General features: G+C 34.3%; 11 protein-coding genes across 34 annotated transcripts; 7 read left to right on the top strand and 4 right to left on the bottom strand.

The window, feature by feature from the left end:
* Nucleotides 1-43,252: 43,252 nt before the first annotated feature.
* Nucleotides 43,253-199,355, top strand: By (focal adhesion protein tensin). Of its 11 annotated transcripts, none has more exons than XM_070293883.1 (22): nt 43,253-43,433; nt 96,507-96,615; nt 97,158-97,195; nt 133,335-133,514; nt 156,964-157,026; nt 162,978-163,199; nt 163,528-163,691; nt 164,187-164,336; nt 166,965-167,262; nt 168,145-168,382; nt 183,823-184,103; nt 184,244-184,839; nt 189,841-190,054; nt 190,514-190,705; nt 191,908-192,519; nt 192,829-193,175; nt 193,613-193,702; nt 194,605-194,713; nt 195,033-195,216; nt 195,440-195,805; nt 196,105-196,387; nt 196,587-199,355. In XM_070293883.1, exons 1-22 carry the CDS (start codon nt 43,341-43,343, stop codon nt 196,744-196,746), a joined length of 4,989 nt encoding a protein of 1,662 aa, XP_070149984.1. In that variant the 5' UTR covers nt 43,253-43,340; the 3' UTR covers nt 196,747-199,355. The 11 variants fall into 11 exon arrangements, with proteins under 11 accessions (XP_070149984.1, XP_070149988.1, XP_070149983.1 ...); XM_070293887.1 differs by having other exon boundaries at nt 183,820-184,103; nt 191,908-192,327; XM_070293882.1 differs by having other exon boundaries at nt 183,820-184,103.
* Nucleotides 68,000-72,923, bottom strand: LOC138932587 (putative sodium-dependent multivitamin transporter). 2 transcript variants are annotated; one of them, XM_070294548.1, is made up of 7 exons: nt 72,699-72,923; nt 72,324-72,455; nt 71,468-71,689; nt 70,862-71,205; nt 70,594-70,713; nt 69,857-70,522; nt 68,000-68,998 (listed from the first exon to the last, which is right to left on the bottom strand). In XM_070294548.1, the coding sequence occupies exons 1-7, from the start codon at nt 72,702-72,704 to the stop codon at nt 68,737-68,739; spliced, it is 1,752 nt and encodes a 583-aa protein (XP_070150649.1). In that variant the 5' UTR covers nt 72,705-72,923; the 3' UTR covers nt 68,000-68,736. The 2 variants fall into 2 exon arrangements, with proteins under 2 accessions (XP_070150649.1, XP_070150650.1); XM_070294549.1 differs by having other exon boundaries at nt 72,324-72,367.
* A 9,024-nt stretch (nt 199,356-208,379) lies between the features above and the next one.
* On the top strand, nt 208,380-212,894 carry LOC138932515 (carboxypeptidase B). Its single transcript, XM_070294424.1, has 9 exons — nt 208,380-208,561; nt 209,551-209,934; nt 210,014-210,113; nt 210,631-210,736; nt 210,947-211,108; nt 211,405-211,618; nt 211,954-212,184; nt 212,346-212,530; nt 212,719-212,894. The coding sequence occupies exons 1-9, from the start codon at nt 208,380-208,382 to the stop codon at nt 212,892-212,894; spliced, it is 1,740 nt and encodes a 579-aa protein (XP_070150525.1).
* A 1,224-nt stretch (nt 212,895-214,118) lies between these two features.
* LOC138932638 (transmembrane protease serine 9-like) lies at nt 214,119-220,502 on the top strand. Its single transcript, XM_070294665.1, has 8 exons — nt 214,119-214,203; nt 214,680-214,974; nt 215,685-215,994; nt 216,327-216,503; nt 218,676-218,862; nt 219,161-219,443; nt 219,934-220,240; nt 220,338-220,502. The coding sequence occupies exons 1-8, from the start codon at nt 214,161-214,163 to the stop codon at nt 220,500-220,502; spliced, it is 1,767 nt and encodes a 588-aa protein (XP_070150766.1). The 5' UTR covers nt 214,119-214,160.
* A 542-nt stretch (nt 220,503-221,044) lies between these two features.
* Nucleotides 221,045-222,833, top strand: LOC138932637 (chymotrypsinogen B). Its single transcript, XM_070294664.1, has 4 exons — nt 221,045-221,096; nt 221,390-221,708; nt 222,234-222,540; nt 222,657-222,833. Exons 1-4 carry the CDS (start codon nt 221,045-221,047, stop codon nt 222,831-222,833), a joined length of 855 nt encoding a protein of 284 aa, XP_070150765.1.
* Nucleotides 222,834-223,120: 287 nt separating this feature from the next.
* On the bottom strand, nt 223,121-227,497 carry LOC138932431 (carboxypeptidase B). 3 transcript variants are annotated; one of them, XM_070294290.1, is made up of 7 exons: nt 227,488-227,497; nt 226,679-226,955; nt 226,363-226,557; nt 224,786-224,893; nt 224,421-224,554; nt 223,932-224,336; nt 223,121-223,682 (listed from the first exon to the last, which is right to left on the bottom strand). In XM_070294290.1, the coding sequence occupies exons 2-7, from the start codon at nt 226,938-226,940 to the stop codon at nt 223,320-223,322; spliced, it is 1,467 nt and encodes a 488-aa protein (XP_070150391.1). In that variant the 5' UTR covers nt 226,941-226,955; nt 227,488-227,497; the 3' UTR covers nt 223,121-223,319. The 3 variants fall into 3 exon arrangements, with proteins under 3 accessions (XP_070150391.1, XP_070150390.1, XP_070150392.1); XM_070294289.1 differs by lacking the exon at nt 227,488-227,497 and having other exon boundaries at nt 226,679-226,991; XM_070294291.1 differs by lacking the exons at nt 224,786-224,893; nt 227,488-227,497 and having other exon boundaries at nt 223,122-223,682; nt 226,679-226,991.
* Nucleotides 227,498-227,533: 36 nt separating this feature from the next.
* On the top strand, nt 227,534-229,598 carry LOC138932432 (peptidyl-prolyl cis-trans isomerase B). Its single transcript, XM_070294292.1, has 4 exons — nt 227,534-227,773; nt 228,625-228,829; nt 228,928-229,130; nt 229,312-229,598. Exons 1-4 carry the CDS (start codon nt 227,720-227,722, stop codon nt 229,453-229,455), a joined length of 606 nt encoding a protein of 201 aa, XP_070150393.1. The 5' UTR covers nt 227,534-227,719; the 3' UTR covers nt 229,456-229,598.
* Nucleotides 229,599-230,746: 1,148 nt separating this feature from the next.
* Piezo (piezo) lies at nt 230,747-258,693 on the top strand. Of its 11 annotated transcripts, none has more exons than XM_070295149.1 (40): nt 230,747-231,100; nt 234,324-234,416; nt 237,873-238,088; nt 238,288-238,514; nt 238,746-239,177; nt 240,253-240,375; nt 241,162-241,209; nt 241,507-241,621; nt 241,703-241,812; nt 241,883-242,149; nt 242,372-242,698; nt 242,787-242,932; nt 243,011-243,157; nt 243,234-243,364; nt 243,459-243,601; nt 243,678-243,854; nt 243,945-244,461; nt 244,541-244,636; nt 244,712-245,154; nt 245,378-245,777; nt 247,284-247,346; nt 247,706-247,851; nt 248,431-248,607; nt 250,040-250,327; nt 250,422-250,498; nt 251,375-251,452; nt 252,140-252,220; nt 252,960-253,236; nt 253,305-253,462; nt 253,538-253,675; nt 253,780-253,935; nt 254,120-254,267; nt 254,388-254,602; nt 254,670-254,828; nt 254,918-255,044; nt 255,263-255,669; nt 255,904-256,205; nt 256,297-256,540; nt 256,719-256,946; nt 257,264-258,693. In XM_070295149.1, exons 2-40 carry the CDS (start codon nt 234,353-234,355, stop codon nt 257,373-257,375), a joined length of 7,710 nt encoding a protein of 2,569 aa, XP_070151250.1. In that variant the 5' UTR covers nt 230,747-231,100; nt 234,324-234,352; the 3' UTR covers nt 257,376-258,693. The 11 variants fall into 11 exon arrangements, with proteins under 11 accessions (XP_070151250.1, XP_070151249.1, XP_070151248.1 ...); XM_070295148.1 differs by having other exon boundaries at nt 240,244-240,375; nt 241,165-241,209; XM_070295147.1 differs by having other exon boundaries at nt 240,244-240,375.
* A 423-nt stretch (nt 258,694-259,116) lies between these two features.
* On the bottom strand, nt 259,117-261,410 carry LOC138932401 (uncharacterized). The gene is made up of 2 exons (XM_070294194.1): nt 260,817-261,410; nt 259,117-260,528 (listed from the first exon to the last, which is right to left on the bottom strand). The coding sequence occupies exon 2, from the start codon at nt 260,456-260,458 to the stop codon at nt 259,466-259,468; it is 993 nt and encodes a 330-aa protein (XP_070150295.1). The 5' UTR covers nt 260,459-260,528; nt 260,817-261,410; the 3' UTR covers nt 259,117-259,465.
* Nucleotides 260,872-263,084, top strand: LOC138932400 (venom serine carboxypeptidase). The gene is made up of 2 exons (XM_070294193.1): nt 260,872-261,422; nt 261,763-263,084. The coding sequence occupies exons 1-2, from the start codon at nt 261,126-261,128 to the stop codon at nt 262,879-262,881; spliced, it is 1,416 nt and encodes a 471-aa protein (XP_070150294.1). The 5' UTR covers nt 260,872-261,125; the 3' UTR covers nt 262,882-263,084.
* An 80-nt stretch (nt 263,085-263,164) lies between these two features.
* Ppt2 (palmitoyl-protein thioesterase 2) lies at nt 263,165-264,982 on the bottom strand. The gene is made up of 4 exons (XM_070294196.1): nt 264,669-264,982; nt 264,024-264,273; nt 263,833-263,951; nt 263,165-263,762 (listed from the first exon to the last, which is right to left on the bottom strand). The coding sequence occupies exons 1-4, from the start codon at nt 264,834-264,836 to the stop codon at nt 263,409-263,411; spliced, it is 891 nt and encodes a 296-aa protein (XP_070150297.1). The 5' UTR covers nt 264,837-264,982; the 3' UTR covers nt 263,165-263,408.
* Nucleotides 264,983-280,281: the final 15,299 nt, after the last annotated feature.

Here is a 280,281-nt window from a genome sequence, read left to right as displayed (position 1 = left end):
TATAATGCGTTTAAGATAACGATTGAATTCGATCAATTGCGATCGGCAATTTATTACTTATTTTTTGTTTTCTGATGATTTGAAAAAGAAAATGGAAACAATAATAATAATAATAATAATAACAGCAGTAGCCATAAAAATAAAAAAGAGAAGATTAACAGAGCCAAATGCGATTGATAGTGCATATATTAATTAATTATCTTTGGAGAAGAAAAGAAAAATTAGGAAAATACGGAATTAATTGGTATTTAATTAATTCCTATTTTAATTTTTCTGTAGAATGTCCATTTTTCGCTCTATCATCTACTGTATTCAATACGCTGTTTGGGAAAGGTATTTTTGGGCTTGCCATGACATAGTACTTAAGTTCAAAATATTTACTGCTCCTGTTAACACCAGGAACAATTACAACGGTTACGTACATCAATAACGTACGTCAATATTAGAAATAACGTAGCCTTTGCGCGATCTTTGAAACCATAATTATACGAAAGACGGAGTAGATTAATATCGGTGACAAACCATGTGTGATGAGAAGCGATTAAATTTATTCAGCGGTCTCGCGAGAGGACACCACATTTAAGCGTCTTGAATTTTTAACGTCTTCAGATGCTTTCTGCAAGTGGAAAAAATGTTACAATAATAATAATAATAATAATAATAATAATAATAATAATAATAATAATAATAATAATAATAACAGTAAAAATAATATTAAAAAATGAAACGATGAATAGATCCAAATACGGTTGATAGTGCACATATTAATTACCTTTAGAAAGAAAAAAGGAAAAATTAGGAAAACGTATTTGATTTGTCATTGTTTGCGCGCGTGTACAATGTTTTTTCTAATACGGCAAAAACTTTTATTTTCTCGAGACGTAGGAAAAAATTAACGATCGGAAAACTCGTTTACGAACGCGCATATGCAACGCGGTAATTATTTGCAAAATCTTTCCTATTAATTACGTTCCTACTAATATACATAATAAGCTCTGATTCATAGATTATAAGTTACATATATGATAGTAATAGTAGGTATATATTATATTATAAGAAAGAGAGAGAGAGAGAGAGAGAGAGAGAGAAAAAGAAGTGAAACTTAACAATATGTGAAGATATAGCGCAAATTAAATACGACGGGGAAGTGTTGAAAAATAGGCGCCTTCCTTCTTTAGATAATACTACGTCTAAACTTTTTATCATCTTTACGGCCAATTATTTGACCTATTGCTGATTGAATATCTTAGTTCTTGTATCGCGCACTGATGCACATCATTAGCCATTCTATACAAATTAACAACATCATAAGTTTATATATATGTATATATAATATTATATAATATATATAACATATATATTATATTATAATATAATATATTAATATAATTGATTAAAACAGTAATAAGATTTCACCGAAAATCAATGAATATTTTACTGATTTTCAGTGAAAATTAACATTCTTGCTTCTCAATTTTATGTTTTATTGATTATGACAGTAGATTTTACTAGAAAATCAATCATTACCGTTAACAGATTTTTTTTGAATATTTCACTGTTTGCAGTGCTATATTTATAACTCAAATCGTTGCTTATTAGTGATAATATACTCATATACTGATTCCTTTGAGAAAATTCGTTTTCTGGCATAAATCAGACAATTGATTTCTGTAAGGTTTTCATGAAAAATCAGCTACTATCATTAACTGATTCTTCTCAATGAGCTCTCACTGAGAATATAAGCATTGTTTACAGTGTTATATTTATAACTGAAATTACTTTCGCATTTTTTGGCATAAGCAATCGATAGTCGATTTCCGTAAAGATTTTATAGAAAGAACAAAGATACTATACTAGAATACTCTCTCATAGATGGAAAAAAACGGACGAGAAGGAGGGAAAAATTATATTATATACGTTCATGTGTCCTGCAGTTCACAAGTTAATAAACAATTAGCTGCGTGATCCACCGTTTCAGGGTAAAAACTATAATTATATACATATATATATAATTATAAAACGTAAAAATACAACATAAAAATAAAACGTAAAAAACAAGCAAGTTGCGGTTGAATATATATATATATATATATATATATATATATATATATATATATATATATATATATATACTTGTGAATTTATAATTTGTAAGACACTAAATGTCAAACTGAAATGCGAGTTTCATAATTAACGCAAACAAATTATGTAAATCATGAGTTGTGATAAAAATACATATATCGTGTATCTAAGGAATGATGTAAGACGACAGACGTTTCTGTTCTCGATTGGATCCTGTTTAATGAAAAAAAGCGTAAAAATTTGCCAATGATAATCGATCAAAATATAAAGTAGATTTCAAAATTATTTGATACTGCTGATGGACTTTCAACGATTCGTCATAGCAAAATTAAAATCTATCGCAAAATTTTCCTCAGAACTTGCGAGAGAAATTAAAGTTAAAGTAAAAAAATCACCTAAAAAAACAATCGTGGTAAAATTATAGTGGAAAGAGCAAAACGCTGCTCAAACAATGCCAGGGATTGTAGTATGAACCGGAATATAAAACAGTTTGAGAAATTTATAAATTCCGCGCGGAGAAAATGATCGTCATAAAAAGCACTGTCACACACTTGGGAAATTGTACGAAGAGTTAGGAAATGATTGCACATCATTAAATCTGGTAAATAAGAAGAAACCGGGAAATATTAAATGTAAATCATATAAAAAATCAAGTTATAAATAGTCGTAAAAATCATATAAAAAAATTCAGGTTGTAAAGAAAAGAGTAACCGAGCAAATTTTTGCAAGTTAATTTGCTAATTTGTAATAAAAGTCATCATTCATATATAAATAACAGAAGTGAACTAGAAACTACTTGCTAATACGTGTAAAACTTGAAATAATGTGAATTTGCTTGAGAATGATCTAGTCCATTGTTCCACTAATGCGAACTCTAAAGCTTGTTATATTGTACATCAATTTGTCTAAATGTAAGAGCTGTGGCATACAAAAAAAACTTAAGCAGTAAAACTTAAGATGTAAGCGAATTGACTAATCACGGTCGAACAGTAAGGCAGCCATATTAAAACGTAAGCAACGCTGAAAATTCCATATGGATGAAAGTCTTAAGTTTGTATACGGCCTCAAAAAAAAAAACCATAGACTTCTATATATTATATCTATAGAGTGCTAACGTGTCGCTATGGTGGCATGTGAAATAAGAGCAGTCATTTATAATTGGACAGATTGGAAATGTATATATAGCATATATATAAATAAAAATTATACTAAAGTTAGTTATAGCGAATTCGGTTGGATGCATTGAGGCGCATTGATGATTATTAAAGGTTATCGTACACAAATTTATAATATAAATACAGATAATTAAAACATAAAGATAATTAGTATTAATAATAAGTTAGTTAGTTAGTCACAAGTACCTTTAGAAAGTACATTATGTAGCAATATATTGATGAAAACTTCAAGTAAATTTAATTTGACCATCTCCAGTATAATCAGAAGTAAACTAGAAGTTAAATTCTATTGCAGAATTGAGTTGCTCAACACTAGAACAATCATTAAAATCAGCAGAACCGGTCAATTTAATCTCGATTCATACTATCCTACGCATAGACGTTAATTTGAATGGGAATATAATATTTTTTTTATAAAAAAATAAGAATAATAAAAAAGAAATATATTATAATTTATATACATCAATTGTGGGGTATTTGTGCAGAAATAGATACGAAACGAAAGTAGTGTATGATAGTGAATTATTTGTGAAAAAATGAATATAATTTTAGCAAGTATAAATATATTTAAAAAATTTATTAAAAAAAGAAAAAAAAATGTGTATATATACGAGTGTACGATAATAACCGAATCACCTCTCGTGTGTAGATAGAACAGATGAAAACGAGGAGAAAAGTCCTGTACCATTTTGCGATTTTCGTAATAATTATTGAGAAATTAATTTGAAAAGATAGACAAAAGTACAAGCGTGCGGTGAAAAGAAATAGCCCAAAAATATGCGATCGTTAAACATGCGACGAAATTTTGGGAGGAGTGCTCTGCAGATGACAACGGTTATGTATGAGCATAATGTTAAATTCTCGCGTCCTAGTAACCACATATCGATAAGATATATACATATATGTATCTGTATCATTGATATATGGTTGCTAGGACGCGAGAATCTAGCGTTATATACCGTTTGTATGTAACGCGTATCATTTATAGAGATATATAAGATGTCTATAAAGTCTGTCCTCTATATTTCGGAAACGGTTCAAAATTATGAAAAACCGTGAAATACATGTTTGATCATTTCGAAGGGCTACTTTTTTAAGAGGATTGAGGAAGTTGTCTCCCCAAGGGGGTACTCCAGAAGGACCCCAATTCAAAAATTTTAAATGGGATCTCATACATTGTAGTGTATCGTTTGAAAGGGCATAAAAATAAAAATTTTTGGCACAAATCGTAAATTGATACGTTGATCCGTTCGGGAATTATTTAGGGTCATAGTTCAAAAAAGCCAATTTTCAAGAAATCCGTAACTTTTATTTGGAAAATCTTAAAGAAACGTTTGAAGTATGAAAATGTTCGTCTTTTTAAGTCCTTCCCATAAAAAAATTCAAATTTGACCATCTAACAGATAGTACTTATTCTCGCCCATATATTACATAATTTTCTGATACAATCAGCTTGAGCGATAGAAAGCGTGTTTGAAATTGGCTCTAAAAAAAAAAAAGATTAGCTAAAAGTTCAACAATATGAAATAGACGATTTTCTTTATTTCAACAAGAATTCTAAAAAATGAATAAATATTGTCAAAATAAACTAATAAAGGCTCTTATGAATATACCGTACAAAGGAGGAAAAAGGCAATTGAGAGCCAGCGCGGTAATTTGTGCGTATATGTTTTATTATAATCAAATTACATTGATATTTTAATTTGTGATAGACACAATCACAAAAAGCTTACGTTTCGATCCTTTTTTGGAGAATAAATATTGTGTTCATCACACATATTCTCTTAGCTTTGTGACATATTAGTAATTAAGTTTTAGATTATATGAAAGAGATATAAAGAGAGAGAGAAAGAGAGATGTATGAAAATAAATAAAAATGTTCTAGAGTTAAAAAAAAAGAGAAGAAAAGATATTGCAAACGATTTAAGGGCATTGTAGAGAATTAGTTTTGGTACATTATTAAAGGCAAATTGTACTGATAGATTGTACTTGACATTATAAGAAGAAATAGCATGTTAACAACTATAGACAGACACTATTCTATATTATAGAACTCGCAAGAAATAAAGAAGATTTCAATGATGATACGCAAAAAAAAAAAATTAATCCAAGTAAAACAAATGTTTAATATCAATCGTAATTAGCATTTTTGTTAAAGAAATAGAATGTTAGATATCGTACCAGAGATACGGGAGCACTCAACAGCAGATAAATTAAGTTTAAGCAAGCCATACGTTTTTCTACAACCCTTAAATCGTTCAGTTCTTGAAGCAAGTATGACACGTATATAATTATATGTGTGTGTGTGTGTGTGTGATATTGAATCATTGCAAACGACAAGCTTAGAGTTCAGCATAAAAAGAACAAGAAATGTTACGGACAAAAGAGAATGAAATCGGGTATTCAAAACATTCTAGTTCACTTTGTAAACTGTAGTTTAAATTTTACAAATACATAATAGCAGAAAATTCAGGGGACTATACTACTTCAGAGTTTATATTTATATTAATTATTTGAGTGCTAAAGAGCGATCGCGCTGTTTCCTTTCTATGTCAACAAGTGCCACCACATTGTTTTAATAAATACAATTGATTTTCATAAACTAATTGACTAAATTAGAATACTAAATGTTAAAAAGTCGAAGAAATTGCGAGTGTTTGTCATAAACATAAGAAAACCATGCGATCGGGCTGCTTGACACTTTTCGACATGAAATAGGTGCAACGTGATTGCGCTGCTTAACATTTTACGAGCGTATTTCTACACATGACATTAAAACAGTTAAAACTATACTGTGACGAGAAACAATTGGATAATTTCGATATTGAAGAACACATTTGTTTATTTATCTGACCGATTGCATCATTCCTAATAATAAATTTAATCCAGCACAAATGAAATTCCTAAATGACCGACATACGGAGAAATTAATAAAAAACGATTATGTTATAACTGAATCCACAGACTTCTATATAATATACTAGATTGCTAACATGACTATATTTTATATAAGAACATGTGAATTGAAAGGGCAGTCATTGGGCAGAATATTGATAAGAATTCGATATTCGATCGATTCATATCATTCAAACGTCATTCATTTATTCGTTTCTTAAATGTATACGTTTAAAATATTTTAAAAAGTAAAAATAAACTAAAAATATCAAGTGTATGTATAGTGCATATATAAGAATAAAAATGCCAATGACTTGTCTGCATACTTGGCTGTTCAAGTAGATATTCTAAAGAAATATCAATTTTTTTTTTTTTTAGTAAGTACATATAACCTGTTTATTTTATTTTTTTAGAAATTAACTATTTTTATGTGTTATTAAATACGCATCAATATAATATTTATAAATCAATACTTTTATATGAAATATTGCAGCTTTCCCTTCAAAGATAAAAACTGATTGACATCTTAGTTGAATGCAATAAAAAGACAAAATTGGACTCCCAGTAAATATGTTACAATCTGTAATGAACATTTTATTGCAAATGATTATTTTCATGGTCTAGAGAGAGACTCAGAAGACCTATTTAAAACTAACAGCAAATGTATAATAAAATACATGTATATTTTATTTAATTATTATAAATAAATAATTATTATTAGATAAATATATATTTAATTATTCTAAATAAATAATAAGTATTTGTATGTAATTAATAAATAATTATAAGAAATATATATATATATATATATATATATATATATATATATATATATATATTAGATCGAATATATATATATAAGACCGCAAAAACGGCACAAACTTTTCGTTCAATCCAATATATATATATATTCTGCCCAATTGTAAATGACTGCCCTAGCTTCACTTGTCACATCGCTGTTAACAGTCTAGTATATTATAATAGAAGTCTGTGACTAAATCTGTTTAATAGCAAATTTGGATGCATTAGTGCGCACTGGATATCACACACATATTTAGAATGGGATAAATAATTAAAAAAATAAAATAATTAATACAAGGAGTTATTATTATTATGTAATGTTCAATACAAATAATAATATAATAATTAATACTATTATAATTATCTTAAAGTTTTAGTTTATGAAACTTGTATTTCGTGTAAAGTAAATTTCTGATGTAAATAACTTTGGTAGACTTTTATATTTAAAGAAGGATTGTCCCCGATAAAGAAGGACTTCCCACGGAACTATTTGTTTATTACGGCCCATTAAAATAATGAAAGATCTACTCTACGTATGTTGTATAATATAATTAAATATTAAGATTTAAAAAGAAAATTTCAATCATCATAGAAAGCGTGTTTGAAATTGGCTCTAAATGCTGACAATATATCAATTGAATCCTTTAATTTCATTGAAAAATCCCTTCGCCGGCGAATCAGCGCGAATGACGGATCACGTCGAATGTGAATTTGACGAATTTTCTTTCTACATTATTCACAAACTATACACGAATCGCAAATGATGCATCACGTATCACGAATACATGCATAATATGATATACATGTATCATTCATATATAGTATATATTTATATTATTATATTTAATGATAGTAAAGACCTTTTGACACAATTTATAATTTGCAACAAAATTCCTGGCAGAATTCTACGTACAAATTTTAAATTAAAATATTAGGATACATGTATACATTAAAACATATGACGCATAAAATTATAAGGATATACATATACATTAAAACATATGATGCATAAAATTATAAATAGAATTCTATTTTGACTTTTATCATGAATTATAGATTGTCTAAAGAGGCCTTTTTATAATGTAAAATAACAATCTTAATTAACACTTTTGAATTATACTTATCAAACTACATAATAATTTGTCTAAATCGATCACACATATAAAATTGGGCATTTTCATTCATCAATAAACGCGTCAAAGTATCATAATTAATTATGAATCGCGAATAACGGATCACGAGTTGCGAATAATGTAAAAGACCAAGGGAACCTGGCGTTCTGGTCGAAGGCCAAGGGAACCTTATGAAGGTTTTCCCCCTGTTATAAAAAAAAAAAAACCGATACTAGTGAACCACAGATTTCCGTAAATTACTACGAAATACAAATGGCAGATACGCGCATAGTCTGGTGGTCGATCGTGTAATATCGCGTGAAACTTTTCATTTTTCACTTATCCAGATTTCACACGAAATCTTCCACGTATAGTGGTATAATGGTATAGTGATTATGTACGTAGCTTGGATGCGCGGAAAGTGAAATCATTAAACATAGCTTCTAGGCTTTATAGCTAAGGGGGGTTATTATTAGTACAGCATTGCATACCTTTTCTCTGTCAATGCAGTAATAACAAGAATCTACCACTTATTCTAATTCCGAAGTATATTTATTAATTATCTAGATTTCTGTCTTTCCGCCACCAAGTTTTATGGCGAAAAAGTTCACGTGAAAAGTTTCACATTTCCGCGGGTGGAAGAGTTACATGATCGGGCGAAATCATAGCGTTCACGTGACATTTTTCACGTTTTCGCCCTAGGGGAAAAGTATATGATCGATTATCTGGTGTCAGCTTAAGTAGAATTAGATATTATATATTGAAGTTAGATAATAGCATATATAGATATCTGTACAAGTCTTTTAGATTATAGATATATAATATTCGAAGTATATTTCGAACTAGTTTCAGAACAATTAGATATTTAAGTTAGATTTGTCGTAGTTGATTGTAGGACGCCAAACATGACCGTCTGCGAGAAATTTTGAAGAAAACAATGATGGTAAACGATGGCTCGAATACGATACTAGTGGATTCATTTAATGAGAATGGTGCTCTTATTGTGACAAGTTGGTTGACTGTCTAGTGGAGTTAAACGTGATTATATTAAGCGAAAATAGAAAGGATCGTGGAAAAGCGCGAGAAAAAATGATGCTTTGGAGCAACTACAATTAACATCAAACTTGCAAGAAATCGCGCAAAAGAAATTAAACAAATTGCACATTAAACATTTCAAGCTAACTTAATAACTTCATTTTCGGCAACTTAAAGATTGTTAAACATGTTTATGTCAGTAAAAGACAAGCAAAATGAATGTCATATATTGCTCGCGTATTCAATACACTAAAAATTTTGAAAAATTTAAACTTAACATTGTACATGTGTATACGAATGCAATTGTATACGATCGTGACATGTATACGATACACGCGCGCAAAAACTTTAACGGATGGAATAGTGAAATACGTGATGAAATCATGCGTTATTGCCCACGTCATGCTATTCTAAAAAAGCGTGTCCGATATTTAATATTTTACTACGAGCATTTATTATCAGGCATTATATTTTTTTATAGCGCTCACTTGTGTGTCGAACGCGTCCACAATCCGCTATCTATCGAGCTGCGAGCAGGGGAGGATATAGAAATACGCGGTAATTATAATTCTAGATATAAAAAATATTTTGCGTTTTTACTTTGTACACGGATAATAGTGTCTATAGATAATTCCTTCATGTGAAATCAGAGTGCGAGAAGAGTGTGTCGAATATATGCAGATCGTCTCCAGACATGAGAAAAAAAAGAAAATAATAACGATTGAGAGAGATCTAATCAATATAATTCATCCAGGTTTAATTGATACAAAAATACCATTTCTTGCCTTGAAGCTCTCTATTGTGAAAAAAAAGCAGGTCATCGTGCGCAAAGTACAAATTTATCCACGGAATTGAAACTTTTAAAAGCATTATAAAATTAAGAAATAAGTCAGAGGAAGAAAGAGCCGCGAATATTTGCATCTTCCATCACAAGGTTGATAAAGTCGCTTGTAATGCCCGAGATTTGAAAACGGACATAAAAAAAACTCGTTAATTATACTAATTTCATTTGGTGAAGATAATTTGTAAAAAAAATTATTTTACTGCAAAAAAAATTATTTTACTGTTTTGTTGCAACAGAAAAGTATATTTTTTTAAAATAAATTATTTTGTTTTAACATAGTGCTGTAGAAAATAGATAAATGAAATAGAAAATAAATATTTTAATTCCTGCAATTGAAAGAACTGACGAGCAACAAATTCACGTTTCCATAAATAAATGTATTCAGTAAAGTTTCTCAACAAAACAGGTTTTTTCCTAATATAAAATAATCGATTATACGTAGCAATTGCTTTTACATCAAATAGCAGCTATAGTTTTTACTGCGATAAATTTTTTTCCGTATGATAATTGCGTAAATCGAGAGAAAACAAGAAAGCCAGAAAGACAGAAATCACGAATAGAACACAATCTATCATTTTGTGCCATCGCAAACCCACAAAAGTGTCGATAATTCGAGTTAAGATCAATGCTTAATGTTCATCCTTGTTTAGTTATACGTTGTAGAATAATTACAACAAGAAAGTTTTTGATACATTGATGCTGAAGTAAATAAGCGCGCCGGAAAACGGGTTAAAACGACGATAGCCGGATGCGACGGACGTGTCGCATAATGCCATCGTTGGTAATTGATAGTGATCTCGTCGATAACACTTTTGCTCATTTTTTTTTTAATCTTGATAATAAAGCGGTAATTTGCACTCGCGAAATTTGTCCATAAAAGTTTTGGTCTTATAACTTTTCGGGACAATGTCTTCGTGTCTTAAATTTCGGAATTATAATTTTTCAGGACTTCGCATCTCCTCCATTATCGTTCGTAAATGCTAGACAGAAAACATATAGTAAAAAAAACTTAATCAATATAGATCATAAAATTATCTGTGGATTTATATATATATAATTATTTTTACATAAATATATCTTTTTAGTCATTTTGTGGATATAAAAATATTAAGGTAAAATTATCGTAAAGAAATAAATATCTTATGAAACAGTTCATAATAAGAGTAAAATATTAATAAAATATTCTACTCTGATATATTTTGACGATAAAATATGGATTATTTCGCACACAATATCTATTTTTTTAATTATCTTACTTTATTATTTTTATATATAAAATGACAAAAGGAATATTTTTATGCGAAAACAAAAACATATGCGAAAATGCAAATAAGTCGCTCGTAATACCAAATATATTTTCTACCTCTAAAAAAGTTAATTTTTCGATCTATATATTGATTAAGAATTTTTTATTTAGCTTAATGAGTGCTATCTGCCCTCTAAGTCTTGAACTGTTTCTTTAACATCATGTGCATGTATATATATTCTATATACTTATCTATAGTAGAGAGGTTGGCGAGATCGCCCTCATTTATACATGAAGAGATGCAAGCTCGATTTTATTCTCTCCCCTTCCGATTATACTTTTCTACAACAGTATTTATATAGTTATCTATATATAAAAGAGGTTATATGTATATATACACACACACATATATATATATATATATATATATTTACACAGAAGATCCCCAGCTTAATCTTGCCAACCTCTCTTAACCCCTTTGCAAAGTCAGTCCTCATATTGTCATAGTCCATTGAACATAGTCCGCAATAGTCATTTCGAATAATACCACCAATTACAGTATTGCAATAGCTTTTAGAGACAATCGTATGCGTAAATTATATAACGCGCCCGGCCAGCACTTTCCTCGTTGATATCTCGGCAAAATTATCACAATTGTTACGCAAGAGAACTCACTGATTTTCCATCAATATAAATTTTACTGCAAACAAAATATGTACGCAAATATTTGAAGAATAAGTGACAATGTGATTTCTCTTGTGTAAGAGAACTTATAATCCCGTAAGTGATATAATAAAATCGATCCTTGAAAGCACGGTAATTAAAAATATGTAAATTTTTCATGCATCTTATCAAACATATTATGAATAAGCCTCTATATTTCTCATTAAAAGCCAATAATATTTACGCGTTGTATACAATTTATTTACGAATAATTGAATATTTATTAAAAAATCTGTGGAGAAATATTTGATTTATGAGGTCAAAATGGAACTATTGAAAATGCAATGGCATTAATTAATTGGTCAGAATGTAAATTATCTAACTACTTACAATAATATTAATCATTTTTGCATTGAAATACAGTTAATTTTGAATATTATGAAAGATGCACGATGCGATATACATACATATATATGGTATATGTATATAATATATGTTATATATTTATATATATGCATATGTCTATATATAAGATATATTTGTATATAATAATATTTACATATTTTCTCAGAATAAATTTTTAATTCCAGCTTCTCATGGTAATTTAGTAGTTATGCAAATAACTGACTCTTACATGCTGTAGCTTTCAAGGATCGTTCGTTCCCAACGCGGTGGCGCGTAAAAACGTCATAGAGGCCTCGTCACTGGTCTCGTTCCGGCCTCTTCCAAGGGATAGCAATAGCTCATGGCAGGATCTTTGCGTAAGTAGGAGGTTGAAGCACGAACGTAGTTAACGCACGGCAGAACGGCGATATCAGTTACGACCGCGGTCTCACACTCGCAATCAGCGATAATAACGCGAGCGAGTTAAAAGCTCGTAAAAGCCCTCGAATCGGCCGAATGTTCTTGGGCGGTTCGCTTCGTGATTATTAAAGGCGGATTTAACGACGCTATAAACGCGTTGAGCCTTTTATGAACAGTCTGGCCGCTGTCGCCGTTCATTCCGGCTCGGACAAGAGTGATATGCAAATGCGAAACTAGAGTGTTCTTACTGCGACATTTGGAATTTCTGAACACCAACATTCGTGCATCAATGTTTGAACAAAAGTCGTAGCTCATGTCCATCGTAAATTTTCAGAGCATCTCTAATCGAATTAGCTTGTTCTTGCGAAGAAGCTGCGACATAAATCTTAATCTAATTAAATCTTTTTGAAAATGATTAAGTTGTACATCTTTTACAAAGCAAAATGCAATAATTTAAAAAAGTTGCAGTTTATCTTAAAAAATATAAAGCACGCGTTTACTTAGTTTTTTTTCATAGGTATCGTTATAAAATTTTTTAACATTTTGACAACTATCATTTTCTAAGATATACACTCAAGAAATGGTTTCCCTCGTATAATGATCACGTTTACATCTAGCGTTTAGACTGCGGCCTATACCTCAAATTCGACCTAAATTATTTATTTAGACCGCCTGCTGTAACACTCGAGAGGCGACTCGACCTGGCTTCTGGTCAGGGTTCATATTTTAGTGACTTGACCTGAAATAGGCCGCCTGCTTTTTCGGTGTAAACGCGCAATCAATCGCAATGCGATCTAAAAGCTTATCTGCTCGCTTGTTTTATTGAGCTGTCAAATCAAATGATAGCTGTCAACGTTAAACCGGCGAATTGGACTAGGGTGGTCTAAATGCAACCCTGTCAATTCTTAGGTCTCTTTCAATGTAAACGGTTGACGATTAGACCTAGTTTGGGTCACGGTATAGGTCAGGTCTCGATCAGGTCGCTGGGTATAAACGTGGTCATTAGATCAAACTGGACAGTAATTTTTTTAATGTAAAAGATGATAAAGTTTAAAAACAAACGAATTAGAAAAGGAAGAACTAATTAGAACGAATTATTGCGAAAATAATCGCAATTGCGATGATATCGGAATCGTCCTCGCGAAACGGTGTGAGCAATCACTACGTCATCTTTATCGTCTATCACACCCGTTTTCTGTCCTTAAATAAGATGTCGTCGATCAAAGAAAGATCAGACGATTAATGCAATTAGTCATTGCGATGTTCACGCATACAATTGAGACATAACGCCATCCTGTACTGCCTTCAGAAGGCCTACCAACTATTAAAATATTTGAATAAATCAGCAAATTGAGGACATCGGTAAACCCGAGGCCTAATCTTGTCACAAGCTCTTTAAGTGTTCCGTCATATGCATTATGCCATACTGCAGGCAGCCACAGGACGGGCAAGAAATGCACGCAAATGCATATAATACGTGCGCATGGCCGGGAGCGAGACATCTCAGGTACTTAATAACCGACACGATGTGTAATAATGCATATAAATGTAATAATAAACTCAGGAAATCTGAAGCAGTCAGGCCGTGATATTATACTTATAGTGACTATACTACATACTACATTATTCTACGATTACTGTTATTATTATACTACGGGGTGTGATTTTTACGTTATAATTCGATGCAGGCGACTTACAGCCTACTGTTTTGTTTCGTTTGTTTATTTGTTTCTTGTTTATTACAAGATTTTACATTAGCAAGTGACGAGACACATATATATTTTATGTACACCGTATGTTTCGGCGCGCGTGTAAATCCGTTTTCGAGATTATCGTGACATGCGTTTGTAATAATACAGGCACTTGTATTTGTTTTTAATTTTGTAAATTTTCGAGCTAAGATAACAGATCTATAGCATATTTTCTGTAGCATAATTGTCTATAATAACATTATCTCTTTCATTTGTTTCGGAAAAAAACTGAATTAATATTCAAATAATATCAAACAACGCGTGTAAAATCATTTTCAAATATTATTAAATCAACTCTTAATTTTCGACATTTTTTTTTCTTAGACGGAGTATTTTATACATTTTTGGTATGATGTTATATATGTGTGATGTCAACTAAAATCGATAGCCACTCATGCGCGTTAACTTGTATAATCGAGAATTTTAATTTAAAACAAATATGCTCTCAAATGACGTTATCAAATTATGCTATCAAATGCGCAATTAAATGACGCTACGTAGCAAATATCCATAACGGTCATATCAAAAAATTAAATTTGAAATTAATTGAAGAAGATATTTATTTTTTTTCTCGATTTAATTCTGTAAAAGAAAAATTTTAATTTACGTATAAATGTAAATAACGCCTGATGGCGTTCGGACTCTTCAAGAACTTCATACATACGGAATAGTTAAGACACAGTAACAGCTTTTAGAGTACACAATTTATATACTTCAATAATTAAAAATTATTTTACATTGTGAAAAAAGTTTGAAACGAATTTTCGCGTGCGCGTTTACAGCAGGAAAGGAATAATTGTGAAATCACCACAGCTACCTCCATATTATTAAATATCAATTTTTTTTTCACATACTACAATATATTCATGCTCACACACATACACGGTATATTGTATAATGAAAATTTGTATAATGAAAACAACCGTGAGTCATTTTTTCAATGTGTGCGTGTAATATATACAAGATATATACATGTATATATATTATATATACACGCTATATTTTACACATAGTCATGCGCGAAGTAATATAGCTTTCACGGATTTATAATAGATTAAGGAATTGCCTCTTTACACGGAACAGTCGAGCGAGCATAAATAAAACATAATGGCAAACAAGCAAATTAGTGATTTATAAGTTTCTGCGATCAATTTTAACGGGTTTCTATTGAAAAATCGTGTGATAATCCGATAGATATAAAAAAAAAATAATTTTTTAAATGAAAAAAAAATGCATCTTATTATATGTACCTGATATAATCTAATCTCTTATAATAATTTCTCTTTCTATTTCTCTTTTAGTTACTTAACCATTTATGCATTTGCCATTTGCTATTTGTGCTTTGTTACATTTTTTATAATTGTCACAAATTATCTAAACATTACTATCAAGCAAATGATCTCTTCATATTTTATATGCGTTTATTGTCGCAGTTTCATCGTTTATTATTGTAATTTTTGTCATTTAATCATCAAGATATATTGTGTTTTATTTGTTTCCGTATACTGATTATATAATCCTTCGGCATTATGTATGAAAAATTATATCAAAATATTAATTGGCAATTATATTTTATGACAGCTTTCTAGAATTGAACAAGCATTTTCTTTGATCTTTAAATATTGCATACATCAGCATTAATGAGTAGCTAGATTGTCTCTGTCTATCTGTCTACGAAATTCTTAGAACTCTTTATAGACAATATAAACAACATAGTATCATGAGCAACGCCCACGAATAATCACAAGTACTATTCGCATTTTTGAAACAATTGTTTTGCGATGCGATCATTTATTATGTAACTGTTAACGATTCCAATCGGAAACGCAATTCTTAATTCAATAATTTTGATATTAGGCTTGTTTGATATATTAACAGTAGCAATCCTCTTCAATTATAGCGTAAAAAAAACTGAATTATTAAAAACTTTTCCAATTTTTCATTTGACACACAGTCCTAATTATGTTTTATGAAAGAAGAAATGAAAACAAACTACCTCAAATCCGCGATAACTTTATTATGGAAATGTTGGATGTCCGTTGGACAAGATGTGATAAATTATCAGATTATCAAATCTTAACATAAATCTATTTTGAAATTTGTATTGTTGCTGATATAATCTTTTTTTGGATATATTATTAATCCTTTAACTGTACGACACGTAAAATTAATATTTTTTAATATTTTTAATAAATGAAAAGAATGCTATTTACTATATATTGTCCAATATTATTCTTACATTAATCGATATAAAATCACCTTGACATTAGTTAAATAAGCAATCACTCGATTATTCAAAATTTTAATTTATTGCTATAGATATTTTTCCATTTCTAGCTAGACTTATTTATATATATATATATATATATATGTATATATATATATATATATATATATATATATATATATATATTTTAGTAGTAATATTCACGCGATTCCCAAGATTCTCCCTTATCTCACCAGGCGCCATAAAAAAAAAAATAAAAAAATAAGACCTATATTTATATACATCCTGCGTGGGATTAATAAGTCTTATTTCTTTATGAATGATATTTGTAGTGACTATATAATGCTGTTTGATATATACATGATAGCAGACATTTATCTGAGATATTTTCACGATAGCTTACCACGATAGCTACTTTGTCCAGCTGTGTACATCTATACATACATTCATATATACATTTCGCTCCGAGATGCATGATGATACACTGCCAAACGCTCGACTGCTCTGTGATTGACAGTGCTGAATTCCAAAATCGTAACGCAATACATTGTATTTACAGTAATTTTTCATAGATCGTGACATCGGTTAGTGATTTTTATTGCTGAATTCATATAGAACAAAGAGATCGCGTGAATGTGCATGATGAGGCGCGATGGAGAGAGCGAAAAGGCGAAAAAGTGAGAATGCATTTTATTAGAATAAATCGTGCGAATGAAATATGCGTATCCATAAATACATTATACGCTCGAATGGCAATCCAAATGGATTATATATGCGGATGGACATACAGATAGGACATATAGATAGGCCATACATATAGCTTATTAGATTATATATATTAAAAAGTAATAAATATAAGTATATTTATAAGTGACGTTTTGCGGATGACACAACTGCATACGTAGAGAAATATTGTATAACAACAAGATCTACATATATGCTTACTCTCATTTTAGAGGACATTGTAGAATACATGAGGATTTCAAAATAACTCACTTATGTTGTAAATTGTGTCGCGGATATATATATATATAAAGATCAATCCTATATATCGCGAAAATAATGAGTATGCAATCTCGACGTACTCGGCATCGTTAGAACTTTGCGAAGACGGTAGAGCAAATATGTATTGCAATGATTATGTTTAGTAACTTTGGGCAATTTTTTTATCTTTACGTTAAACATGAAATTATACAGCGGAACCTCGTTATAGCGCGAAATGGCTCGCAAAATCTCTATCTTACGTACTAGACGTAAATAGAATGAATGGGAGTGGTGGTACAACCGCAACAATATCGCTTATATATTTGTTTCTTGGTAGTATACTAGAAAATAACCCTCGTATATCGCCCCCATATGAGCGAAACGATACTGCTACCGTCCTGAATTTCACGGTTTGCGAGTGAAATAAGAAAGGAGGGAGAAAATAGGTCAACCTCATTAACGTTTACAGTCCCGAAATTAAAAGTTTCAGTTTAATTAATATTTTATTTAATGAGTTGAACATTTTCTTTCTGAGAAACGAACAAATATCGTGATTTAAATCATGAATATTGCTTAATTAGGCGAAGCCATAACAAACCGGAACCCTAAAGTAAAATGGAATACTTTTTATTTTTATTGTACGATGATGCAATTTGACAAAACATTAAGAATATTATCAAATATATTACTGAGGCCATTGGCATCAATATTTATATTCTCATTGTTCGTCTTCTTTCTATTGTAGGCAAAGCTTTACTAATCTCACAGAATCTTTCAGCCATGTTACGTCCAACGAGTGAATACTAATTCTCCCAATTTGGAAAGAATAACGTTTTTCTCAATAGAGAAGTTTTTCACAAAATATGAACTATACTTTGATGTTCTAATATAACAATATATATGCGCAATTGAAATTGATAAATTACTCGCGATACACTTTTACTCGAATGACAAAAGAAAAGAAAAAAATTACAAAATCTATAGATGACGATAAATTATTAAGTATTAATATAATATGTCTATAACTTAACAGTTTAACAGCTCGTACTAACTTCGACATCATCACTTATATTTTTACGCGTATTTTGTATTTTTGCATATTTTGTGAACCTTATAAACCCATTCTGACATTTGTATTTATGGCCTAAATTAATTATTGTAAGGCGTTCGATATAATATTGCACGAAATTCGATCGTGCGATTGCTCGCCTAATCACAACGGCATGAAGATCTATCACAAGATCGTACTACTTTTTATATATATGATCTCATATTTTTATATATTAAAGAGGTTCCATTTTGCTTCGGCTTTGTCGGATTACCATTGTTAAAACTTAACAGATAACGTTTGAATGTAAATTTTATTCGCAGTAAAATTCTACATATCATTATATTTCTATTATTTGTTATTATTTTTTATAATTAGAAATCTTACTATGATTCAAACTCATTATCTGTGGAACATTATATGCTTATTATTGGCAAACTCGGTCATTCGCATTACATCGTACTAATGCATATTAAAGTTTGTTATACATGAATTTACCTAAATATAAAAAGATAATATATATATAATTATTTAAAAAAATTAAAACCCAATAATGATATTGTCATGTTATGTGGCAAAACATACATTAATTATTTTATTATCAAAGTTTTTGTACATTAAGCAATTAGATACTTTATATATAGCAACTTTTAATATGCACTAGTGCAATGTTGCAAGTGATCAAATTCGTTATATTAGTAATGGCATTATCAAAAAATAATCTATATAACCCGCTATCGTTTCGCTAGTTTTCGATATAATTTGCATATTGATTGTACACAAAACAACATAAGGAAATAGGAAAAAGGGAAAGAGAGAAAGAAGGAAATAGGTAAAAGAAAGAGAGAAAGCGAGAGGGATAAAATATAAAAATGTTATAGTATAGAATAAATATTAAAAGAGAATGAGAGGAAGAGAAAGGAAATAGATAAAAATTATTACTAATTAATTTTAAAAAAGTAATTTTGATTGCGATTTCTTCGGAATGCTTGTTGGAGAGGAGAGTTTTCCCGATTCCAATATTATTTTTTATTATATAAGTAACGATAAGTAACTACCGCGTCTAAATGGGATACATTTTTAATTAGTTAAGAATTATATTATTTTACTTTGTTTTAGTTGCGTATTTGTTGCGTTTTACGTTTTTTCTTTTTATTATTTGTAAGAATAATCGCTATTATTCTCATAATTATTATTGTCGAACTTGCGTCTCTTTTATTTTTTAATTTTTAGCAATTTTGATTCGAACTTAGAGCATGTAAGAAAAAGCGTCTGTCTCGTCGAGAAAAATGTCAGGAACGTTATTGTTTGTTCGGAAAATCGGATTTTTTTTTTTTTGTTTCTTCTATCATGTCGATATCGATTTTCTGCGTCGATTTTGCTCACAGAGACAGACATAGGATTTATTATCGTTAGATCTATTATACTCAAACGTGCCAGTTTATCCTTCATATCGTATATTCTTCATTTTCTCCGAAATTCTGTTTCATTCTTACCTTCTCCATATCTTCTATCTGTAAATATCATATATTTTATTTAAGTCAAATGTTTCTCCCGAGAAACTCTGTACTTGTTTCCTTTTATAAATATCTTTGATAAATGTCTCACCTTTTTGCCATTGTATTCTTTATACTATGTTATTATTAGTTAAGTTCTGCGCAGCTCGATCAAAACTTATTAGTATGTAAGGCATTATGTTGAGTTAACTTGCCACTTTATGTTACTATTTTAAATAAATATGTTAGGAAAGAATAAGAATAGAAAAGAAAGAGAGAGAGAAAGAGCAATGTCTATTTGTGTTCTCTATCTTTATTTTATTTCCTTTTCTACTTGCGTTTTGCATACGTTAGTATGCGGGCGTTTCCGTTTTCCAAATTCACAAAAGATCTTATAGGATAAAACTTTTTTTTCTTTATAAGAACTTATTTTAAAAAACGGATACATATGTGCAATATGCAAAGGTAACTTAATTTAAACATTTTTAACTATATATGTATACATATATGATTATTATTAAAAGTTAATTTATATATAGTTTGTTTACAGAGAGAAAAGAGAGAGAGGGCTGTCAATATTAATAATCGGTAAAAAAAATAATTTGTTAATCGTTTTCCTATTTTTTTTATTTTAAAAATTAATTGTATGTTATACTTATACATTATATATATATAAAAATAATTTTTGTTTACAATCATTTTTTTAACCTACGCTGTGTGTACGTTGAGATTCGCAACTCTTCGTATTTATTACAATCAGGGATTCACCGAAATTTTATACGGAAGTCTCGATCAAAGTACAAACATTAACATAGAATTGTATACATAACAATAGAAAAATGTAGCACATACTTGTGCTTGAAATATGTTTTGTTCATGGAATCCCCGTAAATGCGTGCAATTCAAGATATTTAACAATAAGAGATGGAAAATGAAATTGTGTTGGACTTCATCAGCGATGAAAATAAATGTCCAATATGCTGAGGCTGCTAATTTTCAGAGATACGATTAAATTTAAGCGCTTTTGAAAGTAGTCGTGATGCGAACGAAAAGCGCCAACATATTTTCGTCACCATTAAAAATTTATTGACGTCACGGCGTCATGAGGGAAAAGACGATTCAAGAACAGATTGCACGGCACTTTCCCTCTACGCATAGCGTCAAACTGATGTATACCATAAAATACTTCATATTTAAAGGAAAAAAGGTATATAAATCATATATCTTATAGCTATAAGTAAATATCTTATGTAATATTATTTATATATATATATATATATTGTTAATTACGTCCAACACATATATGTTGAGTTAGTCGTGGATTAACCAACATAAATGAAAGATAGAACTGGCGCGTGCAAAATTAAGATACACACATAAAAGAAAGCCATTTTTGCAGACAATTAATTCAATGTATTTCAAAATATGTAAATTAAAAAATTGATTAAACTAAATATTGTCGCGAAATATTTATCAACGTTCAAGATAAATATACTTTAAATTTGTTTAATAAAAGATGATATAACATTTACGAGAATTTTTGTGTGAATAATATTTATTATAATATTCTAATAATAATATTTCTATATTTTTCTTTTCTGTATTTTTCTCTAATTTTTCATTTAATAAAAATCGCGTACGAATAATTGATAAATGACCGTAATGTCTGATGTGAATTTATTGCCGTAGCAAAAACGACATTTCGGGATTCGGGAGCATCATCCGACGCTGCGAGAGAAAAGCTCAGCTTTAATACGGATGCGCGCGACGTTTCCATCGATTCGACGTCGCGCATTTTACGTACAGCGCGAGCAAGCATTTTCTTGGTGGCAACGAATCATCCTGGATTGCCACAAGCGTCGACGGACAAAGTTTTGTACAAACGATAGCAATTTTTCCCATTCACGCAAAAGTATACGTACTTCTTTTTTTTTTTTTTTTATTTCGGAGAAAATTAATTAATTTTCAAATATCATCGCGATCGATGAAATTCCGTAACGTGTGTCTTTCTTTTGCACGTCGCTATTCTCACAATTGTTGTCCAAGATTAGGGAGCTCGTGTGTTGCGTTGCTCGGTGCCTTCTTGCGGCCTGTTTGTACGCAAATTGCACCACGTATTCGTCCAAGTGTTTTACTCGCCGATGAAAGCTCCGTTTGCGCGATAGATTATATATTAAAAATTCCATATCTAATTTTTATATTAAATGTTAAAAAGATAAACTTTTTATGTTCATTAAAGACATTGACTGCCTATTAAATAACATCTTCATCCATTTTTTCTATCATGTCTTTTAAATGTATATTTGAGTATTTATATCTCTCTCAACCAAAAAGTATTAATATAATAATAAGATTTCTTGTGTCACCGATATTAAGTAGACAATTATATTAACTTTTCTTACTATTTACAGTTCATAATAAATATAACACGTATTATTTTGTAACACTTTTTTACTACTTTCAAGATTTTACAATTTTCTACAAACGTGTAGTTTATAACAAAATACTATATGATTTAAATTCTTTTAAATTTTTATATATCTCAATAGTAGAAATAAATTAAAAGATTTAATATTTATAAAATTATAGTTATGAAAACTCATACAGTAAAAGGGTAAAGATAACAGTACGGGGCATAATTGGGTGTTCAAAAAAAGTGGACGAACAAGGTACATCAGGCGATCACAGTTCCTATTTTGCCCCCTTGCATACATTAATAAAGGGCACTACGTATGTATACACAGAAATTAATAAGTAAAGAAAGATGTATAACTATATTTAGATGTTAAGCGCCGATGAGTATACAATAAATTTAGATTATTATATCACATTGTAAACGGAAATAGTATACGTTATGTTAAACCGTATATGTATACATGTGTACGACGTAGACGAGTAACTAAGTAGTACGAGAAAATTCATTTTTAATAACGAAGAATCATGCATACACGAATGAAATAATTTTGAGATTCTCTTAATAAAAATTGTCCTTTTATGAAACATGTGCTTTCTAAAATTTATCTTTTATGCTTTTATTTTTATGCATATCCGCTTTTTGTGGAGCCAAATTTTATTCTTCGTTTTATAGCTGTTGTTATTTTGGTAAAGTACAATACATTGTACTGGTAGTATAGTGTTTTAAATAGATCTTTGTATATATACGAATTATATTGTAGAAAAGAGAGAAAACATTATAAAATTAATAAAAATTATATAGAATATAATGCATATTGTTATTGTCCTAACAATACAATTATGTAAAATGTTATTTTAATTTTCTTAGTCAACGTAAGAAGAATAATGAAATAATTATTAGTCATTATTTGTAGATATTTATATCGTTTATAATTGAATCACAGAGTTTTTGTTTAATTTAATTTATTAGTCTATTTATAAATGTATGTAATATATATTTATATATATAAATATATAATTTCTTAAAATAATTAATTTATTAGTCTATTTATAAATGTATGTAATATATATTTTTATATATAAATATATAATTTCTTAAAATAATAATTTATATTTTCTTTTAGAATGTCTCAATAATTGATTACCGGCAGGGATGGTACATTGATAGGATAGCAACTGAAGGCGAAATAGATTCCTTGATGCTATCCAATATTGTGTTCTCCTGAAGTGACGAGAAGTATAAATTTTATATATAATGAAAAAATTTTTTTTTTGTAATATTTAATATTGTGTTTTTTCTACTGTTGTAGAATTTTATTAAATATCTAATGGCCATATTTTATTGATTTCTCCAACATCATTTGCTGATATGTTTCTGTATAGCTTCATACAAGGTAAGTTACTAACTGTTGATATATAAAAGGAGAAGTGACATATTTCTCTGTTGATGCATTACCATAATTGATATTCTCTCTCAGTTTCACAAGCTTGAATTGCAAATAATTTAATATGTATTTTTCAAATAAAATGATCTGAGAAAATAATAAACTGAGGAAGAACGAAATTCTAGTCTAACATCATGTGATTTCCGTTAACATTTAATACTAAGAGCGAGACACTATTTTATGATTTTATACATTTTTATATTAGCAAAATTATTATTTTTATTTTATTGCATTAAAAATATAGCCATAAAAGATAAGAGAAGGAAAAATAACAATCATATATATATCAAATGACGAAACTCATACGTGATAAAAATTATCGGGAAATATGAGTAATCACCTATAAAATTTATGCACTTGGCAATCTTTGACGTACCATTGATAAAGTCACTCGTAAATCGCGTCTTTTCTCTCTAAGGCATAGTGCATCACGTACATGCAAATTTTAGCCCATTTAACCCTTTGCGTTGGGAGATCGAGACATATTCGTGACGTGCAAGTTAACAACTAATCTATGTTAGAAAAGTATACAATAAGATTTTTCTATAATGATTCATAAATCAATTCTAATGAGTTCATTAAAGAGAGAGAGAGAGAGAGAGAGAGAGAGAGAGAGAGAGAGAGAGAGAGAGAGAGAGAGAGAGAGAGAGAGAGAGAGAGAGCGAGAAAGAGAAGAAAATTTTTTATTTGTGCATTTATTATATTTATTTTTTATAATTTTTAAACTATTTTTGATTATTATATATATATTTGTTTTTAATATTATCTAACTCTATTAACGCTCTTTCCCTTCCTCTTATTGTATACACGTATATGCGATATCTGCAATAGCAAAAAACGCATTTACATGTCAATCAAATTCTACTTTTTAACAAATATAATTTATTATAATATAAAATAATATTAAAGATTTATTTATTTTTCGCGTCGCCATGAATTTATTGCAACAATTTTATCGCAAAGCAACAATCGGCATCCCGGATTTATTCTAATAAGTAGTACAAGCGCGCGCGATTTTCCACTTGGCCGATTTGTGATGATTTTCACGCACGATTTCGTCGTCGATCCATCGCGAATAATGAAGAGCCGCTATAAAGTTGTTTATTCGGTACTAAGCAGGACGGTGCCTCTTCTTTGACTTGGGTACAAAGCAAAACGCACGGTACTCTTTAGCGATGATATTCGAAGAAAACATACGTTTTCACTTTAGGATGCTTGTTAATGAACGTAAGCAAAACCATGGCGTCTTTTGAGCCTCACGTTGATATGTAAACAGATGATGGAGATTTGAAGGAAACATGGCATAAGGAATACAATCAAATAAAATGTTTGTTGCATAAAATTAATGCAGTGAAGATTAATGTAAGCAAGAAAAAAATGTGATTAATATAAATAAAAATAGTTAGTATAAATTTTCATTTTATTGTGCAAATTACATGTACAAAATTAATCTAAACAAAATAATGTTATAATTATAGTAACCGATGCAATTTTTTGCGACTGTAAGGCCGACACATATAATTCGCTTGAATCGGTACAATTAGCGTCATTATAGTAAAATATAAATAGTGACATTATATATTGTATTGATTGTCGAGACAGGAGGAAAGCACGAACAAGAGGAGAATGCATTTTCGGATCGATACAATAGCTCATTATTCGTGTATCCGTGTTGGGTTTACTTTAAACTGGCGGCGCGTCGTCAAACGTGGCCATTAGCGAACATGTGCGTACACACGTGCACTGTATTTACTTGGTCGATGCTCATCGATGCACCTTTACGAACCGCTTGTATTGTGCGAAAAGTGTCTATTAACTGAGTAATATATAGATAGATTTTTTTGAAAGACCGATGTTTTATTATCGTGAGACCCCTCGCAAAATCCGTAGACACCGTCTCGAATCAAACGTGATTGATTGAAAGGAAACATGAAATACTGCAATTAAAGTTCTAAATACATTGAAAATTGAAAACAATCATACGAGTTTTTAAATAAAAATTTCTACAAAATTCTCTTAAAATCTCTATATATTTTTTATCAAAGTTTAAATTTTTTTATACAATCTTATGTCATCAAACTTACGTTACATTTCTGATCTAATATATTAAATGTCAATTCCGGGATCTCTCTGACTGACAGAACATTCATTCTCCATGTGCTTCTCGATTCATTCCGGACGTGCTTGTAGGCGGAATTTCTTCCTCGCGATCGTGATCGCGGAACGAGCTAAAAAAGAAAAAAATAGGTCGGCTTTTATGGTTGATCGGCATCCACGTAATTACCGATGACGACACGTTTCCGCGTTGAACAAAGGCATCATAATGTGCTCAACGCGAGATTATCTTCCTGAAACGCGGCGCTTTCTCGGAAAACGCGTAACGGAAATAACGGCAATTATAATGGATTGTAATCGGAAGTTTACGAAATTAGACAGGGTTCACCGTCCTTTCTTATACTGGGCGAGGATCACACCTCACCTGCAGTGACTCATAGTAATGAAAAATGGATAGTATATATATCTTTCCATTTCTTTCTCTTTATATTGTTCATTTTAATAACATGCTTTTAAAGCAAATAAGTGTTATATATAAACCTTAAATATATATGTTTAAATCATATGATTCAAAATATATTCATGTTATAAAATTCCTAATGTAAAATTTAAACATTTACAACGTTACAAATTTACGTTACATTTTATTTTGATCTATATAACATACAAGCATTTTGTTTTATTTGCATGTATAGTTAAGCATTAATATGCTATACAAAGAGAAATAATAATTTATCGGCGCGGTTAATTTAACTTTTGCGGTAAATGTGATACATCTTTCCTTCAGCCTCTTATCCTTTCGATTATTAGACCTGGACAGGAAGCGACGATAATAGCGAGACATGCAAGCACGCACTTCTCATCCCACGCGTCTCGAATAAACTTTCGCGGAATTGTAAATCGTACGTGTGCGCACTGAAAGTGACTCTCTTCGATTGTTCATTAGGCGGAATAAAAGTGGCGACATTTTGCCGACACAAATCCATTCCTGGAAGATCCATCAGCCAACTCCTTCACGATCAATTACCGGCGTATTGTTGTGTCGGCCCGTGTTACCGCACGCGTATGTGCATTATTCCGTACAGACCAATTTTTCTGCGAGCTTTCTGTAAAAACGTCCGCATCCCGTTCAGCGCGAAATTTCCGGTTGTCGTCTTTGTCCACCGATGATCACCGTTGGTAGCGTGAGAGCGCCGGAAAAAAACCGCTCTCTCTCTCTCTCTCTCTAAAAGGCGCAGGTCGTGCGTGTCATAGTCGATGCGTCGGGTGTGCTTCGACGCTACGCACATTGGATGATGCATAGCATGTTGTGCGGTGAAAACGAAATAGGAAAGCGAGTAGGAGAAATCGATTGAACGCGAATGTGAATGTAACATCGATGTCAACAATCGCGAAAATTATGTACGTATTTTATAAGATCGACATTACGATTGAAACAAAATTTATTTGGAAACATTAGAAAATTATATGAAGGAACCTTAAAAACTTTAGCGCTCTTTTGAATTAAAGAAATTTTGAAAATGTTTTGAAAATTTCGGAAAGTGATATGAATATGTTTTTAAAAATTTGCATATTATATATATTTAGAGATAACATATTTAAAAAAATATTTATCTATTTTGACTTTCTTAAAATCTTTGTATTAATATTACAAAAAAAAAAAAAAAATGGCAATAATTATCCTAAAATAATTGTTTCAGCTTTTCTAAAAAGTTTTTGATTATAATCGGTGTCAGTCTTTAATCTGTATGTTTCTCTGATATTTTTAATCTATTCCTATTCAATTAACTTTTACGTTCTATCATACAGGATCTTAAGAAAATTATCACTCGTAATTAAAAACGTCGGTTACTAAATCTAACACGCGCACGATAGGAATCGCTCATGCGTAGACGCGTGATACACGCACACACGTCCCAGGGGATAGATTGATTCCCATTATCATCATTTAAAGCCGTTGACAGTGACTTCCATCAGGCCCACTTCTTCCCTCGATCTCTGTTCGTACCTGGGCAGCAGATGGGCCTGTTAAGTCATTATCGTTATTGTTTGTGCGCGGCGGGCGCAACGGGGCACCCGCCGTTCTGCGTGTCTGGATTAATATACCGGGTGGCGGAAATAGATCGCCAATGACACGCCGATGGAAAAACGGTGAGTCACGCCGATGCCAATTCTCGCGATTGCTTCACCAGCCAGCGGTTCGTGATCCGAGCTATTCGAAAGAAATAAATGACTTGGGGAAGAAGGAAAGGTATGGTAAGTGTTCTCATTTTGAAGCTTTTAAGAATAATTACTTTATTTCGGAGGGTTAAAATAAGAGTATCATTAAGAGTATCACTTTTATTATTTTAATATATAATAATAATTAATCATTTTTACAGATATCTTTATATCGCGTATATTAATTTTGATATTCTAGAATATTGTAGATACTAATAATAGATTTTTCTTTGTGGAACAAGATAAAAGACAATATCGAATTTGGATCTGCATATAGCTGCACGTGTCTAGTATGCTAAATTATATTGTATTACGAGTAACTGTTTCTTTTCTAGCTTTGCCATATTGAGCGTGCGTACCGATTGGCATACGCAAACAAGAGCGGATTGTCTCGTCAAGAAAAATTCCTTTAACCTATTTTCATCAAACTCAAATATGACAATCTAACACAAATTTACCGTTTATTATCAGATCATTTTTTGTATTTGCGATTATTTTTAGTACACTCATAAATGTCGATTAAGTTGGTTTGAGGTAAATTTTGTAGCATTTTAAAATGCAAATATTATATCTATATTAATTCAATCAAACTTTGAAATTTTGCAAATATTTTATATATCACTAGCGATGAAAGAATTTTTAAAATATAATATTAAATAAAAATAGAATAAAATGCATAGAAATGCATAGAAAATTGCATAGCAAATTGAATATAAATTTTTTGTTACAACAGGCGAAAGGATATTAATTTCAAGATTTCTGCGTATTGTTTATCTTAAAGAAAATTAATGATTAAATATTTTTATGAAGCGTCACTAACAATGAAACTTTACGATACAAATGTCCGCGTTACGTATATAATTCCGATTATGTTTTCTAAACATGCATGCGGGCACATTCGCCAACGCAAAGTATGTATTTAGCATAGACAATTTTATTTATGCGTGAGACAGACTAGTTGAACGCACGTGGCGGGACATCGCTAAACAGTCATCTCTATTTTGATCGATGAACGGCACCGTCAGGATGAACTATAAGAAACTTCAAAGAGTTCATTCCTATGCCACGACTTATACATAGGCGGAATTTTTGCGTTAGGAAGTCGATAGAGAGAAAACAGATCTCGTTTGCAAAGTTTCTAAACCTAAACATGTAAGAGTAGAAACTGTATCGAAATTAGATCAAAGATTATACCATTTTTAAATATCATCTGTAAATGACTTTTAAAAACTGCATTAAGAGACACAAAAAGTTATTGCAGGAATAGTTGCTAATTTGCAAATTTCCAAAACACACGATTAATTTGTGTAATATTTAAATATGCATATGTTAAAATTATATGAGTCATCGTGTAAATCTGAATGTATACTCGTCTTAAAATAAAACGGTATTCAGAATGCTGAACGTGCAATTTGCGATTATAATTTTGGACATTGTGGCTTTATTCTGATATCATCGAACGTGATTCACGCCCGTTATGAACTTACTTATATAGCTTATAGCGCAATTATAGCACCCCATATGTAGAGGACATTAAACGTGCATTAATGAAAAATCATGAGCAATAAATTTAAATTATTTATTTTAAAAAGTCGCTTCATTATCATGTAACAGATTTGACGATTTTTCGAAAAAATTGTTTTGATAATTATATTTTTTCAGCTCGTCATAGCTCTTTGATATCTCTTTGAGTCTACTTGATTGCAATGGAGTTTAGAATTAGAATTTTTTTTTTATGGTATATTGCTTACATTATTTTACAAATAATATTATTTAATTACATAAAAAATTTATATAATTTATAATTTTATTGAAACTATTGATTACATTTTTATTTAAATTTTATAAAAAAGAAAGAAATACATAACACGGAACAAGTAGTGAAGATACCGGATAGTTACGATCTGGAAAATAAACTGATTCGTGAAAAGAGGACTCGCGAAATAGAGAGTGCACAGATGTGCAGGAAGCAGGATAGCCAGGTGTGACTGAGCATACGTCGTGTCTGTCGAAAATAGATTAAAGCCGGCCCAGCATACCGACTTGAATGGATTGGAAAACCGTGAATGGGTGATCTCGTTACGAGCCAAGGTAAGAATACAATGTTGAAAAACGATTGCGGCGACGAAGAAGAGAAGCGTAGGAAGCAAGTTTTCGAACAGCACTTGAATGCGTTAGACACAAGAGGGGATACCGTTATTTGATTTTCGAAACACCGCCGTTGAATTTAATGCTGTTATAAAATAAGAAAGATAATTATGCGTTACTATTTTGTTGACATAATAATATTTATTTATGTATAATTATTAAAAAAAGAGTAAGAGAGAGCTACAAAAATGTTTTATTTCTTGATATTAAATTATTGTAGTATTAATGCTTTTTCGGCGATTACAATTAATATAATGTACTATTTTATTTTCTAATCAATATTTTTAATACTTAACACACATAAAATTGATTTGTATATTATATTATTAATATTATTTTACATATTTTATATATATATATATATATATAGAATTTATTATAAATATGATGTATATCTTTAAGAATATACAATACACACTTGACTAAATAAATTGGAAACAAGAATAGTGTAATCAAACGCGGTTTCTCTGAGTAATATCTCATCATCAGCTGAAAGGCAATAATTCCTAATATCATTAGTATTCGGTAAAGCGCATTTATTAATCCTGTCACAATATATGTAAAATTTACACGCGCCTTTACGCGCCGTATTATATAGACAATAATATTAGAATAATGAACCAGATTAAGTTCAATTAGGCAAGTATTATATACCATTTGATGTGAGTTACATAATAGAGGCAATCACTGCACAACATCCGTCAGAGAAAAGGATGATGAGCGATTATCAAGCATATTTTAAATGCTTTTCACGGATTATGCAAATTTTACCTCCGTTATGACTATAATTCTCTCTGATCGTCGAATGCAACGTAAATCTCGATGATTCCGAGAGAGAGAAAATAAAAGAGAGAGACAGAGGGAGAGTAATGATTTGACAAAACATAATATAATTTTACTAGTTATTCGTAAGAATCTTATGAAAGATTCACATTATATATAAAATTTTATAAATAAAATTTGCAGCTTACATGGAAATACGGTAGCTCACACATAATAATTCGATGATTTTTTACAAAGACAAATCGTTAAAAGGTATATAAAATTAATTTAAAAAACTTTAAGTATAGAAACTATGACAAAAATATTAACCGCAATAAAACATCCAATTAACATCCATTAATATTATCAATATCAAATATATAAAATGTTATATATTTGAGGATATTATTTTAAATTTATACAGAATTCATGGTTTCAATCGCGCTTGAAAAATGCTACACTCATCTCATAATCGAGACAGATAACAAAGTGTAGATTTTATTTTCCGATAAAGATATAAGGAACGAGTATAACGATAATGGACTTGAGGCTTTCAAGTAGATCAAGATCGAGTATAATGCGATCGAAGAGGCGTCGCTGGATAACGATGACATGATACAGAAAAAACATTTTTATGAGTTACCCCCTCGTGTTTTTTTATAAAGATTCATTATATATATATAATATATTATAATATATAGATTTTTAAATTAATTATTTTATTTCTGTATTTTTTCTATATATTATATTGTGCGATTCGAAACCATGCGTGCGAATAATAGACCATTCATAGAAGTCAATTTAAAATACAGAAATAAAATAATTAACTTAAATCTGTATTATAATATATTAAATATTTCGAGCCGACAACGAAAGTCATTACATTGTATTTTGTCTTCGTCTTTCGCGGCATATCAACAAATGGTTGTTTAGTTTTCAACATCCGTAATAATCCTGTTGTCATTCGTGCGACAACACTCGAGCGAGAGGCCGCAGCCCGATACATCATCAGATTATCTATTAAAAATCGGGAATATTTCTTATTTTTATTATAATAAACGATTAATCATTTGTAAGCATATTGAAGTATCGTAATTAATCATAATAATAACATATCGCGTTGCACGTGTATTATAGTATAATATATAATTATAATACGTAAAATATTTTACCAAAGTAATAATTGATCTATAATTCGAAATACTTATATATAATTTAACATTTCGCATATATATATATATATATATATATATATATATATATATGTAAAATATATAATAATATGTAAAATATTTTTGTAACGAATTAGAACAGTACCTAACATGGTATTTGGCCTCGGCGGCATAAACATTGGCGCGCGTTAACATTGTTTATGTATCACGGCCTTGTTATTATTTATACAAAGACACTTGAATAAGGTGAGAGTAGTGGGGCGAGACGCTCAAATTCCTTTCGTACGTGTTATCATTCGCGCGGCGATACTCGAGCAATAAAGTAGCAGTGCCTCGTCGGTGCCGTCATCGTGCCGCGGACGGCTTTCGCGTCTTCCGCGCCGCGTGTCAACACAGCATTGCCACGAGTCGTACAATGGCTCATATGTGGCACGCGCATTTGTGCGTTGAACGCACATTAGTGCGTCGTCGTTGCCGTCATCGTGCCGTACGAGCAACGATGCGTCGCGTTGTCGCGGTATCGCGTTTTCGCGTCGTCGCGTCTTCGCGGTGGACTTTTATCTCGTTTTCATTGTCATCGAGGATCGTACTTTGTTGCCGACTAAATGGGATGTCTCTCAGCGTTGCAATCGTTAATATATTAATACCTATTAATATAATTAATTTTATATTAATATCAGTTAATATTAATTCTATATTAATATTATATATTATATAAATATTTATGTATTAATAAATTTAATATATTAATGTAGGCGCAACGTTAAAACGCCTCAGTATCGCGGCTGAGGTGAATGCCGGCCGCGTAGCAACGTATGTTCGTGCATAGTATAGATGCATGTTCGCGCGGTTAATCTTGAACTTCGGTTCGAGAATCGGCTGTCGAGGGCACGTTCTGCTCCGACGAACGGTTCGGCCCGAATCGGTTAGAGTTCGGTCGATTGTTTTGGAATCATCGTTAATGGGTCCCTTCTCTTGTACCGTCTAACAGCACATTGTAGAAATACTAACATGTTTGGCATCTGAGGAGTCGGCTGTTCTAATTAGGTTCGATTTTCGCTCGCTAGAGAAGTTGATCTCCTGCTTTCGAAATGCTAGATTGTTAGCACGTAGAAGGTGGGTATCTTCATTCTCGACCCGTCTATCAGCCTTACGATAAACCCGGCTCAGTCTGTATGATAGAGACTTGGTGGTTCGTATGAAATCGTTCCTAACGATGTTCTAGTCGGCCCTCGATGGGAGCAGGCGCGGGTCAAGAGTCGAGCGAACCCCATTCGCGATTATTCCATCAATCGATTTCGTCTTCTTCCGCTTCCGCTTAACCTTTGCTCGAAGTAATCGGTGAATTCCCGACTTGTCGACTCGAAGTATGATTCTCACGTGAAGCGGGGTTCGATCGTGCCGAAATTCGAAAGTGCGGGAGTGTCGTTTAAAGTATCGCGCGTATAAGTGCGGAAGTAATCTTTTAATAAAAGTGCGGGAGTGCCGTTTAAAGCATCGCGCGTGTGAATCAACCTGAGAGGAGGAGCAGGCCTAGGAGAGGCATCGGGCACCGGTGGAACAACCCTGTGGTAAGTAATTTATTATTTGTATATTAATTATTTATTAATTGCGCACAATTTATGTACAATTTAATTTAAACAATTAATCGCGTAAGTTCGCTTTTTATTTATATGATTTAGACAAAAAAAATTAGAAAAAAAAATTTTTATATGAAACCTATAATCTTGTAAAAGTTTCTACTTTTAGATTATAGCTTGTATATGGAATTATGAGTAGTAGCATTTTTTTCAAAATTTATAAAATTATTTTATTAATCTGCATATTATTGTATGCATCGAACATTTAATGCGTATAATAAATTTTTTTAAATATTAATTATTTTGAGCGCTGCTACAATTTGGATCTTCTATTTGCATGTTACAGAGCAACGTAGCGTCCCTGACATTCTGAGAGGAGGAGGAGGCCTAGGAGAGGCATCCTGCACCAGCGGAGCAACCCAACGGTAAGTGTTTATTATTTATATATTGGTTAAAAATCGCGTACGCGCATTAATTCCGTCTTATTATTTTTAAATGAATTAAGCAAGAGAAAATTAGAAAAAAGACATAAATCCGATAAATGTTTTTATTATTAACAAAAACAGTCTTTTTAGAATTTATAAAATTGTTTCATATTTATGTATCTGTTTATTATTGTACGCATCGGATATAAAATTCGGCACGTAAAATAATAATTTTCTTAAATATTAATTATATTTTGGGCGCTCCTATAATTTAAATTTTATATTTGTATGTTACAGACAACGTAGCCTCAAGGCCAACAACTCCGCTGTTGCGCATCAGTGCTGGTGAGTGACAAACTTTTATTTAATTTTAAAGTAACGGATTTGTAGAGATTGTAGATGTAGATTATAGATTATAGACAAATTGTAGATAAATCCGTTACTTTTAAATAAATGAGCTAACACAGATTAAATTGAATTAGCTTTTAATAAATTCATTGGATATATATTGCATCTATTCCAAAAGAGTAAATTAAAATCTAAATTAAAGAAGTAAGATTATGGAAAATATTTTTTTCCAATTTGTAGATTTTATTTGATTTATTGAATAAAGAATATTGGTAATTTTATCAATTATATACGTCTGATGGTAACTTATTCTTATAACGCGCGCCTATCTTACCCCAAGTTTTTATAGCTCATCTATATTGTAGAATTTGTTTGTAGATATTGTTCTTAAACTTTGTTTTAACTGGTAAGAGACTGAATAATCAATCAATTAAATTACTTATAGTATGATAATAAATAGTGTAAATGTTGTGTAAATTAATCTTATTTTATTATAAATTATATATTATTATATTTTATTATATAAATTAATATATATATTATATATATATAAAAATATATATATATTTATATATTATTATATCAATATATAGATTATATATTAATATTTAAATTTTAATCAAATTTATATATTTATCTTAATTTATAATATTTTTTTAACCTAAATTTTGATTGATAACGGCTTGGCTTTATCTCAGTTAAAATAAAGTTATAAATTTTGACAAACGATCGTACGATCGTTAACAAGTGTGAAATGTTTACGCTCATCTGCCGGCGACAATAATTATCCGGCAAAAGAAGGAGTTTATCTTCTTACGAACGTAAGAAAAATCTTGCGTTTATTCGCCGGTGATAATAAATAGCCGACGATAAAAGGAGTATCTCCTTTTTCGATCTCTGGTTAGAGATTGATTCAGAAAATGGCCAGGAGCAATGAAAGGTAGGTTCAACTGGCCCAAAGAATGGATATAGGCTACGCAAAATAGGCAGCCAGTACTGGCTAAAATACGTAGCGGGAGGTACATAAGATACAATTAGGGCACGCGATTAGGGCACGCGATTAGGGCACGCGATTAAGACACGCGAGTAGGGCGCGCGAATAAGATGCGCAATTAGGATACGCGGTTAGGGTATCTGATTAAATATCGGGGATACGTTCTCCAAATCTTGAATTTTTGTTGGTCCAGCCAACAAGTAGGATTGTTAGGGCTATAGTAACCATTAGGATATTAAAGAAAAAACTAAAAATAAGATGATAAATATATAACAATATCCAACTTAAATATATTGTTAGGAAAATTAAAAAAATAAATCAAAATAATATTATAAGACATTATAATATGTTGTAATGTATATTTTATGTTAAAAATATCACAAATTTATATATATATATATATATATATATATATATATATATATATTGTGCATTTATAACGTAAATATGTATAAACCCAAATGTATATTAATGCTTTCAATATCAAATTATTTGTATTATAAAATATTTATATAAATTGAATATATGTATTTAATAGTGATAGCATCATCAATTTGTAAATTTCATAATTATAATTGTATACTAATTATAATTTAATATTATAATTATAATTGTATTATATAAAATTGTATTTATTATAATTTTATGTAAGTTATTTGAAATTTGTAAACTATACGAAAAACTAAAATGTGAAAAAATCTACTTATTCTATTACTTGAATGTGTTTTAATACAACATGCGGAAAATTATAATTTCCGAAACGCAAAGATCTATTCTATTATTACTCTATATATATATAACAATTCTTTTTCACACACACACACACACACACACACACATACACATATACACTCATATTTATAAAATTATTTACATATTAACTCTAGTTACGCGTTTTTTCAAAATCAATTAAATTAAAATTATACACACATACTTAATATTTGAACTGTCAAATACGCGGCTCAACCATGATAAGTTTTTATTGATATGAAGTAATGCGCAATGTCGAGATAATCAATCAGCATTACGGAAAAAAAAAAAAAAAAACAATACTTGCAAGTATTGATTTAACAAGTTTTTTTTTACGAATGGAAACATTTTAATACATTCTAAAGTTTTAATGGAATATATCATTATATATCAGGTTATACATCAGAAAATTTAATTGAACGAGTTGTAGTCAGGCGAAATAAAATTTTTCGTATCGTTTTCACTCCGGATCGAGCAAGCACTCGAGGTACTGGGACCACGGTACCATGTACCGTATTACAGATGCCGTATTATCACGCTTGATCCTAGTGTGTGGCCTCCGCGGGCCCGATGTGTTCCAAGAGCGATACACTTTAACATCAAGCTCAACCGTTCTCAAGCTCTATACACGCTTGTGCGTCGATCAGTGGCGTAATGATCGCTTCTGCGGTCGCTTGTGAAGAACGTTGAAGGAGTGGCACGTGAATCAGACGAGGATCTCTTTCAGGGCTAATAATATCAGGAGATTAATGGAGCTATTCGCGGAACCGACGTTTTTTAGCTTGCTAATTCGCTAAGACAGCCCTCAAGTTGCTCTACGGAATTCTCTTCTCAAATACTGAGCGTCTTTTTTGCGCGTAAAAGATTTGCTCGGTCTAGAAACTCAAAGATATAATGATTGTTTGTTAGAAAGAATTTTGTTAAATATACCCTACTTTTTATCTGGCACCGTTTAATTTCCATGTATATATATATAATTTTCTCAAAAGTTTTTTATTAAAATAATCAGGGAAGAAAAATGTTCCAATATGCGGGATAATTTCGCCGTAATGTAATCTTTGGGATAAAAGAAGCAAATATATCGAAGATGCGAAATATTTCAAAACTTAGTCATACATCTGCATGGTCACGTGAAGCCATGTAAGAGTTAACCCTCGGACAGTAAACAGCGTAAAATAGCCATACGCCGGCGGACACTGAGTCAATTTGGATCCGTGGCACAAAAACTTTATAATAAATTTCAATTTTATGTATATATATTATATTAAAAAAAAAAAAAAAAAATGTTTTTTCTTAAAAAATACTATTCGTGTGCATGATAATTAAAAAAAAATATTTTTAAACTAAAAATTGATAAATTACACATATGAAATATTGATTTTATTTATCGCATGAGTTTTGTAAAAGATTTTTAAAATATAAGTTATAAGCGTCCGTCGGCAAAGGGTTAACAAAGTGGTTTCGAAATTGGCCGGCCCTATCTCTGTTCTATAGCATCGAATTGAGTTGCAACTTCTCTTCTTTGCATACGCCATTGGCATCGACATGTATGTAGGTGCACTCCAGAGCACTTTGATATTGCGTTTTGCTCAGGAAGAGGGTGTGCGCTCACCTTACGTCAAGCTGTGTTGTGTCTCACATTAATAGCGAAACGCGCGACTTTGTGTTCAGTGGCGAGCTATGCGAGAAAGATGAACAGAACGTGCAACTTCCGGTCAACGCATCGTCATACGTCGATTTACACGATATTGCAGTTTTATGTATAACATGGAATTTCGCGTAATTTATGTTACATTAATCCTTATAGAGATAAGTGTACGACGCGCAACAACAATGCCAATCTTCGCGTAACCGGAAAAGATACGAGGCTATAGAAAGTTCCTGTCTAATAATAAAAAATTATTTACGATTTGTTGTCTCGCGTATTTAAATCCTGAAAATATTAAATGAAAAAATAATTAATCTTCGAGTTATACAAATATACGGGAAGGCATTTAAGACAATGTGATATTAAATGAATCGCTCTGTATACTACGTGTATATACTTATATAAGTACCGTAGCTTACGCGCTCGATATTAAGTATTCCACTCGCATTACCTCCATCTGAACTCAGAAAGTTACATACTTTTCCGCCTTATACGCGACGGCAGTGCTATGCAAACTTAATTAGGGACTCCGCCGACGACGGATGTCGCAAAGAAAGACGAGAAAACTCGACCGCGTACGCGTAAAGGATTCTCGTTCGAAAAGTTGGACTCCCATTTTCTTTTCGGTGCGTTGAGATGGGAATCTTTAAATCATGCTGTCCTATAGATGAAAGTTTAGGAATTCTTTAATGCAACGAGTGTTTTCGTGCGGCAATTTATAGCTGAGATCGTGAAATTGGATTGTGTTTCAATGCCATTGATGCAGCTAATGTGCGAGCGGTATTTTTTTCATCGGTTTTCGAAAATTCGTATAATAGATGAATTAACTAAAATTCCGCGATCGACCCGTAACTCGTTTAGCTGGAATCGAAAAGCCGCTCTTAGAACCGATTAATTTCAGTGCCACTTACGCCAGGCTAATATAATAGAAAGTTTTGGATAGTATATTCATAGTTATTCTGCTGAAAATTTCTCTCATATCAACTTCCGCACAAAAATTATCTAAGTTATCAATCTTATATATTATATTAAAATATACTTTTTTACTCTTATCAAATATATAAAGCTAAATGCAATTTTAATATAAAACGATTTCTTTAAACTAAATAAATGATCTTTTAATAAAAGTCTTATTAGTCTTATTTTTAGTAATTTAACATATTTACGTACAAACTGGCCATGTTTCTATCTATTTATTTTTAAAAGAGAGAGAAAGTAAAGATGTAAAGATTTACATAATTCTATTTTTTTATCCGTTAATTTTACTTTGGCTCCAAAAAAATTATATTTATTTTTCCTTCGTTATTTTATCATCTTTATATTATCATACGACAAAAGCATAAAGATAAAAGTTAGTACGGCATTGACTTTACAACCGCCTATCGTAAAGTATACCGCTCGTTGTTGCACCAGAACGACATGTAAACGTGTTTCTCGTTGATATTCTTTTGTAACACAGTTTACATTATACGAAATACCGTGCCTCGAGCATCTTGGGACATCCAACTTCATCAATTCATACAATCTTTTTATCACTGGAAATAAGGAGATATGCACAAAGTGCAATAGATACGTTCTGCTCTCAACATTTTTGCGGTATGGACAAGAATAAAGATTGTCGCAGTTGTACAAAGTATGCGTGTCATAAAATCGTAATCGCTTCTAAATCGCGAGATTTCCTTGTAGCGAGACTAATATTTTTTGAAAAATAAGGTACTGACTTTAGGGAGCACAAAGCGATTTCATAAGTAATAATAATAATAATAATAATAGTTTCATATACGCGCTCTCAATCCCCCACATATCTGAACTATCCGACAAACCTCTATCTCGCCGCGTTTAATTCGCAAAACCGGAGGTGCATAGACGCACCTGCGCTCTATGTATACCATCGTCGAAACACAAAGGGCTAACTTCCTAATCTGTACGGAAGTTGCGCCGTAAATGCGCGGCGCGACCGGAACTGAATCGATGCTCGACGACCTCGAAACCGCGGGATGCTTTCCGTAGACATCCCGTAGACTCCCCGAGCCCGGGATCGCGGATGTTACGAGCCGAGCCAGACTGCTGTTCGACACGGATTGTCGGTCCCTTCGGGACGCTCGTCGGTAGGGCTGTTCTCTTCGTGGTGCCGGTTGATGTTTTTCGTCAGTCGTCGGTAGACTGCGGAGCCAACCGGTCGATTGGGACCGCCCGCGTGTAAAAAATAAGCGCTCACTCTGTCTTCCGATAGTGCACGCGCCATTTTCTCGTGTGGAGAGATCGCTGATCGTTTCAAAATATAAATAAAAAAAAAAAAATAGAGAGAAAAAGAAAGAATTTCTAATAAATGATGAGAATCTCGTATGTAAGGAGTTTATCGGCATAGACACGTAGATCCGCGATCTGTCGAGCTGCATTCCGCGACGGGAGGGTGACCCGGGGTGGGCCTCGACGGGAGATCGTGAGGCCCCTGTGTATTGTAACACGGGGTCGAGTCGTAAATAATGGTGACTGGCATGCGATACGACACACGACTTTCGTATAACGTTACGATCGGCTCGTAGCGAAGCGCATTTATAATCTCGCCGGACGTGAAGGAAAAGAGAAAGAAATAAAGAAAGTGATCAGCAATATTTTTAAATTAAGTCTTATCCTTCGCTAACAAGATCTGCTTTTTGTTTGACAAACTGTTGACTCTGTTGCTTTCTCCGAAGATGGCTCATCTTCATAATTATATAGGGGGTAGCATATATTATTGATGAAAGCGCGGTTACGCGCATAATATTAATTATGGATTCAAAGATGCTAATGTAGTTTTAGTGCAACGGTGATTACAAGTCGAGAAGACAAGGTGCGAACGATATCGTTGATGACAGGGAATTAAAGTTTTCACAATGAATGCGCAACCGTAAATTTTCGAGTCACGATGAAAAATTGAAGCGAACCTCTGGCGCAAGACCACGACGGCAAGAAAACTAGGCACTGTCTTATAACTCTACTATATGATCGATGAGAATGGAAGATTATGATCTGAATTTCTCAGGACGCATTAAACTTTGACGTGTCGCCGTTACGAGATGAGAAATTACATTTTATGCCCTCGTGGTGTAACGCAATACGATAATGTAATAAGCTTCTATATATCCAATAATAACCGATGATAGACGGGATTCTATGAATATTTCACAACAGCTTGACAAAAATCGGAGCACGGTGTTTTGGAGCGAAAGACATTTTTTTATGATATTATCCAACGGGAAACTGTTGTTATTCAACGGGACTCGATAATTTTGATAATTAAATGACAATTTTATATAATAAAGCACTATCGATCATTCTTTCAGCTTCGCGGCAGTTTATTGAATGTCAATTTGTATATTTACATACCGTCTATGTGTGCAGATTTTTCCTCGGTATATAATATATATTGCATCGCAGAATTGAATATCGATCGAATACGGGGTGTGTTCGTCTTCAGCATCTGTCGCGATAACGCGAACCGTGACCCAGTCCAGGCGTACTGACACCGCGCGTATAAAATCGACGATAGCGAACTGGACAGCCGCCAGTCTTGCGAGAGCCGCGCGCGAGAGCGGACGTCGCTCGTTTAACGCCGATGCGGTGCCACGTGAGGGAAAAGCCAGGAGGAAAACTTGTTCGCGCGCAGCTACGAAGTACATGTAACATTTTCTTCCCGTTTCTTCCCTCCCGTTGTGGACTTACGTTATCGCGTCGAGCGACAAAAATGGTGTGGATTATGCCGGAAGTGCGACAAAATTAAACAAACCAGATCGAAGTACACGGGACGTGTCTAATAATTCATCGGACTTAATTCTATCGGAAATCAATCTGCGCGGATCTTGGCAGGACGAAACAAAAAAAATTGAAAAATTGTATCAAACGAAGAAACTGAAACTATAAATCGAAACTCTCCACGAATGTGATTCTATTTGCTATTAGGTTGATGAACAAACGTTATTATATAATATAAAACAAAAATCAATCTTTTTTTTTATTAAAGATGCAAGAATAAATACGGAACTGTAAAAGATTCTTGCAAAAAAATACAGGAATAATTAAATACAGTTAAAGAGATATGAAATCGAAGTGTATCGCGTAAAAGAAATCTTTTCATGAAATAACAATACAAATATCGAATAATAAAGCAATAACAAAGTTACGTATTTCCATCGGACGAAATGTATGGTAACCGTATTTATTGTATCGCTAATTGCATTTATTAAATTTAATCGGGACCACATTTATATCTAGAATTATGATTATTCTACGGAATCGAGTGCGAGCGTTTTCGCGCAAATCTTAAAGGTAAAACGAAAAAACGGAAAAAAAGAATTTCCAAAGAACGAGAGGTTATTCGAGACATCCTTACTGAAGCTTCCGGTATCTCGGTAGAATATTCCGCGGATATTCTCAAAAGGTTTACGTTGACAGACCCTAAAAGCACTTCCGCGAAGGTGTGAATATGGCGGCTATTATGAAATCTTTGAAGAGATTGAGCGCTTAGAATTACCGCGCAGATAAAACTTTTATTACACCCGAGACGAAACCAATTCATCGCAAGAGTATCCCGGAAGGATCTTCGCAATATCTTGCGCACACTTTTATTTTATCGAAAGTTTCCCCTCTCGCGGCAACTCCCGCGAGAATCGGAAATCCTGTTCGCGAACAACTTGAAAAAAGTACAATATTTCTTGTACATAAAATAAAAAAAAATATTTTCCATCGAGAAAATATAAATCGCATCAGTGAAGATATTCTCTACGAGACTCGTTCAAAAAAGAAACACTTCTATAAACTGTGCAAGAATTATATATCTCCGGAATCTCTACAATATTATTATCAAAAAATTATTTGCGTCGAACATTCAAGAACATCAGGAAGCATTTTAAAGCACGCATCAAGTTATATCGCCGAGTCTTTAATTCTCTAAAGGCGTAATTTTTGATTTCCTGATTTTTCATTTTACGAGAAACGTCTGATAGATATATATCGAAAAATCTGCAATATAGTAGACTCTTCGAGATAAAGGGGGGAATCCCATCGTACATTGCACGATGCACCGGGCAGGGAAAAGTTTCGAGAAGACGAGTGAGAAGTTCTGAGAGCCTTAGGCAGCGACGAAAAAGACGGAAGGCGAGGAAGAATCGTGAAAGGGAAGAAGAAAGAGAAGAATTGCAAATAATAACCAGAGACGAGGAAACGTTTCGCAGGAATGCCGTGGATAAAGTGTTTGGGTGGTGGAGGCGGAAAGGCCAGGAGGGGCAAGCCACTCAGTGTCAGTCAACCGATTCACCTGCTCGTCAAGGTAGGATTCCTCTCGAAAAGTTTTCCGCGCGATTTTCTCGCGGCGAATCTCGGGACAAACCGAGCGAAAATTCGATATATTCAGGTCCTTTCTTTCGTAGAGAATTTTTCGGAGCACAATTCTTTATACTTGCTTCTTTTATAGACTTTCTTCAAATTTCTCAAACTAAAGATAAAGTAGAATAAAAATATATAAATTCGTAAAATAAAAAAAAGACACATATTTAAAGATAAAAACGTAAATCCTTGGTTATAGCCTGTTATTTTTTTTATAAATAACAAATTATAAGAGCGAGAGAATAAATTGTTACATATCTTATTTTATATAATTTTATAAAAATTAAAAATTAATAAAAAATATTAAAAGTTATGAGTTAATCGCATTAATATGGAGTTTAATAAGAAATACGTATTGCTTATATATTGCAAATTTTTATAACATATAAATTTAGATTCTCACATGTATTATTTAAAAATAGATGTTCGAGAAAGTCATTATAACTGAATTCATAACAGACGTGTGAAAACTGTAATACTATTTTACTTTGATTTATCCAATATTGTGGCACATGGTCTTGTGGGGCTATTAATTTTTTTAACAAGCCTCTTGAATTAAACGAGGAAGTATTCTGATTCCCATAGTATTTTATTGATGTTCTAATTACGATGTATAGACGAAACGTGGAATGTTCCTCTCATGTGAATATTTAATTTGCTCAATTTGCTTATAAAATGAAGCCTATAGTATTCGGATACGATTGTTCTTGATTAAATCAAATAATAATGTATTGTACATGAATTATGATCATTAAATACAGAATATTTTTCGTTTAGTTTGAAAATCGTAATTTACAACTGTCGCATATTTGTCAATGCAAACAAACGTGTGACAATTAGTTAAAATTTTTTCATTTGAGTGCAATGGAATTTAGGGAATTGAATTTTATTTAATACTTTGAGATGTCTTCCTACTCTCGTAACGCGCGCGCTTTTGATATTATACATCATTATCCTTCCGACAAGCAATATTCTAACGTCAATTGTTCAATCCTTTGGACCTGATAGTCTCGCGATAAATTCCAATATGTATTTTCTGCTACTAATTATCGTTCCGTTGCCGTGAATTTTCCTTTCATTATCACCGACTGCCCTTTTCATGAATATCAGGTTCGATAAAGACAATAGAAAAAATAAATAAAACAGAGACATTTATGGATAATATTTTGCCATTAATGAGTAGTATGATAAAATCGAAAAGAAGAAAGAAGCAGTCTTCTACGTAATGTAAGAGAATGTAGGAGGGTTTTCGCTTAAGGCGACGATTATTAGGCAGTTTCTTTCGTCCTGAGATGCCGTAAGATCGAGAGATACAAAATCTCCAAATGACGGAGGGACGCAGTGGTCAACATTTCTCCTTCCCGCTGGCTAGCTGATTTATTAATTCTCCACGATGGCCTTTTCCTCGGTTCCGGGCCCCTTTCGACGGACGCCCCGCGGGTACCGCGATCGATTCGACGATATCTTGGGCACGACCTAGCAATTAAGCCGGTAATAACAGACGCGATGTTAGCCACTTGTTAAAATTACAACGAGCCCCGAGTCCGTGATACTCGTTGCACGAACAACTTGCTGAAACAGCTTTTGTACGATGTGTCATTGTTATATTGCTTTATAATTGCTATACAAGAGTGCGTAACATTTCCGGATACGTAACAAAAACGTGTAACATATTTCGAGAATTTTTAATAAACACAATAATTAAAAATGATTTTTTTGTATGCAAAACATGAATATTGCTCAGATTTCATTTATATATTCTCTGATATAACAAGAATTTGGAGAGAGATTTTTTTTATATAAATTGATGTGTTTCTATATAAAATACATTTATGGCGTGAAGTTTATTTTGAAATTTACTATGGAGACAAAACTTTCTCTCTTAAATAATAATAAAAATATCATAATCATGATAAAGAATAAAGCATAATAATTAATTATTAATCCAAAGAAATTTGATCTTAAAAATTATATAATAATTAAAAATCGATTTTGTATGCATATATGCCTTCTTATAGTATTATAGCATTATTTCATGAAATACCGCGAGACAACATTTTTGCGAACACTGAGGTAAAATTACAATCCAGGAAGCAAAAAATACTATCTCTCGTAGCACGAGACAGCATTCGTGCGAAGAGTTCGTATTTCTGGTCTCCGCATACCATATTTATTGAACGAGCTGTCCCAGCAGACGTGCACACGTAGACATTATCAAAATCAACAACGTCATCACGATCGTGTTAAAAAAAAAAGAATGTAATAATTGACAATTCCGATAATTATACAATTCGATCGAGTCGGATTTTTTTCGTGGATAAATCATACAAAATGCGAGATGTTATCAGAAATTAAATTAATTCTCGTGTAATTCATTACGCGATCAATTTACATCACTCGCTTCCGTATTTGCATATTGTTACAATGAAAATAACATACCGGTAATCGAGTATCGGGATCGCTCATCACGAAACAGCAGAATGATGGAAGATCAACCGTTTGTTTACCATCAATTATAAATTTGCTATTTGAGCTAGTAGAACATGTAAAATTTAATTTTTTATTCGACTCAACATACCGGCACGCATCGATATAATACGCTAACCGATTTTGAAGAGTTTTGTTTATTCTATAAAATAGTTTTCATTATAATATTGAGCATATCCTTGAATTTTCTAAAAAAAATTCTAATCATTAGCAATGTTAAAATTATTTTAAATAATTTATTCTACTTGAAAAAGATATATATATTTATACATATTTACATAGGAACATACATTTTTTAATTTTAATTCTTAGCAGTATTAAAATAATTTTAATTGCGAGTAGAAAGTATGCCGAAAAGGAAAGATCGGCAAAAAAAATAACAAGCATTAGGATGCAATTACATAATACTAAGTCACCCACGGCACGCCACGGCATTTTATTAAAGCGGCACTTTAAACGCGATATATGATATACTAAATATATATATATATTCCACGGAATGATTACAACCGGAACGTTATTTCTGTCTGCATAAAATGACGTAAATGCACGAACGTAAATTATATGGCTTGCTAACATGCGTATATACGATGAACGTGACAGAAATGTGAAATTTTATGTTTAGAGAAATACTGTTCATTGATTTAATGCCTTAAGCTTTTTAATAGAATAAATTAATATAAACGTTATTATTAAATATTTTTATACGTATGAGTTTATAATTCTTTTGTTGCAATGAAATATTATTTTTATTAGCTGAATATTCAAACTTGTAACAGATAATTATAAAAAAATAAACAGAGTTTTAATGAAATTCTATGCTAATATATAAAATTCCATGTAGATAGCCATAATTATTAACCGATATAAAGATATGACTCTATAAAAATATGTAAGATTTCACAGTCGATACTGAACTAATCTGAAGATTGTACGGGAGATACGACGAGAAAATGTTTTTCCCGACGCGTTGTATCTGTCGGCGCTTAAAGTCCGGTCTGACCACCATGATTTTCCAGCGTTTCTGAACGATCGTATACAAAAGAAGGAGAGAACCGCGCTCTCTGTTATTATAACCGTACTATTATCGGTACCGGGGCACGGCGGTACACCTGCATGCGTATGTATATGCATGCGCGTACGAAATACCGCCCACCATCGTCGTCATGCGCGCTCCTTCGCGATGTAAGGATCAACAATTAAATTAGCGAACCCTTGGGGCACGGTCGATTTTTCCGCTGCCCACGCGGCGATTTGTTCCAGCATGGACAATTGATATTTTCCGCATACAGAAAGATATTTCTGTGTCTTAAAATTTCAATAAATTAAAATATTTTTATATCTAATGGAAATTACATTGGACTTAAAATGGAATCACACGAATGCACCAATGAATATTTTATCTAATTTTTAATTTAGAAAGAGTACCAAAAGACAGATATTATCATTATTAATTTAAATTAAGAATATCTCTCAAAAATATAATAAAAATATTATTTTTACCTAGCGGTTGTGCGGTTTGGATTAGAAAGAAAAAAAACCAAATACTATTCTCTATTTCACGTTATGTATTTTACTCAAAATATCTAATTATATAATAATTAAAATATTACTATATTAATGCACAAAAATATCACATAAGCTTTTCACTAAATAAGAAAGATGTATAAGTGAAATAATATTGTTTTCTCTGAAGCAATATTTTCTATTACGTGTTAGTTTTGTAATACTCTCCAAATTTTTTAGCTTCAGCGAGCAATGTAATATCTTTTCAAAGGTTAGATCTCTTCGCACGTTGTCGATTCTACCAACGCGCATGAACACACTCTGCTTTGCGATACGTTTACTCCAGGCTTTGCTCAATACCTTACGTTGTTTGCTCTTCGCACACGTATTTTTCTTACACCTCGTGGGCGCGCTGTCATAATATTACCTTACATAGCTTCTCCATACTTATCTCGATACCCAAAACGCAAATGCGATCGTAGTAATGAGAATGGCTCTTTCTTGTCACTGATATGAATACAACCAAATCTTAAGGTGAATTATTTTATAAATCCTGAGATATTTTATAAATATTAAGGTGAATTATTTTATAAATTTTGAAAATCCATAGCAGGTGCTCTACATATGTGTAACTGATAGTTTCGCGCATTCACCAACTCGATGTTTCAGGGACCACGATGATTACGTGAATTTTCTTAGTCTTCGACGTGAATTGCGAAGCCTGCGGGTTTTTAAAATCGTGAGCGTGTCTGCTAACCTTTCCAAGAAGATTATCGTGTCTACTGAAGTTTTCAGGAACCGATCAGATATAATATGCGGTTATGAGAGATCTCAATAGACTCAATACTTTGTAGAATATAGAAATCAATCGCGAGAAATGCGTGTCTATTTGCCAATCTTGGTTGAAATTTACGATTTTTATCAGTTACACGTAATGTATAGTTAGACCAGAGAAATTATGCTAATTTTTGAAGATTTGCATCAATCATTCCTGTTATGGTTCGATAATCCTCAGTATATGAAATAATCGATTTTCTCGAAAAATTAAAAGTTACGAGATGCTTTGCGCTTCGATACGTGCGCTGACGTTCCGACTGTAACTTCTTCGATCTTCTTTTTTCGAAGATCAGTGCTAACCAAATGCAGGGCGAATCGTCCTAATGAGATTAGAACGAGTCAGTCAATTACGCAGCGGTTTTACCCTCGTCCTATTTTTAGCGCCAGGGATGTCTACGGCGATTTTAGATCGCAGAGCAAAGACAAGGACTCCCCCGTTTCCGAATACAAAAGTTAAAAATAACAACGACGGTTTTTATTCTCGTGTTTGTCTTTGTCGCGTCATCTCCGTAGGACCATCCACCAGTCTCGTCGCGTATATTTTTATAGCGTTCAAAATTGCAAAGAGTGTAGATGACTCAACGCGTAAAAATGATACTGTATAAAATATTTTCTTCAGTTATTAAAATTTAGAGTGCGATATATTAAACATTCAAAATAGATATACATACATAATATTTTATTTATCTTTTTGTTTATTATATTAAAAATAATAATAAGAATTTTGTAATATAATTTAATATAATGTAATGTGTTAAAATGTTCTTAAAATTATTAAATTTCATCGTGTTTTTCGCAATGTATAAATGAGAAAGTGCATCCGCATTGAATAATAATGATAATATTAAAATACATATTTACATGTATGTGTGTTTACAAAATAAAACATGGCGCTGAAATTTTATTAAACGAATTGTATTACAAGCTATCATAACTGACTCGCGCGTTTTCAGTTTACAATTAAATTGAATTGTAAGCTTTAAAGCTTTCAACTTGAGATGATTGCATCTATAAATTTCTTCTCCATTGCCTCTTTGAATGCCTGACAATCACAAAGATGCGCCTTTTAATTTAAAATACATTCAATTATAATACGTATGTATAAATAAATCCAGAGATAATTTTTCCATAATGGTGACCTAAATATATAATCCAGAATATTCGCATTATTTTTAAGCTCGCGAATGTAAATGTATATTTAAATGTACGTGTCGGTCTTCTCGAAGAATCAAAGTAAAAATATATTTAATATATTCAAACGGTTGAAAATAAGCTATTATAAATTACATTGTTTGCATTTCATTAAACTATTTTTTATTGCTAGTCAAAACGGGGAACACGTGGTTAAAAATGAATGCATCTTATAAGCTTTAACAAACAAGATATTTATAAATATCGCGTTGTATTTCTATTTATCTTATTAAATGATGATGCTGACAGATATAACATGTATGCGTGTATAAAATTATCATCTCACTTTTGCAAAGTATGACTCGTCTGATTCTTCGCGAATGGCAAAGCCGTCTTTCTACATCGCGGATTAAGTGCGAGTGATATCCGGAAAGAAAGAGTGCGACTATATTAAAGAGACTTAACGAGCATTAGTCGTGGAGATTGCATAAAAAGAGGGAAGAACGAACGGACAAATGCGAGGAGGAGATTAAATCGCGCGACATCACAGTCCTAAGATGACGATAGCCTATCTCTCGAAATTCTTTAATTGCAGTTGCACAACGGTGTGGAATTAAAGGTCCACAACAATTAAGACCTGCGACGTATTCTTCGCGTAGTATTATCCGTAAAAATATTAAGTTGTTTTGCGCAAGAACTTCCCAAGAGAGATTGCATCGAGAGAAAGTCTCGCGTCTTTTTAATCCGTTTTTGAATTAATTTTTGCCATTAATCATAGACACAATGGCTAATGACACACTCTTTCATAAGCGTTCTAGTTGAGAAAAAATATATATCGCGAGAGTTTTAGGTGTTTCATTTCCGCGCGTAATTTTAATTACGTATAACAGATGTTTCTAATACTAAATAAGCTCTTCTAATTTTGCATTTTTAAATATTATTATTATTCGATGTATTCCAATTGGCCATTGTCATGGTGACAATCAGTTAATAAAATTTGTGATACTTTATATTCTTATTTATCATTGTTTCATAGCGACAACAAAGTTGCATGCCGCATTGTTCTCAAAATTAATTGATATTTGTGGTCGGGAAGTATTTCATGCTAATGTCAAGTATTATAATAATAATATATGTGCAATATTATAAGAATAAAGCATTTTATCGTGTGATTTAATTGTAATCGTATGTATATTAAATTTTTCATCGATCATATATAGAAAATGATTATCTCGGATAAAAAATTTCTGGAATGCTTCTATCAGGAATTTTTTTATCCGATATCCCATCGATACACACAAATTTTTTATCGTATAAACGTAATATTGTATCAGACTTATTATTTGATAAATAACTATACAGTGCTAACATTAGTATATCAATCGCGAAAAATAAACTTTTACTATTTACATACGAGTTGAAGAATCTTTTATTTTAACATGTTTATTTATATAGAATCTTATATATAGACAAGAATTTTCTTCGGACAACCTATAATTATTTCCTGTAATACAGTATCATTAACGCTAGACATGCAAAATAATTTCTGCTATATTAATTACATGCTTCTAACGGAATAACAAATTTCAATGACGACGCCATCATTTCTCATCGATCTCTCGTCGCGATTTCTCCAACTGAGCCTTGTATCTTGTGAAAGAGAGATACGTACACCGGTCTCGTGTACGTACATACATCTTTGAGACTGGACATTGAGCAATGGCAATAAGGAAGCCACGATCGAAAAGCAGGATTCATGCTCATACGATGTCCGATCGTTGGTCCATTGTTTTGAATAATTGATGTACTATTCGGTTTAGCCATCATCGTTTCAAGAGAATCAAAAGCTTCGTGTGTAGCGAATGATATGCATTTAATATGTCGGACAAAACTTGAGGTCTCTTTACATCTATCGATATTGCTTTTGGTTTTCTTGGGGCATATGTTCAGATTGCAATAATATGCCAAAAAATATCTTTCTGAAATTAATAATCATTTTATAATAAAGAAATATAATACATTTTTATGACTTTATTTTTATTACAGATTATTATTATATCATTATTTTACATATCTTTATTAATCAATAATCTCCGAAAAAAAAATATTATTTATATGAAACTATTTATACAATATTTTATTGTTTCTCTTTTGGCCAATCTCGTTAAATTCATATTATTACAATTATTTCGATGGATGCGTCATTCCTGTAACGATCATGTAGTTTATGATCGCGAAATAGAGGGAGGGGGGGAGGGCAAACGTCTCTTCTTAGGTAGAACTCACGGTAATTCATCAGGCGAATATCTCGAATCAGCAAAAAGGCGAATATGAGAAAGTCTAGCGGCATGCTTATGTGTAATATGATAATCCGCCAAACAATACTGGAAAATGTCAGAGTGACAAAATGCGAATGTTTTCCCGTGCGACTCTTCGCGAATGCAAAGCGTTTACGATCGGCTTAGCCCGATGTGGGAAAAATCTCTGATCATTTGCGTTGCCGCAGCGGCAACGACGATACGCTCCGGGTTTATGATCGGTTACCTGTGTCCGACAAAAATAGTTTACGACTACGTATGTCGTCGGTCTCCCTCGCTCTCATCTTATCCGCTGTTCCCGGTCTCTTCTCGGGGCTTTCCGGTCGACTGAAATATTTTAACGCGCGCGTTTATATTTATTGTGCTCGTATCATTCCAAGTTAGTGAATCCACCATCGGGATGGCATGTAATCATCGCGGGATTATGTGCGACGAATAGTGGAATCTAATTACGGACGTTCTTCGATCGTTAATTTTGATTGCACGACGAATAACAATGCTTTGGTCTGGCATCGCCGAGAAATCGACTAGTCGAAATCATAAAAGCCGGTTTATGAATATTAAACGAGCTTTTTTGGAGCTCTCAGAACTTGAAGCGTAGTTGCTAGACAACTTTTTTCCGCACGATGCGAATAAGTTTATCGCTGTACGACTCGATTTTATTCGAAACGGAGAGAGAGAGAGAGAGAGAGAGAGAGAGAGAGAGAGAGAGAGAGAGAGAGAGAGAGACTATGTTTACGGTACTTATGTAATGAATATTCCTGAGCACTACTTAACTATGCACGCGATAATAGAATTATCTCATAACTTATAAATGGATAATAAATTGCAAAAAAAAGTCGACGATCCGTGAAATCCCGTCATAAACGTGATACATTTAAAAAAAAATATGAAACGAAGTTCTAAAATTCGTCTGCACATTTTAACTTATGATAAAAATACATTGTTATTTAAATCTTTTGAGATATTCCGTTATACCGAATTTAGAACAAGAAACGCAATTATTCTCTTTCGTTGTATAAGATTGCTTATTAGATATACGTAAACAGTGTGAATAAAAATAAAATCGTACACGCCCGTATACTTATCCGAAATACAAACAATAGCGCGATCTCTCCCGATCCCGTGTGTAATCATATTTATTCACGTCGGTGCAGCTTCGGAAAATACACGATCGCGTCGTGTGTATCGCGTAAACGGATAACGAAGGAAATCGCAATGGAGCGTCTCTGGATCTCTGGGCGATCTCGGGCTTCACGAGATCTGCAATTATATATTTTCTACGACCGGGTCATAGAGAATCAAGTATTTCCCGAGCGCACTCCGTTTCCGTATTCTAGTCGTCGCGATCCCCCCCCCCCCCCCTCCGAGTAATCAGCTCGGTCGTCGTGGTAAGCCCAGGTCGCCGGATGATTTCTGAAGAGAACGGCAATAATGAGGACGAACTGGGAAGAGGGACTTGGAACTAGAGTTGTACGTAGAGCCGCGCGATCGCGACTGCCGGATGAAATAACCAAAGTAATGAACGGATGTGTGCGCGCCGTCCTCTTCGCGTAAAATTAACGGCACATCCGAAGTAGAGAATATATAGAGAGAGAGAGAGAGAGAGGCTAAGGGCCTCCGCCGCGTCGGTGAACAAATCCCGGTAGTAGTCCTTTCTCTCGAATACCCACGCATACTTCAAGAAGAGACAAGTGTCGCAAGTCGACGCAAGTGATTTCGAAAGACCGACCACTGCATTTGATTTCGATGATACTGAAAGAAACGAATGAGTTTTGAATGAAGAAGATTAAAGCATTTTTATTAGATTCTAACAAGGATCGATATCGGGTTTAATAAGATCCAAGAAATGTAATTATGTTCTTAATTTGTGATTATTAAAGTATTTCACGATTACTGTAAACAAAAATCGGGAAATCTTTAATTCTTAGTTTGCAAAAAAAACACCAAGCACGAAGAATACACTCTATTGTAAGATATATACTGTGAACTTTCTGTTTTTCCTTTTACTCTGCATTTTCATTATTCGCGTACCGCGTATTCAAGCGACAGAATTTCTCAACTACTCATGCTCCTTTAATTTATTTATAGATGGATACTGAAAATTTCTTTTTTCTTAAAATTTTCCTAAATGCTTTCAGAAGAGAGCTATTTCATTTCAATCTAAGAAATTTTATACTTTTCCGCGTATAAAGTGCTCGATCTGCAGAGGAATTAACACTTTTGAGACGCAGCGTCTCTCTCAGCACTCAACGATGAGCAATCAATCCCCTCGGAACAGATAAACCCTTTAATACTGAAAGTATGGATCGCGTAATCGTTTCCAGAATTACGGAGAAGCTCTTAGTCGTACGATTTATTGTTCGGTTACGATGCCGACTGGGCGTTTCACTTCATCAACGATATCAAGAACGTGGGCCGCGTGGGCTCAAGGATAATGGGCCACTAAACGATGGAGCACTATCCGGACGGACCAAAGTGCACCGATATCAAGATGCGCGCAATTTAAAGCCTCTATAAATCGCTAGAAGATCCCTTTGATCGAATTATTCCATATCTCTGAAAGCGATGTTTTTTGCATCATAAAAAATGATCGCGTCTGCTCTTTATTCGATGATCAAAAAATTATTGTAGGTTTAATCAATATTGCGACTTTGTGATAAAAACTTATGTTAATTATTATTTGAATTAATTGCTTTTAAATTAAATATTAATCGATGGTCAAATCTTTATCGCGCACTATTTCGAATTTTATATATATGCAAAATATATTCGTAACAAGATAACTATTTATATAGTGAAAATAATTTATCGCATTTAATAGGCTGTTTTTTTTTGTTTTTTTTTCCGTTATTATCGAGGGAGAGGTTTATATCTCGGAAAAGTATCTTCTCCGCTGCACGTTAAACGCATCGTCGTGAAAGTGCAGAACGCGCGCATAAAGGAGAACGGAATTTCGATCGTTTGGATAAATGTGTAAGCACGCTCGCGCTTCCTGTTTGGACCATTATCCTCGACAAGGGACGCACAATCGAGCCGAAGAATCAAAGTGTACGTAATGGTCGCGTGCTGACTTATACGGTGATGGCAACCGCTTGGATTCCCACGAAAATCACGATTACGGCGCCTTTGCTATTCGAGAACAAAGATAAAGATTAAAATTTATGGCTGGAATTAATTTACGGGACGGAATTTCCGGATGAAACTTCAATGGTTAGAAATTCATTCTTTTTCGTTCCTTTTCCTAATCATTCTTCTTGTTATTGACGCTTTTTTACGAAAAGCAGTGATTGCAATTCTATTTTTATCAAATGCGGAATTCTAGAGATCTCAAATCTATAAAATATAATAATAATATATGAAAAATATAAAATTAATATATTCTTACATAACAGTGTATTATGCAACAGAAATTATATAAAACTCATGCTCCGGATTATAATTATTTTCTTATATATAATATATAAATGCAAAATTATAAGGCAAAGATCTCGCTCTATTAAAAACTAGATATTGCATTATTATGGCAATTAAATTTTTTCACGGTAGAAAGAATTTGTCGGATCGACGAGATTAACGATTTCCAAGATTCCAGATATCAATAAAACATCGTCGATATCGCTCCTCATTACATCGCCAATGATGGCAGATTTAATACGTCGCGAAGGTCTATCACTTTTACGGTGACTATCAATATTCTCGTAATAATCGTGACACGTACCATCCCGCGTAATCTCTGTTGAAATTATATTTTCTACAATTCAGAGAATTACGCCATTATAGTCATTATCTCCGGTTATCCGAGACCGTTTTTCCGGGTCCATCGCATCAATTGTGGGTCTCGATTTCTATAGAGAGACCGACCGCGAGCCATAGCGACTTTCATCTCTACTTAAATTCAGTTAACTGAACTATTGTACGTGATTTTCTTGGAGAAAAGTGTCCACGCGTTCCTCGATGGTGCGCAAAAAAAAAAAAAATCAGTTGTCATTATTTATGTTATTACCTCCACGATCAGTATGCAACACGTGATTTTGATTTCGCATGGCGTTTGGGAAGCTCTTAGAGAAAAAGTTAATTTTCATATATTTTTCGATGAATATAAATAAGAATGTTATTTTATAAGTTTTAAAAATGAGTTTTCTAAGTTATAATTATAAATCAAAATTTATAATTATAATCACGATCTAAAGTATATAAAGTATATAACACTTTAATAACATTAATGTATTATATCTTTAATAGAAAATATCACGTCTTGAATAAAATTTCTTTTTACACTAGCAGATTATCAGTGCTCAGTCTCGAGCGAATTTAGAAATATAAACAGATTGGCTCTTAAAAGCGATTAGGTTCAATAATTTTCTAATCATATGGAAATAGTTTGATTCATTCTTCAATTATAATATATGACAACACTTTAATTAATCGAAGAAATTGTATTTTAAATTAAGCGCTGTGTTACAAATTTGAACTATTTGAATGATGATGTCCGTTAGCGAGGAAGAGGGGTAAGGAGAGACAGGAAGAGAAACACGCGGCGCAAAAAAAAGAAAAGAAGAACTTACCGAGATTTCTTTACTGCCAGGCAGATTAGAGCAGGTCGGGAACGCTTAGAGATCTCTGTTCCCTCCTCCCTTCTTTCTTTTAGCGCATTCTCTTGCCCTTGAATACCTGCGCTAAGCCCCAACGACGGAGCATACATGATGGAAAGCGACGCCCTTGACAGGGCGCATCTGGGCGGCGACAACACCTACGAAAAAAAAAAAGGGAACCGGTTTTGTGAGGGTTTCAAAGAAGCGTTAATCGCGTCCTTGTTAGAATCTTCACGCTACGTTTCATCGTACTTTTAACAGAAATTGAAAATCGTAGAGAGGTATTAGATGATCGATAATTATGTCTCTTGAGAATAATATTAATGATTTATCAATAATGAATATATATGATAAGAAATTTATAAAATTAACTTTTATTGGAAAAATTTTATATTCAATATTTCATAAAATATAATAATTCAATCAAATAATAACAATAATCAAATATTTATTTTCAATTGTTAGCTATTTATCTCGTTTCTTCCTATCTTATATGTATACCTAACTGTAATCCGTATAAAATGGAACACGCGGCGTATTTAAATTCGTCGATTACTCTAGAGAAGTGCATCTACCATATATAGAATCCTGGATTGTCTCTCATCTCGCGCAGACAATTCTAGCCGAATGTTTTTCGCAGAATTGCACGCGGATACGTCCACATCGTGTCTTGCGTTGCCGTTTAAATCGCCCGTAAATAACACTAACTCCCTGACGCGCAGCGGCGTGCATCGCGACACGTCCCAGATAAATTTATCAGACGCTCTCGTTCGTATAGGTACTTCCACCCTCTCAAAGACATTTCCCATACATTTTTCTCCCATAATATTGCCATCGTTGCCATGGTAGTTGCGCGAGATCGCGTCACGTCAGCCGCGACATATGTTGGAGGAGGCAATCTTGGGAACGGCTCTTCATCTTATCACGATCGTGACTTGAAATCCGTCGAGCAACGATTTGTTGCGGAGGGATATCGATTTATTCTACATCCTCGCGTGCTAAGCGGTTTGCGTATGCATGACTTTTGCAATTTAGTTCTTTTCATAAATAATGGTCCGCATTTATATCACACGTCTAGCGTCAAATATTGAAATATAAATAAATCGGAACCAAGTCAATTCTATATTTAAACGTGTGAAAAAAAAATTTTTACTCTACAATATTTTAAATCTTTGTACATTAGAAATATTACCGACTATATCATATTGCTCAAATTATGCATCTTATGGATAAAGAAAATTTTGATGACAGTAAATTAAGGATAAGGAAATGAACTATATATTGAAGTAATATATTCACGGGTAAAGAGCCACTGGTTTTTTGAAGTAAGATTTTGACAATATGATTTTAAGATCTACGCACGCATTCACATTTCGTTTAAATCCATAATGATGTTTTCGTGCTACGTGAGATTTTTCCAATTTATTAATCCAATTCTCGTTTCCTGCAACGTTATACAATATAATGTTGGTGAGAAAGGACCGTATTAGCATAATATAATCTTTCTTTCCGTGAAATCCTTTAGAGTGCCCGGTAGAAAGGGAAAGTACGTATGAATTTCGTCCCCAAACAAGCTCGAAATCCCTCTTTTAATCGGGGTACGTGCTCTCGCGATATTATAACACATTAGTGCCACCCGATGCATCCGTATTATCCGAACTATTGTGATCGCGAGAAAGAATTCTGGGTCGGTCGTATATTTTTCTCAGTATTTATCGGGATATTTTGTTATATATTTAAGGCGTGAAAAATGTAAAAATATCGCAATTTCAAAAAAATATCCATATATTTCCATATAAATCATCATTTTTTCATTATTTTTATCCGAAGATAAATATTCTTTCGCAATATTAAAAATAATTACATACATTTATGAAATATACTATTCTAATACAAGATTAACATATTATGATGTATTTTCTTCTGGATTAAACGAACGAGTGAGGCTATAAATATGTTTGAAATAATTTATGATTTTACGAGCAACTGGTACTTGAACGGGAAAACATCGTGGCGGTTGAGAAATTTAGCTTTCAGCTACGACAGACAACCACGCAGGCCACGCGCGCGCGCGCGCGCGCGAACAAAGAACGTGGTTTTACGGCTCGTGTCGACCGGATGGACCCTGTGGTCAACGACGATATTCGTCTTGGGTGATGCTCGACGATGGGCGAGATCCCAGAAGAGGATCCCGCGTTTTCGCGTTCCGGTGCGTTATTTCACATGTGCAAACATCTCGTGAGAACAATGGTTCAGTCGTTTAGTCGGGAGAATTTTTCCGTCTTGAGTTAGATCCGTATGTATACCGGTAGTATACGACAGATGCCTGGAACAATGCTCGTTTGTAGAAGAAAATACCTAGTGAAATGTAATTGTGGATACTGGATAAATATGTTGCCTTCGCGAAATAATGCAGTTTTGATAATGTGTGTTAAAAATGCCACGTTATCATATATCAAAATAATATAACTTATAATTAGAGTTTGGAGATTTAATTATGTTTAATTTAATTATATTTGATTAGATATTTAATTATTTTTTATTGAAATTTACATTAAAAAATAAAATTTATAAATTAAATTGATTGTAAATAAAGATTTCTCTTATAATTTTTCATTCATTTAATATATATCATCGTGACTATAAATATATTCGTACGATACAAAATCGAGAAAGGAACGTGGGAATTTGTTTGACGCTTTGCGGGAAACATTTGCGATGTCTGTCAAAATTAGGATCCCTATCGTTGATCTTTACGTTCTTAGATTTTCTGGACTAATCAGTTTGTCGGTTCATTAGTCAGAAAATTTAGGCGGAAATTGATATACTCTCGTTAGCATGAACGAAGATTGAGTTTCCTTTATTCAGAGAAGAAAGTTACGAAAAGCTCTCTTGTTTCATTAGTTATTATTTGTATCATATGTTTGATAAGATTAATAATTATTTAATTTTAAATTTAATATTAATGTGTTTCTCGATTTACATCCTAAGAATGTTTAATCGAGAAATTATTAACAGTTATTTGAAATTGAGTTATTTAAACTCGAGTTGTTTTTCCGAGGAATTCTTCGATCATTCCGCATAAAGGTTGAAAGGATTAATCGCATACAACGTCGCTTGACAAAGTCACGACTTCGAGAGAGCGCCGCAGAAATCGATAGATCTCTGTGGGTGGATCCGTAGAAACGCCCGCGCAATTGCGCTTCATGAAAGACGAGGTTGTGTGCCTCGCATAAGAATATATCAACGCGACTGTGCGAGGCCACCCGTGGAAACTCGCTTTACATAATCGGTCAGTTACAGAGGGGTAACGATGGCTTCTTTCACAAACCGGACGCATACCTTCATGCATTTCTTCAAATAGACGTTGTACGCGTCACGATCGCAGCTCCTTTGATGATCTTGCCGGATCATCGAAGAAGCGTATTTATAATCGCCACACACTTGGATCATCTTATTTTATCGAATACAGAATGGAATGTTGTTTACATAACTGACTTTCTCATAACGAATTAATTGCAAGTTATCTCTTTTATTAACGCTTCTTCATAAAGTTAATTAAATATTTCCACAAAAAATATGTTTAATAAAAAGTAAAGAGCTTCTAGAAAATGTTGAATGAAAATCGGGCAGAAAACCGTTTTCTTCAAACAATGATTTATACTTTTATTGGAAAGGTGAAGATTGAAACATTCCGTTATTATATCAATTCACTTATATTATAATATATACTTTTATAATCTAATAATATTAATAGCAGATGTATTAATAATATGAGATAATTAATTCGATGTCTTTTTAAAAAAAGTGATTCTTGAAAGAATTGCATTTACTATGAGATAAAAACTTAAAAGAGATCACATGATCTAGCGAGCAAAGACAATGAAATGTTAGACGATATCGGGGATTTTTGGCCGGTCCGACCTCCCAAGAAGATAGATCGTAAGACCGAGGCCTGACCTTCCCTCCGGCTTGCCTCTCGATTCTTCGGAATCCGATTAATCTCGGCTCACCTGACCAATCTATCTACTGTTTCCGGGGATCATAAGTTACGTGAGCAAAATCTCGGTGGTCCAGTTTACGTCTTACTTTATCGAGACTCGATTCTCTTTCCGTTCCCATCGAATAAAGCGCAGGCTCGCACAGGAAGAGCCGAGATTAATGTAGCCTCTCGAAAAGGCTCCCCTTTAAACGCGTCAAAATATCATGATAACTTTTACCTCGCTTCCGCTGATCGGACGTTTAGGATATCGCGCTAAGTGCTTCCGTCGTTACGTTCGATGGAGAGCAACAATGGTAAACAACTACGTCATCTATAGTGCGTCTTGTCATTTATGTTAGACTCAAACCTTCAAGCTTATACCCATCTTTCTTATCCTTGCATTGGGTAAGAGAACTAGATACGAATCATTAAATATACTATTTTCAGATCATTTACTATATAAACGTGTAATTGTTGTTTCCTTAAATAGCACGTATCAAATTCTTGATCTCTTTTTTAAGTAATTGCCATTGATTCTTTTTTACTAGGGATTCAATGATGTATACACAAACACATACATTTTATTTATATTAATAAGTAATCAAATGTAAAATTTAAATTAAAATAAATTTTTAATGGCTTTTACAACATAATATATATAATATATATATATAGTATTAAATTTGGTGAAAAAAATAGTTTTATGGTAAGCGTATGTTTGCGGTTATTTATTCTCTATTTTTGTTATGACAATTTTTTAACCGCGAAACACGAGTGCGTTATTGTGGTATACAGATTATTTAAAATGTATAGAAAAATATATAGAAAAATAAATTCAAAATATATATTATTTTTTATAGTATTATAAAGTAAATATTTTTATTTGCCATATAATATTAAAATGTCAATTTAAAAAATATTTTGCATTACCTGTGTTTGTCAAAACACTTGTTCTCACTTTTTCTATTTTATTCTTTTTATTTTTTTAACTTTATAATAATGTTTGAATGATATCAAGATACGTTTGATCCATTTTGTTTATCGTCATAGAATTTAAAAGTTTCGACCCTTTAGTGTCTTTATTTTCTTTTTTACTCTTTTTTTTGCGCGATCTTATGTGCACAGATTCTTTCCTGGTCTCTAAAGAGCAATAACAATCTACTCGTCGCGAAAAACAATGGTCCTATTAGACGTTGATGGATTTTCTCTTTTGCTTGACACGTGTTAACGACCATGCGAAGGTCCAGCACCGAGAAGTCTCACAATCAGATCCAATGATGTATGCCGTGGTACTAAATTGTATTCGTGCATGTAAACAAAGTATCCGCTGTCGCTGTAGAGTCGCTACAGGAAATGCCGTTTGTACCTGATTCAATTTATAGCGTGCATTGTTATACGGAAAGTTTTGCGTTTTTCTTTTGCGCAGGACGATTTAAATGTCCGTTCCATGTAAGAGAATCTTTCAAACTCAGCTAATTTCATTAACAAGTGGCATAAATTATATTATAATATTTCCTACATCTTTCTTATGAATTTGGTATTAAAACAGCTCAAAGGATTCTATACTTACATTTGCGGAAATATTATTCTCGTGCGTAATTCCTGAAAATAATAGCAATTGGCGCCTGCGCGACAATATAATGCGTGTAGAATTCAACTAGCCGTTAATTTTAGACGGTTCGGTGCAACGACCGTATTACGTAAGAGGCGGAAACGTGCCAAAATCATACGGGATTCTCGAAATCGGTCAGTGATACGTCATGTCTTCTATTAAACAATAATCTGAACTATTTCCGACTTATATTTTCGACGAAATATACACGCACATCCAAACAATTATGTATATTTTCTTTATTGCAAACGGAAATGCCTTTTTAATCAACGAGACTTTGTAGACGAGCTCGTTTGGAATTCACGGTGAACGGCTTTACGCGATCGTTCCGCGCACGCACACTACATGACGTACGCACGCACTGCTTTGAAGAACGCCGCTGCGTACGACGACGCTGTGCTCGTAGCTCTTACCTCTTACATGCGGAAGTCGAATTTTCTGATTGCTGATAAAGGCTAATTTACGAGTTAGCCGGAACGATTGGTCTTTGCGGTTTTTGCGATTAAATGCAGTGATCGATTTTTTCAAACAATCGTGATTAATCAAAATGTATATATACATATATCTTTTTTTTTTTTTTTTTAGATATATACGCGCACTTTAAATAATTAAAAAAACTGATGTTTCCTTAAAAATTATGTAATATGCATCTCCCATAAATATTTAATTTGCAAAGAAATTTGTCGCGTAAAAATCGATAAAAAAAGAACTTTCTCATCGAAATACGAATTATTAGAAAAAAATAGATATTATATAAGCTTTATCTCTTGTGAAATTGCCGATAGCGAAATACTGGAAGTCTATAATTATTCTGCTTATATTTACAAACTAATAGATATGATATTATATTTAATTAAATAATATCTTAGAGCCGCAATGAAATGACTTTTTGCGGCGCACCTTTTGCATAATTTCAGAATCTAGTATTATCTCGATCTTAAAGCCGATAATCGCGCTTACAATGCAGGTTGAGTGCGGACACAAGGTTGTAATTTATTTAATTAAAGTCTATTCCCGCGTTATTACGTCGCAAACGATTGGCGTAAAAGCGATATCGACGCGGCTAAATTGATGCGTTTGTTGAAAACGGCGTTTCTCGCGCGCGGCAAAATATTTGCGATTATATCGTTGAAATTGACTCGACGCAGTTTTCTCACCCGGAGAAAATGAGTCGTTGTTCATCATTTTCACGCTCCGTACTGACAAATTATCCGAAGTCAAGAGAAGCGTATTAAAGATCACAGCACTTTCCAACTCGCGTGTGCAATCTTCGGTGTGCATATACTCACTCGACCTTTCAAGGGACTGTTATTATAACGGTATCGCAAAAAGTATAATTTATAACGGCAAATTAATTTCATATTAACAAGCGAAATGTCACGATTGTAAATCTTCGGTGAATACATACTTGCTGCGCGTTATACAAATACTTACATATGCAAAACGTCATGCTTCGTTTCAATGCGAGAAAATTATGCATAGTCCTTCCCGGTGCATATCGCGAAATGTCATCATTATTCGAGAGAATTTACGTTTTATGGATGTATAATAAAGTGCACTCTCGCGGTATCATAATAAATTTATATAAATTTTTATACCGAATAGAAAATAAATATTAAAGTTGCAGGTCGTCGAACAATTATTTAATTATAGGTAGAAATATATATATATATATATATATATATATATATATATATATATATATGTATATGTTTCTAACTATAATAAAATTATAAATATTTTATCATAATTGCAAAATATATTTAAACACCATAATCTGTAAATTTTATAATTTCTGTTTCAATAAACAATTAAATTCATTATCAACCAAACCTATTTACCGCGAATAATACGGCATACGTAATATGACGCTATAATTTACGTCATTTCCGTGCAGGAAGAATCGAGTTCTACAATCGAGGATAATTAATCTCACACGGTTGTACAGCGTCCTTTGTCGTATGTGTCATCGGCAGACACGTGCTTCACGAGCTAAAACGTAATCGACACGCCTGGCGTACGATAAGGAACGATTACCGCGAGCTGAAGAGAAGTCGTGTCTAAAAGGTGGCTGTTTGTTGACACAGACGCACCCATACCTTAAAAAGGGCGCGTGAGAATATCGGTCGACCTACTGTTAGTGAATAGCTCTCCCCGACGAAGGAACGTTAAAATGATTAAGGGTTGTTTTTCAAAGCCACGGCGAATGTTACGTAGTATCACAGTTACGAGTGTGTTGTGACTGACAACTTCCCTTCCGGCCGTAAATACACACGATGTAACGTCATCGCCATCATGGGTGGCAGTGAAAAAAATCACTGTTGCGTAAATTCTTCAGCGTATTGTGAATTATTTTTTGCTATCAAGAAATATATAATTATACGATTGCTGTGTAATTAAACAAAATTTGCGAATCGGAGAAATTTTATTCTTTTTTTTTTTAATTACAAAATATGATTTTTTTCTCGAATGTCAATCGACGATGCGCAAGATGGATAATAAAGTGATGAGTCGCGTAAAATATTGCGACGATTATACAAAGCAATATTTCTAAAACGTGCCCAGAGGAAAAATGGGTCTGTCAGTTGAAGGGCTAGAAACGATTTGCCGATCCTGACGAAACGATCGAGTATCTGTTGCGTGGCTACGCCCGCTAACAATAGGACCGATCGAGTTCGATACGTCGAACACCTCTCGGCTGCTATAACGAGCTCGCCGACAAAGTGCTAGCAAATACCTCGCACAATAAATGCGGGAGAGCAACAAGATCGCAGCAGATGGAGGCATCAGCTGCGTCGCCATATAGGGGCGATTCATAAACTAACACTTCACACTGTAATAAGACATTTTCAGAAACTATATTGCGTCTCCGTAATTTTGATCGGAAATATGCCACTTAAATGTTTTTCATGCGCGTGGGCTGTACGTGAAATAGATAAATTATTATTAATAATATTCTGTTCATTTCTACTTAATATTATATGCAGTATAGTTTTAGATTGTTAGATCCTGAAATTGAAAATTCATAAAGAGATCAAATTCTCACCTTTTACACCGTGATATATCGGAAATATATCATAATATATGTGTATATATAATATATCGTATTTTAACCTCCGGCTTCGACAAGGAACTGCCATATTTCCCATGGCTTCATGTATTTCCGCACATCGTGTATTTCCATCTCCCGCGAGATAACATATGAGCCAGACGTCCGATATCTGAAACGGGCGGGGATCGATATTCTCCCGCGAGCGCGATTTACTCTTTCCGTTTTACAAGTCAATTCAGGATCGTTCGTGGTGCATTAAATCCGCCTCTGCGCCGCGTTCTTCCCGGTAGCCATCATTTCACACGGCTCGCTTCGTGAATCCCCCAACGCGCCGTTACGATCGAGACGCGGTGGCGAGCTCCAAGCTGCACTTAAGCTCGAGATAAGAGATCCGCCTGTCGGATGGTTTTGCCGTTAAATCGGCAGAAAGGGCACGCTGCGAGACACGCTGCAACTGCAACTGACCATCTCATAACTCGCAGCCAAGTCTTGCCGTTCGTTGCAGCCAAGACCTGAAGGCATTTTTCGTAATAACGCGTGTCTAGATCTCGACCGATAATAGGTACGACGTCGATCGTGCATTTGATCCCGGACAAAAGACAGAAGACGATATTTCCGTCTGTAATATCGGGATTTGCAAGAATAACGTGACATTTCAACAGGTTTAAATTCTAAAGAACATTTTAAGCATTAAAGATATATTTTAAATTAAAAATAAATAAATTTTCTCTTTTTATGTAAAGGATTAGCCACTGTCTAAGAATTATTCTGGAATTTCTTGTTAAATAAGGATTTTTAAATAGCATGCATGTGATTCCAAGTTCTCACAAGTTGTTTTCTATCGTTTTACGGCAATCAGGTATCGCAGCAACCGTAAAATCCACGGATCTTGACAGGAGATGGATATCGTATTTTCTATAATACATGGGTCGGCTATACCGCTGAAAATTCCGCATCGCGCGTATGCACCAACTGTCTTTTGCATAGGTTATCGCGAAAGACCCAGGATCCGGCACGAGAGATAAACTTTTCGACGTGGCGAATATTTCCGAATCGTGATTACTCTGCCGAAATTGAAAAACACAACGATATCGATAATAATAACTTCTTATCTTATATTTATACATATATTCTCTCTCTTCCTCTCTTATCTAAAACTATCGTGCTAAATATGGCTGGAATAATTTTATTAATTTTAGCAATTGCAATTTATATCACATTTTTTATATTCATAAGCACATCGCACATCAGCAGTATATATAGAGAGTCTGAATGAGATATTACCAGCTACGTCATAACACTTTATCGTTCTATTGTCCGATCTTAAAGCCCTGAATAAATTTAACCGCAAAATCCTCGAAGGCTTCGGAGAGTTTCCCTCCCGTCCCTTCCGAAAAAACAATTCGTCGCAACGTAAACATGTCCGGCCGCGCCGATGAGTGAAAACCGGTCGTTAGGATTTCTGCTTTGAAATTCGTCTTGGCCGCGCGCCAGATAAGTCATACATATTCACACGACTCGAGCGAGCAGCGAGAATGGATGTGGCAGGAAAAAGGGATGACTAAAAAGGGCAGGATAATAGGAAAGAGAGGAGAAGGGGAGAGATAAAAAAAAGGAACGCGTCGATGATCAAGATCGGACGCGTATGAAGAGCCGAGAGACCACGGGACTCACGTGATTTCAATTTCAAATGCAAGTCCGTGAATCGCGGGGGTGGGTCGAAAGTTCCAGCCATTGTGCGCTCGTACGTATGTATGCGCATTTCTATAGGTATCGTCTCCCGGTATCCTCCAAGGATTTCTCTCAGCCGACTCCTTCGCGATGCTGCGAGTCTAGTCGCCGTGAAAATGCAATGCGATGCGCATGTGATAATGGCGAATTTCCCGTGTAGATTCGGATAAAGTTCCGGGGTGAATCGCGCGCGAGGAAAATTGGTTTGCGTTTCAATTTGTGGAGTTTACGAGTCGTGTATCTTGGAAATGTTATATTCTTAACGTAAATCAAATTTTGAAGGTCTTATCGCGATACGTTGGTCGCGTCAATTTTATGTGTTATCGTATTTTATTTATCCTTATTTATCTATCTTTATTATCTTTATTTATTTATTAAATCCTTTACTTTATTCAAAATTTATCTGATACCGGTCAGTTAAGATAAATGAAAGAAATTGACGTATCATATATATACTTTTTTTTACGATATACGAGAGAAATTCTTGATGATTAATTCTTCCAAAATAAAACTTATATCGTGCCTCATTTAAATTTATGACGTTTTGAAAATTTAAATAGATTACAAGGAAGTATGACGTTTTTCTTGTAACGGAAATTGTGAACAAATTCACCAACGTATCAATTACTGCTTCTTTCTTTGATCATTCGATTATACATCGCGCAAAGAGTAACAACGTTCCGCTGCACAGATGAACTTCAATTAAACCAATTAAAAGCTTGCCCGTGGATTGGACACGGTAATTCGCCGTAAACGATTACGAGATAAGTCGCGCCAATTTCGGCAGCAATGTAATGGAATTCTTTAAATCGCCGGTCGTCATCGTCGAATACACATGTACTCACGCTATTACTCTTTTCCGCCAATCAGCGCTCGTTAAATTGCAAATTAATGCAGAGACGAAGTCGCCGTCGAAAAACTGCTGTGAAACGCGTGAATCTCATTCGAGCTTACATTCATCAAGGTACTGTCGCCGATTTACAGGCAGGTTTTCGCTTATAATTGAATAATAGCTCTGTAGCCATAATTGCATCGACAAAACGAAAATTTTGCTACCAAATAAAACTTAGTTACATCGTTAAGATGTTTTTAATACAATAATATTATTATGTATGTGGACGTTAATTGTATTACCAATTTAATATATAAATATATATTATATATTATCATTCACATACAATATAAATATTGTATATAAATATTTTGAGATGAACAAAATAAGAATAAAGTATTATTAATATGTGTTTTATTTAATAGAATAAAGAGAAATATAGGCAATTTTGTAATAATAATAAGTAATTGTATATACAGAATATATCTGAAATGATGCACTTAACTTTAGGAGCATATTCTAGAGATCAAAATAAAACTTCTTTTCCTATGAACATGGGTCCGCAAATGAACTCTCTTCCGAGCTAGAGGCTCTTAAAGTTTGGGGAAAAAATTAAAAATTGGCTGTATCTCAGAAAAAAATTTATGCATTGCCTTATTATTTGACTTTGGTTTTGATGTTACCTATTACACTCTCTTGAGAGATAAATAAATTTGCGTTGCGAGTGTTTGGTCAATTTCACACATTTTCGAATTTTAACTCGGAGGGGGGTTCATTTGCGGACGCATGTTTATAAGAAAAAAAAGTCTTATTTTGACGTCTAGAATACGCTCTTAAAATTTAGTGCATCATCTCAGATACACCCTGTATATGCAGAGATATTCACAATTTATTTAACTACCAATATTATTTTATTTATAACAACTCTTACGTTATTTTAATAAAAGACCAAATAAAAATATGTTATGGAACAGATATATATAAGCGAATATCAAAATAAGCTATTTTTAACCTTATTTTCTTAAAATAACAAAGTCAGTCAATTATCCTTATAGTATTAAGCACCCTGGATTATTTTATCGTCCGCTCGACTTGAAATGTGTATGTGTGTATAATATATATTTGTTTATAAATAATTATAGATTTTATTTAACTATAAAAGCCTCATTTTATATAGCTAGATTCCAGAACAAAGATCTGACTGTTTGTAGTTTTCTGCGCGTCTTGGCGTCGCCGTCTGATTCTGGCGGCCACAAATGGCACAAACAAACTTGGATCATATTCAATAATGTTTCCGCGTTGAACAAGCCGTACTATATAGCTCGCTATGTATCCAACCACTAAAGTAATTATTAATCCCATAGGATTATACCATAAATAGGAGATACGATAAAGATAAAAGTACGATTCGTCTGGTTCTACAGTACTGCAAAAAAAACATAAAAATATTATTCGTATTTAAATTGCGCTTGAGATAGATAGATAGATAGATAGATAGATAGATAGATAGATAGATAGATAGATAGATAGATAGATAGATAGATAAAGAGAAAGAGAGAGAAGAAAGGAGAGAGAGAAAGAGAGAAGTAAATTTGTATTACTGTGTATTATTGTAGAGAGATTATTTTAATTAAATGAGATTGTTTATTTTTACGCCTTTTTCGCGTGGACAGCTTCTCAATTTCTTGCATCGTTGAAAACAGAGCCGTCGATTTACGCGAGTTTCCGCCGACAAAGAGAAAGCAATAATATATCTAATCCCTCTAATAATGGCGCGGCGAGGATTCCACGGGACAACCGTAATTTCAGTTTATTAACGGTGCAATTAGCGTTATTTATCGCCGTGGGAATGTCGAATAGCGAGCTTATCGTCCATGAGAAAGCGCTGAGCGTGAAGGAAATCGGGTAGCGGCGCTTAACTCGCAGCTAATTACTGCCGCACGAAATATCCTTGTGCCCGTAACAAAACATCGATGACTCGGAATTTTGAATAGTCGCGATAAGACAATATACAGAATTGTCGATAATTTATATTTTAATTCTAAATTTTTAATCTCGCATTTGTTGAAATAACTAACATGACGACATTTTGACGACATTAAATTTGAAACTTTATGTATTAAATTGATTGACCTTATATGTAGATTATTTAAAAATCTTTAATTTATATTATTTTATGCTCTTAATATTGTAAAAAAGTGCAATTTAATTGTTTGTAAAGTTTGGAAAATATTAATTGTATGCTGTATGCATCATTTTACAATGATTTCTGAAAATATCGTACCTGTTGAGCTTCATCTGTTCAGCAAGTATCAACGCTGAAGAATTCGCGCAACCTTCGACCGATATCGGTAGCTCCGGGACGGGTGGTTTCGGATGCCCGAAAGCAGCCCACATACAAACGATTAACGCTGTAATCATGCCAATGATGGTTCCTATCTCGTTAGCACTCTCGCATAGCATTCCGAGAGTAAAGATACCCAGAATGGGTCCGCCAATAGCTCCGTGAATGCTAAAGGCGACGGCGACCAGCCTACCCATCGTTTTTGCTAATAATGCTAAGAACAAACAAATAATGCCGTTTAAAAAAGTAAGAGCTTTAGCTGTGAAGGTGGCTTTCTTATCAGAGAATTCCACCCCGAACTTTCGATGCAGCGGCTTAACGTAATCCTCGAGCGCCACCGCCGCCAACGAGTTCATCATAGCAGAAATCGTGCTCAAGCTGGCACTGAAAATGCCGGAAACAATAAGCCCGACTAATCCAGGTGACAATCTCTCCGCGGTAAAAAACGGCACTATTTTGTCGTAGGTGGTGATCTTTCCGGAGGCTACAGGATCGCAGTCTTTGTAAATTGCGTATAGCACCAATCCGGTGAAACATGTTAAGAAACCAATCAGTGCGATGAAAGGACCGCACAGCAATAGGGCATTCGTAGCCACCTTTACGCTTCTACAGAAATGAGAAATAATCATCGTAAAAAATATGCTGAATACTCTCGCGCGGAATAAATACAGACGTACTTAACGGTCATTAAACGTTGAACTTGCACTTGATTTACTGCAAGAAAGGATAGACTTATCGATCCTCCGCCGATCAAAAGACTCCACCACGTATACTGGATAGTTGGATCCAAACTCACGCTGAAAAAAGAAAAACTCTTATTAATACTTTTATGAATTTTATTTGGAGATGAGTTTATTTCATAGTAATAAATAAATATATCTTCAAATAATATATTATTCTGAGAACACACATAAAATATATATGGCTTTATATCGATTATCTTACTTGGAGACATCAAGACGGTTCCCTTCCAGAGCAATACGCCAAATACCACCAATCCCTCCGTCAATTTCCATAGCAACAATTAAGATGATAGTGCTGAGAGCAACGATCATGAGCAAGCCCTGGAAGATATCGGTGACGAGTACCGCTTTGATACCACCTATCGTGGAATAGAAGGTACAAATTGTGGCGAGTACCAAGATGCTCATAAGACTCGATAATCCTGCGGTGGCCTCGAGAGCTAACGAAGGAGCATACAGCATCACACCGGTCAGTAACATCGTTTCGGTGAAGTTTGCCGCGCTCACCAACAATCGCACATATAATCCAAATCGTTTCTCCAGATACTAAAAGAAAAAGAAAAAAAAAACAGATTTCTCTCTTTAATTTCTTTAATAACAGATCTATTCAAAGTAAAAAAAAAACAATTTTGCAATTTAATTCGGATACTTAAAAAATTTCCCATTAATTCATACGTGCAAATTATAACATATACATATATGTTTGCGCAATATATAACTAGTCGTCTTCGAAAGGAACAACGTTGAAAATAGTAGACAATATTCCGAGCGATTATTTGACAATTGCGAGCAATTATTTGACAATTACCTCGTAGATGCTTACGACCTTCACTTCGAAGAAGACTGGTAGATAACAGAAAGCTATGATCGGCACAATGAAAATGCTGCTGAGATATAATAATACGAGGAACATGCCGTGAATGTAAGTTTCCCCGCTCATTCCGAGCATACTAATTGCCGATATGTGAGAGGCCATCATGGCAATCGAGAGAGGAAAGATACCCATCGAACTGTCCGCGGTAAAGTATTCCTGTCAATGATAATTGTGCGATTGAGCAATAGCTTTGTACACCGGATATTTTTTTATTTCTAATGCACAGCATTTTTCTACGTCATTACGACGAGTAAAATTAATCGGCACTTGGTATTATTCTATTTGTAAGGAAAGATCTTCAAAATATTCTATGGTAATAATTTAACCGTATTAACCACCGAAAGATTAAAACACAATATATTTATATATTTAGTTTATCAATTAAAATATCTATTTGTTTTTTATTAAAACATTAGTTTAGATAAATGTTTGATAAAATTATAAAAGGCGTTTTGGTTATTTTAAAGAAAATTACGGTTGACAGTAATTATATTGAGTATTTTTCTTCCTTAAGAATAGAAGAAAAATAAAATGAGAAAATATGTGTTTTTATAATTGCAATAAAAACTTTGTAAAAGAATCTATTACTTTTCTCGATATTTCCGAGATTTAGAATTTCATTTATTAGCAGCCGCGATAATCTGTAATTTATGCAGATGATAGTATTTATCGCGAAACGAGATCGATTGCATAACATGCGTTGATATAATTTGTGTGCGAATTATCGCGATCGCATCAGTTTAACGCCAAATCGATTTGCCGCATAAAAATTTATTTTCTAGAAACTGACCGCTGCTGTACGTTGTCGACCACCGCTGAATCGATAGTAGATCCCTATAATGACGGAAATTAACATGATTACGCTAATCACGAGGTAATCCTGCCATTGCAATCTGTGGATTTCGCCCTCGGTAATTGATGTCTATAACCAAACTTCTCTTTAGTATAATTTATTGAAAAATTTGTAGTAGAAATTTTTTTACACAGAATTTTCAAATATGATTTAATATTAAAACATATCTAGCTGTAGTATAATGATTATGAAAGACAGAAATGTGTGGTGTTAAATTATTTTCTTAAATATTTCAAAATTTATAAGGCAATGATAATATAATCAATTTTTGTTAGATTATTCGTAACTAATCCAATGCCTATTAGTACTTACGTCCATCTTGTGAAATTTACACCTACACTATTCACTTGAGAGGCAAAGAGTTCGACTTCAAAATTTCAATCCAAATAAATTAAATTTTGACCGAAATTTTCATTATGATAAAAAATTCAAATAATTTTTGCACACTCTTGAAAACACCGAGTATGAAAATCAAAATGTTTATAAGTTTATGAGTGTTCGACAAGCTCCTACTAACGAATGTGTCCGCTCCCATCGACATGCAAAACGCAGGAAAAGAAACGATATATTACGTAAAGAATTGCTCGGCATCTTTAGCGCTAAAGCACGCAAACTATGGAATTTCCATTGGTAAATTAGATGTAGTAACATGCTGTTTAATACTAATTGCTAGTTAAAAGAAAAATTCATCTGCATAAATATCGTGCACATTAGCAGAGATAAATTTAAGACAAGAACTATTTAAATACGCATACACATTACAGATATGTTACAAACATGTTGATATTATGGAATATAAGAAAAATATTATTCCTTGTTATTAAAAAAATTCCGAATCAACAATTTTTTTACAAATATTGAACAGTGAGACGATCGACAAGTGACTATAATATTGACCATATATAGATATATCAGTTAAAGCACATTAGAGAGACCTGAGGAAAGATTAGATTGCGATCATCGGATAAGGCTTAGTCTTGATTTAATGTGCCGCAAATTATAGCGTTTGAAATGATTATCTTTACACGTCAACCATTCCGAAGGATCGATTCACTTAACGGCGATGAAAATGAAAAATGTAACAAATAAAGACTATTCATCTAAAGATACATTCAATTTTGACATTAATTAAATAGTAAATATAATTGCATTAAAATTCTAAAATTGTTTTTACTACTATTATATTGCTCAATATTTATATTCTGATACATATACATTAATGTTTTAACATACACTAGTATTAATCATTTATTAGACTTTCGCAAAGAGATTAGTAACAAGTTTTTTGGATATACCATATATTCTGAATTCGAAAGATAATAAATTTAATTAATTGTAATTAAATCTGTCAGTACGCTAAAGTCTCTCTTTCAATAGTACATGTTACAAAGATATTGCTTTTAATTAAAATCACTTTTATTAAAAACGTGAAAAAAAAAAGAAAAATCTCTTTTCGAAGCTGCAGCTGAAAAGACCAGGTCTATTATTTTGTCGTACGTACGCTTTAACACGTATTCTTGCTTGAAAATTTTACTTTTTCCAATATAACTAGTTGATGCAGCACAATAAGGGCTAATGACAATCTCGTTTAAGTGTCGACTAATTTCCGACATTGTTACTGGTCTGTCGCGTTGTATTACGCGAATGGCATTGCCAACGAGAGAGAGAAGAACTACGAACAAAAGAGGAACGGAAAGAGAAAGAGAGAGAGAGAGAGAGAGAGAGAGAGAGAGAGAGAGAGAGAGAGAGAGAGAGGAAAGGGTAGAAAGAATGAGGGAGAAAAAGAGGAACTCGTAAGTGGTGAATTCCCGTCATTAAGTCGTTAGCCAGACGACAGCAGACTAACTGTCGGCTAACTGACTGCTGAACTTGATCGACCAATTATTGACCCCTACGGTCAATCGAAATTTACCGTGTGTTAACCACTCTCGTTCCACGTAATTCGTCGATATTATCCGGATGCGTAAGCTGCTTTCGATAATTTGACGAGGGAAAATATATCGGTCGTGACGCAGCTGCATGCTTCAATTCGAAGATAATACGGAGGTTAATGTTAAATTTTGTTTGCGAGTTCAATTTTATTTGGAAAGGACTGCCGTTCTCGATTATAATCTGTAATAATCTGCTTGCTTTATATTAATTGGATATATTTAAAGCAATATCTCGTTTTCGAGATATATAAAAATGTTCTATTAAATATAATTTTGTTAAAAGAGATTAATTTTATATAATTAAAATTAAATCTGAATTTGTTATTGTATTAAACAAAAATGTATTTCTTTTTAGACTGCAGTCTACGAGAGGTATTGTATAAAGTCAGAATTTCTCTTTCAATGAAAACGAAAGCAAAATGCTTTCAATCGACCGTGTTAAATAAATCCAGTATGCAATAATATCTTACTAGGAGATATTACTTTTAATACCTGTAGAAATTTACTTTTAATTTTCGACAAATTGAAATGGATTTGAATTCGGTATTTTTTCTGCTCTCACGCGAAACAGAAAATTTTCATACACGTTATTTTTTAATTAAGCTTATATATAATCGATTTATATTATAAATATAATATCATTGCCATATACCATATAACAGATATCATTTACTATATATTCTATAATACGCGCGTAAAGATATATTATATATATGTATATATATATATATGTCGGAAATGATTGTTTCATGATTTATCTGGTAACGGCCGATCTGATAATGGTCGCGTGCAAGCGAGCTAATTCCTATAATTAATTAATAACGAGATGACCGTGTCTCATGTTTGTGGTATTCGAGTCAATTCGTGCGTGATGCTACGCTCCGCCTCCGATTTCATCGTTTTTAATTAATCCAACGTGTTTAATAGGAAGGGAATATGTAACATTTCATTTCGAATCAAGGATTATCTACAATTATCGCTAGCCATCATATTTATGTCAAATATATATATATATATATATATATATATATATATATATATATATTTAATAAATTTAATAAAACGATTAAATATTGTAAAAAATAGATTTTTTGATATGATAAAAAATGCAAAAAAGATTGTATTATTCTCGTGTAAAATGATTTTCAAATCGCAAGATATTTTTCTTGTCGAGAGAGATTTGCTGAGACAACGCTATTTATATCTTTCATTTGTTATGACAGTTGATATAATTAGACTTACCGTGTGGTAAAGTGCAAATTGTGATTCAGAATCACGCGATCCTACTTGCAATATCTTTTTCATCTCTGCCATCAGCTGCCGACGAAGCAGTTTTTGCTTACATACGACTTATTCAAATCATCTTTGCTTATCAAGTGTCAAATTACTGCTAGCTATCTTTGAATTTAATCCTTTCTTTCTGAATCATTGCAAATATAAAAAGAAAAACAGTTATCGTCACGTTTTGCGCCATTTCTTATATAAACATTTATATCTCCCTTACGCGGTATCGCGTTTCAAGATTCGTTCCATTTATTTAAATATCAGTGCATTAGAAATAGTAATTTATTTAAATTTTCTCTCATGAACCTTTTATCTTCGATAAATGCATGCATTGACGTGCATGATGTCACACAAATACGTATGTATGTATCTGATTAAAAAGATCAAAGAACACAAACTAACTTTCCTGGAAACGGTTTCAAAGCGAATTGCGAAAGTATCTAAAGACTCACGTTAATAACGAGCGTTCTGACTTACGTAAAAATACATTGAATTGTGGCTTAGTTTCTCACGCATGCACAAAACAGAAGACATAACATTGTATTCGTGATTTCTGCTAAGGTTGCGAAATGTTACATGATCATGCGCGATCAAATCGCCTTTAGAACACTTTGATTGATACTGCAGTGACATTCTTTATCAAACGAAAAAAAAAAAACGAAAAAAAAAATAGAAATCATATGTTATTATAAATTTTTTTAATAGTGACACGTGAAAGAAAATTTGTTTTCGGTAATGTTGAAGCTTCAGTAATATAAATTTCAATTTTGCTATTTTGTCTATTATGAATGCTGATTAAAAATATATTTATAGATAATATTAAAAATACATATTTTTCAATATTCAAAATAAAACGTTATACTTTTCTCATATTAACGCATCGTGGCTGGGAAAATATCGTGAATTAAGCCGTCCTAAAAGTGTTAAGAACAACCGTTATTCTTCATCAAGTCGCGCAAGTGTCAATTGATTCCCTCCATATCGCAGCATGTCGTAATTTAAAGATGCGGGCATCGCTATGAATTCCAAGGCTGACAAAAAATTTATGGTACTTTTCGACGCGGTACGTTGTACGTTATCAAAGCTGCCAATTAAGTTAATTAATAAAATTGTGTGTGCGCTTTTTATCAGTGGGAATAAAGAAATTGCTACGCCATGCTCGTCTTTATCATGCAACGCACAATGTGTCATCGAGCGGCAATTCGCGGTGAAAAGGTGAAATACGACAAGACCGCATATTAAAATACCTGCATGTATCGCGACGCTAGTTAAAAACGACTAACAAAGTGTGTACGAGTGGCAATTTTTCAATGGTCTGTGCCGGAATGTGTCAATGTACCGTAAGGCATAATTTAGTGAGTATTCGAATTTGATAAAAGACTTACATTACGCAAATTTGTATGTTATGCAATTTTACGTTCTGTAACTTCAAATCGATCGACATCGCAAATATTCCATTGAATTGGAATGAGTAAAATTAATAATTTGGGACAAAGATAAAGAAGCAAATTATTAATAAAATATTCTCGTATTATTAAATGCATCTTTTTTTTATATACATTTTTTTATATACGTTATACATTTAATTGAGCTTAATTTAACTCCATGTTTTAATATCAATGCTGTCAATTCAAATTAATGATTACACAAAAATTATCAAATTATATGAACTTTATTATTATGAAAATACAACTTTAATACGAAGCATCCAAAAAGATTAAATTGACGTGTGAAACTTTCGAATGCATCTTTACTGCATTATGCGTATTGCGACATTCAAATATTCAAATTTGCAGTGCACCTGCAAGTATATACGTTTCCGCCACCGTCACGCAACAATCACGACGTTAGTTACGTCAAACAACATTCCCGGCATATTCTTTCTGTTGCAATTTCGATGCTGTGTTTGATATATCGATCGACAATCACTCGTGATCAAGGCCGTACTACGGGTGCGGTCATTAATTGTATTAAATTACATCCAGGTTGTGAAAGAAAAAGCGAGGCAAAGTACACAGTAACGACGATCGATTGTGTTAATAAATCATTGAACAATGCCGACAACGTGTTACATTGTTTATAGATGTCAAAATAAAATACAGATCAATCCTAATCTGGAAACAATTAACAATTTTATATCGTTTTTTTTTTTTAAACTAGAACAACGCTGCGCGCGCGCTTTTATTTATGGATATTTACCAATTTTTTTAACTTTTCTTTCCTAATTTTAACTTTGTCTTTCACAAAATTGTCAAACTGTCAAAATTCGCATGATTTGACAGTTGCAAATATCACGAATGAAAAAAAACCGCAGCACACAAGCGAGACAGCCAATCAGCATCGCGGAAAAGAAGTTCCAACGCTTCGATATATTCGAGTTCGAGGTTTCATGCCTTTTTTAAAAAGGGATAAAATTATGTAATTTAAAAATAAAATGATTAATTTAATTATTCTTAAATTATTATTATAAAAAATAATAAATAAATTTGATAAATATTTTTGAAAACTTTCTAGCCGCACATTTATTAATATAATTCCAAAATTTTTAATTTTTGTATGAAACTTATTTTCTTGTTACGCTCGCATAGTATAAATAATATAATCTTTCATAGTTCACTTACATATATCTGCAATCTCGTATGATTTAGTCAATAACAAAGCAAAGGGTTCAACGATAAAAAGCTTACGATAAATTGTAAAGCATGAAACGTCTCGGCAAACAAATTGCCATCAGGCGATCGACTGATGGAGCATCAATTCCCTTGCAAATTCTCTGAGCGATTACATATTTTCTAGACACGCCTCGTTATACATCACTTTATCGTTGCATCATGAACTCGAAGTATTCAATGACTTGACGGTCAAGTTATTATATTGGCGGCACAAAATAAAATAGACAGACTTTTTATTGTACTACTTAATGCGGTGCCACTAGTCTCACATTTTTATTCTGCCAATAAGATCAAATATCAAAATTATTTTCATTTATAACACTGTATAGTATATCACATTTGAAACAATATATTGATAAAAGAAACATGATTTCTATTATTTTATTACATATATATATTATATATATTTTTAAATTAACATTTTATTCTTGGCATTGTACAGAGTTGTATAAGAGATTATTATCTCGCAAAATGTATCAGAGTTACCGATATATCAATTAACAACCATAATATATTCGGGATGTAAAGGAGATTTATCGTCCTTTGAACGTTGCTGTTAAACTTTATAGCTGCGGGTTAATTTCTTCGCGTACTCTTTTTATCGTACATGCGGATGTTTCATCCTTGCTTTGAGATCGATAATGCGGTACCGCGATATCGCGAGACTCGCAGTCGCCCTTGTTTTCTCGGCGATATGCGACTCGTCTGACGAGTGTTGGTCTTACGTTCACCGTCCGAAGTCTCTTACAAGCTAATTATCTACGACCTCACGCTAACTCATAATACACCGCGTCTGAGAGTCACGTGGCGTTGATAATGACGGGAAACGTGCCGGTACAAGAGAAATGCGGCTTTTAAACGGTTCTCGACGGCATCGCGTGACTTTCGACTACGGAAATCTTCCATTCAGTCAATTACTGTTTTCCAGCAGATGTCGAAAATAATATCTTTCTCGATAACGTGTCATTAGAAAAATTCGCACGCGAAAATTTTCAGAATCTCATCGATTGCAAAGACATTGCGATAACTCGATCAATGAAAGAAGAGCTATTTTTGATGATACAATGCGATAAATATTACAATAGCGTAAATCCGGTTTTATGACAGTTAAATCCGGTTATTTTGCATATCAAACATATCTCTTCTCCCTATCTTCGCATATATATTAATGTTATATTTTTACAAAACCATAGAGTATACATTTATAAGCATAGCGTAATGAGTTTTATTCAGTAGTCCAATCCGTTAATGACGAGACGTCGTGCTTCCAAAAATATCTCTTAGTAACAAAAAGCAATTTGAATTTTTCCGTGTGTTTGACAGCGCAGTTAGCGATGAAAACGGACGACCTCGAATCCACCCGCGCAACAGGGCCGATGACGACACTGGCGATAACCATATCTTCTTAATGGATCAGTTTAACAAGTCAAATTACATGTCCGTCGCTGGCTCTGTTGACGTTACTTCTAAAAATGTATAGAGGCCATGTTGTTCTGCCAATCAGTGTTGACTGACAGAATGATTTACAAGCTATTCGATGCGCTACTGATTTATCGATGATATATTGTATACTATTTGTAGGAACTCTGAAAATTTGACATTTTTTATATCGTCGTTCATAAGTATCGATCACATTAATATCGCACTTCTCGATATTAAAAATTATATTTTTTTTACTCTCTCTTTTTCTCTTCTCTAAATAGAATATATTATATTTTTTAATATCCTCTATTTAAAATAGTACTTAAACATTATAAGATAATCGATTATAAAATCAAAAAGTTTGTAAAAGTAGCATAAAAATGTGTTATTATTTCATTAATTTGTACGTATAATTAATATTTTATTTATGTTGTTGATAGATGAGTTAAAATTAAACTATTGTGTGTATGTGTGTATAGTCTCTATATGTTGGAAGGGATCTGGAAAATTACGCTACGTCAAGATAAGAAAAACTCAATTATTCGCACGTTGAAAGATAATACCGTTCAAAATTGCCGGATATTGCATGATGGGACTGAAATGTGACTTAAAATTTCAACGAGGAATAACAATTTATCCATGAACTTTAATACATTCTTCAAATAAGTTTGTATCCTTTGTGCTTCATTTAGCGTTGGCCTACTTTTTATATGTACCAATTAACGTTATTAACGCGTTCCGATTGTCAGTTGAATAGTCACGAGCTCGAAATGGCTATATTAACGTAATCGTTGGGAAAAAAACATTTCATAGAGAGTTTTATTGTTTCACTTGCAATGTAATTAATTATATAAACTTTTAAATTAATGTTAAAATTATCATTGCATAATACGAGTGAGAATAAATATGAATTATAAATCTACCTAGAATATATTAAAAATTTTATAATCTTTATGGATACAGTTCAATATAATTTTACTTTGATTTTTTATTTAAGTAAATATTTGATGAATATCAATTATATTATTAATTATATTACGGATTTACGTATTAATATTTTTAAAATATATTAAAATGTATTAATATGTATTTATGTATTAATATTTTAACAAGAAGCCGGAAAATATAATGCGCTTGTTACGAATCTTATTATATTATATGCAATTATAATTAACTCGGCATTAAACAACATCAGTGCGTACGTAACAATAGGTCATTTTCTTTTCTACACGCTTCGATTAGCAGCACATCGGGAGTAATCGTTTCACATCGCGTTCCCGTACGAATAATCCGCAATGGTTCGCGAGATGAAAGACCCTGTTCCCTCGATGGTACCCTCGGCAGTGAGGACGACAGGACGCCGCATATAGGGCACTGAAATTACGCGGAACTTAAGCGTCATGGCATTGCGTAAACGGCGGTTAACTCAATGTAGGAAGACACGTACGGTCATCCGGCTAACTTACGATCGTGATGCATAGCGATGCGTGTTTGAATCGCTAGCTATAAATTCCATGGAGATCTCCAATTGGGATCAAAGATACATAGATTTGGAGTGATATAGATCTGCGAAAATGTTTGTAGCCGTTAATGTTGCGTCAGATCTAAAGCTGAGAGTTAGCGGTGGTTGATCTGGTTTGAATTAATGGGGCGATAAATGACGAATGATAGTTTCGAGAATATCTAGAGCGAAATAAAATTTCGTAGAAAGATATAATTCTAAGGAATATAAAAAAATGGAAACTTTGATTTCTTTCTCTTTTGCAATTCTTGTATTTTAATATCGCAAAATCTAGAAATAGCATAAGTCATTGATTTATTATTCAATATAATTGGCAAATTATTGGTTGCAATTAATAATTTAATTATATGTTAATTATTAATAACTACACTATAGATATCTAACGTTGCTTGTGTGATATTGTCTTGCCGCTTTTTTTAAACCATATACCGGGCTATATAAGATCAAATTCATATATCATATAGAATTGGAATTTTATAATAATCGTAGTGATATCTATTATGCATACAATATATATGCGCGTCGATTCACCAACGAATGCGTGATGCGTAGCTTTGCCAAAGAGTTATTGATATGTGTTCGATAGCCACGTGTTCGTGTACGGGAGCGGGCACGTAGTTAGATACGTGCACGTGAAAATTTTTCTCAATGAAGTGCAGCGAGTAAAAAGGTGTACTTGATTAATGTTTCTGATGCAATGATGTTTTATGAATTTAAGAATTGCTTATGATAGACTTGATTATACATCGCGCTAGTATATTCTTATGGGCTTACGTAATATTGGCAAGGTAATCTATGACAAATAGTTGAATGTATTCCGCATACTTATCGATTCTGACAGGACTTTACATTTTTAGAAATCAAACAATTAAAGATCTATAAATAATACATAATATTTTTTAATGTCGCTAAAAGATTCAAGCTTTCTTTAAACTCGTTCACGCATTTAATCATCTCTTTACAATATAAAAATATTCTCTGATTTCATTTCTTGGCGTATTTTTAATTGGAGTAGAGATATACAGATCTATGTTTCCGCGAAAGATGGAAAAAGAAAACTGTTGACTCTTGCCGACTATGTCTTAACAAAAAGCTGTTTACTGCAACAAGGACGATTCGAAGAAGAAGATCTAGATTCCTTCGAAAGTTTTCATCGTATCGCTGTCGCGTTGTAGGCTACATTCTGTTATTTATGCTCGTTATATAATCTCAACAACATGGAAACACATTTTCCGCTTCTACGCCTACAAAAACCTTATTTCGTTATTATCTGACGGATTTTCTCGCGCGCGTAGGAACATTTGAGATTGTCATAGATCGTGAGAAAGATATATTGATGATTACTAATACATAAAATTTATGATTAAATTATTATTTTAGAAAAAATTTTTCGGGCTAAAATGTAATTACATAATATAAATTCAATGTATCATATTGTCGTTTCATATTTTCATATTTTTACAAAGTCTTTATTAATGCGTTTGAGTAAAAACGACACGAAAATTGTTATTATTATTGAAAAAAAGAACAAAATTTCTTTATTGGAAAAAGAATTTATTTTGCGCAGATTGTTGTTTGTACTAGATGGTTATGCTAGATAATTGTACTAAATAAGAAACGTGCGTAATATTAACAAAGGAGGCCGTATCCTTGCTAATAATATTTTATGTACACGTGAGCTCATATCGAACGTCAAGGTTGACATGAAATACGCTGTTTGTTGCTAAGTTACGCAAGAATCGTGCAATAAAATGCATCATTAATACTCGCTTAGAAGAGACTATGATTTTTACAAAAAGAAACTAAGTATTATCGTCCAACACAATTTCAATTCTATTAAGATTAATAACTTAAAGATTTATTACTCTACACATTTTTTTATAATAATATTTTTACTGAGAAATCAATGATTCTTAAGAATTATTCTTAAAAGTAAATGGATTCCAAGTTACTCAAAAAATGATATTAATGGCAATAATTCTAAAACACTCTGTATACCTTATAAACAGTCCATTATCCAAGTGATCAAACCATCTCCGTTGATGAAGCGTTTCGAAAAAAAAAAGATTGCAACCTAGTTTCTAGGTCTGCGCAGAGTGCATAAAGGGGAGAAGACTAAACTGCGCAGATTTAATTAACGATAAGTCATTAAGAACGACGCTGGCAATTTCTAATCGAGAATTAGAGATCTTACCGCCGACATTTTCGCATCGTGGCTCCAATGAAACGCTATATGATTTCGCTGTAATGACGATCGGGAATTTAACCTCGAGCCATTTGCTATAATACCTCGCACATGACTAGGTAACTTTACATTCGATTCTTGATCGCCGCGACGTTTAATTCGTTCATGTTTAATCTTCTATACCCTATTATATGTAGACGTAATCGTGCGCCAGATTGCGGATTCATAATTGTAAAGAGATTGTGCGAGAGAAATTAGAAGTTTTTAGAAAATTATTTAATTTAGAAAATCCAGAACATTATCGATAAACCGCGAGATATATACATATATGTATATGCACATGGACAAATTTTGCAAGAGCGAATTTTTATATTGAATCTCGAAAATAAATCGGCTATCGATCGATGATCCCTTACGCTCCTAATTATTAATTCGGAAAATCCGAAAGGCCACCAATGTCTTTGCGAATATTATTTAATACATGTTACATATAGTAGAAGCTATAAAATTACTAATTAAATTTTTGTAATAAGTTTAATAAATTTAACACTGTTAACTCTCAAAAGGATACAGAGAATTTAAATAACATATACGATAGATTAATAAAGGTCGTTTAGTCTTTCTCGGTATCTTAAATAGAGAGGTTGACACAGTGTGTCATTATGACATAGCAACTTTTTTCTCTTTCAACTTTAACCAATGCAGGTACATAAATTTGTTTATTTCATTTTTGTAACGGGATTATCATTATTTAATATTGTAATTTTAGTTCAATTGATAAGGACCAAAACCATATGGTCGAAACGTTGTGATAACAATCGAACAATAAATTGTCAGTTGGGTCGTACATATATAAACACTCCTTTAATTTATCTACTGGCGACATCTCAAAATTAAACATCAATTAATAAATTTACTTATTAAATATTTTTATGCAATTTTTATGCAATTTCGGAGTTGCGTTTACGTTTGTATACGTGACTGCATAACATTTTATTCCGGGGCGTTTAATTCATGCTCGCAACAAATCACTTGGATACACTCGGGAAGGCTTACAATGCAATAAAATGTAAGCGATGTCGCGTGTCGCGGACTTTTTATGAGAAAACCGCAGCAGCCCGCAGGAGCCGTTTTTTACTTTTGATCAACCTCTTCTTGCAGCCCGACATTTTATCTCCTTAAATAAGACGCGTCATGCATAAACCGGTGGTAATGTGCATTAAATATTAAATTATTGGGGTCAGTCGCCTGACGCTAATGCTTTACGTAGCCACACCGTTCTATTCTAACGAGATAAACAACGGAGAAAGTAGGCAAGAGAGATTTTGCGTAGATAAGAGAGTTTTTTGCAGACGACAAAAATAATTCTCTCGCTACAGCGCAACCGGTCAGATTAGTTGGAAAATTTACTCCACAAAAATGCATGTGACTTTGCATTTCAACTTTTACGAAAAGCAATGTCTTATGTCAAATCAAATTGAAATATAATCGAGTATCATGCGAGAACGATTACTTTCCAGTTTTGCACATGTGTAGAAAAAAAAATTGATAGAAAATCTCTATTATATATTTATTATTTAAAATTTGTATTACAAACTATTACAAGTAAAAAAAAAAAAAAAAAGATCATTGAAAAGCAAATAAATAACTAATACAGTTGTTACTTAAAATCTTGTAAGACCCACAAAATCTCGAAAAGTATCTTCGATCTTTCGTTGAATGAGCTTTCCATCGATATATGTGTATTCTCGCAATAGCGCTGCAAAAAAGGTAAAAAAGCAGCAATACAGAATAACCTGTGATAACCCACCCCGCCGGCAGTAGAGCTCGACAGCCATAAACTGGATGACCAGAAGATAATAACCGTTCTTACGTACCGCGGTGCCATAATATTACATCCATGACATAATCACTGACATTAATACGACGAAAACATTGCCGATCGAATAAAACTAATATTGCGTGCTTGTGAGTTGCACGACGTATCGCACGCGCATGTGTATCCATTCGAGATAGACAGATAGCCAGGGTTATGAACCATCCGCTCGTTTGTGCATTCTCCGTAATTAGCCTCGGGAGCGTTTCAATTATCGCGCCGCTCGACGATCAGGAATAATTAAGCTCGTCCAGCTTCAGAACTCGCCGCGTATATATAACGGCGAAGAATCGCGGAACAGCCATTACATCCGCGCGTGATACATGTTTACGATCCGTATCTGACTTTGCGCTTTATATTCGAATTAATAAATATATTAATAAATAAAAATCTATATTTATACATTTTACATTTTGGAAAAAAAAAATGGAGAAAATTATAGCAATTTTTAAAATTGATTAGATTTATTTCTGGTAATTGATTAGATTTATTCTTGATTTTGCTGCCCTTGATAATCATTTGTGAATCGTTCAAATGGGCTTGAAACGCGTTTCCAATTCGCTTATGTACTTACTGTGGCTACCGTGGACAATGAGATACTCGATTGACGTATTACGTAAATTATCTGGCAGGCATTTGCCTCTCTGGAATATCAACGAGATATAAAGGTCTCTGACATGAGTGACTCGTGAAAGTGTTTTATCATTGGTTCAAAATCCGACAGGTGCGTGTCTCGAAACTATGACGAGCGATTGCATCAGATACTTCATCATAAAGTAATAAGGTTAATTATCGTAAACATGAAATTAAATAAGGCAATAAATAATAATTATATCGATTATATCATAAACACGCGCGGAATAGATGGTTTTAAAATTCATAAAATTAAAAGCAACTGGAAAATTCTTGAAAATCCTTCTTCTTCAGTGGATTTATTTAAAATCTATTCGCAATCTGCCTACGATATCGACATCAAATTGCAAACTTTCTGCAATATATTTTCAATGATTTATTATGCCTACAAAGAAGGCACGTTGCGAAATGACAGCCTCGCGTTTGGCTAACTAAAGTATAGACAAAAGATAACGGTCAGTGTGCTTACTTCTTTAATCTTCCTAAAACTTTTGGTTGGTAACAGCTGCTTCTAGTCGGTCAAGCGGATTGCCAAGAACTTACTGAACATTTCATGTCAAAACGAAGAAAATGGACAATGAGAGTGGAATCATAAAACGTTCTTTCCCCTTAAAACTGCTAAGAACCATATCCCTCGAAGCGGCACACTCGTCGTGAAAGCTTCGCTATAGCATTACTTGCGAAAGGCGAATTTTCCATTATTTTGTTGATAAGAGAGAGGACATGAAAGGGTCGTCGGCGAAAGTAGAAAGTCGGATTATTTGATATACTCGCAGACATGTCACCGTCTTTTTACTATGAACTCTCTGTGCCCTTTCTAATTCGGTATAAATTTAAAAAAGGACTATCTGTGATTATGTCGTTCGCTATTACGAGAAGTATATAAAAACGAGAAATATATTAAAAAAGTAACATGTCGTAGAAAACGGTACGATATATAATATTGATATAATGATATACAATATAATGCCGCAATAATAACGAACTATAAGATGGTAACAACTTTGAGAAAGAAACATAAAATTAAAATACGGTACTTTCATATTTTGATGGCTCTCGGGTAAAATAGCAAAAAGGGACCGCGCTCCGCGTTTGTTAAGTCTACATAGAGGCTCGCCGACTCTATGAATAAATTCCATGAGCATATCGAGGGCGTCCGTAACGAAGGGACCGGAGAGATTTATACGTGACCCTCTTATATGTACGTGTGTCCATCGGCGTCCAACATAGGATTATGATGTTTCCGAGTAATAACACTCCCTGCACGCGGGCGACATGTGTGTGTCTTCGACGGCGGCCGGCGCTCTTTCGTCTTTATGACATTTCGACTATGTAGCGATCACGAAGCGATACACGCTGACGTACACATGTGCGTATTGCGTGTCCGATGAAATTTCGATGAGACACACATTTACAGAAAGAAAGAGAGAGAGAGAGAGAGAGAGAGAGAGAGAGAGAGAGAGAGAGAGAGAGTGAATTCATTCCGTAATATATTTTCGCTAATCCGTTTCAAGAACGGCTTTGCTGATCTATTTCTAACCCATGTTCGCGTAATAACGTGTTTTATATATTTAATCCGATCGCAAAAACATATGCGGAAAATACGACTAACGCGATTCCTCGCCGTCACCGGGAATTATTGGGGATTATCTAACGATGACAAACGACGCCGGATTACCGGCGATATCCGACTGACTCTGATTTGTTTCGCTACATTTTACTGTCTTATTATCCATCTAGAATGGACAGTCCAATAAGTTTTTCGAATACTTTGAAAAAATAGCCGACCTTCCGCTACGGTCATAATGCGAGTCATGCGAGACATTTTAAATCGAAGTCGGATATTATGATACTTTGTTCGATCTTTATACTTATGATTGATATATGTAAGATTTCTATATATTTATAGAAAATATAAGTATTCATATATATCGAAGAATTATATTATAATACAATAAAAATAAAATATCAGAAACTTATAAATATGAATTTAGAGAAAGAAATAAAATTAATCCGAAAATATTATTTTACATTACGCGGTTATTGTGTCGCAGAATGATAAATTTAATTCACAGATAGAAGAGAAATTCAAACTCAATACATACTTTGAATTATTTTAATTTAAACTAGTTTTCAATTAAATTTCTTATTTTGTTTTTCCGTATATCTATCGTTAGCGGAATACTACGATTCGAGGCAATAATTTTAAAAATTCTGACCGCATTAAGACAAAGAACGAATCGAAATTACCAAGTTCCCAGAAAGAAACATGTGCCGAAGCCTCATAAAAGAGCGACGAGATTCCTCGAGTCGTCCATATCTCACTCAGTCGTAGGACCACAAAAACCGCGCACGACCATGAGTGACAAATGGTGAACACACGCGTATACCAAGTTTGTTCTGCCATGGTGGAGAGAAAAGACTTTGCTAAGGCGATAGAAATGAAGAAAACAAAAGTCGCGCGCGACGTCTATCTCACGTTTGAGTGACGTTGAATGATCGTAAACGACATTGAATGATGGCGTGCAATGATTTGCACAAGTGCCTAATTCAGGGGTTTATAAATTAATTGTCTTTGATAGAATATTTATTAAGAATTAGTAAGAATACTAAGAATAAACTTTTATTCGAACTTGGCGCTTGAGTAATAGGCGAACTGCGCTATTTTATCGTTCCATTTATCAAATCTAATAATAGCCTGCCATGCCTTTCATAATTCACTTTGCAAGTATTATTTGTAATATCTCGTAGAGAGAATAACCAATTTATTATTCTACAGTTTATAAATGCAAGAGACAGATATCTTTATTAAATTTAGTTTGAAATTTTCTACGAGATATTTTAAACTTTATACTTCCTTTTCTCTCTCTCTCTCTCTCTCTCTCTCTCTCTCTCTCCTTCTCCCTGCGCATTGTTTGATTAATTCGTTTGAATTCTCCGAGAGAAATAAAAATATATTAAAATAGCTATAACATTTAATTATAACGTTTACGTTAATATACTTTCATTCTCGAATTAATCTTCATTAGAAACTTTCTGTGTACTCATATGATTAGTGACATTAACGCGGAACGTATTCTGCATACGTGAAAGTTACACGGCCAACGTTGCCGAGAATCGCGTATGCGGAAACGTTGACTTTGGCTAAAAACCCGGGGCAACATTCCTGTACACAAAGCTGTAATGTAATCTCTCCATCCTCCTGCGGAGCGTTCAGCCGATCTTCGCGGTGGCCCACGCGCGATCATCGGCGCACGTGTACCTCAATTCATACACATCCCGGGCAATCCTGTGCAAAATTTTCTCCGCGAGGAAACCGGTTGGCACGTCCGCGAGAGATAGAGCCGCGGCCGTCCGTCATGCCGCATTTTACCTCCTCGCCGGTTGGATGCTAGATCGCCACGATCCGGTGCACGTGCAACATAATCTCTCGCTGTATGGTGTGTCAAGTACAGCAAGACCGCGTTATCAGCCGCGCAATCTGGATGCACCGTGAGGGGATGTATATCTGTCTCCCTTCCTCATCAACCCATATACCGCGATATCTATCCAAGTTCATTGTCAATAGTCAGCGTCTCGGTTTCCTTGTTGCATCCGCGCGGATTGCATCTCAAAAGATTCATGGTTTTCGGAAAGGTCAAGATAGAATATGCATTGTGACAAAGCACCGTGTCTCGCCAAAAGCCCACTTCCATCTTATATCCCATTATTATTGAATAAATTGTAGATTATGCAGTGAATGAAGATAGCATTTCCTGGAATGCATTTCTAATATAATTTAAGAAGATTAATCTAGATTTAATTTTTTTAGTTGAAATTAATTTTCCAAAAAAAGCAAGTTTTCAATTCACCCTTGCATTAAACCTTTTCAATCTTTTTAATCATCAAGCTTAATTAATTGATGCGAGATGCAATCGTCGATTGTATAGTGTCAAAATCGATATCTTCCTCAACATCGTACAAACTAAATAAGAGAGACGTAGGACAATTAATTAAATATTTTATATAGTATAAAAGTTTTTAACGATGTAACATGTATCCGTAGTAGAATAATTTAATGCAAACTTTATTCTCGTGTCAACGGTCGACAAAACAACGTTGGTCCTCTATCAAGCGGCCAAAACTTGTATCACGAAATTCACCGTGAAACTCAATACCTGGTCCCACAAGAGTCGAACAACGAGGGGCCTTAAATGGAAATTTATTGGCGCGTGATCGCACGGGTCTAACGCATGTCGGTCGGCCCGCGTGAACTCACGCACGCTCAGGCGCCCAATGAATAACGAATATCGTTTCTCGAACGCGCGTTCTGTTCCATTTCCATGCCGGATTTACAAGCCGAAAGGATTACCAATCACGCGGCCATGCCCATACCTCCTTCCTTAATCTTCATCCCACGACCTTCGTTTTCTCATTCCCTCTGCTCGCTCGTCGTAATTCCGATGTCATCGGAGATTCGGCCACGGTGAAATTGCGATATGGCAGCTGGAAACTATCGGGATGGCAAAATTATGCGACCAGCGGCGTAACCACAATCCGTTTCAAAAGAAATTTTACTTTGTGCGAAAATTTTTATTAACATTAAAAACTATAATTAAATATTGCTACGATTTTAATAGAAAGTTAAGCGTCAAGTTAAATCAAACATTTCGATCGAGTCGTCAAACATATATAGATAATCGATAGTTGCGACAATTTTCTACGAGAAATATATTATATTATTCTCCTCTTGCGTCTATACTTATTTATTCTTCTCTCTCTGCTCTCTACTCTTGTTATGCCGTTCGAATCTTTATTCTCGATCTCTTCCTCTTCTTTTCTTCTATTGTTCTTTTTTTTTATTACACCGGCAACGTCACATCCGGAATGCCAATGGTTGTACAGTGACTTGGTGAATTATCGCTGTGCTCAAAGGTGAAGTTACAGTCGAGAATACGTTATCGGCACTGAACGTCATTTGCTACAAAAAAAAAAAAAATGACATAAAAGCAAAGGGATTGCGCGCCCGATAGATGATAATATACCATGAACAGTATTTCCAGTCTTAACTAACGATTTTAACAACATTTTATCTCTGAAGCACGCATAAGTAAACTATGTATAACAAGTTTTCTATCTCTGATAGATCAAACGTCATACAAGAAATCTAGTCAATGATTAATTAATTAGCTTCTATGATACTGAATTTATATTTTATCTACTAGCGATAAGAGGTAAATAATTAATTAATTGATTGATACCACCCCACCTCCCCCCCCCCCGTCGATATTCGTACGTTTCCTCTTGTCCCAGCTCCCTTGCCGTAACCACGTGTCATTGCGGAGCGCTGGGCACCACACCTCGTAAAGCTTCACAGGACACGAGCGCGCCATCAGATATAAAATCGCCACGCTCCACGAACACGGATCCCGGATTCTTTTCCATCCCTTTCGCCCGCACGCTCCCGCAATTTGTTAAGCCGTGAATGCTCGCGATGTAATCACGCCGCGCTCACCTTGAAAGTTATTTCGCCTTCGTACACCGCGATTACCGGAAATATAACTCGAGGTGACGATATCTTCATTTTCTAACGCGTAACGCCGATTAATTTTGATCTCGATAAAATTATGAAGATTTTAACTTGGAATTATATTACGATATAAAACATAAAGCTGTAATCTTCTCTTCTTTCATAAAGATGTAGATAAGGTATATTAGCAAGTTTAAAGCAAATGCGTTTCGCTATCTTCGGCGGATCCGCGTCTTCTTCTTCGTCGTTCTTCATTACATGCGTCACTTCCGTGCGATCGCGGAGATGCTTTCGAGGAAGCAAGCTCGAGGGAAAACGCGTCCGCGCGTTTACATGCCAGCGGCAATACAAGACGCTTGCTGTGCACGAGTCGCTATACGAGCCAAGATCTTGTCGTTGCGAGCGTTAGCCTCGTATCTGAATCGCTCGTTCGTTCTTTTTCTTTTTTCTTTTTTCAAGCTGTCACTTCCTCTGACACAAACCGGCCACCTTGGTGAATCATTTGTCAGTCGAACAAGTTACGATCAGATGGCGATCAATTGAGGATTGTTATTGAGGGTGAATAATAGCACGTGTCTGACATTTGTCCTGCGTAAACTACTTTTGCCAGTATAATACTGTTTTCTCTTCTCAATCATAGATAAGACTTTGATATCAATATACGTATTTTCTCTTGTGCGATGATTTCATAAATAAAGTTTCTAATTTTTGCCAAATCTATTATATTGATATTAACGATATATGTTTGTCTTTAACAAAATTTAAAAAAAGATAAAATACATTACATATATTTTAATCAGAGAACACACGAAGAATGTCCAGAGTTATCAGCTGCTCTAGTAATAACTTGCGTCAATATTTCCCGTACATCACATACCGTCTAGAAAAATATGAAGATAAAATTGTCCGGAGAAATAGAAAGCACGAGAAACTGACTCTCGTAAGGGAGGGAGATAGAGAGAACGCGCCGCGTTTCCCGTCTTTGTATCCTCGCGGTTAATGCGAAATCAAAGTGTTCCGATTCGTTTACAAGCGCGAATGCGACAAAGCCCGGCTCTGTTCTAACTCGCGCGTTCGCCTCTCGCCACTCTATCCTTTTCGTTTTCTTTCGAACGATCTCACTGGTCTACATGATATAGCGATAGAGAAAGCGCACTCGATACCACTTGAATCGCTTACCCGAGCTTTGAACCCGTACAAGCTCCTGAGTTTTTGCATGAGTTCCATATTCGATCGGAGAAAGAAGACCTTTAAATAGATTCTTCTGGTTGAGATTCTGGTTCTTCTAAATAAAACTACGGAACTCGGATCTCTCGAGTCTTTTTTTTAGGTTTACAACCGTGGATTGTAAAAATAGCGAATAAAATCTTATCAAAAGAGAAAATTAATTAAAAGTTCATTTTAAGAAAAATAATTATATAAAATTAAATAGGATTAAAATCTTTATGAAGAAACTTTTTGAAAAGTTTATAATTCTGTTTCGCATCTTTAGTTTTTTTTTTTATTTTAGTGAAACACAGGTTATACTTCTTAATTAGAACATGATAACTCTACTAGACAATGCGCAGCGGGATATCTTCGAGAGTTGTGTCTTAGTAGATCGACACATTTATCGTAGCTGATTGATAAAAAAATAGTATCATTGCTTTCTCGAGTCAAGTTAAAATATAGAAATTTATGAGAATTTATTGCTATAATTCGAAAGCAAAAATATTGTTTGTTAAATAACGTTTTACCTTAATTGAAGTGTTTCACAGTTTATTATACTTTTATTTTTTTATTTTTTTACTAGTGTATATATTTACTAATAACTTTACTAATATATTTCTATTCGATTAATTTCTTTTTTCTTTTTGTTACGAGAATGCCATTGTTATATATAAAAAGGCTTTAATCTTTATAATAATATATAATTACTAATTACGCATGAGAGAGACAAATATATTCAATAATGTAATCATTAAAATGGTAGTATCGCTTATATATTACCTGTATTATCAAATTATAGTAGAGCATCCTAAATTAATTGAAACAAGACACTTAAAGTTAAAATTATATTTGATTCGTTTTGGATTTATTAAAATGGATTGGATCGTCGTACGCATTTATCACATATTGTGCTAGGTCGCATAATTTTATATGCGTATTGCGTTTATTGAACGTGCGCAACACTGAAATTACGTGTTACATGATATATCGCATGATTCACCGAATCTATTATGAAATATACCTATTATCCACCCGCGGCGAAATGGATTATCCGTGATGCGGTCCTAAATCAACTCGCTCGTTAAACGAAAATCTCGCTGTGCCATCTCGTTTATTCGCGTGAACATCGCGGGGAAATCTATTTTGAATGCAAAATTTATTTAGAATCTATATATTAAAAAATGTAACTTCGTTGCGTATAAAAAATAACATTTAAAAACTATGTATGTTTTCAAACTTCTTGAGAGTAAAAGATGGTGGCTGAGATTTTGCAATAAGGATATAAAATAGAGTAAAATTTCGAGAAGGAGCTTTCAAAAGCCATAGGAGCGACGTGCATGTCGAGAAAATGTAGAAATGTATGATTTCGCCAATTTTTACAGAGATTAAAAAGCAATTAGTACCGCACGTGATCAATGATGATGCTTCATCTAGCGATGTCAGAGGTCTCGATGTACTAATGAATCTGGCAATTAGTAGGTATACACTAATGATAAGATGTGTACATAATTTCTACGCGGTAAGCAATATTTAAGAGTGCAGAAAAGAGTGTCGAATCTTTTCGAATTTTTTGATAATAATTAAATCATCTTACTTTTATTTTTGTTTTTTAAAATAAGATTAATATGATAAATACGCTAAAATCACACAAGTCGCAAATCGAAGCATAGAAAATTTATATTTATCTCAAAGTTTATATGTGTGTGAATTTCAATTGTGTCGTGTAAATCAACTTTTACGACGGCAATATGCGTGCGATATATAACTGCAGTATCGTTACACGACGAGAAACTAGCCAAGAAGTAATTCCGGCAAACACGGTGTCCGTAGATCGAGTTTCGCGAGGACTCGAAGCTAGACGATACAATGGGCAACAGTGTGTTTTATCGTTCGATAAAAAGGATAAGCACGTGGCGACTTACGTTTACGATGATGATGAGTGAGAAAAGCATCGCGTTGTATAATGATCAATATGGAAGACTGCTGTTCTTCGAGTCCGTATAACATAATAATTTATGACGTGTAAAAATGAAATTTCGTGGCGTCGATAAAACTGATAATTACGAAATATTGCGTCACAATAATTTCGCCCGATAATTTCGCTTCAACCGTCAACGCGTTTGTTTTCGATCGCGCGAGGAGAAAAAGAGAGAGAATTAACAAAAAGGAGAGAGAATGCACCGCACGCAATAAAATTAACACATTGATAACGAAATGCAAATCTCAACCATAGATCTCGCCCCTCTCGAGCGACGTGTTTTTCTCGCTTCTCAATTACGTGGCTCGTTAAAAAACGCTTTACTGCTCCACTGCACTGCACGTGCGATGATTAAACCCGTTAAATATCCGCAGTAAAGAAAATGCGCGTGTGTATATGTGAATATATGTATTCGTGAGCTCTCGCAAATTACGAAGTTATGTATGCTCATATTATTACGCTTCGTTCTGTATGGTTTGAGATACCTTTCCATTTTTTTTTTTTTCCCTTAAAAATATGAATTCCTTTAAAAAATAATATCGTATTAAAGCCGGTTGCGAAACCTTGTTCACTACAGTATTTATTTCATACCTGTATTTACATCTCAGTTAAAATATATTTCGATTTCAAGAAAATTTTTTCTTTTACATAGAATTTTGAATTCGATCACTCGTTCGTGCTTGAAACGGAGCGCGATTCATCGGCGTCGTAACTCGTATTCAAATCTGCGGTTTGCCTCTGCGGGGATTTGATCGATCGTGGGTGAAAAGACGGAGTATCCACTTCTGACGGGGAAGGGCCCGAGCGCATCGCGTGTCCGTAATCGGAGGTTGCGCTTTGCGGAGGATGCGGTGCGCCTCGGGCGCTTATTTGCGCATAACTTTGCGAACTGCCTCTCCCGACGAAGTGCTGTGCACCGGCTTAAGTACTGTTAACAGGTTGACCGTCGTATCGGAGTCATAGAGAAGGCGAGCGTTTCGCCGGCAGCGTATCCGAGGATAAACGCGATCCTAATGAATGGCTGTTCTGTTTTCTCAATTTATGCGCCGACCGTCCGCTCGAGAGCCCTCTTCCATCCGGGACCGCAGAAAAGCCACACATGAGAATAATTATAATTGCCGCGAAGCGCAAAATGAGAGAGAGAGAGGATGCTCGGAGCAGTGATTAAGCGGAGCCGATCCTCTCGGTTTGTTATATGATTAATCGTATGGGCTCGCATTGCCGAGTCTTGCAATATTGAGAAGGTCCGCCGCATTCTGACGTTTCATCCTAAGTAAATTCGTTAGATCGATAAGAGTATTTATATTTCAATAATTTTTAATAATTTTGATCAACCTACATTTTCCTGTATAAATTATATAAATTCGTATCGACTTTTTGAACTTTCCTCTAATGTCTGTAATACTGATTCATTGTTGTAAAACGCGACTGCAAAGTCTCTTTTATACAGAATAATATATTAAATAACGACAAGATAATAAAGATATCATAAATGTTCGGATATAAATATACATTAATAAATCATTCAAGCAACCGTGTATTTAATATAATGAATGCATGTTTAAACATAAGCGTCCCCCCCCAATCTAATTATTTTGCTTGTAAATATTTCATCGCGTTATAATGGCTCTTGCTGTAGCCAAAGCTTGAGATCCGCGACCTCGTTTCAGGCATCAGACATTCTTTCCCCCTCGAGTGCCACTGTCGAACAAGCTACTCATTTATAATGCCGTACTTTAACGAGATTAATCGTTCGAGAGATTCTCGCGACTAATTGATCGATCTCGACGAAAAAATCGGTTACAAAAAAGGCGGAATGGCGCCAGTCGTTTTTTTTCCCTTGATTATCTGAAACACGAACATTATAATAATTAGGTCCTCTCTTTTGCCATGTTTTAGAGCGATTTTGAACCACAGTGCCACGTGTTCCGCACCAAGCAATTGCGCAAACCCCGACCATGTCATTTGTGCCACCAGGCGGTGATTAAGCAAGCCTCCTGCTGCAGAGGTAAGTCGATAACATCATTCCCTTCAGGGTACCAAGTAACAGCTGGCTTTCGTCGGTAGTACTCTGGAATCAATCGTTGATACGGAAGCTCCTGCTTGGCGGGAAAGTGCCGGTTAGAACGACGTCGCTGCGGGGGTCGAAACTCGATATTTTTCTTCTTATTATTATCAGTATTATCGTTGCTATTAAGTCTCATTGCCGTGTACTCCAGATTACATGAAATGATTATTACGATTAATGTAAAAATGTACTTTCGACCGTATGCACATCGCCACGTGTGTAGATTAAATCGAACTGATTTGTTACATCCGGAACAAATGGGTAATTAAGACGATAGTATATTAACATGATGCATATGAATCAACGACGTGATTATAATGCTTGGTACAACAATGGTTTTATCGATTTGCAACGCATTGTGATACGATTAAAGAGAAAAACAGGGCTCTATCTATTATTTACCGTTCGATTAAAAATTTGCTTATAAATTTTAGACAAGTAAGAAATTATATTAACATTCGCGCGAATCTTTTTTGTTTCAGTGTGCAAATACATTTGCCATAAGACATGCGAGGACAAGGTACGTGATTATATATTTGTAGCCATTATTCTTCTTATTTAATAGTTGCTCTTGATTTCTCTTCGACGCGCGTAACAAATCCGTTCCGCAAATGCAAATGCTGCGATCGGACTGTCGTGAATATGTCACTTCTCCTAATCATGACATTCGTAATCAAGACTCTCTTTCTCGGAAAGTTTACGACAGACCGGAGCAAAGAGCACACAGACACACACACTCGCAGGTACACGAAGAGCCTCCCTTCCATGCAGCCGAGCTCTTCCGCGTACTTTCTGATACTTAAACAAACCCTTCGAGCCTTCGAGATACGTTAAGCCAAGGCCTCAAGTTGATAGCGATTGCGTACATCAGCTTCTTTTCTTTTACAAAGGAAAATCTTAGAAAATTTTAAACTAGGATTTCTGTTTTATACCGTGATTCGCAAATTACTTTAGAATTTTATTCTTATAATATAGATAATATCCTTTTTTTTTATAATATTTATAATTTAGTATAATATTAAAAATACTCTAAGATTTTCATAGAACTTGTTCAAGATTCAAGATACACGTTAATAAGAATTCTCTATAACAAGTATCGAGAGAAACTAAATAACTCTCTTAGCGTCACATAATTTCGCAGTCGTTGCACCTACTTCTCGAGGTAATAATCGTTCTTCTCACGGCCTAGGGGTCGATAGCGCGATAGCGAAATAACACGGATTAATGAGTGGCTTCCACCGTTCTCCACCCGTATACGCGGTAAATCTTCATCGTACCTATGCCTCCAATCCAAAAAGTACGTCGATATCTTAACTGATGAGATTCTCGGTTCTCCAAACGGGTCTTCTTTCTTCGGTCTCATGTCTTGGGCGAGTATGAGCGTGTGTTTGTGCTCGCCGGTTTTGCGCGTGTGTACTGGTGCATACATGTGCGCTCCTTACGTGAAATGCGGTGTGGGTTCAGTCACCGGGCAGAGCACGAGCCTTACTTACCTTACCTTCTTCGTATCTCCAAGTACTCCTATGTCACGCGCTCGTACATGGAGAAAAAGACAGAGAGAGAGAGAGAGAGAAAGAGATAGGACCGAATGTACCCATAAGCGCGTCTTCAGCACGCGCTTGTGTCAAGCCTAAGTGTCTGTGGAAGATTGAATGTTACTGGACATAGAGAAGAACGTGCGTGAGACACGAGAAGCGCAGACTAGAAAAAACATTGCTTCCTTCGGTAAAAGCGGCGGCTTCAGTCGTTCTGCACTTTTGCCGAAAAGGGCGGATTAACCAATTGTCGTTATCCTGGGATAACGGCAATGTAATGTCAAGGAAGCGCAATCTCGGGTTTGAGCGGATATCGTAGGGGTGGTTACTATTGGCAAAAAGTTGCTAAAAGTTGTCAGCGTTATTTATAGGAAATTATAGTCATCTAGTTTATAGTTTTGCACGATTAAATTTTTATTTTAATATATATATATATGACTGTGATAAAAGTACGAGATAAACCTCGTTGATAGTACAAATTGCGGTTCGCTACAAATTTTTAAAGACTCTTGAGAAATTAATTAACTGGAGAGCGCGTTTGAAACAACGTTTTAATGCTTGTTACGACGAGGATAATATCCGATACAAGCGTTGTTTGACGTTTCTTCGAAATGTCACGATATGCTACGAGGCGCCCGCGATTGCCAGTTCAAAGCTACCGCGAAATTAACGATCGCGATCGAATGATATTTCGTGCACGCGAGAAAAATGTCAGGGGGCCATAAACGAGCCCGTAGTAATTGCCAAGGTTGTCGCGACTATCGTCGATTGGATCAGCAAGTCTGGCGGTATCCGGTCCTTCGACATGATCACAAATGTACGGTCATTAGTAACGCGGACTCATTACGCTTACGAGCGCCAAACGATCGTCATTTCTCCCTTCTGGATGAAAAACGCATAATTGCGTCTCGACCGCGCCAGCCGTAAAAATACTACGTCATATTCACCGTAAAGATTTAAGATGAAAAAGATTTAAGCGAACGATCGTAAGAAGGGAGATAACGAATGAGAATTATTGCAACGCGTAATAAATATGAAAGGATCATATCTTTTAAACGCCCGAAGAGACCAAATTGCAAATTTCTGCAAAAAGATATGCTCGAGTAACTCCGTAATCATATACTCGTATTTCACACGTTAATTATATTGCAATAATTTCACATATATTGATCTGGATTAATATTTTATATTTATTTATTTATTTTTAATTTATTTTATCAATCGTTATGTAAAATTTTACGGCGACAATACGTGACATAATGCAACGCTATTAAAACACCGATACTATTCTACGCCACTGACGTAAAACGTGAACAGTTGTTAGGAACGCGAGAGCTCGTACGAAGCTTATACACGCCGACACACGTGTGGTTTTCTATCGGTTTTAAGTTCAAGGCGACGTTTAAGTTCGAGGGACGCGGTATGGATATATACCCCGCACATCCGAGAATCCCGGAGACGCATGTGGTGAATTATATCATAATGCGAAAGAGGAGGAGGAGGAGGAGGAGGAGGAGGAGGTGGAGAAGAGGTCAATGCGACAACAACAATCCCGCGAAGAGATGACTCGCGGACCCTGGCTGTTGAGCCATGTGACTCCTGGAAGGAACCGGAACCTGCTTCGAATTTCAAAACGCGCGACACAAACGTGACGTACATGAAATTCCGGCGCAGCGGTTTTTATCCGCTACAGCGAGGGCGCAATAATGATCCGAGGACTGAGAGTAACGGATTCGTCTTATTGACCGGTGTAAAAAAGATCTTGTTTCACGTGGACCTGTTCGTATTTCAACACGGTAGCTGTTGTTTAAGTCGTTCGATTTTCACCTCCGTTGCGTAGCTGTCTCTCGGATTATGAGTAGATATATTCAACATATTGCTCGATCATGACGCTACATTCTTTTCCATTCGATCTCTTTATATTTCGATTACAAGACAGGAAAAATTTTATTGAAAAATATCGATAAATCTATGCAAAATTTATGAAATTTATCATGCAACGTTTTGCGCGCTGATAGCACAATAAAAAAAAAAAAAAAAAAAAAAAAAAAAAAATCGTACACTTCGCGATGTTCAGTAATTTTGAATGTTGAAAGAATTTATTTTACGCGACCAACTTATACGCTTTAGATAATTAGAACTTAAATTACACTTTCCTCAACGATTTCTACGAACTTTTAGCAGACAATGTATCCTTGCAGAGGAGACACTAGCGCGCTACAATGATATCGCGCGAGATATGGCGCATCCTCTCTCTCTCTCTCTCTCCTCTTCCGTCGGTGTATCTCTCGCGAGTATTGATATCATCGTCGTAACTCGGGTCGCTCCTCCTGGAATTCCAGATAGAGCGAGTTGAGAGCCGTTGGCCAATGGTACGAGCTAACGAACGACATCACTCGTCGGATATGGAGAACCCGAGGTTTCCTTCGAGATCGAAGGTCACACGATTCTCGCCCCGCGTCTCTACGCGATACACCTTTTTCTCCACCCACCCCTCGGTATACTCTTCTCCTTTTTTATCAGTCCCGAAATCTCCGCACGCCTCCGGGCTATTCTGCCTGCATACGAAGTCATCTTTGATGATCGCCACCACCCAGTACATTCTTCCGAAATATCGTGATATCTCGAGATTAGAAATCCGTCTCCGACTCGTTCGTTTTACATGTCAGCGTTTTTATTCACGACTGATTGGAAATTGATCCCCTTTATTCTCAGAATATTCGAAGCATTTAAAATGAAATGCAAAAATCCTAGATATTTAGAAAAGATATAAAAATGCATATATTACGACAAGAGTTCAAGCCGAAAGAGCCATTGGATTCTAATATAAACTCCGATCCGATATCTAAATCTGTTCAGAACATACATTATATTTTTCTCACAACACTAGACAATTTACCGATATAATAAAATATATACGCATGTTTTCAATAAAACGCATCGAAAAATATAAGGATTATAATAGTAAATTATATCGCAATCTCGGAAATCCGTGCGAATAATCGAAGCTTCATCATCCGTAACCTTAATCCCGCAATGCGTCCTTGTTCTTCGCTCGCCGGCTAACCGGTAGCCAGTGCTCGCAGCAGCCGATAGTTCCTGCAGAGCGGACCCTTTTAATACCTTGAATCGCGCCGAGGCTTTTCTCTGGCGCGGTGCATCGCCCGTTGTTACGCCGCGTCAAATACGAAACACAGGCGACCGACGCCATACCGGGCTGTGTGTACCAGGAGGCTCGAGGCTTCCAGGATAGTAAACAGGCGGCAAGAACCGGGGAAACCAGACATCGTAACATCGTGAGGCCTCTCTTCCACGACATCTCCGGCGTCTCCCTCTTCTTCCCGCCTGCTGAATAAGCCTAGACCTGCATTCTCGCGCACACGGTAGTGCGGCGATGCATCCGCAGCTGCACTCATATTAGCCCGATCGGCGAGATTCTCTTATGCGACGATTGCGAGGGATCGGGTATATAACGTAATGGCAGTCTATCGGGCTACTCGATCAAGGAAAGCTCGAATGTTTCGCGGGGGAGGCAGAGGAGGGCTGGTTCGCATAAACGTGAGAGGTCACGTGAGGATCTCCGGGGGAGGGCGCGAGAAACGGGAGGGTTTGCCGGTAAAAGGGTCGAATCGTGCCTTGGTAAGGTGCCTGTGCGTAATGTTCGTTTGCTTTGACGAGCTAGGATGCCGGATTATCGGCTTTGTGGCGAGATCGATTTGCTCTTTGAAACCTTTGAGCCTTTCCGCGCTGAGAAGCAGCTATGAATTTCCTAGACATTTTTGGGGATGTTATTGATTAAGTAAAATCAATATAATAGAAAATTATCTATTAGATATGATAAGGGAACGTAAAAGGAGAGCGAGAAGTAAAGAGAGGAAAGACGGAGAGACAAAAAATTTATTTTTATATATTTTTCATCAATATTTTTAGAATTATTTTTATATATCTTATTTAATTTTTGAAAATACTTCTCCATAAGAATAATTGCTTTATTTATTAGATATTTTATCGTTACGTTTTGGCACTTATTCTAAAATAATACCAAGCAACGAGGAAAAGCCGACCCGAGAGTTAATCACCTTACTCCACGAACTTTGTATCGCACGCGTGAAATTCTTCATTTTCACTATCCACTCGTACGATCGATACGACGGTGTATAATTATCGTAATCACACTTTCGACGAAAAGGCGTGTAATTATTGTGATTCGGTACACAAGCGACGAATTATACAGGCAGGGGCGTTAAGTTAAACGATCACGACACTTCGTCGGATACGAATTATTCCGAGCCGAGATACAGTCCCGATACACGCACGTGCATCCACCGCACGTTTTCGGATCGCGGAAGGGAAACGCGATGCGATCGCGTGCGAGGATTGTAACGGGATTTCGTCGAGACTGTGGCGGCCAATCGGGCTGATCGAGCGAGAATTGAACGACGATCGACAACGAATGACGCGAAAAAATGTCGTGGTGTCTCAAGCGGTATCGTTGCGTGTTGCGCGAAGGGATTATTGGTTGATAATAGCCATGATCGGCAATTGAGATCGCGAATCACACAAAAAGAAATTGCATCTGTTGAATAAAAGAATCTATGACGCCAATTTTCTTCTCGCCTGTTTACTTACATAATTTAATAATTCGGTTCTGCATTCATTTCTGTTTTTTAAAATATATAATATTGTAATTTTTATTATTTCAAAAAATGTGTATATATAAGAATAGTTATTATTTTGAAAAATAAAAGAAACCTGTCATTTAGACAACTTGTCGTTCGGCATCTTTACAATTAAATGTCAATAAATCTTTGAAAAAAATTTGCGAAGCTTCATTCTCAGAGCTTTCTGGAAAATTTTATCTTTAGTAATAATTGCTGCTATCAAAGTAATGGCCGATCTAGAAATTCTTTCTCGGCACATTTATGAGATCGATGTGCCAGCAGCACACGATCGTTCGCCCGCGCATATCACACTTGGTGTACGCGAGAGAGAACGGGTTATTAACTCGCGACCACGAATTTTCAAGCGGCTATAGTGGGGTGTCTACCTGCGGCGATAGCGATGGGCTTCGTGCACGCGCGCCGCGTCCGACTCTCCAGTCCGCGAAGAGCGCTCCGACGCGAAGGACGTGGGAAAGATCGATTTCGCCGGCGCGGCGCGATCTCTCGCTCCATTTCGTTTCTACGACGATTGTTAAAGACAACCGGGGAGCACGCAAAAACGATCCCCGAGAAACCGGCTCCGAAAATCGTACCGCGCAGACACAACCGCGCCGAAACTCGTCCTTGGAACGAGTCACGCGAAATGCCAACGAGAAGGAGTCTATCTGTCACGTGTGTTTCCAACTATCGGAGCAATGTGAACGTATCACGAATCACCGATGATCCAGAGGGGATCGAGACTCTATTAAATATAAACTGTAATCGTACGTCTGTGATGACCGATCGCGGCGACGAGTTTGAGTGGTCCAATATCGATTAATCGTGTCGAAATTCCGCGATGAATGCTATTGATAAGAATCGCGAATAGCACACTCGGAGACAACTCGGTCCCTCAACTACCCCACATTTTTCTGCTCTTAAGAGAATCGTCTGTACCGGTCAACCGGTCGTCGTTGCGATCGATCTCTCGTCACCCCTTGGATCGATGCAAATCTTGGTCGGGGGTCATCGAACCCGATATTAACGGCGACGAGGTGACCTTGAAAGTACGTCCGAAAATCGAGAGTTCTCGCGAAAACGCGCGCGCGCGACAAGGACGATATGTGCCATTTTCGAGGACCGATGCAGGGAGGTGAACGATCCTCGGAGAGTTTCGCAGACCGGTAATGGGATATCAAAGGTGACGGCAAGATGAACGGTCACAGCTCCACCAGTGAGGTACTTGCGTTGCATACGCGTTTCTTTCTCTCTTTCTGCCTTTGTATATCTCGCCGCTGTAATGTAACATTTTTTTTTTATCCCCTCTGCTATCCACCTTTTACCGCGATATATGCTTTAGATATTTAAATCACGTCCGTTCCATTCTTGACTGACAATCTCGAATCGCGGATTAATCCCGCCTCGCTCAAGGTGATCTTCGGGCTCCAAAGAGAGAACATCCGTCGAGCTCGTAGATCCTCTTTGATGTTCGGATTCTCGGCGCGTCAGATTTGATGTTGATCCTTGTACTGATGTGCGATCGCAGCTGATAAGCAATAGTGATAATCGCGGCGTGCTGTAAAAAGAGAACTTTAGTAACATCACATATTCAAAAATTATTCTGTAAGTAAACCCACGATATATAAATATAAAGTTATTACGTACATCGTATAAAGGGGAAAAAAAATGGTTAAAAGAATATTGAAATAAAAAGAGAAATATATTTTATTTATTTACATTATATTTATACTATTTGTTATATGCATAAATCAAGACTCCGAGAATGCAAAAATGAATATATCTTATCCTGCGTCTTTAGATTTATTTAGATTAAAATTAATTTAATTAAATTGTTTATTAAAAGCATTATTATAAAAGCAGATTTTAAAAACCTGTTCTACTTTGATCGAGTAATCTAAAAGGAACAGGGTTCTTTTTGAATAAATAATAAATTTACATTTAAATCAGCGAGAGAGATAACATCGCATCTTTTTCATATCTGTGACGTGCAAATTCTTCTCGACATTGCCGTCGGATGTACAAGTGCTCCGGCGATGCAAATGTCTGTTATGTATCAAAATGGCGCTTCTTCTTCCCTCGATCTCTCTGTCTTCTATCTTCCGCCGCTTTCCCGCCGCTCTTTCCTTCCCCGTGTCGCCCGTCGCGATTTCTTCTTATTGCGTTCTAAATTCGCCGCGCGTATGTATATAGCTCTAGAGCGAAGAAGAGAAATTCCTGACGCGTCTGCTCGACGGTTGTCGGAATGTACTCGCGACGTTTACGCGGACTGAAAAGGCCCCGTTTCTACCGCAACAATTGTTGCTCAACGATGGCTGAAGAGAGCTGCACAAACGGTGGAGTAGTTTAGGCTTAAAGTGTCTCAAGAGCTGTCATGTGTCAGTTGAGGGGTATCGCGATCTCACCTGGCGAAATAACGGCGCGAATTCCCATGTCAATAATCCTGAAACTATGTCGAAAGTATCTAGATTCTAAATAAATCCAAGCAAATTAAACTATTTGAATTTATCGGATGATAAGATTGCAAAATTGCACAGCAACAAACGTTTGACAGCTGTAAGAAACAGGCCCTTTATTTAGAACTCTTCTTTATTTCAAAGTTCTTCGATATATTTATATAATATATATTTTATAAATTTTAATAATAATTTCTTTTTAAATCCGTAATTTAATCAGTCACATAAATATATATGTTATTTATTTATTTGCCACAAATACAATTTTGCTTTGTCATTGCAATGTTAAATTCCTTGATAATAGATACTTTCTGGAGCAAATGATTTTTATAATTATTTTTTATCACATTATCTGTAATTGATATAAATTTCAAGCACATCGTAAAATGTAACCGTTAGGCCGCGAGATTTAGCATACAGCATTCTGCAATCTAGCAGTACATATAACCGACATTATCACTTTTAGAGGAAAACATACAATCTCTTGATTTGCCTGTTTATCTTTTAAATTCACAAAGATGATAAAGAGTGATATACCATTGTCGTCTCCGAGAGAATGAAGCGAATAATCTTGATATTTTTGCACCGCAAAATGTACATCGAATGAAAAATCACGTGCGTGACTGCTATATCACAAATATTCATCTTACATAGTACACCCTGCGAGAACTATAGAATACATAACGTTGCAAGGCTGAGCGTAATTTTTATGCGGCGTCTCGCAATTCTAGGGAGGTCACATTTGAATGGGAGACGGCAGGGGGATGCGATAAGGTCCATTCTCGATTAGATAACGGCCCGTGACAGGTACGGTACTGTTTGCGCGTCGAAGAAGTGCCGCTTTTGCACGCGACAGGCAACGCTGACTTTTTCCTCGGCCTAACAGCGTTATATCCCGCGATTTTTTAGCCGCGAGCGGAAAACTGGAAATCACAAAAGGTATACGGGACACACGTATATATATATATATATATATATATATATATATATATATAAACACACACACACACACACACACACACACATACGAGAGAATTCTATTTTGCTTTTCTTTGATATTGGAACCAGATAATTTTCATGTGCCGAATACGCATTGTGCGCGATCCAAATTGTTCCTCGAATAAAGTGTTCCTGGCTAGCCACGAACAGATAAAAGAGATGGATTATTTTCTCGTATGTTTACGCAACGGTAAAATTGCAAAACGACGTCGATTACCAATGTCGATTATTTTCGCTCACAAATAAAACGATAGCTCTGCTTCCGTTACTCACCGGATATCTCACGGGTCCTATCTTTTAGGCGACGAAGAAGACTATATTTGACTATCGCTGGAAACATATTGATTTTTGATGGTTTGCTTTATGCTACGTTTTACGCCTTTGTCTAACGTTAAAACTTAAGTCTCTAGCCTAGTTCTGAAATAAATTTTTGATTTAAACATTTAGTAAAATTTATATAAAAAATTTTACATCTTCTTTTTTCTTTTCTTGGGAAAATAAATTTTAATAATTTTTTTTTTTTTTTAATTTTGTGTAACATTTCATACAAATTTGTCGCAATTTTATTAGTATAAACTAGTAGCGCGACACAAAGGGATTGGAAGCTTTAAAGTAATGTTCCTCTTATTTCTATTGTAAACGGCAATTTGTTTCAATGACTGTTAAGTGATACTCGGCCTTGGACCATCAAGGATTGAATTGCGAAGATGCGTGTGAACATGTAACGAAGATTGACGTAAGTCCTTGAGGATTCGTCGCCCTTAATTTCTGAATAAAATTAAGGACAATCATTAGACAAATATTAGTAAATTACGGGGATAAAGATTAATATGAGAAAAAATCGAGAACATTTTAAGACGAGATAACAGAAGTAAAGTAACGCAAACTTTAAAAGAAAAAAATTTAAACACAAATTTAAAGTCTTAGTAACAAGAGAAGTAGAGAGAGAGAGAGAGAGAGAGAGAGAGAGAGAGAGAGAGAGAGAGAGGAGGTAGATCTCTTAATACTTAATTAAAAGATGCAAATTGTCTACAGGTGCGATCGTTACTACGTGCTAGTAGTATGTCTTCATCGTGACTTAAATAGCGAGAAAATTCCTGGCACAGAGAAAACGTAAAAAAGAAAGTTATGTCTCAAGTTTTTGATTTTGTTAAACAAATTGTATATAAGCCGCCGAAAAAAATCGTACAAGCGCCAATAATTTTTCATCGGCGATATTCGACGAACGGATGAGACAGAAAAGAGTGTGTCTCAGCGAGGATTATAGTGACAGGAACATCCACGGCGTTATAAATCTTGCAGTAATTGTGATCAATTAATTGGTATGCGAATAAGGTAAAGTGCAAATCACCGGGAATGGAGGCGGATCCATTCATATCGATTCTCGAGCTTTCTCCTTCGTTCGATGGACTTTATATTCGGCCTTTCGTTTCTCTTCAATTGACCGCGGTGACAGCGTTACGCGCATTTTTTTTTTTTTTTTTTTTCCCCGGGAAGATCTCAAGAACGCGCGGCATTGCGAGACTCATCAAGGTCGACCTCCAAAAATTCACAAACGCGCCGAAATAATCTTTCCGAGAATTTCGTCGCGCATACGCGTGCATCTCGAATAGAGACACGTGCATGTGGATCAAGTGTTCGCAATGATATCCGAACAATATATGGGACTGTTGTGATATATTTTAATTAATGAGATCCGTCAGTTTACGAATGATATACATCAATAGAAGAAGTCATTATTTAAAACGAGCTGGAGCTGTAATTCAAATAATATTCATTATTAGCGATTCTTTATAAATTATAAATATATGCTTAATAATTTAATAATTTTTTATATTATTCTATTATAATGTTGTTATAATAGAATTATAATTTTTTATGCCGCAACACTTATGATATGCGATACATTAAAAAATTAAATTTAATCTTATTCAATTATATAATCAAATTCAAGGCGGTGAGTAAGTTAAGGGATTAGGATTTTAAGTGAGTAATTTTTATATTAGCCTTTCCTAAGATTAAAATATATTTATATTTTATTAATATATACACGTATCAAAATTAATTACATTTTACGAATGCGTATCGCGGAATTAATTGCAACAAGATGGTTTGCGAGGAAATAAAGAGCAGTTGTAATTACAACACACATAATATGTATACTGCATTCACATAATCGCGATGTCATTGTTGTTTACGTCAACGAAGAAATGGAATATTGAATGAAGCTGAGCGTGTCCGGCAGATTACGCCACGACACAATGTCGTGAATTAAACACCCGCGAATGCAGGCCGACCGTTTGCCCGGCGCCAGAGCGATTTCGAAAAACCAGTTTTACGACCTATAATAATAATTATTCTCCCTCGCTGAGGGGACGACTCTCGCCGAATTTAGTCTCCGTGTCATCGCGATCTTTCCGCCTACCGCGTGACGTAAGCGGTCGTTCCAAATTCTTGGGCATTCGCCGCCGCAGGATTTTGCGGTCGCTGAAGGACGAAGTTTTGCGAATAAAAGCCTCGAGCTACATTACTGTAATACGCGAAAGTCGGATACCCTGAACGAGGGGAAATGGGAAACGTTGGGAAAGTCGGGCGTGCCGCGCCGGCCAACCGCAAAAACACGCGAGATGAAAGTGGAAAAGCGGAAAAGAGTAGCCGGCTTCTTCTAACTCGGCTACATCCGTCATTGGTTTCAAATTACGAAGTGAGGAAAAATGAGCTTCCTCTCATTTATTACATGACATGAGTTTCTGATAAGTATATTTGCACCTGTTGTTTTTGCGATATATCTTCTAAATATATATTTGATATAATTATAAAGTAAATATAATAAGAGCAGAAAATACGTAATATAATAATTATTTGCAAATATAATAATTATTCGTAAGGGGGTAGCTACACTTGTTAACTCAAAATAATTCTTAAAAAATACATATTTTAACTACGAATATGCCTCGAAGATGCGGAGACAAATCTCCATTTGTGTATAAGCGTAATGATTATTAATAATTCAAGCGGAGAAATAGCACGTGGCGGTAAAATCTCATCCGAATTCCTAGTCCGCGACATAGTATCCCTCGTTCTCGTGAATGAAGCCGGAAAGTAATAGAAACCTGATGGTTCTTGCCAAGTTAACAAGTAATATTATTCTAGTCAGATTACCAGCAGTAACATTTTACGATTTGTCTCTCTCTCCCTCTCTCTCTCTCTCTCTCTCTCTCTCTCTCTCTCTATTTATTTCCCTTTTTCTCTTTCTCTTCGCAATGAAATCTTTCTCGTATGGTCCGCTCATAAGGAGCTCATAAACGATCTGCATAAAATTGATCCACCACGCTCGACATTACGACGAGATGTCTCGCTCCAAAAATCGGACTGCGGAATTTTGAGATCCGCGACGCGATCGTCGGAAGAAGGGATATAATTACGATCGCCGAATAAATTATAACGAAGGTGGCGCAGAGTGGGCGTTTCGCGCGATTTCGGCGTTTCCTCGGCGTTTTAAGACCTCACTTCTACGGCTTGTACCGGTTTTATAATTGTAATGTCACCGATGAGCATTAACTCCTGTCTTCTTTGATAATCTTGTCTTTGTTAATTTGGCCTTCTCAGATGAACAAATAAATTGAAAGGTCAGTTTGATTAAAATTAATGGTTATTAGTAATATTGTACCTTGGCAAAAAAAGAGAGAAAAATATTAAAGAGAAAACGCTAAATGTTTTCATTGATTACGAATTAATTCTTATTCTCTCTTGTACGCATATAGGTTCTTTTTGATAACCATTAATTTTTGCTCGTTGTAAAATATCGTACAATTTGAATAGCCGATTGTTTTCGTCGTATTTGAACAATGTCGATTCCGACAAAGTTATTTCATCGCGAAAATTTATGAGCTTCGTCATTCGAATGTGTTCGCGATCGGATTTTATGGGCGCGAATATTGTGGAGCCTCGCATCACAGCCTGATATCCGTCATTAATCAGTCACAATATGTCGGGACAAAGAGCCCAAATGTCGCAGCAGGTGTTTAAATATATCCGCGATGGTAAAGGGAATTCTTTCAACGGGCGAGGACGCGAGCACGCACATACGCGTGCGTAAAATGCGTCAACGCGTTTATGCGTATTGTGGGTTTGTGGGTTACACGACAGACGGACGGACGGACCAAGCGCAATTATTCGGCGCGCACGACGTGCCATGCTAATGAATATTGATGTGCCTTGCCAGTACGCTTCGCTCGAGGTCAATACATTAGCATTATTAACACTTCGGGGCATCGAATCGCGCGGCTCAACACGACGAAAGAGAAAATACGCTCGCGATTTATGTGGCATTCCTTTATCCTTCGTCGACAAACACGTGGTTGACCTAACTCTCCTTGTTCCGTTTTGACTTTTTATACATTCCTCAGTTTGACAAATTTACTGTTGAATAATCATCTTTTGAATAATTCCTCCGAATCAGTTAGCTCTTACGGTCGAACAAGAAGAGTTAGAAAAAGGACTGAAATACAATTTGCGAAAGCGGTACTTTCGGTCCTTCCATTTGACAGTTTTTTTTTTTTTTACCATCCTAATGAGATCCGCGATTGTGCCATTAGACAATTCTTCGTCGTGGAAAAACGGGTATCGAGGTAACACGCTGAATCAAGGGAAATGCGCGGTGTCGGCTATTCTCGCATTTTATCGATCACCTTTAAGCAATACTTCGGGGCTTTTTGTTTCGAGCCCGCAGTTAACTTTTCTGGAGAGACGTCTACCGGTCGTTAAACGATTAAACGTTTGCTGAGAGCATTTCTCGAATCGCTTCAAGAGTTTTGCCGATACTTCAGCTCGAAATGGCTTTCTAGGTTTTCTCAGATTTTTGTCTTTTTAAGGCGAAAAGAAGTATACGCTGTATACACCGCTGTAAAATTTCATTTTGTTATAAAATTACGGATGTGTGAATTTGATCATCAATTTTAATGATTTTAATAACTTGCATAATTTTATTTATTTTTATCTCTTTTCCGAAAATGATTTAGTCTAAAAATATTAGAATTTTTAAATGAAGTTTATATAATTTTTTTCTTTCTCTTTTGTATTGATTTTTTCTGTCGGTACATCTTTCAATCGCTATAAAAAAATGAATTTGAAATATACTAATATCGTTTTTTTTTTCTTGTGCGCTACAAATTATGCATCACGATTGTGCATATAATCGGGTTTCCTAACTGACCTCGTTTATTAAATTCATTGCGATACGATCGAATCAAGATTTTTAATAAATGACACTTTATAAAGAAAGAGACAAAATAAAACAGCTGATCCTTACCCCGACAACAGTTTATAATCGCTTCGCGACAAGCGTCGGCGGGGGATGTCGCTAAAAAATAGACACAAAGTGCCGTGTGAATAAATCAGGCTGGGAACTGGCAGATGATATTGAATCGCCTTTACTTGTCCCTACAAAGTATTGTTGCCGGCCACAAAATTTGACAGCGGACTGACAGTGCCGTTGCCCAATGACCATCTCCAATGCTCCCTCGGACAATCTAAATTGTTTTGTAATCTGTCTGCTGGCTGTATACCCATATCCCGCCTTTAAATGTTGCGGATAAACTTTCGAATGATTTTAACGTGAAATTCTTTGAAATAAAATTTTTTTGTGATTTACTTTCTCATCAACCAATCGTCAAAAAATAATTTTAGATTAACTATAATTGCTATAATTATATAAAATTTCTTTCCAGAGTGATAATAAAAATAAAACAAAATAAAAAATTCTTCTTCAAATTTTTGACGATAGGATCGAGCAGAAAGAAGAATGCTGAAGTTTCGTTTGCTTGGGAAGATTTCATTTACGATAAATATGCGTGGTAACATTACACCGACCTGTCTCACCTCGAGCTACACGCGCAGGCTGTTATTTAAAAGATTTTAACAAATGACTAGTCAGACCAGGCTCCTTATTATCCATGACTTCTTGGAGCACCATAGGACGCTAATTGCAAACTTTCATTACGAGTCACGCTCGGCTCGACGCAACGCTGATCGCGATAGGCTTCCGCGAGATCTTAGGTGAGAGAAACGTCAGCGAGAACTCAGGTGAGAGAAAGAGAAGAGAAAGGAGCGCACAGAGCGCAATAGGTAGCGTTATACCCTCATAAATATTGAGATACTGCTCTGCCTGAGCTGATATGGAAGTATTTATTGTAAGTCCGTCGCAATACATTCGTGATGCAATTGTTGTATTAACGAGAAATGGTAATGATGTTTACTGACGTTAAAACGATCGTAAATAGAATCTAAACAACAGTTTAAGATGAAATAAAAAGGATCTCTATTTCTAATATTATTTCTTAAAAAAATGTGAACTTGATTTAAATATAATTATTTTTAAGTTTTATCTAAAAAATTCAAAATAAAAGAAGTAGTCCAAATATTATCCATATGTTTGAATCAATAATCTATGTAATTACTGATACAATTCCTATTCTATTAAATTATTACTGATAAATGTAGATATTATTATTATGCACGGCAAGAGCTTGCAATTTGCATATATTAGAATATTTCTATGCATATCGCGAGTCGCAAAAATAACATCCCCCAACAATGTCGTCTGTCCTCATCTCTATCCTATATCAATTCCGGAAGAAAACACGCTCGCTTCGTCATCGATGATCCTATCGTTGTCGATAATCACAATGATCGATCATTCACCCGACGAGGACGTACGCACGCATTGATTAGGACCCGCGTTTCACGTCTTCACGCTCGTCGCGTGCGCGGGCGATCTGTCTTGAAGCCGAACAGCCGATGCACGCGTGCGGTGTGCACGTGTGCTCGTGACTCACGGTAGGCATTCTCGCAAAGACAAACCGGTAACCAACTCGCGACTGTTACACCGCGAATACCACTTTGTCGCGGCCTCGCCAGTCTCGCGTCGCTCCTAAAGTCGTAGCGTTTATACAAGTGTCGGCGGACCCCGAGGTTTCACGCCGCCTTGTCACGCTCTTGTACATCCGAGAGCGGAACGAATGGATTTAGGAGAGAGAGAGAGAGAGAGAGAGAGAGAGAGAGAGAGAGAGAGAGAGAGAGAGAGAGAGAGATGAAGCTCTTCCAACGACGGAGAGATTGGCCGTTCAACTCTTTTCGCCGCTCCGTGATGGATCGCGTGAACTTTTCGAGGGTAAAACTGGACGTTTCATGTTCCCAGGAGGCATATATTGTTATGAATTTAGTTTGTGATATATTTCGCGACAAGCGAAAATTTATCTGCGAGATAGGACGGAAATGAACGCTGTTGAGGAAAATTGAACGCTTTTGCGAGATAGTGGTTCTCCCTCGGGAGGCTCAAATTGAAGATACATATATTGTACTATAAGTCAGTTTTAAGATATTTTTATACCTCCCTCGATGACTTGTCATTAATAAATTGTCGATGTCTATTCATAAACGATAGCATGAAAGTTTAGTGTAAAAAATCATATATTAAAAATAATAATACTACCATATGTTTTATCAGGCTAAAATAGAATAGGATTGACAGTAGTGACAGACAGTTACTAGTCAGACGTCGACTTTCTTGTAAAACTTTTTTGTTGTTAGACCTATGCGTGCGCGCGGAATATACGTTAATTAAATATTTTCTTATGGAATGCTTTTCCTGTAGATATCACTGTTTTTTTTTTTTTTTTTTTTTTTAATTGGAACATTTCTCACAGTTTAATTGATATTAATTGCAAATATTTAAGAAGTATTATGAACAAAAGGGCAGAACACACATCGCAGCCTTAAATCCTAAATTACTTATTGTCATTTAATGATTTCATAAAGCAAAGTTAAATATAAGAATCTGCTGTTTGCTCGTAGAAATATATTTTGTCATTTATCAGCAATTCTAATTCGTTAATGTCAGACTGTAGAATCATACAAAGTGAACATATGCTTTGATAAAATTCAACGAATGCGACATCGCGTAGCCGTTTGCGTCTCTTTCATCCGCTTGCTAAATTAACGACATATTCCAAGTATTACTGAATTACTCTCTCGAACCGCAGGGGGTCAATGCGACTCTAACACTCGATAGAACTTGTCCTTTTTCGAGCAAATATTGCCATTTGTCTGGCGCCGATGAATTACGATGGGCAATAAATCAAAACAGGCGTCGCGCGATTTGTGGTTATCCCTTTATTCAACCCTTTGAATTCGCGTAATATGCGCGCCTCGAGCTCTATCGCAAATGCATAGGAACAATAACGTTGTAAATTTCGAAACTAAATTGCACCGTAATACATGCATATATAATTACCAACGAATACATATTATTTAATATTCCACAAAAGCTATTGAAATGATTTTGCATAATCATAAGCTATTATATTATATAATTACTCTACTCTAGCTTTAACAACTGTTCATTGCAATTTGAGTGCAGTTTATACGACACGCTCAAGAAAAGCTTGATATTGAACCGTGAACTAATCAGATTTAACGGTAACAAACTTCCAAAAGATTCACGAAAGAAGATCTTAATCACAATCTAAAAATTACTAAGATTCTTACAAAATCAATGTCCTTTTTTTTTAATATATATATTTTTGATATAAATATTTGATATAAATATTTATCCTAATTCGGTATCAAGTGAAAAGATATTATATTTTAATAAATAGCGCAGTGTAATTAATATATTAATTAACTAACAGCTCGGCACACTCCTGCTCCAGCTTAAATCGCTGTCCAACAAGACTATTAAGATTCCGCACTTGAGCAGCGACGTAAATTCGTGTAACTAAGTTTCCACGATTCCGAAGAAACCACCTCGGATACTAGCGCGCGATAGCCGTTTGTTCCGTCGCGCAGCATTTAACACCAGAGCGGAAGAGAAAGTTAAGTCCTCTTCTCTTTTCTCCGCCTTTTCACATCCCTTCGTCTTCCAACCGCGACACTTTATCGCGTTTACGAATCAGCTGCGGGTCGACGGAATGGCATCCTCCCGTATACGAGAGGAAGAGCGCGTGGGCGCGATCGCTCTTATCCACCTTAAGTCGTCCGAAGAAGTCATCAACCACCCCGTTCGAAGGATTTTACGACTGTCGAGCGTAAGCCAGTATTTAACGCTAGTAAATCAAGCGACGGCGATTCGAATGCCATAAACTTTTACGACGTTTAATGATCGACATTGCATCATGCTCCGGCTTGTATTCGATGCCGCTGAATCGACTCGCGCGCGCGTAATTACTGGCAAGATATTTGCATATATTAGGCTGATGCACGTACAATTGCGAATATTTCGAGTAATCATGCAGAATTCGCTTGGAACAGTACGATGGGAAATACTCGATGCACGCAATTCGTTACATATACGAAAGATAATTATAAAATCTTTACGAACAACATGTTTAAAAACTTACTTTATTCTTTATGTTCATTCTACGGCAAACTTAAAAGTTTCTCTCAGTAAAAAAAAAAAAAAAAAATTTCTGAGTGCATTTTTTTCAAGACTCATTTCATTATCTATTCATTTAATTACAGCTCAAGTGAAAGTTCTATTAGAGTTCATTTAATATGTAACATGTAATTTGTAATTCTCGTATTACGGATGTTATGTGATAAATATTGAATATGTTTTACTCCAGGATATCTCTTTCCGCGCGCAGAAACGCATAAATAATATCGCGGGAGCGAGAGCAGGCGTAAAAGGACGGCGCATTTTTAGAAAAATAATTAATAGTCGCGCGCCCAGGCATAATGATTCGACGATTAAAGGTGAGAAACTTCGTGCTGAAGTACGAGAATCTTCGGCTCGTTCGTCCCGCCAATTAAGAAGAGACATGATACCCAGCGCAAGATCTTGCGAGTTAAAACGGAAAGCTCGTTTGCGTCGCGAAGCGCGGCTTCCCGGCAACGCGAGGCGATTCTTCCATTTTCGTTTTCACCTTTCTCGGTCAGTTATGCTAATTTTATTTTTCCGATGCATCGTCTCGATAATATTAGATCATTAAATCGTCCGTTGTGTCCGTATAAGCCCGTTGTAACCTCAGCCCCCATAATCGTGGATGAGAAACGGCGAGTAAAGGCGCGTTCGGTGTGTATGCAAATATCTCAGGCTCGTACCCGCATGGCGTGTTTAAGTGATTTTTAAATAACACGCGCGCGATACCTTCTCCTCACGGTCCATTATCACTTGATATCTGACGCGCTTTCGCGAAGAATTCTCTATGTAATATTCCGATGCATACTTTAAGACAACAAGTCTCGTGCAACTTCCGATTCGAATTTCGTTTTAAATTGTTTTTTAATTAAGAATTTTGCTTTTTTAATGTTTCTTATATCAGAATAATTCTTAGCCTTAGTTTTTGCACGTATTAGTTTTTTTTTCTTTTTCCATGCGTATTATTAACATATTACAAGTATTGACATATTAAAAGATTTAAGAAAATAAATTAAAAATAAAAACGTATTAAGACTTTAAGATGACGAAGGATTTTTTACAATTATTTTTGATGCACTTTATTAATCGAATTGGATAAATGACACGCGTGCTTCGTTTGCATATTTTACAATGTAAATCTCCAAATATATACAAATAAGAATAACGTAAAGATAGAAAATATATGAGATATTTTTCAAAAATCGCATAATCGTTAGCGCGCTTTTGATTGGTCCAGCGACTGCGTCCTCGCCGTCATCTCGGCGACCTTGGAGAGCCGTGGCTACCACAACATCGGCGAATAACCTCACCTGGCCTTATCCACTCGTCCTTCCTCGCCATCCCTTGTCCACCAACCAATCTCATTCTACATCGGATCGATCTTAAGCATCTTCCACACTGAAAATCTTTCTTTTCAAATTTTAATCTAATTAAAAAAAAAATTTAATATGATATCGTCATAAATAATGCATATGCAAAAAATTAAAATTTATCTCATTAAATCGCTAAACACATTTTTCAATATATGAATAGTATAATGTGCTAATATTGTCGAAGAGCTATTCGATAAATCAGTTTTTCGATAAAACGTCTTTGTCGAGTGACTGGTACTTGAACAATTCGTTGGCCCATCAAGTGTAATCGAAAGCTTTTTCCTAGTCCTCGGTAACTCGCATATATAATCAAGATACTTCAACGCTGTGGAACAAAATGCTCTTGCATTGATGAGTGTTTTAGTACATTGGTGAAAAGAGAAGTGCGTCGAAGTATGGCATCACGCTTTTTTTTTAATTTGCACAGTAATTGAATAACATTAATAGAAGCTAAATATATTCTGCGTTCTCAAGTTGTGCGATATTTCATCCTATTAACATATCGGATTATTAAGGCGGTATGTATATTATGAATATTATATTGTACATTTCTTTGTAATTATTATAAATATTCGAAATTCTGTGCATCAAAATTATAACTAAAAGTGTGATACAATTGCTACTCCATTATCTTATAATTAGATTAATCTCATGTCACTTGATCACTTGCTCGAAAATAGATTACACAAGTATGGAGGGCGTAGTTGAGAAAGATCGTAACGCCTTATTATCTCGCACGATGAAGTAGGTCGTCCGACAATCGATTATACGATAAATCATTTAAATATTGTCAATTTAAATGTCTTCTCAGACTTCTCGGAAATTAAAATTCTGTTAATATTGTATTTATCTGTGTTTTCCGCGCGCACGTGCGTGCGTGTGCGCAGTTACATATGTGGATTAGTGAGGCGATCAAATCAGCGTAAACTCTCTTTATCGATAGATGTCTTATCGAGAGTAAATACAAAAAGGCTTCGTAGTACTACGAAGATAAGGGAGACCGCCTACGTCGTTGGACGCTCATTCATTCCTCGTCGACGCTCGTTCTAATTAGCATCGGTCAGCTTTGACGTGAGCAATTAAAAAAAAAGAAAACGGGTCTTATCACATACTCGCCTCCGAGCCGACCGGATGTTACGGGATCATTGTTTTGCAACAATACCCTTTGTAAGGCTTGTAAAGCTAATCTAAATCGAGTTTCGATCTATCGTGCGTATGAGTCGCTAAAATTGTTTTAGAATATATTTTGTAAAGTAGGAAAATTTATCAAGATTTCATACGACCGTCTTTTCTCTTGAAAAGAATTTTGTGAAATTTCTAAAGCATCTTTCACGTATAGCTTTATGGAAGAAATGGAAAGAGTCTTGATATTGTTAAGTTAGAGAAAGTGCATATTCTCCCCACTTTCTATTTAATAAAACTTGTGTTTCTTCGATTACGACGAAGTTTGATAGAACATCGTAAATTTTCATCGGGAAATTTTGAGAGAAAATTTCAAGAAAACTTGTTGCTCTTTTCATTCAGAATTTTGATACACTTTGTATGCACTTCTGGAAATAGAATTTTGTTGGAGTTATTCTTCTCACGCGTGCTAAATTTCTAACACATTCATTTCCGGCGCATAAGGAACGCCGCCGTTTCTTCTTCGAGGAACAATAAAATATACCGCGTAGGAACGATAAAATATATTCGTTAATATTTTACGTGGACATTGTCATCAACGACTATCTAAAGTATTTATGTTGGGGGAAACCAGCCGGTTATCATTCGTTCACGCGTATTTGTGTAACTCGCACGGTGGACGCGAGAAAGCCATTCACTCGCTGTAAAATATTCTGGTAGCAACGGCAGTAACTGGAAGCAATAATTTCTACGGCGACTTCGCGACATTCCGGTTTTTTCTCTTCTCTTTCTCGTATGCGTACTTTAGTACACTGAGTGGCCGGCCGGCCGGCCGACCGGCCGACATCGCGCATTCGGGAAGGAATGCAAACACGACGGAACTGTGTGCGCATTGCTTATGTACCCACGTGGGTGGTTAGCTAAAGTGGGTGGCTGCTTGGCCGGCTGCACCGATCGGTGGGAGAGTGCTGCCTCAAGTGCTCACTGTGCTTGACTCGAGCTTATAACCCCTGGTTTACCTTTCTGTCGACCTTCGAGACATCAAACTGAAAAGACTTGTCGACGATCAATGAGTGTCATGAATATAATATTAATTTAAAAAAATCGATTTAATATACGTAGTGGAACTTGGAATTACATCACCGTAGAATAATAATATATTATGTTCGACGAAACATTTGAAGAAAGATTATAGATACCAAAAAAATCTTTGAAAATTACAATTAAAAATAAAAACTGGAAATTATCCAAGTTCGGCGAAAGAATGAAATTTGTAGAATTTAATATACAGCACTGAGATTTTATAATTTTATCTGTCAGATGGTAGAACGAAAATATTGGAAATACTTGTAGCAATTTTAATTTAAAATTATCCATTTTATTAGAGATTTCATTATCAATAGAAAATATAAATACACCTCTGTGTAATCCGTATGTAGCGTAATGCGACATGACGCGGATTATTTGCCGAACGATTGCGTGACATCGTCATTGTATCACGCTGCTGATATGCGAGCAACTCGGCGGGGCCATTAAAACTTGAGCCGTAATAACACTCGGCTTCGCACGCACCTTTGGCTCTCCACGTGGCAGCGATAACGTTTATGAAAACGCTGCTGCTCGACTTTATGACGCGTGATAGCGACTTAACAACTGGGACGATACCGCCGGGAAAGATACCACGATCCGCGCGAAACTCGCAGAAACAATAATCGCTTCTTCGACTTCAAGTTATACGCAACATACTAGCATCTCGAACTAAACGATACAATTTCAAAATATAGTAAATGTATCGAATCTCTGATAATTTGTATTTATATATATATATATATCAAATTAAATACAATTTAAAGAAATATAAAAAAAAATTTTCGGATATTTCTCTTCTGTAAATTTATTATTTGATCAATTAAATCTCTGTATAATTCTGTCTGGTTCGTATCGTTGCTTGACTGCTTTTTGCGAAACATGGATCAATTGAGATCAAACTAGACAATGTCAGTGCGCTTGAACAAAATTCTCGATTAATTAAAACGTCGATCTAGCGGCATGGGCCTAAAGCGTTTCGAGGCGACGCGACTCAAGTGCAATCAGCAGTTGCAGCATCAGTTGGACCGATGCAACCTCGTCTCGCGGCGTGCATCTTAATTACTCTTGCAAATACACGCCGCTGGCTGGGGCGGGAGACAAATTGCATTCCTCGGTGGGGCCGATCGGAATGCAATTATGTGACGTCTCATAACTCAATCTCTTCTTCCTGGCCCGTGGCTTCATTGTGTACTCCGTTCTTGCACGACCGGCACCGACAGAGTTGCTCGTCGTGGACTGTCTCCCTCGTCGACAAAGAGCACGTGAGAGGCACAATCGTGCAAATTTTGTCTATTGGTACAAATGATCGACGCGGCTGCGTAGGACGCTCGGTGATCCTTTTACGCATGGTGATATCCCGCGAACTTTTTGTAAATGCGTGCGCGCACGTGCGCGCGATGACATGTGGGCGTCGTGCCCACATTCTCCAATGTTCTCTCCGCCGTTTTCCAGAGCTCTCCAACGTTCTCTCCGGTGCTCTTCAACTCGCTCTCCGTCAACAGATCGTTGAGATCTTGACGGAAGTCTCGGTTGTTTTAAGCGCTCCTCGCGCTCCGAGTTACCTTCTCCTTCGGCATTTTTGCGTACCGTATTTGATATTTAAAAGAATGCAGCATACGAAATAGGTAGGTTGAAGACAGGCATTTCGCACGAACCGTTTAATCTTTCATACTCGAGCTGACATATTTCATTAGTACATATCCACGTGACGCTTTCTATCGCTTTATCGGTTATATATATTTTTCCAACGTGAAATCAGAGTTTTGAAACTTGCAATTAGTCATATCATGTGTACTTTGATTCGGACTGTATTATGACAGATAACAACGTGCAAAATCTGCTTGCTAATTATTTAATTCGATTTTTATGTCTCAAATCTCGATTCAGGTATCGCCGTTTTCGCTCGAAGAAATCGATCGAAGCAGATAAGACGCGATAACGAATCGCTAATCATATCGGTGTTATATAAGATCCTATTTTTATCCGATAAAAGATATTTAGCGATTTTCCATCATTGCCGTTGTACGAATGAAACTCCACAACAGGCACAATAGCCTGCGACCAGAAGGCCCATTTGCCGTAATAGACTCATTGTTTGGCCGCAAACATATGATATATGCTCATACGTATAAAGCTGGCGCGCGAAATTAGCCGCGCCGATAAGCGTATTAATTAATTCCCGAATTACGGCGAAATGCGCGAAACCGACTCTAATTAACTCGGGCTCGTTTAAGATTGCGATCGCGCGGCGTCACCTGCGGCCTCCCTTGCAACGGACAATACTTCCTCGACTGTTATCTACGCCGATGTCACCGTTGTCACTTTAACGTGCGACGAATCGCACGTTCGCTTCGTTACATAAGTGCGACCGACGTATATTGCCTCACAGTGAAAAATGTCAACATCGTGCCTTCGTAAATCTCGGCGATATTCCGAACCACGTTAATTATATTTCCGTATCGGAGAAAATTGCTTTAAGAACCGCTACAATTAAATATTTTAACAATATTCGTGAATTTAAAAAAATAAAATTAAAAATGTGTTTTTTATAAAATCCAGATTTATATTGAACATATTCTCATCGCGTTTTAAAATATATCAAGATAAAATCGCTCAAGTAATATTAGCAGCGGTAATGTTGCGTCGTAGCAAATGGAGATGGCATTGATAAAAGCGCGAAATTAGATTGGGTTTAATCAAAATATTTTTCTGACTACAAATATCATTAGTTACAAATTTGCGATATGACTTTATAGGATTTGTAAATTTAGCGGATACTAAAATATTGGTAGTATTTAGTAATAAATGAGGAAACCCTTTGACTGTCGTCGCTGTCATCATTTGCCACGGTACAACTGCGACAAATGTTCTTATTGGATACGCAAACATAAACGCGCGGCCTTCATTGTCGTCGCTGCAGCAAACTTTGCGGATGCACTTGCGACAAGCAAGTAGTTTCATGACCTAGAATTAAACGTGACGTATGTGGATAATAATTGTTATCACGTTTACAGCGTTATAAATATGATGTAGGTGGATAATAATTATTATCTCACCTATAGTCTCTTAATATATGACTGATGTAGACTTATGATAAAATAAATTGGTGCAGTAAATCTACCAGACTTTTCTAGCTATATTTTAATTATAATAATTTCTAGATATATTTTAATTATAATAATTTCAAATAATTCTTCAAATTTTTAATTTATTAATTTATAATTGTTTATCAAATAAAAATATAATATATTACTAATGATACTGCAGACACTTTTGCAATATTAGAAGTTGGATTAATTCCTTAAAGAGTTATTATTGAATTGACCACACCGTAGGCCAGTTTGCTTGCGTGTCCACGCTCGATCTAGCAAAGGTAAATTAGTCAAATGTGATCTAGAGTCATCATTCCGGATGTGTTCAGCGACTTCGTACAAGAGCTATACACTGAACATTATTTTTAGTGCTATCTAGTTATATGTAAAATATAATGATAGACCATTTTCATAATGTAAAAGATATATCTTGACCGTTTTAAAGATTTTACGAACAATGATAAAGAAGCTTATTCCAGCTTCACATTTTTGTCGGATATTTATTTCAAACAAGCATCATCATCATCAATATTGAAATAAATACTATATTCGTTTCTAAAAATCAATGTGTTTATCTGATCCTCGAGATAAATTTCTATCAACTGACTGCAATCTATTTATTACTTCATTTATATTTATATCAATCACACAATTCGCGAATAACGGAGAATATCCGAAATTGGGAAAAAATTCGATATATCTCTTTTAATACTCTGAATGCATCGTCACTATCGCGGGGCAATTTTTTTTATATACCTTCCCTGTGAGTGAGAAAATAGGAAATCTCCCCTCCTTCGATCCCCTTCGCGCATCGCGAGCCTCGGTTACGCAAGCACGGGTCGCGTCATTGCAGCTGCAGCAGGGGGATCCCCGTTGCAGTTTCTGCCGTCATCCCCACTATCGACGACGATCGGCGCGACGCGGCGAAGAAGACGAAGAGCACGCCGAGGTCCGGTCCTCGCGGTGAACGGCACATGCGACGCACGTCTCACTCTATCTTCCTCTCTTTCTTTCTCTCGGTATCTCATGAGCGCGCAGATCGTGAATGCGCGGCCAGTCGATGTACGTGCACACGTGTGAGCACACGTACGAGAGGCGCACGCGAGCACGCGTGAGAAACTCGCGGGCTGTCTTTTAAATCGCGTTGTTCTCTTTCGGGATAGGGTTATCCGGCACAAGATAGATTCCGATTTTTTTTTCTTTTTTTTTTATTTGCACGAAATTCGCGTTAGATATTTTTTCCGGAGGAAAAAAAAAGATCGAGTTATTTCATTATTTGAAGCTGGTTTTGTGGGGTTCGCGTTCACGCGTAAATTGTGAAATTAGGTTGTTCGAATTATGTGTTATATAGTATTTATTTGTGATTGTGAATTACATTGGAAAAACAAGTTTTTTTTTTTTCTAATTGAACCAGTGTTTTTTAAAAATATGGACTTTGCAGTATAATTAACAATTTGTAATTATATCTTGTTCTGAATTATATATATGATCTCATAATCCAGAATTAGTCGCATCTGTGTCCTTGGGGCATTAAAGTCATTAAATACATGATCCATATTAACAGAAATTGTCATCTCGACAAAAATATCTCAACATCTTATTCATTTAATATTACGTTATTTTATTTGTATTATAATAGAAATTGCATTCTCAAATTGAAAAACTCGACAACAATCGAAACATTTAATATTTAAAACAATTATTAACTAATTTATTTAATTAATTAATTCAATTTAATTTATTTAATTTGTCTAATTTATTTTAATTAAAGATAATTCGATATGCAGTGTATCTAAAATTGATAGAAGAATATTCTAGTTCTAGAAAGATCACTTACGTTATGATGTAGAGTGATTCTAATAATTATCTAGCCTCTTATCTACTTTGCATATCGATTTGCATACTGACATTTGAACTAGAAATAATAGATGTCATGCACGGAATAAAGTGCATATATAATATTAATAAGTTTTTTACGAATATTATTACGGATTATTTTTGTAAATGTTTCCAATGAATATTGCATATTATTTTTTAATATATTCAAATAAAAATGCCAAATATATCGCTTACTATATACACGATTACTGTGTTATGACGTAAAGTGCAGAGGGCGATAAAGTTATGCAAATATTTGTGTGGCTGTTATAAGATAAATTGCCTGATATGGTTGAAACTGGCAGAATAAAAAAAAAAGGAATATAATCCGATTATATCCGGCTGGTTATATCGTTCGATAGAATTATGCATTCAGCCATACTTTAATGCTGATGCGTAACAGACGCGTGGGCGGCGGCGATCCTGAATTACTGTTGAGAGATGTTATTATGCTACGAGAAAGTTATTGGTCCATAAAATACGCGTCCCATATTTCAAAGATTAATTACAGAGAAGAATATTTAATATTCCGTTATTTAAAATATTAATTTTTTTTTTACATTTATCAATTTCTAATATTATAGCTATTCTAAAACTCTCGAATGAAAAAAATTTTTATAACGATGAATATTAGCATTACATCCAATGGATGTTTAGTTAAAAATGGCATCAGATATTCTTTAAGGGAACGAATAATATCTTCATATTACAATTATATAAACAAAAAATAAATTATTCAACGCAAAATAAAATTGCAATCTATTGTAATTGTATACTTAATTTTTTAAATAGAATCGAGTGTCGAATTCTCATCTTTAATTATTTCAGATTTCTGAATAGTTGATATGGCTTCTTTATATGACGATGTGTTTCACATAAAAGTATAAAGGCTTCTTTATTCGCGCTTGTTTCGCGCGTGATCATTCCCACGTGTTTCCGCAATACGTAAGTTGATGGCAATGCGTGAGATAATTATTGTTCGCTTATCTTGCGTCATAGACGGCATTTGTTTAATAGAAATAATAGCGACAATAACAATGATGCGCTTTTGATTAGAAAATATTTTTCATTGCGTAATTACAATTGAAATTACATATGATATGGTTTGGAAAATCATTTCATATGGAATATGTCGCTGTATATTGTACTCATTTGATCTTTCTGGACCACTAGAGTCCATCAATTGACCTTCCCGTTACCAATGTCCGTCGATGAAATGTAATACCGCTGGGACAATAACGACCTATATATATATTACTTTCATCCAGACACGTATCGCAAAGCGAATAATCATTCGATTCCATCATTTTTACAAAATAATAAAATACTAACTCCCAACGCACACAAGAAACCGATTTAAAATCATATAATAAAGGAAATTGTAGAGATCTCTTTGAAAATATGAAATATCTATTTTTGAACTTTCAATTTATTATCGAAAAAGCATGCTCAATCAATTGTATTCTATATCCGTTTTCCAATTAATATACTTCCATGAGAGAAACGGCATTATTTCACCGTGCATTATTACATTTTACCGAGATATCTGCGATAATATCATTGTATTAAACCGCTATAGCACTTTGTGAGCCGTCATGTCACGTCGTGTTTCACGATAGAATCGAGAGAGAGACACTCTCATTTAAACATGGCAATACAATATTTCGTTCTCTCGTGAACTGTCATGTTGCGCGTGTTGTCCCGTCGCAATAGCAGAATTTCTCCAATTTATTGTTGGCCCTCTATATATATAATATATATATAAATACCGCGTGCACACACATATCTACTCGTAAAAAGCCGATAGCGCACCGTGAGAACGAGGTGTAGCATCCCTTGGCCGATGTGCTCGCGAAACGTGCACGGCCAGATCGCTTAAAGAGGAGACTTCGTAGCACGAGCACGAAGCTGAACAGACATATAGCTTATATTTCTTTCGCGAACAAACGGCGACAACCGCGCGCACAGCTGGGTTTAGAGCCGACGTGGACGCTGAGGTTTTGCCCGTAGCTCGTAATCTCCCACCAGGACTCGTTTGTTCAGGAAATGGACGATCCTCGCTCGCAATTTTCGATCTAACAAAGAGTGATACACATAGGGTTTATCTTTGTTAGTTGATGTCACGTAAAGACCCCCTTTCTACTTCCTACTGTAAGCTTGTTTTTTTCTTTTCTTTTTTTTTTTATTATTTATTATTATTTTGATCAACGCATCGCTCAAGTTTAATTTTACGATATAAAGAATTATGAATTTTTTTTAAGTAATATTTAAAATTGTAATTCGCGCGATTTTAATTTTAATTTTTTTCAACAATTAAAGCTTCCAATTACTTTTGTTCCTCTTGAACGGCAATTGATTTTTTTACAATCCTGGATTTATGCAGTTTCGCGATTTTATCTTTTTTCCGATGTTATATAGGAATGGAACTTTGCACTCGGCTCTCTATTCCGCGCATTCAAACATTTCAACGCTACATATCGAGAGTATTCGGGATTACAATGTATTCCGTTGGTGAAAAAAAGAAAAGCGTTCCGCGCTGTTAAATCGGAGCTGTACAAATGTCGAGGCCTCGCTGCTAGTGTAATCTCGATCTTGCACGCGAGGTCGTTTATCCTCCCCGAAGCGATGTTGCGGAGGAGAGACGTCCGGTTTCGTTCTCTCCCTTGCGCTGCACTTTAAAGCGCGCTGTCGTCGTTCGAACATCGATAACAGAAAACCCCTCGTTCTCCCTCTTTATCGATATAAATATGTATTAAAGACCACTCTCTGGACGCCCTAGAATTTTAACTCTCCCCTCGATTGTCTAACGAACTGAAATCGATGACAGATAAATGGGGAGGTCGTGTCATCTCAAATGATGAGATCTCCGCGTTGGTGACGGTGACGGATCTTAGATACTAGCCAGATAAACCGCTCGAATAACTTCACGGGACATGTTTACGTCGAAGTAAACGTATCGTCGATTATTACAGTCATCGCGCGCCAGCAATGTTTCAGCTGGAATCAAGTCAAGCGAGATCATCTCGCCAGGCTATCTTCGAATGGCTAGAAGAGTGACATCTTTTCAAGTGTATCAGACGTGCGGTATCATTTACGCGCCACGAAAGATAGGCGGATAGTCGGTTAAAAGCGAGGGATAATCTATCCAGTTATTTCGGCCGTGTTACACTACATTACCTTTAAGGAAGAAGAGACGTAAACGCAATTATAGGACCCAATTACCGTTACGAACGCGAGCAGAGAGAACGCATGGCAAACTTCCACGGGAAGCGGTGACTTTTACCATTATTATTATTATCATCGTCGTCGGCGAATAACTCATAACTCGCATTTGTCTATGTACGGTTGAAGATGTCTATGCGCGGAGTCGAGGAACATTTATTACCCTCCTTGCGACGATCGGAGGGAAATCACTTGAGAACCCGCGGAACTCGTCGACTGAACATTTTCGCATTAACATTAGCTCGCGAGATTAATGGCACGCGGAAATCCTCCGCGGCACGCTGGAAAGAAACCGAGAGATCGTAATCGAGGACCGTGTGTCGTGAGAACATCGCCGGCGTCCTTCCCCATCGTTGTCACCAAGGAACCACATGGACTTTTTACGCGCTCGATATATCGATATCGTTGCAACGATTCGATATCCAGTACGCGCCCGAAATACGATACACGGCGGACGGAAATGCCGGTTGAGAAAAAAGGGCAGTGAGTCCTTAGTAAATACTTCAGCGTGAATATTGAAACTAATTATGTTTCATAGATGACGCGAGCACGAAAATGGCAAACTTTATATATTTTCCGAGTTTAATATTCAAACTCGTTACTTTATGACTAAAGCGGTCTCTTCTTGTTAACTTTTGCACTTTACTTTTCTTTTCTCGATAGCTCAAATAATTTTAAATTAAAAATAATATTGTATATGAGAGAGAAGGAGAAAGAGAAATTACGTCTCAATAATTTATTTCTATTTTTAATAAAAAGAAATAATTTTAATAGCTACTCTTGTCGATTAAATTGCGCAAACTTTTCTGCTGAATGAGAAGTTTTTTATCTGTGAAAGTATTCAAGGTCTTTTTTATTCCGACAAAAAGAAATATTTCAAGCCTCACGTATACACGTGAGACGAATTGATGTCGCTTTTAAAGTTTTTGAAAGATCACGCGGTTTATCGACGAAGTCACGCGAATTCGAGGCGTGGATTTGTACATCGGAGTCTGAACGCGAAGAAAATATTGCCATAGGTATACCGAATGGGCTAATAAATCTCTGTACTGAATACTATCGCGCAAATGGTATTACCACCTTTTCAATGTATGGTCTGCAACCAGTAATTACGGAGATATATCGTGTACGAATTATCTAATTAAAAATCGTTGCTTTATATATATTTTCTAAAGAGTCTTCAGCTCGTTGACTAATTAATAAATATAGTACAATATAAAAATATTGATGAAAAATATCAAATTATATCCAACAATAAGATATATTTAATAAAATAATATTAATATATATTATTCATATAATAATAATTTGTCCATACAATTCTTTAATCGCAGTAAAAATTACTAATTTTTAACGAAGAATAGAATACCGATAAAACCTGGAATCGGAAGCGACGTATTGTGTGCCAGTGTAATTTCGTATGAATTGTTTCGGACATGTGCTTCAAAGCGGAAGAATCGGATGGAGATTGAGCGGCGATGATGAACGATGGACCGACGTGATCGGCTGTGGCGACAGAGTTTCCGACGACGAAGAGTGCAAAACCGGCCGCGTTTATTATCGCACGACCTTCTCTCGCACTTTGCCGCGCGTCATCGACTATTTATGCGTCTAAGAAAGAGCGACGTGTTTCGAGAGCAACCGCAGAAACGAGAAGGAACAGACTCGGCTCGTGACATTTGAAGAAGCGTAGGGGAAACGGGGTTCCTCTCCTCTCCCATCTCACCCTTCTCCACGACTCTTCGTCTTGTCCAGTCTCTTCCGCGAGATAAAGAGACGTCGGGGAAGTTCGACCGCCAAGAATGCCCGCGGGATGAAGGCCAAGGTATCTCGGAAAGAACTGGACGACCTCTTCGACGAGGTACGCGGTAAGATCGCTCGATACGAGATACGCCGCGGCATATCAAAGTCCCGAAGGGACTTGAATTCGGACTGCGGCCGTTTTCCTCGCTTCCTCTTTAACGCGCCCCTCGATTTTTGCGATCGCGCGATTAGTCCTCGCGCGCCTCGGCATCACCGCTCGAAGATACGAGTCCGATTGGCATGCCAACAACTCGCCGGCACGTCAAGCGTGTTTAATTTTAATGACGCGGGAATAACGCGTCATGACGTGGCTCTTGAAAAAGAATCATGCTAGCTTCTCTTCTCGATATAATAAATGTTTTTATACACTTACGTTTTTATTTGAATATCTCTCGATCATTTTTTTTTATAATGAATAATTTTAATTAAAAATATTTAGTTAATTTTTCCTTATCAAAATCACATTCCATTAAAATGTCATTCCAAATTACCAATGATGAGACATTAAATGAGCCGTAGACACATTTTTAAAATGGCAGCATTTCTTTCGACGCGTAACTCGAGAAGCGCGTATTGTAAGACATGAAATATGACAATAAGATTCATCATGATCCCGTCTCTGACATCGCAAAATTTCATTTCAAATTACAGAGAGATTTCCAGAACTTCCAATGTGCAGCCGCAAAACCTCAGACAGAAACTCGTCTCTCACAATTGTCGGACTTACATTACGCGTTCTCGATATATATATATATATATATATATATATATATGTATATCGTATGTCGCGCGAAACTCGCACACGCTCCGATAAACCCTGGAAAAATTTCGCGAAGCGAGTGAATCCGCGGGGGAGAATAATATCGCGCACGCGAGTAAGATGACATCGTGACTCGCAGCGAACCCTTACGCGGGTAATAAGAAGAAATAAAAAGCTAAACTACGTCGCTGCATTACCGCGATGCAATCAATTTCCGCCGCGTGCTCGAGTCGACCGCAACGTGTTCGCGCTGGGATTACACGATAGATAACGGTCGATCTTATCGAATGATCGGATAGACTTTAACAGAGTAGAAAGAAAAAAGTACGATCTATGCTGATAACGGGAGATCTTTTCCTAACGACAGCGATGCACAAATGATTGTTGTTATAAATGTTATTATTGTAAAAATGATGCTGTAAATTAAATTTCGAGAAATAGTCATACTTCGATAATGATTAAATTTGTGATACGTTTATACAAAAAAAAAAAAAAAATAAATAAATTTATTACATTTAAAAATTTTTCAGTAAATTTATTTACTTCAAATTATACATTTATAAATTATGTAATATACTATTTTATTTTAGATTCCGTGGATTATTGTGAAGATATGTAGATTCAATAATGCTTTGAAAGTTATTTTCTTCGGAGCTGATCTTTTTTATTATAAAAAAGCAACAAAATATCTTTAAAATAAAACTATAACTAATTGGTTTTATAAATACTAAATTACACGTGCAGATCGAAGAGTTTTTATTAATATAAAGTATGAATCTAACTGATTTTATTATATAATATAAACAAGAATTCCGTTTCGTTCAAACGTCAGTACAAACAGTACAAGCGTACAAACTATACGCTTCATTACAAATAACAGAGTTAAAAGAGTTTTGTTTCGCAACATTACGTTTTATCCGCTGTAAATCGTGATTTAATTAAAACGCTGTTTAAACCGCGCCTTTGTTTATGACGAACACGATCGCAGCTCGCACGCGTCCCGCTGCACCGTATCCAGTAGTCCGACCTCCGCGTTAGATCGCCACGTGAATGCCACGGACATATCTGACGATCTCGATCGTGTTGGATCACTCTCGAACGCAGCATCGTGAAAAACGGAGGCTAAATTACTGCGGCCCGTTAGTTTCGATCGCGGAACGTTTATGTCGTACGATCGGCATGGCAAACACACACATACACACACACGAATGCATTATTCGATCTCACACACCTCACCTATGTCGAGATTTTGTCCGGAAGGCATACCGGATGACATATAACAAATTTGCTCATCGATTTGATTATATTTCGTATATTAATTTCTTGTAGAGATAGTTATATATATTACAAACTCCTTACATATTTTTTCTACACATAAAAGATAATGTTGATTATTAACATAATATTATATATGATCAATTAAATTCATATTTAATCTTTACTTTCTTCCGCGGCACATTAAATTCTTGAGAGACTGATATTAGAAATTATAAATGTGCAAAACATCTGTGTATCAATTTTACTTATAAATATATCCATATTACTATAATATTAATTATATGACATATATAATATTAATGACATTCAATAATTTTTTAAATATTTAATCGACTATGATGGACAATATTGCGGCGAAAAATTGAGCGCTTCTAAAATGCAAAGAGAGAATTTCCAAGCCACCATATACGCGATTATACAAACACCAACTGTTTTACCAATCCATTCCGCGAGTGTCACTTTGACTGACACGTGCACGCGGCCGCAGATTTAATACCGCGCGATGCGCTCGCGCGGCAAGAAAAACACCCGAAAAATGCGTCCTTTAATCGCGGCGTGCAATCTTGCGGGAGATTACACGGCGTGACGTGAGATATTATTATATACAATGCGGCAGCGATTGCGAAGGGAACGCCGTGGCGGATGTAAATTAGCCTCATTCCTCGCGAAATTAATTCCGAGGCCGTGGCAATTGAACGCCGCCGATTTGACACGGGTGAAAAATTTTAGATTGACTGCCCCCCCCCCCCCGGCGCTCGAACGAGCTTCGCTGTTTTTGAGCCTCGAAAAGGCAGCTTCAAGGAGCGATGAGCGATCGGCAGACACGGTCCACGATTCGGAATACGCTCGCTCGAGAGATTCTGCTTATACGGCCTCTATTATAAGCCACTGATGCTAATTGCTATTACAGCGAAGCGTTGCATAAGTGCAATTATCGCACCGAGCGATGCCGTTCTCGGAGGATTGCACATTGAGCATGCGATCTTTTATAGTTCGGCTACGTGGGGTCTACGAACTCCTACACCAGCGGTTCGTTGGTATCATCTTAACGAACACTATAGAATTATTAATTGCGCCGGATATATGTCATGATAAATGATTGACACATATATTCTCTCACAAGTTAAATAATAACACGATATGTATAAATAGAATAGACTAATGGTTGTATGGCATAAAAAAGGAGAACATTAATTATCTTTTCAGCAATTATTTAATTAACAATAGATTTCTATTTGGTGTACTTGGTTCAACTTTGATTTCAAGCTTCCATATGGTCAGCTTACTTGCAACTAAACTGATATATCAAGTGATATTATTACACTCGTGGGATGGTGTGAAAGTAGATGAGATAATGACTGACGGTATTTTAGGCTAAATCAAAATTTAACAAGGAATACGCCCTTATTTACAGCAATCGTATAGGTTGGCTCGCTCTAATTCTAATTAGACTTGTCGGATCAGTGGAGCGAAGCGATCGATCTCGATACAATTGTCTAGAAAGAAATATCCGAGATTAATCGAACTATGTCATCGGTTGATGTGACATATTTGCGGATGTAAACGATATGTACGATCTACTTCTTCAAGGATACAAGTGTTCAGTAGCACACTCGCGACAATGTACACGTATTAATTTTTATACAATGACACGCGCGTTTAGAAAACGTTGTATTTGTATTTTGATAGAATGAAACAGCGCAACGAGTATATTTCAATTAAAAAAGCCATTTAATTATTTTTTTAATACTTGAAATTATTATTTAAAGAGGAATGTGTATGTATATATATATATATATATATATATATATATATATATATGTATACGTGTTTCAAATATTATTATTTAATATTACAAAAATGACGTTTTTATTGCTTTAATCTGAGAATTAAGTGACTGGCGCTCCTAATTACATTTTATGTTAAAACTATTTGGATTTTATTTCTAATAAGAAATTATGCGCTTTTTGTTTTAGGGCGCGCGGTTCCGAGACACCTCGCAGCAAATTCATAAACAATGGCAAGCCGATCCAGCGAGGGCATTTCCGACCGTCGGCAGTGTCTCCACAAATTCGCCCTCTCCAGCATCAGGAGAACTCTCCACGCCAAATTCGACTCCTAGCCCTAGCCCTAGTCCGACTAATCAGCAAGTCACGGTGAGTAGCTATTGTTAATCAAATTAAGTTACACGCGATACAGTCTCGAAGCTGTTGTAATTTAATTTTAAATTTGCTATTATATAACTTACAATAATTTAATTTAAAAGAGGAAAGAATGACATATTTCTTCCTAATAATGCGATGCACATTTATTTTTTCTTGACTGTTAGAGAACAGAAGTTAATTTAATATTTTTGGCTTGTATTATTAAAAATTGTTCATTGATTAATAGTGGCATTTTTATTGTATTGAATTTACGCAATTATTATCACAAAAGGTAATTTACGTGATCTCGTTCTATGTTCCACGAAGAATAAATTTCTTTTTCGGTACAGAAATCGTTTGTGTTACGGCGTCGTACAAAATGTTGAGCTGTTTGTTGCGCAGACGGCGAGATCTAGACCGGCGACATTTTCCTCGAAAGGCCAATAAAGTTTTTATCTTGCTCGTATGCGATATGCGAGGAGAAGCGCCGATATATCTTTTCGTGGAGCAAATCCCGCACTGAGAGAGCTCAGACTTGAAATTCTCCGGGGTATATCAACCACCATTTGAGATTTCGTCGTCCATGTAGGTCAGGGGTTGAGGCATCGTCGAGTTCTCGCAGAGCGCCAATACAGACGTGCATGTACGCGAGCACGTTCACGTGCATCGTGCATGCATTCAATGTCACAAACGATTTCTGCATCGATTTCGGCCGCCTATAATACGCGAGAATGGCATCTGAAATATTTTCGATTACAAATATGCGTTTTCGTAAAAGAAACTGCTTTTGCTTTGACATAACGATTTTCCCAAAGTATACTCGCTTAATGTTTTCCGCGAAATATATTTATTTTGCGAATTTTACGAATTTCCATAGCTTTCAAATGCAAAATTAATACGCGTCGACGAATGCAAATTGAATATTTTATTCTAAGGCAATAGTCGAAAAAGCTCGAGTCACTTACGATCTTTTCGAAAAACGAATCTTAAAACTCTAGGTGTATCGAATTTTTGCCCTTTTAATACATCATGCTTCAACTCTACGTCATGACAGCGATATTTGCATTACTAAAGAAAACATATATATGTATATGTGTGTGTGTACGTGTGTGCGAAGGCGCATACAAACTTACGCACAGCATTATTCCCGCGAGACTATCGGTATACAAGCCATACATCCAATTGAACCGGTCGAGCAGTCGAGGAGGGTGGTCACCCCCAATTGTACTCGCGCTGGTATCGCGCTGCAGGGTCCGATTCTGGGTCACCGTGGCTTAATTTGAAACTATCGGGCTTATATATACGCAGCCACCGCGACGTACTCGTTATGCAAAACTCGCGTACGAATTGAATTCCTCCTGGCGACACGAGTTTGTCTTTTATGGAATTAATTCTCACCCGGCAAGAGAATGTTTGACGTGACGTTCGGGGATTAAGGTCGCCCCGGTTCGCGCGACTGGCAGATGAAGATCTCTTCCTGGTTGTGCTATTGTAGAGAAACAGGCCGAGATAGTGAATACGTAATTGCGAAATTAGCGCCGCCATTTATTACGGGGAGATGGGATTAGAATTTATATTTCCGGTACATGATTTCTGTTTTTCTGAGACTTCTGAGATTCTGCATTTGCATCGTGGATATATTCGTCACGAGGATAAAACAAAGATAAAAATGTATGACGAAAAACTGCTAATGAAGAGTGAAGCGCACATGTATCGCAATTACAGGCTCGTATAAAATTAAACAATGCCTGTTATAAATATGGCTGTTATTTGTGTCGGAAAATTTTTAACGATTCTACTTGATAAGATTCTCTCACTCATCGTAACTTTAATTGAAACAACCGCATCGATTGCTAAATAATCCTTACATTTCTTATAATACCGCAAATGAAACAGCAACCGCAAACAATGCATCGTAGCAATTTATGACGGCCTATTAACGTAGTCGCAATTGCGGTGATACCGCACGTAACTATGCACACATGTTTACATCGTCGTCATGCTTGGAGACACAACAGAACGTGGAAAAATAACGAGATGACCGTCGCTTGAATGATAAATCATAATTCCCAGAATCTCATTTTTGCAAATTTTCATTTCGACAGATAAAGTTATTGCGTCACACATGTGTCGCGATATCTTAAATTAATCTTGTTTTTACTCGTTCGATCCCATCGCGAGTTTATCTTCGGCAAAAGGTTATTTCTGATACACCGATCAAATCGGTACGGTGACATCAACGATTTGTGCATTACCCAGAAAACCGCGATGATCCCATATTTTATATGACCTAATTACGTAATTATGATGATCATGGATCACACGCTATCGCGGTGTCAGCAGACTTCAAGTGGATATAATTATTTTGCAGCGTGTTATGATATATCACAGCTCTCTGATAAGGACAAGAAATATTTTTAATTCCTCAACAAGAATATTTATTATAAATAACAAGGAATGTCCAAGCATAAAATAAAATTTTTTCTTAAATTTTTAATAAAAATGACGAAAAATTTTGAAATATTGATAACTTTTTGGTATTTAATATTTGATATTCTAAATTCGAATATTATTTTTGGATTATTCCAGAAATACTAAGAAATTTTTTTTAATTCTCGAATAATACGATTATTTGCTCACGCAAATATTTTATCATATTTCAACGTAATATTAATATATTTCAAGATTGAAATTTTCATTTACGTCATTAGGACATGTGACATATGATCAAATTTTGCAGCGTAAATTAACGAGCCCAGCTCAATTGCGCGTGCGATTGTAGTCTGACATCGTTAACATGTTAGCATCGATTAAAAGCACGAGCATCGATGTCGACCTCTTCGGCAAATTCCTCGTTTATGTGATAGAGACCAGAGACGAAAAATGATTTTTTTGTAAAAAAAAAACCGCTTTTTTTAACAGACAAAACATTAAATAAAGCAATCTTTTAACAATAATGATAATGATTTATAATATCGTAATACGATACGCAGTTATACAGACAATAATAATAATTTGTGCTAAGATCTGGGGCATGGAAAGCGAGGGCACGTAAATTCAGTCGCGAAAGTAAAAACAGATTTTATTAATGAACGTAATGCTCAATTAGATGAAGGTTATTTGATAACGTAACGCTTTTTCATGAGACCCAACTACTACCGCGATTACTGTTATTACCGCTATAATTGATGTCGCCATATCATTACGTTAAGCGGATATGTGGTATTTACATATAGCCAACACCAATTAGCAAAGTTGCTTATTGCCACATTACATTTATTGAGCATCGTATAACTTCGTTAGCACTGTACTCTGTTATATCGAGCTCTCTTCTCATTTATTAAAGCTTTATTATTTCTCGCTTCAAACTGGAGTCGTTAAAGTAACGAAACATACAGACAGTGCATTCTTTTCCAAAGCAATGCAATTATCCTAAACTTAAACTTAACAACCGAGAGATTCTGATTATATGTATATTCCACCGCATGGAAACGCGCGAGTGTATTATCTCTCGCGTACGGCTACTATAAATAGCATTGCCATATATCCCATGTATACGTAATTTACCAGACGTCATAATCACGGGCGGGTAATGATTACACCGAGGCTGATAGCGCGAGTCGCCCCTCGTTGAAAGCCAGAGACCAGACCCCTCGACCAGATTACTCGCGATATGCAAAGAGAAGTCACTAACCCGCTCGCAAATGAGCCGCCTTAGGTGAGACTCCGTGCCGGTCGTTCGGTCATCGTAGGACTTCCATAACGACGACGACTACGACGACAACGATGACGGCGATGTCGTACATGAATATACATATAACAAATTGATAATTAATCCGCGATGTTTTTTACCGGCACGGAGATATCCACCGCAGTGAGTCAATTAGTGCCGCCGGAGGAGGCGTGGGTCAAGAAACGGTGAACACACATCTTCCGATAATTAACGTCTCAATCGGATATCTGATTGCAATTACTAGCGCCGAATAAGCCGCGTCGCGTTCGTATCGGCACGATGTAAAGCCGCGATAACTACAACGAGCGCTCGTGCCGAGCTCGTAAAAGAGTCGCCGTCTCTCGCCGGAATAATGGAGCGACGTTTGAACGCGGCCGGAGCTGGGAGCCTGGCTCGTGGTCGGCTCGTTCGCGACCGGCGTCGATTTTTACCACCGGATATTTGAATTCGCCGTTGTAGTGAGTTATATCTTTTAACACCGCCGGAAGTTATTTCGCGTCGCAGAAATATATGAGGAGAATAAAATTTCCACGAGAGAAATTGTAAAACCTTTGAAAAACCTCCGCGAAATTGGATCGTAATCATTCAATATGCTATAATCAAAATATTAATATTGAAGTTATTTATATTACGAAAGCGTAATACAAAAGTACGTAAATCTCTGTCTTATTCATATATATATATATTTCGCTATCATAATAATTTAATACAAATACACAAGAGGAAAATAACGATGAAATAACTCGAGTCAATAATTTCTTCTCTTCAACGATGCGAATATTAAATTTCTTGGCGATTGATCTCGCTTCTTACACATAGCCCGATAATAATAAAAAATTTCCAGCCGCTTTAACTAAAGTTTTATTAAGGCCACTCTCGCCTTTCGTACTCGCTCCTTACGGCACGTACCCGCCAAAAGGATTTAAGGTTAAGAGGGTCGGCTGTTTAAGAGAACAGAAAAAATACACCGGATCCTTGAGAATCCTGCAGCTGCCAGTCATCATTGGCGCAAGAAAGTGTACGCGTGTTCCACGTCTAACCGTTTCGACGAACGGTCGGGAAATAAGATCGTGCAGGTCGTTAGAGCGTTGACAGGATACAACGCAGTCCGTAATGACGTAGCTGGATACGCAATTGCACGTTATCTTACGCGTTTTTGATGATTTTTGCTATCTGCATTTTCTGTTTACCGTGACACGGCAATTTTTACAGTTTGCGTGCAAAAATATTGCATGGTATGCATATCACGTTTTACATATTCATGTTTATTCGTATCACCAATTTGCATAACAAACAATAAAATGTATATGATACGGTATCTCTAAATAGAAAGTAAGAGATTTTATTTTTTGTTCATGTAAATAATTTAGAAATTATTCTAAATATGTATATATATTGTCTTTATAATTTTTACAGATTATGAAATGTGTGTGTGATATGAGAATACTAGGAATTAATATTTTTTTGTTTTTCAAATTTTATTTAACTTTTGAATTTGCAAGATCTTTCATCAATTTTCTTGCATTTAAATAGAATCAATATATTGCAAATCTTAATAAAATCAGCATAATTTTTCCGTCACTTAAGCGTTCAGAGATGCTTTTGTCCTCTTTTATTGGCAATTTTTTTCAAAACTTTCAAAACTAACATTTTCCAACGTAATATAATTTTACTTAAGAGATTGCAATGACCTAAATTTCTCGAAAATATGGTAAAGATATGTATAGATATATTCCTGTGTAATATTTTATATATAAGTTTTATACAATAATTTATTCTCGGCGTTTATAAACTAACGAGATAAATTCGTACGAACATTCATTACTAAATCGCTAAGCAATAATTCGTTTGGATTCGATAACGGGTAAATATGAAACGGATGAATTATCATTTATTGTAACAGATGCACACATATTTATGGATATTTTCGAATTATGCGAGATGTATAATTTGTTTGATTATCGCGCAGTTATAATTTTATTAAGAGAGAACAATTACACAATTTTGTGAATATTGTTTTTAACTATCTACAAAAAATAACAATAAGAATAAATTATTATCTCATTTAAAAAAGATTAATATAGAGAATGACGTATTTTTATATTTAATATTTCATTATATATTTACATATGGAATTCTTAAATTAAAATAACCGCTTTATTTTTGTAAAATATTGCAAAAGTAACTCGGCAAATTGCCAATGTTTTACAAACTTTCTTATTTTCCTTTCGAGAGAGCAATCCTGGCCGACGACACGCGTCCTGAACATCTGCCATGCATGCGTTTAACGTTACCGATTTATTTACGGTAACTCGGATGGGGTAACATCGTGTCTCTGGATTGGATCTTCGATAGGACGAAAAGAGAAATATGCATTCTCTCGGTGCAGACACCAGACACGATTTGGTTGGCGCGTGCCGTTTAGCACTTCCGCTTTAAAATTTAAACACGCACACATCGCTGTAAACAATCACTGCGTATATTGGATAATATTATAAACAATAGTGAGAAAAAGACAATTATTTTCAATTTAATCAGTAAATATTGTAAAATAATTCTAACATTAATAATATTTTGTCAATACATTTTCTGACAGTTCTACATTCTTTTTGACATACTTAAAAAACATATCAATTTTTTAGAATGATAAATTGAATAACATGCGCCGAAAATCCGGGAGATCTTAGAAATTCTAATGCGCTTTATCAGTCGTGATTAGAAATTAGAAATGTATCCCGTTGACAGATGCATCAATGACACCGAACGTATTAATTTATTAGTCAAACAAATAAATTTATTAAATCCTAAGGTAAAAAATTACGCAAATTCTGCTGTTAAAATCCAAATCGAAAATGCCAAATCAGCTGTATTTTTTTCCATATCTCGAGGGATAAAAGCAAAAAGAAAAGCATCGAATGTGTGCAACTCTCTCGGCGACACATCGCAGGCATAATGCATTAAAGCGATTTATTCTAGGAGCACACTTGGCTTTCATAGTTTCCAGCAACCACGTATCAGTTTACGCAAAGGGGAGAAAGAAAGAAAGAGAGAAAGTTTCCCCCCGAGTTATGCGCCGTTTATCAAAGTTTGCATTTTTTTCATACGCTGGTAGGAGAACCCATCTCTTCGCCTGGACAATTTATCATTGCTCTATATCGTGCTACTATTTGCTATATATATATATATGCAACTTTGATCACCTCAAACTTTTCTGTCTCTCTCATCTCTTTGCCACTTTTTTCTCTTTATTCAATAACGAATCGTAACTCTTTAATAACCATAGCAATTTTCAACGCTGCTCTTACAATCCATGAGAATGTAGGATAATGGTAGTCGATTGAAGAAAATTCCATGGTTATATGAAAGAATTCTTTCGCGCGAACTAAAATACTTATCGTCTTTCTTTGTAAGAGCTTTCATTGTTATAAAAGAAAGATGGAGAGAATTAATAATAATACTATTAATTAATTCAATATTTTGCTGCCATTGTTACATTGTATTTTACTTTTCTTAATGATAGTCTTTACGAAATTCTTTTCAAAATTATTATATTAATATATATGTTCGAGTTTATTCGATTAATTTGTATTATGACATAATTCTCTTTCTATAAGTTTGAAAGAGAACTCATCGGGAGTTATAGTGCGTTTCCGATTTCTTTGCCATCTTCCTTCATCTATTCTCGCCTCGTCTTTTACCGATTGCCCGATATCCGGATAGCGATTCGATGCGCCGAAGGGATGGCGCGCCAGCTCTAAGTGCATCGAAATTTATGAACTGTCTTGCTGCAGCCGGGTCTGCCGAGGAGCCTTCGATGCCGTTGAAGGATTAATGTCCCGCTTCTCGCCCGGATTTTATGTCGGAAGCATGAAAAATGTTCCGCTCGCTTTACTCGCCGGTAATACCACCACCACCACCGCCACCACCACCATACTCGCTCCTGTCCGTTTCACGTCTTTCGCGAATATCCCGCCGGTGTACTCTGAAGCGGCGACCTTCGTCACGAGAAAACAGCTTTAATTGGTTTTCCGCGAGCGTGGTGCGTGAACGCGCACCAACACATGCGCGAAATTGCTTTCTCCGCCCGCATTTGCATCCCGAAATTCGATGCGATTTCTCACCCGACGTGTAGCGGCGTCGGATTTAAATTCGCGATACCGACACGCAACAGACAAGCGTCCGTGAGCAACGCTTGTGAATAAATTGTTGGCTAATTAATGATTAAAGAGTCGACGACGAGATTAATGATTCTCGCTGAGTGTCTGGCCGAGATGCTCGCATAATCTCGATTTGGTGGCCCATTGAAAAATCATATAAAAAGATATTTTTTACAATAACTTCAGAGATATCTATACTTATTTATATCTACGTATTAATATTGTGAATGTTATTATCCTACAAGAATGAAGTCATCAAAATGATATAATCATTTAGTAATTTCTCTCTTATGTCATAATATTTTTATAGCACAATTTCTACACATAATTAAAAGAAGATTTAATAGCAAAAAGTATAATTTTATAAAATATAACAAATGCATAAATAAAATCTTTAATTTTGCGGAAAAAATATTTGGTATCTGCTTTTACGCGATTTATTTTGTGTAAACAGCGATCGCTATTTATCAGAGATAACGAAACGCGCTCATTGAATAGTCATGTTATCGTTTTCGTCCACGTATCAATTACGAATTGTATATGAAATTGTACATGAAAATGAGAGAAACAAGAATTTATCACGTATCAGAGTCGCCCATCAACCAGGTAAAAAATGATGCCCCTGACCGGGACAATCTATCAATCGCGAATCTCCGTCAAATGAAAAGATGTCCTGCATGGCTCTTCGAAGTTCCTTGTTCGAAGATCATCGATTTTCATTGCTGCCACAATGCCGCGAGAATTTCTCTTATGCAAGACTTTTGTATAATGTATATCGCGTGTTATTGCCAAAAAATTACAACATATTTTTGTTTCTCTTTAGACATTTCTAAATTATATTATTATTAATTAAATATTCTCGTTTTGATTAGTATAAGCAAAAAATTATATTGTAGTAAAATTCTTGAAATATATAAAAGATAGCAAACAAGAAATTTGGATGCGATATATATTTAAACGATGTTTTGATTTTTTGGCCGAGAGCTCTGAAAAATAAAAATTTACCAATATGTAATTTACCAGCGGCTACGGCTGAGATTGAGTTCTATTAATACAGTGTGCGAAATGGCTCGGAACCGTTGTTATTGTTCTGACGTCGGCGGTTCCTATTTCCTGTACTTGTGCGGAAATCACTAATATTAGACGATGAAACATAAGACCGGTGCTTAGCTCAATACATTTTTTTCTACGTACGTAACATCGCATTTTTGTTTTGATATAAAAAAAATTAACGAAAGTGAAAAGAGTTATCATAGATCAACCTAAACTAAATATTTATTTGCGTTTAATATAATATTGTTAAAATAATGAGAAATTTATTTTATAATTAAATTTGAAGATATAGTTTCATAATATGTATATCATGCTTGCTACGTATTTTTTATTGAAAGTTATAATTGACTGCGAAATAATTAAACTCTTCTGTAAAAAATCATTAATCTCGCGTTATCAAATAATCAAGTAATTGACGATGGGAGTTGATGATGAAAGTGAAACTGATATATTTTCGTAAATTAAAGAACATGGCCAATTGCGTTCGATTAGAATGCGATCGTAGATCAAGAATGACGATGACATGACGGTATCGAGAAGGCACGCGGATCGAGACAAATGATCTGTCTCGTAAAACCAGTTTAAGCGATAAAACTGAAGGAGAGACTTGGATCGAAAATATATCGATTATCGTTCGAGATATAGCAAAATACAGGGGAATAATAATTTAAAGCCATCGTCTATATAATCGTAAAATAAATCGTTATACGTCGCAATCTGGCTGGAATAAGATTGATCGGTCTTCCAATAAGTATAATGAAATTGAATTTAATAAACACTATTATAAGGACAGCTTTAGCAAATTAAAATGAAAAAACGACACGAAAAATCTCTTAACGAGATTACACTGTAATAAAGTATAATGACAAATTAATTAGTTTCTTATCTCTCTTTTCTATCGCCATTCGGATTTTGCATCGAATTGTTTACTTGCCAAAGAAAGAAGAAAAAGATAAAAACGTAATATTTATGTATCTATTTGTCTTCAATCTATATGCATGAGCATCGTAAAATGTCGCAAGAAATACAGGTTTTCCAATTTCTCTCTACTTTCTACAGGAATATAAAATTTCAAATTATAATCCAATTTCAATAAAATTCAATAAAATTGCATCCATGACTATTTCGAAAAATTTATGACATTTATACAGTTTGAAATGATGTACCACTTAAATTCGTGCCTCTCAGCAAGCTGTCGATTTAATTCCTATGTCAAAAATTTCATCCCAAAAATTTCGCTTCTCTCGCGCGATTCCCGGATGCAAATATATGTACGCGGTATATAGCATATTGCTAAAAGACGCGAGCTGTCAGAGCATCGGCGGCGATAATTGAAAAAGCCGGGAACTGTCAAACGAGGATGCTGATGGAGCACGCGGTGGAAGGCAACGACGGCGAGGAACACGCGCGCAAGACGCAATCAAGCCCGGGGCATCACGCATGCGTGTTTCGTACGCTTGAGAACGCTATCGTTATCCATACATGCTCCGAAATGCGGGAGCTCCCCATTTGTGCTTTGTCGGCTTTTGCCGTCGAACGTGCCGCGTCTTTTCGAACCGTCTTGTCGCTACCGCTCGAAAAAGTCGTTCCTCAAATTTCCTTTTCGAGGATTTTTCACCGTTGTTGCAAACTGTTTAAAAACTTTCTGAATCTAATGCAAAATTTTAAAACAATAATAATGATTTAGCAACGATCATATGTGAAAAATGCTTTGTTTTATTTAATTAATGAATTAATCAATTCTGAGATGCGGTGCGAGTTGAAAGGATAAAATTAGGGTAGATTGTCGGTGACGCCGGGAAATGACACTTGGTCGACGGTCGTGGGATATCGATATAGCGCGTGTGGAGAACTTTTGGGGTGTCTGGAAAACTATCGATGGATCGTTGATGGAAAAAAGTGCATGGTGGATCGGTCAGATGTAGGCGTTAAGCCATGAGGTCGTTGTGCTTAATGCGGAGATAGTCAGCAGCCGATACAGTTGTTTTCTTTTTCGTGAGGCTGACAGCCGGCCGACAACATGCTGTCGACAGTTCAGTGTCACGGCGATGTACATCGGAATTATCACGTCGCTTACACGGTGAGTTTTCAAAGCCGATGATTTCAAAAGCGAGATCGTTCCATGTTCTTCGAACGATTTATTTTGAGAGCCGATAATCTCTCGATGACAGTAAGATTGGATTAATAATATCTTGCAATGCAAGATAATTATTGATTTAACAATAGCACGAGTTTTGTAGCAAATGAACCTACGGATTATATATTATGTAATCGAGAATTATTAAAATAAAAATTGATGTAGTATTTCTATTAGAAAAATATTTTAAATATTTAGATTTAAATGTAGATTTTATTTTTATAAAAAAATACATGTCTTGAAATATTTGTAGCAGTTGTGTGAAATATCATTATATATTATATAATCCATTTAATACGCACACACACATTTAGAGAATAAATATATTTTACGGCAAATAATATGAAAAAATAAAGAATAGCAGGTTAAAGTATCATGGCTATAAAAATACATGAGCAAATGATTAACGTAATCGCAGATATAATTCGTAATTGAGCAAAATATTTAAAGTGGTAATGGCAACGAAGTAAGGCAATACACTACAATGTAAGCTATTCTGGGAAGTTCCTACATTGTGCAATACATTTAAAATAGAAATCGCTTCGAAAATTTATGATATTCGCTTTTTCTGACAGGATTGCAAAATATCAAGAATGCTACGAATTACTACGTCAAATATATTTTTGTGAACATCGTTACGATTGATAATAATTCTGTTCACCTTTTCCTCACGAAATGCTAATCTGTGCTCACGTATACTTGCCCCATAAAAATTCAGAACGTAACTTACAAGCGAGAGCTTGTAGCGCAGATGTTTCTTTGATATGATTCTTCATGGTTGTCGATGATATTTGGACAAATTATTACCTGCATATATGAGAGTTGTAACAACATCGATAACGTTATGTCTTACTCTTATCATATCGGATTTTTATGACAAGTTTTTAGATTCAAAGTTGATATTTGCTTGGAGGAAAATTGAAAAGCTCGATAATTAAATGTGAAATATTTAGAATTAAGATTAATAAGTTTATGCGAATTTGGAAAATTTTGTTTGTAATTTAATTCAGATTTATTTTAACTAAACTTTATTTCAACGAACCTTATTTAAAGAGAAATTATCAAAATAATGAATAATAATTTTCCGTCAATGTTTAATTAAGGAAAAGTGCTTAATATTTGTAAAATTTTATATTAAAATAGAATATAATTGATTGAGATATTTTATTTAAGAAATAGTTTAATTTTGGTAAACACGAAGACGAGACATGATGATATAAAAATACATTTCTTCTTTATCGCTGATATAAGCCGTAAAATAATGTATTTTTGATATCGCAAAGAAGAATGGTCATATCGCGATGTTTAATAGTCCTTAGAAAATGCTGGACCTATTCTTCTCGATTTCTTCTCAAGTCGCGTTTATATGCGCCACAGATATAAGTATCGAATACACATATCACGACTTTACGGCGCCTTGCGTCATTCATCTATTCTCGTTCGACTTTATCGCTAGCCCGGCAAACGCGTTTACCCTGGCGTCATGCGGAATTTTAAGATGGCATTTCCATAGGGTCGCGGAAAATATGTGGGAACTACCGTTGCCCGAATATCGGAGAAGAATATCTCAATATTCAGTCCGAATATAATCATGTCCATTCTACTCTATAATTTTAAGGGATAGGTGCTTTTTGCATTATTGCATTGGTAGAGAACTGAATTACAAAATATTTAACACCTTAAAGATGTGTATATAATGTTTAATAAGAATATACATTTTTTCAATTATTAGAATTATGGGATTATTAACATATTTCACGTATATATTCATTACTAAATATAAATTACAAAAATCTATTACAAATGGGGATTGATCAAAGTTTTCCAGAGAAATGTAGTTTCTTTTCAAGCATCATTCAAAAGAAAATGAGAAAAAACGCGCAAACCTAATACAATACTTTTTCGATTTATGGTATATAATCTCTGTAGAATTATTTTTAAATCATCTATAATAGATATATCGTGAATTAAAATATTCCGATTCATCAGCTAATAGCCGGCTAATATTCTTGACATTGATTTATGAAATTTGTATCACCGCATTTCTACCAAGAACAATACGTCGGCCGATTCATGCTTTGTCTTCCTTTACGTCGTTATGTTGTCGTCACACAGAAATATAGGGGGGACGAAATCCGTATTAAGTTACGTGAATAGGTGACCATTTGGCATATATTACCGAATCACCTTATATCGGGGAATAAAAGATCGTGGAAAAAATAACGTCGCGTACAAAGAAGCATAAGAATATTATATGAGGAATAAAAAAATCATAATTTATCACAGAGCAAGGCAATAGGGCCAGAAATATAAGACTAATGAGAAATAATGAGAAATATGGGTCGCGTTTCTCTTTGTTTCTTACATCTTATTCCTATAATTTATTTTGATTTGATTTCCTTTTCTTAACTTGTCATTCTCAATGCTTCGACACGAATATACGCTTTTCAATCGTATTTTAATGACTTATCGTTTACTCAGAACAGCCTGAAGGAAACATGACTGAAGGTCAGGTTTGCAAGGTGCGTCGAATGATTTAAGTTTCCGCCCAACATGTGAAACAACATAAGCGAACACTTGGGAGGTGTCGGAAGAAGTTCACAGGGTCCAAGGCGGAATATGTAAAGTCATTAAAATGCGTTGCTCGAAATTCTTCGGGATACTCTTTGACCTATTTGATCCGTTATAGGAAGCGTGTGACTTGTAACGTAATATGTAGCTGTTAACAATTCCACTTTAGACCCGTTATACGAAACATGCGTGTAGCATGTAATGTAATACATAGTTGTTGAAGATTCTGCTTTGGTCCGTAATTAATAATTAGCTTCTCTTCCTCGCTTTCTCTTTCTCTGATATTAATCGATAATTTTACGGCAAATATTTTCTCTGAAAAATATTAATATGTCTTTAAAATTCAACATTAGCCGCATCTTCACAGTTCCTTTTCGATATGAATTATTTTCGACAATTTCGAAGATACGACATTCAATATATAATTATTATTGCAATCATTATTAATCATAAATCGCACGCAACGCTACGAGAAATCGCGTTTCCTTCTGTAAGTGCTATTAAAGCGATTATTGCATTAATGCGAGGATGCAATCGCGAGTGAACGAGAGACGCTAACGAGATATGAAAGAAGACGGTGACAATTCTATACGCGTGCTAAACTGGTTTCCCTGACGATGCACTTTGATTCGCGTCTGTTATGCACAGTAATTGGCTGCGACATTAAATTCTTTACACGCCTCGTCGAACAAATGGAGGCAAATCGCCGGCGACGTTCTTGTACGGAGTTCTCTCTCTCTCTCTCTCTCTCTCTCTCTCTCTTGTGTTGAGGCATCAATTAGTGACTCGACGACAAGTTTCTCGCTCGCAAATAAACATCCTCTCGACAGATGCAAGAATCTTGAATGTTTCGTGTGATTCTCGATAAAGTAATTAAATATTAATGTTCTGTAATTATTGTATTCGATCGCACGACGTAATGTAAACATAAAAATATAGACATTTAGATACAGAATTTAGATATTTTTTGATATGGATTTTTAAATCGTTAAATTAAATCAAATATATAAATGTTTATTATTAGAATAATAATATTTTTCGAATTAGTCTAATTTATTCCGTTCGATAATATAAAAAAAAAGTGATTTGTAATAATATAAATAAATGTATATCTCGGTACCTTGTGATAGTTCTAAAAATATTATAAGGTTCAATAATCTTGATGATGTGAGCAGAATTTTATATCGCTAAAAATAGTGCCAGCGATCATAAAAGTCTTGCGTCGCGAAGTTGTTCGTAAATCTTCGTTATCGAACGTGAAAACCTCTCTGTTGATAGTGCCAACGACCCACTCCTTGGGCGGTCAGAAAATTTCCTGAAAGCAAGTTGTCTTTAACGCGGACGTTCTGACCGCACGCGAACGAAATACACGAGTACATCTCGTGTAAACGGCGTGATTTAATTCATCTATCAATCGTTTTATCTGCAGGGCGTTTTTTGCGTGCGCCACGAGAGTTCTGATGTTGCAAACAAGCAAAAGTGAAATCCTGTCAGGAAAATTCAGAAGCATTTCTACGATTCGCTTTATCGTGTAAAAATGGAAAATTATGAATCTATTACGAAAATATTTATGAATTTAAATTAAGAAGCTCCGTTCAAAGATTCTTCTTGAGATTTTCTGCTCTTAATTTTGCTTGGAATCTTGCAAAGTATCGAATCAACATGGTCGTACATTGAGAAGAAGTAAGTAGGAATCATTTTGTATTCGTTCCTTTTCCTGCGGCCACACACACGCGATTTACCGCTGCGAAAGTAGGGGATCTTCGATAGCTGGCATGAATCCAAGACCCGAATCGAGACTACGATCTAGAACGAACGAACGATAGAACGGCAGCATGCGGTTGAGGATACGAAATTTCCGGTGATCGCATTTCTACTACGCGGTGCTTCTCTCTTACCGTAGAAATAAAGTCGTGAAAATAAGGGAAGAAAGAAAACTGTACTACGCTCGTCATTAAGTTTCAATTAATCGCGCTCGCAGAAGAGATAAATTTTCTTTTTTTATGAAGTAACTAAAGAAGGTAAAAAATACTACAGTTAATTACTTTTCTATTTAATCATTCATATCGATGTAATGTATCGAATCAAGTTAAATGTCAGATGCGAATTTCATAAAGTTTGTATTAAAAATACTATTTGAAATGTGTTTTTTTTTCCTTTAAGTTATCCACGAAACGATTTATACTGTCAAAAAAAATCGATGAATGTATATTACGTATAAGATACAATATATGTCTGTTTCTAACTAATTATATAAAATATGTAAATTTCTGATTCGTTACACACATTTATAATCGCCGATTGGCGATAAACTCTCTTGCCACTAACGACTTTATTATGTCTAGAAAACAAATAGAGATGAAACGGTTCGAAATTAAGACACGCTATCAAGAGTTAGAAACACATGAAAGGATTAAACCGGCGTGTTGGCAATGATCAGGTCATAGGTCGATGATAAAACCGGGCTGCAGATAAGCTAGCGATTCCTTTTGACGGCGCTCTTTACGATCGCTATCGTCTTTTCCTTTATGTCATATTTACGGTGAAGTTGCAGTATTGAAAAACCATGGAAGTCGCAAAGAAGTTACGACAGATGTTACGATGGACGAATCGGAGAAGAGAAGTAAAAGAGACAAAAAGAATGAATAATAAAACGATAGCCATCGGCTCTCTCTTTGCGTCAGTGGGTGAGCGGGTATTTATATCGATGATTGTAAAGGACGTCACTTCCTATGAGATCATTCGACTTCCTATGAATTTTACGGCGGCAAGGAGAGAGTGAGAGGCAGAATATACATATATTTCCCAGAGAATACTTTGCGTGAATAAAAAAAAAAAAAAAAAACTCGACCTTACGTAATTGTCATTAAAACGATCGTTATATAGCATGCACGGCGCGTGCATACATATGTATGGTATATACTACGTGTCCGCGTCTTGTCATGTCATATTTTGCCACAAGGCTAAAGTCGAGATTATGACTAACGTTGCAAAGGTTGTCTCTATCTGATATTGGCACGATGTGCTCTGATATTGATGGATCGAAAACAAACCTTACGAAACATCTCGTCTATCTAATCTAAAAGCGCAAAAGTGCCATCGAAGAAATTGGGAAACTGAAGTCATTTTATATGATAACTTTGTGCGTGACGTTCTCTAGTTTTCGACCTCTCTCTGATGGCGCTTTGGTTCGAGTATCATTTTAAGCGGATCAGAAATATACGTGTGGGACGTTTGTATTAAAATTCAGCGCTGTATCTGGCATTCAAGATGATATTTTCGAGAACGGTTCATCCTCGATGAAAATTTGATGCGGCTTTATCTCTTTTCTCTGACAACTTTTAAAGTACCAAGAAAATAAATTTGTTTGTCATTGAGTCTCAAATATTAAAATATGTTGTTAAAGTATACTGAAAAATTGGAGAGAATAAGTTTTTCTTATATATTTTTGTGCATTTTTGAAGATTTAATTTGTTAGCGTTTAAAAAAAATATAAAAAATAAAAATGTATGCGTTTTCTAAATTTGATTTAGGATCAGAAAGGTAATGATAGATCAATAACATCTTTCAATACTGTTTTCTCTGTTTCTTGATATTTTCAGCATTAACATTCCTGACAACCGACATTCTCTTTTACTGAACTATTTACTGCCTACATTACAAGTAAGCATCGCATACCATTTGCATAGAGACACGGGGTGTAATAGTTAATGATCGGAATTTACATTCCACGCTATCAATCGGCATTTTGCCACACATCCGCTAATGCAATACGGCGTGACTATGATCGCCCAATTGTCATTCCCGCTCTTTCCTCATTCCAACGTCACGATCTATTCGCCGATAGCGAGAACTAACTGGAATCTAAATCCTCCGCAGCTGCGCTCCAGTTGATCCCTGATGCGATTCTCGATCGTGACCCTCGATTGCGAAGCATAAGTCAATTAAGTACGGATTAGCCAATCGTATATCCTGTCCCGGTCCCCTCGTGCGACTCGCCTTTTCAACGAACATCATACTGATCTCCGCATTCCAAACTAAACACAGCGTACACTATTTAATCCGACTATGCATAAGTCATATTTATTATCGACGTCATTAAGAGTAATTATTTTCTTCCGCTGAGATTGAATCATTGCCGATTTCCGTAACAATATTCCGCATAGCATTGACGGAAAGTTTTTCCATCTTATATAAGTCCTAGAATATTATTATTTTCTTTCTGTGGCATTTTACTTTGATATTTTGTCAAACTAGTGTTGTCAGTTTTAATGTAATACACATAATCGCGATTAATAAAATTAGATCAGATTTAATGCACGCATGATTGCAACAAATATTTTTATAGACTAATATTTTTACAAGCTACATATCAGCGGTATAAAAAAAATTTCATATATGGACAAAATGGTAAAAAGTTAATTAATTAATTATAACATTTTGAATTATCAAAATGAAGCTAGTATTAAGGATTTCTCTTTTGAAGACAATATTTTATATATTATATCTACAACAAACTATATTATTTTATATATACACTGTAGTAAGGATAAATCAAAGATTCGTTCGGATTATTATGAGAAATAGCGAAAGTCCTCGTCGCGTAATCCTATTTAATGATTATGTCTATCGATTTTTCTTTTTGACAATAAAACGTATCATTTTTGATCGAATATATCGTACGCATTAATTAATGCGAATTCAGTTGACAGTTAAAATATAGAACAGGTTTTAAGAGATTAGGTCAATTAAACCTCGATATTAAAGCCCGCAATATTATTGTTTCATAATAATGATCAAGGCAATATTATGTGTGTGTGTTTGACATGTTATAATTTATAATGTTAGATTATGTTAATCTGTAAACTGTGTGTATGCGCAATATTTTAAAAGTGATACTGTACGCCGTGTATAATGCTTTCAACAAAATCTAAAAATACTACGGTTTATACCTCACTGTCCTGATATTTTACTATTCATGAATGTGTATTTAAACGAGGAGGCCTCTGTTCGTTTTTTTTATAACCGAAGCCACGCTATTTGCATTTTTACGCGGCAGATTTAGTAACCGTACAGTTTTCGCAATCCAATCGAAATCTAAGGCGATATATTCCATCTGCGATCTTTCTCTTGCCAAGGACATTCTTGTATTTATCTGGTTATTTAGTCCTGGTAAAACGTGTTTCACCTATGAAAGCCTATCGACCCTCTTTTTGTGATTTATCCCGTCGTAAAATGTCGCTGGTGTTTCTTTCGCTTGGAAATTAGTGTGTTGCGTCAGAACGGATGAATCGCCAAGAAAAACTTCCGAAAGAACTCATCTTAAAAGTCTACATTTTATTTCGACCAAACACAGACATGGCAATATTAAAACAATATTGATTTATCGCTTTTTCATACACAAATTAACATAAAATAAAATTTATAATTCAATATTTCAATTTAGTATTGATTAAGATTTAACCAAATGGTTATATGTATAATCGTATTAGCAATCTTCTATAGATAAGAGAGATTTTTAAAATAATTATTTGTGCTATATTTGATCAATTTTAATTTTACATTTTATATGATAAAAATGAATAAAAAAATTAATAATGTGTGACTTTGCTCGCTTTTCCCAAGATAAATGAAATTTTTCTGAAATTAACCCCACACGTCATTATGATTTTAACGTAAAAGCTTGACTTAATTATATTGCAAGGGCGTGGTATGTCAAGTACGCGAAGACATTTCACGCGTGTCACGAAACGTTCTCGTAAAGTTATTTTCTCACTCGCGGAATGAAAATTTTGTTAAAACACGTTAAAAATTGCATCTACCCTCGCGACTCATGAATCTCGTTCTTCACAATCTCCCTGCCGAGCTACAAATTAGTAAGTTCAAATTCGTGCATGCCGGTAACGCGCAAAATTTAGATGTATGTACAAAGTAAACGACATTGGAGAAATTGCGTGTATATCACCAGGTGGCCTAATTGTATTCCACGGGAGTGGCACACTTACGACCTACTCGGCTATGCTTTTCTTTATTAGCGATGCGACCGCGCAGAAAGTCACGCGGTTAGGTAACGTATCGATAGGAGCAAGCGAAACCTTGCAAGGTGGTTCGAAATGCATTTAACCACTCGTTTTATTTGAGAAAATCAGTTTTTCAAAATTTGAAAAGAAAATTTAATAATATCATTATGATGAAATTTGCACTGAATTATTTTAATTAATTGATAAATAAAGATCGATTTTTATTAAATAGAATTGAATAAACAAGATGTATTATTAAAATGAAATACGTAAAACTTTTTCCAGATATATTTTGATCGATCACGTAGAACATATTATAGGTATAACAATAGATTATGACAATCTAAATATTAAGATAAATATCGCAAGCTCGTATCATTAAAGTCCCATTCGCGCGAAGGCCGACTCGCTCGCCCGCTCCCGGAAAATACTTCGAGGGGGATACATCCACCGAGATAAATTCCACACGGAACGACGTGGCCTAATTATATTTTAAGGGAGTGGCGTTTCAACCACTCGAAGGTGTCGTCCCTATATCCTTGCCGGCTTGCGCGGCACTTCGGAAGCTCGCGTCGTACTCGACGAGAGGATCTGCACTCGGCGCAGGATCGAGCCTGCGTGTAATGCCGACTACGGTCGCCATGGTTACGTGTCAAGTTCTCTTACCCCGTGCCACCCCGTCGTGGACCATCCCGGCTTGCCGGGAGAGATGCGGGCTTTCAACCTTCTGTACACCCGCAGCGCCGGGGCGGCTCCCGTGCGGCGCAGACGTTCGGTTGACCCAGGTCGCGCTGTAGCCGGAACTCTCGTTTTGATCATTTTAAACGTATCATTCCTCGTTTCTTCGCGTCGACACTCTAAGGAGAACGTGAAGAGAACGCCGTGGACGGCGGCCGCGAGCTTGCGTAAAGTGGCTTCGGTGAGAGAAACGCTCGATGAATCAAGAGCGTGACCACGAGAGGGATGCGTACCTTGAAACGCGATTGACCTTGAACGCACACACCTGCAAGCCGGAGCCGCGGCAGGTGAATTGATTGACGCTCGAGAGGGTGGGATCGCGGGAGCTGATCATGCGGCGTGGTTGCGCATGACGCTTTGAAGGTTACATCGCGGCAAGTGCAATCAATGATTTTTATTCGTTTGAGCTGATAAGAATTTAATGTGGAATATCGAGGGATACGATTCATTAAAAGACATTGCGCGATCCGCAATATGCAAATTATAATGAAATAAATGACAGTGTAAACAGATAGTGCTGAGAGAATCGAGATAAAAAAAATTCAATGATAAGAAAATGGCAAATGATAAGGATATATATATATGTTGAAATCTTTATGAGTAACTTTTAGTATATTTATATATATTTTATGTATCTGTTATATCCTGTATGTGTGAGAAATTTATAATAGAAAATCTTGAAAAGTTTTCAAAACTTACAATTAGTAATCTTTTCTTATATGTAAACACAATTAATAATGACAATCCGACGATGTCATATATGCCGCATACATATTACAGTACAAAATACAGAAATAGAAATGCTCAAATAGTAGTAAAAGTTCGATAACGATAAAACTTCTTCCATCTGATCCTGGTGCAATAAAGATTGAATATTTTGGGTCACATAATCGAGAAAAGTGGAATTACGTTACGTTATGTATATCGATACGACACTTGACCCGGAAGTGGCACATCGATAATACGTAGTATTGGGGAAACATCATTTGGCAAGCATCGAGGTATTTTATAGACAAGGGAAGAAAGAAGCAAAAGAAAAAGAGAGGCGGTGCCCGGCTGAACAAAGTGAGCATGATGTCTTCGGATATAGATTCGAAATCTATTGTTGATTATTAATAACTAATATAATTAAAATTAGACATCTCACAAAAATACGGAAGGCTTTGTGGGAATAAAACAAACCGGTCATGTCAACTCTTATTGTACTTCTTTTTACGAATGTCGACGATGTTGCTGAAGAGAATGATTTATGATTCCCATGATCGGACATCTAGAAGATATTAATGAACATCGATCGCGCATAACTACTCGAAGATCGAGTGACAAAAAAAAAAGAGGAAATCACACACAATAACGCGATGAAGACGTTTGCAAATTCTAACGATTTCTTGTGATCGTTGCCAGATATCATTCGCGTTACTGCCATTATATCGGAGCATTCGACTGATTTAACGCCGACGTCATTTGCCTAATGGAAGATATATGGAAATTACGAATTACATAAAGGCCTCTATCTCGCTCACCGATGACGAGCTCGAACAGCAGCTCTCTATCGCGCTCTTGGTTACGGGCAAATTGCTGCCGATGCGGCGACACCCGACAGGATACAGCGAACAATAATTTTAAGGACGTCGAAACGCCATTGCGCGAAGAAACGGAAACGCTTCTGCACCGCATCGCCTTTACCGTCTGGCACACTGCCCTCCATATCGAGAGTGAGGTGCGTGCGAACAGAACACGTGCCTCCACACGCGTGCGCGATGTGTGTATTAATTTACATAATATAGTTTCTCGTAAATGTCATGTATAAATTTTTTTCACATCTTCAGAGTTGATGGAAATTTGATAATACGTTAATCTTGTAGAATATTGTTTTATTCGAAAATATTAATAAAAATTATATACAGGGTGTCTGACATGTAAGTAAATTATCACGCACCGAGTGACGAGCGATGTCACCGCGCCGGAAAATAATTATCCTCTCGAATTGTTTTGATTTTTCGATAGCAAGACGATGATGCCCTATTATTTCCACACCACCTTGCGGTAGATAACTATGCATACGAGAAGGAGGACGACGTTTCGAATTTTTACATTAAATATTGAGAGTGGATTGGGCCTACAGGGGAAACTCCTATAAAAAAGCGCACCAAGCTATCTACCGCAAGGTGGTGTGGAAATGATAGGGCATCATTGTCTTGCTATCGAAAAAATAATTCGAGAGGATATTATCATAATAATTATTTAGCAAAATGGTATAGGACTTTTCGCTTCAGGTTGACCCGATCTATTTCCACTTTTCGTTTGGCTACTTACATGTCGGACACCCTGTATAAATCCTGTAAATAGAAAAAATCCCTTTTTAAAACAATATTTCTTCTATAAATAACCTTTTATTTCCCGAATAAGCTTTCAATTTTACTTTTTTTATGATATGGTCGTTGAAGAAGATGTATTTTTTTCAAATTTAAATTCGTTTATTGTATTTCTATAATTGCGTAATCGTATGTGCATCGCAGTGTGACCATCCGATATGAAATATTTCATAGTTTTTATAGATTTGAATTGAGAGATATTGATGATGCAATCATTTTTTTTTAAATATTGAATACAGTTTATTATTACGGAGGCTGTCGTTGTAAATATAATATTTCTTTGAAACGATAAAAATCGTACACTATATATCATTAATTCTGAAACAATGAACCATAATGTCACCTATTTTTCTTGAGACAACGTTTCTTGATACACAAACATGAAGATATAATAGTATTTTCTACGTAGCGCGCGTGAATAGAAAGTTATGATCTAAAAAACCAAGCTATTATATTCTTCTTTCGATAATAAAATTTATTAAAAATAATATTAACGCAGCATTATTTTATAAAGCGATAATTAATTATTTTGTAACAAGAATGATGGTAAATGACAGTGTGGTGTGTAACATTTCTATTATTTTAAATCTTAATATGATTATGTAAAGATATAATACTTTTGTACATTATTTAACATGTGAACATGTTGATTAATTTTTTTCCATTTTTTATTACAGCACAATGGTGGTTACGAATCACAATCGAAAAACGTCAACAACATCGGAAGAAGCAAGCATCATGTAAGTAAATTTATTAATATAACAATTATTTATCTAATGTCCAATGTTTTTCACACGCGTTTAAATTATAATTTGAAATTATTATATTAAAACAACTATAAAAATTAATTCATATTAAAAAATAATTTATTGCATAATATTGGAAATTATACTCATCGCAATTATACCATTTTTATTACTAAAGATAGAGTAGAAATGAAAATAATCGATCTCCTAGAAAGATCCTTTTCTCACGAGCTGGACCAAAGGCTCTCTATCTTATTCGCGTGGCTTATCGGCATCGATGAAAGCTCGCGATTCATCGCTAAGCATCTCTTTAAATATTTAATAATGATATAATCGGCGACACGCACATAAGAGCGACTGATACTACACATCGGGCATACTTTTATTTATTCCGTCAGAAGGTACAGAGAAAAGAAACTGCGTTTGCATTCGAAACGCACGACTTTTGCACATTCGTTTGAATCTCCTGTCAGATAACATTTCGTCGTGCAGGTTGCACGAAATTATTCCCCACGACACGTCGTCGCCGCCCGTCCGACTCGAATACCTGTTTTCGAAATGCAGAGACCGGAGGACACGTGTCCGAACTTTCCAAAACGCTCAACTCTTTCTGGATGCGGGGAGGAGCGTTTTTCCCGCATTTAAATGGAAATGCCGTCTCTTTATGCTATTCTTTTTTTTTACGCACCGGAAGTTCTACACTGGTAACTCGTTATCCGTACCGCGACATTAAAATAGAATTATCGTTATGTGCGACGAAAGATTTCCTGTCATAATTTCGGGTTTCTCTCGTTATCTTTTTCATGCGCGGAATATAAATTTCAATAAATAAACGATGCGAGATTTAATTGCGTTGGCGATTTAATCCGGGAAATTGCATTAAAGCGATTTAAATTCATGATAACCATAATTGCGATCAGAATGAGACATGCATTGCACAAACCACCACTTACAAATGTTGGCGGAATAACTTTCTATTAGCGTACAGCGGAGAGGGAATACTAATATCCGACTAGTAATCAGTACGCTAATTATTCTTGTTCATCGGTTTTCAAACGGTTTCCCTACCTTATGTATTATCCAAATCAATTTCGTAAATCAATCTACGTGACGAGAAAACAAATTTCTATCTATCGTGTTGATCAAAGTCTTTTCAAAAGTCACAAAAATACAAGACATAATTTTATCTGATTTGCAGTTTGCATTTTTTACATCGATTCAGAATAAAAAAAAAAAAAATAATCCAAGTCTTATTACAACTCTACCGTATAGATAGCGTTTTTTTTTTTTTTTGCGAACGATGATGCCATTGAAAATTATTCGCTAAAAGTGGCAATAAGATAGCACATTATACGGTCGTTCGGTCGCGATGTTTCGCCGCGATAACCTTCATGATGCGTGTTGACGTCGGATGGATAATATATTCGCGAAACCCTGTATTTATTCGTGCACGTCGATCATCGTCAATACTGTGAAAATGTATGCAGAAAGAGCTATGACAGTCGCTACACCGGTCGCTATTTTTTTTTTTTTTTTTTTTTTTTTTTGTAGTACAAAGAAACACTGTGTTACACGGTGAGACTTTTGATACAAATATAATAAGTAAGTAATATTGTTTTTTTTTTAACACACAGGAGGGAATATACTCATTAACATATTATAGTACTTGATTGTATTTAATTTAATTTTTCTTAAATAATCTTATTTTAAAATTAATAAAGTTATTAATACGTAATATTTGAGATTTACATTCAATAGTATCTTTTCAATAGTAATAAACCAAATCATCAAGATTAATATTACATATTTACGTTATCTTTTTATTGTATTAATTAATTGCGCGGATGCGTTCCGGAAACTATCGTTCGCGATTACATCGCAGTTATGGGCCGGTTAAAGAATAGTAAAGGTGAGCCGCAGTGGGAGCAGTAATAATTATGCGGAATAATAATTAGCGTATGATAAAAACTGTTGCGCAGTTATTATCGCGCGCGTTCTTTTTCGCGACATTGAGAATTTTCATTGGTTATTTTTGTTCGCATATTGCGTCGTATTTTTGTTTACCGCGTTAAAGCCTTCTCGAAAAATAGCACCGATAACATTCTTTTAAAATAAAAAATAATATTTAAAACTTAACAGGGTATAATTTAAATCATTACATCTTTGTAATAAAAAATCGTCCTCTTTTTTAAACGAATTGTCAAATGGAAATGATAAAAACGAGAAATAACAAGAACGAGATAATCCAGCCATATCGCCATTATCAGGCTTCTAATCGATAAAGATTAAGCCTATTCGTTCCAGCACTGTACTTTCAATTAGAAATTAACCGCAAGCAATTAAGTGGATTAACCACTAATTGACATTAGTGGCGCGGCTCATTGCATACATCGACTTCTTGCTCCTATAATTGCGCAAAATTAATAGTAGACGATATAGTTACAGCTTCATTCTTGAGAGCATTTATATTGTACTAATTCATATCAATTTTCAATTTTCCAAATTTTTGCACCCGAAAGTATTTTGGAATCAAAATTTAAGATTCTGTGACGAATATCGACGAAGAAATGTAAATATCTTTGGCGAATAATCGCAATGCAAATGAATATTATTATCTCGTTATGTGTCACTTTCATTTGAGAATTTATTTATAATTTTATTACAAAAATATAATAATTTAAATTATATTCCGTATTTCTTATTTTTATTGAAAAATGTAAATATATTATATTATTATTGCAAAATTAATTCAAGCTTTTGCAAGAGAAAAGCGAATATTTTGCATATCAATCCACAATAGTAATCTACTTCGCTAGCATTTTCCAATTCCATAATCGCTTTCGACTTTCAGAAATCCATCTATCGTGGAACTTTAATTTTAAAGCAACGGTATTACTTGTTTCCTTCAATAGGCAGTATCCTCGTTTCATTTCTGGTTAGCCGTGATAGGCAGCCTCGTCCTATGCGAACCCTGAGAAACACGTGGACTTAGGGGCATGTACACGGGCAGTTTCCGCGTAGAAACAGCTGCGGTAGGACCACAAGACGTAATAGTAATTTCACACGTGAGGGATTTATGAGCGGGTGGGTAGACCTGACTGGACGCCCCGCGAGAAACGAACTCACGGTGTTACGATCCCATAAAAGCAAGTATTTTTAGACGTGGCCGCTCTTGTTCTCTCTCTCGCCCAGTTCGTTCTGCTTTCTTTTACGCGACGCTCGTTCATTGTTATGAATCGCCCTTGATATTTCTGTGACTCGAACGCGAATAATCCAGCACATTCATTCGTCATCTCTTCGTCCTTCGCGTCCTCCTTTTCACTTTCTGACCATATATTTTTGTTTCGGATATATATACAATATATATAAATTCATTACGCGTCATTTTTATCTAGAAAGAAAGATACATTTCCAGGAATTTACTATTTTTTACCACATTCGTTATTTTAGTATTATACGCGATATATATAATTTGTGGGGTAAGAATATATATTCAGGATTAAAGTACAGGATTACAATGACATACGTGGTCATGCCACAGGCGTTTCGGCATTCCAGCGCTATAATTAGTTATAACACCATAGTTTAACGTACAAAGCGGAGTCTCGGCAAATCGCTTAAAAGGGCCAGGCAGAGAACGGTTGAATACAGTCGGAATTATATGCGCGTTAGTACAGAAAGGCCAACTTGTCAGACTTACGGATTACATTACTACAGCGCTGTTGAGCGCAGCGAATTATCTTCAATTCTGATAAAATTTCTCGAAGCGAGACACGAGAGACGAGTGCTTACAATTAGAGGCAGATAACGCAAACAACTTACGGTCGTAATCCGGTATAAATGACGCGAATAATTTTAACAGGCGCCATCAATAACGCGGTATCTCAAGGGCGATAGTACTGGCGATACTGGCCGAGACCCTGTATAAATGATTCTTCCGGCTACCTCAACAAAGTACCCGCCGCGAATATTCGCCGATGAGGAAGAAACCGCAGCAACCTGTACAAAAACGCAACATACATTCTGCTCGTTCGCGCGCCTACTCGTACATGCAATTTTCATCCACCACAAATTCTCCGCGACAAATTATTTGCCTTCCGCAAGCCGTGCATCGCATTAAGACGGTCTTAGCAAAGACCACGGCTCGATTGGCAGCGCGAATAGCGTGACTATTCGGTGGGAATCAAAGTCACGCTACCTGCATGAATTCGTTACATCACGCGTCCACACGCGCGAGCGTATTCTCTCATCTACATGCAGGGCCGCTTTAACAAGAAATCTTTGCGTCAAAACGTAATCGAATGATTCATAATAAGACACCTAATTGTCTTCTTTATTTTGGATACTTTATAGAAGATTAAAAAATTGTAGAAATTTAGAACTTTTTGCATCAATCGAAGGATTTACCATTGAAATGTAACTTAAGTTAAAAGTTAAAAAAACTTTTCGTAGAGTGCGAGAAATGGCTTTGAAATTTACATAAAAATTTACATAAAAAATAAAATATATTTTTTAGTATCGTAGAATCATCCCTCGGAAATCTTTAAAACTGAGAGGCGATATTACAATACTATCGATACGAATCAAGAAGCTCGTCACCGATTATAACTTGTGCAGCGTAATCGTTTAATCATAGCGGAATCGAAAATCTCTTTGAGTCTCACGACTCACAAATAAACATCGCGAAATGACGATGGCGATGATAAACCGGCCCTGGAGCGCGCGAGCTGGCACACGTCAGACATACATGACAGAAGGCGGCGCGATTATCTGACAAAACCGCCGACCGGCTACTAGATATTCTTGCGTATCTCCAGCAGAACCAGGCGAAACACAATACCCGGCAGTGTATCGTTCCGTGGCGAGGAACACGGCGCATCATCCCGACATATCTCTCTTAGTGTCCTCATCTCTCTCTCGCATGGCGGAATAAACTCGCGGCGTTCCCGTTAAAGCGCCGGTTACATGTCGGTCTATTCCGCGATAGCGTGTCCTCCGTAAGGATATCGCCATGTCGGGGAATATCGTCGTCAGGATCGTCTACGCGCCGAAGTACTCCAAGGTGGATGCAATTAATTCCATGTGTGAATGGACGATGCCCCGGATTATCAATAATTATGATAATTGTGCATTTAGTTATGAGATTATGATGTGTGTGACATAATCAAAGTGGAAGTGAATTTGATAGACACGATGTAAATCCTTCAATAATTTTTCGTATTTTGTATATCTTCAATTAAATTAGTAATTATTTTCTAGTATTTAATTTATGGATTAATTGCAATGTTAATAGGTACACGCAACTATAGTGTTAGAAAATTTTAAATATCCAACTATTTCATTTCATTTCTTATTAATATAAACTTTTTTCTTCACAATGTATATAACATATGTTGTAAATTTAAATTATCAGAGATATAATCTTTCTTGGCGTTATTTCTTTTTAAAATATTATTACGTATTACGATTTATTTATCAAAATTGCACATATCAAAATTACTATGAAGAGATACCGCAATAAAAAACGAAGTGAATTTGTAAGCAAAGACTAAAGAAATGAAATCTGTTCTCCACGAAGAAAATTTGATTGTCTGGCGCGACATTGTTTCGTAAAGGAAAATTAAGTTTTGCAGCAGTCAGAAACAAATCTTGCGGAAAGATTTTCGGATAATGTGTATTCATAAAAATAAATCTTGCGTATTATATGCTGATATAATGATGCAAAGAAAAATTTGAAAGTACGATATAATAATTGTTTAGAAGAATTGCTTTGAAAATTTATTTACAATAATATTGACATTGCATCTCTTTATGATCACCTACGGATATAAAAAATATTTTCTCTAGCAATAAATTATAATTATTTCTTTAATCATTCCACATTTAAACTTTTTTTGAACATTTCTATAGTCGATATCAAATTCGAATAAACCATTGGATTACAGGTGCAGACGTCAGCGGTGGCGTCAACGCCTGCGAGGACACCGGGCGTCGGCGCGGATTCGACGATGACGGGACCGGGAAAGGGCGGAGGTCGCGTGACGGAGGTAATGGAGCTTTGTTACGTCACCGAGAGGATCATTGCTCTTTGGTATAGGGAGGATGCGCAGGGTGTTCTCGAACATGCCACGACCCTCTTGCGCGGAAAACACGCCGATAATTACATGGTAAGAATTTCAATAATCTTTCTGGCTTTTCATTACTCTGTCCTTTGAAGTGAAAAGCAGAAAAATGTTTCGCATTTTGTAACATTAGCCAATGCAAAGATAATTATACGAATATTACAAAATGTATATAAGTTGGCCCTCTTTTATTAGAATATAAGTAAATTAATATTTTGAAATTTTTTAGAAAATCGAAAAGATTTTATCTCAATTACCGGAACAACGCTTTCTCTTCAACAAAATAAAAATTTATATAATTATTTATATAGTTATTTTATATCTTTTCGCTTTTTATTTTTCTTAAAATTTTAAATATATTTCTGGTTTCCAGATCTTTAATTTATCGTCACCTGGTCGACCAGGTGAGCCGAATACGAGGGAAGCTGGATGGCCGCAGAGATTAGCACCAAGTTTGGAGAGACTGTGCGCCCTTTGCAAGGAGCTGGACTCTTGGTTAAACGGTGCTTCTAATCGTGTCGTTGTTCTGCATGCAAGGTGACTTTGCGATTTTTCACTTTTATCCAATATAGCTTTTAATTTTTTTTAAATAATTCTCAGAAAGATTAAAAGCTAAGTTTAAAAGTTAAGTCTTTACAATTTAATTTAAGGTCGACTTTAATGGTACTTATATCTGTACAAAAGAAGTATGAAATATAAAATGAGACTTTTAAAGCGCAAAGAAATCCTTTTCAAAAGATACAGACTATGGGCATGAGAATATCTCTCTAACTATAGAACGACCAGTGTTCAAACGGTCGATCATAAAAGTCATAATTTCGCCGCGGTATATACCATACATTCACCGCCCTTTCGAAACTCGTGACTTCCCGTTAGCCATTTCCATTCATCGTGAATAATAACGTCATTAGAGCGCGATCAGCCCCCGCGGCAAAATCTTTTCGCGTCTTACCACTTAGAGAGAGAAGGTACGTAACAGACGTCGCGCGTTTGCAATGTAGCACTAAGTTAACGTTATCGCCTTCTTTTCAGAGGCAGCAAGGAACGGCTGGGTGTGGCAGTGTCCGCTTATATGAACTACAGCAGCATCTGCGGGGGACGCGATCAAGCGCTGGACAGGTTCGCCATGAGAAGGTTCCTCGATGACAAGATTGGATCGTTGCAGGTTCCGTCGCACCGAAGGTAAGAAAAAGGGAACAAAATTGTCCCCGCGAATAAAATTTAGATAAAATTCGTAAAATTACTGCCGGCGTGCATATCGCAATGAAAATATAAATTTATAAATTTATTATTTCCCGATTCCTGCTTTTCAAATATTATTCAATTTTGCGCATGTAATCGTTTATGCGATTCATTTACATTTCCATTTGGATCTTTAATATCATGTAATTGACAATGTGTCGGAAAATCTTATCTTATATAACTCTATATTATTTAGTATTCCATATTTGATTGTCCAATTGTGTATTTCATACTTTACAAGTTTAATTCTAGGAATAAATATTGGGAAGTATTTCTTATAAATGATGTTTTCCTCATGACTTCAAATTGAAAAATAAGGCACAGTGATATTTACACGATAATATTAAATGGATTTTTTGGCCTTTTCTATACTTCTTCCCTCTCGAAAATTATTTGTTAATTTTAAAATAAATAAAAAAAATGCAATGTGTGTTCTATCAAATCTGCACATGCAGAAACGGAATGGCCGTTTTAGCGTATTAACGATATGTATCGGCGACTTTTATTAGAAGCTATTTAATTTCTTCAAATTTATATCATAGGAAGAAGAGCATATAAGTTCGCCTTTCTTGTCGCGGCTATTCGATTAAGAAGGACGTCTCACGTCCTTGAGTGGACATTTCTATCATTTTATTTGTTATACGTTTTACGCGCCATCGACTTGAAATGTCGAGTTCTCATTATCTAGTCGTCATCATCATCTTCAATCATCCTTGTTCGTTTTATGCTATCCTTTGTGTATTCCTATGCCTCCATTAATCATGTTAATGCCTATCCGATCATTCTTTCATAATGGATTCCGGAATTTCTCTGTCTTTCTCTCTTTTCCTCTCATTTGGAACTTCTTAGAAATTTCTCAGAATAATTCAATATCTTTTTTTTTTTTTTTTTTAATTTACTCTGCAATCGCTTCGTTCACACCATGATTGCAACATTTACTTGCGAGGAAAGATAATCGCGAGTCGAGATGATATTAACAAAATAAAATGATTGCCTATGGTGTATATTTGATGTACTTGTTATTCAAGAAATATTTCTGTCAACCGGTTTTCTATCGCACGTACCACGAATGACCGATCCAAAGATAACGAGCTCTCATCATCATCATCAACAGCCCGATCATTTACCTCATTACTATGTCGACGTGTGCATTCGTAATGATTGTAATGAAACGCGATCGAGCTTATATGAGATTGTCTCTTTAAATCTTGTTCGCACTTATAGCTAGTGTATTTATAGCCAGTGCATTTTTTCAATTTAAATACAACCGGAAGAGGGGTAAAAAGTGTTTCATATATGTACGATTAAAATGCATCGAGCTAAATTTATTAAAATAATCTTAATTATATGCATAAAAGAGAAGTTACTTTTAAATGATTCAAAAATATCGCAATTATTTAAATAATGATTTAGATATGTAATGAGAAAATTATCATTTTCATCGCGAAGAATTAATAATTATTTTCCGACAGAATAAACTATTTATATATAAGTAAGAATAATTACCTGGATGAATAATATCATATTATATTGTGTATTTTTTATGGATAATAAATAATTATTTTTCAATGAATGATTTGCATAAAAATACTTATTTTTGCAAGTATTAACAGCTAACAATATTAAAGCGTTCAAATCATTAATCTTTCCTACAAACAATCATTTTTCAAATCGATTACTGATATAAGAAAGAAACTCAACAACTCGAATAAATTATACAGACAAATAATTGCGCTAAATTTTTTTCTATTCTTCATCCTTTGAATTCTCTATTTTCCACGCGTGTCTTCGTTTATATCGCGATTTATACTCGCAGTTCGACCAACCGGTTGCTTTTAGCGAAATAAATGCGACTCATCCGGCAGTTTATCGCGCGTATTACGCGCCATCGACCCCAACGTTACCGCGGCCGTCGTATCATTACCGTCATCATCGTCCTTATCGTCGTCCTCGTCATCCGCGTCGCCGTACGCATTCATAATGACTGTAATGAGCCGCGACCGAGGTGTGTCCGCGACTTCTTCGGCGCGCTTCTTCTTCTTCTTCTTCTTCTACTACTCTTCTATAGCCTCCTCTTCGTGGTCCTTAACTCGCTCAGTCTTATTTACCGGAGTTCCTCCATTAATTCCTCAAACCGCGAGCATTAGCGTGTCGTTAGCGTAGCTGCGCTCTTGTGAACATACGAAAGCATTACTGGCGAGAGATCTCTTACGACGAACGATGTCGAACGTTAGTTGCTCGTGCCGACGTGCACATCTTTTCGTATTACGGGCCAAGGCTTCTGTTGCTCGAACCATCAATCTTATTCATCGTACTTCTCATGCATACGCACATTTGCTTAAATTTGTTTCTTTTTATCTTTTTTTTTTTTCCTTTGCGATGTTGATCACATCAGAAAGATCGTTTCATGTTCTTCGTCAATTCATCGTTTATTATTAATAACATAAATTTTTATCTTTTTAAACATTACTGATTCGAAATTACGAGAATCAGTTTTTAAATAAAATATTAAATAATTGTTTGTATTTTCAAACGTCAAGCATGAGAGTGCTCTCTTGGATATTTCAGATACATCGAGTATTTCAGTGGATTGCTATCGGGCTCCCTGAGGATCAGCCAGTCGCCATTGTACTTGACCCACCTGACAGTTCTCGGAGTGCCGCTCTTTGAACCGACGGGCTGTCGAGCCTTCCTCAAAGTATACGAAGGACTAACACCGGTATACACTTCGGATCTGTATTCGGTGACAAATGCGCGCGAGTTCACGGTTAATCTAGGCGGACTTCGACTAAGGGGTGACATTTTAGTCAAGTGCTATCACAGGGTATACTCGAAGCAGACTCGAGAGGTCATGTTTTCCCTCCAGGTGAGAATGCAACGCATCGTTAGTAGATACATCGCGTTATTGAAAAAATTGTTATAAAATTTTTATTATTTAGAGTTTTATATTATTTCATTCACATAGAATTATATACGATATATGAAATAGTATCAAGTTAACGTACATGTATGTCGTTTACGCGTTGACCGTGTATAAATACATCACAATGATGCATTTATGATGAATGCGTTATACTAGTATGCATGTGACACAACATGAAATCAGCGGTGTAAATCAAGCAATTAATGCAAAGTGCTTCGTAAATAGTTATAAGGATAGCGATCTAAATGTACGTGTTTTCGATACGTGTTTGCGCGATAATTTTGTACCCGACAGACAAACAACATCCTCTGAAAGCGACGTAACGTCATGATCATTTAATAACTACATATTTTATTCTCTCTGACACGATTAAAAAAATGAATATATACAATCTCTCTGGAAAAAAACACATCGATCCCGATATGTAATGGATCGAATCATATCTTGTTAGAATAACGAGATTTATAATAAAAATAAAAATATATTGCACATTTTTATTTAACTTGATCGAAATTATAATGCATACCAATTGCATGTGATTTATGTGTTTTACATGTATTATCTATATATTATATATATATATATATATATATATATTTATGTATTTTACTACGATAATTTACATCGTGTCAATCAATTTCCGGATTTTTAATTTTTATCAAGATCGAATCTTTCCAGCTTGAAATTGTTCAAAGAATCTACAAACTAGGAAAAGTTTTTGCTTTGCGATGTATACCTACTATATGAACAAAAAAAGATTTATGAGAGCTGAGCACGCGAATCGATCACACATATTCTCACATAAGATGATTATTGTTCCCGCAGTTTCACACGTGCGTAATTACGGAGAACGTCGTGTCCTTCCCGCGATCGGAGCTCGACGTCGCCTGCGACGATCCCCGATGCCCGCCCGACAGTGTGGTGACACTCTACTTTGCTACCGACGCGAAACGCCAGGATGGTCCAGTGCCGGCCCCGACGCCGGCTGTGCCGCATGCATCGGCGCATCACGATCCCATCTTGCACTGGGACAGTTACACAAATCTCGAGATCAGTGACGACGGTGAGTTGCATATCTTTCTTTCATCTTCTTATCGTAGTTTTTTTCAAATACGATAGCAAAAATTTATCTCTTTATTTAAAAATAATATTTCAATAATTTTTTAAACATTAATTAAAATTGCACATTAAATAGTCGTCTAATTTAAATTATTGGTATTTAAATAAATGTCTCGCGCAAACTACAATAATAAATAACATCGATTTGTGTCAACGAAATATGTTTGACGATACAACATAACAAGTTGCTCGAACATAAAACAACGTCATTATGTGTCAATTATTATGTTTTATTTCTAAACCGTTAAAATAAAATACGTAACGGACGAGCATGCAAACGACGCGACATTGTAAGAAGAAGTAAATTTTCTTTCATGAAAAACGATATATTTTCGCTGGCGAAAACTCTTATTTGCAATATGATTCTTACGAATGGATGCTAGTCTGACTCTTGCGTTGTAAATTAAGTGATACGAGCTCGTCGATTAATTTATCGTTATTGCGAAAGCCATGATCTGCGGTTTATCCTGCCAGAAGATCTCACCGTTGTCGACTAATTCGTACTAATTTTCATCGTAATGGTACCCAATTAACCTCGATCTGACAGCGAGAGCTAGTCAGAAATACAACTTGGCTACCGTTCACGGCGTGGAAATGAGGGAGGGAGCAAGCTAGACGAAAGAGCGACCGTTAGTATAGTGCATTTAGAACGGCTGACTAACGCCGCCGGAAATACATACGTTCTGCCAAGTGGAGGGAAAATGACGGTTTATCGCGACGGGGGCGATTTTCACGGTTGGAAATAGATCAAAGGTCGGCCCGATGGATGGGCAAGGTCCATCGCGTTAACCGCTTCCGAGTATAGCGTTTCTACCCTGTCGCTACCTATTTACATCCTCATTTATCTCTGCTGCCCTAGCGTAACTTTTTCACGGGATAAGCAAAGTGCTTGTCGCAATCAATATATATGTGTGATGCAAAATATTATATTTTTTACATTTATTGAGAATATTACGTAAAAATTACAAGAGAACATAAGTAACGAATTAAATTATACAAAGATGAAAAATATCCATTAAAACGTTATATGATAAAAATATAATAAATTTTCAATTTTAATCCTTTAAATTTAATTAAACTCGCGAAATATAATAATAATAAGCATTTTTTATAAGTTCTCTTAAATTTATTTATTTTATCTATTTCTAAAAATTAATTCAATATTGCTAACGCAAACGTATTATTCAAATTAGTTTCATTCAAAAGGAGGCTTTACACGCTCGTTACATGATTTTAGCCACGCTTTTAAGGAAAGAATATCCAATATAACGATTTGTTCTGCTCGGTATAGTGCTTTAATCAAAAGGATTGCGTCATCGTCATGAATCCCCCAAAAGCACGCGTCAGCGTGCAACGTCGGCAACGACCAACGCTCTCGCAGTCAATTCGTTTCGTTAGCGATGGGCCAGCGAGTTCCAATAAAGCTGTGTGACCCAAATTACGCGCGATGCTAAATCGACGGCGTTTGTTATGGGACGAAGAGCGATGGCAAACGAGACCGGAAAGAAAGATGGAGGGTGGCCCTGAACGGCGCAGCCGAAGGGAGACGGATCGGTATTTGGGTTGGGCCGATTGGATGCCGGTAGGTTAATCGCAATACTGCCGGTGACCCGTATCTACCGGATATCCACCCCCGTTTGCCGGGCCGGAGGGTGTGACCAAAATGGAATCAATTCCACCTTTCAATAACCGAACAGCCCCGCGAGCGAAAGAGATCGTGTACCCTGTCGTTATCAGGACACGATCGATTATAGAAGTCCTTCCGCATAACTCTCGGCGCATGGACTTCATCATTTTTTTTTTTTTTTAACATCGAAACATTGATCGTGAAATATTTTTAGAATTTTATCAGGGATATAAATATTCATCCCTTAAATATATATAAAATTTCAATTACATCGATAGATAATTGTGAGTTTGTGAAGGAATCTCGATATACGAGCGATCTAAATCACCTCAACGAACGGCAATACGCGGTTTCCTAAACTGTCACCCTTAATTGTGCCCGTACTGGCTCAGACGTTTTAAATCATTACTTAAATCATTCCAATTCCACTCGCGTTGTCGAGTATCGGGACGATCTGTCTCGTCGACGGGCGCGCCCGCATCAATCGACCCTTCGGTTTGCGCTACTTTTTTTAACGATTTAATGCGATTCTGCGCGCGCAATTTTCCTCCGAGTAGCCGAGTGACAGGAAAGAGTTCTGGAAGACGCATTTTCCTGTCGCGAGACAACATTTATCCGCACGAAGAGCCTGTTCCCTCCCGCTGGCGAATCCGCCGAGTGTAACGAACTTCCATCGTGACGAGACGTCTGATGGAAACGTCGCGGTGCCCACACGCTGCACCTACGCGACACAAAATACATTTCCTAGGGTATCGTGCTCGCATGAACGATCCGCTTTAACGATTTGCTGAGTTATGTGAGTCGACGCGAGCTGAAGCTTTTCTGATCTTTATCTTTAATCGGTGACGCGCGAAGCGAAGCGGAAGTGTAATGAATCCTCTGTGTTTCCGGGTTAACGTTATATGAAACATCTATCTGTTCAATTCTCTTGAGATAGTTTATTTAAGGAAATGTGAGAGAATAAAATTAAGGCTGAATCTATTTAGATTAAAATTAAAAAAGTAATATACGGAGAGAAAGTTTTTTTAATTTTTATATCGAAATGAGAAGGAGAAAATGAGAGAGAGAGAGAGAGAGAGAGAGAGAGAGAGAGCAAATTTGTTCTATATAAAAAAAGTATATATCTAATTTAAAAATATAAATACAATAATTAAAAAGAGATTAATAGAATGAAATTAATATGTATGAATAAAAAATGTATCAATTAAAATAAATTAATATATTTGTATTTCTCTCTCTCTCTCTCTCTCTCTCTCTCTCTCTCTCTCATAGTAAATAGAATATCATTGTGAAATCAGAATGTAACAAAAGTCGTAAAAGCTACATCGTGAAATGGAAAGCTGTACAATATACATAAATGATTTTCATGGTGTGGGGTGGGGAGTCTTTGAGTTTATTCTTGGCATCAGGGTGCCATGGATGGGGATAGAGCTTAACAGTTTTCGCGCGCTTCTACGCTTCTACGGTCTCAGTTCGATTCGTCATTCTCCCGTGATCGATAGTGCGTGCATAATTCTCTATTTGTAGAAATTAATATTCCTATCATTCGTATCGATAAATACGAGATTTTGCCGAGTGGTGATTGCGCCCATATTGTGGCAACAGCAGAATAATAATTATTAAAGTGGCAAAAGTGGTCATATGTTTCCCGAGTAAGTTGATTTTATTTTTTCTTGTTATACCAGAGCAATTTTTAAATTGTCAAGCGTAAATTTGACTGACTAATTTTGAAATAATTAAAACAAGCAATTTTATATAAAATATTTTCAATATTCTTACATATTAAAGATAACGCTTTTCAATTTGATATGCTAATTTGAAATTTGTAGAAAGAAACTAGAAATTATTTATAAATTTTTATTAAAATTACTTTAAGTATGTTATATATGATACATAAAAACAATTCTCCCGAATTATTTCTTTTTATCGCTTCTATCATGATAACACGATTGTTGCAACGTCTTGCAACAAACATCCGTCCAACGTTTCACAATTGGAGAATGACCTTAATTTTACCATCTACCACTTAAGGCGATACTTTATATAGGATAGAGACTTTTGATCCAAAATTGGCGAACCGGCTTGACCGGGCTGACTCTCGCTCCGAGAATCGCCTTCGGACCGTACAACGAGAAAGTTGGTTCCCGGAAAGTATAGATCGAGCTTGATGTTTGTAGAAAATACTAGAAAACACCCCATAATTGGTAGGGATCTTACATGCATGATTTCCCTTTGTCGCAGAATTTCTCGATCAAGCGTTTTATGAAAAAAGGAAAAATCTCACAACGCCGATGTTCCGATTGTTTTCACTTTTTCTCTCTCGATATAGCAATTTTATCTAGTTACTGAGATTTATTCAAAGAACAACTTTTACTTTACAAAAGTTAATAGCTTTTCGGACATTCTTGTTTTTTGCGAAGTATATAAAAATTTACCGGAGATACATAATGGCCTATGTAATGAGACACTGAGATATACGAGAGGAATGTTAAGTAGTAACGGACATTAGTAAACAGACATTGCCTGACCTTTGCACGCGTTAACCACTTGACACATTGACAGCTTTTAACTTTTATCGGCGTTAGATTATCATTTTTTCTATGTCAGCATGTTTTATATATCAAAAAATAAAACGAGCGATTCGTCGAATCTCAAAAATCCCGTTTACTGGTCGATCTCGGATCTTTTGTTTAGCCGCTGTCGAAGAAATTGTAAGGTAAAACAAGAAGAGAAAACGTCCGCCCAATAAGAATGAGAGAGAGAGAGAGAGAGAGAGAGAGAGAGAGAGAGAGAGAGAGAGAGAGGTGTAGGAGTGAGGACAGAGAACAGAGACAAGAGCCCATTGTCTTGTCGTTCGGTCATACGTCTTCCCGTTGTTACGTCACCATTGTTTACCCCAACCTCCGTGCAGGACCGCCTCCGGCAGTTTTATTTTGCCACTTCGATGCCCATTGTGCGGACTTTTTGCTCTTTATGGGTGGAACGTAACTAAGAGAAATTATTTTTTGGCCAGATGTCAATACCGAAATTTCCGGTATCATTCATATTGTGTGAAACCCTTTCTTTTTTAAATTTGAGATGTACATATTATGCGATGACATGAAATATTGTCGGAAGGAAAGTAAGTGCGTGTAATGTGAATAAGAAGTTTTTAAATTCGACTTTTAAAAATTTTTAAAAGTTTACTTAACAGAATAATTATAATTAATTAAGACATAAGGAAATATATGATTATTAATATGTTTTAACAAGAAAATCAATACGTAAAGATGATGTAGATGGAATAATATGCATCGCGTGCTATAAATTTATATAAATTTCTTTCTTGCTGGCAATGTTACGCTATTAATTTAATCGATCGTTCTTAGCATCTCATCGATAAAGAGATACACAAATATAATGAATTCTATCGTCTCGTATTCGCGCGTTTCATCGAGATAGACGCATTACGCGTCGTGTCATCTTGCACATAAATTGTGAAGGCGTCCTTGTCCCAGATTAGTTGCCTAGGAATACATCGTCGCTTACCGACAGTAGTCGACCAACTTTTCGCTCTATCCTCGTTACTCGCTGACAGTAGAAATAGCCACGATACGCTCGGACGAGTCCGAGGTAGTAAATCGGTAGTCGCGATCTGTCGCGGATGTACGTTTCATTCGCCATAGATGCGAATCTCCGATATATACCATAGATCCTTTTTCTTAATCATAAATTATTTACCTAAACAGAAATAAATAAAAGCAATCGCGATAATATAATATATGTCTAGAAAGTATCCCGGATACATTCTTGCCAATTGCAAACTTATTTATTTTTCCTCGAAGATATATACGTCGTATCGCAAAAGTCTTAATGCTATTCGCTTAAAATATTGAGTGTCGATACGTAGGGTGACTTAAACGTCAACGAGCTCTGATTATTTTGACCTCACCATCTCCGTATCAATCTTAATCTTGCGTATCCGACGTCGCGTAGCAATTTTAAAGTTGATAAATCTTTCGTTATTAATGCAAGTGTTGACACGGTCGCGCGCCGATATATTAGAAACAAATATAATTTATATGCGTATCAAGTAATCTATAATAAATGATTGCGGTTAATTACCGGTTGTCGAAGCTTCGCGTATTACGAGTGACGACGCGATAATATGACGCAATATCTGTGCACGGTGGCTTATAATGGTCAAACAAGCGGCTGACGTATGTTATATACCTGCGCCAATTATTCCTAAATACATCCCACACGCGCTTACGCAGATCCGGCGCGATAGCGTACCGCGTTACGCATTATGATCCCGGCGCCTAATGGGTTATTATTAGGCTACCAGATTGCGAGAGGCCAATCTATTCTTGTTTAACGCGGTGTTATTCCAGCGATGCAAGTGTCGTATCCCCGTGCTCCAGTTCGTGATGAGCAATCGGCATTGATATTAATATGACGTGGCCGAAATTCACGCTGTCCTGAAACAACGATTGGAAATTCGTGCCACGCGAGTCTTACTTAATGAAGGCGTTCGCATATCTGATATGAATTTCTCTTGATATGAGATTCTCTTGACTCAATAATCTTGGGTCTTTCAATCGAGCAACGGGACGAAGCGTTTCGTTGGAATCGCGCGTTACATAAAACTTACTGGTAATAAAATTAATTAATCGTATCTCAAGAATCTCTTTAATTATGACACATTAAAAAATATTTCAGAAATTTAAATATATATGTCGTAAAAATCTCAACTTTCCTCAACGTATATATTGTATATAGTCAATCTCTTTTTTCAACGAAACGTCGCGGCATAGATAAAGGCCTTGCGTCAAAGCGAGAGATGTAAATTCAGCTTGAGCAAATCCCAGTGAAACATCCAAGTTGCTACCGCGGCGTTCCTAATTTATAAGCGATCAATCACTTTGATTCAACGCGCAATCCGCACGGACCTAACGACGCTCTCCTCCTGCTATAATTTCCCTTCATTGTCGTCTCGCGCTGAGCATTAGCATTCGTCACCTGGTGCAGCACCTGGTGTACATGCGATCGTACAATACGCGTTGCGTGAACTCGTCTGAAAGAAAATCGCATCACCGCGCGCGCGTGCCGCGCGATATAACAGGGTGGCGGGTGCGTATTTGCGTGTGGTTCTTACTTGCCTGTTTGAACATACGCGCGTACGTTTCACCGGACAATGAATTATTAATTACCGGCCGTTCATTCGCGTAGTGCCTAATTAAACGTGTGAAAATTTATATTTATTATTATCATACTAATGGCTAATCTTTCAGGAATATGTGTTCTGGAATTTTATCGAAATATTCCATCTGCTGCTACGTATATATCTTAATGATCTCCCAAGCAAAAGTCATTTGCGAGCGGCAACGCTCCACTTTTCTCGAGCGCGGCCTTTAATTTCGTTATCGATCGGCGCGGTACGAATCGCAAGCGATGCCGGTCAATTTGATAGCGTTTTCTCGTGCGCGCGAAATAACGACGGTGCGTGCGTTGTGCGTGTGCGTAGAGAATCGACGTGCGATCGACCACGGTCGAGAAAGACGACGACGATGTAGACGGCCGGCTGTGAGCTGAGAGTTGCCGTACAAGGATCGGCGACTGGAGGCCGTTGAAATGAAGTAGAGGGGCTACCGCGAGAGAGAACACGCAACGACACTCGTACGAGACACGCACACGTGCGTGCGATCTCCGCGTAACACGAGGAACACGTGCACCGCAGTACGCTAGTAATACGTAATGCAGCGACGTGCGTATGAGTGCGAATGCATGAATCGAACGGCTTCGCTCTCTTATCGATTGTTTTTTATTCGTATGCATGTTTAGAATAAGATTCATGAATGTGCCAGACATCATTTGACACATGTCGCGTTTATTATAAATATTTTTTGCGCGCATACTTATTATATCTATTCTCAACGGTCCGATAAATTTTACACTCTTTTTCCTAATTTATTATTATCAATTGTACATCTAAAGAGAGACGCCCCCGTATGAAAAAAGAGTACGCGGCCTACTTATACAAGCGTCCTCGGAAAATATATGTATACTCGAACCCCGAATATCTTATATAATATCGAATAATCTCATACGTACGTAAACATTATATGTCCTAAATACACGCACACGTGCCTTTGTATATGAATTTCAAAGGAACGATTCATCTGTGTGCATCTCGAAGGAGATGAGACTGTGCGATTCGAGGTCTGCGAATATTCGCGGCGCGCATATCTGCACGCACGTGATCGTCGTGCACACGCGTGTGTTTATATGGTGCCGCGCGAGGAGCGGCAACGTTCCGAAACTCCATATCGCCATGCCAACTTCTTGCGTAGGACGTTAGCCTGGACGCCAATGATGATGACGAGGACCGAGACGATGGTAGTGGTCGTTAATGCGAATGACGATGGTTGGTGATGGTGGTGGTGGTGGTGGTGGTGGTGGTGGTGGTGATCACTATCGTACGGCATTTGCAACGCACAGTGCCGTTTCTGTGCTCCCGGTGAACGGAACATTCGTTGTTTTCTCGTTACCTCTCGTTGAATCCTAAGCAAGTTGCCGAAGAAGTATCTTTCGCTATTCTTTCTTAGTGGCTGATGAGTCCGTATTAGGAATCGTTTACGTGTTTAGTGCAATTAAATGGTTTCAATGGCTGACACTATTGGAGTTTCATACATAATCCGGTACGATGATATGATAATAAACATTATAATATATGTGACGAATAGATTAGTAATTAAGTTACAAAATTAAATAATCCGAGAATGTGATGTAACAAACGGTTTCATAGTGATTTCTATATTTACTCTCTTCGTTTCTTAATAATTACATATTTTTGAATAATCCAAAAATAATTTTTTTTTTTTATTAGTTACAAAAAAAATTATAGAGTTTGAATGCATGTGTATATCTGTATTTGCAATTATTCTTAAAACTGTTTTATATTAGATTCTCTCCCCCTCTCCAAAAAATATCGTTGACTATTTTATTATGTAAAAAAAAAAAAAAAAAAACGTAATTAACAAAATCTATCTCGATCGACCTACTCATACATTAATTTTGCGAAACGCTTTACTTATCAACACCCTTAATCATAGCTCGCTCCGCGCGACCCTTTACATCTTTCCCTACGGCTTACCACGCCTCCATCTTTCGCATTTTTCTCATCGGATGCAAAGAGCGAGCGATCCCGACTGGATCTCGATGCCCACTTCCCATCGGCGTCTCATGAATCTCTATAAGGCCGTCAAACGAGTAATTCGTCCGTATGTCTCTCTTTCTCTTTCTTTCGGTACGCATCGAGTACCACTTATTTCTCTCGCCGCTTCGCTCTTCGTCATCCACCTGGAGATAATGACGGACCACTATGCTGATGAATAGAAACCCTTCCAAAAGAAGGACGTTAAATTTTAATACTCCTCGCGCATGAACGATCTATCCTTCGCCAAAATGGAGAGGGAGGGAGGAGGGGGGAGGGGAAGGGAGGAACGTAATGGTTACGCGATGCCGAGTGAAAAAAATTTTGAGACACAAAGACAGTGCGTATTGTACGTATTGAAAAATCTACGTGGGCGGCTGCTTTGTTATGCAGATCAGTCGCTTGTTTAATTATGATGGTGTGTCGTTTTGTTTGAATAAAAGATGTAATTAAAGAATTAAAACGTTTAAAAATACATAAAAAGATAGATTTTTAAGAAATTATTTAAATATTAAATTTTTTTTTTCATTACATAACTCACGACGAATGATGCTCTACAAATTCTTGTGTATTTTCATGTAATAACAACTTCAATGCATTAATCTGTAACCACTACCAGTCTTCCGTTATCAAGACTTCCCACTGCTAGTACCTAGTTCCCCTAGTGCTAGTGCCGTCATCTTCTATAGACTTCCTCCTAGAATTTTTATCACGAGTCCAAGGGCGTAAGTCGCCAGGGAAGTTTCCATTTGCATTCGCCATTTGAATATGCAGCGGAAACCCGCCGGGCGTCGTAAACTTATCGAGTGCACTGAATCGCGTCCTTAAATTTCCCATACTCGCCACCATATCCGTACACACGCGTGGCGGGTTCCGTCCCTAAATTCCACGGTTAAATCATAGCAGTGTAGCGGTAAATAAGTTAACAGCCGCGAGATCAACTATAAATTCGCTCTCGAAAGAGCGAGAAAGAGAGAGAGAGAGAGAGAGAGAGAGAGAGAGAGAGAACATTCGAGCCGGCTAAAGCGATGACGTTTCTGCGCGAGAATCTAATTACCATATCCAGTCAGATCGTTGCGCGAATGTGCAATTCATTCGCGGTGTTCAGGACGAAAAATTGAAATAGTTAGTAGTTACATACATCGTTGTCGTCGTTATCGTTTTAATCGTAATGGTCAGGCGAATCGCGTGACGCCGATGCACTTTACCGAGATGCATCAAGCTTAATAATTCATAATCGTCACAAAATGATTTTTTTTTTAGCAATTTAATTATATAGATATCATAATAAAAAATTAATGTAAAATTAATGTAATTAACATTAATATTATTTAAGCAAATACTATATGGTATACAGTATGTATTCCATAAATATCATTTTTTTTTGCATTAAAATTTTTTTTTATACGGGATAGTTTAAATTACGTTTACTGAGATTAAAGCGACACAGTTGACATTCGTGATTGATGATTCACCGAAGATAATCGACATTACTTCCGCGAAGATATTCTCTTAAGATGAGACGAGCCCCTATCGTAGAGATAAAGTTTATCAGTTTATCCACTCGCGGATAATTTTACGATACGCATTGCGACATCGATATCCCGCTGATAACGTCTTTGGTCAGATCTAAAATTGCGAGGCTAGTATTCTCGATAGTATTAGTTGATCGATATCGTGGCCTCCTCTTGTATTTGCGTAGCTCGTAGTCGGTCGCTTTGACGTTCATATTAGGATGCCTGAAAATTTATGTCGTCCTCTTGGAAGATTGTTTGTTTCCGGGACACGGCGAAACTCGTTAAACTTGTAAATCGGGGCAACGTTAAATGACAGTGATGTTTTATGGTAGTTCTAATAAACGCTCTATCGGATTCGAATTAAATTTCTTTTCTATCCTACTTGGAAAGAGAGTGCACTTTCTACAAACTTCTTTGATGAATTCTGTTTTATTCTTAATATATATATTAATTATTTTTTTAATTTAATGTGGCTAAAAATTCTCTTTTATAGAAATATCCATTAAATTTATACTCAATTGGTTACAAGCGAAAATTATTATATTTATATCTTGTTTCATACATACAGTATATCAAGTATAGCTTCAAACTTTCTACCCTGCTACGAGAATGCTGCTTCAAGTATTTTTCTCATTCAATGATGAAATCCAAATTAACAAATTGCCGATATATCTTTCGCCGAGCTTCGCAGCTCATCCGAGACACCTCGATCGCCCGTTATGCGATCGCTCGCGGATGATGAATGACGGCGATAAATAGCGCGCGAGCCGATTTTATTCTCGGTGCTGCATCGCGCATTCTCGCGCCGCAAAAAGCACGACGCGCGTCGGAGAAACTGCAATGAGGGTCGGATCGTAAAAGCTAGTCGACGGTATCATTTGACCCGATAAATCCTCGGCCGATTCGCGTTGGAGCGTGCGGCCGACGGCGACGCCGCTATCCGCCGCGTGATCAGCTGACAGCCGCGGATCAGCTGTAGTTGCGGCCCGAGCGCGCGCCTTGCTTTCTGGACCGCGTCGCAACGTCCGCAGAAATTTATACGCACGCCACTCTTGGGCTCGTGATAAATGCGAAAATCATTCGAGTATTTTCGAGATGCGAGGTGCCGGCGTCGCCGCCTGCAATTTCCAGGACCCAACGTTTTTCCGCGACGCGTAAAGAAGTTCCGGACCTAATTAATTTATCTTCGTAAAGACAGTTAAAAATAACCGCCATTTATCGACCATCGTCCGACTTTTACATGCAAAGTATTGACATTTTTCTCGCGTTATTATTATTGGAACGTTCGCGCGCCGTCTCGGCGGCAATTTAATCACACTTATGTCGGCCATGTCGCATGTCTGGATTATATGAGATGCTTCCGATAATTTAATAGGGTTGACCGGTAATGGCCACTTTTATCCAAACGATGCGTCAATCTCGAACTAACACACACGCGCACAGGGGTTCGGTAAATGCTCAGAAGCACGCAATTTAACGATGCAATATATTGCGACTTTCCTCCGGCCGTTATTTTTATGCGACGTCGATGAGAACTTGTTTCATTAAATCAACCAAAAATCATTGGTTATATGTATCTTCCAGCAGAATCCGTTCTTCGAAAAAAGTCCAAGGTGGTCTCGAAGTAGGTGGTATTCAAAGCAGTATTTTATTTCGTCCGCATTGAGACATGATGCAATTTCAAATTTAACAAAAGTTGCGAATGCCATTATAGTTATATATATTTTAAGAAATAAAAGTATGAAGAAAATTGAATTTAGAGCTTCTTCAGCAAATCCATTTTTCATTCCATGATTACCAAGAGATCCTGTTTAGTTGTATATTCGCGAATAAATATTAAAAGCGTTTTATCTGTCTAAGGTGGTAAGATTAGTCGTCATTGACAGAACGCCCGAGCCGGTTTGAGTATAATAAACGAGTGAGTCGTTCAAATAAAAATGATTTACACCGGGCGCGATGTGCCGACGAGATAGCGGCGACGTGGATTGAATTCAGATGAGGCTCCCCGCAAACGGCCCTAGGAGATTATACCCGGTGTCCTTCGCGAAATCTTTCTCGTGGTGATTTTAAATTTGCCCGATTTCGATCACACCATTATCGCAGCAAACTTGTTCCTAAATATGATAATTTTGTCATTTGTTACGGTCTACATTACGTTATTTCTTTGGACTCTTTGGATTCTTTTTATTTCTTATTGCTGATAAAATTGAAATATATTTATTGTTTTATAAAAGAAATAGAGAAAGAGAGAGAGAGAGAGAATTATAAAAATATATCAGCAAAATATATGCAATTATTAAATCCGCGAGAAACTTTAATTAATTGAAATTGAGTTCATTCAATCTTTAATTATCTCAAGGTTACACGAATGAACAATTTGGTAACGCAATCTCCGTGACGTTGACGTACATATTAATTTACTTAAGACAAAAAATACCAATTTAAGTTTGCGCAGACATGTTGGTTATAAAGATACATCTTGTAAAATGTCAGATGCACTGTACAAATAATATGACATGTGTTTTGCAAATGTCAGCCTGTAAAAGAACGGACATTCCGGCAAGCAAATTATATTAAAAACAACCTCAATCGAAAGTATGTAGCGCACCACTTAATTAGACATATATATATGTAGTTACACCCCGGGAATTCCAACTAAATCCGATAATCCAGTATAATTGCGTTAGCGCAAAGTGCCGCGGCCGCCGCTGTCATCGAAAAGAGCGAGACGTAGAGTACTTAGAGGAGCCTAAGGCGCCAAATGCATTGATCACACTTATCGGATCAAAGAGATCAAGATAATTCGGGAGAGGAAGAGAGAAGAAAAAAAAAAGACATTGATGCTGGGCAAAAAATAAATCGCCGCGAAATTTTACCATGTACGGACGCGGGGCTACCGGATACGCATTTCCAAGGAGAAATCCGTTAAGGATCCTTCGCCAAATCTACGACCATCCCCACGATATTTCATACTTTCCTTCTCTTTGCTCTTCTCGACATAATATAACGATTGTCAATGAAATAATGCAAATTTAGATGCGAAGAAAAATACACCGAATAGTGCCATAAGAAATTGTTAATTAATCCGCATCGAATACTGATCTTTCGTGACACATGTTATTTCCGTTCGTACAATGAACCGATGTTCTCTCATCGTATTATTAATCTTTTACTTGTTTAAAACGAATATTTGTGTGTACTTTTCGAAGACAGGTTTTCGTTTTATTACATACATGAATTATACACGCGAGATTTATAAGCGCGAAGATAATTATTACTGCGTGAGATGCACTTTAGTTTGTCGTCTTGTTATCATCATTATCTCTCGCACGTAAATGTGAATTGTCGATATCTGGAAGAGTAATTAGATACTTAACACCTGGAAAACTTTATAACCGCACATCTAAACTTTCATTTTCCCATCGTGCTTCCATTCTGCGCGGATAAATTCGGATGAAGTTTTATCGTTCGCAGAAAGTTGAACCCTGGTTCCGGCGTGTTCTCGATTTTGTTACTTTATATCTACAGTTTGGTTTGCGCTTTTTTTATCCTCAACATTGTTATCCAAGTTTGCCGGTGAGTTAAATAAACTTCTTACTATCGCTCGCTCGCTTTCTTGTTGCTTTTTATTCGGAATAGATTCAGCCCCCAGAAGCTTTCACATCATTAACGGCTATCTAGTAAGATTTTATCAACATGTTGCAAAACTATTAACGATATATACAGAATACTTTTACATTTCATCTATTATTATTTTTAATCATTAAACTAATATTAAAAATAACTTCTGATATCCAATTTATTTTTTATAACTATTTAAATTTTCTTTTGATGTTATAAAATCTTAAAATTTTTCAAGATATAATTGAAAAGCTGGTTTGTGTAACTTTTAGCTATCATCGAGACACGAAATATTATTCATTCATATATCCTTTTTCTTTCGCTCAAAAGTGTTGCATCAATTTACAATTAATCCGTGTTATGTCATGGTTGAGTAATTTGCGCGCCTTAGATGACGTAATCCTTGCGGTAGGTTAGCCCCCATGTCACGCGAGAAAAGAAGAGAGAGATCCTTTGGAATTACGCCCTAAAGAAAGTGGCCAAGATGTTGGAGGGGATTAAGTAATTACGGCTGAACGTAGAGTTCCACAAATCCTTGTTGCAAACCTAGCAACTGCGACAATACAATGAATTTCCGGAACAATGCTTCGAATAAACGTTGCGACGACCTATGGTCGTTTAAATTACGAAATCGACTTTGTTAAAAAACTTATTATAGAACCGTTCGTTCCCAACACAGATTGATGCATTTTTCGTTAAGATATAAATTTTAAAGAAATGTTCGTAAATTAGATTTAAAATTTTTCAAGTTAGACCGAATTATTGTAACCATCATTTTCATATAATATAAATGACTACTTATACGTTATAAACACTTTAATTATGGATACTTTTAATATCTTAGAAACTGAGTAATTGGCTCTAAATGGCACGAATGCGTGGGTTGAAAGAAAAATATATATGAAATGGACGATTCTTGACTCATTGCAATTCGTATTCTAGAACAGCGCGTCAACAATTTATAACCGATGGTTGTTCCTTTAATAAGCTCCTCGATTTGGCGGGTCTCGCGGAATTGTAGTTTACGCGGGCGCCCGCAGATATTTCTACACAAGAAGAATCCAAGAGAATTTATTTGCGGCTTAATTTGTCGTATTCGCGAGAGCTGTTGCATTGTCATTCAAATCTATTATAAAATATTTCATTTATATAATTTTCATTTGTGCGCTTAACATTAATTGGTTACAAACAAAAAATGATTTTAAAGTTATGCCCCATATATACTCTATCTATAATTGTACTTTTCAAAAAATTAAAATTGATAATGGCAATAAAATTATATGCAAAATGTATAAAATATATTCAATAAAACTTGTGCCAAAATATATATAATTTTTTAATTGTTTTAATTTTAACTTTTCAATTGTGTTGCTTAAGTTGTCATTATTTTACTATATTTAAACACGTGTTTTTTTTTCTAGAAGGTCGTGAGACGCCGCTGTCACCGCCGCCCCCCTCGAGTTCCTCGGTTCAGACTTCACCTCGTGGCTTGGGTTACACGTGTGGTCCCATAGATGGATCGTTGTACGCTGTGGTACATCAGGGTGGTGCAGGAGGCGCCCGCGGCTCACCATTGACAGTTTCCATGGACAGTGGCATAAGTAGTGCACCACCGCAAAAACCCAGTCCACCAGAACCCGAGCCGGACAATCAAGCTCACGGAGATCTCGACAAGCTTCTTCATGATATGATGCTCACCGTCGAGGTATAATTTAATCAATTATAATAATTATGTATGCATAATATAGATAATTATTATTGCATACTCTCATTGGTATACAAAAAAGTTAAGAAAAGTAAAGATTGAAAAAGATAAGCCGTTCAGATTATAAAATTTCCTCGCAGTCTATGCCAGATCCACCGACAGATGACTACAACCGTGATCGAAGCGAGAAGATGTACATTCAAGAAACGCGCAGCTATAGCAGTCACGGTAGCAGCCACCCAACATCTACCTATTCCACTTTGAAGGACTCCTACAGAAGCTACGGCAAGGAATCCAGTCCGCCCTACAATTCCAGTAGCAGCTATAGCACCTTGAAGAATAGTATCGAGCATCGAAAGGACGATTTCGAGTATCGCGTGTCTCCGGACCGCAAGATAACCGAGTCATCAAACGACTCTTACAGAAAGCACGCGGATTCTTTCTCACCGCCTGGCAATATCGACTTCATCGACGAGGATATCCCGTATCACGCTAGACAGACCAGTCAGCCGTTCTCGTACGGTGCCACCACCGACATGATCAAGCATCAGAAACTATCATCGCCTTCGTTAGTGAGGAAAGCGTCTGTGCGCGGCGTGGCGCCCGTCGTGGATTTTGAGGACATTCTTGGCGAGAATTCCAGGAGACCCATCAGCCCTCTGAGTCCTAATACTCCGGATCCGCCGCCGGAGTTCGCGAACGGACCCGTAAAGAGTGGAACCGATCACATCGATGGGTAAGTGATCTTTTGTCTTAAAACTTGTATACGGTATTTATAAATCTATTTGCGGTATATGCAAAAATTATTTTTTCCTATATTTAATATTCCATCAAGCATTTTAATAAAAATAATAACAAAAGCACGAAAATATTCTCGCTTCGTTAATTATGTTAAAATTATGTCGCGTTTATGCAACTCTATCCTCTCTGCGAAACATCATTAACTATTCGCTTTTATCTCTCTCCCTTTCTCTCAGCGTTTCTAAGAGAAATTTATGCTCTTTGTATCTCGCGACACACGATACCTACTCATTCTCTCCCGTCAACGACCGAAAACGGTTTCCTCCCGGCAAATAAATCGCGAGGTTGCAAAAGAGAGAGAGAGAGAGAGAGATTAGACTAGGTTTCCGTGAACGTCGGCAGGGGAAATCGTGATGAGTGGGCTGTACTTCTGGCAAAGCTTTCAGATCGTCGGTTGGTACAGTGTCGTAATGCATTGTCCAAATGTGGCACCGCAAAAGAAGCGCTTGAGAGAAAGACTGAAGGAGGGGAGGGCGGGAAGAAAGAGAGAGGTAGCAAAAAAAATTCGTTGATCATGGACAATTCATAAATTGTCGACGCGACTAACAATAAGACACGGTACTTTTGCCGCGAATGGTAAACGCGGTCGTCGTGAGTCATTCTCGTTAGTAACATGAATAAAGGGGGAAATCTTACATCTTCGTTGACGGTCGATAGCATCTCACGAATGACGTGAGATCTCAAGAGGCAAGTTGTTAAGTGCAGTCAATGAGACTGCGCAAAGTGCTAATTTAACGTTAATTGATTGCAGGAACTGAGCGCGAATAAACAGAATTTGTGTGATATGCAACTTATTGCTTATTAACTTTTCTTATTATTTATTTCTGTTACAATTCTTGCAGTAAATTGAAAGTTTTGTAAATAAAAAATTTGTTCTATAAACTCGCGCGTGCGTATTTTAATGAGTAAAAACAAATCACATATATTTGAAAGTTATACAAAAATTGACTTATACATGTACAAATCGATTGGTGTTATTTTGTTCAAAATTGTTACTTTGTTACAATGAGAAAAATGTTTTGTTAAGTCTGCGTTAATTTTTTTTTTTATGTCATATAATGACGTAAATAGATTTAATGTTAAACGGGCATGCATATAGCAATGTTTCGAAAAAGGATCGTGTTTGTTATTTCGTAAACTTGAATGCATCTTATAAATGTGCAGTTATTATATAACGCCATTCACCTCAAAGTCATCAATTTTTTGCCGAGACTTTCGCGGTCCAGTCCCGCCCTATTTTACGAATGAGATGCCGCGCCCGAATGAAGGACAAAACACGCACAATCGCATTAAACGAGTCTGTTAACTCTGTTTGGTTCGACGTGACTATAAAATGATATATCGATTCACGCCGTCATTCCTTCACTGCGATATTATAAAAACACGCCGAATTGAGAAAATTGGTGTCATTGAACAATTCTTTCTTTCGAGACACGAACAATTTTGCAATTTTTACATATATATGGTATGCAGAAAAATGTTTCTATTATCGAAAATAGCATTTTTCTAAAGAGATATTTATATATAATTATTATTTCTATAAATTTCTTACTATCCTATAAATCTATATTTTTAATAAAATATTATTATACATGTTATTTTTATGCTGAATATTAATCAGTTTGCGAAAATTTACACTTTAAAATTCTCAATCTCTGCTCATTTTTTTTTACCAGTTACCCAAAGACAGCTTTATAAAACCTGAAATTATGGAGGATAGCTGTTAATTCGTTAGGTACGACGAACCAAATATCCACGCCGTAAAATTTGTGGAATCGTATTCACACATGAAACGCCGTGAAAATAAACTCATGATTTCCCTCCGCGAGCGGAACGATTTTGCGCTAGGTGCGAATAACCGCGAGATTTTATGCGGTTATTTACGAAGAGATACTTCTCGACTCAGACAGGAAACAGACGACGTTTATGGTCGAGGAGATCGACGGACGTTTGGCAGGTCCACTTTCTCGCGGGCAAAGGAAACGTGACATTCTAGCTGTGAGAACATCGGAGATCTTTATTTTATTCCTCTCTCACTAAAATAAAACGGGATGTTATAATGTCGTGTTACTTAATGAACACATTTTAGAGATTTTTAGGTTCGTAATATTGCGACGATTATATCGTCGAGGAAAAATACGATCGAGCTTAAGAGATGAAGGAATCACCTATCTTTCTTTCTCTTTCTCTTCCTCTTTCACGAGACGCTCTGGTCGCTCTCTGACATAATTATAAATATAGAACGGCCAAAAGAGACATGTTAAATCGACTTTGTAGAACCATAAATACAACTCACTCTGTCTCCATCTTATTTATCTTCATTTACTCTATATATGTTAAAATGATCTATGTATATTCATTAGTGAAAGATATCAAATGTTTCCTGTTTAGAACAAAATAATTCTTCGTCTCAAAACATGTTATAATCTATACATAAAATAATAAATATAATTGGTATATTATTTTTCAATATCTATTATAAAATCTCAAAATTAAATCATTGAAAGAAATAATTATCAATTTCAATTCACACACCGTTATATCAGTAATACAACCTTATTTTAATTGTTATCACAAAATTTTCGTTTTTTCTGCAACTTTACTATCTTGTTTCTTCCTACAAAGTACATTATATTGTGGTATCTTTTTTATTTTTCGATAATTTTTCTTTCCTCATAACTGCGAAGACACCAGAGGAACGACATTCGGAAACGGAAGTTGTTGGAAAGCGGGGTAAAAGCACGAAAGTCGCTCGTAGAGCCTCGTATAATTTCTACGCAAGCTCGAGCTTGCGTCGTTTTTCCTGGATGGACGAGACTTTCTTATACAGTGGGCTAAACTTTTCTATCGCGGAAGGCCTTTTTATTCAATGTTCTTTTCCACACTTTTATATATATTCATACACTTTTAAAATGCAGCTTCGCAAATTATTGTGTCAGATAAACAAGATGATGCTACGCAAAAGTTATGCAAATAGTAAGTAATGACAATTGATAGGACAATGTAGAAAGTTTAATTTATTATGTCAATTTTATACATTGACTTGCTGTCTTTGCGTAACATATAAAGAAAGATATATCTCATATAAGTTTAATAATTAATATATAAAAATTATTAATTATTAAACTTATACAAGATACATCTGCTTTTATATGTCACGCGGTGACAGCAAATAGAAGTAAATATAAAACTGACGTAAAGAAAAAAAAATGAAATAGAAGTTATTAACCATTACATATTATTATATAAACATAGAATTTCAGAATAAGCTCTAACGTAATTTATTCTTGAATAGCCAACTAATGCGTTTCATACAAATCCATGATCTTTATTTTTAATTTATTTTTACATACACGAATATTATTTTAATTTAAAATCCACTATGGAAGGTGAATATTAAAATATTGCACATTGCGTCGTTACGCAGATGAGATTTGGATTTGCATATATACGTGATTGCATTACGTGCCACGTTTAGTTTGCGTGCGAGTCACGTGTTTATATTATAATTTCTGCTAATACTAGTGTTGGGATATATACACTATAAATAATCACTTTGTTATGAATAATTTAGAATTAACAATTTAAATTATGCGTATAGAATAGCGATAATAATAAAAAAGACTTTGATAGTTTCTCATGTTTTAAAATGATGGCAAATTATACATATGTATGCCTAACAGATAAAATATGAAATAATTTTTGAGCAAGATACAAGTAAATTTTTGCCGCGATTGAACGATCGAAGCGAATCAACAAAAATAGAATAGAGTGTTTGCTATTCATGAATAATAGGAAAGAGACAGAATTCCATATCTCTTTGTTTTAATAATACGATCATGTTTGGACTTTCCAAGAAACACAAATCAATATTTCAATCAATGATACATTTAAAATAAACGTGAATAGCGGGAGATTCAACGAATCGGTCAAGGTTGATATAAGCTCGAGGTTCCAATCTCTTTCGTATTTGGTGCTTTTAAATTTAAAGCGTCCTCGCATAAACGTCCTCTTTAAACATACATACAATTTATCGTGAAACGTTTTTTTTTTTTTTTTTTTTTTTTGGGAAAGGTTAATTTATTATTTATCGACTTAAAAACTCTTTCTTTTTTCCTATCTATCTATCTATCTATTTCGTTCTCTTTTTTTTTCTTCTCTCGGAAATCTCTTTTTATAAAACATTAAAATTTTTTTTTTCTGTATTAGATATGAATATACAATGTTATGTATCATTCATATTTTGCGTATATATATTTTGCACTGCAATAAATGTCTTTCATGTAAAAAGAATATAGGATTTTATAAATAATATAGCCAACGGCAGACTCGAAGATCTAAAGCCACGCGTTTTTAAACTAACGCTTTTCTCACGACAAATTCACACACTTGCGAAGCGCAATTTACAACCCTTCCGAGAGTTGTGCGCGTTTGGGCAGGATTTAAATTTTATTATTAAAAAAAAAGAAATCCTCCGTGACTTACGCTGATTGGCTACCGAGGCCGTCGTTTATTATCTCGAAGAACAGTTGGATGTAACACGCTCCTCGCGGAGCCTCACGGGCCGGTGGCCCGAAGCGACCTCGTCGATCAGAGTGTAATTATCGGCGTCTATCGCGGTAGGAGGTCCAGAATCTGGCGTAGCAAATTCCGCGAGTCTATTTGCGAAGAGCCGACGTGTTCTAACGAGCTTTTGTTATCGCGGTCCCCGCAAAGTGGCCGCAGCATCTCGTATTTTCATCGTACACATCGTGTAACGCGATAGGATCCTGTTGCGAGGCACGAAAGCGAGAAACGTCGCCACGAGATCTCCGGCGCTACTTGGGACGTGCTATTATTTTCGTGTTTCCTTTTTTTTGCCTTTGTGCGCGGCATGCTTGATAGAAAGGCATCGAAAAGCTCGCGATTAAATAGTTCCATCCCTTTCATCGTTTAGATTATCGTGGCTAAGACAACAACAGTTGAAACTAGCCGCTAGGAGAGATGAAAGGAATCCTGGCCGACTTTGGCGACAAGAGACCGGAAATCGTGTCATCGGCGAACTTAGGAACTTGCAAAGGGGAATATTGAGACACGATGGTTACGCGAGCGATTCGGCGGTTCTCGACGACGATGACGATACGTGGGTAGCGAGTTCCATTTCTGGACAGGTAAGAAATTCTCAGGATATTAGATTTGAAATGTCAATTGAAGCAAACCATTAATCTAATGATCAATTAATCGTGATTCTTTTTTTTACGTGAAATTTTTCATAGCAAAAAAAAACTAATGGCACAAGAAGCTTATGGAATTATATTAAATGTGTAATACATATCCTATATATATATATATATTCATATATGTAAAGAGAATTTCTTTAATAAGATCATTATTAATCCTAGAATGCAAACAATAATGTAGCATGAAAATTGAAATACGTATCTAATAAAAAAATGTACTTATGTAATTTTTAAAAATTTGCACTGCAAAAAGATATATAGATTTTTATGATTTTTTCTTTTTTTGCAACTTATTAATACAACAAAAAGCGATTACACTTATTAACACATAACAGACAAATCGCCCATTCTAGGGCTAATTTAATTGACATTTGCGCATTTATCGATTAGCCGTCCTCGAAAGCTGTTCCGTACACCTCCGCACCAGCTAGTCCTCTACTTCCGCAGAGATCGAGCAGCCGGAAATATAACGGCAATGCCGGAAACGGCGTCCTCGGCAGACCGCGAGCGGAAAGTATGAACGAACGACCGTTCGTCTCCGTAAAACGCGCTTACGAATATCGCAAGTACAGCGACAGTCAGGTGAGTACGCGTATGAAAATTTTGGGTATATATTCGACATACTCTCTGCTCGTTAAATCGTTGGAATCGTACGTGTCATCGTTTTGATTAATAGCGTATTGTACAATACATTACAATTGTAATTATTATTTAGTGTTTTATGCTTAATTACGTTCTGTCTATAAAAACCATACAAGCGATTATAAAAATATTTACAACTTCAAAAAGTACAACTTTTGAAAAGTTTGAATAACAAGTAATATATATTGGATAAGAAGTTTGATTTTATCAATACTTTGTGTTCAGTTTGCATTCATATTTTATATTTTTTGATATTAAAAAAATTTGCAATTATTATAGAATATTATCACAGAACTGAAAGTGAAATTGTACAGTAACCAGGAATAATATTGAACGAAATGAACAGTTATTTCGCATGGAATTTTCAAAACGGCGGTACGATCGATTCCGCTTTATGGCAATAAGAGAGCGGCAGCAGAAAAGCTACAATTTAGACTCCATAGATAACAAGGAAACTCCCACAAACAACGCTATATCTTATAACAATACCATATGGTTAGCCTCCCCTAAATAGCAAGAAACGATCTCTCTAAAACGTAGACCATAAGACGATTTACCTATCCGAGATAGAAATTTCCTTCAATTCTTTTTCGTGCTATACTTTCGATATGCACTTATCGAAAAAGAATTGCAGATATTCGTTTTACATTTGAAATTTGAATATTTAATTAATATATAATTTTATTATAAGTTTCACTACTATTCAATAACAAATATTTAACGCAGTGTTAATTATGTTAATGTTACTTATCGCTTAATAAGTTCTGTTTCGGTGATTAATACATGGTATCTCTCACATTAAAAAATTAGTAACATCATATACATCATATACGTGTACAATTTTCGAAGTCTTAATTAAAGTTCGCAAAACTCACAGAGCTGCGTAGTATTATCAAAAGGAGGTCATTCTCTTCATCGTTCTCGCGCTACGCGAACAATTGCCAGTTGACACGGCAGCTGCGTTACGACTCCATCGCGTTAACTCGCGCGCCCATTAATTAGCCCGCGCAATTAATTAACAACGATTCGAGCTTAAAACTTCACTAGCGTGGATAATCGTGGCTACTCGGAGCATAGCACCGAAAAGATTAAACGCTCTTAGTTCGCCGGCATGTAGCAATAGCGCTTGGCTTGCATTCCAGAGCCCTCCGACATCCCCTCGCTCAGCCTTAGCGACCGCGCCACCCTTAGGGTTAGCGAGCCAGCAATCGAGCTCCAACAACGCGGAGAGATCGCAACAGCACCAGGAGCAGCAGCAGCCTCCGCCGCCGCCGCCGCCGCCGCCGCGACCGGAATCGCGCAGCGATAGTTTTGCACGAGCGGATGCCTTGTTGCGCGAGCATCGTCACCACCAACTGCAATCTGGCATCAACAATAGCCACGATCATATCGAGCGGAAGCAAACGATCGCGATTCAGGAATACGCGACATCGAGCCGAAGCGCGCGTCCTGAGTCGCGGAATCGCGCTGCTTATCAGAGTGTCGGGAGTTACAGCTCGGCCAGCAGCGGCGACCAGGTGGACGGCGGATTACTAACGATGGTCGATCAACCTGATCCTCTCGTGAGCCTCATTCAGTCACTAGCCGAAATCTCACCGATTCGCACGACTCCGAGCACGCCTAAAATCGAAAACGAGCATCCTGCTGGCAACCACATAATCTCAACCGCTACTACAATGCCTACCAATGTACCTAGCAATGTTACTAATTGCTCCCTTAATCAGTCGCCAAAAGCATGGCAGAATTGCATTCAGGTTTGTCTCACCCTTACGTGCAAAATCCCGTGCGTCCTTGCCTAGGAATCGTATGTTTCGCGTAATGCTGTTTTCACGTAACAAGCATTCGTCTTATTTTTTTTTTATGCATTTTGCTAGTGATTAGTCGCTATCAAAAATTCAACATCAATCCGGTATTTCAAGCTTATCCAGTACGCCTCGCTTGGCTGGTAGCGCATAGATTGACGTAGAAAACGGCGATGTGTATTTTGTTCGCGACTAATCGATATCTCATCGCGTTATTACGCCCAGCGTGTAATTGCAATAATCGCCTTGAAATCCACGCAGCCACACAATGACTCGACGTCATCGTGGACCGAGAGAAGCGTCAGTCCTGGAAGCGCGGTCATCAGCGGCGCCTCGCGACCGCAGACGCCGGCATTTCCGGTCCATCCGCGAACGCCATACGTCAATAACGCGTCACCAACAGTGACATTCGCCAGTGATCGCACTTACATGACATCCAACAACAGCTACAATGTTAGCAATAATAACAATAATGTTAGCAACGAGGCTGGCGGTAACAATAACAATAACGTCGGAAACTACGGCGCCGAACGAACGATATATATCGAAGAACGAAGAGAAGCCTCGAAGGAGACGGGGCTTCCACCCAAGAGTCCGACAACACAGCGGTAGGTTCTACTTCCTATTTGATATCTCTTTTTGTTTTCAATAAATAATTACACGAAATTTAAAATTTTTAGGATATTTTTGCGATGTCAAAAAATTTTATTTGCGATACTATTATCTACTATTTATATCGAGAGAGTTTTAAGAATTTTAATTTTATTTAAGTAATTAAAAATTTTAATTAGATAAAATAAAACCATTTTCTACCATTTATGACAGAAATATTAGCGAGAGATATTGGAATCTAGAACATTTTTAACTCCTGAATTTTGATGGGATTATTAATTGGAATATTGCCACTTAGTATCTTACAAAAATATTTCTAATAATCCATATGATGTACTGTAACATAAAAAAAAAGAAAAAAAATTTCTTTGAACACGATAGAGGATTGCAAAGCAACGGTAATGATGATGCGGAATGATATTCGTGATTCTAGACGCTTGAGTTTTCCGGCAAGCGGGCCGCTTAAACAAATGCATAACAAACGATGGCCGCTCACTAATCAATCGGCGTCGTTCGACTATAGGTAATATATATCACGAAGAATCGCGCGAACAAGCGATCTCTATAATTGAACATGCAATTAACGACGTTAGAGTTAATCACAGCGACGGAGAGCGTCGCGCCCAAATATGCACCATGAATGTTTTGTGTCATGTTACTAACCGCGCGTGTGTTGATACCCTCGGAATGCGATTGCATCATATCGTGAATAATAAATCATTTTTATTTACGCGATAATAGATAGATGAATAAAAAGTATCTTTTCTACAATAAATGAAATTCTTCTTTTTTTCTGCGTTTCTCTCATAATCCTAATAACATTAATTTTTGCATTTTTGGTGTTTATTAATATTTACTACAAATTTCAAAAATTTATCATAGATTAAAAGATCGTAACATTATAATTTATCGCAATAAATTTTGTTAATTATCTTATTTTATGTATTTTATGCAGTTGTAATAAAAAACTCCATTATATCGTGAATATAAATCGTGTCCACGTATGCTACCCATATGTGCGTGTTGCATTTTTGAACTAACAAAAACTCGCGTTTCCTTACATCGTGTGTCATAGAAATCTCTCATAGAATAAGTACATGTATCGAAGAAATAAATTATATTGTTAAAGAACCAAGACAACTTTTCCACTATTCTCACGAAAAATTCAGAGAAGAATATCTTTTCTTTCAATCCTTCTTCTTGCCTTTCGCTCTAGAAGCGTTTGTTTCATTTAACATTAGATACTCCTTTCGCGTTTTTCGGACTCTTTTCCACGATAGTGTGTACCATCTTTTTCCAACAATGTTTTCCTCACGATGTATAGCACTATGCACGAGTCAGCCAATACACGTCTGCCTGCACGGAAATGTTGACGCATTCTCGCGGAATATTTTTTAACGTTACGTTCAATTGCTTATTTTACAGCAAGGACCGACCTGTTTCTCCGCTAAGCGAATCGGCGATGTCGCAGCCGCAGACTGTTTCGCGCAGTCCTGGAACACCGACCCACATAGAATTCGCCCAAAGCCCCAAAGTAAGCATTCGTATATTATATGTTATATAAAACTATATAGTATCGTTGTTTGAATTGTATTAAGATGATAGAAGAAAAGAAAGATAGAGAAAATAGCAGTTATATATATCTTAAAGAAATCTTATTTAAACTTTTTAATTAGACAACGATATGATCTTTTTATTGCTAATTTTGTTTAAAAATAATTTAGTTATTGTGATATGATGGTTGAAAAAAAAATACTAGAAATATTTATTAATTACTTTAGATATTTTGTGATGTATCGCGTGAGAAAATTATATTAAAAATATTTGAATAGAATTATTTTTGGACTTTGCAGAGTGCTACGTCATATACATCAATCAATAGTGGTGGTCAATCTTCACCGCAAGTTCAATATTATGGTTCGAGACGCTCCAGCATTCATTCGAACACCGAACCCCAGGAGGTGGCCGATGCTAATGTGAAATTTGTACGCGATACTAGTAGAATTTGGTACAAACCCAATATATCGCGGGAGCAAGGTAGTTTCCAAACTGGTCTCTCTGTCTTTTATAATCAAACAATTCTCTTTTTTTATTATAAATGAAGAATAATTATTCCAAACATATTTAAGATCTGAATCAAATATAACAATAGCGATGAAAAATTCAAATTTTATTTATAAACTCCTCTATTTAATTTCTTATGCAATTATTTAACGAAAGTGCGATTGTTGCGAGAGATAAACGTGACAAATTTTTTTAGCAATTTCGATGCTGAAAGACGCGACACCCGGCACATTTGTGGTACGAGACAGTAACTCGTTCCCAGGTGCTTTCGGGCTAGCATTAAAAGTGGCAACACCACCCCCTGGAGCTCCCAGCAGCCCGCGAGATCCTTCCAGCGAGCTCGTCAGACATTTCCTGATCGAGCCAACATCACGTGGCGTTAGACTAAAGGGATGCGCAAACGAACCGGTCTTTAGCTCGCTCTCGGCATTAGTTTACCAGCATAGTCTAATGGCCATGGCGCTACCTTGTCAACTGTTACTACCTGAACCGGAAGCAGCCGCTAGAGCTTTAGATTCACCTGGTACTAATAGTACTCAGCAGCTTCTTGCTCAAGGAGCAGGTAATTAATTCACTCAATAATATTCTACGTTATATTAAAATAGACGCGATAAAAAGGAAATAGCGTAAATTTTCTTATAGTTGAATAAAGACCTAAAATCTTTAATTTATTTGATCTCGTATACTTAAATCAGATTAAATTAAGTAGGACAAAATAAAGAAACTTTAAATATTTTAATTGACTACTAGAGATCGATTTTGAATTTAGAACAATCTTTCATTTACAAATACTTTTCGATTTATTAAGATTAAAAAGAAAGGAAAAAAGTTTTATAAATATCTTAAATATTATTGTTGCAGCTTGTAATGTTCTGTATCTCTTTACAATTGATACGGAATCTTTGACTGGACCGCAGGCCATTAAAAAAGCTATCACCAACCTGTTTGAGCAGAAGCCGCTACCGATTGCCACGATTGTTCATTTTAAAGTATCCACGCAAGGCATTACTTTGACTGACAATGCGAGAAAGATATTCTTCCGTAGACATTATCCAACAAATAACATAAGTTATTGCGGACTAGACACCGAGGAACGCACGTGGGAATTTGCCAGCGAAGATACGGGAAGATCACTTAGCGCTCAGTATGTTTTTGGATGTCAATTTTTTTAAAAAACGATGCAAAATAACGAATTTTTGATATCTTTACCTATATAATATTTTAGAATTTTTAATTCTAATCGTGGTAGAATTCTAAAGTCTTTTCTAAATATTTGCTAAAGAATTCGTTGCAATTCAATTCCTGTCCTTAATTTAATTTATTTGCTTATCATTTTTCTCTAGTCGCTGCTTCGGCTTTGTGGCGAGAAAGCCTGCTCACAAATCGGACAATCAGTGCCACGTATTTGCCGAACTGGAACCAGAGCAACCGGCCACGGCTATTGTAAATTTCGTGAATAAGGTCATGATGGGAAGCTCCATCGTCAAGGCCAATATCGTCTAAGAATCGCTACTCGCTCGCCACAATCGCCAACGGGCACAAACATTACTGCGAATTTATTAACGATTCCATCTTGAAGGTTTCGCATCGATTACATATCTTTAACGAAAGAAAAATGCAAAATCGAATTAAGAGTAAGAGGATCATAAGGTCGAGAATGAATAATCGATGTAATCGATTGATAAAATCGTGATGCGACTGACACGCAAAGGATACACGCAAATCTTTTAAAAGAATCCACCGGAAATGGCGCTGCATGAATTAATTATTATCGTTAACTGACTAATAAATCTTCGTGCATTACGTAGCGTAAAATGAGTAGAACATCCATGTTATAAACAACAAGGACGGTACAAATATCGATAAAACGCCGGGGAAAAGTCGAGGATCCCTCTCTTAAAAAAAACAAAAACAAAAAAAAACAAAAAAAACGAGAGGCTATGCGTGAATCGATTCCATCCTCGCGTCAATATGCAGTCAAGATAAGAAAGTTATTGTTATGATTATCGTTATTGTTGCGATTTAACGTAGGGAATAGTAGAGTCCTATATAATAGGTAGTCTAAAGAGAGTAAGGTGGTCAAATGACAGCGTTGATATTTATGTGGGTACATGTTCAATTTTGATAAATGATTAAAATCTTAACCATTCTGTAATGTCTTTTAAAATATATAAGAAATATTATAATTACAATATTTAGCTTATATTACTTATTATTTAGTCATTATCAAACTACTGTGTGCAAATTTCAAATTATATTTTTGCAAAATATATTTATTCATATATACCTCTTTGAATATCTAAAAAAAATTCTTTTTTCTTTTTTGCGAAATTGCTGAGTTCGTGATTTCGCCACCTTCTCCCGCCTAAAATACGATCGATTAGCCATCAACACGCGAATTTATCGATAGCTCGTAGTCATAGTTGAAGAGAATCAACCGTGCCCTTCGCGCGATCTACGAAGGGTATCGAGCATTCGAAACGAGCGTATCTCAAGCGCGACATTGAATGCGCCTTCGGTTTCAAAAACTATTTACGCACTGTGCACTTACGCATCATTACGCATATTACATAACACTATCACACGAAAGATAATAAAATGCTCGCGCATTTCTATATAAGGATTCCAAGCAATATTATCTATATGATTTAGTATTTAAAAAACTTTCCCATTCTCTCTTCGCCTGTATTCGAAAAAATCCGTCATGACAGAATTAATTTATTTTAGATTAATAAACAAGCTTTATATATATATATATATATATATATATATATATATATATATATATAAGAAGGAGAACAAATTTTTTTAAATACTTCTTAATTTTAAAAAAAGCACCTACAAGTAAAATTTAAATGGCGACTAGATTGTTAAATAATGCGCGAACATATTAAATTTCTATATTATCCGGTTATACCGGAGACTCTCGAGTAATATTTGACAGAAAATGTTACGTCGTTTGCAGAGCATATTATATACACACACATTCACACGTACACGCATATAAGAAACCCCCGTGTCATGCTCCCTCGATATACGAAAGAACGGAACCTTATAAATAACTGCAAATATACGACCGCGCGAGATAAAACCGTTTTAAAAGAAGGCCTTGAGGAGACATCCTGAGAAAAAGCGTCGTGGGCACAGTCCTTGGAAAAAGTAATGTTACATATAGGATTAGTTTAAAGGTAACGCAGGCTGGAATGAAAGATGCTATTCGGAAAAGAATATATACGTGACGAGGCAGTATGACGCGCGTATTCTTTTGGTGAACCCGTAGATTTTCTTGCCATCTCGGGCTCGTGTATCGTCAAGTGCCGATCCTCAAAGAAACCGCTCCGACAGACACGACGATGAGCAGTCAATTATTACGATCGAATCAATTATATTGTAATTACGACAATACGGTGGTGCGAGAGGACTATCGGTGCTCGCAGCAACGGCCTTCCTCTCGACATGTCGCCGATTTTTTCGTCTACTTTTATGATCTTTCTTCCTCTATTTTTGTCTTCCGGACAAAGGTCGGTTGAAGCTTTTTCCGCTCTCTACGAATTCCTTTACGACTAAGGTAGGGAGGACTCGTAGTTATGCAACGTGCTAGTCAAAATTCGTGCTGCATATGGTCAAGAGGTAGAGATTAATGTTGACCCTAAGAGTCCTTCTTTGATATGCTTGGCTCTTTAACGGCGGTAGATGTGAGATACATCATCTCGCGTTGAGAATAGATGTAAAACAAAACGAGTATTTTGAAAATAGCGAGCACGAAACGATTTTCGTTTTGAAACCACATAGAGATGAGTAAACGCAGCCGAAGGGATTAAGGGCTCGCTTAAAGAAACCGACCATGTCTTCTTTTACCGTTCTTTCTTCTCTTCATTGACCATCAATGCTTTTTTTCTCCGTCTAAATCTTTCTTTGTACGCGTCTAAACCCGGCTAACAGCGTAACATTAATTTAACATTCAGTCATTATAATAATAATTATTAATATTATTATTTGTTTACAATCTATTATTATACTCTCTGTACGTTTATGCAATAATTGTATCGTGTTGCGTGCTGCATGGATATGCGCGTATAGTTGTAATAACAATAAATCATATTCACAGCGTTTCACAGAGTTTCAATCTTATTTATCCATATTTTAACCTACTCTAATACGTAATAACGTATTATATGATTTATATTAATTTTATTATAATTATATATACAATATATACAGAATATCCACTCTTAAAAAAGACTTGTTAAATCGATACTCGCAAGTATTGTTGCCTCTTTTCCCCGATACTGATTGATTATCTCGACATTGCGTATTATTTTATATCAATAAAAGCCTATCATAACTGAGCCGCGTATTTGATAGTTTGAATGTTAAGTATGTGTGTATAATTTTGATTTAATCGATTTTGAAAAAACGCGTAACTAGAGTTAACATGTAAGTGATTTTATAAATATGTATGTGTACGTGAGTGTGTGTGAAAAAAAAAATAATTAACGCTGTTAATGATTAAAACTTCTGGATTCAAAAGAACACGATTAAAACTATAAGAAAATATAATAATTATAATAGAATAGATCTCCGCGTTTTGGAAATCATAATTTTTCGCATGTCATATAAAGACACATTCAAATACTATAGGACATAGGATAAATAGATTTTTTTCGCATTGTCGACTTTTTAATTAGAGTCCTGTGTAGCACGCCACGAAATATAAAAGAAACTCTTAATTTTTACGCTCCAACCAATATTACAAAAGATATCTCAAATTTTCATATTTGAACCTGACAGTATACTTATTACCGAACGATCATATGAACGTCAACCAGTACGTTACCACCGGCATAGCTCTCAAGTTAGAGAACTCAAACCTCGTCATCCGGCAAAAATTGGGTATTAACTGGTTCATTTCAAAACCTATGGAGCGAACTACAATCATTTTTATCTCATTTGAAAGATAATTTAATGCAAAAAGTTTTCTATAAACATATGTCGAAAAATGTTTCCTTAAAAAGTTAGCGCCCAAAAACCTCTGAAATTACGATTATTTTTTACATTTTTACAAATATCAGGAAAAGTATGCGTCTTTTAACAAAAAGTACCGAAACAAAAGTTATAGAGAATTAAATTATCTTTCATATGAGATTAAAATAATTATATTTTACGTTCCATAGATTTTGAGATAATCAGTTTCAAATATAGAAAAAGTGTTTTTTCGGCTCTCGGCGATAGAGCTTTTTATAATTTTTCGCCTTAAAAACACATTTAGGTAATAGGATAAGTAAATTTTTTTTCATTTCCGACTTTTTAATTAGAGTCTTGCATACCACGTCACAAAATATAAAAGAAACTCTTAACTTTTACTCTTAATTTTTACGCTCCAACCAATATTGCAAGCATAATATTTTGCAAAAATCTGACAATATATTTATTACCAGACGATCATATGAACGTGAAAGAATTAATTAATGTTATTAATGATCAAAACTTTATAAAAAATAAAAGCTTACAAAACTATAGGAAAATTATAGTAGAATAAACTTGTGTTTCTCTCAGAATTCGACTTTTCGTATGTCGTATATATCAAGTTATTTCTAATTCCTAAGGGGAGTACGAAAATAATTGGAGCCCATTTTTCTCTCTATTCTCCCGATTACTCTCTCTTTTGCTTTCATTTTATTTCAAAATATTAATATAATAAATATATATATAATAATTACGGTATTTATCTTAGTCTAACTCTTCCCCTTCGACTTGTTCGGCATGGGTGACCGGTAACTATTAGCATTTTCGAGCGAAGCAGATTTGATTGTTTCGAAAGCGATTAAATCCAATTTGCCATAAATATATGTTCGACCAAAAAGGAATGTATGTCGCCTTGTAGATTTTGAGACAATCTTTTTTTTAATATAAATATATAATACATTAATAATACAAAAAATAAAGTTCATGCCCCGTTTTTGACGCTATTTTTGCTTCAAAGCACAAGATTTATTACCCTCATTAAATATCAAACGCTTATTCAAAATATTTCATCAATTAATCTAATAATTCAACTATCCGTAATAATCCAAGATGGAGTATATGACGTCATTAATCAATCGTAGAACGATCAAACGGAAAACGCGAAAAAAATATGATGTTTTCACAGTGTAATTTATTAATTTATTTTATGAATATTTGATTGCGATACGGAATTCGTAAATATATAAATCTCTAATTAAAAATAAATCATAAAATTCGTACTAATTTACTCGCGATTCTGCAATATCGAGGACAATCGTTAAGTTTCATGAATGAAAAGCTAATATTTAACCGTTAGTTTAACATCGAATCTTCACACTGTCACTCGATATATTTAATACCAAAAAATTGTATATATTTAATATAAAATTTGTAAAGTTTGAAATATACATAAGATATATATAAAGTTTTTCCCGATTTTCATCAATGACTCTTTGATATGAAAACACACACGGTTAAATTAAAGTGTGAGAATATTTTTACGATACATACTTTAGAAACAAATAAATATATATATATGTTAAACGAATTAATTTCTATATATTGTCATTATACGTATTCTTTTGGTAATTTTTCGTGTAATTTACAAATTTCATATAACTTACATACACACAATTATAATAAATATAATTTTATATAATACAATTATAACTACGATATTAAATTATAATTAAAATACAATTACAATTATAAAATTTACGAATTGATAATGCTATCACTGTCAAATATATATATTCAATTTATACAAATATTTTATAATGCAAATAATTTGATATTGAAAGCATTAACATATATTTGGATTTATACATATTTACGTTTTAAATAATATATATATAAATTTGTAATATTTTTAACATAAAATATACATTAAAATAATAAATTATAATGTATATATAAATAACATATTATAATGTTTTATAATATTATTGTGATTTATTTTTTAAATTTTCCTAAAAATATATTTAAGTTGGATATTGTTATATATTGTCATCTTATTTTTAATTTTTTCCTTAATATCCTAATGGTCCCTATAGCCCTAACAATCCTACTTGTTGGCTGAACCAACAAAAATTCAAGATTTGGAGAACATATCTCCGATTATTTAATCAGATATCCTAACCGCGTGCCCTAATTGCGCACTTTATTCGCGCGCCCTACTCGCATGTCCTAATCGCGCGCCCTAATCGCGTGCCCTAATCGCGTGCCCTAATTGTATCTTATGTACCTCCCGCTACGTATTTTAGCCAGTACTGGCTGCCTATTTTGCGTAGCCTATATCCATTCTTTGGGCCAGTTGAACCTACCTTTCATTGCTCCTGGCCATTTTCTAAATCAATCTCTAACCAGAGATCGAAAAAGGAGATACTCCTTTTATCGTCGGCTATTTATTATCACCGGCGAATAAACGCAAGATTTTTCTTACGCTCGTAAGGAGATAAACTCCTTCTTTTGCCGTATAATTATTGTCGCCGGCAGATGAGCGTAAACATTTCACGCTTGTTAACGATCGTACGATCGTTCGTCAAAATTTATAACTTTATTTTAACTGAGATAAAGCCAAATCATTTTCAATCAAAATTTAGATTTAAAAAATATTATAAATTAAGATAAATATATAAATTTGATTAAAATTTATATATTAATATATAATCTATATATAATGATATAATAATATATAAATGTATAATATTAATTTATATAATAATATATAATAATATATAATTTATAATAAAATAAGATTAATTTACACAACATTTACACTATTTATTATCATACTATAAGTAATTTAATTGATTGATTATTCAATCTCTTATCAGTTAAAACAAAGTTTAAGAACAATATCTACAAACAAATTCTACAATATAGATGAGCTATAAAAACTTGGGATAAGATAGGCGCGCGTTATAAGAATAAGTTACCATCAAACGTATATAATTGATAAAATTACCAGTATTCTTTATTCAATAAATCAAATAAAATCTACAAATTGGAAAAAAATATTTTCCATAATCTTACTTCTTTAATTTAGATTTTAATTTACTTTTGGAATAGATGCAATATATATCCAATGAATTTATTAAAAGTTAATTCAACTTAATCTGTTTTAGCTCATCTATTTAAAAGTAACGGATTTATCTACAATTTATCTATAATCTATAATCTACATCTACAATCTTTACAAATCCGTTACTTTAAAATTAAATAAAAGTTTGTCACTCACCGGCACTGATGCGCAACAACGGAGTTATTGATCTTGAGGCTACGTTGTCTGTAACATACAAAATAAAATTTAAATTATAGGAGCGCCCAAAATATAATTAATATTTAAGAAAATTATTATTTTACGTGCCGAATTTTATATCCGATGCGTACAATAATAAACAGATACATAAATATGAAACAATTTTATAAATTCTAAAAAGACTGTTTTTGTTAATAATAATAACATTTATCGGATTTATGTCTTTTTTCTAATTTTCTCTTGCTTAATTCATTTAAAAATAATGAGACGGAATTAATGCGCGTACGCGATTTTTAACCAATATATAAATAATAAACACTTACCCTTGGGTTGCTCCGCCGGTGCAGGATGCCTCTCCTAGGCCTCCTCCTCCTCTCAGAATGACAGGGACGCTACGTTGCTCTGTAACATGCAAATAGAAGATCCAAATTGTAGCAGCGCTCAAAATAATTAATATTTAAAAAAATTTATTATACGCATTAAATGTTCGATGCATACAATAATATGCAGATTAATAAAATAATTTTATAAATTTTGAAAAAAACACTACTACTCATAATTCCATATACAAGCTATAATTTAAAAGTAGAAACTTTTACAAGATTATAGGTTTCATATAAAAATCTTTTTTTCTAATTTTTTTTTTGGTCTAATTGTAAATCATATAAATGAAAAGCGAACTTACGCGATTAATTGTTTAAATTAAATTGTACATAAATTGTGCGCAATTAATAAATAATTAATATATAAATAACAAATTACTTACCACAGGGTTGTTCCACCGGTGCCCGATGCCTCTCCTAGGCCTCCTCCTCCTCTCAGGTTGATTCACACGCGCGATGCTTTAAACGGCACTCCCGCACTTTTATTAAAAGATTACTTCCGCACTTACACGCGCGATACTTTGATCGACACTCCCGCACTTTCGAATTTCGGTACGATCGAATCCCGCTTCACGTGAGAATCACACTTCGAGTCGACAAGTCGGGAATTCACCGATTACTTCGAGCAAAGGTTAAGCGGAAGCGGAAGAAGACGAAATCGATTGATGGAATAATCGCGAATGGGGTTCGCTCGACTCTTGACCCGCGCCTGCTCCCATCGAGGGCCGACTAGAACATCGTTAGGAACGATTTCATACGAACCACCAAGTCTCTATCGTACAGACTGAGCCGGGTTTATCGTAAGGCTGATAGACGGGTCGAGAATGAAGATACCCACCTTCTAGGTGCTAACAATCTAGATCACTTCGAAAGCGGGAGATCAACTTCTCTAGCGAGCGAAAATCGAACCTAATTAGTACAGCCGACTCCTCAAATGCCAAACATGTTAGTATTTCTACAATGTGCTGTTAGACGGTACAAGAGAAGGGACCCATTAACGACGATTCCAAAACAATCAACCGAACTCTAACCGCTTCGGGCCGAACCGTTTGTCGGAGCAGAACGTGCCCTCAACAGCCGATTCTCGAACCGAAGTTCAAGATTAACCGCGCGAACATGCATCTATACTATGCACGAACATACGTTGCTACGCGGCCGGCATTCACCTCAGCCGCGATACTGAGGCGTTTTAACGTTGCGCCTACATTAATATATTAAATTTATTAATACATAAATATTTATATAATATATAATATTAATATAGTATTAATATTAACTGATATTAATATAAAATTAATTATATTAATAGGTATTAATATATTAAAGATTGCAACGCTGAGAGACATCCCATTTAGTCGGCAACAAAGTACGATCCTCGATGACAATGAAAACGAGATAAAAGTCCACCGCGAAGACGCGACGACGCGAAAACGCGATACCGCGACAACGCGACGCATCGTTGCTCGTACGGCACGATGACGGCAACGACGACGCACTAATGTGCGTTCAACGCACAAATGCGCGTGCCACATATGAGCCATTGTACGACTCGTGGCAATGCTGTGTTGACACGCGGCGCGGAAGACGCGAAAGCCGTCCGCGGCACGATGACGGCACCGACGAAGCACTGCTACTTTATTGCTCGAGTATCGCCGCGCGAATGATAACACGTACGAAAGGAATTTGAGTGTCTCGCCCCACTACTCTCACCTTATTCAAGTGTCTTTGTATAAATAATAACAAGGCCCTGATACATAAACAATGTTAACGCGCGCCAATGTTTACGCCGCCGAGGCCAAATACTATGTTAGGTATTGTTCTAATTCGCTGCCAAAATATTTTATATACTATGAAATATATATACGAAATATTAAATTATATATATATATATATATATATATATATATATATATTTTAAATTATAGATCAATTATTTATTAAACGATTAATGTATTACGAAGCTTATCGTTATATTAATTATTCGATTTTGCAATTCGATCAATTTACACAGCACATTCTTAATATAAATTATATTTAGATCGTCGAAGAGAGTCAAATACATATATAAGACAAATGATGTGGACAAAATATATTTGACTCTGTATGTTGTTAAAGAAATAATCTTTGCCCGTAAAGATTATAACAAATCGATAATTTATAATTTGATTTCCTATTATTTTAATTCTTATTTAATTAAATGATATTATATAATTAAATGACATTTAGCTAGACGCTACCGCATTTTTTGATAATATATAATTTCTTTTATAATATAATATTCCATAATGTTTATCTAACACGTTTTTTTAATCTCTAGGTGAAGAAGTAAAATATTTCTTGAAAATTTATGTGCTTTAATCCGAAAATCTGCATTAATGAAACACTAATTGATCAAAATAATTGTACAAGAAATTATGTGTGTACTATTCTTTAATTTTTTTAAAATTATTTTAATGCTATTTGATATCCTCTTTTCGGTTTAATAAATTGTGATTGGAGAGATATCTGGCAAATAAAAACCAATCGCAGTTGAAAATGCAAATATTTTTCAAGAAAATTAATTACCATTTTTTAATAAATTATACTCACTTGGCATATTTTTCCTTTGTTAATCGGTACAAATCGAAGAAGCGAAGAATTCAAAATAATTGATTTTGAAAAATTAATTATTACGCGGAATTAATTTTTTTATTATTTCTTAAATAGATATTTACTAGGATAAATATTTGATAATTATCAAAAAAGATTTCTTCTTGAATAAAAATTGTTGAAAAATATAATCAATGAAAATATAGTTTGTATATATATATATATAAAATATGTATATAAGTATATAATTATACTATTATAAAATATTTTATAAAATATTAAAATATCTATATCTCTAAATATATAAAATATTAATTAAATATTAATTATATTAATTATCGAGAAAATGAAAAAAGAACGAGCAATGTATATTTTGAAAATAATATAACAGATGAAATGAATTTCCAATTTAGCCGTTATGTATAGATATTTTTTTAATGGAAAAAAACACGGAAAAAAGTAGCTGCCGTAGTTAAAAACTATGTATGGTAACTAGATCTCAGTTGCAATATATGGATAGCAAACATCTAGTTGTGATATCTATTTATTAGATGCAACAGCAAACATCTTAGTTATGATACTTATTTATTAGATGCAACAACAAATCGTTTCGCTGTAGTTGAAAAATTTATTTTGCAAAATATGATTAGCTATAGTAGCAAAAATCTTTTTCTCCGCGTATGATTTTTTGGAAAAGTTTGAGGAGTTATTACAGCCTCTCAAATTGAAATTTTATAATTAATGATATCGATTAACAAAGAAAAAGTGTGCCAAGTAGATATAAAATGATAAATAGAAATATGAATTACTTATCGTTTACATCACCAAGACCAAAAATACCATATTATTCATAATTCATTGCTGAAATATTTTAAATATTATAATATATTATATGTAACTTATTCATTTAAAGAGAGAGAGAGAGAGAGAAAGAGTAATTACTTTAAAAGAAATACTCAATATCAAAGATTAATTTATTGTTAAATATATAATTAATAATATATATATATATATATAAAATATTTAATATTATTTTGACATATAATTTCGTAAAATATATAATTTTGAAATGCAATTTTGATAGTATATATATATATATATATATATATATATATATATATATATATATATATATATATAATATATGTATAAGAGAGTGCGTGCGTATAATTTAATATAATATAATTTATATAATATAATTTAATATAATTTTTCTGTATGTGCTAGATTCTTAAATAAATGCCGCTTTAATAAGTATCGTTTCAATTTAATTACAGTAATTGCGTAAAAGCTATTACGCGAATATGTACATATATGCATACATACATAAAAAAGTAGATTTAATACATATAGTTATACGGTTGTTTGAACGCTTATATCAGAAAACGTGTTTTGCTAACGGCAGATTTACTGATCTATTATGTGTCGTTCGTTGTTAACAATTCGAGATCTATTTGAATAGCCAAACAATTTTATCTTATTGCATTAGTTAATAAATGAATGAATATTTTATTTATCAAGTAAATATCTATAACACTCAAATTTTCTGAAAACTACTACCAGTAAAACATTGGAAAACACATCGTATAAAATATACTATTAATTATTATTAATTTTAAGATTTATGATTCAGCGTTAGTCCAATTGACATATATGGGGATTATGATCACCATATCTATTCGCTTTTAGTATCCCATCCATTAACCCCGAAGCCTCCGACCTACTGCGCGACTAAAGGATAAACGTCATTCAGCGCAGAGTTGAAATCCCGTAAACCAGACTCGTCGGGCAGAATAGTGAAACCATCGCGTTTTACGTGAAACAGTGTCGAGCGACTGGTTCCGGCTACACAGGTTCGCCAGTTCGAGGCATACATCCCGACGCGATCGAAGTACGCCATGAGCGTCGGTGTCCAGTCAGTTTTGTACACGATCCTCGGACTTTCAGGGATATTTATGCCTTATTCGGTAAACGGTAATCCGTATCGGGATAGTTATACAGTGACACGTGTGAAATATGATTATTCGGAAGAAAGGATTTTCCAGAAGGAAAGAGATCTTGATGAAAAAAGCAGTCATTGGTTGGTGTCATTAATTAATCAGAAAATTGTACGCTTAGTAGTTTTATAAATTGTTACGTCAATATTTAAAAACAATATCAGAAGATTAATAAGTTTCTGCATGCGAAAGGATTATTAGAAAATATTAGAAAATCTATAAATAATAAAGTTAAAAGAATCAATGTTATATATTTTATCTTTTAATTAGAAGTGTATTATAATATATATATATATATAATTCCTGACACATATAAAAATATCTTCTAAAAATTTAAAAAAATGTTTAATTCTTTTAATCAGCTTTTTAATGATATTTGTCAAGTTCTGTAAAAGAATCTAAAGGAATATTGCAAATTATAATTTTATTCTTTTATACAAAAATATAATTATCAATTGTCATTTTCTACTTTTAACTTAATTATTGCAATTATATAATTTGTATTTATTAATTTCTTATATTTTGCTTTTCTTCGATAATGTTTAATTATATTAATTAAAATGCATTTTTTTGTCCGCTCAATGCTATTTTGTTCGCTCGAGATATTTTGTCTGCGCACTCCAATTAATCTTCTCCTTTAAAAAACTGAAACGTGTATTTAATCATAAAAGAACATTGTAATTTTTTTTTACTGACTTTGTGTAGCTCACACCGAACATACGCAAATACATCTTCACATAAGCGCATGAATAACGCTTTGGTATTTAAAAAATATATGATACAAATTTTCTAATATTTTTTCAAACATATTCATAAATCTATATAATCAGAATGTCTTTGCAAATATATGCAATATTAATATTAATATTAATATAATACTTGCAAATTTATAACAAAGAAAATATCTATAAAAATTAATATATATTATTATATGTATATCTTAAAGATATTATATTTGTCAAAACATATAATTGTTTGCTTTTCTATAACCTTTAGAAAGTATTATAAAACATTTCAATAATTGACATAGAAAATATTATTTACATGTACGTAACAAATAACCAACGTATAGTTTGCAGGATGCTAATAATGATCAAAAACCGCAATCAATTTTGAATTCCAAAGACAGAAAAAAAGAAAGAGTTGAAGCAACAAATTATCTTCAAGAGACACTCAGAGAATCATCCCGGAATGATGATTATGACAGAGGTTTCTCTCTATTTGGCCTAGTTGAATCCATGCTATTTGTCGTGGCAAATGGACTCAGCACAGTTGTAAGCAGCATCGTTGGTACTGAAAAGAAAAATTTACGATCGAATGTCAGTAGAATAAATTATAGAAACTATCAATTGATTAGAGTGTTTCCTAACACGGAAAATCACGTTGTGGATCTGCGTAATTTGAGAGACGCTGAGCCCGAAGACGTCAAATTTTGGTCCTTTCCAAATCTCAACAGGTTTATCTTTGCAATTTGATTTATTAAAAAATATAATCAACTATTTAAAATATTTCTTATATTGACATTTATTTCTTAGGACCTCCGATATTATCGTCGCGCCAGATATTGTAACTGACATTAAGGACTATTTGAAAGATAAGAAAATCGACTTTAAAGTATTAATATCGGATATTCAGGTAAAAGTAAATGCATATTTCATATTGTATTTTTTACATCAATACTATAAAACATAAAACATTTTAAATATTTTTCGAAATAAATATATAAATTTTTTTAAGAATGATTAATTTTTATATTGAAAAGAGCACTATATTTAGATGAACAATATTTACATTAAAATTATCAATAATTACAAGAACTAAGATTTTGAAATTAATTATGTATGTCATTATATACGATATGTACGAAAATTTTAATGACAACAGATGTTCATGCATAATATTAATACACTTTACTTATAATAATTTCCATGATTTTTCATTTCGCGAAGACACAGAAAAGAAACATCACAGTAATGAATAAATCATCATTTATTTAATGAGGCTACATCAAAAGATTAATGATTGTTACAACTAAAATTGGAAAAGAGAAATTTTTCTGTTGTTGACATAATTGATTGAGATAATTAATTTTATATATTTAATTTAGTGATAATTATAGATTTTAAAAATAACGTTAATTTTTGATTAACAGAAAGCAATCTCATATCAAAATCCAAAAATGTCAAAAGAACAACGCGAGGACTTGGTCACCACTCAAGGTCATAGTATGACATGGAAACGTTATCATCGATATGGAGGTAAAATTATGTTACAAGATATATTTTTTACGTCGCATTAAACTAATCTAAATGAGAACAATATAGTCAATCAAATATATCACCCATTTTTAGCTTAATGTATAAATAATACTAGATAAATAAATAAAGAATTTGATTATATATATCATAATAAATTCATTTTTGCATATCAAATTTATCCCTGCAATGAATATATTGACACTTTTACAGATATCGTGCGCTATTTAGAATACCTAGCTTTTAGGTACCCGAAAATGCTTGAATTAATAACCATCGGCCAAAGTTACGAAGGCCAACCAATAAAACTGGCAAAGGTTTCGACAGGATTAAAAAAAGACGGCGAAAGAAAACCTGCGATTTGGATCGATGCCGGTGAGTTTTTTTATCTAAGGAAAATATTTTTTCCCCACGAATAGAAGTATAAAAATACAAGTTCAAAATAGAATTTAGAAAATAATTGTAATTGAATAATGTATTATATGAATATTGTGAAAAGAATTTCAACTTCATTTCTTTTCCTGAGTTGTAAAAACTTTTATTATAACCGTCCTGTTTTTTAATGAATTTATGACTGACCAGTTTTCGATATCGAATTTGCATGTCTTGACCATCATTTGCACTACCTCCCGTTAGATCATCTTTTCGGTAAATTGTCGTTATATTCGTAGGCATGCATGGACGTGAATGGATCGGTAGTGCCGTGGCGACCTACATACTAAGCCAATTGGTCGAAAGGAATTCGACCTACTCGAAATTATTGGATAATTCAGACTGGATGATTTTGCCAGTTGTCAATCCCGATGGTTACGAGTATAGTCATATCGGTGACCGCTTTTGGCGGAAAACAAGAAGCAATCATGCGGAAAGTCAAGAAGATAGTAGGTAACGAAAAAAAGAAATTCTATTATTTATCGCGATTATGTATTTTATAATAGTAAAAACGAATAATGTGCGCATGTATTTTTTTTTTCACACAAATTTGTACATTTGTATTTGTATTTAAGAAAAATATTATTCGCGTTAATTTGCTTTTAAAAAATTAATCTTTAGATTAGATTGTACGATGAGATATTTCGGATAAAAAAAATGAGTCGACTATATTAAAAACATTTTTTTAAAGCCTATTATATAACTCGATAAAAAATTACGATAAAATTATGAGAAATTATTCACGCTATATTAAAATAAAAGGATATGTGTGCAATCTTTTTTTCTAGGTACACACCCTCCAATTTGTTACAGTTCGTAACGCACTATACTAGGTGGTTCTGGACTAAATGCGAAGGAGTTGATCCAAATCGAAATTTTGCGTATCACTGGGGCGAGGAAAAGGAAGGGGGAGCTAGTTCAGATCCTTGTCAGGAAACTTACTCGGGACCGTTCGCTTTCTCCGAACCAGAAACGAAGGCTATGGCAGATTACATTCTGGCAAATAAGCAACATATTCGGTATATATTTTAATTAATCTAATTTTATTAAGCAAACTTTACATTTTATTTCTTTTTTCTAAACTTTTTGTTTTATTCTTTTTTAAATTTTATTCTCTATAAAATTTTATTCACACAAAATATTTTATATAAACATATCGATATTTTATTTACATTCCCAGAATGTATTTGACTTTACATTCTTATTCTCAAATGTGGCTACTACCATGGGGTCATACACGTTCGAAACCGTCGGATTATTCCGATATGATAAACGTAGCGAAAAAAGCAATTAATGCAATTACAAAGGTTCATGGCACTCATTATCAACTTGGACCGGTGACAGACTTGATGTATCCAATTTCTGGTAGATATACGTTTACCTATTACCTATAACATATGATATTTCTTTTTTAATTTTAATATACGATTTATAGACTCGTAGGAAAAATGTGACGTACTAATCTACGATCAAATATTAAAATAAATTAAAGAAATACATTTAAAATGTCATAATGGAAATGTTTGTCGCAAAAATGCCTTCTCTGATTTCAGGGGCATCCGATGATTGGGCCAAAGGTGTTGCCGGTATAAAATATGCGTACACGGTGGAATTACGCGATCGCGGAACGTATGGATTCCTGTTGCCGGCGGCTCAGATAGTTCCGACCGCGCGCGAGATCTGGGCGGGAATTCGCGCAATCGCTCGTTTGGTCACCTGTAACACGTGAAATCGCTATACTTATTAAATTAATTAACGTTTTCCTCGAATGATAGAAAGCGGATCAATTTATGAAGCACATGAGTAATTACTATCATCTCTGCGATAGATATCGTACAGAATACATCGTATTCGTATTCGTATCGAGAAATCAGCACTCAAATCGTTATTAGAATAAATAAAATTTCCTGCAATGATAGCGAGAGATAGATCCATGATCTTAATTGAGATTACAGGAACATATTGACATTATCGATATTCGATGATATCAAATACGTGAAATGTTATAATAAATTTTTGCATTTCTTATGCACAACTTTATGTTTCTAAATTAATTTTAGAAAATTTGACTTATAGTTGGATTAAATACTTGAAAATTCGTAGTTTTGTTATTCTTGATTTTCTTATTTTATCATATGGAATCACTTCTTACATTTTGTTCCATTTGTTACCGAACATCCTATATATAGGAATTTTATTTTATTTTAATATATTATTTCAATTTTATTTTAATTTACTTTTTATTTAAATTAATTATTTATTTAAATTAAAATTATACGATTTATGTTGTCTTCAATATTTTTACTTTTGTACATTTGTATTTGTAAATTAAGTGAAGTATATGTACCTCCCATGTATACAGAATTATAATTTAAGTAGACAGACAGAAAATAAGAGAAAGAGAGAGAATGTGTGTATGTGTATGTATAATGTATATAATGTAATGTGAATATATATATATATATATATATATATATATATATTATTTATTTCATTATACCGGTACTGAATTCTTTCATACAAATAATAAAATAAATATGGCTTTATTTTATTCATTTAAACAACATATTTAGTTATTTTAATATTTGTTATTTCAATTAGCATATCTTATATTATAAGGAACATAATACATACACAATAAATGAAAGTGATTCTAATATGCGACTATAATATAAATACGGAAATAAATTTTTATTTTACAATATGTATATACGATGAAATAAATTAATGGTGATTTGTTTGATTAAAAAGATAGATAATAAGATTAATGTTTATTTTTTATATATAAGAAACAGATTAATGGGGTAAGGCTATAGTCAGTGCACGTTATCTATACACTCAAAAAAGTGTCTTATCAAGATGAATCGAAAATACATACGTATTTGTGTCTTATCGCGCGTGATATTGCGTTATTTCGTAGTATATAAACTTCGTAGTATATAAATTGCTTATTCGGCCAATTGCCATTTATTCAACTAGTATACCGACCGGCATAATGCTGATTCAGTGCCTTTTAGCTGCCATTCTGGTTTTTCAGGGTAAGTATTTAAGCACTTTTTGCGATATATTACTTGTAATATTTACATTAAATTAAAGCTAAAATAAAGCGCTAAACATTTTATAGCTTCTAAAAATGTAAATCCCAATATATCAAATGGCATAAATATCGCAAATATTTTTTTCTAAAGTTATCAAATACATGCAAACTATATTTAATTTAAAAATATTTAACACAATATATAAAACAAGTATATACACAATATATAACAACAGAATATTTTAAAACAAGTTTTGTAAGTAATTATAAAATAGATATTTATAGAAAACACTGTGTTTTCATACGGAGGATTTATCTCTAAAATAATATTATATTTTGAAATAAAAATAACACTATAAAAAAAAATGATTGAAATACCCAAAAAAAAAAAAAAAAAAAAAATGTTTAAGTTTTGGGAAAGTATCGTTCTCACATTCAGATATTATTATTAGAAGTTTTCTTTAAAATTTTCCATAGCATGTCTGGCCACCCCCTTTGGTCTGAAACCTAAGATCACCGACGGTGAAGATGCCACACCCGGCGAATTTCCTTATCAAGTGTCTATTCGTTGGGGTATACCACCTGTCATTCCACTGAAACATGCTTGCGGTGGTTCAATTTTGAATGAGAGTTACGTTTTGACCGCCGCACACTGTGTTTTAAAGTATGGCAAGCTTAAAGTCTTAGCTGGCAAGCATCACATTTCTAAAAACGAAGACACTCAACAAGAAGTTGCAGTTGAAAAGGCCTTCGTTTACGAAGATTATCCGGGGTACGTTTCCATATTGTTTAGTCAAAAATAGATACCATAAAAATAGACTCCATAATTTCTACCTACCTAATTGAATTTAATTTAATGGAGGACCATCTTACAATTAGAATTTATATTATTGAAAAAAATATTATTAAAAAGTATTAATATTATATAATTTTTGCAAAGTAATACATATTCAGAGACTTTAAAAACACTTAAAATACTTATCTAAAGAAATAATAAATACATTATTAATAGCGATTCATTTATATGATAAGATGTTTAGGATAACAAAGATTAGGTTATCTCAATATAATTATTTATAAAAAATCTTATCAAAATACAAGATTAATCTCGCATTATTTAAAATTATAATTATAAATTAATTCATTGGCTCTCTATTAAATTATTTTATTAATGCAATATTATTTACCGCAATCAAATGTCAATTATATTTAAAATATTACATTTCATTTAAAAACAATTTTAATGTAGCAAATATGAAAAACAGTTAAACTCATTAAAAAAATTTAAAATTAAGTACTTATCGCAACTATTTTGCAATTCATAATCCATGTCATGCGATAATGTATCATCTTTCTTATAAATTTCTTGCAATCAATATCCGTGTTTTCTTAACTGATAATGTAATAAACATGTCTGAAATGTAAAATCACGATACTATCGCAATACTTTAACTGATTGTGAATCATACTGCGTTCTTTCAGAGGTGTTGCTCCGTATGATATCGCTATCCTGAAACTGAAAACTCCCCTTATCTTTAACGAGAGAGTGTCCGCTGTCTTTCTACCTCAGCAGAACGAGATACGAACTGGAAATGCTGTGCTCTCTGGATGGGGCTCTATTTCAAAAAACTTGCGCCCGGTACTTCCTGATGCTCTTCAAAAGGTTACTGTTCCTCTGTTGGACAATCTATCTTGTCTGAACAAATTCCCGAATAACATCATAGGCAAAAAACCAGAACTCTATGATTCACAAATATGCACTGATTCTGTTGGAGAAGTGTCAGCCTGCTCTGTAAGTTAAATTAAAACTTTTTTCTTTCTCTTTCCTTTTCTTTTACAATTAATCAAATTACCATATTAAAAAATATTATTTTACGATTTTGCATTATTAACGTTAATGTTATCTATTTAACAAATTGTTTCGTCAATCCATTCCACAAAGCGGCATAAAGTGATTTCTAAATTGTCTTTACTTATAAAAGTTGTATAAAATAGTTTTATAAATGAAATAATAATTTGTAACTTCTATTCTTAATTATATGTGTGTGTTTAGTAATAATAAAAAAGAAAATTGAAAAATTAAATATTTGAATCGTTTGTGCAATTTTTTTTTGTTTTTTATAGGGTGACTCTGGTGGTCCACTGGTCCAATTCGAAAACAACACTCCTATCCAAATTGGTATCGTTTCATGGGGTGTTCTGCCGTGCGGTGTGAACCACGTTCCTTCCGTATACACCCGCGTGGCTTCCTACGTTGATTGGATTAAAATGACTATTTGGCTTGACATGGTCAAACCGAATGTCTGATTATTTATATTAAATATCTTTCGTCTTTTCTATGCGATCAATATGCTTGTGAGAATTGTATTACTTAAGACATTATTGTGTGAGCCATTTTCATACGAATTAAAACAACCAAATTTTTAATTTGTCAATAAGAAAAACAGTTAATAATTAAAATTTTCCGATAAATACTGACAATAATGATGCTATATATTTTATGTAATGTACAGAAAATATCAAAAATAAATAAAAATATCAAAAATAAATAAATTTTATAATACTATGATTTTTATACATTTTTTTAAATAAAACTCTTATTAATAGATAGCTTAAAATTTAATGAAATTTAAAGTTTGATATGAAACTACGTGCCTCTATCGATAAAAGCAATATACTGTAAGCAGACTTGATCCTATTTACTTGATATTAAAAAAACTGTCCAAGTACGCAATTTTTCTGATTGACAGTCTTTCAACATAAACTCAAAGAAATTTTTATTAAATTTGCAACAAACTAATAAAATTGCTTATTCACTGTTAACTTTTTCAATATTCGATCTGTCAAACATAATTTTCGCTCAACAACAAATTCTTATTTCTCTCGAAATAACAGCATATCAAAATAAATGGAAAAAAGCACAATAAATAAATTGTGTTATTATTGCTTTTTAACAAAAAAAATCAAATTAACTCATTAGATTTATATAATATACAAATAATTTTAATATTTGTCTTCATAACGCAATTTATAACGCAATAGAATATTGTTGCATGTTATAAAATATTAAACTGGTAAAAAATAGAACGCAAAAATGACAAATTCTATTTCCTTAATAGAATAGAATATGAAAACTTTCTTCACATTACAAAGTTTATATTTGCAATATTAAAACAACGCAAAAAAATTAATTGTAAATATAAATTTTCCACGTAATCTTTTTCTACCAAAAAAATGTCCATATTTCTAACCGTCTGTATTCCTATGCCTATCATCTTAGATATAACATCTCATATTAATTTTCCGTTATACATATTTGCCTATTGCGTTGGCTTAAGCTTTCGATATTATTGAAAAATAATATAATCTTTAGCTCACTTTTATTGGTTATCAAAAAAAATCTGAATTTTTTTATTATTATTACTTAAATAATACTTTATACTACATATTTTTATGATATTCTAGAATTGAAAATTCTACTCACTGCGCATACAGTACCACGTTGAAAGTAAATATTAAACTGACGATATACAAATAATTTATACAAAAGATTTATCGGATTTTTATGCACACATCCCTTCTACGATTATATTTTTAATTTTTATTAATATGTATTTTATCGAAATTTCAAAACCAGGAAATTCATTTTTATCAATCTCGATAAATAAATCAATATACACTATCTTAAATGAGATTATTGACTTTTCGCATGCTTTCTATGTTTACCGCATTGAGAGATAATGATCATAATTAGATAACGATAGCGAGATATTGAACCGCTGGATGATCCATCATGATTAAAATTGATTTAGCGTAATTTATTGGAACTGAAAGAATGTTTTATTGTTATTATCCATAGCAGATCTGATGCATGACTTGCATGATAGACGGAGATTTAAACAACTTTGAAACAAATAATCAACAAAAAAAGATTAAATTTTTTAATAATATTGTCAATAATTGTTATACTCTTGTTTCTTGTTAAATGTAATCTGTTCAAAGCTATTAATAAATATTAAGATGATTAAAATAAATATACCTTACAAAATTAATTCTTCAAAATTATCCTTCCTACGTTTATTTTTTTATTATTTTTAAGATTTTTTTGTGTCATTTAATAATAATTTAATTGTTCTTTTTGAAAGAAAGTTAATTAGATTAACTGATTAAAAGAAAACTTTAGAAAATGTTAACATAATAAAAATAAAAATAAGTATAATACAGTTTCTTCATAAAAGTATAGCTTATGTTTCTAAGAGAGCAACATGTGTATTAGAACCTTCGACATTATAAAGAACATTCTTTTTCTATCGCAAACACAAGTAATGTTATTAAATTGAAACATGTAATGAACAAAAGAAATAGCGTGATACTTTGTCTAAATTAACTTTGAGATAACATTTAATGATTAAATCAACATCATCCATCAAATATTGGGAAAATGTGCAGTAAAATATTTCTTATCTTAAACAGATTACGTGGATTTGCATAGATTACAATGGATTATCAATGCAGAGTTATTATCGTACAGAGCTACTCAGCAAAATGAGCATAAAATGCAACCACTTCGCTGAATTGGCATCAATCGACAAGATGTCTCCTAAAGCAATTGTGTTTTTTGCTCTCCTAACGGTGGCTTTCGCTGGTCCGGCAGTACTTCGTCAGTATACATTATACATAAATAATAAGTAACAAGTATAAATTAATTAAATTAACTGATTATTTAAAATGTTGGCAACAGAATAATATACAACTTCTGTTTTTTTTTAATAAAATTAAATGTTTAAAACAAATATCACTTAAATCATCTTATAATTCTATGAAGAAAATAATAAAATTTAGCCCCGCATTATATTGTTATAAATTATTTCAACTTCATCGCACAAAATTTTTTTTAACATACTGTCATTGATTTTGTTTGCAAATTTTGTCTCAACAATCATTAATTTTAATTTCAGACAAACCTCATCTAGGTCTTCGAGTACCGTTCTTGCCGCAAGTGGTTGGAGGCAGTGAAGCTCCAAAAAATGGTTATCCTTTCATTGTGTCTCTGCAACAATATGACAGCCATTTTTGCGCCGGATCGATCATAAACAGTCAGTGGGTCATAACCGCAGCACACTGCATTTTAGCAGTTAATTCTTTCATCGTTAAGTCTGGAAAGCACAACATTCTAATCACTGAGGACACCGAGCAAACAGCTCAAATTGCGAAGACTTTCGTTCATGAAAATTATCAAGGGTAAATAAAATGTTTAAACAATAAGTATTAATAAGCCCCATTTAACTCTTATTCAAATCAGTATTTGTTAAATACATAATTAATTGCGTGTTTTTATTTTTGATAATCTAAGACATAATACGTTCTTAAATAGAATCCAGGTTCTTATCGCATGTTAAATGTAGTAATCGAAATTCCTAAGAAAGACGTAGTATTAGATATTGATATATCACAATTATCACTTGACATTTATAATTAAATTACAAATCTTCTTTCAGATAAGAAGCGATGCACATAGTAAATCTGTAGATTTTTTATTGACACATAGCATTGCTGTCAATCGTGTCAAATATTAATTTTTCTATATTAATATATTAATTTTTCTATACTAAGCCTATTTTCCTAATACTGTATGCCATTTTATTAAACACAATTGCTTATGAGATTTTATATAGCAACTAATAAATATAGAATTTTAAATTTTTATTTCAATAATCATTTTAACTTCCAGTGGTGTTGGCCCATTTGATATTGGTTTAGTCAAGCTTCAAACTCCATTGAAGCTCACAAAAGAAGTACAACCCATCGATTTGCCAGAACCTGGAAGTAATCCAACTGAAGATGCAATTCTTTGCGGATGGGGCTCTGTCTCGGAAAGTTGGCTTCCAGACATGCCAGAAAAACTTCAATGTGTTGATTTGCATTACATCGATCTCGATGTCTGTGACGAAGCTGTCAAGCGTCTGACAGGATCTTCTCCTGTTCATGAGACTAACGTTTGTACTGGACCATTGACCGGTGGAATCTCCGCATGCAGCGTAAGAGTTATAAAATTATAGAAAATTATGGCAATATCACTCTACTATAAGTATGAAAATTTAATGTACTAAATTCTAATACTATTACATTGTTTAGGGTGATTCTGGCGGATCTCTGTTCTCGATTATTGAAGAGAAGCCGGTACTTACTGGAATAGTATCTTGGGGCATTATTCCATGTGGTACTCTTGGTGCGCCATCCGTCTACACTGGAGTATCCAAGTATATTTCATGGATTCAGAATATAATAGAGAAAAACTAAACACAATTATATTGATAACTTATCAATGAATATTGATAACGTATTATTGTATATTATTCAATGTAAATCAAATATCTTGCATAAATAAATAAATTTAACGCAACACGTATATTTTCTATTTTAAATCATTTTAAAGTATAAATTAAACAGTAATTATAGATTACAATAAAAAATATGTATATATATATATATATATGTATATATATATATATATATATATATATATATATACAAGTATTTTAATTTATAGATTAATTATTTATTAAATAATTGATGTATCACAAAATCTTTCGTAATATTAATTACTCCTGCAATTCAATTCTGTTATTATATACTAGAATACTATAATTTTTGTTTTTTAGGTATAGTGTCATACTCTTGTCTATAAAGATCTATCTTATCTTATAGACTAAGATTATAGATTAAAATAAATAATCAACAATTGAGAAATGATACAACGTTATCATTGATACCACATGAATAAACTCACCAAATCGACTATAAAATATAGTTGATTTGGCGGACTTATTTCAAAGAACGAAATGTCTTCCAAAGCGATTGTGTTTCTTATTCTTCTAATAGCGGCTTTTGCGGGTAAATTTTTTCTTCTAACAGCTTATATCATTTAAAGTATAAAGTGATTTGGTTAGATGTGGTGTGAAAAGTAGGCAATAAATAATACGTGAGTCTATTTTAACTAACAAAATCAAATTTATTAAATAAATGTTGATGCAATTATTACATGGATTTTAAGAAAATTAGCAAAATTTTGCATTATTAAAAATTATTCTGGTTTTACTGTATAAGTTTACTTTTCTTGGCATACTGTAATCGCGATTTTGTTCGTGTATTGAAAAAATTATCTTAATTGTAAATATTAATTTCAGAGAGACCTCAACGTCTCCAAAGAAAGGTACACAGAAACTTTTCGCTCCGTATGATCGGGGGTAGCGAGGCGCCTAAAGCAAATTATCCGTATATAGTTTCCCTTCAACAGAATGTAGACGATATATTATATCATTTCTGCGCAGGATCCATTTTGAATAATCAATGGATCTTAACCGCCGCACATTGTCTAGTGGAAATTTCTTCGATAGGAATTGACACTATTGTCATCAAAGCTGGAAAACACAACATTCAAATTGTCGAAAGCACCGAACAAACAGCCCAAATTGAACAGATTTTCATACATGAAAAATATTTATCGTAAGTACAATGTTAAAAATAAAGATTACAAATCATTTGTCAAGCACTCTTTTGAATTAATATTTGTTTAGTACATAAGCATGTATATATAATATATGAAATTATAATTGTATATGAAAACATAATCTAGATCATAATTTTATATCAAAGATTTATATAACTCTTATAATTAGTTATACATATATTAGAGTAAAACATTATAATCAAAATTATTAACAAACGCAATACTATCGTGATTATCACATGTTTATGATGATTAGAGAGAAACTACGTTTCAAATACGTTTAAATAATGCACATAGTTAATTTTGTAGACTTTTCGCTGATATAAATAACATTGTCACTGATTCTGTATAACATAATTTTTTCATTAATAATTCAATTTTATATTTAAACATAATTATTTAATTTATATAATAATCTATATATTATATTATATCTATATACAATATTTATATAATAATTTATATAATATAATACACAAATATACAATTTTATGATTATTTCGATACTTTGCAATTTGCAGTAATTATACCTCATATGACATTGGTTTGATCAAACTTAAGATTCCATTAAAGTTTACAAAGGAAATACAAGCCATCGAGTTGCCTCAAGCAGAAAACGAGCCAATTGGAATTGCATATCTTTGCGGATGGGGATTATTTGTATCACATAATATTTTAAGTGATCCAGATAAACTTCAACATGTTAAGTTGACGTACATCGATCGTGATATTTGCAGCAAATTTGTCAAAGTTCGATTAGAATCTTCACTCATTGATGAAAACAATATCTGCACTGGACCTTTAATCGGTGGAATCTCTGCATGCAACGTAAGAATGGAGAGAGAGAGAGAGAGAGTTGCAAACTTATAATAAACGATCACTCTATTATAAAAATGAAAATTTCATGTTTCAAATTCTTAATTACATTAATTTTAAATGTTTAGGGTGACTCTGGCGGTCCTCTGGTCTCGTATTATGGACAGAAGCCGGTGCTCATTGGAATTGCATCTTGGATCATATTACCATGCGGTACATCACCGACTGTGTATACCAAGGTATCCAAATTCAATGCATGGATTGAACAAACGATTGCTAATCACACAACGTTTGTATCGACATGAACAAATATGTTAATCATCTATCGTTTATTTTTATGTAAAACAAATATATAAATATATAAATATATAATAAACAACTTTACATAATGCAAATACTGTTTTAATCCCAAACTTACTTGTGATGTAAATATAAATAAAATAAAATAAAAATTATATATATATAACAGATATAAAATATTGAATAAAGAGATACAAAATTAATAATCCTGTTTCTTATTCCATGGAGCTGTTAATTAAATTTTTGCAATTAATAATTTATTTAAGTATTTATTGATTTAATTTATTTATTTAATTACAAAGTACAATAAAATATTATAAAACAGCAAATGTAACGATATATTACACAATTCGGATATTAAGAACAAAAAAAAATATCTTTTTACAAGTTTTCGCAATACTTTATAAAATGCAATAACATGTCAGCTGATAAGAACTTACTTAAACTTTTCCAATCGATTTTATATCCACAATTAATAGTTCGATTAATAATCACGCTGTTTTGCAAGCCTCCGTAACTACTTCTACCGCGGCAAGCGCTTCCTTTGCCGTAGGGATAATGTAACGGGCAGGTAAAATAAAACCGTATCTTCCAGTATCTCTCAATTCGATTGTATACGTGTATTTGAGCTTAAGCAGAGCCTTCGCCCAATCGTCAGATCCACCAGAAGCTGGATACAATGTTGTTGCGCTATTACCGACAGTATACACACTGGCAGCACCCCCCGCTTGTTTCATGGCCGTCGCTGCTTGGCGACCGACATTGTCAAGATCGACATAATCCGGTGGCAGACGTTTGTCATAGCCCCAAGGATAAAGTATATATTGTCCGTAAGAATGAAACGACAGATACGCCTGAGAAGAAAATTTATTAACTCTACTATCTTTTCGTGTTGGATATTTTTTTTAATTAAAAATTTTGTAAAAATTTTTGCAAAAGTTTTTACTTATAATGCTCTTTAAAAAAAAAAAAAAATATTAAATAGCATCTTTATATTATAAATTAGTGTAACCTTTAAAAGCAACAAATAGTGCAATGTAAGCAAAGTAAATGAAAACTTGTGCAAATTAAATGTGAAAATTAATTATTATATTTTAACGTACCTTAAAATTTGCTGAGCTAATCTCGAAGAAGTTTCGAATGGCATCGGTTTCCGGCTCGGAGAATGGTTTAGCGCCTGAATACGTATCGCGACAAATATCCTTGCTTGCTCCTTTGCCACCCCAACGATAGCCAAAGTTTCGATTTAAATCGACACCTGAACAACTGGCGTAGCCACTTTTCCTTCTGTTCTTCCTCCATAAACGATCGACAGTGAAGGTATATTCATATCCGTCGGGATTAATTACCGGCATGATATAATAATCAGTTTCCAGATTTTCACTGTTTTCCACCAAATAATCGATGATATACGTGACAGATGCCGGCGATATCCATTCGCGGGCATGAATGCCACCATCAATCCAAATCGCGGGCGCATTTGGCTTACCATTGCTGATTCTTAGAACCTATATAAATATTTATAATATAATCTTTAAACGTTTTATCATTCTCGGAACGTAAATTATCGAAATTAGGCGCGTGTGTAATACCTTAAGAGGGCGACCTTCAATGGAATTACCAATGGTCTGAACCGAGCAAAAATCAGGATAAGTTTCCGCAAGATAATCCAAATAACCATTGATGTCAGCCAATCGATGATACGTGGTCCATTCCATTCGATGACCTGGCGCATATACCTTCAAGATTATTTAGAGATTGCACGTTCCGTTCCCTTTCATGCGCTTATTTTACAACCGCTTCGCAAATTCAGCTCGATATAGTATGCACATACATAAAACAAGTGTATCTTTTTTTATTTGTTATATTATTAAATATTTTTGGTATACTCGCATAAACGCATTCGAAGCACCGTTCTGAATCGACGAAGCGGATTATGAGCGCTTGAGAAGCTCACCCCTAAAATGCCAAGGACCACCTCCACCGTAAACACTAGCTACGGGATAACGAAGAGGACGAGGACGTGGATATTTACTTCTGACTCCCTGCCACCAAGAGTAACGAGCTAAAAAATGACTGAAAGCCTTACTTCGGTGACGGAATGATACTGATAGTTGGCGAGCGCTTGCATTTATTTTTAATACAACTTAATTCGCGACGCGAAAATAAATAACGCTGCTGTTTGCAAATAAAGCATTCTCTTGCGATTCAATCGGAAATTGTGTCCCGAATAACGGCCTCGAGATCGAATCGATCGAATATACAAATGACCGCAGGAAAACGTCGAAATGCCGCAAAACATATGTACGTGCGAAGACTACATTCGTGCTTTACGCACACCTTGCGCACACGCGTACAAGTAAAGTATAACTGTTAATGTTAATCAGCATTGAAGCGGAACCGGGTTACCGGGTGGTATTCGCTCGAGGTCGATTACCTCGATTTGTTTCCGATTGTTTTCTCTCGTGGCAGAATTAAATATAGAAATTCAATAAGGTCATCTAATAATAATCACTTATCATGTTTATCATTTTCTTGAGACATATACACTTCAAGTTTATGACTTTCACAATAATTTATCAGATAGAAAAAAATTCAAAAATCACGATAACGACATATATCGATAAGAATAATAAAATTAATTATCTTTTTACAGTAGATCTGTAAGAGTGATTGTTTAATTGTTAATATATCGACAGTTAAAATCACTAACAAATATTTCGTCAATATTGGATTTACATAAACTCATATATAATAGATTTACAAGAGTATTTGCAACACTTTATACATGTCTCAAATATTAAAGATACTATATATGTATAATTTATTCTAATTAAAACCAATTAAAAATGTGATTAGAATATAACGGAATGTCGTCGATAGAATTAATTCTCGGAAAAGAAACTTATTTCACAACTTACACATAATTACTTAGTTTTTAACTTTAATAATTTTAACTTTCTAAATAATTTAATCCAAAATTAACGATAAACACACTGCAATATATAACGTATCATTTTTAAATATATTTTTAAATAAGAATTATCGATTCATTTTTATCAATTTTCTTCGCTAGTTACGAATTGGATCAATGAAAATATCAAGATTAAAGAAAAAAAAACTATAGCTCCTTTCGTAATTTTTATTAGTGTCAACGAAACGCAATTAATGCTTTTATTTATTATTAATGTGATAATAACTATCAAAAAACGAAGAAAAATGGTGAAGAGCAATGTAATGCAAATAGCGAAGCGCAAGTAATAAAAGCAGAAATAATTGATCGCGTAAGCTATTAATAAAAATGTTACTTGAAATATTAAAAAATACATATATAATAGATTATGTAATATTTCACGTATATAATCATCGTCACTATTCAAAAAGTCATTATCACTTTCGAAATGTCATTATCTTCATTGATAAAATTGTATTCGCAGCATGATTTTTCATAATAATATAATAAGATAATAATGTATGATAACAATAATGAAATTATAAAACGCAGTTAATATAATTATAATAAAAATCTCAAACCTTTGCGTCCTTCGAGTTCCTCTTGCGCTTCCGGCGAAAGAGGAGGATTCTCCTCCTTGATCGCTTGCTCTACATCATCGATCAAAATTTCATATTTTACTCCATAACTTCGAAATAAAGATTCTATGTTCTCGACCATATTGCTTTCCACAAAAATATCAGCTATCGACACGTTGTTAGACCATAAAGAATATGCTACATATGAAAAAAAGAAGCAATATATTTCACTATTGTTTTTCCAACGATCCTCGATAATATAAATCTATTTTAAATCGACAATATAATAGATTTTGTTTAAACATAAATTTTTACGTACAACCATATTCATCGTAACGTTGCACCAATTCCTCCACGGAACTGTTATCCTTGTGAATCCTCCATACTTGATCCCCGTCGTAAGTGATTCGTTCCCCGACAAGATCCTTTGGCTGCTTCTTGCCTTCACTGATATCACGATCCAGGATTCCTCTTGTTTGACTTTTGAGAATAGACGCATCGGTGACGAAGACGATGATTGCCATCATCATCAGCGTCATCCATTTTGCGCGCTTTGTTCGTAGTAGTTCGTTGTTGTTCATCTTCAAGAAAACTGTCTTTGAAAGAAGGACGTACATAGCTTTTATAATACCGCGCCACGATCGGTGATCGGGAATAACGGGATTGCTCGATCAAAGATCCGAAGATTGTCGAAACCACTATTATCGCGCGTCGAAGATCTTTGACCTTCGAATGAAAAATCTTATTTAATCTAACGCGATAGATCAATAAAAATCACCTGAGAAACCTCACCTTTCCCGCCTCTTCACAAAACCATGAAACGAACATGTCAAAATAAAAAAAAAAATAAATAAATAAATAAAAATTTAATAATTTATATAAAACATGTATTTTGCAATATACACATTTACCTATATAATTACACAAATATCTTATCTTTATCAGTTTCTTTAAGTTTTTCTACGAATCATGGGGTTCTATAATATAAATCTAAAGCAAAGTAATTTTTGAAAAAATAATAAACGTAAAAATTTAATTTCTTTAAATTTATGTTATCGCGTATGTTTTTTTAGTGACACAATCATCTGTAAACTAGACGCTATCGCACGATGCAAGAGTTCGTCCTACCGCAATCGACCTATTGATGACGGCTACTTTATTTAATTTAGAACGCCGACGTAGCTCTCTCGACGACGGCGCAACTCGCGGACAGACCCGCGGCTCCTTCATGTGGTTCTCGCATGTCTCAACTGTGATCGCGGCTTAACACACCGCGGCGACCGATTAATAAAAGAAACCGTACCGCGCTACGTCCATATTATTTCAGGACGGTGCAGATTTGGAACGAAATCGTAAAACCATGAAGTGCCTGTTGACGATCGTTATTCTCGTGACTGCTGCCTCAATCATCAAGGTACCGTTTGCTGTGTGTGCTCTTAAAACGATTTTATTATATCTTTTTTAATCGTAACTGCATTTTTCGGATACCGTTAATAGTAATGATCTCGAACATCCGATAATATAAAATAGAAACTAATCATTTATTATATATAGTTTTGTATCTGTATATTTTGTATCAGATGCGATCAAGCATTCCTAGAATATTTCAATATTGACATCTCTTTGTATCTTGCGTGCGTTTCCATAAAATAAAAAATTCAATGCAGAAAATAATCCAAATATTCGCGAAATTTGTTTGATTGTATCGAATTTTTATTGCCCAGATTAAACATTAATTTTTAAAATATATTTTGTGATTCTGACAATACAAAAAGATTTTACATCGATATGTAATTGATGAAATTTTATCTCAAGCTATCCGTTTAATTTAATGCCTGAGAAATACACATATGTATAAATCGCGTAGTAGAAATGAATAGATACAGTATAATAGGTCAAACGTGTTGCTTTTATACATTATAAGGTTTCTCTGGTTGTTACGCCTTGGTAGATGAGCGTGTGCGTGTATGTACACATCAAAATTTGCACGCGAGCAATTCTTCTACGAATATACATCAATTTAGATTCACTGCGCTACAAATTGTACGCGTAAATTAATTGACTCCATTCTGCATCACTTCTGTCACTTTCATCATCGTATCTTTCCGCTCATTGAATTATTCAATACGTCAATTTGATTTTTCAAGCTTATCATTGACGCCTCTTTTTTCTTCAGTAAAGTAACTTTTGATAATTGTTACATATCATCTGCATAAAAAACATGTAAAAATTTAAAAAAAAAAAAAAAATCTAATTCGTTTTCAGGCGGAAACATTCAAAGTCACCGATCAGGTGTACTTTGATATCATGATTGGTAATAATCCAGTTGGAAGAATTGTTATTGGCTTGTTTGGCGGTATCGCGCCGAATACGGTGAAGAACTTTATCACTCTTGCTACCACTGGCATAGAAGGAAAAAAGTATGAGGGGACCAAATTTCATCGCGTGATAAAGAAATTCATGATACAAGGTTACACGCTCTTTTGTGCCTATGAATATAAGAAATAAAATTTCTTAAATACTGTATATATAAATTATCATTGTGCTTGTAATCATATATAATTAAAGGTGGCGATGTCGAAAAAGGCGACGGTACTGGCTCCATCAGTATTTACGGTAAATATTTTGACGATGAGGCTTTTGCGGTAAAGCATAGCGGACCGTTGTTTGTCAGCATGGCGAATGCCGGAAAGAACACCAACGGTTGCCAATTTTTCATCACCACCATAGCAACACCTTGGCTAGATGATCACCACATAGTATTTGGAAAAGTAATAAAAGAGATGCGATTATAATATCTGTAACAAAATTTGTTTCATGTATGAAAGAAATGATTTTAAGAATGATTCTTTTAATTAATAATTTATTATTATCTTATTATTATATTAAAAATATATTTTGTCTTTTGCTAAAACGTATTCTTCCTGACATTTTAAATAATTCTTGTCGTAGGTGGTCAGCGGTGAAGATGTGGTCTTCAAAATCGAGCAGACGAAAACGGATAGCGCTGATGTTCCACTGCTGCCTGTAGTAATTTACAACAGTGGAACTCTCCCAACAGAACAATACACTATATCAGACAATCCTTACGAGTAATCTAATGTTTTCTAATGCGATATTATTATTAATTTGCACCCCTTCCTTACTTTTCCGTAGATCCATAGAATTATTATGTTTCGTTGTTTTATTTTAGACCATGTTTAATTACAGACTATATGCTAATAAAGTTTGCGCAATAATTTTGCAGATTGTAATTATCATAACAATGATTAATTAATTGAATAATCTCATGTATAACCGATTGTATATTTATGCGCTTTTCTGTAGACAGTTATATTTCTCATGATGTTTAATAATAATTTATATTTTTTATTGCTCCATATGTTTGCGTGAACAAAAAGACTGAGTAGATACAAACATAAAAGTAGACATTGAAATTGCAGAATGCTTACGCATCATTAGATGTATATTTGAAAATATATTCTTTCATGCATTATTCAACTTTTAAGCTGCATTACATTCGCATTTAATTAGACAAATAATTTTGTAGCGACACAACGTTTTTTTTTGAATTTACGATCCATTAATGCGATATTAAAACACTTGCAGCGCATGGGCATGGATCAAAGCAACCTGTATTCCATTGGGATTCAGCTTCTCGATTCTCGCGGTTTTTCATTATATAATGAAACAGCTGGATGTCTAAGCGACAATAACTTAATACGAAAGACTGATTTTTTTTTTAAACTGAAATATGCTCTCGGATTTATGCTCTTATTTTACCCAGAAATCTTATATTTATTTTTTATAAGAACCTATGTACAAAATAACTGTACACATTGTATATAATTCTCATAATAAAATTATATTACATGTGTAGCCGATATAGCGTAGCATAAGAATGCTTCTTCAATAACACAAGATAAGGCACATTAGACGCCATCTCTGGTGAAGATCACAAGTAGTTAGTAGACATAGGCTGTTTGATTTATCCTGTAACAAATTTATTTCATAATATTTAATAATATAAAAAAAATATAACATTATATTTTCTGATCTTACATCTGCCTATTATATTGCCTATTAATGGCACTAGATTATAGATATTTTGAAACATGTAAAAAACTAGTCACACAGCGACAACGATTTATTTTATTCATATACAATGATATATGTTAAAAATAAATTAAATAATGCAAGAAAATGATACTTTTGTATTAAATTATTATTAACGACATACTGGATAAGAAGAAAAATAATCGCATTAGTATGCGAGATTGTCGATGACGCATAAAGATTCCGCGCATGCACGTTAGGTTCCATCGCACCCACCGTTGTACGCCTGTAAATGCGGGTATCAGGCCTAGCCTTGGCTAGGCGCCTGGATGGTCAGTTAGTCGTTGGCAAACCAGACGTTGCCAGACATCAGTGAACGGCTAAGATCAGATGCAACGGAGAATCGACCGTTGGTCGATGCTCCGAGTAGTAGGGTAGTCATAGATGACACGTGGGTTTATACGAGAACTGTCATTCATGAAGCCATAACAGATACTTAATAGTTCATTGTGCACAAGGTATATTAGCGAAGTAGCGATTGAATGTATACTGCTTCCACGATTGTTGGAAAGTGTGCCAGGAAGCGTATGTTGCTCCCTTCAAAGTTCGATCGACCTAAAGACAGCTGGGAGAAAACCCTTGGAAGGGGATGCTCTGAAACGGTGTGTCAGTGTGCTCGTATAAGGTACGCATGTTCCTTACTGCAACGATTTACATTGATGCGAAATGCTGACGTTGAAAATCTGCGATATGTTTGGAATCTAGTTTCTGTTCCAGTATTTATTGACTTTTGATGTCAAAAATAGATTTTTGTCGAAAAAAGAAGAACGCTTAGAAAATATCGCGAGTATGTTTGAGCCGTAAACAGATTTTTTTTTTAATCAATAAATTAATGGCATATCAAAGAAGACGGTTTAACAGATTGTAAGTTAAATTCATTATCGCGTTAAATAAAATAATTGGAATTTTCTTTCTTATATATTTATGAACAAGATTTCTCTCTCTGATAATTACAAACTGATTTTCAAAAATAATAAATGGAATTTAAATATACATTTATGCGATAATAGAAGTATACAGTAGATTTTGTGAGGTTTATCCTGTAATTTATTCAAAGAAATTAATAATAAAATTAATAAAACAACAATGTACATGTAAAATGTGATATCACGTTTTACCGATATTGTTGACTAGAATTGTAAACGGAAGTATGAGCCATCGTGAATATATGCCGTTGTGCCAAGGACTATAGTTTGCAATGCTGATTTAAATCTATCAATAAAGTAAAAACAGCTTTGTAAACGAAATTTTTATGGAATTTTTTTCTCATAATCTCACGGTACTTTTAATCTTGATGTTCTCGTATGTTTTGTATATTTACACTCGTTTTTTTTCTGATTGTAAGAATGAAACAAAAACTTCTGGATAGATCATAAAATAGATAAAAACAATTCTCTATTAAATTTAAAAATACTAACAATTACTGATAGTAAGAAAATAAGCATGATTCAAGAAAAATTCAAGATCGCATTTGTTATCTGCTATCGTCAAGTTTTATTATCTTTATATTATATATATCCGTGTAGGTGTTATAAAAATGTTATTCGTGATTTATTAAACCTAATAAAATGTTATAGATAGAATACATAATTGCACTTGATGATATCTAACATTTTTGCACTCGATGATATCTACGAGGATTATCGCACAACTGAATATACATAAGGCCTTCCACGCACACATATAATTACTACTGCGTGTGAGATAACGAAAAGTGAAGCAACTTATTCGCACAATTCCACTATTACTGAATAATTTTTCCAAACAATAATATAAATGAATCAAGTATTTGGCGCTTTGCTCGAATTAATCAATAATAAATAAAACACGATATAAGTTTTATCGTAAAATATCTTGTTGCTAAAAAATTAAATGAGAGTAGTCAGAAAATTTTGCAATTTACCAGCTATTTTTATTTAATTTATAATTATAAAATAATACCTGCAATTATATTACGATAATAAATATCAATCATTGTTTTATTAACAATTAATAAATATCTATCTTTGCCAAAGTTTCCCGGAATATATTTTTTAATGTGATATATATATATTTAGTATATTTTAACTTGATATATTTTTCAAATCACTCTAGATAGTCATGCAGGAGGAGCAGACTTAAAAAAAAAATTATATTTGTTAAATAATTTAAATACAACATTTTGCAGAACATTTCTAAACGTTAAAATGGTTTATGACGATGGTTTATCAAAAACATGATAAAATCCAGAATGATATTTCACAGCGCAATTTATTTCTTAAGTATAATAAGATGCATTCTCTTAATTAACTCCTCGTTGTAATGTGCGACGCGTTGATGTAACTAGATACAAAATAGATTAACTTGGCATGCAATCTGTGCACATTTTGTTTATTGCTACTACAATATTCAATCCAAACATAATCAATATATTAAATAAATAAGAAGAAAAATAAACGCTAGGAAAATAATATAATAATATTAAAAATAAAAAACACGGGGTAATAACAAAATGTACCCTCTATATCAAAAGAGAAATGATCCGTGCTCTATAAGTTTTTATAAACTTTTACCGAAAATAATTGTAACTCTTATGAATGTTATGAACTATGAATCATGCTATAGAATAAATATATATACCCTTGTCAATTCAGATATTATTTATCACAAGGAGGATGTTATGCTGCACCTATTCTGTCTTCCACACAGGCAGTTCAATAAGTAAGGCCATTAAACGGGGCTTATATATATATATATAGGTTACCCGATATATACTTTTTTGTCTTCACCAAAAAAATCACTCTAAATCTTACAATAAATCAATTATAATTTTTCTTATTATTTTTTTCAAATATCATTCAAAGGAATCGAATTAAATATTGCAATTAAAAAAAAAGCAGTTAACGCTATTCTTAATTAACGCATTTATCCTTTCTCTCATATCATATTACTTTTTCTTCTTCTTTACGCATACATAGCAGCATGAAAGCAGATGTCGAGTCGCATAGAATTATAAAACAAATTAATATCGCCCATAGTGGAATAATATCGTCACGCAATGTCATGTTTTTCCCTCTTTCCATTGCGTACCTCATTTGCGCTCACGTCTTTATTCGATAAAAGCGTAACCGGCGCACCTCTCAGCAATGTCGTCCCTATGTAATAGTGGCCTGTAATTAACGTGGGCGCGCCTCTTTTTGCTGAATCCTCTCACGACCAAAAACATACTTGTTCCCGTTCTCAGAATTGCTTAAATGGCAAGTCATTTCGGGAACTTTCAGCCGCTACTCGTCCCAATAGCTTAATCACAAATCATTATGCACGCAGCTGTCAAATAACACATGTGTAATTGTTATCAATATTAAAGTGATCTTAAACTAATATATTGTATTAATAATTCATCAGATCATATATATATATAATAATTTCATCAGACCAATTTTTTATAAACAAAAATTAATAATTACTGTCACATAAAATTGGTAAAATTATTTTATGTTACACATAAATAATTTTGAATAACTTTGAATATTCACAAAAATTCAGTTCGTATCATATATAATAGAATTATGCGAGAGTAGCTAACAATGCGACGACCTGAGAACATGTTGACGAACGTGAAACGTAACGATGAAAACCGGTTTATGAATAAGATTTCAGATCTGAAATGGACAGCGCGATCGTAAAGCGAAGAGCGGAACGTCACAGCATTGCGTATCTCGGCAAAATCAGGTTAAAGATATTCAACTGCGGCAGAATTTTATCGATATCGAAATTTATGTCGTAAAATTTCCAGAGATTTTCAAGAATATCTTTTAAAAATATTCTCGCGCATGTCCACTCATGCGTATCTTACTTCTTTGTTTCAGAGTGAAAGGCCATCCGGACAGTTCGAGGCATGACGAAATACTGGCTGAACGTGGCCCTTCTCAGGGTCGTTCTACCAGTCATCTTGGCCGGATGTGAGTCCCATTCGCGTAACTTTTTCTTCTAGTATATTTTTCACTCTCGTATCTTGTAGACGGAAAATGACTTGCGCGTATCCGTAACTTGGAAGTAATACAAATAGATAAAAATAAACACGAAGTATTTTTACGTGAGGTTTGCACTATTTTGCATATCTGTTATATTTTTTGCGTATTTATTGCTCTCTCAATTATTACTGATATTTGTAATTAAATATGTTTCTCAGTATCCTCGATAAAAAAAAAAATTATAATTTTTCTTTTTTGCTATTAAATAACTACGATAAACTATCATCGTAGTTATTTAATAGCGAAAAAAGAAAAAAAAATAATCTAAAAAATAAAAATGTTTAAATTTATGCAGTTGTTTCCTCACAAATATTAGATTTTACATACATATCAATTTTTTTATACATATCGATTTTATTACTCGTCATCGTCCTCGTGTAGATATCTCATAACTATAACATAATATTTTATTATATTTCAATACTATTCGATATGTTTTAAACAATTAAAAATATTTCTAATATAAAAACAATAAATAATTTTTATTATTATAGTACTGCACATTTATTAAAAAACTGCTTAATATGAAACATTTTTTTGAAATATAATGATAATAAATAAATGCAATCAATGATAGCATATCTGTAACAGTCATTTCTGATAGATTAATAACCTTAATTTATTGATTAATATACATGTACATATAATTAACAACTATTGTAGTAAAACATAAAATGCCGGTTTAACATCTTCGTAACAAAATAAGAAATAGAATTAAGGAATTCAACTTGAATTGGGTATCTACCTACATTTTGTATAACCATATTCAGTATTATGCTAATTAATAGTTACGCGACAGCAGATAAAATATTATACATTTCACAATATACACATATATAACTTCCTGTGATGCGAGAGATTGCGTATATATTTTCTACGCATTTTATTCTATTTTTTACTTTTCCTATATTTTAATATCTATCGGTAAAGATATATTTACCAATTTTTAATAAATGTTTATATTTTGGAATATTTTATTATTTTAATTATATTTATTAATTATTTCAGTTTATATTTTGTTTCACATTGTTCCATATTGACACCATAAATATGTGTCTAAGCGGCTCGAAGAGTATTCTAAAATTAGGAGCAAGCGCTTGAACTCGTGTATTCATATCACACGAGAGCAAGATTTACTAATTTTGTCAAAACAAACATTTAACCGCATATCGAATCACAAGTGTACGAAAGAAGCTTTAGTATATGTCGATGTTCTCTCATCAAAAATAGAATATATATATATATATATATATATATATATATATATATAATTCTTTCTAATTTGGATTTATTAAAATAAACTTATTGTTTGATATAAACACGACGCGTTATTATTTATTGTGATATTGCATATGTGAAAAATTCTTGATTATCTTACGATATAAGAATATATAAGAAATAATAATATCAAAATCTAAATAATGTGAGTTATATTATTACTTAATATAATTTATATTAAAAATGTAATATTGTGTAATATATGTTATATTAAGTTACAAAGATAATATGTCGTAATTTATTTATCTTTTAAGTCTAATTAAATTGTATTCTCCGCATTAAATTTAAAAATGTTTAACAATTCAAAATAATATAAAAAAATCAATTATATTTATCTATGTATTTGTGTGCAAAGTAAATCAACATTATACAAACTAATTAAATAATATACAATATGATGTAAAGAAGTTTCACGTAATATCAGATTAGAATCCTCATAACAATAAAATTCCATTAAAATTTCGTGCGTGTAGCCTTATTTCCAGAACCGGTTTCGTGCTGTGAAAGAAGCTAAACTTATAAACCTTTGACCTTGTTCACCGAATATAAGAATTACATATGATATAGAGAGCCCCTCTCTCTCTAATATAATGATTTTAACGTCCTTGCTGCGATCATTATCGACGCCGCACGTGCGGATCATTGTAAGCTCAAATTAGTATCTTATATTTTTGGTAATAGGGAATTAAATTAAATTTGTTAATATCATTACTGTGTGTATAAATAAAAAAGACAATCAGTTAAGTACTCTATTCTTGATATTGATTTTATACATGTAACTGCTTCAAAAATAAATAATAATATTAATATTAAAATTAAAGGAGAATAATATTAATTTCTTAGAAATATTGTATATAATATTAAAAACACAAAAATATTTATTATAAAAAAAGAAAAATATCTGCACCACAATATATACATATATAAACAATATTAACGCAAAGAAAGAAATCACACGGTAGCAATTGTTGCAATAATTAGCGAAATTTTGTGCAGAAATCTGTGGTAAACTTTGCTTGGCAGCCACACAATGTCGTTATTTAGATGTGTCGGGCAAATTTATCATGTGCTATGAATAGAATGAGTAAGTTGCTAGAGGCGACTGAAAATGACACAATATTCGTGCGAACATTTTTAAAAAAGTTCAAATAATACAAATTCTAGCATGTTATAATACATCTGAACTAACGGACAAACAACTTACACTCATGAAACATTTAATACATAACGTTACCGAAAGTAATTATCATCGGCAGACCAAACTCCCCGCAATGATTGACATTAATTATCGCATATGTGTTTGTCATGCTTATATACCGGGTGTTTATTAAATTAATTATAGATTATTACGAATACAATATGTACATCAAAGAAATATGTTTATCTAAAAAATTAATTTTTTTATCCTATCAATTTAAATACATATATCTATAATATAAAGCATATTAAATATTGCATATAATTTCTTAAATCAACAAGCATTTAAAACACTACATTTAAATATACAATAAAATAATAAAAATAAAAGATTTTATTACGACAATCGGAGGGATTGAAATGTCACTTCCTAGAGAGCATCGTTATTGACTGTGTGTCGAGTAACTCCAATCTCATCGTAAATGACCTTTTCACAAATGTAGGAACAATCATATCAACAGCTGCATATGCTTTTTATGTGCTGTCATATATTTCATCATCGAGGGAAGATCTCTTCTATGAAGTTTTGAAGACAAAAGCAAACTAAATCATTTTATAATTGAAATAAGTTGGCATAAGTTTTCTCTCTCTCTTTCTCTCTCCCTCCCTCTCGGACAAAAGGCATGTGAATGTTCCTATTATCTTGACTAAAATAAAAAAATTTATTACCAATTTTTATTTTCTCTTTCTTTTATGTAATAAAAACGTAAAATTGGGATTTTACATCTTCATATTCCTATTTTTTAAATTTAATATCTCTTTTAGATCTTGTTCAAGAACTTTAGAACTCTTTAAAAAAGACCATTTTTTAAATTGTATGTGTGGCAAAAAAATCAAAAATTCTATTAATTATATCGCAATTCTAAAAATGGAAATGCAAATTTTATATAAATGAATTTTAATTTACAGGTACGATATGGCGACCAGTGGGGCTGTCGATTATCTATCTGGGATTGATGTTATATTCTCCGATGGTCCCAATACCGACGCCCAGAACTATGACAGGTCACACGGGAATATATCTAAAGACTTGCATCTGCTTAGCCTTCATTATAGCCATAGCTCAGATCACCTTTCACATAGTTCTCCTATCGTTACCGCCCTACGGATACTTCCTGCAAAACTGTAAGTAACACTTTGATAAAAAATATATTATGTTATCTTCATATCTTTATACAAAAAAGTTTAAACAATAAATCTATTGATGTTTTCTAAATAAATAAATATATACATATATAATCTTTGACTTAAATATTAAAATTTGAAAAATACATAATATTTTTAATTTTTAATTTTAAATTACAAATAAATTTTACACTTTCAGGCGAGTTTCTAGAGAAGCTTTTCAGACACATAGGCTTTGTCAGATTAGATAGCGCATCTGTATGGGAAATATTTTATTGGCTGACGCCGGAATTTCTAGTCTTACCCACCGTACTCACTGTATATTTTATATGTCGTTTTCTTACACAAAAACGTATTAGCGACGAGGAAGAAGAGCCTTCTCGTCGGGAAAATAAGCAGAAGAAAACGAAAGATAGCACCACAAAGGTAATCGTGTCTCCGTGCCTAAAAGAAAGATTGTATGTTTAGTATAATTTCCTAATTACTAATTAATATATTTAAAATGTCATATATATATTTGCGTTATCCGAATTTTTCAATCAAAATAGCTCCAAATCAGTCCTTCACTCCAAACTGCCCTCTCAACATTGTATTCCGCAAAATTAAAATCGATACCTGGCCGAAGATAACTCACGCCTACGCACGTTAATGATTCAGATAATCAACTTCCTGGGAGGTATCGGTACCTACGTCGTCCTGGCTTCATTGTGCTGTGTCGCGGCCTTGAAACCATCGATAGAAGCGGCTTTCTACTTCCTGGTGTTTCTCGGCGCCGCAACATGCTGGGCCTGCAACAAAGAATTGCAAAAGAAATTCGCCGTGATTTGCAGGATTATCATGGTTATCGTGATCGCACACATTGTCGCGTTGCTCGCATATCAAAATGAATGGCCTCAAGAAATTATTCCCGTATCCAGCGCTTGGTCGCGTTATCTGGCTCTGGCTGCAGTTTATCGCACCAACTGCAGCGATCCGAGGAATGTGGAGTATACAAATGATGCCGATTGGTTGATTTATGGATATGCTTTGAGACTCTTCTGGCTGTATTATGTCCTCGCATTGCAATCGCAATTTCTTAGTAAAAAACCGGTGAGTTTAGATATTTTCCAATTTAATCACAATTACAATATTATAAAAAATAATTTCTTCTATATATTCTAGTATTCTATTATATCTATCATAATCAAAGAAAAAAAGATATTATTTAAAAATATTGAATTTATGCATAAATTTATATTACAATATAGTAAGTAATATTATTAGTAAATAATATTACAATATATAAAGATCATGTTACTAACAAATATTAGAGATTGCAATATCCTTAATGTATTTTTTGTTATTTAGAATTTTTAAAGCGAGATAGTTGTACTTTTAACGCAAAGTATATTAGAATTATTTTTTTGTTTTTATATAAAAAAAAACATTTGAATTTAGATATACTTTTATAACTTTCATAGATAAAGCTATAGTATTAGTCTAGATAGAAATTTGGTGTTGTGATTAATGGAACTTAATTAAAATAGCAATACGATTAAATATCTTTATATACAATATACTAAATTTTTTATTGGGAACACTGTATCAAGCGGCATTTTCTCTCTCTATTGTTTCTTTTGGGTATACTTTAAACTTGAAGATTCTATTCCAAGCCATACGCTGTCTGCCTATTGCGTGTAACATAATTAACCTATTTGTGGATAAGGAATAATTAATATTAGCATCGCAAATAACAGCTGATCATCTAACAAAAAACCTTTAAACTAACTCAAATGTAACTGAGAGTTTACTAATTACAAACTTGCCAAATATAAATTCATTTATATATTTCTTTTTTTTTCTTTTTTTTTTGCAAAATTACGAAGATAATGTCTTTGTAATAATATTTTAAAATTTATGATTAGATACAATAAATATAACATCAAATTTATTATTATAATTATTATGGTTAATTTTAACTACAGTGATTATAATAATATAATATTATGTTCCCATAAATAAAAAAGAAGATGAAAGTATGATTTAATTATAGAGAAGATATAATTCAGTGTTTAAGAAAACATTTTTGAAAATTTCTAAATTTCATGTAATTTTGGCGATTCTGTCGATTATGATTTGTGGAAAACTTTGAAAATATCTTGCTTGTACTAACGAGGCATTACAGGCAAAGGAATCGAAGCGGTTAAGTGGCAAACTGGAGAATCTGGACACTTCATTGTCCAGACACGTGTCCATCAGACGTAGAACACCTTCTGAAAGATGGCAATCAGCGCGACGTAAGGCTCGTGTAAGGATTCGTCCCACATGAGCCAATTTGATATATGTACACAATTGATGCTTCCACATATTTGTGATTATGTAAAAACTCTTCCTTTTTGTCAGCTATATTTTATTTCAGATTTTATATCACTGATACGGCATTGAATGTCAAGATTGCATAAAGTTTTCTATTTCAAACCCATTTTCCAATTGTTCAGTTGTCCATTTCTATAAGAACGTCACTAACTTCTCGAAACTTTTGATATCGTCAAGCTTTTAAATATATCTGTCACGCATATTTAGTATACCAAAATTTTTTCTATTGTCTTCATTTTCGATAACATTTTCAGATTTACGATTATTTAATCTTTTAAATAATATCTTTAATTTTATCTTTTATTTTATTTTTATCTTTAATTTTTGTAAATAATATCTTACATTTGCTTATCGTGATTACATGTTATAATATTTCTCTTACTCTTTTTCATTTTATTTTTACTCTTTATATATATATATAATAAATCTTTTTTAGCATTTTTTTAAATTGTATTAAATATGCATTGAACAATGCTTCATTCACAATTTTGATTTCAAAAGGTTTTGACTTTAGTCTCACGCAGCTTCATTTATCAATAAATCTCTGCTTAAATTTTCTTTGAGAATTGATTTTTTGTAAAAAAATTGTTTCGTCTACTTTAAAATATTTTTCGTATTTTTATTTGCTATCGCCTTCCAGATGTGCGGTTGTTGTTTAATGCTGAGCAAAATCTTTTTCCGTTTGGATGCTGCTATGTTTAGTTTGCGATTGTTTTAGAAGCCGGTCGTAGATTCGTCATTACCAACAATCGACGAGCGAACGCCTGTACGTATATCAATTAAATATGCATGATTAATTAATTATTCGCTAACAATTCACTCTCCTTGTGCATGTGATAAAAATCACATTAATAAACTGGTGAAGGTAAATGCCTATTGTCACATATATTTTGTATGAGCATGCCATTATTAACATGATAGATCGTTAAAAAAATGTTAGTTTAGTAATAGCGGTACATATATAATGTAAAGTACATTTTATAGAAAAAGAATAAAATAATATTTCAATTATTATATTGAAAAATATTCAACAAAGAAGTAGAATGTTTCTTGTGCTACACAGTTGATGCGGTTTGGATCCGGAAGAACGGGGCTTCTTCAAGATTCCACGACCGGAAGTATCATCGTTCAGGACGGTCATCAGGACGACAGTATACAAATGCAAAGTCTCAGTGAAGGTAATGATACAAATACTATAACGTATGATAAATTTATGCGTAAACAATTAAAAATTATTAATTAATTATCTTGTAAATTAGAGGTGCCTGATGATACACCAGGTATCATCGAACAAATAATTATGGCAGTATACTCCATCTTCCAATTAATAGTAAACTCATCATATCTGGCTACAAACATAATAATGATGGTAAGCATGAGAAATCAGAAAATAAAGACTACGAACAAATAAATCGAATAATCGTTTCGTCATCTTTCAGACATGGAGTATAATGTATCATAGCTGGACGACATTCGTTCTGCTTTTATGGGCATTGATTCTATGGATGGTTCCCGATAAACGTGCTTCCATGATGAAGTGCTCTCCCTTCATCGTGTTCTATGCAACTCTTCTGGTTCTCGGACAATATGTTTATAGTATGGATTTGAATGACAATGAATTGCCGCGAAACGTGAGCGACATCGACATTTCTGAAATTGGCTTCAGCAAAGCTGATGAGCTCAGCCGTTGGCATCTAATAGTTAAGGTGTAAATTATAATTATTAAAGTACAAGATATCTTTTATAAATAAAATTTATTTCTCTAAATAATAATATTTTTATTATTTAAAAATTATTATATAAATCATTAAATTATTAATATTATATCTCCCTCTCTCTTAAATTTCTATATCGTATTTTATAAATCATATTATATTATATATGTACAAACATAATACTTAAACAAAATTTTATTTATTTATTTAAAGTGTCTATTTATATCCATGTTCTGGATCACTATGAGACAATATATGGCAGAACGAAAACGACAACAGCGATTTTCCACTTTGAGAGACATGATAGCGCCGTTACACGTGTCTGTCTCGACAGCCACAACTGCCATGAGTCACGGTGAGCCAGAAATCAAGAGCAAATTTATGAAAAACGTTGGGAAGCTATTGCATAATCTATTGACAAAATTCTGGATTGCCGTGGTAGCAATCATGCTGTTCATCTGTGGCATTACGGGCGAACGTATGACAGTCTTTAGAATAGTTTACATGTCGCTGTTTCTCTTCTTTGTCATCACATTCCAGGTGTCGTATTTGATTCTTAGACACGCGCATATAAATATATATTTAAAATTTATTAATAAAGATGTATTTTTTATAAATAAATTTTTAGATATCGTGGATAGCGTGGAGAAGAATGATGTACGGATTCTGGGTGACTGTCATTGGATATTCAATTGCTATGCTGATTCTCGTTTATACGTATCAGTTTCGGAATTTTCCGAGTTACTGGAATGACCTCGGTATAGATTCAGATTTGTGAGTAATTCTTAATTGTTATTCATTAGTCATTTACATCTCCCAATGAACGCATTTATTCTGTTATCATTTTATCAGACAAATGGATATTGGATTGGAAAAGTACCAGATCAAAGACCTATTCGTGAGGTTGCTGACCCCAACGTTTTTCGTCATTATCACAGTGCTTCAGATTCATTATTTCCACAAGGACTTTCTTAATGTTACCAATATCGACAGATTAGAGTTTGTATAGAAATAATATATCATATATCATTATATAATAACAATATCTAAAAGTGTATATCTTCATCAATTTTAGGCCTGAAAGTTCATTTAGACGCGCCAGTCTGGGATACTCGCCTAGTTTAAATATTCCAGTATCTTCACCGGCTGATGTTACGCTCACTGAAAACGAAAATTATACAATATACACATTGAAGCAGTTAAAACGTACATATGCTCTCGTCATTTATTTTTTTTACCGATTATTATTATCATTCTAACGTCACGAAATTTTATAAAATGTTTTTGAAATTTCTTACAGATATGTCAAAATTAGAAAGAATTGCGCTATTTCAAAGAATAACGAAACATCTAGTAAATTTTTACAATTATACTTGGCTCTTTCTCGAAATTCACATGCAGAAAATTATTTTTATTTCATTCATACTTTTATGTATCAATGATGTAAGTAAAATCATTATAATTTATTACGATTATTAGATAAAATAATAAATTGATCGCATAAATAAAAATGTTTTAGGTATGCGCAATAAATTTCTTCTTTATCGTCGCCGTAGTTGTGATGATCAATTTCAAAAGAAACATCCAAATAAATGCAATTAATATTATGGCTGCGATAATATCGCTTTTAATGGTCACCAAAATGTTGTATCAAATCCAATATATCAATCATGATAACTGGAACGTCAATTGCACTGTAAAAATTAAAACTGTTATATACTTTAGTACAACAAAAGAGAAATTTTTCTTATAATTTAATTCCACGTATTATTCCAAATAATTTCAGAGATACGGAGAGGAGGATAATCAACAATATGCAAGCAACAATACTGTCTACAACATAGCCGAATGGTTTGGGATGAAAAAAGCGGGGCCGGGTAAACTTCCGGATTTATTGAAAGGCTATATTGGCATCGTTACTGTGACGACTTTCAGAAAAATTATTAGGATTCGTCAATGGTTTTATCGCCATAATAAAGGAGAACCATTGGAGACTCCTCAAATAATGTTTCCGAATATCACTAGAGCGGATGCTGATAAGGGGCTACCAGAATGCTTAAAGTTCCTCTTCAACTACGGTTTCTATAAATTCGGCCTTGAGATGTGCCTCATCGGGATTGTTACGCTCATCGGCACAAGACTAGATTTTTACTCTGTTTTATATAGCGTGTGGCTATTATTATTTTTCCCGTTAAAGAGAAAAACCGTAGCGCGAATCTGGCCTTGTTTCAGAAGTTTTGCTATTATTCTTCTACCTATTCAATATGCCATCGTTGTGGCTCCACCTTCGTGGCTCTGTATAGGTAATATGATGACAAATATAAATCTTCAAATTAGATGAAGCAAATAAATTATTTTTTTTCCGATTTGTCTTATTGTTAGAATATCCATGGACCGAGTCTGAGATGATGAGACGACTGCAGGAATGGATGTATCTTCCTGATCCAGATTTTCCACCAAATTCGAAAAAACTGATTTGTGAGTTTTGTTAATTTTATTCTTAAAATTGACGAAAAAGCTTTGCAACATTGTTACGTATCTCTCTTTATTTAGGCGATTTTATCTTATTGATGATGATCGTGCGACAAAGTCTAGTCTTTCATATCGAACAACAAAGCTTGCAATCTGGCAGAGATTTTGTAGCTGGCCATAATTATTCCGTCTTCCAAGATATGGAGAAACCAAATTTTGTGAATCCTGTCAAAGATTACGTATCGCACATTCAATCTTGGCTGGACATAATTAAACGCGGTTGCATGATGAGTCTCATGTGGGTGACATTATCGATTATGTTCTTGGCTGGAACGAAAAGAACAAATCTCTTTTCGCTCGGTTATCTCATAGGAGCATTCGTATTCCTTTGGCAAGGAAGCGACTTTTATTTGAGACCGATGAGAACTATTTTAAAATGGTGGAACCTACTAATCGGATACAACATTATTGTTATCTTTTTGAAGGCTTTACTTCAGGGTGTGGGCTGTGTCCTCATCAAAGATGTAAGTTTTTCTTCATTTTCGCTGTGTAAATTTTGATTCCATTTTTTGTAAAAAGAACATGTTTCTCTACATCAAATAAAAAATTTTAATTAAAATAATAATTAAAATAAATAAAAATAATAACATAATAGAAAATTTAATTTATAAAAATTAAAAATAAATAAAAACACAGAAAATCATCTAAAGAGTATATAAAAATTATTAATTTCTTTTATAATACTAGTTCGAAAATTCAGCCTGCTGGCTAGTACAGTTACTTGGTATCGCATGTCTGAAAAAATTCAAGAGCTCCAGTGAATTGCTGGATCCCGTCAACGAATGTAACGTCGCTAGAGAAGACATCGGAATGGTTTGGGATGGACTATGCCTTTGTTTCCTTTTAATACAGAAACGACTCTTCAAAAGCTACTACTTCTTTCATATAGTAGATGAGACAAAAGCCATGAGCATCCTAGCATCTCGTGGCGCCGAACTTCTCGAAGAGCTCCATCAGAAGCGTATAGACATCCAAGAGAATGTGGAGAAAACAGTTTTAGAAAAATTGAAATACAAAATGGATAAGATCAAGGCTAATCAGCAAAGAATACAGAGATCTTACAAAGAAATTCAAGCTCACAAAGTCGGTAAGGCAATCCTTTCTTCATAACAATAATTTTAAATAATATTCATATAGAAAAATATATTATATCAAGAAGTTATTCTGAAAAAAATATGATTGTTGTTCTTCAATAAGCGATTGTAAGATTTTACGTAGATCATGAACTACATCGACCGAACAGATAAGTTAAACGATTTTTCAAAAATTGTTACTCTCACTTGTTACTCTCTACATAAATATCGATCATTTTCAGTTCTACACTAACAAATAATTCCGTAATGTCAAATTCATAATTTTCCACAACGTCACTATCACTCCGTTGCAACACGTTCATTACATACGGCAGAGATATAATATCCAATATATCTGTATCTTTAATGCGTAAAAAAGAGGGACAGGCGCCGCTGGCGAGAACCTCCAGCGTGAGTTCCTGCGTATCGGATCATACGCCCCCGCAGGGATATCAGACGCCTCTGGACGAGGACGACGACGAGCCACCTCCGCTGACGCCACGAGCGGCATCCCTATTACAGGCTCCCACGCCAAATTCCGCCGTTATGACGGCCAGCCTCGAGGGCTATCTCGAGCCGAATCGTATTTCGTTCGGTTCGCCGCCTAGCAGCGAGCTGAATCCTCGGGGACCGTCGCCGGATGAGACATTTCCGGTATTCTCGCCCCCGCCTTACGATAGGAATCCGACCGATCGATCGTTAACATCATCTATGCGACACCGGCGTCAATCCAGCTTCCCGAGCGGTCCGCCGTGGATGAACGGGCTGCACACCCCGCGCCAATCGATCATCTCGACGATTTCTCGCTCCCCGCATTCGCATCACACGTGTAATCGCTCATCTGCAACAATCTCCTCGTCGCCAGTGTGCCACGATGTTTTATACATACGCTTCCTCACGCCTGCATATCTAAATCTTTCACGAAATACTTTACATTGTCTGATGTTCGTCTCGTCTTGTTATGAGTAGTAGGAGTGTCTCTTTTTTTTTTTTAGTAGTAAAATACTGTATGATAAGACGTATAACTAAAAAGAATTAATATTAATGTATATAAATATTTAAATGTTTATAGGTCTCTATCTATGTATATTCAATTTTTTATCATTCTCTATTATTTTTTATTTTTTTTTTATCATTATTATTTACCATATATATATATATATATATATATATATCTGTTATCATTTAACGATAACAGATAATGATAAATCTTGTAATTAATCTTTATAAATTTCTTAGCATATATATATGCTAAAAAATTTATAAATTAAATATATATATATATATTCAAAATTATTTCTATAAAATAATAAAGTTTTCCTTGTATCGATTAATAATTATAATTTTTCAGCAATTTTTCAGCAATCTCATCAACGACAGACTCGAAGAATTTAATTGTGAATTACTTAATATACATATGTGTGACATACTGTAATATATTATGTGCTCTGTAGCAATATTGCTAAATTTTTTTAGTTTTTTCTATTTTTATTTTATTTTTTTTTGTGTCTTTTTATTAGATGAACTCTATCCAGGAACACGGCCATTATACAAAATTCGTACGCCGAAGACTAACAGAGAGGGTAAATTTATATTATAGTTATCTGTGCTTTTCCTTAATCGATATTCCCATCCCAATGATCCTAGATCTATTCTACAGTCTAACTTGTATATAAGATGTACAGTCTAAAAATAGAAAAGCTTATGTATAGTTTGAGAAATGGCTGTTGTATCAATAAATTTCATAATTATTTCATTATCTATTGACGTGCATATTTGTGTATTTTTAATGGAAACGTAAAATGAGGATATTAAAATTACAGTATAAACGCCTTAAATATTCTCGCACTTTCTCCTAACTATATTATCACTATACATGCATGGCTTTTGCTTACGTGTTAGAAATAACTTATTAAAAACCGATAATCTCTTTTACAATTAGCTATCAGATCGGGCGACTATTACATGTTTGACGATCTGGATGACGATGATGTTACCGATTTGGTTCCTGATAGCGAAGTCGAGAAGAAGGAGAAAAAACTGGTCCGTGAACAGGAGCGACACAAAAGAAGAATGACTGTTTCGGAGGTATGTAGATGAAGAACATATAAGTACCGGATTATTCATTATTTTGTGATTTTTCAAAGATTTCGGTATGAATTTGAGTGTGATTATGCTGTGAAATTCAATAAACAATTAAGTTTTTTGTGTTACATTTCACTAATCTTCTAATAAGATACTACGGTTCATCGAGACCTGAAAAAATTCCAAATATTATACAAATAAATTCTAATTATTTACATTTGTATATTTCTGTGAAATCTGTATATTATATTTATAAAAACATATAATATCTTAAAATTTTCAAAAAATATTTTGAAAAAACATTTTGAGATTAGACAGACCACTTTATAGCCGAATGATAGGTCTTTTCGTATAAAGATCGCAAATATTTTCTCATGTATGCCATTTTTACTATCTCATCTCTTTTTTTGCTCTAAGTCTATCGATCGCACCGTCAACCCTCTCTCTCCCTTTCTCTCTTTCTGTCTCCTCGTCGAAGATGAAAGACCCCACGCAATACGTCCGGACCAAAACGAAGCAAATCGAATGTAAATCGAATGTAAATATTGAATCGTGAGAACTGACGCGTAAGTCTCCTTGCAGTTGATGAACACGCTGATTAAGACAGACATTGAAATTGCGACGCACGTCGCCATGTATGGAGGGACCGAAAAGGACGCGCTGAGACTCCGACGTAGAAGCGTACCCTTGACTCGGAAGAAATCATCCATGTCCTATCTGAGCGCTCGCTCCGAGACTGATACTGCCATGGCTACCGATGTGAGACATTCCCTTTCCCTTTAAAAGGCTGCATGACCGCTGCAGGCACTTATTTGGCTATAATCGTCAACTTTTACCCTTGTTTGTAACACTGTCTCCAAACGACTACATCAAGCAGACAGATCTCACTATTGAATATCAATGTGCGGTTGACTTTTTCTCGAGGGAAAAATTGAATCTTATATTTTATATAGAAAAACATATTTTATTATAAAGTATATTATTAGATTAATTTATTATATATATAAATGCTTAACTCCCTGTTTCAGAAAAATCAACTGCAGATTATTTTATCAATAAGAACCGATTTTTGGCTATTGCTTTCCTGTCCTGCAAAGTCCTGTCTCGCACATTTTTGTGCTAGTATATTCTTCTTGTTAGTATCATTCTTCTGTATTACTGCTTCTTCATTCGTCGATAAAGCAATTTATTCTACTCCGCCCTTTATATTTTTATTTTACTGATATCTTAGTTTTATTTTTCGCGAAAAATTATTAACTTGCCACATTAACATTATTATATATTTTTTTTCTTCTATATAATTTTTTTCCAGTATAATTAATAAGATATTCTTTATACAGTTTAATTTATTGTATATTATAATATATGTATTGTAATATTTTTATTTATATGTTTTATTTTTTTTGCTAAACATGATTTAACGCACAATATAATATAAAATAATCAATAGTATTCTTTTATATAATTATGATGACTAAATATATACGTGCATATATATAATCTTAATAGCATTTATACAACGCTTTTATTTGTCGATGACACTTCTTTCTTCTCTTCTGAGCTCTCGGCTTCGTAGTAGCAAATTATAGAAAGCAAAATCTTACTTATTATATTATTACTGTGGTCTTTGTTGTCTTCATATCGTCTAACATCGTACTTAATTTTAATTAATTTATGTCGTAATCACGCAGAATTTTGGCGAGGTATTTTATCGTATACACAAATTTGTATAAAAATCAGCTTATTTCAAATTTGGAAATTTATTGTAATTCTCTCTTGTAATTATATAGTGATTGTACGCTTGTTATGTTTACATCTGTATGAGTACATCTATAAAAAAGTATTAACAAAAATATAATCAATTTAAAAAATAGGCATTTTGATTATAATTAAAAACTGTCGATAATAGGAATAATTTTGAAAATTATAAGATGAGAAATAGTACAGCTCGAATATCAACAAATAAAATTATTGATAAACGTGCCTAAAAAAAGTTTTTTTAATTCTATTCTTAATTTTTATAGGAAAGTAATAATTATTCGATCATCGTTCAATACATTTTGTACGAAACTTTGCATTTTTTTCGACAGATTTAATTATTTTCAAGCTCACGATTTCAATTTAAACACTGTATATGTATGCGTGTATGTAATATTCTTTGATATATAAAATTTATTGTAAAATTAATTAGGGTCCCGATCAAACGAGTCTCACTTCAGTAGACATGGAAGATAAAGAAGCTACAGACTTGGCTAAAACACCAGAATCTTTTGACGAAGAGGAGGACAAATTAGAAGACAAGAAAGAAGACGACAAAGAAAAAGAAGAGGAGAAAAAAGCCTCATTCTCCACATATCTCAAGTTTCTCTTGGTGATGATCAACAGCACTTTAATATCGATGACGAAATATCTAAATCAATTCTCTCACGATTATAGATATATTCGCAAAGTTTTAGCGAGAGAGAAAAAAACTCTAAAGGTAAATCATATTAGAAGAAAGAAATCTTAATTTCCACAAATAAAATAGTAGTAGTGAATATTTTTAATATTATTAGCAATTATTATGTATTTAGGCAAAACCAGATTTTAGAATGGGAACGCGATTAGGAATAAATCAAATATGGCAGCCGATACCTCTAATACAGGAACGGTAAGTTTGCTTTCTCTTTCTCTCATGTATTACAAATCTTATAATTATAAAACTAAATTTTGCATTGTAGTTGTTTATTATATAATTGAGAAACTGTATATATATATATATATATATATATATATATATATATATATATATATATACACATATATATTTATTATTATTAACTCTATAAAAAATTTTAGCGTCCACAAGAAAGTTATTCTCTTTTGTTACCTAGGAAAATTTATATTACTTATTGCTTATGGTTATGAGAAATTCTAGTTTCATAGATATACAATAGAATATTAATTACTTTCACGCTGTACTCCTTCGGCTTTTCAAGCGCCAGCTTGTAAATATGTAGTTGCATAAATTATATATAATTTGTGTAGCTGCTATTTGCATATATGTTCGTTTAAACAGATACAAGTCTACTTTTACAAGACGCTAATTTTCTGTAAATATATTACGCAATATATAACACTTTAACTCTTTCTTATATTTCTTTTATATCTTTTTAATAGCTTACCGCATATATATATATATATATTCATAATTTAAACTAAATAATTAAAAATATTTTTATTTACTTTTAAAATCGTAACAATAAATTGTTTTAGTAAACAGTAAAAAAACTGCGGAAAGGAATTAATTTGTAGCTCTGTAGTATTGCAAAGCATACTTCAAAATATTAATTGGCGTCAAAAAGCATTTATAGTTAACTTGCGCTTCCTCCCTCACGTTCTATTAGAGCATAAATTAGTAAAAAGTCTAAAACCCGGTATTTAAAAAATATGTAAGTATACAAAGAGCGTAATTTTAGCGATCTCAGAATTAAAAAAGAAAAAAAAAATACGTAGATGCTAGTAGTAAATGTGCTCGCTGTAACAGATCGGCTACAAACGGCAATACGGAAGAACAGTTTGATCTTGGCGAAGGTCCAAGTCAACCGCGTCCACAGGATGAAAGGTAAGGGCATTTATGTTGCTGTAAAATGCTTTTAACAATAAGTGAAATTTTAGTTTATAATATTAAGATGATTCTTTTTTAAGGCTAAACTAATACTAACCCCATTGACAGTTTATCTTTATAGTAATTATTCGTATAGTAATTAATTTTAGCAAATACAATTAATTCGACCTCATCTGTGCATGCTTAATTGCAAAAATAAGTTAATCGTATATTCTTCGCATGATTATAATCATATCTTTGTTTTCTAAATTTTCTTTCAATTTTTTTATCATATATATATAAATATATATATATATATTTCATATTGTATATTTTAAACTACTTTGTGAATTATTATGTTTTACTTTTAAAGAACGGTATTTTATTTTAAAAAATCGACGTTAAATAAAACCTAAAATATATATATATATATATATATATATATATATATATATAAACATTAATTAATACACACAAAGAATAAAAATATATTTTATATATTATATTTAGATATATTTTATTATAAATATTTTAAAAAGAGATTTTCTTTTTGTTGAAATTTCTTTGTCATCATCTTCCTTTTCTCTATCATTCTCTATAATGGATAAAATTGATAATATTTTTGAATCTTGATTAAAACATTTTGCGTTTGAAATATATTCGTACGAAGTAAACGTAGAAAGAGCGTGGTGTTGTCTGTGTCAGGAAGGAGAGCTCACTGGCAGTGCCGCATATCCGAATTCTGGCGCCGAGTTTGGAGCGAGGATTGGACATGTCCTCCTCCAGGTATCGAAAGTGTGTCGTGAGATCCAAGCACCTCGATGTGCTTGGCCTCCTTATTATTTCAAACGCACTATTTGCACGCTTGCCCTCGCATGCGGCACGTCAATCGAGATCTTCTTGTATCCATTTGCCTGCCACACCTATTTTACGTGCTATATTTTATAACAAATTCTTTAAAAAAATGGAATTACTTTCTGACCCGATGAGAGTCACGTAATGATCAAGAAAACTGACTTACAATGAGTGATCTTCGTATTTAATTATCATGCACATTGACAGAAACAAACGATATTCACTGCGGTAAACGTCTTAATATTTTCGAATGTTTTTAGCTCTATTTCCACAGGAGTAATTTTTGAACTGAGCTTTAAATGTGCTTTTGATATTGATTTCTTACAGAAGAAAGATGCATTTTTATTTTAACGTATAACTGTTTAACTTCGAAATATGAAAATTTTATATATTGCAATACAAAAAAGATACTTTTCTAAAATAATTTTTTTTAAGTAAATTTTTTTATATATAACAATTTGAATTTTAAATTAAAATTTTATATTCCTACTTCTATCTTTTTGTTACACATTAAAGGATACTATGTTTTAAATTAAACAATTTGTTTATGTGTTATGTGAGATCCATATTTCACATAAGTAACATATCATCTTTCTTCTATGGATTTGTGTTGGATAAATTAAATTTAGTATTACAAAATATAACTGACTGAAAATTTTTATGTATGCAGCACACTTTTCTCGCAAGCTTTAGCAGCCCAGAAAGACGAAGAGATTAAAGAACTTTCAGAAGTGGATCAACCACCCATCATACAGCTGGCAGCATCTATTTGGTTTGGAATCCTCGCTCATTCCAGTTTACTCTGTTACTTCATGGTATTTCTTCATCAAATTAAGAACGCATCTGTACTGTCAACACCATTGCCGCTTATGGTATTTTTATGGGGTTCTTTAACGATCCCGCGACCCTCGAAGACCTTCTGGGTAACATTGATTGCATATGTCGAGGTAAGAAATACATTTTGTAGTTTTTATTTCTGAGTATATAATAAAACCAAAAATACATAAATTTTCAGGCCATTGTCATAATAAAATGTATTTTTCAATTGGAATTGATTCCTCCACCGCGAGTTACACGAAATCCATTATACGTGTCAAGAATTATGGGCGTTTTAAAGAAACCTAATTATGCCCTTTGGGATTTATTACTGCTCCTTATCTTGTTCTTTCATAGGTATACAAAAAGATATACTTGTTAACACATGCAAAAATATTTCATAAAATATAATGTCATGTAATTGATCTATAGATTAATGTTAAAATCCTTGGGCCAATGGACGGCTTCATCTCTTAAACAGCGGAAAATTATTCCTTCTCAATTAACTGTGCCGTCGAAACTACCACTTTCCGATAGAGAAGAAACTGACACCGAGAAGAAAGAAACCGAGTATGTCGCGATTATTATTGAAGAATGTTTTATTTTAAAAACATGTCATTTTTCCGTTATAAATATGTCATGCTCATCTCTTTAATCTATTTAATATTTTATAGTTTTCATGTAGAGACACCTCAAGAACGATCTTTGAACACTCACGTAACGGATGACGCACGCGATATTCCATCCACAACAGACGATAACGAGAAGCTCGTGGTGCAAGGAGAAATGCATCCTCATAATAAATCTTTGTCTAAGACAATGGATATGACGTAAGCAATAATTAATATATTTTATCAAAGTATCAATATAAATTTGTAAGAAAAATATTTTTATATACATTTCTGACAGTTTGTACGTAATAAAGATCGAAGAGAAATAATATTTTAAAAAACTTAATCTTTATCTTTGTGTTTTTTGTCTGATTAAGTCAAATTATATTTTTAAATTTTGCAGAGTCAACAAATATGCCGAACCAATAAAGAATTTCTTTGAAACGATTATCAGTCCAGTAGGCAAAGAGAAAACAAATGTTTACGCTTATATGTTTCTTTGCGATTTCTTCAATTTCCTCTTGCTCATCTTCGGCTTCTCCGCATTCGGAGTAAGAATATTGATTGCAAGATTTATTAAGTTATTTATATTTATATAAATAATAATATTGATGTGCGTATTGTACGTGTGATATTATGTATGCGTGATATTACGTATTTTCCAATTTTAGACTCAACAGGGCGATGGCGGAGTAACGGCTTATCTTCAGGAAAATCGAGTTCCTATGCCTTTCCTGCTGATGCTGCTATTACAATTTGCCCTAATCGTTATCGATAGAGCCCTTTTTCTCAGAAAATATATTGCGGGAAAATTAATATTCCAATATTGCTTAGTATTCGGTGTTCATCTCTGGATGTTCTTCATTTTACCGAGCGTAACAGACAGGTAAAAAATATGATCTTATTATCTTCTCTGAACATTTATATTATCTATAACATATTAATAATTACAGACAATTCAATGATAATCTTGCGCCGCAAATCTGGTACATGGTGAAATGCTTCTATCTTTTACTAGCAGCTTATCAATTACGACAAGGTTACCCAACTCGAATACTGGGTAACTTTCTATGCAAAAAATACAGTATTGTAAATTATGTCTTATTCAAAGGGTTGGTAAAATATTCATTACAGATATTCATATTTATTATAGATAAATGTGAAATTTTTTTTTAATATTGACCTAAAAATTATCTTGCAGATTTATGTTGGTTCCGTTTCTCTTTGAACTTCGCGCAGTTATGGATTGGATCTGGACTGATACATCTATGACCGTAATGGATTGGTTTAAAATGGAAGATATTTTCGCTAGCATTTATCAAATCAAAGTAAAAGTTCTATATAAATGCACTATAATAAACAATATTATTTGTATAAAAAAGTACAACTTTTTTCAATAATCTTAATTCGAATATTTACGTAAAATTTTTATATAACGTTTCTGTAAAAGAAAGTACTTAATTTTTTCAGCGTATAAAAAAGACTAAATTATGTCAATATTTTGCAAATTTGTATAAATTGTAATATACTTTCTATAAAATTTTAGTGCATGCGAGGAGTCGAATCAGATTTTCCTCAACCACGTGGAGAAAAGAAAAAGCAAATGAGCAAGTACTTGGTAGGCGGAAGTGCTCTCTTTTTCATAATCGGATTAATTTGGTTCCCGCTGCTTTTATTTGCACTTGGTAGTACAGTCGGCATATCGAATTTACCTTACGATGTATCTATGAAAATACGGATCGGCCCATACGAGCCCATCTATTCCATGTCCGCGCAAGGCAGCTCTATCATCGAATACACGGAAGACCAATATAAAACTCTCACAGAGATAAATTCGATAGACAGATCGGCGGTTACATTCTTCGAAAATTACATGTATTCTGATGTGGCTGCAGTGAGATTCAATACTTTCTCAAGAAAATTTTGGAGTATCTCCCCACCCGATAAAGATAGGTTCGTTCTATTTAAAAAAAAGAAGAAGATCATAACTTTAAAATAGTTAATTTAAAATCTAGAAATATTTACAATTAATAGAACCTAATTGAGCAATGGAAAATTATATATATAACAGACATGTTTTATTGCCTTCCTGGAAAAAAAATATTGTTAAATAATGTTGGAAGATAAAATCTCATGCGTTATATAAAAACATTTAAAAAATACATTTATCATTATTATTTTTTTCAGATTGAAAATGGAACTAGCTTCTAATACTACGACAATGGTTGTACATGTAGAATGGACAGTTTCAAGAAAAACAGACGTCAAGGATGCTACTGGAATTACCACAACGAATCGTGATATAGAACTGCTGCCTTTCGTAAACGGAGAGTTCAATCCTGTAAGAAAAACATTAGTGGACATGCTAAATGAGAATCCTAGCGCAGAAAATGCAACGATAATATTCCAAAGCGCTTTTCCAAAATTTCTCAAAGTCACTGCTAGAAGCACCAGCGTTGTTCCACAATTAATGCGATCGCGTCGTTCACGTAAGCATAATTGGGAGCTTAATTGAACGAACATAATTAAAATTAAAGAGCAATATTAAGAAAAATAAGATTATTACTTATATGTTTTCAGCGCAAACAGATGATGAAGATAAAGATGAAAAATATCTCTACAGAAACATTAGTATTCATTTATCAACAGAAAAAGATTGTTGCGCTCATCAACAATGGTGGATGATTCATGAGACATGCACCGACGAGCTATACAAAGATGTTTTGAACCAGGTGCCATTAAACGATTGCGATAAGTACATTATGATGTTTCTGTTCAATGACAAGGCTTTTCCTAAAGAATTGAGCTTCATCAGCGGATTCGGGTAAGTTTATAATAGTAAAGACAAAAATAGCTTTATATACATATACCTATGTGTGTCTTTTTATTGTATAATCTTACGAAAAATAATGAGAAAATATTTTATGAGCCCATTATTATTTGTGATTGTCATTATCTAATAATATTTTATATAATTACAATATAATATGTACAACATACAGGATTCTTGGTTTATATACTACGGCAGTGATAGTCATAAGTCAGATGATGCGGAAAATCGTCAGCGATATGGCACCTAAGATCATGTTCGATGATTTGCCTTTTGTCGACAGAATTCTTCGCCTCTGTTTAGATATTTATTTAGTTCGTGAAAGCGGTGATTTATGCCTCGAAGAAGACCTGTTCGCCAAATTAATCTTCCTATATAGATCGCCAGAAACACTCATTAGGTAAGCTCATAATCTTACGTTTATAAATTTTAGATATTATTGTAATATATATATATATATATATATATATATATATATATATATATATATATAAAATTTTATATATTATTATAATTTTATTGCAATTATCTGATTATTTATAAAAGTCAAGCTAAGAGATGCATATAAAAGTTCTAATTAAAAAAATTTTTTTAGTAGCTGTATAAAGCAATGATTAGACAGTTGTTAATGACAGATTAACGATTGATTTAAATATATTTTGATTTTTAGTATAGCTAAGAACTACAACACAATTGTAAAAAAATTTGTTATATTAGATGGACGAGACCACCCGAAGAAGGGGAGCCAACCGATAATGAAGATCAAGAGGAAGAAGAGGAAATACGAGAAGAAGAAAGAAGACAGGCGGAACCAACTCATCGCGATTAGATTGTAAAAAAACGAAGATTTTATAATAATTAATGTTTCGTAAATGTCGTATAAATGCTACTTATACGAAAAATTTAAAAATATGTATTTTTTCAAAATAGATCTTTCTCCAAAATGAATTTTTTTATAAAATAAGCAAGACAACATTTATCATGAGAGCCACTGTCAAAAATTACATTATTAAAAAATACAAACAAATAGGCACTCTGTTTAAGATTATCAAAGGAACTTTTCAAGCTTAAAAGACATGTGAATTTGCATTATTTATACAATAAATTTGTTATTCGCGTATGCTAGCATATTTTTTTCATAAATATTCTTTTTGTTAAGAAAAATCATTAAGTCTCTCGGAAAAAAAATTTGAAGAAAGCTCAATTACTAGATACTTCGCTGAAAAATTAATTATTCGACCAAAGTTTCGCGAAAGTCTGACATTCGGCAAAAATATCACGTTATACATACATAAGAAAACATATAATACATTAACACATATGCAGGAAGAGAGAGAGAGAGAGAGAAAAAATTATTCTATTGTAATATAATTAAGAGTCTTCTAATTACAAATGATGATATAATTTAGTAATTACAAATGATGTTACAATAGAACAAATTTTCAAATAATATATGTCTCACGCACATATTTTCAAATTTAAAAAAAAAAGACAATTTATTTGTCTTACAAAAAACTCAGGAATTCAATGTGAGCCTATTTTGTTGGAAAACAAGAACTAATGAAGTGGTTGTTCCTATTTCAAAGTTATATATATACATATATACCAGAGTATTTATATTGGATATAGCTACGTAAAGAAAATGCATAAAAATAATATTTATATATAGCATTTAATTAACATGTTTGTGAAATATATCCGATCCGAAAAATAATATGACAAATATAAAGATTTAAAAAATATATCTTTAGTCTTTAATATAAATAAATATATAAAAATATTTATTAATTATAAAAAGCTGTCAATTTTATTATTAAAGTTTTCTTTTTTGAAAACTTTTCGCGAAATATTAACATTTATATTACACATGATAAATTCTTAAAAATAAATTTAACTGTCAACGAAAAGTGCAATTGGCTTAAAATGCTTTCATCGCCAAAATTTGTGCGCTATATAGATTGTATATTTAAGATATTAAAAAGGAGCTAGGTATAATCAGATAATGAATCATCATGATTGCATTTCAGTTTTTTATACGTTTCTTTAGTTGTGAATGCATATAGCCTTGTAATTTTTAAATGCATATTTTGAATATTTAATGAAAAATGTATCGCCAAAAAAGAGAATGTTTGTACATATATACAAATAATATATGTATAAAAATATATTAGTTTATTGTAATGTACTCCTAAGACATTTTTTTTTCCGCACATGTACAGATATCCTCTTAGATATCCTATTATCCTCTTCCAAATATTCTTTAAAGCTCAGAAACTGTTAGTTTTCAATAAATCAAATATCTTCATCTCTTCTAATTGAAAAATTAAAAATGTATTGATTCATTGTAAAATACCTTAAGAATCATAAGAATAAAAGTATTGCAAATTATAGGAAACATGAAAATTCAAGATATCAAAGCAGCAAATTTTTATAAGCAAATATATATAAAATTGTTTATTAAATATTTTATTATGAAAGGCACATACAGAACAGACTTTTATATTCTGCTTAAAATAGTATGCATATATCTAGATTAATCTTTAACATTTTATATTATATCTTACATTTTACAATACATTTCACATTTTAATAAAAAAATAAGTTATTTTTTAACAATGATGTAATCAATATTATATTTTAATAAATGTATAAAAGTTGTATTTTACTACATCAGAGTATATTAATACTTAAACAATAACATACTTATCATTTTTTAATGCATTAGTATATTCATATTAGAAATAAATTCAAATGCATAATAATACATGTAATAATCTCTTTTAGCAATTCTCGCAAGCAAAAAATACTTTTCCTTCCTAGCTACTATGCAATATATTTCTTAAAATGGTAAGCAAATAAAATGCAATGTGAACATCATAATTGATAATCCAGGCATAAAAAAATAATTTGATATTATGTTTATGTTAGTTCATGGCACTTCAATTTTAAGGCAACGTTTTCTTGTTTTAAGAATTCTAATTTATTCTGCTGATCTTCATTTTGCATTCGCAAAGCAATTAACTCTTGCTGTAAATGCTCGTTCTCCTCAATCAATGTTTTCATTCTAGCAGAATCTTTGCAGGAATGCATTTCTTTTACTACGTCATCTGTCTGATCCAAGAGATTTTTTATCAAGGTAGCTTGGGAGTTTATATGCAGCTCCTCCATAGCACGTAGAATCTTTGTACTCTCTTGCTTAGTATACATACTTATTAGTTCTTTAATAGCGGTAAGCAAACCAACTGGATCATGATCTTGTATTTTAAAACCTGATTTTTTCGATTTATTGGGCAATTTTTCTTTCTCTTTAATCAAATAAGAACTAACCTCTCTGGAAGAATCTGAAGGACGATTATTTTCCTTACTGGAAGCGTTAAAAGAATGATTGGAAGAATCAGGAGAATGTCTATTCTCCTTACTAGAAGTATTTAAGGAATGAATAGTTTCCTTATGTGATCCAGAACGCCGCATACGATCTTTATTTGCAATTTTATTTTCAGGTACCTTAAGATATCTTGCCTCTTGCAATTTTATTTTTTGTTCTTCATTAATATTGTGCTGTTTATTCTCAATTTTTATTTTTATATCTGCAGGTTTTCCTTTACTATCTACAGCCTTCTCAGTTTTCTCGACTGCTTTTACATTCACAGAAAGCTTTCTTATATTTTGATCAGATTGTTTCTTAGAATCTTTTGAAGAATCTTTACCGTCTGTAAATATATTTGAAACTGTTATAATGGAATGTTTCTTCTGTGGTCGTGCAACATTATCCCTCTCATTCTGTTCTGAGAACTCAAGTAATGGAGATGAGGTAGCATGTCTGGTAGTTACATAGCAATCCACTTGCTCCTGAGTTATTTTCTTTGATTGTTTTAATATTGGCTCTAGATCTTCCAAGAAAGAATCATTCATTTTGAATATCTGTATATATGGCTCTATATATATATCTGATTTGATATTTATAATAGACGTACCACAGCGACTGTAAAAATACATATAAAATATTAATAATGTATTTTTGAATGTTTAACAGAAAAAAAATCCTTTTTTTTGCATAATTTGACGTAATAATAATAAAAGAAACGATATTAATATTTTATGATTATAAATTAAGAGAGTGAAACATAACACCCAAAAAAAGAAATGACTTAATAAATTACTAACATTACAAACCTTATAAGTAGAAATTTGTAAATTTATAAACGCATTGAATAGCTAATTAAAAAATATATAAATATAATAAAGTAAATACAGTAAATCTTGAACTAACTTTGTTTTGATTGCTAACGCGACTTGAACGTTAGGAAGGAAGCGTGCCAGTTGTGGTTAGGTTAAGTATAATCAGCTGATCGATTCAGTTGAGCGGTAAGTGAAACAACAAATACTTAATAGCTATTGGTTCGATATTGCTACTACAGATCACGCCGAAAACGAATGAAAAATAAAAAGGGTCATGCTGGATATGCATGATATAAACAAGATACAACTGTGATTCAGCCACGATTCTGCACAATTCGACGCATTTACCGATCTTGCAGTTCGCAGTGAAAAGATTTAATCGCGATTTGTAGCCAGCAACATGAATAGTGTACTCGTTCTAAGTCTGAACTTATTATTCTTCGCATTACCATACGAAAGTACATGTGGCTTCTTGAACGTATATCCGAAACTGAAAGAATTTCGTCTCGCTGAAGGAGAGGATGCTGGTACACCGCTTTATCTGACGCCTTTAATAGAAAATGGAAAAATCGATAAGGCGCGAGCGAAGGCTATCGTTCAACACAAGGAGATGGGCGATGTTAGCAGTTACTCGGGTTATTTCACAGTTAATAAAGAGTACAATTCCAATCTTTTCTTCTGGTTCTTCCCAGCTATGGTAAGCAATGATCAATATATATTAAGTATATATAATTTAACTATATGCTATAAAAGATCAAAAAATTGATTGTACATAACAAAAGTGCTTTGCCATGTTTATATAAATTTTATATATATGTAATGTTCTCTTGAAAGTATTTCCTCTATGTATACACTCTATGAATAATTGTCCTACAACTAATGTATAAAATCTAATGTGTAAAAAATTTTTTTTAATTTGATAATTTTTACAAATAATATATAATCATATATATATATATATTTTTTTTTTTTACTTTATTATAAAGTAAAATCATAAATTAAGATAAGGATTGCTTAGAATTGTTTTTGTATCGCAGCATAATCCAAAGACAGCACCAGTAGTATTATGGTTACAAGGTGGACCAGGTGCAACTTCAATGTTTGGTCTTTTTCTGGAAAATGGCCCGTTTATTGTAACTGCTAATAAAACTTTAAAAATGCGGAAATATTCATGGACCTTAACACACAATGTAATATACATTGATAATCCAGTTGGTACTGGCTTTAGTTTTACTGATAACGAGAAAGGATATGCTAGAAATGAAACAGATGTAGGGAGAGATATCCATACTGCCTTGGTACAATTTTTCCTGTTATTCCCAGAGTTACAAAATAATGATTTCTTTGTTACTGGTGAGTCATATGCTGGGAAATATGTGCCAGCAGTGTCTCATGCCATTAAAGATCACAATATCAAAGCAGAAACAAAAATTAACTTAAAAGGTCTATCCATTGGCAATGGATTATGTGATCCAGAGAACCAATTGCTATATGGCGATTACTTGTATCAAATTGGGCTAGTAGATCGAAATGGAAAGGCCGAATTCCAAAAATATGAACAACAAGCCCGCGAGTTTATTAAACAGAAGAAGTTCGTCAAAGCGTTTGAGATTTTTGATATACTCCTTAATGGCGATTTAAATGGCATTCCATCTCTATTTCACAATTTAACTGGTTTTGATTATTATTTTAACTATTTAAATGTAAAAAACAACAATGATTCTGATTGGATGTCCGAGTGGATTCAGAGAGCCGATGTAAGATATGCTATACATGTTGGTAATAATACTTTTCATGTTGAAGCCAGCACTGTCGAAGAGTATCTAAAAGAAGACATTATGCAATCTATAGTAGTTCTTTTAATAGATCTTCTGAAACACTATAGAGTGCTCATCTACAATGGACAATTGGATATCATTGTGGCATATCCGCTTACTGAGAATTATATACAGAAGTTGCAATGGTCTGGAACAGACAAATATGCGAAAACGCCAAGAAAGTTGTGGAAAGTTGGAAATGAATTAGCAGGCTATACAAGAAGTGTTGACAATTTAACAGAGGTTCTTGTACGAAATGCTGGTCACATGGTTCCCTCGGATCAGCCAAAATGGGCATTAGATCTAATCACTCGTTTCACACATAATAAGAAAATTTAAACAGTTAACCACTGTTACATAGGATGTATGTGATAAAAGCTCTCTGCAGATTTCAATAATAAACATGTATATATACAAATATGTATATGGATACATATTTAATACATGAACAAAGGCAATGTACCAATAATATTAAAATACTCTAAAAAGTTTTACAAAGTCAAAGATAAAATACAGTAGATTTATGTAATAGAAATTAATAAATTTATTAAGAAAATTTATGTATAAGTATTTTCTTATTATATAGCTTATATATTATATAAACAATTTTAAAAATACATAGATCCATAATAAATTCCTCCAATTTTGTGAAATAATTCGAGTTCTGCATAGCAAAATCTATCATTCTTATATATTACAATCCTTGATTACAAAAAACTTATAATATACAATTAAAATCATCTATTTACAAAATAATCTTATCATTATAGATATACATTTATGTCATGTTTGTCTATTTCTATTTCTTAAACATGATATTTGGCAAATTTGATTTTTATACACATTTCACCTACATTTCAATAAATTTAATCTAAGTATGGTAATAAAAAATGATCTACTATTGAGATATTTTTATGCCATTCAGTATGGGGAATTCCTGGCACAGTAATGAGTTTTAGTTTTCCTTGTTTATCTAATGTTTTCAAGCCAATTGCATCATTCTTATAAATAGATCTGTCACGCATTTCTATCACAGTATTATTATTATCGTAATATCCAAAATGGCTACTTTGCCAAGGAGTGATAACCCCATCGTCTGGTCCTCCAATAAGTGTCATATGTTTTAGCTTAGTTAGACCTGTTTTATAGTCAGAATTATTGTAAACATCTATTTCATTATTCACATATGGTAAAAACTTGCTATATTTATAATATAGTTCCTGAAAGAATAAAAAGTTTGTTATAATATACTACAATACACTGAAATCATGTAAGATAAATTATATTAACTTGATGATAAGGATCATTCCAGTAATTTCCAATACTGGTATGTTGTCCAAGTCGTGAGTAAAAAAGTTCATACGCAGTTTCACAAACTAGATCTGGAAAGAACAAATGCAGAAAACGTGCTGGAAACAAAAGATTTCATAATTACAACAAAATTTCTGTCTTTTTTTTCAAACATAATATTTTTTACATACTTCCATATTGCCCTGCTTGTGGCGAACTCAGGGAAATAAAGTTTCTCACATTATGCATAGGAAATCTTTGTAATATTGCTCTAGCTAGTAAACCACCCTGGCTGTAACCTATTAAATTAATTCCTTCAGGAAATGCAGCACCTATAGAAAGTACATCCATACCAATTTCCTCTACCTGTTGCCACATGGGTTCCAGACTACTCCAGCCTGCAAACCTGACAGTATTGTAAACTGGAGTCCCAGGATGCATCTGCGAAAATACATTGAAAATGCATCTCAAGTAAAAAAAGATTAGTTTTCTCTCTACTATTCTATCTAAACTATAAGTTATATTCAGAACATCTACAATAAGTTATCAACTTTAATGTAAAAATAATTATAGAAGCATTAACAACCATGGGAAATTGTATCAAAGACATATGTGGAACGTAGTAAACTAAATTAATGTATATAAGAAACTAAATTTTTTTTTTATTCATAAATAATAAAATAATAATTATTTTTTTATCAATGAAGCGAGGCGAATATTAAAATATGCAATAATTTATGTGAAAGAATTGTAATCACGAAACCAATGTGTCGTACTTGCATGCTAAAACGATAATATTGACAATGAGATGTCTTTTTTTTTGTTAGCTTGCCTACCTCCTGGATTCTATTACTAATTATTTCCATGCTATCACTTCCAGTAAGAACTCCATGAATGATAACTACAGCGTGATACGACGATTTTGCTTGATGACACGATAATAAAGAGACTAAAAACAAATAAATATGTATCACAGAATTTGTACTTGTCATTGTTTCTTGCATGAAAATGACACTTAATCTTAAATCAGCTGTTTACAACTGCTGACAATACGCATTCAAGTTGCACAAAATGAGATAGATACATAATTAAATGCTTGAGATAAAAAAAGAAACAGAAAGAAAGATGGAAAGTGCACAAAGAGAACAGATTTCACAATGCATTTCATGGAGCGCTACATTTGCGATAAAGTAAGAGATAAAATCACGCCGATAAGAACACAGTTCAGCATTATCGATAAATGGTGCTATATAATGGAGTTCACAAACAGAATCCCATTCTTATTGAATCTGTATTTCCTTTCTGCGGACATTCTCTGAGATGTATACATTTTTTTTTTCAAATATCTACAAAACATGTAACAGAGAGAAGCCTAAGAGAATATCCATTCTGTTATTTTTCGAAAAATATGCGTGGGATATTGACAAGCCTTGTTAAGTACCACCACCTGCATCCATTTTAGAAACTACTTAGCATTATATATAGCCAAATCAATTTTTTGATTCTGCCGGTAAGATTACTGTTTCTGTATACATGTCCGTATACTACTTATATTAATTATAAATCATGAATACGGACTTCCCGTGTGCAGATTTAATTAACAAATATATATTTCATTAACTGCGCGTGGTCTTTTCCCATTCTAATATATATCATAAACAACACAATATGTCATTATTGAAATATATATATATATATATATATATATATATAAAGTATCCCACCCCAAAAGTGATTATCCCCTTTTATTTTTTTAAATTAAAAGAGACAGACCATAACAAATATATATCAAATTAAACAGTTCGAACTTTTCATTATTATAATGCATTAAATTAAATCAAATTTAATTTAATTTAATTATTTTAATCCTGCAATTTATGTCTTATTATTTTCAATCCGAATAACAAATCACATTTAGATCGAAGGAAAATTTTAAAAGCAAAATATATATATATATATATATATATTTGACTCTAAATATTATTAGAGAAATATTTATTATCCATAAGAATCACAACGAAACGATAATTTTTAATTTTTATCTTTATTGCTTCGATTCTTATATGAAATAACAAGTGATCGCGCGAAAAATGCGCTTTGATAAAGATCTATTATCATTCAGTTACGTATCGTTTATCGAAAGTTAATTAATTGTTAATTATCATAAATATAGCAAAATTTCCTGATATTTACCGCAATCAGGTTTCAAAAAGGAATGTGACAATATACGCAGTGAATATTTTTTACAATTATTTTATTGCTCGAGTGTCGCCGCGCGAATGAAAACCGCGGCGTGTAAACAATAGCGCGTTATTATTGATATGCTGCCAAGGCCGTATTATTATTAATTTTCGTCGCTGAAATATTTTACGTATTATAAAATCTCTAAATACGCGGTACACACATACTATGTCTCTTAAATTATACATTAATTATTAATTAAACGCTTAATATTAATATGAGATCTTTAGCTACATTATTTGCTCGATTCTGCAATTCGTGTCTTATCACGCATTCTCAATTCGAATTGCAAATTACAAAATTTTGGCTTGGCGAAAAATTTAAAAAATAATATATTCGATTTCAAGCATTGTTGGGAAATAAATTACTCGCAAGAATTGCAAACAAAACAATAATTGATAATTTTTATCTCTATTGATTCGATTTCTACTTGGCATAATAAATGAATAAATCGTGAGAAATACGCACTTTGATAAAGATCATTGCATCGTTTATCGAAAGTTGATTAATAACGCATTATTTCCCAATATCGCGATCGCGATTCGAAAAAGAATTTGACAATATACGGAACGTTTTGCATCACTATCTGTAGTATTTAAAATAAATACTGTTAAAGATGACGATGCTTACTAAGAATTGATAAGTATCGTACAAGAAACATTGTTCTTATGTTAGGCTTTTCTACAAATTTGCGGCTCTGAATAAATTTTATTATATTATATTGTTAAATATAATCTACGTTAAAGTAAAATTATTTAAATATTAAATTGCGATTGTTAAATTTAATATTATTTATGCGTAATATATCCGATTAAATCATTATATCGTAAAAATTGTATATTGCATCGACCCCCCAAATCAAAATTAGATTTTTCCATAGAAAGTATTCTAATTAGAAGTAGAAAAAATTCCATAAATATGAAAGCAATGATCCTGTATTTAAAGCGATGATCGGTGACGATGGATCTGAGGGTGCGTGAAAGGAAGGGTGCTGACTGCCGAAGGAATCCAATTGCATCACGAAACGCTGCGTTGCAGAATATAGTAGGTCGCCACCCTAATCCTTACGGGGCTGCTGTATACTAGGTGGCGGGGCACGTGGTATTTCCCGAGCTCGCTTTAGCCATACATCACTGTACTCTGACATTGCCACCGCTCTTCATCCCCAACCCGTAAGACGAAACTCACGCCCTGTCGTGACAACGGGCGCATTGTTTCGACCAGCGTCATTCATGATTATCGCGGCTCTAATCCTTGAAGGAACAACTCTTCCGCTGTATATCCGCTGTAATCCAAGAGTCATTGATATACTGGAAACTGGGTATTATTGTTACTTATTCCTAGTTGTATTAAAGTTTAATTATTTAATAGAACTTTTTTCTCGGCTTGTCTAATCAATAATTTTTAATTTTCTGTATAAATATATTTTAAATTAAATATAGTGCATTGCAAGTTATCATAAATTATTACTTGTATAAATGTATATTAATGAAGTCTAATTATAATGTTTTCAACTTGACAAACATATATATATATACATTCTCAATATTGGTGGAATGCTATCGCGCAGTCACCGCGATTATGGAAGACCATGATTCTTTGTAGAAAAAATGTCAGTAATCCCCATCGAGTGACCCACTCGAAATTCAGAGGGTGTTTTCGGCGATCAACGCGTCATCAGAATGAAGTAATTTACGAGAGTGACAGCGGAAATACTTGATACTTAAGGACGAAATTAGAGCTGTCGTCTCCTGCTACATCACGTCTAGACTACCTTGATGATAGTGAAAGGGGTGTCGCGTCTCTAATCGGTTTTATTAAATTCTAGGAATCAAATGATTTCTTGGCGTCTCACAGCGAGACCTTTATCTAATTGATCAGGATTAATCCGATTCCGATTTATTATCGATATAGTGTTGACGATGTGATGTGTGTTATTGAAATACAATATTCATTATATTTATGATCTATCTAGTATATATCCTCTTTGATATAAATGCTAGTTATAAAAATGAACATGAATATAAAATATCATTTCAATTCGATATTTTATACATATACTAAATTATGAAATAATATTTTGATAAAATTATTGCAATCTTGAAATTTCTCTGCCTTTCTTTCTCTTTTTATCTTATAACATATACATCGGCTTATTTTTTCACAGCCGTCTATATGTTCATAACATCGAATATTGGTTTAGTTGATTGTCGCAAAAAGCTGAAAAATATGACACGGTAAGACACAGTAAGCGAAAACGTCGTGGACGTTGCAATTTACAACGAGGTCTGTTACGGATGATTGCGAGGCAGGAGCGGTCTCTGGGAGGTCAAAGGACGAAGATTCCTTCATCCACTTCCTGCGGTATGATACTCGATGGTGGTTGCGCGCCTCGGTTAATACTCGGCGGGCTGAAATAGCGAGCCAGCCGACCGCGAATATCCTTGATTAAACGCAAAAAAGCTCGGAGACCTACCGCTCGCCTTGCGCCCCGGTCGGTGGCTGCGTTTTTTCGCCACCCTCCACCATCACGACTGTCGGGCTTGAGCACGGAATTGGATTGGCCGTCTTTCCTCTCGCTCGCATCCCACCCCCTAGCTACGTTTCTCTCCCTTACTCCCTCATCGCTCGACGGAAGAAACACCAGCGGTTTCAGGACGCTTGGGGGACTCGATTAGAGCAACTTGCGACAGCTAGAAGTACCTGGGCACGCGCGTCCGCACTCGCCCCTTTACGTAAATTGTTGTATACTGTCCAAAGTAATCTCTCGTGATAAGAGATACACACTAGCTCGTTTGGGGATCTTATGTCGTTGAATGTATATATCTTTAATTAAATACTTCCGCGCTTCAATCAAATTTTGCTCGTTGTGCGTGATGCACGGTTTTGAGAAAATGGAGATCTGCAAAATTAAATAAGCTTATAGCAGATCTCATCCGACAAACTTTTTCTTTTCTTTTCTTTGGAATATCTTAAAATGTTAATTGTACGATGAAAAATGTCACGCATATTTTAAGCCATAACAATTAAAAATTATTATAAGGAACTGATGCGACATATATATTTTGTAATGTAAAAATATTGATAGACTTTTCTCTTGTTATATTTATTTTGTTATAACTTACAATGCATGAGAGAATTTTTCCCATAGTTCTATGAGCTCTGCGAAAGAAATATATGTATGTTCAAATATGCAGTTAGTATAATACAGTATACAGTTTTGTAAATTTAAATACGTACCGCATATGAGAGAGAGACGAATGAATAGGCGGGACAGTAATGTTCAGAAAAATATTCAAGAACCGCGACGAGATGCCGCGCCCATGCGGCATTCTTTCTTCCGTTTTACTGAAAAAAGGAATGCGCAAACAATAGAGTAGTTTTCCTGACTTTTCCTTCGCACAATGCGAGATCTACATGTTGTACGTAAATTTTTCTAGCCATTTCTTATATTTTTATCTAGTATTATTTTTATATTATTATTTATCGTCAACGTAAATATGATACAAAATATTTCAAAATGTTAGGTCTGCTAAATATTGTAAAATCGTTAAAGAGAAAGATAAATGTATTTTTTAAATAAATATTAGATGCAACTTTTATAAAATAATGATATATATAAATACAAAGAAAACAGATATACCATCGAAAAATATAATTGTAAATTTTTTAACAAAAAGACGCCGCGTATAATAAAATATAAATAAAGAAGCAACGCAAAACTGTGAGCTTAGTTTTTAGCAGGGAAACATCGTAGCGCCATTGTCTGAGAATCGACTGGTGAGCTCCTGCTTAAAGCCACCCTCCATTCCGTAAATACAGAGAGACAGGAGAGAAGACGAAGTGGGTGGTGCGGTGTCGCAGAAACGGCCTGGAGATTAGCGTTAATTACAGAGTTGAGCTGTGCCGGGGTTGGGACAGGGCGCTAGGTATTTGTCACTCGGCACTGCTCTCGACTCCCGCTTCTCGTTCTGAATATTAATAACCCCACCGTTCTTCACCACCCCCGCGTCCCTTATTCCCGCGACACCCGATGAATTGCGCGGCAGACAACGCTACTCATTATGCTGACTGCTTGATTTCATCATCCTCGACGGCACGAAAAATTAATCGCCCCGCTATCGAGATCAAGAATAAAGGATCCCGTCGGGTATTAACGACGTCGTTTCGCTTGATGTCTGACGCGGACCATAAACAAGATACTTGGTTAATATATTAATGAACCCGACGTTTTCTAGAGGTTTTATCAACGGCATCTTTGGGGATTAAATTGTATCGATGATTCACAATTCTGCATATAACCAGGACACACATCCTCAAAACACATGTGTGAATTAATACTAACATAAACGTACTTTGTTTAAAAATAAATCAAATACGCGATATGCATATTGCTGCGAAACTAACGAATAATTCAAGAGAGAAAGAGAGAGTTACTAATCTTTTATAGTTGTCGGAAAATTCGAGGTAGTAAGAGTTGAAGTAAACAGCATCATCTCCCTTCTTTCTCTTAAAAGTAACCGTTTTCCAAAAATTGAAGGGTCGCACTTTCGGCAACGGCGTTTCCTCCCTCCACAAACGATGTCGATCAATCGATATCGCTCATCCTCGTCCTATCTGTGGTCGGTCCCTCGATGGCGGTCCCATTCCCGCGCAAAACGCTCAGATATTCAAAGTCGGGGAATAGTTTATTCATGGTCGGTTCCGAGAACTTAGAAAGATATTGGAAGCGCCCCGGGAGAGAGAGAGAGAGAGAGTAAAAGATGGAGAGAGAGAGAGAGAAAGAGAGAGGACTGAGGGAGGAGGGTTAGATGGTTGAACGGGGGTAGAAACAGGTCGGAAGCGAGAAGGCCTGAGCGACGGAGGAAGAGAAGCGATATTGGTCGGACGGAAGTGTCCCCTCGGGAAAACGGGAGGAGCGTCGTCTCGTCCCCGATCCGATAAAGCGAAAAAGGAACCCCCTGCGGCATCGCCGCCGCCACTCTCCTACGGGCACATGACCCACGTGACAGCGAGTCCGCCAATAAAATTCAAATAAACTCCGACCGTGCATACTAAATTATCACATCTTCCATTACCCGGCCGCGTGTCCATCCTAGAACGACCTTTTTCTGCGATCCCCGGGACACATTCGCACGCTTGCCACGCAAAATTCCGATATTCCTGACTTTCGAATGGGGAGACGGGGGGATAGAGAGAAGAAACCGTGAATTCTATGGTTTTTCATTTTTCGCTCTATATTCCTTTTTTTCATTCCTCATTGCGCGAGAATAGCGCAATGCGGCATCGCATTCGCAAATGTGACTATTGGTTTAATTTCACTTCCGGTGCAGAAAAACCGAGGGTGATGATATTCAGAAATGGCTCGCGCTGATGTAACGTCTGCAATTTCTCAGAATCGATGTCACATCGTTGTAATCGTCTAAGTCATCTTGACGCTGGTAGTTTTCTTACTAAACCATGATACCATGTCTCTCGATCCTTGGAAAAGTCTTTTCTGAAAAATAGTACATCGGTACATCAGTAATACGTTACTTCTAAAACAATATTGACGATAAGTTTTCCTTTAACAAGAGAGAATATTTTATAAGAACTTGATTATATCGATAAAATGCGTTAAACTCTTACTAATAATGCAATTTTATTTCGAAAGAGAAAGAAATATTAAATTATTTTATAAACAAACAAGTTATGTTTTTTATTTTTTGCATAAAAAAAGATAGCTTCCTTAAATCGTTCATGTTTAAGTCTCATGTCTAAAGCATTACACATTTCGCGTCGTACATATCAATATTAGAGATTTTAGGACAACAACTTAAACACATTTGCACATCGACTTAATAGTCAACACCATAACAGCATCATTAGTGGCGCCTTCGATCTCTGATATAACCAAGCGTGACTCGTTCATGAGGGTCCAGCGGCAGTGATGGAAGGACGAAGAGGTCAGGTGGTCTTTCCCAGAAACGCCCCAGATTTCAACATTACTCAAGCAGGATCAACCTGCCAAGAAGGAGGCCATTGTTCGCTCTTACGCCTCGGGCTTTCCTTCCGCATCGGCGATACGCCATCATACCTGGCTTGGTTATCAAGATACATAGGGCTTTCTGTTGCCGTTTTGTCTGAGCTTCAAATATATAGAATATTTTTGGCAATGCAAAAGATTCCGCAACAATATAGGTTTATTTCAATTGATACGCAAGAATGATCTACTTTTATTAATCATCTATCGAGAAATTGCTATTTGAATTCTTTTCAACAATTTCATATAATATCTATCTAAAAAAAATTTATAACGGCAATAACGATGATATCTTTATTGTTTTAGAACACTATATTTAAATAAATTACATTTCTCGATAATTAACCATTTCATTTATACCGAAATATAATCAATTAATTAAATAGTGAACTCGTTAATACAGAAAATTTAACAAGGATGTTAATGAATGGAGAATGTAAGAATTAATCGAAATAACTGATCAAATATATATAATCTGTTATCGATAAACGCGGACTTGATATTCCTCGAAAAAGATCAATTATGAAGCATGTGTTAATCTTACTGTAGTTTGTTTTGTTTATCGTCACAAACGAAGATACAGTTAATATTTCCTAATTATCGGCTTTAATGTATTTTTAGAATATCCATGAATTAAAATGCAAACGGAAGGGGAAAAGGGAATCATCGAAACGAAGTTTCTTCGGTAAAACAATTAGTAGTCTTCGCTGTTCTCTGCACCTCCCGTTAGCTTATCTACGCCCCAACTATTAGTATAATCGTTGGGGGCTACGACCCTTATCTACCCCCTCGAGCCTTTAATTCTTACCAAGTTAAAGCCATTCCCAACGATTTGCACCACTTTGCACTTTGTTCAGTACCATGCCTAAAGTTGAGTATCGAACTGAGAATTAACTATAGCTAAAACGATGTGAAAAGTACAATTAAAGCACGATAAGACTTCTCTGAAGTTGATTTGTTATTCGCTATCTATAAAATATGGAAAAAAAATACGTAAATATAAATAAGTTTTTTTTTTAAATTAACTAATTTAATTAGAGCGTCTCTCTCCTTCTCTCTTTATATGAAATTATTCTCTTTCGTAAATTTAATTCTCGTAAGAGTTAAATGTCATTTTCTGTTTCAAGAATAAAAGCCATTCTCTCTCCCCCTGTAAAAGTCGACGAGAACCGTTAGTAAGTCGATTAATTCGTAAACACTCGGAAAAATCGACCACGAGTGGATTTCGCGTTTCATCGCGCCACCCACCCACGCGCGCGTCGTTGTGAAATCCGCGATATTTTCGGAGGGTTGGCGACGGGGCGTTCTGTTTTTCGATACATCGGCAATAAACGTAACGTTTCGCCGCGTGTCTAATTGATTTGCAGCGTACGCTAGGGGGATACAGACGAAGGTAGGGGCGGGTTGAACGGGGGAAGGTTACAACGCGGGAGCGTGAGCACCGGGGGTGAACCTCGCGCCCACCCCTTTGCATTATGGATGCACCTGATTTCACACTTGTTCGTCCGCATCGCCAAACTCGCTATAACGTCTCCATCGGTATAAACGGGCCGCAATTTGCTGGCCCATTGTAAACCGCCCCCTTCGGTTCGATTTACGAGTAATAAATCGTGGCTACTGGATACGTATATACGGGGAATTTATGTTTACGGTGAGCCATGCGCGTATTTACCACGGTCGACGAGGAAGTCGCCCTTCTATTTCGACGGCAACATAATTCGGCAACGTGAAATCCGTCGCAGCTGTCGAGTGATCCCGATTGTATAGTCGTTGACAATCCGTTTGTGTCCCATTTCGCGAAAGAAAAATTTTAACTTCCTCTACAGATCTCTTGAATTAGTTTAAAAGATGAAGTAAATGCTACGTATAATTTGAAAAATATTTAATCGGTATCAATAAGGCAGATTAAATGGATGCAATTTTTTTAGATAGTAAATAATTTTAAAATTTTTCGTTACTTTTTCTTTTATATCTAAGACACGATTTATAATAATTCTGATAGATAAAACGACTCTATTCTTCTTATCTCGAATTATGATATTCTATGTGGCCTTGCACGATGGACATCTTGTAGTTGGAAATGCGTTAAATCGTCACGTAAAGGATTTAATTTGACAATTAGGGATCCCTCCCAGCATGCACGTTAGCCGGACGTCCGAAATTGGCCGTGTAACATGTGCGTAATCCGTGCCACGTGTCGGTCGCGCGATACACCGCAGTACAGCGGCACGAGACGACATGACGCAACGCGACGCCCAGCGTCCCCCCGTTTCTCGAGACATCCTTCGTACAGCCGCAAACCCACTTGAGCCTTCCGTCCGTTCGTTACTGATCATTCAGTGCCAATTTGTCCAGTTACCGAGATTAGAAAGCGACTTGAAAGCGATGCTAATTCGAGATTCCTCTCCCTGCTCCCCGTCTGCCTCTCGCTCTGCTTTCTAATTTACGATTCACCCTCGCTGACCCCCGTACTTATTGCTTTATACTCCGCTTTATGCATTACCATAACGAACATCAAACGTATCTGTCAGTTATGCCTGATTTTCTTGTGAAAAAAAACGACAATATTTTATAACATAATATACAAATAATATTTTTTATTTTTTGTTCTTCAATATTATATGTGTATAACAAGAGAAAAATATTTCATGTTAAAAATGTTTATGATTTTTTCGAAATATTAAAAAATATCTACTGATTTCTAATAAAACCTAAATAGTGTAGTGTTTTTATAATATCCATTTTTCAAAAATATCTAATTTATCGAATATACGAATACAATACGTTAAAGGAAATCAACGAAACTTATCGATATGTTTAGAGTAAATATTCTTAAAGTTAATTGCATTCTCTTATTCTTTCTTGATAAATAGAGTGTCTTTCGAAAGCTTGATCTTTTCAAGTCGCGCGTACTTTTCGCCGCGATCCGCTCAAGAGCGACTAACGTGCGTGAGCGAATACGCTAAAAAGCACATCGGTGGCTTGACATATGGCCGGCGAAATTGCCGGCGGGGTGGCAGTAACAATATTTACGGAAGACTCCGCCAACCCCCGGTGTTTTGTTAAGACTGCGCGCGGCGCGTCACCGCAGCCCCCGGGCCAAGGGTGTCACTTTACTCCGGTAATCCCCCGTAATACTCTTTAGCGATCCGCGTCACCAAACGATATTAAGTTCCTTACATCCAATTTCTATGGACTTACACCTTTTGCTCTTGAGGCGATTAGCATTTTGATTGTGCGAAAGAGCGGCGTCTTTACCGGCACTTTTTGATTCACGGTTACCTCCCGTAAAGTTGCGTACCTTCAGAGGCGGATGTAATCGCGCGATTTTCGCGAAATTACACTGGCTGATTTCCATAGCGAGTAATTGAAATTTTCCACGGGGAACATTTCTCACGTCGTCGCGAAGGGTGATAGAGAGAGTCGCGCTGGATGTCCTTTCTTCGTAGAACTGTTACATTCGTATCTCGTTAACGTTTTAGACGTCAATTGAAGGGTGAAATCCTGAAATTGCTTTTCTTCGCCGTTTGAAGTCAAATTATTGTACAAAAATTTTATTTATAGAACAATTTATATTCGAATTTTGCGAGAATTAAAAACGCGGTCCTCGCCTTTCTTTAGAATAACACATATCAATATAATTAACTATTACATTTTTTAATTTACATAAAGAAAGATATAAGACATAATACAAATTTTATTCGAAAACTTTGATATATTATTAATGACCGACATTTTATACTGCCGCTTCGTAAAGTGCTGATTTCTTAACGAAGATTGATCTTGCAAAATTAATATAGAATAGCTTTATTTTTAAATTATATTTATCTCCGATTACAGAGTTTTATCTGTCTGTGTCTATATGTTGCTAAGATAGTCGTAATTACAAGAGAAAGGCGAAGCAAAAGAGCTGATACTTCTAGATCATCCCATAAAAAAAAAAAAAAAGAAAGAAAGAAAACGATACAAGAGAGTGAAAATCAAAAATAGAGCGTGAACAAAACATTATAAGCGTGAGTGGGCAGCGATTTTCATTGGCAAATGTGTATGCCCAGCGGAATCGCGTGTAATCGCGCCACACGCGCGACATGCACGCACGCACGCACGTACGAAAATTGGGGTCGCCTCGTGCGTGCCCAATAGTCACGAGGAACGCGACTCCGAAGGGTGCGCGATACGTATTTGTCTTTGAGCTCGGCAATCACGTCGGGGTGGTCCAAGTCCATCCGGCACGGGATTAGCGAGATCATAATCAGCCAATCACTGGCGGGATGGCAAATATGCCAGCAAGGTGTCAAATGTCAGCTCCTACGGGACCGAGGGATCTGAATTGATTTCTTTCATGGATACAGGCGGTTACGCACACAGGAGTCCTGCAAAAGAATATGATTCTACGAGAATCGAGTTTTCAAAAGCAGCCCCAATTACACTTTACTGAATGGCCTGATGTTCTGACTCCTGTTATACAAAATGATGATTTGTGGATATATATATATATATATATATTGAGTATATTAGAAATGTATAAATATCTCATCATAATTATGATAAATTTTATAAGATTAATAAAATTTTTATAATTTGTTAAACATATGTTATAATACTAAAAAATAAATCAAAATTTATTTTTCAAGATTTAAATTTTTCAAATGACAGTACAATGACATTCAAGTAGCAGAAGGATAATATCTCTAATTATTTTTTGACATTGTAATATTGCATGCATCATCGTGCGTTTGTAAGCGAACGTAAGCCATCAAATTGGCTTATGTCAAAACTTCCTGGATAACAAGTCACATTTTGTAAATGCAAATGGCTGCTTGAACTTAGCGTGTCTTCTCAGTTTATGAACGGCTAAGTGCACGGAAGCGGATACGGAGACAAAGTGGCTTCGCGGGATGCTATTCTAGCACTACAAAGCGCCGACTCTGATAAGAGCTAATGTGTGCACACGAAGGATTTGTAACATTGCGTATCTTTATGCTTCAATCATGTTTCTTTTATAGATAATTATAGATAATATATCAAGTGTGATAAAGAAGTGTCAGAAAAAAATTTTATAAATAATCTCGCGACGTTAACAAAGGAATTAAGAATCCATGATTATATCCAGTATATCGATCACAAATGAATTATATTTGATTATATATTTAATATATATGTATATATTTAAGATATTTTAGATTAAAAATAAGAATATTTGGGATTCCATTTTAAAACAATATTATTTTGCAAAAAAAAAAAAAAAAAAAAAATTATCCGAAAAGAGAATACTTGGATATTTTACGTACCGGAAGAGATAATTCTGCTGATACTAATCGCTCGCGAATCCAAATTAATGAATCCGTCATTCTATATCAATCTCCTTTAATTTACTAGCATTCGACGAAGCTTGCCCGCTGGCTTTGGCGAACATCATGCGAGAAGAAAGCGACCGCGAACTTTCCATGAACCGCGTTTCCGCCCGCAGAAGTGGAAAAAACGCGCGAGAGGTAAAGCGCACGTTAGACCGATCGGTGGTCTAGAGTGAGCGAGCGGACAAACATACGTCGTCGCCGTCGACGGTGGAGAAAGAGAGACGAAGGAAAAAATTAGATCAGTCATTAAGCGGAGAACGATTTAATGAAGATGACCTCATACGCTCCGCGGCGGAGTTGTACGGCCGTCTAAGCGGATTCTCACGTCAATCGCTGGCCGCGAGTCAAGTGGCGAGAATTGTCGGCAATTGTTTCCGAAATCCCGCGCAGATGCGCTCGCGCTCCCCGACACCGCCGCACCGCGTTGCTGTGGATGTTCCTCTTGCCGTGTGTGTTTGCGCGAAAGAGCGACGGCGGGGGTGGAGTGGCGGGAGAGCCGCGCCGATTCTGATGTGTGAATCACTCGGCACAATTACGGCAATTACCGGGACCGGTCGCAAGTCAGCGCATACTATCCGCGTACGCGGCCACTTCGCCGTTTCCCACGCCCTCGTCCATTCACGCTTCGCGCAAATCTTGCGGGGGTTTCTCGCCGTACGTCCAACTCATCTGCGAGATACATAGTATCGCGCGACGATCTTGCGATCGTTTCAAATTTGACAACTTTCTCGCGAATCTCGGATACTATCGATGCTTCATCGGAAAGCTCGACTGATGCCTGTCTCGATTATTAAAAAGACACAGAAATCTGAAAAATACAAGACTGTTATTTTTACAAAAAAAAAAAAAAAAGCTAAATTTTAATTCTTTATTATTATTTTTAACACTGAGTATTTTTTTCAATTTCTTGATATTGATGATTGAGCTAAACGATATAATTTCAAGCGATAAGTCAAGAAGGAAATTATTATAGGGAAACAATAAAATAGTCTGTCGCGTAAAAATATGTGTATATACATACATATTTTTCGAGATAAAACCTGAATCATTGCACGAATCAATTGTTATCTAAAAAATCTAAAAGCTAGAATATCATCGTTACAAGTCGTCTTTTCAAATTATCATGTTATTTTCTATAAAATCGAATTATCGTATTATCTTTTACGAAATCAAGCAAAGTTACCGGCAAGGGGGCGAATTGCCGGTCATCAGCACGGAAGCAGCGAAAGCGACCATAAAAGCATTGTCGGAGCAGAGCGTAGCTGCTGATCCGGGGCTGCTGCCGGGGAAAACGCTATTGCGGCGAACCGCCGTGAAATATTCGCACGGCGCGGTGCGCCTCGCAAGAGGGTTGATAAGGCTATCGCGCACACCGCCCCGTGCGTTTAGCATACATTTGAATAATGGGCAGGCCGGTAATCCTTTAAACCGGTGCGCTCTCTCTCGTCCCGTAACTAGGTATCCTTTCATCTCTCCGCGCTCCGAGCTCGTCCGAGACCATCTCGCTTCTCTCGTTTCTCCATCCATCCCTCCGCTTACACCCACCCGCTCCCTCCGGGCTAACTGGCAGGGTTCGTCCTACTCCTCCTCGTCCGGACCATCCGTCCACCCCGTTTCGCTCCTAGTGTGTGCCGGCGTTTAAAGATATTTCGTTAAAATAACAGTCTCGGCCCGAGTCGACGGCCCTGTTTCTCGCCCTGCCCTGCCTTCCGCCCTTACCGGGCCGGATGTTCGCGGCGGATAGAGGGTGGCATTTGCAATGCAGAGGTTAAATGGCTGCGGGGCTCGGTCTCTCTTGAATGGTCCAGGAACCGGGGATGAAGGGATTCAACGTCGCATTGCACAGACTCGATTGGTTTTTTACTTGCCGCGGGTCCTTTCACCCCTGTCGTCGTTTCTCTCGCTCTTTTTATCCGCCTTCCGGCGTTTCTTCCTTACGCGGTGCAATCTCGCGCTTTTTGAATCCAGTCTCTCTCTCTCTCTCTCTCTCTCTCTCTTTTTCGTCTCGCTCTTGTTCTATTCCATCTAGCAATTTTCCGTCCTTTACCGGTTTGTCGGGAGAGTTACTTGCGGGACGAAATGAAGAAAAAAGAGGAAAAGCGCCGGGGGAAAGGGCGGCGACGGGGAGGGCGAGGGTACGCGAGCGAGATTAAACATTTATTTAAATGGCAGCGGCGTTTCTGAACGCGACTAGCACGTATACCGCCGCCGCGATATGTACAGGCATTTAATACACGCTCGTTGCGTGTGCGCGGGCACACGCTCGTGCGCACTCGCGCAGAAAAGCGCGCTGTGGGATACGGGAGGGTTAATCGTGCAGGTGGACGATTCCGTGCATATATGAGTATGAATGTGTGCGTGTGTGTGTGCGCGCGTACGGGCGTGGATGTTACGGGTAGACGCGAGAGAGGTAGAAGATTAGTCTGGTGGTTTTCAATCCCATTTTCATCGCGCCCCCGTTGCCGGGGTTGGCGATATTGTCGGTGGCACGGCTGCCCCCGCGCGCGCTCTCGTCCACCTACGAGTTCGCGCATATGATAAGAGGATAAATCAAAGGTGAAGGGTAGTGGTTACATCGCGGGGGCGCGCCGGAATTCGCGGGTGTACTCTACTCGTTGCTGGAACTGCGATCCCATTGTGCCTCTTTCAATATTTTTATCATTTTTATCACGCTATTCATTGTATCGTGCTTGAGAAAATGATGAAAAATTATTATACTTATTAAAATTTATTTCAAACTGTATTGTATATAATTTATTTAAAATTTTTTAATGTTGTATATATTTAGAACAATTATATTATATTTTATAATAATTCTCTTCGCGCGCA

This window comes from Polyergus mexicanus, unplaced genomic scaffold, assembly GCF_030449975.1.
Source record: "Polyergus mexicanus isolate NDT 795.1 unplaced genomic scaffold, iyPolMexi1.0 SCAF_4, whole genome shotgun sequence".
Lineage (NCBI taxonomy): Eukaryota > Metazoa > Arthropoda > Insecta > Hymenoptera > Formicidae > Polyergus > Polyergus mexicanus.
The sequence above is the reverse complement of the archived record's forward strand: the minus strand, read 5'-3'. Positions and strand labels throughout refer to the sequence as shown.

What these genes read in the sequence shown, in the direction of transcription:
- LOC138932400 (XM_070294193.1), top strand. Translation starts at nt 261,126, where the DNA reads ATGAATAGTGTACTCGTTCTAAGTCTGAACTTATTATTCTTCGCATTA. An exon ending in TCTGGTTCTTCCCAGCTATG is followed by an intron (nt 261,423 to 261,762) that starts GTAAGCAATGAT and finishes TTTGTATCGCAG; the next exon opens with CATAATCCAAAGACAGCACC.
- Ppt2 (XM_070294196.1), bottom strand. Translation starts at nt 264,836, where the DNA reads ATGCAAGAAACAATGACAAGTACAAATTCTGTGATACATATTTATTTG. An exon ending in ACAAGCAGGGCAATATGGAA is followed by an intron (nt 263,952 to 264,023) that starts GTATGTAAAAAA and finishes TTTTGTTTCCAG; the next exon opens with CACGTTTTCTGCATTTGTTC. An exon ending in GGAATGATCCTTATCATCAA is followed by an intron (nt 263,763 to 263,832) that starts GTTAATATAATT and finishes TTATTCTTTCAG; the next exon opens with GAACTATATTATAAATATAG.
- LOC138932432 (XM_070294292.1), top strand. Translation starts at nt 227,720, where the DNA reads ATGAAGTGCCTGTTGACGATCGTTATTCTCGTGACTGCTGCCTCAATC. An exon ending in CTGCTGCCTCAATCATCAAG is followed by an intron (nt 227,774 to 228,624) that starts GTACCGTTTGCT and finishes ATTCGTTTTCAG; the next exon opens with GCGGAAACATTCAAAGTCAC. An exon ending in ACCACATAGTATTTGGAAAA is followed by an intron (nt 229,131 to 229,311) that starts GTAATAAAAGAG and finishes TTCTTGTCGTAG; the next exon opens with GTGGTCAGCGGTGAAGATGT.
- LOC138932587 (XM_070294548.1), bottom strand. An exon ending in CAACGTTTAATGACCGTTAA is followed by an intron (nt 70,523 to 70,593) that starts GTACGTCTGTAT and finishes TCATTTCTGTAG; the next exon opens with AAGCGTAAAGGTGGCTACGA. An exon ending in GAACAGATGAAGCTCAACAG is followed by an intron (nt 68,999 to 69,856) that starts GTACGATATTTT and finishes TTTTTTTTGCAG; the next exon opens with TACTGTAGAACCAGACGAAT.
- LOC138932637 (XM_070294664.1), top strand. Translation starts at nt 221,045, where the DNA reads ATGTCTTCCAAAGCGATTGTGTTTCTTATTCTTCTAATAGCGGCTTTT. An exon ending in ATACATGAAAAATATTTATC is followed by an intron (nt 221,709 to 222,233) that starts GTAAGTACAATG and finishes TGCAATTTGCAG; the next exon opens with TAATTATACCTCATATGACA. An exon ending in GTGGAATCTCTGCATGCAAC is followed by an intron (nt 222,541 to 222,656) that starts GTAAGAATGGAG and finishes TTAAATGTTTAG; the next exon opens with GGTGACTCTGGCGGTCCTCT.
- By (XM_070293882.1), top strand. Translation starts at nt 43,341, where the DNA reads ATGCCGTGGATAAAGTGTTTGGGTGGTGGAGGCGGAAAGGCCAGGAGG. An exon ending in CGATTCACCTGCTCGTCAAG is followed by an intron (nt 43,434 to 96,506) that starts GTAGGATTCCTC and finishes GCCATGTTTTAG; the next exon opens with AGCGATTTTGAACCACAGTG. An exon ending in AATTCGCCCAAAGCCCCAAA is followed by an intron (nt 194,714 to 195,032) that starts GTAAGCATTCGT and finishes TGGACTTTGCAG; the next exon opens with AGTGCTACGTCATATACATC.
- Piezo (XM_070295147.1), top strand. Translation starts at nt 234,353, where the DNA reads ATGACGAAATACTGGCTGAACGTGGCCCTTCTCAGGGTCGTTCTACCA. An exon ending in AATTCAAGCTCACAAAGTCG is followed by an intron (nt 245,778 to 247,283) that starts GTAAGGCAATCC and finishes TCTTTTTATTAG; the next exon opens with ATGAACTCTATCCAGGAACA. An exon ending in AATTATGTCTTATTCAAAGG is followed by an intron (nt 254,829 to 254,917) that starts GTTGGTAAAATA and finishes ATTATCTTGCAG; the next exon opens with ATTTATGTTGGTTCCGTTTC.
- LOC138932638 (XM_070294665.1), top strand. Translation starts at nt 214,161, where the DNA reads ATGCTGATTCAGTGCCTTTTAGCTGCCATTCTGGTTTTTCAGG. An exon ending in TGCCATTCTGGTTTTTCAGG is followed by an intron (nt 214,204 to 214,679) that starts GTAAGTATTTAA and finishes AATTTTCCATAG; the next exon opens with CATGTCTGGCCACCCCCTTT. An exon ending in TTGACATGGTCAAACCGAAT is followed by an intron (nt 216,504 to 218,675) that starts GTCTGATTATTT and finishes TATCTTAAACAG; the next exon opens with ATTACGTGGATTTGCATAGA.
- LOC138932515 (XM_070294424.1), top strand. Translation starts at nt 208,380, where the DNA reads ATGAGCGTCGGTGTCCAGTCAGTTTTGTACACGATCCTCGGACTTTCA. An exon ending in GATGAAAAAAGCAGTCATTG is followed by an intron (nt 208,562 to 209,550) that starts GTTGGTGTCATT and finishes ACCAACGTATAG; the next exon opens with TTTGCAGGATGCTAATAATG. An exon ending in CTTGATGTATCCAATTTCTG is followed by an intron (nt 212,531 to 212,718) that starts GTAGATATACGT and finishes CTCTGATTTCAG; the next exon opens with GGGCATCCGATGATTGGGCC.
- LOC138932401 (XM_070294194.1), bottom strand. Translation starts at nt 260,458, where the DNA reads ATGAATGATTCTTTCTTGGAAGATCTAGAGCCAATATTAAAACAATCA.
- LOC138932431 (XM_070294289.1), bottom strand. Translation starts at nt 226,976, where the DNA reads ATGTACGTCCTTCTTTCAAAGACAGTTTTCTTGAAGATGAACAACAAC. An exon ending in GGAACTCGAAGGACGCAAAG is followed by an intron (nt 224,894 to 226,362) that starts GTTTGAGATTTT and finishes GTCATTTTTTAG; the next exon opens with CTCGTTACTCTTGGTGGCAG. An exon ending in TTGAAGGTCGCCCTCTTAAG is followed by an intron (nt 224,337 to 224,420) that starts GTATTACACACG and finishes ATATTTATATAG; the next exon opens with GTTCTAAGAATCAGCAATGG.